General features: G+C 45.7%; 4 protein-coding genes across 7 annotated transcripts in view; 2 read left to right on the forward strand and 2 right to left on the reverse strand.

The window, feature by feature from the left end:
* Traf6 (TNF receptor associated factor 6) overlaps window positions 1-1,213 on the forward strand; it is a 19,302-nt gene extending 18,089 nt beyond the window's left edge. For both annotated transcript variants that reach the window (XM_032903784.1, XM_032903785.1), the window contains exon 7: window positions 1-1,213. This exon is cut by the window's left edge and continues 712 nt beyond it. In XM_032903784.1, the coding sequence (XP_032759675.1) occupies window positions 1-125 (125 nt within the window). In that variant the 3' untranslated portion in view covers window positions 126-1,213.
* Window positions 1,214-19,942: 18,729 nt separating this feature from the next.
* On the reverse strand, window positions 19,943-189,083 carry Prr5l (proline rich 5 like). Of its 3 annotated transcripts, none has more exons than XM_032903788.1 (9): window positions 188,952-189,083; window positions 78,902-79,186; window positions 77,645-77,725; window positions 63,935-63,983; window positions 51,467-51,524; window positions 46,542-46,633; window positions 38,189-38,329; window positions 32,615-32,741; window positions 19,943-21,714 (listed from the first exon to the last, which is right to left on the reverse strand). In XM_032903788.1, exons 2-9 carry the CDS (start codon window positions 79,063-79,065, stop codon window positions 21,314-21,316), a joined length of 1,113 nt encoding a protein of 370 aa, XP_032759679.1. In that variant the 5' UTR covers window positions 79,066-79,186; window positions 188,952-189,083; the 3' UTR covers window positions 19,943-21,313. The 3 variants fall into 3 exon arrangements, with proteins under 3 accessions (XP_032759679.1, XP_032759677.1, XP_032759678.1); XM_032903786.1 differs by lacking the exon at window positions 188,952-189,083 and adding an exon at window positions 100,091-100,310; XM_032903787.1 differs by lacking the exon at window positions 188,952-189,083 and adding an exon at window positions 99,901-100,261.
* A 2,450-nt stretch (window positions 189,084-191,533) lies between these two features.
* Window positions 191,534-206,185, forward strand: Commd9 (COMM domain containing 9). Its single transcript, XM_032903789.1, has 6 exons — window positions 191,534-191,623; window positions 199,780-199,905; window positions 201,690-201,829; window positions 203,424-203,458; window positions 204,397-204,500; window positions 205,474-206,185. Exons 1-6 carry the CDS (start codon window positions 191,573-191,575, stop codon window positions 205,612-205,614), a joined length of 597 nt encoding a protein of 198 aa, XP_032759680.1. The 5' UTR covers window positions 191,534-191,572; the 3' UTR covers window positions 205,615-206,185.
* Window positions 206,186-254,822: 48,637 nt separating this feature from the next.
* On the reverse strand, window positions 254,823-264,078 carry LOC116900930 (low-density lipoprotein receptor class A domain-containing protein 3-like). Its single transcript, XM_032902577.1, has 3 exons — window positions 263,904-264,078; window positions 259,563-259,908; window positions 254,823-257,814 (listed from the first exon to the last, which is right to left on the reverse strand). Exons 1-3 carry the CDS (start codon window positions 264,076-264,078, stop codon window positions 257,577-257,579), a joined length of 759 nt encoding a protein of 252 aa, XP_032758468.1. The 3' UTR covers window positions 254,823-257,576.
* Window positions 264,079-288,358: the final 24,280 nt, after the last annotated feature.

The raw sequence follows: 288,358 nt of genomic DNA on the forward strand, positions 1-288,358 counted from the left end.
TAAGACAGGGAACCTTCATCAAGGATGATACGTTATTAGTGCGCTGTGAAGTCTCTACCCGCTTTGACATGGGGGGCCTTCGGAAGGAGGGGTTCCAGCCACGCAGTACTGATGCGGGCGTGTAGCCTCCATTTACCTATGTTCAAAAGCTAGGAGCCATATGGAAAAGCCGTGCCTTCCGAGCCTGGTCCAGTAAACAGACAGTGGGAGAGGTGTAAGGCCAGCAGCAGATGTCATCAGCGTGGTCACATTCCACTTCTTACCGTTAACCAATATCTGGGGCAATTCCCATGGGGACCTCCGTGTCCCCTGTGTCTTCAGAACCTTAACATTTGAAGGGCCAGACGCTCATCAGTTTGTCAGGGAACCTCTTCACTGTGCTTCCATGGACCTTTTTGTCCATGTACTTTACTGAAAAAAAAAAAAAAAAAGGCCAGAATTAGTGTGCTGGAGCTCAGTCGTTTAATACTGGTGCCTTAAACACTTGAAGTGCTTTTAGGGCATGTATTAAACGTGAGGATCACCATTGCCTGTGCTGCTGCCAGTGGAAAGGTTACCGCTCTGGTGTTGAGTTCTCATTTAGTTGACCGCTGTGAATTTCAGAGGTTTTGAACCATGATCCCTGGAATGCTGAAGTTCTCATATACTCCCTCCTCCATTGGTCACTAAGGACCAGGGACTGGTTTAACCCTTACTTATAAATAGTGTGAATGTATTGTCCATTGAACACCAAGGGTTTCTCCCCTGCCTTCATTGTTGAAATACGCTCTAGGCAGCATCTTCCCGGTTTATAAGACTGTAGTCATGTGGTTGCCAACTGTTGAGTATGACTGCCATGTAACCTTTCTTGTCTGTTCAGTATAGCTTGGTTTCCACAGCCTGTCGCACATCTTCTGTTGCTTGCAAACACAAAATCGCCAGCCTAAACAAGTGATCAGCTCACCAGCCATTAAGTGGCATCTCATGGATGATGACAGCAATTCTTATAGCCAGGAAACTTCAGCCCTCTTAACTACCTTCTGATTTAGCTTAGTTGATTGAAATAAAACTGATTTCCTCAAGGGGGCTGGAGAGTTGGCTCAGTGGTTAAGAGCATTGGCTGTTCTTCTAGAGGAACCCCCAGTTCCAGGGGATCTGATACCCTCATACAGGTAAAACAATGCACATAAAATTAAATAAATGGATGAATACATAAATAAATAATGATTTCCTCAAAACAGAACTTATTGGAACTTGGGAAATTGCAGGCACCTAAGAGGCACCGAGGTTGGTGGTCACAGTTGTGTAGAACTCAGCTTGAATGGTGGTTTTAGTCCAGCTCAGTAGAGGTTCTGAGCGTGTTCTCTGGAATGTACTAGCATGGCCGGTGTGCTTAACAGGGAAGGTGACTGTTGTGCTGCTGTGTATTTGTTAATGTATAGTACTTTGGAGTCTAGTTCTCAGGGAGTCCTACGACTAGTTAGAGCCTTTGTAAGGAAGCAGAGGGGATCCTCTTCTGCTGTTTACACAAGACTGGCTAAGTGTTCTGGTAATAACAAAGGCGTTTGGATCTCCAGCTGAATCAGAGCCCCGAGCAGTGCTCAAACCTGCCCTGCTTCCTTAGGACACTCAGCCCTTGACCCGGGAGCCTGGTTTTCAGTTTGAAACCTTTTTCCCTTCATTTTTCCCCCTGCTTCCACTTCACCCATAAAGATGAGGGGAAGACCTTGTCCCTTATCATTAGCACGAGCTCATCACAGGTCTCTGGTTGGATCCTGGAAACGTCTCTTAGCTGTGCCTCCAGCAGCCCCGAGCCGCTTGTAGTACCTTCTACTAAGGAATACTGCATGGCCTCTATTCCTGTAGTTGTGTCCCCGTGGATAAACAAATGTGTGTGTGTTTGTGTGTTTGTTTGTTTGTTTGTGTGTTTGTGTGTTTAAGCAAGCAATAGTTATTTCTGTATTTATTTAGAAATTGCCTAAAGAAGATGTACCCAACTATTTGAGGACTTACTTTCTGTATGTCTTTTTAATTTTTTTATGGTAAATGTCATCACAGAATATCAGCCCCCCCTCCCCTTCTCCATTTTTTGAAAAAGGAAATGACACTTAAGAACTTCCTGATCAGATTTCTTTTTTTTTACAATGTCTGTAGTAGGAAGAATAGTCATTTCCTGCCTTGATTTTGACCTTTTTTTTTCCTTTAACTCATCTTTTACTCTTTTTTTTTTTTTTTTTGCATAAGTTAACCTGCTCCCAGCTTTAAATTATTCCTACCTATAGGGCAAGTTGAACTAGCTGTTTCTAGTGTCCGTGTTGAGAAGCTCAGCGCTAAGCCACAGAACACGTACAATACTCACTAAATGGCTTTACCAGTGGAAAATTGGTGTGACTGTCCTACGACTAGCAAATGTTTCACTTCAGTTTAATGTCCATCAGCTAAAATGCGTCCTAGGTAGTTTTCTAACTTGCAGCATTTGATCTTGTTTGTAATAAGCCAACCGGTTATTTTATGACACTCAACTGGCATGGATGCAGAGTAAAATTAATCAAGCTGACATCCAGAGCTAACGCTTAGTAAGGTCAACTGAGGGTCACGTCTTAACCTAGAAAGCTGATTTCTTCACCACCTCCCCAACTCCTGAAGTCTCTTTGTACCCCTTGGCCCATAAGACTCTCTGCTTACCAGTCTAGAGCATTGCTATTTTTAAAATTGTTTCTTCTTAGAAAAATGCCCAATCTTACTATCAAAGATTTTTCTCAGAGTCATACATTTCCTATTAGAAATCAGGCCAGATGGAGGTTCTAGTTTGGTAATTGGGTGCTGTCCTTTGGCTATTACCGTTTCTAGCCATTCTGCTTTCCTTCTGAGAATGAAGAGGAGCAAAAGTGCATTGCAGTGCAAGAAGTGTTCTCTCGCCCAAATAAAGTCAACTGACAGGTGTTGGATGATCTCCAACAATTAAATTTTGTGACTGGTATAAAGTGGAATTTGCACCAATATCAAACAAAGTCAGACTAATGTAAATTATGTGTGCAATTAGAATATCTTCTCCTTAGGGAGAATTGCTTGTTTCTGCTTTATCTAGAGTTTTCCTTAATACTCTTGTGACTAGAAAATGTTTTAATTATTAGCTAGGTTATTCTTACTTAAGACTTTGAAGTGCCTTTTTTCTTTTCTTTCTTTTTGTTTTCTGTTGTTAACACACTTCTTTTCTGACTCGACTCAATTTTCTCCATTGTCTTAACATAAAATGTCGTTACATTTTTTATGGAGTGTTTGGTGATTAGTTTGCTAGCTGCCTTAAGGGAGTGGACAGGGCACAGTCAAGAGTCATTTGCTTGCTGTCTGTTGGAAGACTCTTTAAATGTCAGCATTCCCTGGGTAACTGTCATTTGTTTCAAAGTTGAGGTGATTGTGTGTGGAACGGATGGATGCTCACCAATTCCCAGAATCCAGAAGAACGAAACCAGATGTGATCAACCTGAAGTTGGGACACTCGGTCACTAGCCTTGAAGTCACTCAAAAAGGACTAAGCTAGTTATTTCTCTTGTGTGTCCTCTGTGTCCTTGATGTTTTAAACTGCTCAACTCCACCCCCACCCAAAAAAAAAATCCAGGTTAATAAAATAATAATACAAGAAAACAATTTTAGTTGAAACCATTGTGGAACGTGGAGAGGAACTCCTTTTCCTGTCCTGTGTCTCCTCAGCAGAACCCAGCCCTGCGTGACAGAGAAGAAAAGGGTGGCCTATTGGTCACCTGCCACTCAGAGCGTAGCCCAGTCTGTCTCCTGAAACCCCAGTTCCCTTCAGTGCAGGCTCTGAGGGCAGAGACCCCATCATGGGCAGTGCTGAACCCCTGTTCTTAGCAAACTGTACATGGGCCCGGCCAGTGGTAACAAGACTTAATGGAAGCCATGTGGAAGCTGGCTGGCGTCTGGGTGGCCTACTTGGCATGTAAGTCACTTGGTAAAGTGAGAATGTTCTTTATTCTGCTCCCCCACCCCCACCCCCGGAACTTTACTATATCAGTTCTCAAACGTGGAAGTCTGTTTAAAGCCTAGTGAACACCATCCACCTTGGATCTACAGTGACATTAGGTCTGTTCTGTGGCTTCATGTCACTTTAATGTAAATTCCAGTTTCTCTTCAAGACTGTTCAATCCCGGAATAATTAAACAACTTGGAGTTGGATAAAATTCTCCTTGGAAACGTGTGACATTTTATTGTAATTCAAATTGTAGCTTCTGCTTTATGCCAACCTAAAATTTGTGGGAATGCTATAAGGAACTATGAGAAATAATCTTATTTCTTTGTCTACAGGAGTATTTTCCATAAAGGGTTTATTTGGAAGTTTCTGGTTGTGCAGAATGTCACTTTCTTACTTGAGTTAATTCCATGGGTAAGGGATAATTTGGGGCACACTTTGCTAATATATATGACTTCAGGACTATGTTCCCTAGGTACTAAGACAAGTGCTTTGGCAATAGCTACGAAGTCTGGAGTGAGGATAGAGATTGTCGTGAGGGTCTCCGTAACCTCTGTGGCAGAGTGGAAATCCTTAGGAGGCAAGAATGTAGTTCAGTTCAGTGCAACTAAATAAGTTGTTATTGCTTCAAATTTCAGTAGTCTGACCCTGAGTGGTTTATTTACTATTATATTGGCATATCTAAGCCCAACTCACCTTGGTGAAAAGTTTTCTCATGATAATTAACTCAATCCTGTGTATACAATAAAGCATACCTAACTCTCTTTGAGGAGCAAAGTAAGCTCAGAAAAGATTAGATATGAACACATCAAAACTTTATAACATGTGTGTTGCACCTTCCATAATGGGTTCTATAGACTGACTTAAAAAAAAAAAGAAAAAAGCTTTGATAAAAAGGGGGAGGGTCAGGCGTGATCTCCTACCACACAGATTGCACAAAGGTCCCCAAGCTAGAATGGTTTTCCTTTCCCAATCTTCCAGGTGGATAACAGGTTATGCATTCCTTCTCTTGAAAGAACATCCCTGTACCCTGTATCCTAACATTCCAGGTTCCCCTGGTGCTAGTCTGTGAGTGCAAGGACCTCCATGCTTCCTACAGGCTTTACTGCCGACTGACCACTTATGTTCAATTTTATTTCTGATAGTTTAGCTGCCTGGAAAATGGGAACTAGGGTTTGAAATCTAAATATTATGGAGTACTTAACATTATTAATGCTTAGGTCTATTTTTGGAGGTATTTATAGACTTAGGGAGACTGCTTATAAGTTTATAACTATGAAAAACCATATAATAAAATCTGACTTTTAAAAAAATTCAAAGTGCAGTGGTCAGATGGTCACCAGCGTACTATGCTCAGACTTCTCCTGCCATGGAATTGGGGAGGGGTCTTTCCAATGCTTCTGGACTTGGAGAAAATGCACTGTATTATGGGAGATTGTAAAGATGAGGTGCGAACGGTAATACTTTTAGGTTTCAATTGACTAGGTTTGTTTAGAGACAAATTGAAACAATTGTCAGATTCAGTGCCCCACACTCAGCCACACGTGTCACGTGATGCCATGCAAAGCAGGCCCTGCCTGGCCCCCACCAGCTCCCTGGAGCCAGTGCAGCTGATGGCAGAACTGACACAGAGGGAAGGTCTGAGGTTCCTATGCTAAGCAGGCTCTCTGCACTCCATCTATTAGATATGTATGACATCTTTCCAAACCCAGGTCACAAATGCGCCCTCACATTCATCTCACAAAGGCACCTGGAGTTCTGACTTTCAATTGTATCTTAGCTGTAAAAATACCACCAAGACAACAGGCCTTGAGTTTTTTGAATATAGATACAGACTGGCACTCCTCCCCTCCTCTCCTTTACTTTCTTGTCAGCTTGTATAATGCACAGTATCTTTACAAATGAATACTTAATTGGAATGATGTATATGTGCAAATATCACAATGGTTTTAATAAAGTAACGAGATTAATGTGTTTTAGTGTTACTCTGGGGTGCTGGGCTTTGCTGTGACAAGGAAAAAACGAATTCCAGATGCTAGTTTCGATTTTAAAAAAATAATAATAATAATAATAATAATCGATAATAACAATAATAAAGTCATGAATACCTTGGCCCTTAGGAAACAGTAGTTCCTGATTTTGGCAATGAGTTTTAGCCTGAAGCTTCAAGTCTGAAACACAAGCCCAGAGAAAGTTTTCTATAGCCACTGAGCCTGGTGACCCCATGAACTTATTTCTAACAAAAACTGGCAGAGGTCTTTCTCCCCATTTCCAAGCCCATGGGCTCGCTCTGCCCTCCCTTTAGCAAACTCCCTTGCTCTGTTTCTGTGTATGGGTGTTCACTGTTTCTTTGTCTGCATATCTTGTGGGTGCCAGGGACTAGAGCTACAGATGGTTGTGAGCTCTTGTATTGGTGCTGGGAATCAAATGTGTGTCTTCTAGAAAAGCAGCTGGTGCTCTTAACTGGGCCATTTCTCAGTTACGAGGTTGTTTGTTTTTAAAATAAAGCTGCTTCTATTATAGAGCTATTAAAAGGCTTTCGTTATAAGCCTTTCTGTCTAAAACAAACAGCATCCCTGAGTACAATATGAAAGCTGGCTAAGACACTAAAGTGCTTTAAAAGAAGCTACCTTAATTTTAAATTCCAAACATGAAACACTGCTAATCATAGAATAACCCTTTAAAAGTTCTTTAGGTAAGGTGTGTATTCTACGAATGACTGTCTCCATATTTTTGTTTGTATGTATCTGTTCATGTGTATGCATGCACATAATGTGCATGTTGAGGATATACATGCATAGATGACCACGTTGGGGTTACATCTGCAACATACGTGCAAGTGGAGGCTAAAAGTCGATGTCCAGTGCCTTCCTCAGTGGCTTTTCCCTGTATTTTTTGTTTGTGAGCAGAAGCTGAAGCTCACAGATTTGGCTAGACTGGCCAGTGAGTTCTGGGGATCCACTCTTCTTGGTCTCATCCCCGACAATACTGGAGTTACAGCCCCATGCATGGCTCTCTCACACGGGCCCTGGGAATTGAACTCAGGTCCTCCTGCTTGCTAGAGGCCCTTCACCAGCTGAGCCATCTTCCCAGTGTATTTCCATATTTTATTATGTTGTATACAGTTGTAACACAGTCTTACAAAAATAATCTGAATGTGTTCTCTTTCTCCACGATGCCTGATGCAGCCAGAGGGGGAAAGATTTACTGTGGCTCATGGTGTAGGACGATTCAGTCCATGACTGACCTTGTTGCTTTGGGCCTCTGGTTGCACAAAGGGTCTGGGTGGAGCTCCATACACGCTAGAAATGAGCAAAGCAGGCCGGGCCTCAGAGTCCCCTCTGTGAGCATATCCCTACACAGATGAGCAGGGCTCCATTCAGCAGGGCTTCCTCCAACAGTCCACATCTTTTGTTTGTTGTTCTGTTGCTGTTTTTTCAAGGACAGGGTTTCTCTGTGCAGCCCCGGCTGTGCTGGAACTCTCTCTGTAGACCAGGCTGGCCCCGAACTTACAGGGATCCACCTGGCTCTGCTTCCTGTGTACTAGGGTTAAAGATGTGCCACATTACTGCCCAGCAAGGCTCTACCTCTTCAGAGTTCCACTGTCTCCAAATGCTGTCTCACACTGAAGCCTATGGCCTTTAAGGGGCATTTTCAGATCCAAACTATAGCAGTCAAGGTGGAGAATTTTACATTTAATATAAAACTAGGTCTGGTCACAGACATCATACTCCAAAAGCTAAATAATAAAACCACACTAAAAGCCCGATTTCCAAATCCTGAAAAATAATGATATGCTCATATTAATATCAGATGAGCATGTATTAATTTTATAAAACCTGGCTGTTTCTTGGCTTTTAGCTAAGATCACATGCAGTAAAACATTTTACGAAACCTTAATGAGGGAACCGAGGGATGCTACAACTCGTTCAAGGGAGAAGGCAAAGGACAGGCACAGGGGAGTTCTGGAATAGCTCTGTAAACAAACCAAAGCTAGCCTCCTCTGGAGTGGAAAGACAGATGAGCAGGGCTCCGTTCCCCCTCGGAACCGGACAATCCCTTTGCACCTATCCACAAGGCAGTCTTGTGCAGTAAGTCTCCTCAGAACTGCAGAAACCTGAAGCTATTATGTACTAGACTGAACGATGATGAGTTCACTGAAGCAATTCTCCCCACACCCTGTGCTAAAAGCCCAAGGAAATGTGTGGGTCATCAGTAAATAAATCTGGGCCTGGTGCTGTGGGCCAGCCGTTCCAGCTTCTCGGGGTAGGCAGGGGTTCAAAGCCTGCCAGTGAGATGGTAAGCCTGACATCCCAAGATATGGTGAAGGAGAGGACTGGCTCCTGAAGTTGTCCTCTGATCTCCACACATGCCTGCACCCATATACAATAAACATATTTCACGTTATATTTTAAATGAGGGCTAGGGCACTTTTCTAACAGGTTTCAGGCCCAAGATTCAATTCCCAGAACTGGAAAAAGGACAGTTTGAGGTTCCCTTTCAGCCTATTAGCACCTCTGTCAATTAGCACCTACGAAATTCCAGACTAGAAGATTGCCTGACAAGACAACAGAGCAAACAAGTGTACGAACAACGAAGAAGGTGCTGAGGGCCGGCTGCTGTCCCAGAGGACCCACCTTCGATTCCTAGCACCCACATGAGCACTAACAAACATCTGTAACTCCAGTTCCAAGGGATCTGATGCCCTCTTCCAGTCTCGGTGGGCAATGCCCACATGTGAGGCACAGATATAAATGCAAGCAACGTACCCATGAAAATAAAATAAACAAATTGCTCTTCTTAAAAAAGAACAATAACAGTGTAGCAGTAGGTGGCAGCAGAACGCTACTGAAGAAGAGAGCCTTCCAAAAAAGAAAAAAAGGTGTAAAATAGGATTAATGGGGGCCCTGTATCTTTAAAGACTCCATACATTCTCCTGAGATTGTACCTAAGAACTCATACTGGACTCATTTTTCTGGGAAGCAAGTCCTTAATTTTTGCCTTAAACCCAGTGAAAGCTATGAGGCATTTTCTCCAGGCACTGGAGAGCCTTAGTCCAATTATAGCCACCAAGTGGTTGCCAAATAGCTTCAAGATAGAAATGCTTGGGGAGTTGTCAGATCAGACCACACACTGGCATTTCTGAAAGTCAATCAAGAGTTAAATGTTGGCCGTTTCATGTAAGTCAGCCTGTACATATAGATTCGTGTTACCCCCAATCTCTATTTTATCACAGCTGATGGTGGGTTCTCACTTAAGATGGACCGCCTCGTACATACAAGTTATTTAGAAAAACGGGCTATTGGGCTTTAGTCCATCCCATGGTCCCAGTGTTAAGCTGCAGTTGTCTCTGTCCCCTCTGAACAACGAGAACCATGTGGCATTAGCCTCCTTGCCCATCCAGTTCACAGTGTGCGTGAGCAAAGGGCCTTCCCGCAGGTGCTCATTAAAGTGCCTGTTAATTGCTAGCCTGGCATGCACAGGGTTCTGGATTCCGTCACCAGCACTTAAGCAAAAAGAGAATGAAGAGGAGGGTGGAGGAGGTGAGAGGGTAGAGGATAAGAAAGAGGAGTGTGAAGAAGCTGCCTCGACTACTGAGACCACCCATGGCCAAAGCTGTAGCAAATGTAGACTCCAAGGGGCGGGTAAAGGGATCGACATTCTAAGGATGCGAGCAGGCATCTGCAGGCGGAGTCGGTAATCACTCGAAACGGGAGGAGGGGTGAGTGCTTGCACATCAGCATCAAATGGGTCTGTTAAAAAGCGGGACTCTCACACCAGTGTAGAAACTGGAGCGTGTCAAAGGCTGTGCTCCGGTCATTAATGTGTGAGTGAACCATAAGGCAAAGCTGATTCAAGGAGCGCTTGGGTGGAGAGGCTTATAGAACCCAGCAGGAGAAGCATGCTCAAAACAAATGAGAATCCCAAAGTGAGAATGAAAATGGCAATGTCCTTGGTGGGGTGGGCATGGGGAGGAATACTAGGGAATTTGACCCAAACTAACACACAACTTCAGTGTCCAGGCTCTGAAACAGAAACTAGGGGATCCAACACATGAAAGGTCTGTTAAATATTGGAAGGGGAGGCCATTTGAATTTGGTTTGTTGGTTTGTTGGTGTTTAGTCTAGTTTAGTTTTGTTGGAGACAGGATTTCTCTGAGTAGCCCTTGTTGCTCTGGGATTCACTACGTTGATCAGTCTGGCCTCAAACTCAGAGATCTACCTGTCCTTGCCTCCTAAGTGTTAGGATTAAAGATTTATGACATCCCTGCCTGGTCGTGTGTGTTTGTGTGTGTGTGTGTGTGTGTGTGTGTGTGTGTGTGTGTGTGTGTGTGTGTGTGTGTATGTATGTAGAAAGACAGCAAACTATGAAAGAGACTCCACACTTCTGTGTTGCAGTAGTATTTGAAATGGGCACGACTGGTCCCGCAAGTTACCACTCCACACTGGGCCTCTGGTACTCTCGGAGTGACAGGCGGCCACTCCCTGGCATTAGTCCTGGCACCGCAGGGTCATGGTAGAACTAACCTCAATTTATCTTAGGGGTGGCTGGCTTCAGTGAGGCACCAGGCCATGTCAGTCTAGCTATCTTCTGGTCCCATCAGTCTCTCTGCACCTATTGCTGGTCACCCTGGCCAGCCCTGGCCAGCCCTGGCCAGCCGGGAACTCTGGTCCCAGCTACCCAGTAATATCAAGACTCAACAAACTGTAACCCAACAACCAGATTTATATGTTAAATAGTATATAATATATCCACATATTAACTTACAACCAATTGATAAGGATATAAACCAAAAGAGAGAGAGAGAGAGAGAGAGAGAGAGAGAGAGAGAGAGAGAGAGAGAGAGAGAGAGAAATGGTTCACTGGTTAAGAGCACTGACTGCTCTTCCAGAGGTCCTGAGTTCAAATCCCAGCAACCACATGGTGGCTCACAACCATCTGTAATAGGATCTGATGCCCTCTTCTGGTGTGTCTGAAGACAGCTGCAGTGTACTTGTATATAAATAAATGAATCTTAAAAAAAAAAAAAAAAAAGGATATAAACCGCCTACCTAGATAAGATAATCTTGCCTATAGAAATCCATCCCTTAAGAAATATTCATAACAACCTATATCTATGGTGAGGATTGTTTATGTCTGCCTCCTTGTTGCTTCTCCCTTTCTCCTCCTCCTTCTAAAACCTCTGTTCCCGCCTCCCTTTCTTCTCATCCAACGACAGGCCTCATTTTATCTTGTGTCTGCCTTCACCTGCATTAGGACATCAACCTACACTTCTGGGTTAGAATTCAGGTTGGAGCAGTTATATTCAAAAACAAGAACTAATGACTTGAGACAGGGGAGGCACTGAGGGAGATTCAGTTTATGTCTGACCTCCTTGGATTTATGGGAACACTGCAGTAACTTCTTCCTACTATTTAACTAAGCGACTTCTCATCTTTTCCTTCAAAACTAGTCATTCTTAACAGCGTCTCTTAGAAGTTTATCATAAAAGCTCCGTAAGCTTTCACATCCCATTCTTTGCTCTTAATTGAAGATTTAAAATACTTTGTTTAAAAATCAAAAACAGCCTCTACTTTCTGTGGCACAAAATCCACCCAGACAGTTAAACTGTGGCCATCAAGAAATATGAACGAGAAAAGCTAGATCTCTGGACTCCGTACTCTCCCTCTGTGTATCAGGGGGTGGGGGCGACCGATGTATGTGCAGGTGCATGTGTAGGGAAGCCAGAAGACATCCTCAGGGATCATCCCTCAGGCACCATCCACCTTGGTTTGGGACAGGATCTCTTATAAGCCTGAAAGTGTGTGTCACCAAGCATACAGACGAGGCATCCCTGGCCCCTCTCATGCTGCTTTGTAACATTTGACTCTGGCGTGGGGAATTTAGAAATGAAATATCTGCGTGGAATAACGGCGGAAATTTAGCAGCTTCCGTATTTCAGTTCATTCTTATTTCAAATAAGATCAACATGTAGTTTGATATCTTTTGTAATGTGGGATTTCCGACATGCTCTTTGTTTCTTCTTCTTCAGCTGTTTTCTTCTCTTTAAAAACAAGGCTCTGACCATTGGAAGGGGAAGCCCTGGGTCCTGCCAAGACTGAACCCCCAGTGAACGTGATTGTTGGGGGGAGGGCGGTAATGGGGGGAGGATAGGGAGGGGAACACCCATATAGAAGGGGAGGGGAGAGGTTAGGGGGATGTTGGCTCGGAAACTGGGAAAGGGAATTACAATAGAAATGTAAATAAGAAATTCTCAAGTTAATAAAAAAAAAAAAGAAAAAAGAAAAAAACAAGGCTCTGTCTCCGTCTTATTGTTAAATTATCAAAAACGATTTTATTTTTGGCGTGAAGTTGAACTCTGCCTCGTTCGTGCCAAGTTTGTGCCCTACCACTGACTGACCTATGCTCTGAAATTAACTGTGAAGCGAGTTAATAAACTCATTCCACACGACAAATTTATCATTCACTCATTCATTCATTCATTTTTATAATAGTACTCATTTAGTGACTCTTTAAAATTAGAAAACAAATCATTGGACTTAAAATAATTTTATTGAAGTGTGTTTTATATTCATATATTTCTCCGGCGTCCTAGTGTCTCTAAGCCAACAATCAAAACAATGTCATTCACAAATTCAAAAGGGGTTTTTAAAAAAAAGTCCAAACACCCACACTGGCTGCATTTAACATTATGCATGCAGTGGAATATTCTTCAGCCTTAAAGATGAAGAAATTAAAGAGAAAAAAAACCTACAGTGTGGAGGGATCTTAAAGACGTGCTAAGTAAAATGAGCCAGTCACAAAAGAATGAGCGCTCCAGGATCCTACTTACAGGAATTACGTAGAATCACTCCCAAAAGTAGCAGATCCCTACCGGATAAGAAGAGGGGCAGCCGGACTCGGAGCGGCATGGGTAGGGAGATTCAGATGGGGAAACAGCAAAGCTCTGGCGTGTTCTGGAGGTGGCATCTGGAGATTTGTGACAATGTAGTTTGCCTAATGCCACAGAACTATAGGGTTAAAACTGGCTAAAATGGAGTCAGACATGATGGCTGTCATCCCAGCACCCAGAGGATGGGAAAGAAAAATCGTGTGTGAGCCAAGCCTGATCCACACAGTGAGCCCCAGGTCAGTTCCAATTGTTTCATGGCACTGAACACACATGTGAGGAATTGTGCATGCGTGCGTGCGTGCGTGTGCTATTTCATTTCTCTTAAGTAGAAACCTAGATATAAAATTGCTGAGTCGTGTAACAGCGCTTAAGTTTAAACTTCTGAGCCACTGCCAAATGTAACAAAGTAACTGTACCGGTTTCCGCTTTGGCCAGAGGTGGACAATGGCTCCCATTTGCTCACAACCTTGCCGACACTTGCTACTGTCTGTCTTACTTGCCTAGGCAGATGTTCTAGTAAGCATGAAGTGGCATCTTGGGGTTTAAAATTCACATTTCGCTCATGCCCAGGAAAGTTGGTCTTCATTTCATGTATGCTTGCGGGCCATTCACATGTCTTCTTGGTTGAACTTTTTTTTTTTAACAGTTGCTTTTGACTCATTGGATTCATTGTCTGATCTCTAAGAATTCTTTCTGAGACTTGCAGCAAGTCCTTGACAGATCCATATTTTGCAAGTATTTCCCTCCACTCTGTTGCCTTGGTGGTGATTTTTGAACTGTGGAGGGTTTTTTTTTTAATTATTTTAATGAAGTCTGACGTTGTTGGTGGGAGTGGGAGTGGGGGCGGGGGTTTGGGTTTTGCTGTTGTTTGGTTTGGATTTTTTTGTTGTTGTTCTTTGTTTTTGTTTGTTTGTTTGCTTGCTTGCTTGCTTGGTTTGGTTTGTTGCTTTTTGAAGACAGGGTTTCTCTGTGTAGCCCTGAGTGTTCTGGAATTCTTGTAGACCAGGCTTACCTCTACCTGTCTTTGCCTCTCAAGTGCTAGGATTAAAGGCCTGCACTACCACCCCAAGGTTACCTTGTACATTTGTAAAATCAATATAACAAGGAGAAAGAATTCACTATAAATACAAAAGTTCCTCATCTCTTGGTTCTGTTCCGTTGGCCTACATGTCCTTACGGGAATAGCATATCGTCTTGATACTATGACTATAAACCCAGAAACTCAAACAAAACCTGGTTTGAAATGTGTCTCGCATGTGCCTTTATCTAGCTATGTAATGTTAGGAATTGGGGCTTTAACCGCTTCATCTAGTAAGACTGAGACACTAAAATTTACTTCATAAAATTACTCAGAGGACCTATACAAAACAACTAATGCATAATTCTTACAATGGTCCTTGACCTATAGCCGATGACTAATAAATGCCAATTTCCCAATTATGATTCATATCTTTCTTTTGAATTATCACTATGACATTTGCATTCTTCTAATTGGCAACAAGTTTCTCATGATAAGTGTTATTTTTCCATGCTGTCTATTCTTCCGTCAATTTGCTACCAGTCCGTTTATGAGTATTTAAAGTGTGTCTCTTGCTGGACATGGTGGCATACACTTTCAATCTTAGCACTCGAGAAGAAAAGGCAGGTTGTAAGCTTGAGGTCAACCTGGACTATGTAAGTTTGAGGACAGCTCCAGGAGAGCCAACGCTGCATAGTAAAACTCTGTCCCAAAATAAGTAAATAACTAATAAATTGTGTATCTGAACAAATAACATGATATTATTTAACTCTCCTCTGACTTGTTTAGTCCATTTATATTTAGTGTAATATTAATGTAGTTGTGCTTAACTCCAGAATCTTGTTTTGACCATGATCCTTATCTTAAAGTGAGACTCAATCCAGTGCTGATAATGTGTGCAAAGCCCCCAACCTTGGAGGGGCCGGAACCTCCTCAGTAGTTTGTAGGAGCTGGAGTGAGTTCGTCTGCTAATCATGGTAGCTGCTGTTTCCCCTTCAGCTAGACCTGGCAGTTTAGAGTATGCTGTTATCTTCCCAGTGCTATGACAAAATACCCAAGACAAAGGACCAAGTTTGTCTTGGCTAATAGCTTAGATACTTCAGGACATGCGCGGTACTTATCTTACCGTTTAGGACCCTGTGGTGAGGACTACACCAAGGTGTAGGTACATGATGAGAACAAAGTTTCTCACTTAATGGTGGTGTGGAAACAAAAAGAAAGACCAAAGAAGCTGGAGTCCACTTTCCCATTGAAGAGCATAACACACAGTGATCCAACTTCCTTCTGCTTGATCTCACCTGCTAGTGGTTCCCTAGCTCTGAATAGATCTTCGGGCAAGTCAACATTCATTCTCTGGGAGGGAGACACTTGGCACATTAACCACAACATGCCCTAGGAACCAGCCAACAATTCAAGGGAGACCTTGTCCGTGGGTTTTAGTCATCCGTCTCTATCATTTTCACTGCAGTTTTCCCAAGACCAGAACCTGCTGCTTCCTGCTGTCACCTATGAGTTTGTTGTGGGGAAAAGGGGAAGCAGGCTGAGTTCGTCTCACCTTTGCTTTCACAAAGTGACCAGACCCTCTCAGATCCCACCTGGATCGACTTCTTCTTCTTTTTTTTTTCCCGGAGCTGGGGACCAAACCCAGGGCCTTGTGCTTCCTAGGCAAGCGCTCTACCACTGAGCTAAATCCCCAACCCGATCAACTTCTTCTTATGTGTATAGTTTTTCATCACTTGTTTCCTTTTTTTCATTATTTGGCAAAGAAATTAATGAGCTAATGAGAGGGTAGAAGCCTTCCCCCATGCAAAGACCCAAAAGCCTTATGCTGTTCCATTTATTGAGCCCATCTCAAGATTTCTCAAGTAGGTAGGAAGCTTTTTCTTGGCAAACAAGTAGACTTGATCCTACATCAGTCTCTAGAAAAGGAAATAACGTTATGGACAAAAACAAACTATCTGAGATATTTAAGCGTTATGTGACCAAATTTTAAGCATTTGCTAAGAGTGACATGGTCTTGAGAACATGAAAGAATTTAGGAATTTGGGGTCAACCGAAGAAGGTATTTACATTGCTTTAGAATTCTTTTAAAGGTCAGCAAACTGAGCCCAGAGAAGCCAAACAAATCACAAACCTTCCTAATGAGTGACTTGTGAGAAAGGCAATCGGAAGAGTGGCACTCCACAGGAACAAGGCCTACAAGGAGTTTCTAAGCTATGAAGTCAACAACTAAGGAGCCATAAATAGAACTGTAGTTTCTTAGGAGCAGATAGAAGTCACCTGTGCTTCAAGAATGCCACCTGAAATGCAAGAATGTTGAAGAACAGTCACCAAGATTACTTCAGATTATAGCAGGGTCCTTAAGTAGGGTGTCTTAACTCTGTCCACACCCCAGTGAGTAACCCTGGTTACCCAGAACCATTGTAGGATTCCCTAGGGAGTGTATTTTCAATGCTGGTTCTCCAGTCAGGAGCTAATGCATCTGTTATTTTACTGATCTGTTTCTCTCTTCCTCCTCCCCCTCTTCTTCCTCATCCTCCTCCTCCTCCTTCCTTCTCTCTCTCTCTCTCTCTCTCTCTCTCTCTCTCTCTCTCTCTCTCTCTCTCCCCCCATGTGGGTGGGTGCTCACAAATCTCCCTAAAGCTTGAGTTACAGTTGGCTGAAGGTCTTTAACATGGGTTCTGGGTCCCCCTGAAAGAGAAGGGAAAACTCTTAACTGCTGTGTCATCTCTCTGACCTATATTCGTTGACTTAGCCCAGAGTTTAATGTCAGACATTGTCTTGTTTTGAGAAAATAAAACAGCAGAGAGAATGTGATGGGCTCACACAAGTGGCAACTGCAGGCACCAACCACCACCCCTCACAATGAGGCAAACAAGAGAATTGCTGATACCCCACAGGTTAAACAGGACAGCCAGGGCTACACAGAGAAACCCTGTCCTGAAAAACCAAAGAAAAGAAAAAGAGAAGAGAGAACTGTAGCATGGATTAGTATTTTGGGTTAGGAAGGGACTTGTACGTAGTGGAAATTTTGATGCAAGTGACATTTAAGAAAATAAAGCCCATTAGTGACAGTTTTGTAAATCCACTTTTAACTTTGTAATTGAGAATTGACTTAGACTTGGGATGTTTTATGGTGCTATCCACGTTTACATAGAGTAGAATAAACTCATTTAATGGAACTTCCACATTTCCTCACAAGCTCAATTTATCAGCTTCCATGGCATAGGATGCTTTTGCTTACTGCCAGAAAAACGTAATTAAAAGAGGTGGATTAAAACTGTGCATTCACTTAAAACGTGTGTGAGGTGCTGGGCTGAGCTCATAAATGGGACTAAGAATTATTCAAAAGCTGCTTAGAAGTTACTGCTAAAATCTGCTAGGTTTATAAATAGAATAATAAAAATCTGTCATCCAAATGTAAAAGCCTCAAAAAAGGTCTTTGAATTTGCTTATTCACTCTAATGGCAAATAATATTATTTGTTACATTCATAATTACTACATTTACTAAATATTAAGTTTTAAAGCCACACTTAAATAATAAGGAAGGGAAAGAAAAAAAACACCCAAGTTATTCTGTGTCTGAAATCTCCTTGTCCAACTCTTGTCTGTGTCCTCCTCTGGAACCAGCCAGTTCTCAGCTTGTATCGGGAGCTGGTAAACTACAACAGTAGATTTAAGGCTTGGGTTTCAACCACTCCAGTCTCCAAGAAGCAGGTACTCTGGTTCTTTCTCCATCACTATATTTCTAGCACCAAGTAAACTACAGAGAAAGCGTCCTCAAAGCATGATGGGTCACTCAGCAGGCAAATGGATGTGCACAGTGGCATACTATCATGTCATGGTATGCCAATGACTAAAAACGAATATGCCCATGTTAATCTTATAGTTCTCTAAGATAGAAGACTGACATGGTTCTCACGGGCTAGAACCAAGCTGTCAGGGTTCTGTTACTGTCCAGGAACTCCCAGGGATAATGTTTCCTTACCTATGCAGCTTCCAGAGGCTGTCCACATTCCTCTGCTTATGGCCATCTTACCTCACCACTGAGGTAGAATGCCAATGACCGTGTACCAGCAAAACTACAGTGCAATTAATCAGCGGAGACGGCACCTCTGCAAACACTTCCATTACGCCCTCCAAGGCCTCAAACTAACACCACCCTGCTAGAAAAGTATTTATGCAAAGAGTAAGACATTATAAATGTCTCTTTCAAACAGAATCAGAAAGAAATCTGTGAGGAACCAATGATAAATATAATACAGTAAGCACTGGCTCAAACACTCCGTGAGGAGAAACTTTGGTTTTCTTTGTCTTATTCTTGTTTCCTTCCTTCCTTCCTTCGTTCCTTCCTTCCTTCCTTCCTTCCTTCTTTCCTTCCTTCCTTCTTTCCTTCCTTCCTTTCTTTCACTTCCTTCCTTCCTTCCTTCCTTCCTCTTTCTTTCTTTCTCTCTCTCTCTCTCTCTCTCTCTTTCTTTCTTTCTTTCTTTCTTTCTTTTCTTTTTTCTTCCTTTCAAGCTTTCTGTTTGTTTTTAGGTTTCTGAGATAGGGTTTCTGTGTAACCTTGACTGTCCTGCAACTTGCTCTATAGACTAGGCTGGCTTCCAACTCACAAGGATCTGCCTGCCTCTGCCTCCCAAGTGCTTGAGTCAAAGGCGTGTGCCACCACCACCCCGCTTGAGATAGTTTAAGACTGTGTTTTAAAAGAAGCCTTGAAGGGCTATTTTACTGTTCTCTATGGAAGAACTAGCCTCACCAGTTCAGGATGGCTAATGAAACCAAGGGACTGACTCTGGAGGAGGCCATGAGACAGCAGAGCAGGGCACAAGCACACAAGCAGTGTGAGGAGTTCTGAGGGCAGAGGCACCGCGGCCAGCTTTTCCGAGCTTGTGAATTCAGCTAAAACACACTCGAAGCACTCTGCAGCATCCATGGCATAACAACGTTTATTCTATCTATTTTGAAAACAGACAACCAGAAAGGATTTGTGAGTTCCAGCAGAGCCCAGAGCTGAGATTATTTCCTGTCACTAAACTTCAGCTTAGTGAAACCCTTGGCATTAAATAGTAAGATGAGTCTCCATGGTACCAGGGGAGTGGGGTTTGGTTAAAACTCCTACAGGTGAGACTCTTGCACCTATAAAATGTTTACGTGCATGATCTGGGATATTTCTGTAATAATACCTGGTGTATCCACGAGAATCCTGTAAACTGTGTGAAGTCGGCAGCAATGAAGGTCTACAGCCTGTACACTTTCAACACAACAGCTCATGTCTTAAGCTGACAACTTCCATCCCCAACAGAGACATCGAAGATAAGGGAAAAAGGCATTTAAAAAGCACGCATTGTCAATCTTATCAACGAAAAAAGCAAACCCAAACATGACTAATTGCTTTGCCTTGATCAATAAATAATCTCAAGTGTGTGCTTGGCGTAGTAACAAGAACCTAGCCTTCAGTTAAACAAACTGCAATGTTCTGCCTACTAACATATGTTAACAGCATGGTTGTGTGTGTGTGTGTGTGTGTGTGTGTGTGTGTGTGTGTGTGTGTGTGTACCTTCAGACGCCCTCAGACGACAGAAGAGAGCATCAGAACCTCTAGGACTAGAGTTATAGGCATGTGGTTGTGAGCCACCCGATGTTCTAGGAACTAAATCTCGTCTTGGGCCTCCTGCAAGAGGAGCAAGTGCTCTTGAGCACCAGGCCACTTCTCCGGCCCCAACCTGTAGACTTCAGACAGCACATACAGAGCGATTACTTGATTGAAGCTCTCAAAGTAATCTGAACATTTCTTTCTGCATATGTGGAGTGTGTATGTGCACATGTATGGGTACAAGTGTGTGTATGCAAGTGCAGGACCAGGGTGTGTGCACACATGAAGACATTTCTCTTTCGTCATTATCTCTTGGAAGGACAAAATTAAAACACTTTTTAAAATGCAACTTCTAAAGCAGAATCCATTAATAGCCTGGCTATGGTCATATTTCAGATCTTTGCCCAGAAGGGAGACACCATCCAGGCTTAGAAGAGCTTAAAGTGCCAGCACATACCACAAGCAGGGTTAGGAGAAAACGTCTATATTTTTCTGAGCTTCTATTAGCAAGATCAACAGATAATTATCTGAGCATGTCTCAATGTAGATAAAATGTTCCCTTTCCCCAGCCTGAAGGGGGCAGTAGTGAGGACCTAGCATAGAAATAAAGTCTGCTGCCTCAAATAGCAACATGAAGCAGATGTGACAGGGATTCCAGAGACTTCTGGGTACTTCTGTTATCTCAGGGAGCAAGTAAAACGTATCCATGTCCCTATCTCTCCCTGTCTGATGTACAGCAGATACAGTCCAGCCACAACACTCCCCTGCTGAAGAGGCAGTCTCCTGACCCCAGCACAGCCTTCCCTAGAAGCCAAGACACTCACAACACAGGCCATTCCAGACACAGTTCTGGCTCCTCTAGAGCTCTGAGGTATGAGAGTCCTACCTACTACTGATCCTTTTGTTCTGAGCGATTCCACCGCCTTTTGAAGGGGTCCACCTGTGTTTAGTGTGCAAACACGCTCCACTGGAAATGAACAGTGCAAGACCCTGTGTGCAAATATTTGCAAACATTTTTTGAGCAATACACGTTTTAAAAATTCAAGTGAAATCCAGGTACAGTCTACGTCAGGTTCCGTCAGCAGCCTCTCGTATACACAACAGAAAAGTGGTCAGTTCTTGAAACGGGAGAAAGAGTAAGGCACCAGTGACTGAGGAGGCTCATTCCCAGAGTCTGAGAGGAAGCCTGAGACAGACAGGCTGAGAGGCTTAATGCAAGAGAGGGCCATGCCAGTCTAATAGGGTCTCCTAGGCCAAAGTCCATGATGTAGACAGAACATGATATCTGGACATTCCTAAGAATGAACCCTCGCCCACGAGTGGGAAAATGCTTTCCCAGTAACTCTGCAATTAAAGTGATGAGGCCACATTCCCAGTACCGTGTACGACACGGGCTGCAGCTGACTTCCATGCTACACAGAATCTTTACTGTTTTTTCCACCCATTGGCTTCTGCCTCATAAGATCATAACAGAAACTACAGAGATTGGCACACTTTAGATGCTCGTGTGTAGTAGCCCAACCTTCTGCTATAAAAATAATGCCAGAGCATTATATCCTAGGAGTACCAGTCAGTCCAATAGGATGCAGAAGGCCCAGAGATGAGGATCCAGGTGAATGAGGCAAGGCTGGGAGTCAGAACAACGGTGGCATGAGGAGCTGGTCACAGACACCAGAGTGGGGAGGTCAGCAGGTGTTTCCCAAGGGCATGGAGACTTGACTTGTGCCCTCAAGGAAGTAAGGCAATATTGCCCAATGCAAGAGCCCCTGGCTGATCCGTGGAGGAGGAAGGGTGTCCTCATCCTAGCCTTAAAGCAGGAATGGGTCCCTGGAGGTGGTGGCTCAGCTGAGGGAAGCACAGTTCAGCTCTGAGTCCTCTTGGCTGCCACTTGCTACATCTTCCAGTTCCAGTTCATCAGGACTATCAAGGATGCTGGGCTCACTGGAGCATTGGCGGTGTGGTGGTGGGAAGGTGGGTGGCAGGAGCAGGTGTTTGTCCTCGCTGCCAGACTCCTCCCCCAACCCTGAGTGCATCATGGTGGCCATAGCCAGCAGCTGGATGTCCGAGTGGGCATTGGCCACTGTGTGCCGCCGGACGCTGCCACACTTCTCCAGGTACGCCTCTCCTTCCTGTTCTGTTAGAGGGGTCAAGACCATCTCATTCAGTGGCCGGCCAACCGTGGTCATCAGAGAGGCATAGTTCAGGACGGTCACCTTGGGCCGGACCCTGGAATGCCTCCTGGCTGCAAGAGAAAAAGGAGTAAAAGCTGTGATTAGAGGAATGGGAACACACAGTGACCAGAAGCTTCTCCTGGAAGAGGGAGGGAGTAGCTCAGTCTCTGTGAACAGCTTTAGAAGGAGCCCTACTGAATGCAATGGGAAACAGGGCCATGCAGCTCTACCTGTTTATACTACATCCTGTATCAAGTCTACCGGAAGCCTAGAGTAAATGCTCACCTAAAACGTTCCTGGGTGGAGTGAACGTGCAGTGCTTCCCCACCCCACTTCCTGATGCTGTCCTGGCTTCACTGAATTGCCCTTTCATTCATTTTAACCATCTTCTTATAAGATATACACATTAGCCAAGGCTTCAGAATGCTACTCAGGAGGTGCTGTCTACAATGTCAGGAGGGCTGGGAAGGGTGTCTCAGTCAGTAAAGTGGTTGGATTGCAAGCCCAGGGACCTAAGTCAATCCCAGGACTAAGCAACAAGGCCAGATGCAGTGGCATGAGCTTGTAAATCTAGAGCTGGAGAGCCAGAGACAGGCAGAACCTTGGCACAGGCTGGCCAGCCAGCCTACCCTACTTGGCAAGTTCCAGACCAGTGAGGGCCTTAAAAACCAAAACAAAGGAACTCAAACCAGAAACCAACCAAACAAACAAACATAAAACCCAGGGACTGGAGAGACTGGTTAGTGGGTAAAGCACTCGATGTAGGGACTGGTGTAGGGACCAGTGATCAGATCCTCAGAACTCATGTAAATGCCAGGTGAGGTTGGTGGCTACCCTGTAATTCCAGCACTCAGAAGGCAGAAAGAGGAGATCCCTGGAGCAAGTTACTTAGCTAGACTACTCTGGATCGGTGAGCTCTGGGTTCAACTGAGATACCATGAATAAAGTAGAGACCACTCAAGAAAACTCCAGTGTCAACCTTGGTCTACAACTGCTGCTTTCTTAGCACTGTGTTCCAGAAACTGCTGAAGCTTCATATGTATGAGGCTTTGTGGTACAAGGCTGTTATCCCAACTACTCAGGAGGCTGAGGCAGGAGGATCTCAAGTTAAAGGCCTGTCTAGGCTACCGAGCAAGTTCAAGACCAGTCTGAGCAAGTAAGACTCTGTCTCAAAATAAAAAGTAGAGACAAGGCCAGTGGTTTAGCTCAATGGTAGAGCATTGATCTAGCATATATGATGACCTAGGTTCAAATCTCATGACCACAAAAAATTAAAAATGCTTAGCATGCATTCTGGACTCTTGCTAAGAGCTGAACCTAAATCATAGCATATTGATATTGTTAGTGTCTACTTTAAAGAGGAGAGAAGTAAGCAACAGAGAAGCAGGAATTTACCCAAGGTCACACAGCTCAAATACTGTCAGGCTTGGACTCAGATGAGCTCTCTATGGCTCCAGACTTTGCTTTTCCTAGTTGCCCATTCAACGCTTACCAAAAATCTCTCTAAACAACCTCGAGGAAAGGACAAGCCAGTGGGGTTCATGGGAACAAAAAAGTATCTGTGACAATCAGTTAACTGGCTAAGGATGTACAATGGAGATGAGCCTTCAGGACGGCAGAAGGCCTTGAAGAGGATGGAGAAGGACAACATTCTGAATGTTGAGGACAGCCTGAGCAAGCCGCTGGGTGAGCCCTGGGGCCACAGCCTTGCAGGAACTCGACCTATAGGAACAACGAAGTCGCGCCCATCCAGGTGGGTAAGTGTGTGCTCAGAGGGCCCTGTGGTGCCAGGCAGAAGCATCTGTGACTCATGGCAGAGGCTGTGGAGAGGACGGGATAGAGTGTGCTTCAGTAAAGAGCCCTAGCAGGAGGTGAAGCATGGGCTACTGCCAGAGAAATAAGCCAGGGAGCATGCAGAGACACAGGAAAAAAGGAAAGACCAGCATCAGAGTAGAGGAAAGGGATGACAGGCAGGAGCAAGAATGGCAGTGATGAACATGAAGAGGATGATGGGCTGGGGACACAAGTTATTAAAGGTACAGAGCTCATGGGATGGGTTGTGGAGAAACAGGACTCATGATGACTTGAGAGAATAAAAGGACCACTCCATCCTTTGGGCGCCCAACAGGAAGCTGGCTGGTGTGCTGGAGAGGGAATGAGATACGGAGTGGCAACGGACAGTAAGAAGAAAGGATTTATGCACAATACGTGTCCCCTCAGAGACACACATTTCTATAATGTCCTCACATCATAAAAATGGATTCTTCTAAAACGGAAATACCGGAAGACCTCACAACAGCAAGGACCTAGCTAAGGGACCATCCTCCAAACAATGCCCCTAGGAACAACTTATTTTTCATGAGTTATACAGCGAAGCACTGTGGTTAGAGGGAAACCCTCAATCAGCCTAGCAGAAGCTGGGCCCCGCTTGCTGAGAGGACACATACTAGAAACACATACGTTCTCTCTGATTCTGAGGGAAAGCAGCCATCTGCAAGGAGGGATGTGTGCCTAGACAGAGCTGGAGAGAAGAGAGGAGTTTTCCCATTTCGGCTGTGAACATTCACTTCCAAGAGTTAGGAATATCCTCTAGTTGGGGAACAGGTACACAGAATGCACCAACAACACTGGTCAGAGACTGAGAATGTATATATGACTAAAACCAGGGCAGACAGAGTAGCCAGGGCGGGCAGTCCGAGAAGAGAACAGGATTGGAGCAGGGGCTGGGCCTGCAGGGGACACAGGAGAAGGATATGGACTCAATTTGGGTAGCTGAGACACACTGTCTTTCTGGCTGAGGGATTTTCATGGGCCTCAACTTGCTGGAAGGAGCCCAGGAGAGGTGTCTCTGAGGGTTTCCTGGCACCATCCATCATTCACTGCGGTCAAGTGCTTGAAGGGTTCTACAGGCAGTGAATTAACAAAAGGCCACTTTGCTTGTGGCTGAAAAGAGCTGAGAATTGAAGCCAGAGTAAGACTGGACCAGTGTTGTGTGGGTGTGCGCAGTTGTATAGAACCATGCCTGCCATAGCCTTCAGTAAACTACACTATGCAGAATGCACTTGACTGTTGAAAAGAAACACGACTTGATAGGGGTGGGGAGAAGCCTGGGTCTACACACATAGGGTGTGCACAGAGGGTGGAGGGGAGCCGAGCTGAAGCTCTGTGCTGGGTGCCCAGCTGGGTACTGTACCCCAAAGGAGTTGCTTCACCAACGCAGTCTCTCGTGCTGTTCTGCAGAAGATGAACATGAAGTCTACAGTCACAATTATTTAGAAAGCCAAGACTCACGTCTGGGACCCATAGCAGACTTCCTGCATTTTAGAGTCGCACATTCAAGAAAAACTTCCGGCCTGCTGGGAGACCCAACATTTCAGTTGGGCAGAATCTATGACCTGGCCACTGGACTACGCCCAGGAAACCAGAGTCACCTCTAAGCCATGCTAAAGACGTAGGCAGAATTATTCATCCTTTAGTGAGATATTGTATTTCCCTACCCAGAAGCCCCTCACCTGACACAATGCCAACCGTTCTGAGAAAGCTGACATTTTCCTGGTTTGTTTGATTGTTTTTGTTTTGGGTCTTTTAGTCACTTTCTTTTAGATGCTGACTAAAACACAAGGATGTTTTTTCTGACACACAGGTTTCCTTACTCTTTCTCCATCGCTCTTGTCCCGCCATGTGGCTGCTTGCTATCACATGATGTACCCCATCCAGTAACTCAAACCACACGTCCCGTCCCCTCCCATTTTTTTCTCCTCCAGGCAGCTGTTGAGATCTATACCTTGCTTGCCCTGGTGTTTTTTCTTTTCTTTTTAATATTTTTTATCTTCTTTGAAAGTCCATACACCGTGTTTTGTTCATGCCAGACTCATCCCCTCACCCTCCTACAGCACCCCAGCCACCAACTTTGAATCTTTTGTTTTGGTGGGGTTTTTGTTTCGTTTTTTTTCAGAGACAGGGTTTCTCTGTGTAGCCCTGGCTGTCCTGGAACTCACTCTGTAGACGGGGCTAGCCTTGACCTCAGAGCTCCACCTGTGCTGCCTCCAGAAGGCTGGCATTAAAAGGGCGTGCCATCACCGATGCTAAGTCCTTTTTTCCCCCAATAGAGGTTTTTCATTTCAACTCCAATAAAATTGTCCTTCAACATCCTCTTAAAATTATTTTATCAATGAGACTAAGAACCCCAAGACACAATCTTGGTTTCCCTGATATCAATGTGAAAAATGTCAGAGCGGAAGTACCAAGGGTATCCTGGAAATCCAGAGACACTTGAACGTGTGTGTGTGTGTGTGTGTGTGTGTGTGTGTGAGAGAGAGAGAGAGAGAGAGAGAGAGAGACAGAGAGAGAGAGAGAGAGAGAGAGAGAGACAGAGACAGAGACACAGAGAGACAGAGACAGAGAGACAGAGAGACAGACAGATGTACATGCATCCATGTGTGGGCATGCAAACAAAGGCCAAGAGTTTGCCATCTACATTTCTCTCGACCACTTCTCTATTCTTTTGGGACTGGTTCTCACCCTGCCGGGGCCTCACCAATTCAGCTAAACTAACTGGCCAGCAGGCTCCAGGGATCTCGCTCCTGGGGCTAAAGGTATGCCACCATGCCCAACCAACGTGGATTCTGGGGTTAGGTTTTGGTTCTTACCCTTGGCAAGCACTTTACTGCCTGAAGCATTTTCGTAGCCCCTAGAGGAAGGTCTTGAAAAAGGAGCACTTCAGATAGCTGTGCTACTAGGGACTGGTTTATAGACTCAAGACACAGACCTCTCTAGGGTCTGGGTACAAAGAAAAATGTCTCCCATGGCTTACGCAGTTTAAGGAGGACAGACAAATCACACAGCATGACAAAGGTTTGGGTCCAGGGAAAGATTAGTAGGTAATCTTCACACCTGGAAGAAAGTGGGAGGAGGGAGACAAGCTACTCCCAATGGCCCCATAATACATGGCACAGCCTGCTTGGCCCCACCCTCAGCCCTCTTTCTTCCTCCTGCTCTCTCCCAGAAGGCCAGAGCTGGTATTCAAGCCCCAAGCAGCTCTAAGAAGATAAGTAACTAACAGGGGACCAAACAGCTGAGCCCTGACTCTTGTAGTCACCGAGGCCCCACTCTCTCACCCTGCAGGGGCTTGCAAGAGAGGCCTAAAGTTAGCACTGCCTTCAACTCTCTAGAAGATGTTTTGCTCCTCAACTTGCTGCTGGCAAAGCCAAGATCACACGAACCCCATGGTTTGCCAAGTTTCCTGGCAGACAGTGCTTCCTTGGTGAGCTGCCAATCACCAGAGCTAATCCTCAGACAAGTCAGCTGAATGGTGACTCCCTCAGTCCACCACTGGGCTCTTTGGGAAGCCTGAAAGCCAAAGGCTGAGACCTGAGCTAACAGGCAGCTTCCCACTCACGGTCTCATTTTTCTTCTTCTTTTCTTCTTTGTACCACAGATAGCAGGACCATGTCCCCAGGGGAAATGGAGTCTCCCACTGAGGAACTCACTGAGATTGTCTTCCTAGGAACTCCTGAGACCTAAAGTCTGGGTTTTCCTGGTAATGAGGCACTTTTGCAGAGCGAGGCTGGTCTGCCACCTTACCTTCCTTGACTTTCTTTTGAAAGCCTTTATTCCTTCCCCAACCAAGTCAGGCATTAATTTCTGTGAAAGCCAACAATGGCGATTTCTTTCAGATGCCTAGAGAGGCCAAGCCAGGGCGGAGCAGTCCTTTGTTGGGGACTGGCTCCCCATATGCCTTTGATCTTCTAGACCCCTAGAATGCACCTGCCATTGTGGGCCATTGCTCTAGTCCAGAACCTGCAAAGACCCAGACGGCCTTTGTCATGCAGAGAAGGTAGTGTCCTGCTGCGTGGGCTCTGCAGAGCGCCCCAGGGATACAAAGGACATGAAGGGTAGGGAGGCCTTTTGTAGGGGAGGAATCCAGCTTTGGACTGTTTGCTGTAGAGGAGGGGCCATGAGAGCCTCAGGAAACCCCAAGTAGCTCAGGAATTTGACTAACTTGAAAGGTAGCACTGGGCCTGTCCTCCATAAGACCTGTGTGTGTGTGTGTGTGTGTGTGTGTGTGTGTGTGTGTGTGTGTGTGTGTGTGTGTTGCTTTTCTTTTTAGTTTCAGCTACCTCCTTACCTGATACTTCCATTGTCCTCTTGTAATAAGAAAAGGTGAGGCTTGGAGGGATGGCTTGCACACATGTGTGAAACACACACACACACACACACACACACACACACACACACCAACACACTCCATTTGGGGGCCTTGAACTGCATCACTTATCTACTGTTCTAAAGCAAGACTCCTGGGCCTAGTCCCAGTCCAGATTGGGCAAGACACTGCCACAGTATCTCTGGAGTCCAGGAGGACACATAGCAGGGAAGCAGGGCAAGTATTGACTTACAGACAATTCCGCTAGGCTCCGCCCAACAGCTGCCCAATAGCTTTCATCATCACAGGAAGCCATCACTACCTGTGTCTCAGCCAGGTGCAAGACAGGTGCTGCAGCCTATAAGAACTGCTCACTACCCCAGACCCCTCCCTCCCTCCCTCCCTCCCCCTCCCTCCCTCCCTCCCCTCCCTCCCTCCCTCTTTTCTCTCTTCCCATGTGTTTCAGGTGGCCTCTCTTTCCGTCCTTCTCTACCCACACCAGCACCCTCCCCGATCTCTATACCCTTTCCACATACCTGCTCCCCTCCCTTCCCACAATAAACTTTCTTTGTCCTATATCTGGTGTGACTTCCCAGGGCGACACCTCAGCAGGGGCCTGCCCAGTACTCCCTTACTCCCACTGCCTTATATTACAATTTATATTTCATAACAGCAAGTCTCTACCTTTCTTGCCTGCAAAGCTGGGGCATTTCTCAGACACCCCAAGATTCAGGGTAGCACCACCCTCCTTGAGTCATGTACATCTGCCAAAAGCTTGGACAGGAGTGTGCAGCACGGCCACTGGCAGGGTGGCTTTTCAGATGACGGCCTGGCTCAGGGGAGACACAGCACAGCCCTGCCTAAACTAAAATCTCTCATGACCCTATTGCAGCTCTTAAAATTTTTCTCATTGTCCGTTCATGAAAGTTATGTGTATGTCTGTGTCTATTGTGGGTATGTGTGCACCTATGAGCACCTTATTCACACGTGGGGTTAGAGGTATTGTAATCTCCCTGGAGTTGGAGTTACAGGGGCTTGTACTGGGTTCTAGAAGCTGGACTCGGATCTTCCATAAGAGCAATATGTTTGTAACCTTTGAGTCATTTATTATCTTAATACCCCTCTGCCCCAGACTGAGTAATATATGAGTGATTTATGTGACTACTTTCACATATATGCTTATTCTATGCATATGAGCGATCTGTCTTCACACACACCAAAACAGGCCATTGGATCCCATTTCAGATGGTTGTGAGCCACCATGTGGCTGCTGGGAATTGAACTCAGGACTTCTGAAAGAGCACCCAGTGCTCTCAACCACTGAGCCATCTCTCCAGTCTATGACTGCTATAGAAGTCTCTATCTCCAAAGGGAAAGGAAGGTCACCTCAGTGTTTAACATGAAGGTCTGGGGTGAAATGTCTGGCCTGGACACCTTTTGGACTAAGGAACAGAGGAGCAGGATCACCTGTGCCACTATCCCTTAATGAACTGACATCCTCAATGCTGACAGTTCAGGCCTGAGGGATGGTGGACTGACTGTCCAGGGCAGCTGCAGAAGCTCTTAGCTTTGGACTCTAATCCAAAGGGCCCAGTGACTTTGTGCACCCAGCACAGTGTCTAGAATTCGGCCCCGGGCCAGCGCTGTTTCTTGCCACTGATAACTCTGCCCCTCTGAAACTCCTTTAGTTCCTTGAGCGGTCCATCTTCTAGCTCTCCACAACCCTACAAGTCCTCCCAATGGTTCCTTTTGACTGGGTAGCCCACCACCTGCCCATCCTACACTTCCCCAGACAGACCTCACTTCCTCCAGGGAGCCTTCCCCAGTGTCCGGTGTGGGTGGGCTTCCCCCTCAGAGCATCTATGTAATTTCACCCTCACTGGACTGTGGGCAGGAGTGCACCTGATTTTGCTCCTAGTCCATCTGCAGCAGCACACCAGGTGCCTGGTGGAGAGACTGAAAACATCTGCTGAGATTTCTGTGAAATGAAATGATAATGATCTAAAAACGGCTTAAAACAGAATAATGGCCACCCCTCTGTCCCTTTCAAGACAACCTTTCAAAAACAAGGACTGGGCTGGCAGAACAGCTCAGCAGATAAACGTGCCCATCACCAACCCTGTCAACCTGAGTTCAAACCCCAGAACACACATGATGGACGGAGAAAATGGCCTCCCATACCCTGTTCTCTGACCTCCATACTTGGGTTGTGGCATGGATGGATGCACATTTGTGCGCAGATGTGCACACACACACACACACACACACACACACACACACACACACACACAAACACACCACATAAATAGATAAATAAATAAATAAATTTAATTTAAAAATGACACTGCCCTCAATACAAAGTCTCAGGCCTCGCCTTATCTGACAAAACTTGTATTTTTCTTTTATTTGGGTTGGAGACAGAGATAGCTCCTCTTAAAATTCTCAAATCTACTCTGACAGGGTTTCTCTGTGTAGTCATGGTTGTCCTGGAACTCAGTCTACAGATCAGTCTGGCCTTGAACTCACCTCCCTCTGCCTCCAGAGTGCTGGGATTAAGGACATGGAGTGGGCGCTGAAGAGATGGGTTAGCAGTTAAGAGCACCGTCTTCCCTTCCAGAGAACCCAGATTCAATTCACAGCAGCCATGATGGCTCAGAGCCACCTGAAACTCTCGTCCCAAGGGAATCAAAGCCCTTTTCTGGCCTCTACGGGCACTAGACACACAAGCGCACACATACAAGAAAAACACCCATACACATAAAACAATAAAATGATTTTTAAAGCATGAAGGATTAGAGAACTAAAGGCAATGAAGAGGCAGGTTCAAGCTGGAGAATCAGAGGTTCAAGGTCATCCTTGGCAACATAGTAAGGCTGAGGCCAGCCTGGGCTACATGAGACCCTGTCTCAAAATTATCGCTCTTTGTTAAAGACATTACATAAACAGGAATTCAAAGCCAACTCTTTGAAAACCACTTGTTCCCTGGATATCTCTCCTGTATGTGAGACCACATATTTCAACACACTTGTTTGGTTTTCAATTAATCTGTTACAGGGATCTGTTCCAACTAAGAGCTTATGAGGGTTGAAGTAAAGTTTTTTTAATTCCCCCATGTTGGAATCAGGCCCTGACTATGTTGGAGTTCTTGGCATAACACCGCTAACCTGCTGGCATCCTGATATTTCCCTGTGTCCCTGTCTCTGAAACAACCTGAGCCCAGACACTAATAAGGAAGGTAGGCTCCACAGACACAGAGACAAAACAACATCTGGTTTAGGGAAGAGGCAGAGATCGGAAGACTGTCTTCCCTCAATATCTTTCAGATTTATGTGAAGGGAGTGGGGAAGAGATCAGAGATTGAACCTGTGGGCAGACCTCGGAGTCAGCTGAATGGAGCAGCCTCCTCCAATCTGTGGCTGCTGTGGTAAAGCAAGTATCTCCAGAGAAACAGGACCAGGGCCAAGAAAACAGTCAGTAGAAGGCTCAGCCTTCCACACAAAGAGGCCCAGGAAGGGCAGCGTGCTCTCTGGAAACTGCTCCTCGTCCTTTGAAGCTCAACTACTAATCCATCACTTCAGGAGGAGGCCCAAGAGAGTATAATCCAGGTGATGTTTCTCATTCTGCACCTTTCTCGAGTGCAAGCCGCCCTGGCTTTGGAGTACAGCAAGAGTCTGCCCTGTAAGTCTTACATCTTAGGCAGTAACTGAAGAATCTTTATCCAAAGTCTTCACAAGGCTATTTCTACCAAGGTCATGTTTTTGTTGGGGACTATCCTACAGTATACTGTATTAGGACATCAGATGTTTCTACTGAGACTGTGTAGACTGTGATCTCACCGGAAGAAGGAGCAGATCTGATTCACCTCTAGATTCTATACAGAGCCTAAGACACTGCCTGGTACTATAGTAGCGTTTTAGCCACCAAAGCAGGAGGCCCCAGGAGAATTTATTCCCAAATCCAGGAACTCCATCCCTTGCAATGAAAGACCTGGTAGTACTTACAGAAATAGAGTAGGGACAGTAGATGAAAGATCTGACTGTAAAAGTGACAGGGTGGCTTCACAGGGTGGTGAGCTACTGTCAAGGGAAGAAATATCCTGGGTGGGTTTTCACTCTCATGAGTGACAGGTGTTGGACTGGCTAGCTTTATGTCAACTTGACACAAGTCACCTGAAAGGAGGAAACCTCAACTGAAAAAATGCTTCCATAAGATCTGGCTGTAGGCAAGCCTGTATGGCATCTTCTTAATAAATTATTGATGAGGGGAGGGTCCAGATCATTGTGTGTGGTTTCATCCCTGGACTGGTGGGCTTGGATTCTATTAAGAAAGCAGGTTGAGCAAGCCGTGGAGAACAAGTCAGTAACCACTCTATGGCCTCAGCATCAGGAACCTGTCTTCAGGTTCCTGCCCTGTTTTAGTCCCTGCCCTTTAGTGTTTTTGATAATGAACTATTATATAGAAGTGTGAGTGAAATAACCCCTTTCCTCCCCAAGTTGCTTTTGGTCGTGGTGTTTCATTATAGCAATAGTAAGACCAACTAAGCCAGGTATAATAAGAAAATATAGTTTCCGGTATCAGATACAAAAAAGCTAATGAGAAAGATCAAAGCCAAAGGAGTGGATGAGACAGGCATTATGACAGAGGTTGGGGCCAGTCTCTGAGGAAGACTGGTAGAGGGGCAGGGTTGCTACCACATGGCCTCAGAATATCTGTAACTAACAAACCAAGATTTACGCTGGCCTTCACTAGAACAAATTGATGCTTCGTTTCTCATAACACGTATCATTACCCACAAGCCTCTGGACTTCAGAGCTAAGTCTTCTTACCCAGTGAGTGTGTGGGGCGTGAGCAGCCTCGGTCCCCGCTGAGGCCGAGGAAGGGAGACACCACTTGCTTCACCAGCTCCTCCAGCTGCAAATAGCCCTCACTTGGGCCTGTGGGCTCGTGAACACTCTGCAAATGAACACCCAAGACAGATAAAGGTCAGTGAAGTGTCAAAGCAATGGACCTTTGTCAACACCTGTCAATGACCCTGCTCTGTGTACAAGGCAGTGTGGCCACAGTCAGCCTCCCTGTGGTTAGAATGAAGGAAACAGGTCAGAAAAACTGGGCACTTGTCCCGGGTCAGTAGATGAAAATGAGAGAGGGCAGGGGATGGAGATGAGGCAGGAGATGGGAGAAAGGATAAATGCAAGATTTGGAGCTGGATGGCTCTCCCAGGGACATGGGGACATGGGACATGAGGACATGGTTTACACAGAACCTTTCGGAGGGAGCAGCCCTCATTCCTCAGCACCTCTGACAGGCTGCCTAGTGAAACACAAATGACAAGTTTTCCTGGCCCTGTACAAAATGAAAATGCAGGGCCCTGAATGGAAAATCAGTAAGTATGTTAAAAGGGAGATGAGCGTCTATTAAAACAGACACTGAGAGTCAAGTGGATCTCTGAGTTCAAGCCTAGCCTAGTCTATAGAACAAGTTCCAGGACAGCCAGGGCTACTTAAAGAAACCCTGTCTTGAAAAACCATGCAAGCATAAGTACATACATACATACATACATACATACATACATACATACATACATACAAGTAAACTCAGTTTAAGAAGTAAATCCAGAAACCGGACCTTTCAAGAACAAAATCTTGGTTCACCCAGAACAGTATAGGTGGCATAGTTCCAATTCTCACTCTAAAGATGAGGGGTGGTGAAGCACAATGATTATCCCAAGAGATGACTCAGTGGTTAAGAGCACTGTCTGCTCTTCCAGGGGTGTTGAGTTCAATTCCCAGCAACCACATGGTGGCTCACAACCATCTGTAAAAATGGGGTCTAATGACCTCTTCTGGTGTGTCTGAAGACAGCTACAGTGTACCCACATACATAAAACAAATAAATAAATCTTTTTTTTAACAAAAAAGAAACTTGCCTAGTATAACACAGCCAATAGATGACAAAAAAGTTAAAAAATAAACAAACAAATTCCCAAGCTATCTGGCTATGAGCACATTTGTCCTCCATCTGTTACTATGTTAGAAAACAGAGAGAAAGCACAGAAAAGCCCAGAACAGGAGAAAGGAAGACCTAGAAAGGGGTTCTAGGTGTGTTTCTAGGTGTGTTTCTGCAGTCCAGCATAGAAGGCATCATCAAACTTGCATCTGAGGTAAAAGCCAGGTGGCAAAGACCCAAAGACCAGAAAGGAACAAGGGACTGAACGGGAAAGAAGGGAGACTCCGGGGATCTCTGTGCTTAGCCAGAAAGATTATCTCCTCAAATTCTCAAAATTGGTCCTGAATGGTTTCCCTTTAAAAGCTAAAGCTCACTACAGCCCCAGAGTTGTCTGCGGAGTGAAGCGAGTGGGGCCGACTCCTGCAGATTAGGGATCTGTGGTTGAGATGTGGTGCCCAAGTAAATGGGCTTTCCATTGCTCCTTTTCAGCTACACCAAATGAGACACAGATCCCTGGGTGCTGGGTGGTTTAAGGAACCAAGAAGCCTGAAGAGGCTAGAGAATATCAGCAGAGTTTTGCAGTCTGGGACTAAAAAGGGAAGAGGCAGATGTGGAGAAAGTGACTATCTATTGGGATGAGCTTGACTGTGGCGCTGGAAACAGGCGTGGCGACTCTCCACACCCTCTGTTCCAGCTCCACTCTCCCTGAGCTCAAGCAGCAGAATGCTTAGTGTTGGAAAGGAGCTTGGAAAGCAAGCAAGCTGCTAGACTCAGGAAGACACGTGAAGGCTGGCCCAAACCGGAGACAACTGGCCCAAACCAGAGACAACTGGTCCAAACCAGAGCGGGGCACTCAAGGCAGTAGGAAGGCAAAGGAGCCAGAACCAGACCTCAGGGCAGAGTGAACCAAGCCATAAAACTACCTTTATTAGGTTTCAAGGCCTAGAAACATTTTTCTTCTTTTATTTCTTCCCTTGATAATTCTCATCAGCTTCTTCTCTAGCTTTTCCTCCGAAAGAGATATAACAGGAAAAAGAGGTGGCAAAGGGACGAGGCAAGAGGGATGATAACACAGCTTGCAACTGAGTGGCTCTCCAAAAGACATGGCCCTTGAGGACATCCTCGGCCATCTGTCTCACTGCTAAACCACTCAGGACATCACAGCCTATGAATAACAACTTTTCATGGCTCAGTACAGAACAAAGGAGCTGATCCCTACAATCAAAGATGATTAAGAATGTTCAATGGGAGATGGGAGGCTACTGAACTGAGCACCGGTCCCTCCAAGGACAATGTCACACACCTTGCGTCTTGCGCAGGGCCCCTACTCACTTAAGGCCTCCCTTCTCCTCTGGGTGGGACCCCTCGAGAAGAGGAAGTCTAGTATAGCACAAGCTGCCATTGTATTTTCCAAGAAGGGGGAATTGGCTCAAGAAAGTTTGGAAGACTGATGGAAAAGAGAGCTGAAGTCTGAGAAAGGCTCCTCTTCCCTTATTATCAGAGTCAGGTCATGTTGGGAACATCACGTCCAGATCTCACGTCCGTGGGGAGAGTCAGACAATTTACAGTACATTCCCTGTGGCAGGAGTAGTCCCAGAGTCGATTCCCTGAACACCCTATTCAAACTCCAAAGCTTCTGCTCCTTGGGCCCTAGAAAACAGATTTGGATGGACCTACATTGATTGCTGCCTTCTTCCCTGCCTCAGCTCTGCATCTCCCAAGGGAGAAAGAGTCCGGGAGATCTATTTCCAGGAAGCTAAGAGGGGAACGATGCCAAGTGCCCTGCCCTGGCGTGTGACCATCTTAGAAGTTCTAAGGGTATTTCCAATACCTAGAGGGAGGCAGGAAGGAAGACTGAGACGTGAAGAGAGCAGGAAAATGAGGAATAGCTGACTGGCCCAGCTCACACAGTTCAGTTTATACCCCCGAGTGAGTTAGTTAACCTCTCCGACCCTCCAATACCTTGATGTGAGAAAAACAAGGTCCACAGTGGGAACTGTTTCTTTGCCCGGTTTCCCAGAACCTCCACACAGCCACGGGGCTTCTCGACCTGGATTTCATGCTTCCACAGGAAGAAGCTATCCCGGGACTCAGGCCAAAGACCTTGGGTTCGTTATAACTGGCTCTATCACTTTCTGAGCCATGCTCAATGAACACCTGCTTTTATGACCAAGGATGCCGAGGGCACAAGAACCAGGAAGAAGCTTAAGATTTGCTCTGACTGCTCCAGACACCAGTGTTTAGAGCAGAGAAAAAAGGAGCACCAAGACCCCAGCCCTGCAGGGACCAGGAAGGCCACAGCACCAGGTCAGCATCAGTCAGGTTCTGTGTCTGATGGAAGGATGGAGGGGCTGTAGGCCTAGGGACACACTTGAGCAGATTCCCTAAGATCCGCTGAAAAGAATCACGTGTGCACAGCTTGGTGGGTAAATGGGACAGGTCAAAGTAGATGGAGGTTCTGGTATATCTTTAGAGACCTTAAGGGGGTGATGCCGTGTATTGTTGGGTTGTTTCACACAAAACCAAGAACCTCAAAAGGCCTCTGTTACAGAAACAAGTCCTCCTGCCCCAGTTCCAGATGGGGAAGATCCTCACAAGGCAGCCATGACCACAAATAGAAAGATGCATGGTAGTTAGCCCTGATGGGAACAGCCCCCGGGCAGCATCTCTGTGAGGGCTTTTCTAGGTTAGGTAGACCCATCCACCTCATGGACAGAGCCATTGTCTGGGCTGGGGTCTCGGGCTGCATAGAAAGAGGAAGGCAGCTGAATACCAGCATTCACCCCTGTCTACTTGCTGATAGGAGACACAGTGTGGCCAACTACCTCACCTTCCCGCTACCGTGCCTTCTCTGAGGGATGACTGTAAACTTAAATGAACAGTTCCCCTTTTACGTTGTTTTTCTCAGGTGTTTTGACACAGCTAAAGGGGAAGTAAGTAATACTGGATGGGTGTTAGAAGTGAAAACAGAAACAGAACATGGAGCCCAGCTTCCTAACCTCACTCCTAGAACCCTCAGGGGCTCCTTTTCCACACTCCATATTTAGGAGCTAAGCTCTGAGTTCACTATGTCAGATGTAAGCTTCGGATGCTTTGCCACACCCACCCTTCTCTTCCCTTCTATAAAAAGGCTGATTCTAGAACGATACCCACCCTTATCTCTAAAATGACCCTTCCCCCTTTCTCATTACAGGAAAGGGGAACACGCAGAGAGATAGCCCCAAGATAGTCAAAAGCACAGTAGTTAGGGGAGATGGGGTTGGTGAAATCCCATCAGTTATCAAGAGTGTGATGGAAGGACCTGAGACCTACACACCATGGGAAAGGGCTCCCCTGGGCACTTTGGTCTCACCCAATCACATTCAAGGTCAAGGCTGATTGGACAAAGGGGATCCCCAAGTCCAGCGTATACCAACCAGACAGATCCCTTACCTGCAGGAGGAAGCAGGATGCTCACAGTTCTGCATCTTTAATCTTACTACCTCTTACCAACTGAGAGATTTCACTCAACTGCATAAATGTCCTGTTTTTGTTTCCTCGTCTGGAGCATGGGAAAAACAACAACGCTGACCTCACAAAGTGCTTATTTGGACTGTTTAAGAAAAACAGAACATTTATAGTCCTGGTGCCTGCCCCTGGCAAACAACCAGAGCCCGAGAAGTGTTAGCTCATCTTCCTGTTGCTGATTAAGATTGGGATGAGAAGACAGGACGGAGCCGTCTGGGTAGTGTCTCTCTGGAAACAAACACCATGGCATGTCCCATCTAATGTGGTCCAAATAATTCCACAAACAGAGAAAGACAGAGTCCAAAAGCATCTGGGCAGGGTCACAAGAGACAGCATCAATGAATACTAAGAACAACCAAGAAGTGACCAGAGCTCTGAGGCCTGACACGGTCTTGCTCTTTCATGAAGCCCATCTAGGAGTTCTAGGTCTATCTTGACTCAACTGTGGCAGATACGTTATCGTTATCGTTGTTTGCAGTCCTTGGCTCCTTGACATAGGTAAAGAGTGCAGAAGGATGGCTACTCCTCACTAGCTGGTACCACAGTGAATAGCTACTTTTGTACTCAAGACTCTGGGCTGCATGCTGAGGGCACAAGCAGGAGAAGAAAGTTTAGTATCTGTCTTGACTGTCCCAGACAACAGTATTCAGGGCAGAGGGAATGTGGGCACCCAAATCCTACCCGAGGGATGGAGAAAGCCACAGCTACCAGGAAATCAGGCTCTAGATGGTCTTCCCTTACTCTAATACTAGCCCTGAGTACAGCAATAGGGCCCTGACGGATGCACAACATAGGTACATGGGCCGGTGAACCAAGAAACATGGACAGACAAGCAGAATGCACGGCTCAGCTACACTGCTCTGCTCTGTGACCTCCTCCCCACCTCCATCCTGGCAGGATCCTTTGTCTGATTGCTGGTATAAGAGACAGGGCCCCTCGGAGCTCACCTGTAGAATGAGAAGCATCTGTATAACAGAAGAAGGCAACTTGGACTGTGACAACAGCAGCAAGTCACCCAGCTTCACCTTCAGCAAGACCAGGTCCCGGAAGCCCAGCAGGGAGATCTGGCGGATGGTCAGCTCCTGTCCCTAGGGAAGAAGACAGGCGGAGGGGTGAGAGGTGAGTGCCTGTTGAATCCCCACCAGCCTCAAGGAGTCCAGGGCAAGTATTCACAGTGCACTTGGGATGGGCTAGGACAGGCATGGGTAAGATCTGTGGGCTATCCCAGAAGAAGACCAGGCTCTGGTTTCCTCTGGCATTAAGACAACCTGCCTAAACAATCCAAAGTCAATAACAGGGGCCATACTGTCAGGAGAATCCAGTGGGTGGGAAGCAGTAAGAGAGAGGAGGGCAGGAAAAGAGAAAGATCACTGCTCTCTCCTTACCAAGTCTGCTCCCTCAATCTCATCTGTTATATATTTAAGTGCTCATCTGATAGATTCTTACACAATCACAAGTAACCAATACAGAAAATAGTAAAGCGTGTGTGGAAGGAGTGTGACCACTTCTTGTGGTAGCAGGCCAAGTTGGGGGGTGTGGGAGGTGGGGATCAAAGTGCCAATAGTTTGCCTTTGCTAGGCTCTGTGTGCTAGGCAGGACCCTAAGCATTTAGATGTAAACAGTGAGGCTAATCACCATGAATTGGGCTGTGGTTTGTGTGTGTTCTTCTTAAACTCATCTACTGGAACCCTGGGATTTGGAGAGGCATTTTACAGTTTTTGAAGATTATGCATATGTGTGTGAAGCGGGGATAAAGCTGACCAGCCATGCACTGCTCTGATTAAATATGACTCATCCTTGTTCCTGGGATGGGGTTCAAGGTAAGATCAGCCTTGGAAAGAGCAGCAAGAAACAGAGACAGTCGCTCTCTCCAATATGGGTGATCATCTTCCAATCAGCCAACACCTCTTCAGAGCTTCCACGATGCTGTCTATCTGTAGAGATGGAGACTGGACTCTCCTTGGAGGCCTGGCCAGGCTGTGCTTCATCCATGATGTTAATAATCTTCTTCCCCCTACAATCCTCGATGCCCTCCTCAAAGCACACACTTGAGACCTTGCAATTTATACCTCAAGGTTTTACATTTTTCTTTCTATACCTTTAAAATGATTACAAATAAAAGGTATTGTTACTTGATCTTTGTTAGGTCTCAGAGAGTACCTATATGCAGAAATAACCATCATGCCTTAGCTCAGGCTGAACTAGAGAGAAGGATCTCTGACTGTCAGATAAAAGCCAGAATTCCTTAGGAACTTATGAGATGGGTTCCCACCAATCAAAAGGGACAAATGGCTGTCCACTGACAGGTACCTGTGGCTGCATATTAAAGCCCATACTGGCCTTCAGGCTCCCTCAGTCCCTACTCACAAGTACTTGTTATACATCTCAAAGCTCCCACAACAGCCTCCTGGCCCTCTGCTAGCCACCAGCCTGTTCCAGATCCCTTATAATAGCACCGCCCCCATTCTCTCCTACTCTCTTTCTTGCTGTTTTACCAGCTTCCCTAGCCCTGGACTATGTCCAGTTTGCTTTTGTTCTTCTTGGCTCTGGACTCTTCCAGATGCCTCTGTGTTCTCTCTCTCTCTCTCTCTCTCTCTCTCTCTCTCTCTCTCTCTCTCTCTCCTCTCTCCCTCTCTCTCTCTCTCTCTCTCTGTCTCTGTCTCTGTCTCTCTCTCTCTCTCTCTCTTCTCTCTCTCCTCTCTCTCTCTCTCTCTCTCTCTCTCTCTCTCTCTCTTTCTCTCTCTCCCCTCTCCCCAAATAAAAAACCTTCCACTAACTGGGGAGCAGCCATCGCAGTGGTTTCTTTACTGCACCCCTCATGTATAATCTTTTCTCTTTCATCACCTAAAGAGTGGGGAAGCTGGTATTACCCATGCTTGACAGCTAGATGACAAGGAAGGCAAGACCCAGTGACCCAAAACTGCCCCTCATCACTCTGTTTAGGCCAGGCTACTTAATAATAAAGGCTGCTGGGGGCTGACAGAAACTATCCAAGTTACGTGATATCAGTAATGGAAGGGTTTGACTTCAATCATAGGAGGCAGAAACAGAGGAGGCAGACTTTTTGAAACTGGCCTGAATGTCAATCTGGAGGGAAGAGGAGAAAGCAAGGAATAGGGAGGCAATTGCAGAAACCCCCTACCAGCTACTGCAGAACCACTTTGCATAATTGGTCTCTCCGGGAAGCCCCAGAGGCTCCCCAGGCACTGGAGGCCTCTCCACTTGCCAGCCACAGGGATGGTGGCTCTTGACTGTTTTGTTTTGGATTTCATTTTTAAATCACTAAGTAATTACTATTTCTAGGCTACTATCCAAACAGTTAGGACACGGTTAGGACAAGCAGAAGCCACCTTCTGTAGCATGCTTGCTATCCATACAAGAAACCACTCTTCCAAGGCTTATGTTTATCTTCTGGACTTTTCTCGACTGTCTCTACCTCCAGAAAATCGCACATAGAACCTTTAAACACACAGAGGCCATGCCTTTATTTAGCTTAGTGTAACTTGGACACCTTTGCATATCAGTGCACCACGCTGCTCTCCTGCCCCATACTACTTTAAGGACATTTAGTATTCCAACACGTGAATATACTCTAACTGCCATTGCGTCAACTAAAATGCGCCCCCAACACAACAATTCTGCAATAAACCTGCTCATCCACGATACTCTGAACACTTCTGTGAGTGTGCCCAGACCACTACCACTCAACTTTCACTGTCAACATCTGCCTTTAAAACAGGATGGAAAGATGGCTCGTTAAAGTGGGTGGTGAGCAGACATGAAGGCCTGAGTCTGAGCCCCAGAATACACATTTTAAAAACCACACGAAGTCTGTAATCTCTGCACTGGATAGGCAGAGCTAGGGCTTCAGGGTCAGTTAACCTAGCCAAGTCAGGGAGATAATAGGTTCAGTAAGACCGTGCTTCAAAAAATATGCAGTCAAGAAGGGCACCTGACATTGGCCTCTAGCCTTTACCTGTATGCACACACACACACACACACACACACACACACACACACACACACACACACACACACACACAATGATCTTGCCACATTGCCCTCTCAAAAGAACACACTGACTTATCTGTATCTGAGAGCACATTTTCTCACACATTGGAGAATACGGAGAAAAAACATGGTAGACATTCAAGAGCAACCACACCTGCTTGGCCAAGCCAGGGGGAAAGAAGAGATCCAAAAATTTAGGGCAACTTCTCAAATCAATCTGCTTTTCTATTGCTACTCCACCCCTTCCCACTCCATCTCCTTTCCAGAATGTTCCCAGCAGTACCTCTTCACACAAGTGGCCTGCAGTCACTTGGGAGTGGGCTAGACAGCGCTCTCCTAGAAAAGATGAGAGACTTGGCCTTCAAGCCTTCCGAGCTAAGGTTAAACAATACATGCTCAGGAAAGGGAGAGTCTGCTTAGTAAATGAAGAGGGCTGGCTCTACAGCGTCAGCACCAGGTACTTCCTATGTGGAAAAGTGAGCTCAAGCAATCCTAAGACCGGAGTGTGAGATGCAACTTACGTCAAGACTGTCCTCAGTACCCCATACCTGTGTGTGCAGACAGTGCACATAAGGTGGAGATTACATAGATGGTCTCAGCAGACACAAAGGCCTTTTTCATGTACAAACGCTGGCCTCCCAGGCTGTCAGGAAAAGCACTCAACAAGAGAGAGGAGGCACCCGGTTTATACTAACAGAAACAATCACTGCTTCCTGCGACTACCAGTCATGGCCACTAACTAGGACCCTGGGCTGTCCTCAGACTCTGTCATGACTTCACTTCATAGTAGATAAGAGAGAGGACACCTACTCACCCAAAAGTAAAAGCAAGTGCTTGTAACCTCTGTGCTTGAAACAGAAAAATCACTTCCACATTACCCAACGTACAGGCTGCCCACATAGCGTGCCTTCTGCCTTGGTGCCCATTTGTCACGGATCTCCTCAGCTCCTTTGGATATTCTGCCTAATATTTTGAATCCGGGTCTCTCCCTCTCCATTTCTGTTAGCAAATAAAATGAGTCAGCATAGGCTTCAAGGTCCACAGGGAAGAGCGTGGCCAGGTGGGTGGGCCACTGGCCAGGAGTGAGAAGAGTGAAATGAGAAGAGTGAAATGAGAAATACCATGTACCACCAGATCTTCCCACCTCTTAAGAGAATCAAGAGAACCATCCTTAGGTCTGCATGGCTGTGTTCCTGCCTGTCTCTGAGTCCCTCGGTGCCCATCCTGACCCACATGCCACAGTCTACAGCCACTGTCATGTCGGGGCACCTGCTGCACAAATGACCCTGAACTGTACATCATCTTCCTTTGGGTTAAACAGATCGAACACAAGATGTTGTGTTTTATAAAAAAGAAAGAAAGAACAGAATATGTTGGATGGTGAGGTGTGTGTGTGTGGGGGGGGGTGAGTGGGGGGTGCTCCTGTGGGCTCCTGCTGAGGAATCCCTTCCCCCTGAGGTACCAGCCATAGGACAGATGCGGTATGGAATAGAATTTATTTAGGACATGGGGAGGGGAGTTGGGAGGGAGTAGAGATAAAGGCAGAGAAAGAGGGAGAGGGAGAGGGAGAGGGGAGACTGGCCAGAAACACATGGAGAGGGGAGAGGGGGAAAGGGAGAATGGGCAGAGAGAAAGAGAGTGAGGAGGGGGCCAAACACCCCTTTTATAGTGAGCCAGACATTACCTGGCCGTTGCCAGGTAACTGGGATATGGAGCCTAGAGGGAATGCTATCACACATGCTGACTAATTCTTTTTTCATCTGTACGCATATCAGAATGCATTATTTGTCATTTATATAAAAGTCAACGTTAAGGTAACACCTAGCATTTTCATTTGCTACCCTCAGGTGTGTCTTTCTGAGGACCTGCTGCTTGCTAAGGGGTGACACCTGCAGGTGAGGGGGTATCTGTGGGTGCAGTCACTGAGGGTCTCTCAGCACTGGTTCAGAGAGCATGATGAGAGGAGCAGACTGCAACCAGGCTGCTATATGCATTGCGTGCAGGGGATGTGAAGGCAAGTCTGCAACGGGAAACGACATCCCTGAGCAAAATTTTAAATACTGGGTATGGAGTGCAAGCCATCCCGTGCTCCTTCGAAACACTGCAAGTGACGTGCAAACAACCTCCTGGGGCCTTCGCTGTGGAATAAGGAAATTCCAACCATTGCTGGTGGCTCTGTTTCCAGTCTGCCTAGTACACTCACACTTCGACAAAGCAGAGCAGGAAAAGCCTTAACCCCAGGGGGAGGAGAGGAATGTGAGCAGGCTGCAGGTATGTGCAAGCAATTTGGGGGAGAACTAGCTCACCAGTTAAGCTAGACTGGCTGGCCAACAAGACTCAGAGATCTGTCTGCCTGTCTCCCCCAACCGCTGGTGTGCAGCAAAACCGACTTCTAAACAGGAGATGAGGCTCTCAATTCAGAGCCTCACGCTTCCATAGCAAGCATGAGGCAAGAGTCTCTGCCCTAAATCTCACACTCTAAAAAAACACTATTGTTATTACGTTCGATTATAAGCACATCTTTGTTTCTTTGTGTAAGTTTGTGCAAATGAGAGCTGAGAGATGGCTCAGTGGTTAAGAGCACTGATTGCTCTTCCAGAGGTCCTGAGTTCAATCCGCAGCAACCACATGGTGGCTCACAACCATCTGTAATGAGATCTGATGCCCTTTTCTGGTGTGTCTTAAGACAGCTAAAAAAAAAAAAAAGTTTGTGCACATGAGTGTGGGGGCCATTGTGTCTGGAAGAGCACATTGGATGCCCTGAACTGGAGGTACAGGTGGGAACTACCCAACTGGGTGTTGGGAACTCCAGCCTCTGTAAGAACAGGGCAAACTCTTTTTTTTTTTTTTTTTTATTTTTTTCTTTAAACATCCCCCTCCCACCTCCCCTTCCTTATGGGTGTTCCTTCCCCACCCTCCCCTATTGCGCCCTCCCCAACTGTCTAGTTCACTGGGGGTTCAGTCTTAGCAGGACCCAGGGCTTCCCCTTCCACTGGTGCTCTTACTAGGATATTCATTGCTACCTATGAGGTCAGAGTCCAGGGTCAGTCCATGTATAGTCTTTAGGTAGTGGCTTAGTCCCTGGAAGCTCTGGTTGCTTGGCATTGTTGTACATATGGGGTCTCGAGCCCCTTCAAGCTCTTCCAGTTCTTTCTCTGATTCCTTCAACGGGGGTCCTATTCTCAGTTCAGTGGTTTGCTGCTGACCTTCGCCTCTGTATTTGCTGTATTCTGGCTGTGTCTCTCAGGAGCGATCTACACTTCTGCACTTCTTTGCTTCATCCATCTTATCTAATTGGGTGGCTGTATATATATGGGCCACATGTGGGGCAGGCTCTGAATGGGTGTCCCTTCAGTCTCTGTTTTAATCTTTGCCTCTCTCTTCCCTGCCAAGGGTATTCTTGTTCCCCTTTTAAAGAAGGAGTGAAGCATTCACATTTTGATCATCCGTCTTGAGTTTCATTTGTTCTAGGCATCTAGGGTAATTCAGGCATTTGGGCTAATAGCCACTTATCAATGAGTGCATACCATGTATGTCTTTCTGTGATTGGGTTAGCTCACTCAGGATGATATTTTCCAGTTCCAACCATTTGCCTACGAATTTCATAAAAGTCGTTGTTTTTTATAGCTGAGTAATATTCCATTGTGTAGATGTACCATATTTTCTGTATCCATTCCTCTGTTGAAGGGCATCGGGTTCTTTCCCGCTTCTGGCTATTATAAATAAGGCTGCTATGAACATAATAGAGCACGTGTCTTTTTTTATATGTTGGGGCATCTTTTAGGTATATGCCCAAGAGAGGTATAGCTGGGTCCTCAGGCAGTTCAATGTCCAATTTTCTGAGGAACCTCCAGACTGATTTCCAGAATGGTTGTACCCAGTCTGCAATCCCACCAACAATGGAGGAGTGTTCCTCTTTCTCCACATCCTCGCCAGCATTTGCTGTCACCTGAGTTTTGGATCTTGGTGTAAGGTGAAATCTTGATTTGCATTTCCCTGATGACTAAAGATGTTGAACATTTCTTTAGGTGTTTCTCAGCCATTCGGCATTCCTCAGCTGTGAATTCTTTGTTTAGCTCTGAACCCCATTTTTTTAATAGGGTTATTTGTCTCCCTCGGTCTAACTTTTGAGTTCTTTGTATATTTTGGATATAAGGCCTCTATCTGTTGTAGGATTGGTAAAGATCTTTTTCCCAATCTGTTGGTTGCCGTTTTGAACCACAGTGTCCTTTTGCCTTACAGAAGCTTTGCAGTTTTATGAGATCCCATTTTTCGATTCTTGATCTTAGAGCATAAGCCATTGGTGTTTTGTTCAGGAAATTTTTTCCAGTGCCCATGTGTTCCAGATGCTTCCCTAGTTTTTCTTCTATTAGTTTGAGTGTGTCTGGTTTGATGTGGAGGTCCTTGATCCACTTGGACTTAAGCTTTGTACAGGGTGAGAAGCATGGATTGATCTGCATTCTTCTACATGTTGACCTCCAGTTGAACCAACGGGGCAAACTCTTAACTGCTATGCTATCTCATGAGCCCTAAATCCCAATCCTACGTTTTGCAGAGACGGATGTGCATAAAGTTAAATACCCTCGACACACCCACACTCTAGAGCTCCAGCCCGCACATCCTCCTACCCAGCATGCATTGTAGCTCTCTGAGAGTCTATCAGAGAGCAAGGGACATTATCCTTTTCCACGACTTCAGGACAACAGCAATTTGCTTAAAACTGTGTTTCAGGGGGACCAGCAGGAGTGGGGGGGGGAGTAGGGAGGAGAAGCAGAGGGTCGGGGGTGAGTGAATATGGTGAAAGTGCACTAGACACACATGTGCACTAGACACACATGTGCACTAGACACACACGTGAAGCCATCCTGATGAACCAACACTTCCTGATCAATGTGCACTAACAAGGAACTTTAAAACTGCACTTCAAAGAGAAAGCCAGTGGAAAAGACTGGTGGGTTAAGGAGGAAAGAGAAGGAAAAAGAAAACCCACCTTGTTCAGAGAGAGAGTGTGTGTGTGTGTGTGTGTGTGTTTGTGTGTGTGTGTGTGTGTGTGTGTGTGTAATTTCAAAATCATGAGGTTAACAAGGACCTACAAATTGCTGGTTATATTTAAGACCCTCCTCTTCACTTGAAGCTAGAGGGTAAATATAGGCACAAAGAGTACTCAGAAGGCCTCTGGAGCCCTTTCTAACCGAAGTGCCCCACCTCCAGACTGTCCTCCCCTTAGCAAGAGGCCTGATCACCTAGGTCAGTGGAGGAGACAGGCTGTTGCATCCCAGTGACACTGACCTGAACCGGATAAAATATTGCCTGCAGGGTAGGGAGTGTCTCGGTGAAGAAGTGGTCCCAGACTTCTGCCAGAACCTCAATGCGATTGTCACCTACACACAGGAGAGAAGACAGGAGAAAGGAGAGAACCTGTCATTACTCACAGAACAGGCCACAGGACGGCTCCTTCTCAGAAGTAAAATCACATATACTAGGGAACTGGTACCTGGGAGCTACTAACACCTGGGGAGCATAGCCACAGTGCTACAGGGTCTTTCTACCCTCAAACTTCTGCAGAAAAGGGAGAACATTTAAGATCACATGACAAACATTATCCATCAGTAGGCCCTGATACTGATGGGGATCTTACAGGTTCAGAGACACCAAGTAACTAGACCAACAATGCACAGCTAAAAGGCAAAGCCGGGGTCCCTGACCTCACATTCTTTACCTGTTCTGATGATTGCTAGCAGTTAGACACTGATCTGTTGCACAGTTATACCCAGCTGTGTCTGTCTATGTAGTTATATACTGTTTGGTTTGCACAGATAAACAACAGTCTGTGTGCACAATTACACACTGCTGTTTGCACAGTTATATACCCTTCCGTTTGCACCATTACACACTGCTCTGTTTGCAGTTATATACCGCTCCATTTGCACTGTTGTTACACACTGTTTGCAGGTATATACTCCAGCCTGAATCTGGCCTTGAACTGTCAGGTGAGATGTAGACAGGAGATCTAGAGTATCACTTTCACCCACTGTCGCACTGAAGCTGAGAGGCACCTCCTGACCGTGGCTGCTTACCCGGGCACCGGGAAGCCAAAGGCCACCCACAGGGTACAGTACACAGGCCACTTCATGCCACTGAAGGGATGTGAGAGGAAGAAAGCCTGGTTGAGGTGGCAGCTGCTTAATGACCTAGATGTCAGAGCTGATGGGCTACTACTTTCTGCTCATTTTGAAACTGGGTCAGCCAAGACAAGATACCAAGAGTTGTGTTTGGCAAAACACCATTAGTTCCACGGAACGAATCTTGATAGAGTCGTTTAGTGTCTTCCGTCTATTAATTTAATGGCCAGTAAGAGCAATGGCTGGGGAGAAAGCACAGAACAAGGGCAGAGCTAGTTGCTAGCAGCTGCTGGAAGGTCAGGGTGGATACAGACCGTGTCAGCCTCTGCTTTCCCTGGCAAAGCACTAATCAAACATTGCTGGAACCATCCAGCTAGAACTTGAGAGTCCAGGACATGTTTGTCCTTTGTACACTTTATGTGCAGAGCATCAAGCCAGACATATCAACAAACCACTATGGAAAAGCCTTTGTGGCCAAAAATGGCGAGGGCCAAATGTGTAGTTTTTGCAGATGCCGGGTCACTCAGGGGCAGGAGGCACAAATCTGACCCAAAGAGGTGACATTACAGGGCAAGCCTATCTAGTTAGTAGGAGCAGTTTCCATTTTCTCTTAGAGAAAGGACACTTCTACAATATGGGACACGCAGCCAAGAGGATCTGTGTCCTTCTCCTGTGTCTTCATCCTCAGCTAGATTTCCCTCTGTCTTTGGAGTGTAGCTATTCAGGTTTGAGCTCGGCTCCTCATATCAGCACAGAGCCTCTGCACGTGATAATAATTCTTCTGCCCCAACTTTTCTTTCCCACCTCCTCGGCTAACTTGCCCATTAACCCTCCTAGTTTCAGAAAAGACTTTATCCTTACAGGCTACACACCCTAAACACTAACACACTCACACACGACTGACATATTTTAATATATGATGATTTGATTCGTCTCTGTTCCCATTTCCAGTTTAGCTTCCCCGGAACCTACCAAGGAGCTGGCATCCAATTACTGACTGATCAGCCACACAGAATCATCTTTCAATCTAAGCAATACTTATTCCCTCTCGGAATGAGGTAGGGACATTTCCTTCCCTAAGTCGAAAATGAACCCCAAAGAGGGGTGAAGGCTGTTCTGGCTGCTTTGTTGGTAGCCCTTATCTGAAGCTTTCTATGGTGAAGGGAAGGAGGGAGAACCCTGTGGGGCAACGCTGTGCCTGCCTCCATGCTAAGACAGAGACCTCATGAGTCCTTCCACCCTGGAGCTGGGAGGTACCTTCTGGAAGGTTTGATCTTACTGATGGTGGCAAAGATCAGGGAGGGAAAAAACGCTCCAGAAAGTGTTCTGTGAAAGCATCAGACACAGACCAACAAAGGAAGAAAGAGATATAGGAAACAGGTAGCTTCATTTCCAGAAACAGCCTATGTAAGTCAGAGTCAGCTCCCTACGAAGGTGAAGGAGCTTGAATGGAAGGTTCTAGATGGCTGTCATCAAGTCTTCTCTTTGGTGCACCACAGAAGTCAGACTGTCAGCGGCATACAGGATGCTATAAAAATATCCTGAGAGGGAAGGTCAGTGCAACTGTAGAAAACACTGAAAACAAGATGGTGCCCTGCCCTGCAGCTGCTGTCACGCACAGCTGAAGACGGTAACAAACCCAAGTGGAGGGCTGGAGAGATGGCTCAGTGGTTAAGAGCACTGATTGCTCTTCCAGAGGTCCTGAGTTCAAATCCCAGCAACCACATGGTGGCTCACAACCATCTGTAATGGGGGCACTCCTGGTTGTGTTGACAGTGTACTCATTACATACAATAAATAAAATAAAATAAAAAATTTTGGTTGTTCCCACACTTGAGTTTTTGTGATACGAGAACCCCTCCACAAAACCTTTCTTGACGTTCTAATGCAAAGAGTAGGATTACTCTGAAGACAAGGACACTTCTCAAATGCCCTCCTAAGCCTGTTCAGCGTGCAGAAAGGGCTCCAACATCACAAACCAGACACCAGGAAGCCTCAGGGACATCACCAGGTTCCCGGCCATGCTTCGGGTTTATAGGCACAAAATCCTGAATGATCTTCGGTCATCCCATTGAATGTCCATCTGTGGGTTTCCACTCGAGTCCACCTCCGCTTGAAGGTCACTCACACCCACCTTCCTGATTCAAGGACATCTTAATCTTACTCAGTGCCTATTTCATAGAAAGCTTCACCTGGAGATGGTTTTACACATCTCCAGGAGCTTCAGTAACTCCTCAGAACTGACATACAGGATATACACGACAGACACAAAAGGGGTCTAGCCAGGGACAAATGCTTCTTGGCCCTCCCTTGACTGGAGGGTTACCTTCCAGTACCTGTGTACTAACCTGATTCCCAGATACAAAGAACCACTAAGTTCCTAGTCAAAACGAATCCGCACTGATGGGTGGATGGATGAAGAAAGTATTATCTAGCTATATACTGGAGTAAATGGCCTCAAAAAACCCATGCGTCTTCTGACATGTGTCAAAAGACATGGCCTGAGAGGTCGTTGTGTCCAGTGAAAGAAGACACTTAACAAAAATGTGATTGATTGCTGTATGATCCCTATGAAGCAAAGCCCTGGAAGCCAGGTGTGAACGGTGGTCATGAGAACATGAGCGCAAGATGGTTTGGAGTTTTCTGGTTCAGGGTGAGGAACTGGAGGCCACAACAGAAAGGAGAAAAGTCAGGGCTGACAGGCAGGCACCTCACATCACATGCTTTATCACAACTTCAAATGAGATCTTTATATTTATATATTCATTTGTGTGTGTGTGTGTGTGTGTGTGTGTGTGTGTGTGTGTGTGTGTGTGTGTATTTCTACCATAGCTTATTTCCAAAGGTTTGGGGGAGCCTTTTGCTTTGAGCCAAGCACCAGAACTTTCTAGCATCTATTACTTATTTTTCTTCCAACTTTGTCTTGCCAAGTGCCACATTACTGGGCATGGTGTCTTTCTTAGGAAATAGGAGAAAATGTCTTTCACTGGACATAATGCTCTCGACCATGTATTTTTGAAGTCATGCACTCTAGTATATGGCTAGTTACAGCCCTATGAAGTCAGTGTGTCTGCACAGCCTTCTGGCCTATACTAAGGATATGTGGCTAGAGCACAAAAGGTAGACCAGCTGTGTGCAAAGTGTGCTGACATATGTACCTTTTACTCGCTGCAAGCCCTGACCCCATTTCATCCTTTTAAAATGAGACTCTGAGCTGGGGATGTAGCTCAGTTGATAACGTACTTGTGTGGTATGCACAAAGCCCTGGGTTTAATCTCTAACAGCATAAACCAAGCATGGTGGTGCATGCTGTAATCCCAGAACCTGGGAGGTGGAGGCCGGAAAATCAACCGGAAGTTCTACGTCATCTTCCCCTATGTAGTAAGTTTGAGGCCAGCCTGCTGGGATATAGACGGGGAGGGGGGGGAGAGAAACACAGAGACAGAGAGAGAGAGAGAGACAAAGAGATTGAGAGGGAGAAAGGTGCCAAGATTCACTAGCAAACTAGAGAACAAGCTAAGCCAAGTCCCTAGAAACCCTCAGTGGAATGAAAGGGGCTGCCCGCTCTTTCCTTTGAGAGCACTGTCTGACCTTTCTGCAGTCAGTTTCTTTCTATCCAGTCACTGGGATTCTAAAACCACTGACAGACCAAGAAATCTTCTTCATCTGTCAGATCACATCGCATTGAGGGAGAGCCGGTTTATCCTATTGCTCCCCAAATTGGGAGCACCTCTGTCTAGTATGATTCCAAGAAATACTGCAATGGTGGATGGAGAACAGCCTAGGACAGACCAGATGGACCAGAAGCATCTGCTTTAGAGCATTTGCCCTTATCCCTTCAAAGGGCACCACCAGGATGCATCTGTGGAAACCCCTTACCTGGGTCTCCACTAAATCAACCCATTGTAGTCCATTTTTGCAAAGGCAGTCTGTGTTGCACTGACAGGGGCAGCTGGTTCAAACCACAGAAGGCAGAGAGAGGCAGGGGTGACTCACTCACTGGGAGTCTGCTGCTTTTGGACAGATGTGGCTCAACCCTGCAAACACCAGAGACTGAGTCAGAGCCCCCGTGCGCCAGTGCCTTGTACTTGCCTTCACACTGCTTGATCTTCTCCTCCACAAAGGACAGTCCTTTTGCAAGAAGCTGGTTCTGCCAAGAGAGAACAAAGAGCACAAGAGCTGAGTGACTGTTCCAGAAGACTGGATCGTAGGCAAGCTATACTACGGGGCATTTTTCCAACCCCTCCAATTCCCACTCCCAGCGCAGAGTTTTCGGGCCCCTTGTGTTACAGTTTATGAAGCTCTTTGTCCTGGAAGAGCAGGAAGCTCAGAGGAAGACTGTCAGACACCACATAGCCAAGGGTAGTAAGCCAAAAAAGCCAAATGCAGTCACCACCCCACTCATCTCTCCAACTAACAGATACCGAAGGGAACCAATCCAATTCAGTGTTGAGCCCAAAGCCCTTGAGGCTTTTGATGACTTAACCCCATATGGAGAGCCTAGACAAATGGGAAACTGAACAGAGCTAGTTTTGTTTTGCTTTGTTTTGTTTTAAGAATAAACTTGGAGTTAGACGAGGTGGTACAAGCCCAGAACTCTCAAGGCAGACCCAAGTGGATCTATGTAAGTTCAAGGCTAGCCTGCTCTATATAGTGAGTTTCAGAATAGCCCATCAAAGAAAGACCCCTGTCCCAAAACAAAGAAACAAATTCAGGCAGCTGGGAAGTGGCTCAGTGACTCTGGCTTTCCAGCACTCCCATCGGGTGACTCATCGTCTCCTATGTCTCTAGAACCAGCAGGGTCCAACTCTTCCTGCTCTTATTGAGCAGATACACCACCACCACACATACACATGCACACACGCACGCACGCACGCACGCACGCACGCAGGCACACACGCTCCTAATTAAAAAATAAAAATAAAAATTTTAAAAAGAATAAATCTCATGTTTGATACAACACAAAGAGATCAAATGCAAACTTTTAGGCAACCTCGAATATTGATCCATTCAACAGGTATGTGCATGGGAGAGTTGTAGAGAGTCGCGCTAAATTTTCTCCAGTTGCAATCAGCAATGAATGAATGTCCTACCTCTATCAGAGAATCTGAATCCTCCATCACTTACCAATGGCTGCCTGCTCATGGGAGGTTCTTCCTGGTTTCAGAGGCTAAGCTCTTTCCACTCTACTCTGAATCATGTCACGGAGACCTCCACCCTCTGTGTGTGTGTGTGTGTGTGTGTGTGTGTGTGTGTGTGTGTGTGTCCCTCACACACAAAACCACTCCTGTGTGAGCTACAGAAACTCTGAGATCACTGATGGCCTCTCTCATTAGGTTACCAAAGACCTGCCCTCCTTCATGGGGGAGGTAGAGAGCAAAGACAGGATACAAACTAAAAAGCCAATGTTCTCCTCACACAGCCCTTTTATAAAACTCAAAGCTCCCAGTACAGCTGTCTCAGTTAGGGTTTCCACTGCTGTGATGAACACCGTGACCAAAGCAGCTTGGGAGGGAAAAGGTTTATTTGGCTAACAGATCCTGAGCTACAGTGCATTGTGGGAAATCAACACAGGGATTCAAACAGGGCAGGAGCGTGGAGGCAGGAGATAATGCAGAGAAGCCATGGAAGGATGCTGTATATTATTAGCTCGCTCCTCGTGGCTTGCTCACTGGGCTTTCTTATGAGCACCCAGGACCACCAGCCGAGGGACAGCACCACTCACAATGGGCTGGGCCCTTGCCTATTAATCACTGATTAAAAACAGAGCCTGGCTCGCGTACAGCCCAATCTTCTGGGGGCTTTTCTCAATTGAAGTTCTCAGCTCTCGACGACTCTAGCCTGTGTCAAGCTGACACAAAAAGTAGTCAGCACAACAGCAGAGTGTACGGTTGGGTGGGAGGAAACCACAGCAGATCAGGTCCTGCTCACCTACTTTACAGACTGTCTCTCACTATGTAGCCCAGGCTGGTCTCAAACTTGTAACCTTCCTTCCTCTACCTCCTAAGTACTGGAAGTGTACCTCCAGCCCCCTCCTTGCTTTCACTAGCTTCCTTTGTTTTTCGCTAGCTGTACTGCTTTATTATGTGTTCAAATGATTTTAATTTAAGAACATTTGTGTTACCGCTTGCAGTCTATGCCTGAATGGGAATATGAACAGAACAGTGCGGGTCTCACAAAGGCCAGAGGCATCTGGTCCCCTGGAGCTGTTGGCACAAGCAGCTGTGTGTCAACCCGTGCAGGAGGTAGGAACTGAAGTCGGGTCTTCTGCAGAAACAGTATGTGCCATCTCCCCGGCCCCACATTTAAAAATGTTAGCAGACATATAACAGTTGTGCATTTGTGACATTTCAAGGCATGTGTGCAGTGTGTAGCAACGAGGTCAGAGTAATGGGTAGATCTCAGATATTTAACATTTCTTTGTGCTGGAAACATTTAAATTCTTATTGTCATGATACCCCTGGCATATCATTAAGTTCTTAAAAACATAATGATTATAGACACATACCACCATACATCCTTAGTGACCAGTGACGGTGGTGACAAAAGCTTAACATCTTCCCAGGAGTGAGAGGTAAAGTCACTGTGACAACAGGACTTTAACAGTTGTTCTGAGGGTTTCTCAGGGTGTGTGTGTTTGTGTGCATGTGTCTGCATGTGGTGTCCTTGCCTCTGTGAGTAGCCTCTTTTCCACATATTTGTTGGAGACAGGGTCTCTCACTGAACCTGAAGATCACTATTTCAACAAGATTATCTAGCCAACAAGCCCCCCAGCATCCTACTGCCTCTGCCTTCCCAGCACTGGGGGGTATTGGTACCTGCAACCAGGCCTGGCCATTTCATGGGTGTTGGGAATCCAATCTCAGGGCCACATGCATGCCCAACAAACACATTACCTACTGAGCCATCTCTCCTGCCTCTGTGCCAAGAGAGTTTTCAAAGCACTAGCACATTTCTGTGACAGGCATGCATGACCCACTGGGATTCAGATATGACCCGATTTTAACATGTAATTAGCCACTGTTTAATGTCAAGATGGCAGATGGAACTCGAATTAGAGTTAGAATAACACTACATTGAAGCGTGCCAATTTTCCTGGAGGGGAAAAAATTACTATGGACTGCACAGGGAATGACAACGAAGCGCCAACCTATTCTCCAGCTCTGGCCCTGCAACTGCATCTGCCTCTGGGTCAGAAAGTAAGAACACAGTCCAATGTCGGCTGATCTAGACCTCCGGGCAGCCAAAATAGATGAGAAAGAGTACTCAAATGAGGGCAAAGGACAGCCATCACACCACCTGAGCACAAATGCCACTGTGACCTTAGAACGGTGACTCCCAACCTTCCTAATACAGTTCCTCATGTCGTGGCGACCTTCGACCACACAATCATTTCATTGCTACTTCATAATTGTAATTTTGCTACTGTTATGAGTCATCATGTAAATATCTGATATTCAGGATAGCTGCTATGGGACCCTCGAAGAGGTTGAGAACCACGGCTTTAGAGTATCTGTCCCAGCACTTCCTCTGAGCCAGACCAGGTTCTCAGAAAGGTCCCTTCTGCACTGAAGGACTCCTGAGCATCTGTTGTCAACACTGGTACCTGGGCCTTCTTCCAAAACAAATCTGCAAGCTCTCTTTGATCACATTGGCAAGGCACATATTCCAGGAGGGGTTTGTATCATCTTGTCCCATTACCCTAATTATATTCCCTGAGGAAGGCAGTGGCAAACTAGGGTGCCAAAAGAAATTAACAAACCCAAAAGCCAGTCCAGGTTATAATATGAATTAATAAATACATCCAGGGCTAGGGATATATGTCAGTAGGTATGTACTCACCAGGCAAGCATGAGGACCTGAGTTCAAATCTCCAGCATCCAAGTAGCAGGAGTGTGGTAGTAAGTACTTATGACCCAGCACTATAAGAGGGTTGGGGCAGGAAGCTCTCCCTGAGGTTTGCAAACTACCAGCCCAGCTCCGGGTTTAGTATGAACTTCAGCCATAAAGGACTCAAGTGGGGAATGAGAGACAGGGCATCTGACATCCTGCCCTGGCCTCATGCACAGAGACACAGGGACACACATACCCATGAATACTAGGATCACACACACACACACACACACACACACACACACACACACACACACAAAAAATACTGAGTATGTCCATTAGGCTTTTAGATCCTAGAGGACAAGGGCCACTTCTTACTTTAGGACCCCACTCCAGCACGACTCTGGGTACAGCTGGTGCTTTGCAAATCTTTGTTGAACTTAAAATCGACTGCCTATTTTGGTGACAAGAATTATTTTGTACTTTTAAGAAATCAAGATTAGAATCAGAGTGTTTTTAAGGGGATGGAAGAGGTGACACAGGTTTCCTAAATCTGTTCCCACTTTCTTCACTTGATAAAAATTTCTTTGTCCGAATCAGAAAAAATAGATTCCAACAGATGGTCCAGAGCCTCCTTCCTGGCCCTGGGTCTTCTCCCTTCAAGGAGATATTAGAAGGAAAACAGGAAAACTATGTGTTTCCAAGGAAAAGGAGCTATTTCTGATGGGGGAGGGAATGACACAGCAAACATTCTTTCTAAGGCTCTCATGATACACAGCACAGAAATTCTGTAGCTTAGATCAAAACAAAAACATGGGTTCTGAAGGAGCCGTTTCGGTCATATAGTCCTTCTCCCCACTTGGAGCCTGTGGTCACCAGAGTCTGCTCTCACACAGATTTGCTGATATTTAAGGGGCTTCATTTTCCAAGAAGCTAAAACTCCTTGAAAAGCATGCCACAAATGCTTTGATCTTCCAGTAACTGAGGTTAGGGTAGAGTTTCCTACCCCAGATTCCAACCCACAGGAATGCAGCTCACATTCCACTAGGAATCCTTCCTTCAGCCCTGCCTGCAGAACCCTCCGGGATTCTCAGGGGCACACCAGCACCTAGCTTCCCTTCTCTGAGAACAGCTACCTTGACCTGCCTAAACGCCCACCACCACACACACACACACACACACACACACACACACACACACACACACACACACACACACACACCACACAACCAACTGTACAACTTTTTTGCTCAGCTGCCAGGACTGCTTCTGATCCCACCCCTCGCCTAGAACACCACAGGTCAAGGAGGAGTCTTCCCTTGGGAGAATCTGCAGCCATGCAGGCACCCACCCATCTGCATCTCTTAGGGTCTAGCATTCAAAGCATCCTGCAGTTAGCATTTAATGCTCTGCAGTTGCCCCTGCCGTGTGTGTGTGTGTGTGTGTGTGTGTGTGTGTGTGTGTGTGTGTGTGTGTGTGTTTGAGAGAGAGGGTGGTGAGTGTGTGTGTGTGTGTATGTGTGTGTGTGTGTGTGTGGTGTGTGTGTGTGTGTGTGTGTGTGTGTGTGTGTGTGTGTGTGTGTGTGTGTGTGTGTGTGTGTGTGTGTGTATGAGTGTGTGTATGTGTGTGTGTGTATGAGTGTGTGTGTGTGTGTGTGTGAGTGTGTGTGTGTGTGTGTGTGTGCATATGTGTGTATGAGTGTGTGTGTGCATGTGTGTGTGAGTGTCTATGTGTGTGTGTGTATGTGTGTGTTGTGTATCTGTGTGTGTGTATATGTATGAGTGTGTGTGTAGTGTTTGTGTGTGTGCGCGTGTGTGAATGTGCATGTATGTGTGCGTGCGTGTGTGTTGTTTTTGTGTGAGTGTGTATGACTGTGTATATTGTGTTTGTGTGTAAGTATGTGTGTGACTGTGTATGAGTGTGTGTGGTGTGTGTGTGCATGTGTGTGTATGTGTGTGTGTGCATGTGTATGTGTATGAGTGTGTGTGTGTATGAGTGTGTGTGTGTGTGTGTGTGTGTGTGTGTGTGTATGAGTGTGTGTTGTAAGGAGGGTATAGTCAACTACTGTAACATAAAACACAGGAGTCTGGAGCTACTGCCTCCCAGGAGGAATGCGCTTCATGCCCAGGTACTGGGCCACACCCATACTCTGACCTACCAATACCACCCTACCCTGAGAGAGTCAGGGCCGAACACAAGCCTACTAATTCTTGAACAGAAACATGGTGGCAGCCATCCCCCACTGGGAGTCTGGTGCTGTGACACATTTGCTAATAACTAGGTGGGTCTTGTCCTTCTCCTACCCTGTGGTCTCCGTGTCGCAGTGTAGAGACTGCAAAGACCTCTTAGGGGTTACGTGACCTGTATATGTAGCAGAGGCAGACCCGTGGGAAAGAGATGGACGTCCACACCCCCATACAGCCACATTTTCACTTAGCACGGGGCCTGCAGACTGTGAAGATCACACCACAGCCATCCACTTCACCTAGGAAGATACCAATTTGCCATCTACAAGACCTAGGCTTGCTCAAAGGTTCTGAGACACCGAAACCAAGGAGGGGAGAGAAAAGAAGAAGGAAGCAAGGGAGGGAAGGAAGAAAGCAAAGGGGGTCAGGAATGAGAGAGAGGTAAGCTTTAGTTCAGGTGTTCCCTACTATTTTTCTAAGCTTCCTGAATCTCACCTCAAAGAATTCTCATCCTTGCCAAGTGCCTGGATCGAAAAGGTTCTGACAGACATTTGCTGCTGAATGACAGTGGCAACAGAGTTGGAAACTCTGCTTTCTCATGACCCTTCTTAGCCCAATGGCTCTCCCAACCACCTCCCCGGCCAGCCTCAAATCACAAACCACCAGTTTATTAAATAGTAGCTCCTTAGGAAATGACTAGGGACTTGGCAACGGGCTGGTTGTTACTTAACACATCCTTCTGGCACACCATCAGTGAACTTGGCTATGGACAAAACAGGACATTAATGAAGTGGCAGAATGATCCGGAAGTGGAAAGAGCTGACATTTTTCCCCCTAAGACACAGAGAAATGGGCTCCAAACCGAAAAATGAAGCTTGGAAAAACCTCCGACAAGGATGTTTGGAGGAAAGCCTCCCAAGCCACTGGCCATTGATTAGGGGAAAAGATCAGCTTACCCAGGGCAGCATGGGGCAGGATCGATGTGCTGAGGTGAGGAGAGAAGAGGGTAGGGGTGTGTGTGTGTGTGTGTGTGTGTGTGTGTGTGTGTGTGTGTGTGTGTGTGTGTGTGTTGGGGGGGTGTTTACAGCTTGCCAAACATTATGTCACCTATCAAGCAGAACACCTCCCAACCCAGTCAGAAGGACCCAGGAAAAAGTAATCAAGAAAGCTGGGGGGGGAGACTAATGCCAGCCCCAGCTTCCCAGGAGGAAGAACTCCATGTCAAATAGACTACAGGCATGCACCACCATTCCTGGCTTCTAGAGTGTTAGGGATTGAGCACACTTCCCCATGGATGCTCACCCAGCACTCTGACAACTGAGCTACAAACTCAGCCTTCGTCTTAACTCTCAGACGGGGCAGAGAGGGCTTGCCATACTAAACAAAAATTCACAGCAACCTCTGCTTCCTATGGCCACCGATGGCCACAGCCACTCACTACACCACCTCACGTGCAGCACCCACTGTAGTTCACTTCAGCTTCGCCTTCTCACCAACCCTGGCTCAAGCCAGTCCCTATCTGGTGTGCTCTAAATCCGATTTCACACATAGCAGGCTCCTAAGATAACATTCTCACACAGAGCGACAGGCCTACATGACCAAGAAATCCTGCTCCCATGGATCTAAGAAGGGTGACAAAGACCCCTCAGACAAAAAATACGTTTAGCGTTCTGTACCTAAGCATTCTTCCCCCTCACACATCCAAAGCTAATGATCCATTACCACAGCATACCTATTGGTTTTCATCCTTATCTAAAACCTATTAAGGCTTGAAGTTATCAATTCCAAGATTCTTTTTTCCACTTGCTTCATAAAGTATGAGAAAGCGTTATAAAAAATACTCTGATAATCACACAAAACTCATGTAACCACTTGGGAGACTCGGGGCAAGAAAGCTTCAGAAACTCCTGGCTGGATGAATACTTTCCGTATCCCTACTTAGTTAGCCCCACCCCAGAAGAGGTGGGAGTGGCCACCAGGAACAGCTAAGCCACTCCTTGTATACAGGCTTCACCATGCCTTTGTCCTGAATACCATTCAAGCCTCAACCCTAGTGACCTTCTCACCTAAAAAAACAAATCCTCCTGGTCAGGCTCCTTTGTGCACTGCCCCCCCCCTTTGAACCTACAGAGCATGCATGGAATTTCCCTTCTTCCCAGCTGGCCACCTCATGATCTCCATTTCCTTCTGGGGAATATTGCTTACTACAGAAGGCTTCTGAGGTGGAAATCGTACCTTGTCTCCCCCATCTGGTTTGGATTTGAAAACCCCAAGATATATTCTCCTCACCCTGTCCCATCTTCATAATTATTTATCTTACTCATTTCTATTTATTTATTCTGGGCCTGATCTGAAGATCTTGCCTTCCACCCCCATGGTCAGTCAGTGCTACTGCATGTGGTACTGGTGTAGATTCCCTTAAATTCCTGCATTGGTTTACAGCTTTAAACTCCATTCTGTCTGGGACCCCTCACCATGGGTCTCCTCTCAGCTACTGCCAAACGCACACTTCCCTAGTACTGTGATGACCAGTCTCTCCTGGGGCCCTTGCAGTAATCAGATACCTATATGTTCACATACATGGATCCCCCAGCACTCACATGTGCGTGTATGTATGTGCATGCGCAGACACACACACACACACACACACACACACACACACACACACACACACACACACACACGTCAAACACAGCCAGGCATCCATGACCTATTGGTAAATGCTCTGTCCATGTCCCCCTCTTCCCTAACATTCCCTCACTCAGAGCCTTTGACTTAGTTTCTGTATGAAGCAATCTCTAGTTCCACCAAAAGAAATGGAACCTTCCGAGCTTGGGGCAAGACTTTTAGCAAACAGTGCAACCCACAGAGGCAGAACTGGGAAAAGGAGGTATTCGACACCCTGCCCCGCCCCATGTGTTGAACCACAGAGATACCTCACTAAGGAATCCAAAATGCAGATCACTTTATAATACCCACTTTCAAGCACGACAGAAACAATTATCCCTCCAGGCAGTCGCTGGGAGAGAGTTCTACTCCGAAACCTCAATTTTCTTCTCAGTCACAATTCAAAACAGACAGGAGGGGAGAGGGGGGAGGGAGTCGATACTGGAAATGTCACAGATTTTTCTGGCCAGTGTCTCTTGGAAATTTATTCAAGTTCCTGCAGCCCAAACAGGCTGTCTTCTCTGTGTGGAGACCAGAGATAAGCCACGTTTTTTTTACCTGCTGCCTCTGCCCTCACCCCAGGTCATTTTCATTACTCTTCACTGTGGCTGTTCTTTCTTTAAAATTGTAAAATAAAAATGCTCACTTGTGCTAAAGCTGAGACCCAGACAGGAAGAGCTTGGTCTGTGACTCTGCAAGTGGCAAGCTCTCACTGGGAGACGAGGGTTCCAAGAAAGAGCAAACGTAACTTTCAAATGCATGTGTGGAGGTTGGGGTGGGGGTGGGGCTGTAGACCTCACTCTGAGGAGCCCCGGACCGGGAAACTTGCTTACACTCTTCTGAAACAACCGGGGTTGAGGGACTTTCCTGATTGTCCTAGAGCTCGGCTTCTCAAGGCTCCTTACTCTTTCCTCCAGATCCTTAGTTTGAGCCTCTCAGGCTTTGCGGTGGACTGCCTGGACTGCCGAGAAGCTTCCCTTGTCTCCGTGACTCCTTGCTGTGTGGAGATTTCTTGTGCAGATTTGGGAACCATAGCATTGCCCCGCCCTAACCTTCCCACTTGAATGTCTCCAGAACAACCTTCACCCCGGGGACCACAGCCAGGGACACCTGCATTGTTATCCTTTATGAGCAATTTCTTTTTCTTTAAACTGCTTGTCGAAATTGTCACTCTGAGTGCTAAAAGGAACCGGGAGCAGCACCACTTACCACAAGTGGAAAAATCGCTTAGAAATTAACTAGCAACAAACAAAATACTGGCTCGGAACCTTAGCCATCAACTATCCCTAGCTAAAGATGCCAAGTTCAAGGTTAGCTCCCTCTTCCTTAAATAAGGAGCCTACCAAGTCCTGGAAAAGACTACATAGACTTTCTCTAGCTTGACTATAAGGGATAAAGCAAACATTTTCTAAGCCCAACTCTGATGTTATTCATTGCCATGTTTAGGTCTCTAAAAGTCATTTCTGGTACAGTAGACAATCCTTCCCCCTCTCCCTAAAATGTTGACAGAGGTAAACAGGAGAGTAAATGCTTAAGAACTCTGGGGAGGTGTGGAGCTGTAAACAAACACCCACAACTTTAAAAAAGTAAAATCTGCATTAGAAATGTGTCTAGAAGAGTCTTTTTCCAGTTTCTCACCCTAAATAAGGAAAACTCCACATTTAAAGTTCTGAAAAATCTCTCCCCACACCACACCCCAAGAAAAAGACTTGGTATTCACCAAGCAGCTCCTCTGGTTGGGTCCCTGGTAGGAAATGATGTGGTTATTAGTTTTGAAGTATCTGGCATCTTTGTAAGCAGTATTAGTCACCTCCCAAAACCTCAGGGCTTCCCACGTGCACAAGTCCTCACTAGGCACACCCTACCGGCCTTGGGGTAGCCCCCAACACCAAAAGACAGCTGGCATTTGAACTTGACTGAAACCACACAGACCCCATCTCCTTCAAATGTCAAACCAGAAGACAGCAGCCCAGCAGGTTCCTCTTCAGGACTTACGAAGAAAAAAAAAATCTCTTCTCAGTTGCCTGCCTTCAAACCAATCAATAGAGACCACAGGGGAGCGGAGTGAGGTAAAGGCTGACCTTTGAGTGAAGGGCAAATTCGATGATTCACAGTCAGGACTCACAATCACGTTCTAAGTCTTCAGTCTCCCCTCACCCCACCCCCAGCCCACAACAGATGCTACTGTCCACACAGCAGAGGGTGACCTGACTGAACTCCAGGCTTCCATTGGATCTTGATCTGACCAGATTTAGGGGTTACTGTTTCCTCGTGTGTGTGTGTGTGTGTGTGTGTGTGTGTGTGTGTGTTTCTGTGTCTGTGTGTGTCTGTGTGTGTCTGTGTGTGTGTGTGTGTGTGTCTTGCACACGCGCACATACACAAGTGTATATGAGCTTGTGTTTAGTTGACTGGTGTCTGTCATTCTTTAAGAGTGGGCATTCATAAGTCTGGTATTTCCTGATACTTTAGTCAAAAACAAAACAAAACAGAACAAATATGATGTCCCACTTTCTAACTGCAAAAATCTCTCCAAACAGTTTTAAAATGGTGCTCAAAATAACACAAAACAAACTACCACCAAGACCCCATGTATTTTGACATTTCTGTCCCATTAGAATGGATGGGACTGTGCCTCAGCACAATAAATAAGAACCAGGATAAACTTAACCAACACTTAGGCTCTTATTGTGTGCTAGCCAGCAAGGGTTTTGTAAATAAAAACATATTTAGTCCCTATAGCAACCCTATACAGGTAGGTCCTAAAGGTTAGGTCCTGGTTTTGTAGAAGAAACTGAAAGAGAGAGAAATGGCAACTTCTGAAAGAGAGAGAATGTTATTTCACGCAAACTGCACAATGGGGTGAACTATATTTTTGTGCTCATCTTACAAACAAGGAAACTGAGACAGACGGAAATAAAGCAGCTTGCCCAGACCCACCTAGAGAATGATCGAGAAGCAGGGCTGACCTCACCATCAATATCCAGCTCCCAAACACCTCTGCTCAGAAGCAAGGCAGCAGCTGTCTATGACTTAGAAACTGTCCTGTGCAGAGAAAGAAACACACACACACACACACACACACACACACACACACACACCTGAGACTTTGACTTTCTTAACCCCAGAACAATACGTAGGCAGGCAGGAAGTCTGCCTGTCCTACCAATCCTGCTGTCAACAGAACAGACCAGGAGGCCTAGTGACCAGAAATAATCTGTCCAAAGGGCACATAACCTAACTAAACACCACACATAGGACAGGAGGGATTTAGGGCAGTGGTGGAAGTCATGGTCCTCTGGTGGAAAGCTATGTCTTCAGTAATCTTAAGTGGATTCTGCCTTTTCCTGCCTGTGTTCCAGAGCTGGACAGTGCAGCTGCCCAGGAACTGCGTGACAGTGCAGCTGCCCAGGAACTGCGTGACTATATAGTGGGAGGCCAGAAGAGAAAAGACTAGCTTCTAGAAGGCAGGCCATGCAGACATCTGTATATGCACAACAGCACCACTCTTCTGTCTTATTCTGGAAACTACTTTTTCCTCTCATGGAAGCATTATATGTTCTTCTGTATGTTGATTAAAGATGTATTTGGAAGCTTCTGAGGCACAGTTTCTCACATGATAAGGACAGACAGATGGAGCCCAAGCAACAATCTCTTAACAATATAAATGAGTCCTAAGGCTCAAAAGTCTGACTGCAAGTGATCTGACTGATTCCCACTAACATCAGGGGCCAAGCCAGCGCAGCAGCTCCCTACGGTCACCGCAGCACGTGTAGCTGTAGGCATTGGAGGAACATTCAAATGTACAGGATTGACACCCCTCCCTGGTGGTGTGTGAACTGCGTGTATAATGGGCTCTGGGACCTTCCAAGCTTACCTGGAAGTAGTCAGTAATGAACGATCCAAGTTCACTCTTCAGCAGCCGCCTGGGGAGAGAGAAACGCAGAATCAGAGTCAGGCAGCTACTGATGCAGTCATAGCTGCTAAAGATGGATTCCAAAGAATGATGACAAGTGTGTTTACCAGTAGCACAGGGGTGGAACCCAGGCGGGAGAGGAAATGTTCTTTCCTAGGTCCTGGTAGAGCCCTCTGCCCCCATGCTTCTACAGTGATAACATTTATAAGCAGTTTTAAGTCTAAAACACACTTTTTTTTTAATACGTTCCTCATCCAAAGATTTCAAGTGTGTGCAGTATGGTATCATGGTTACAATTTGCATAGATAGAGACATCATGCCTACCCCCATTTACCAATTAGCCAAGAGCCAAAGTTTAAACCTAGACCTTCTCTGCAAACTCAATGCCTTTCCTATAACTCCATGTCTCCTCTCCTCTAAGCCCATCAGAGACGCCTAGACTTAAAATGCACGTTGAGGATATGTTGGGATGGTCTTGTCTCATCCTGAATGTACTAGGGCAGTCTACAAAAAAGACAACAGTGAGGAAATTGTGTTTCTGGTTACCTAGGCAACACATTTACTGAGCTGCCCAGTACGGTCCCACAGATTATTCTAGTGCCAGCACGGTCCAGGGTGAGAAGGACAGACAAGGTCTTTGCTCGCATAGCTCCCACTCTTGGGTGCAGGATGTGGATATTAATAAATACATTCAGAAGGCAATATCAAAGCATCCTAAGTGCTGGAAATATGAACAAATAGAGATTTGGACACAGATTTCTTCCCCCTGTGAAAAATAATGGGCCCATCCCCACTGATCCGTCTTGGATTTGATTCAGATAAGGTGAGAAAAAGCTCAAAACAAGAAAAACAGGCTCCTGGAATCCAATAAGTTCTCCAGGGAACAAAATCTCCCTGACTTCAGTGTTCTCATCGCCTCTCCCACCTGCTACGGTTATTAAGGAGCAAATGCTCAAATGTCTGACAATCTTGCTGGGTACTAACTTCCCCCAAAACATGCTCACACATGTCACTGATGAATAAACAGGCGGTCACAGCAATATGCCATTATGTGCACGAAACAGGAACAAGAATTTGGGGACAGAATAAGAGAGAAACACTCAGGTTTGAAATTTCCACAAAAGTGTGGAAAACGGAAAACACATGAAAAGCACCACCCTTTTCCCACAGCAGAAATACAGCAAACAGATGAAGCATTTCGAGATTCACCTTAACAGCTGCCAATCTAAGAACCACTCTATCAATTCAACCCAAGGGTTGTCTGAGTGGTGGAAATGTAGCAAAGGCTATTGGGCTGGGACTGAAGAAATGGTTCAGCCATTAAGAGCGCTTGCTGCTCTTGTAGAGGACCCAGGTTCTATTTCTAGGACCCACATGGAGGCTCACAATTCCCTTATCCTCTACCCAGTCTTACAGATGCTGTCACTGAGGCTCACAGGAGGGGGCCCTTTGTCTAAGGCCTGCCCAGGTTACCTGGTACAGGAGAAAGTTTCTCACCTTAGACTATAAATGTATCACTATCTGTGACCCCAGTTCCAGAGGATCCTATGCCGTCTTCTGATCTCTGTGGTACTAGGGTCTTGGGGGGAGAAAACGGAACTGAGCTGCTAGTACTACATGCATGGAAGTTTCAAGGCCAAATAAAGCATGGAGTCTGCCTCTGATCAAGAAGTAAAATGCCTCCTGACAGTCTTTGTGTCCACTGGAAAGTCTCAGGACCGTTGGTGAAGAAGCCAAGCTTGTGAGGAAGAGCCAAGTCCTATCAGATAGACCAGGCCACACAACACTGAGGGACTAAAATAATACTGAGACCAAACAACATGTCGTAGAATTGGTGTCCGTGATTGTTAACCTTCATCATAAGCTTTCAATTCATCATTAAAAAAAAAACACCTCTAAGTATTTCCAGAAAGTCTTAATGGAGCAGAGAAAACCCAGGTGACTAGTGGCCACACCCCAAAGAAAAGATGACTGTCCCCTGTTATTAGCTGTCATAGGTCCTCTGACGTGGGAAGGGTGAGGAGTAGGTCTTGTGTGCCTTTCCCCCATCTATGTTGGAATTTTGACTAGCTTGAACGTGTGTAAGCCTTGTGCTGGCGATCTCGGCTTCTGCAAATTCTTGAGGCACCCTGAGATTTAGACACATGCAACACTTTCAAAATAACACAGAAAAACACAAGGCTCTGTGTTCTCCTCTCCTTCCCCGGGGAAGAGACTAGAGGATCCTGAAACTGACTATAAATTAAGGAGGGCCAGGCAACAGTTTAGCAAACTGGATTCCCTGAAGTTGGAGGGACTCAGGGTCACAAAACATACCGTGACCTTATTAGCCTAGTCTAATCTAGACTATGGTCCTTGGGAAGGGAGTCCCAGGGCACCAGATGCATTTCTATGCATATTCCTACACATGCAGACAGATATTCTAGAAGACTGCTCAATGAGATACTGTTATAATAGCAGCTGCTTTTGAAGAGGAACAAATGGGAACTAGGCTTTTGGGGTACAGTAAAGATTCTCCACCTTATACCTTTTTATAACATGCACATACACACGCACACACACGCACACACATGTACACACATGTGTATGTATGCAAGTGTATGTTCATGTGTATTCATGTGCATGCAGAAACCAGAGATCAACCAACCTCAGGTGGGACACCTTGGGAGCCATCCATCTTATTTTTTGAGACCAGGTCTCTCTCACTGGGGCCTGTGGCTCACTGACCATCGAACCTCAGGGATCCTCCTGGTTCTGTCTTCCCAGTACTTTGATTACAAATACACACTACCATGTGCTGCTATTCACATAGGCACTAGTCCTGGCCACCAAACTCAGGTCCATGCACTTATGTGACAATACCTTACCACCAGGTCATCTCCCCAGCCGCAGCTATAACATTTTTGACTGCATGAATATAATCACGTTCAAAACACTATTTAAAATGATCCTAAAACTAACAATAGCCACCACCACGGTTACTGAGTGTGGGTCTGCGTTTCCGCCTTTCCCCTGGGGAGCTGGAACACAGCCAATACCCAGCTCAGGAAGGCACTAGGCTGCGTTTCTTCCCTGCTGCTGGGGTGCCAGGCTTGTGGGATTCTAACACATCCCTCGGGGGAGGTGAATGCAGTCTAAGATAGGAGCCCCAGGCTGTGTTCCTTCAGGTGAGAAACTGGGGCGTGGGGGTGGGGTGCTGGGACAGGAGGCTGTGGCTCTCAGATTCTATAGACCCAGAATCTGCCAGGGAGTTGGGAACTGGCTGTGGGCCTGTGTGGAGCCTGGGGCAGGGTGGGGCTGGGAGGCTTCTACCAGAGACAGAGGCATGACTCTGTATGACAAAGGCCTTCCCCATGATGGTCCTTAATAAAGAAGACCGTCCTTGCTTGTCCTAACTGGTTTATTCATGGCAGATGAGGATGCATACGACTTACTCGGGGTGGGCCAGAGATTAAATACCTTCTGAGGAAGCTCATTGGCTAATTACTCAGGTCTTGTCTAGATACCACATTAGCATGAAGAACTCTAAGCTCTATGCTGCCATGGTCCTCTTAGTGGGGTGTTGTGGTCACGCACTCCAGGACAGGAACCTAGCTATTTCAAACTCCTGCCATCCTCAGTTATGAGTTTTATCGGCGTTCTGAACTTTGCTACTACCTCACTAGTTCTTCTGTCTGGTGGCACGGTTCACTGCCCCAGCCTGAAACCCAAGAAAGGACTGTGGGAATAAGTTCCAAGCAAGAGTGTAATATCAGGAAGCAGGCAGACAGAGGGGTGACAGTCTAAACGTTCTGAGAACCAGCACTTCCATCGCTCCCTGGGTTGGTAACCTGAGAACCACTGATCCAAGGGGACTTAGAGGAGGAAGAGGAGGTGAGGAAAGGTAGCCGGGGCCAAGGGATGAGAGCAGTGCTGGGGCCAACTTGCGGGTAAACCACAGCCGAGTCAGGTTACACAGCTGCCACTGCACTGTCTATTCTGCTTGCCCTTGTCTAGCAAGGAAAGGGCAGTTCAGAAAAAACCCTCTATTCACATGTCAACCAAACTGAGAGTTACGAGGTCTCCCGCATTTCCACCTCAGTCTATGGCTATCCTGACAGTAAAGACACTTGAAAGAGACACGTGGACACGTGTTCCCTCCCGTAACCCATCAGACTACCAAGACAATAGTTCTTAAGAAACTGGAATTTCCCCAGGAATCCCATGTTCAAATAAGGAAAATGCAGAACCCAGGTGCCAGTCAAAGGAGACATTTGTCTTCCAGAAAGAGATTTCACGTAGTTTGCCAACTTGTCAGAGCGTCTCATAGTTCAGTCTAAATCTGAGACAATGATGGGCGGTGATGATCAGAACCACACCCTGACCAAGACCACTTAATTATGCACTTTTTGCCTTTATTTAAGCCTAAATTCTTATGCCAGGACCCCAAAGAGGGACTACTAGGCCCTTTTGCCCCCTCTTTCAATATCACTACATTTAATTAATCCTTTTCCTGCATTTCACCATGGTCTGTTTTTAAATTACCTATCGAGGCTATGTGACCCAGTCTAGCTTCTCAGGTCAGATGGAGTCCAGATTCCGACCCTGACTCAGATAACAGTGCCCTCTCCAGTGGACTGCAGTGGATGTTGCCCCTCTTATCTGCACCCCTTCCCCACTGAAACAGAAAAGAAAAACTGGCAAGGGGAACAGCAAGCCCACTGATTAATTGTTTGATTTATAATAATTTACTAGAAAGCTGTTCTGTGTTCGATATGATGCCAGGTGCAAGAAGAAGAGGAGTCAGGACCCAGGAAAAGGTCTCCTCCCTGACCACTCTCTCATTCAAAAGCCGAGATTTCTTAAGAATCACACTGGGGGCCTGAGTTGGAGACTAGAACTAGACTTAAAAATCCAGCCCAGTGGCGTGCACTTGTAACCTTGGAGCTGGAGAATGGGGAACGGGAGGAATCCTGGGGCCTGCTGTCCAGATCTGGTGATGCCAAGTCACTGAGACTCAGAAACAGGATGGATGACTCCTAAGGAATGATACCCAAGGCTGTCCACTGGTCCACATGCATGCATGTGCCTGCACACATAAAAACGCAAACACATACACACAGAGAGGGATACATATATACACAGACAGATATACAGTGACACATGCATATACAAAAACACACAGACACAGACATATACACATACATTCACACATAGGATATACACACAAGCACACTATACATACTCACACACAGGGACACACACAAATACACACACCATACATACGCACAGGACACACCCAAACTCACCACTCACACATAGGGAAACATATACACAAAGACACCTTACAGACACATATACACAAAAACACACATATGTACAGACACATATACACATACAGAGACATACACACCACAGACAAACACAAGTCATACACATACACCACACACACACACACACACACACACACACACAAGCAAGGCATCAGAGATACTGGTCTAAATCAAAGCAAAGGTAATTCCCCTCTCACCCCCGCTATCTGGCTCACCAAGTTTATCTAGTTCGTGGGTAAAGCACAGAGAGAGGAGAAAAGCAGGTTGAAGGACAGCCGGATTCGTGAGATGGTAGCCTGCAATCTCCAAGTTGCAAAAGGGAGAAATCTCTGGATTGCTAGTGCCTAGACACAGGTTCGTGTGAGACTCAGAAGCCTAGAATTCTGGCAACCTACCTTCTATTTTCCCAGTTTTGTATTTTCCCAGATTTCTTCCAACAACAGAAACACAATTATCTGCTGGAACACATTAAAAATACTAAGGAATAAGCACGAATTGTACCTAAGATGGTATCTCGTTTTCTCAGTCGATTTACTACTCACGTGTGTCAGGCCCTTGATATGCACAGCATTTGTGTTTCTGTGGTTTAGCTTAAGCAGTATCTGCAGAGGAGCAGAAACAGCCCTGCTTCTAACCAAGATGACCTCCAAGACCACAGCTCATTAAGTCTGGAAGCAGCTGCCTGGGTCTGAATACTGATGGCCAATTCCCTGACACTAACAGTGGGCAGCAAGCAGGCAAATGCACCCGACCTTCCTTATCCCAGTCCTCAGAGAATCTGGGGTTAGTGAGACACCTACAGAACAGGACGCCTGCAAGAGGCGGTCGAGTTCATCTTCTTTTGTAGACGAGCTTCTGACTTGTGGTAAGGCTTGGCAAGGGTTGGTCATGAAGATTCTATCAGGTCTGGCTGACTCTGAAGCCTACAGCCCTAGGACCCCATCTTTCTCCTCTTTCACTCCTGCCCAGGACAGCAGACAGGCCTTGCCCAACCTCAGATTTAGGCCCTGGGAAATGTGAATAGAAGAGCAATGTTAGGCCCAGAGCACAGCTCTCAAAGGGTTAAAAGGTAGACACCACAAGGGAAAGGGGTTGCAAGGCTGATGTGGCTGATGTGAAAAGACGTGTAGTCCAGGACATACCCACACGATCAGTTTCACATTCCCAGGCCCGGGACTTCATTTGACAACAGACTTCTGCTCAAGCCACTCCACCACAAGCAGCTGAGTTAGAAGGAAGTTAGGGAGCCAAAAGCTATGGGAAGGAAATGTTTACGTGGGACATGTGAGCCCAGTGAAAGCAGAAATAGCATGAAGTTCAGTGAGAAGGCAGAAGGAGCTACAACAGGAAAAAAGAGGGAACAAGGTACTGGGCTATACTGTGTCACACCCTGACACCTGCCCACATTGACCAGCTGAGCTGCCACCCCAGTTCACAGGACTTCCTGTGATTACATAATCCAGGGTTTCTCAACTCCCTGGGTCGTGACCCCTTTAGGAATTGCATTATCAGATAATCCTGCATAGCAGATATTTACATTCCAATTCCTAACACTAGCAAAATTACAGTTATGAAGTAGCAACAAAAAGCATTTTATGGTTAAGGGTCGCAGCATTAGAAAGGTTGAGAACGACTGACCTAGACCCTGGATCTCCTCCTCATACCATGTTGTCAACGTGGTCTCCGTTCTTGTTGTCCTGAAAGTAAAGTAGACAGCTCCAAAGTTGGGATCCAGCCAGCACAGGGCAGAAGGGACTGTCAGAAGCTACCTGCCCCACCAACTACCATCACCCCTGCATTAGGGTAGAGGGCTGAGGGGTGGAGGAGCAGGATAGCCAAATCCTTCTGTTTGTCAGCTTGCTTTAATTGCCTTCCCAAGTTAACATTAGAGATGAGTAGGCCACCATTCAGCTAGGATGGGTCAAGAGAGCAGTACTAGTTGTTAAATAGTTGGCTACCCCACATTCTCCCTAGGCCGCTTTGTGGGACCTGCCTCAACTGCTTCAAAATCCAGGAACAGCAAGGCCCTCCAGGCAGGCTCCAAGCCAGATGTCAATGCAGTGCTCAGCCAACCTGATTGTTCCTCCTCTGAAGATCCCACCTAGCAACTCCAACAAGGCTTGTTTGGAGGCAACAGCCTTTTAAGTGGTAGCATACAAAAGCTGGCCTTTCAAAGCCCTTTGGCCTATTCCACTGGGATACACTGGAGTCAGTGTTCCTGGATGGGTCACATCACTACCAGTTCCCTATATCTGTCTGCACCCCAATGGGTATCAGTGGGAACACTGAAGAAAGACACCCAATAACTGGGCACAAGCTAAGTTCCTGATTATGAGGTGCATGCTGCATGGGACAGCTTGCACACCCTCGAATACTCCAACAGCCTCCCAGGTGGGAATCCTTCACGTTGCCTTCTGCCCATAGGAGACTAATGCACAGAGAACTCAAATGGAGAAAGTACACTGTGTCTACAAAGGAAGAAGACAAGATGGGGAGGGAGGGAATATGACTGTTAGGAGCAAGGGGCAGAAGAAAATTCCTCTAAAACCAGCAGGCAAATCTCAGGGTGCTTGACTGGCCTAAGCCTGGGTTAGGGATCTTACATTGCCAGACTGGAACTTTCCAGACAGTATAGAAACAGTGAGTTTTAGGGAAGAAGAATAGATTTCTAACAACATTGAGACCAACACATGGGCCAGTCGCATTGGTCTCCAGTTGCTACTTCTTGTTAAGGACCTTCCTGTCCCCCAAAGACAAGTTTCTCAACTGCAGCACAAGGTATGAGATCAGGAAGAGCCAAATGAGCTCAAAAGACAGCCCTCAGGGGCCTCGCCTGGTGGTTTACTAATCAAGTCATAAAGGACTTGAGGGGTGGAACCAAAAGGGTCTCTGATAGTCTAAGACCAGCCTGGTCTACAATGTGAGTTCCAGGTTAGCTGGGACTAAATAATGAGGCATGTCTCAAAAAGAGAGAGGAGAAAAGAAAGAAAAGAAAAGAAAAGAAAAATAAAATCTTATCTTAGTCCCACCCAAACTAAGGTTTTACTTTTAAGACATCATCCCGTCAACCACACTTACTTCAAGATCCTTTAGTGAGGCCATACCCAAGTGCATCAGGCCAGAATGTGGCCTGTGTCAGCTCTGCAGGATTCTACTGTCTTCTGACAACATGGCAGGCTGGGTTTAATGTCCCAACATAAACCAATGGAAGGAGGGGCCCTTGGTCCTGCCAAGGCTGGACCCCCCAGTGTAGGGGAATGTCAGGGCAGGGAGGCTGGAAAGGGTGGGTGGATGGGGTGGGGGTTTATGAATGGGAAACCAGGAAAGGGGATAACATCTGAAATGTAAATAAATAAAAAAATCCACTACGATAAATAAATAAAGTCCCAACACTTCTTGCAGAGATGGCCCCAGTGAGCTAGTCTACCTTTGTGAACCTGTACTTTCATCCATACAACAGGGAGACAGTATCCAATTTCCAGGCATGACGCTTGTACACGAGTGAGTCCGCACACAGCCTCAGAAGGGCCTGGTGCATTCTGCTAAACAGGTACTTGTACAGTCATGGCCTCAAGGAATCATGCTTCACACTGGCCTTGGTGCCATTAACCACCCTCCCGGGGGGACTTAGGCGCCCCCTTTTCTCAGCCCCTGCTTTTCCCAGCTTCCACTAGTCAGCAATCTCAGAAGGATGCGAACCTCTAAGGTGGATTGCCCTCTGGGATTTGAGCCTTGGAGTCCTCAGACGGAAGTCTCAGCTCAGACTGGCCAGAGATCAATGGTTACCGGAGCCTCTTCTCCTTAATCATCTCTGGGGTTCCCTTTACGCCATTACCTTGCTCCCCAAGAACAGAAGTGGTGTGACTGGAGAGAGGAGGGATGTACATTTCCCTCAGGCCAGCCGCAGATAGATAATGCATCTACAGCTTCCGAAAGCCTTACCTCTGAATGCTTACTTTTGCAGAGAAAAAGTCCTCCCTGGAAGCTGAGGTTATAGGGTGAGAAACAGACAGACAGTTATGTCCTCACTGCCCTGTGTACCTGACTGCCAACTGCTTATCCCTCAGATTTCAGTTTAGGAATCAATCCCATCCCCAGGCCAACCCCTGCCCAGCTCTCCTCTAATACAAGTTCAGATCTACCCAATGGCCACTCAGGAACGTGTCTAGGACCAAGCAGAGCCCATCACAAATTCTTGATAGATGGGTAACAACACCAACAGCCCCTCTGTCAGTGCACCCCAACCCAGGTTCTCATGAGAAACAGTAAACGGTAATCTTTGTTTTCTCACTGTTCCAGCCCTTGCTGGCCATGTAAAAGTACTGTTTCCTAAGGAAGAACATGATCCACACCAGGACTCGGCCACTCCTGTCAAGGGTGAAGCTGGAGCATTAAAACACCACATCCAAGCTCCAGAGAACTCAGACAGAAAGGTGTGCAGGTTGAGCCAGCACTGTGGACAGTGAGGGCTGGCAGTCTGGCCAGAATAATTCTATTCAGAAAGGTCATCTCCTTGCCTGTGGGAATATCGAGTCATGTTCTGCTTCCCAAGGCAGTTGCAAGTAGAAAGTATTCTGATTTATGGTTTTCATATTGACAAAACAGGTGTCTTGACTCTCATTTCGGGAAAACTGGCCACTCTGTTTTGGATGGACTTACTCCTAAGGTCTGGAAATACTTGTGTCTAAATTCAATATTATGTTTTAGAACTTGGCCAAACTTGGAGCAAAGTCCTTCCCTGTATGACTTCAAAGGTTATTTGCAAAGACAATGTTTTCAATGACACGTCTTAAAAGAGAGGGCCAACACTTGCAATGGCTGAATTATAAGATCCAGTTACACAAGCGCGCCTGCTTTCTGGCCATCCTGCGCACTGGTTCCTACTTTCAAGCATCCATTTCTCCCAGGTGCATCCTGACTACATTTCTAGAAAGAGAGCCATGCGAGCTGTCAGCAAAGTGCCGTTGCACAAACATGAGGACCTGAGTTCAGATCCCCAGACCCACAAAAGAGCTGAGCATGGGTCTGTGAGGTCAGCACTGGGATGGTGGCGCTTTCCTAGATCTCACTGGTACCCAGCTTAGTCAAATAGATATATCCTGGGTTCAATGTTCCCCGCTAATAAAACAAGGTGTGTGTGTGTGTGTGTGTGTGTGTGTGTGTGTGTGTGTGTGTGTGTGTGTGTGTTTATCTATAATAGAGGTGCCCAAGGAGGCCAGGAATAAATAAAATTGATGAGATGCAAAACAGCCAAGGAAGGCACTTGATTTTAACCTCTGCCCACACCTCAAGTGTACACACAGACAAAAAGACACAGACACAGACAGACAGACATATATACAAGAGGGGGCAGGAAAGACAGGAAGGTAGAGGGGGAAAAAAGAAGGGGGCCAAGCCTGGCTGGGATCAGAGACCCAGGGGAGTGGATTAGTGATGATCAAAAAGATTTTTACTGCTTGGCTGAACAGAATGGAGAACCAAGAGAGTCATTTCCTCTTAGACTTGGTCTCCACAGAAAGAAGAAATAGCTGGCTGTCCTTGTAAGAACTCAGCCTCACCCAAACTTTAGTTCCAAGCACACGCTCTGAGCAGCTCTCAAGTTCAAAGAGAGGTTACCTCATATCCAAAACACTATCGAGATTATCGTGCTGGTTCTGTCCCCAGGACAATTCGTCACTCGGCACTGTGGGCTCGTTCACAACATAACCCCCATTATTCCTAAACACTCATCACAACACAGAGAAAGCCTAACGTTCGCTGAACACTTCTTTTGCATCAGACTCTGTGCTAAGGACGCTTAAGCAAGTTACAACCCTCCAAACTGCCATGAGGTTGGTGCCATTATCACCCACATTTTATGAAAGGAGAAACAGACAGAAAAATTAAGCAACTTCCCCAACCTCATAGGACTTAACTAGCCTGGATTCCCCAGGCTCTGAATCCAGTGCTGCCTGGCTTCTCTTACACTGGAGAATACTAAGAGCCTAGAACTGATCAAAGTCAAAGCCCACGTCTGTGAGAATGTGGGCAGAGCGGCACGTCCACTTCAGGACTGTGGTCACTGGGCAGCCATGTGTGTCTACATACACTCGCCGATGTGGAAGCAAGTTGGCTGGCTTGCTTTATGCAATTTGAGATAACGTGAGATGTCCAGGTGTGGTCTTTTGAATGAAAATGAACTCCATAGGTTGGTTTGTATGTCTAAATGCTCGGTCCCCAGTTAGTTGGAATGATTTGGAAGTATTAAGAGGTGTGGCCCTGTTGGAGGTGTCTAACTAGGGGCTGGGCTTTGAAGTTTCAAAAGCTGGCTCCAGGCCCAGTGTCTCTCCACTGTTACTTGTGAATTGCGATGCAAAGCTCTCAGCTACTGCTCCAGTGCCATGCCTGTCTGCTTCCCGCCATGATGCTCATGGACTAACCCTCTGAATCTTTGGACTAACCCTCTGAATCGTTTTTTTGTTTTTTCATTTTTTTTTTTTTTTCATTGGCTATTTTCTCTATCACATTTTAAATGTTATCCACCTTCCCAGTTTCCCCTCCAGAAATCCTCTATCTCCATGAGGCAGAGGCAGGAAGATCTCTGTGGGATAGATGCCAGTTTGGTCTACACAGTGAGTTCCAGGAAAGGTGGGGCTACGCAGCGAGAGTCTGAAAATAATTTTTAAAAAGAAACAAAAATATGAAGAAGTTTTAAATAAAAATCTTCACTGTGGGAACACTACTACATTCTCTAGGCAGCCTCCCCATTCAGAAGACCCCCTTGGCATGCAGTGGCTTCTCTGGGCTGCGGGGCAGGTGACCATTGGGGTTGGCACCCACCTTTCTAGCTGCCTGCAAAGATCTTTGAAGTACAATGTCAGGATCTGTCTCCTGAGGTGAGAAACAATTAGCACATTCCTGATCCACTGACTTATTTATTTATACTTCCACTGGGGGGCTGAGGAACCTCAGGAAAAGGCCAGGAACTTAGTGCTTGGAATAAGCTGGGCTCTTTCTTGCTACTCTGTGGCTGGTGACCTGGCTTTGCCCCCGTCACATACCTTCTCAGGACCTCACTTTTCTTCCCTGTAAAATGAGGCTCTGGGCTAGATGGTCTCTTTTGTCTCTTTCCACATTCATGTAATTGTGACATGAAATTCAAGTGCATAGGAGAAATGTAAGACAGCTGTCTGCTTCTTTGTGCTGTACAGGTTTTAATGAAAACAGAGCTCTTAAACACCCAGCTGACCTTAACACAGACCTTAATTCAACATAAACAAGGCCTGAACAATGGCCTTGTTTGTTGTTCTGCCCACCACAGGGCTGGACTTTAGCCTAGATATTCTGTATTTAACATACCCAGAGAGGAATTAAAAGGCTAGCTAGTTCAACCTCCTAACCCTGGCTGATCCTGGGGCTGTCACTTCACCAGGACACAAATCCCAGTGTACCACCACCACCCTGCCTCCTGCACCCTCTGCATTAGGTTTCTCTCGGTTCCTGGCTTCCTGCAAACATAGGTCGACCTTGCACTTGCTGAATCTCCCACCTGCAGTCCCCTTCCCCCAACAAATCCCGGTTGGCCCTCAGATCACAGCAAAAGCATCACCTCTATAGTCCCTTGACTTCTTGGTGAGACCAAGTCAATCACCACACTTTATCATATCAACTATGTCATGATTGGTTGACTAATGAGCGTCTTCCCATCTGACTATACATTCCAAGAGAGCGAGCCAGGGACGTGGCTCAGTTGACAGAATGTTTTTCCCACTACCCAAGAGGCCCTGGGCTTCATCTCCAGCATCTTACAAACCAAGGATGGTAGCCTACACTTGTAATGCCAGCAATCCGGAGGTGGAGACAGGAGGATCAGGCACTCAAGGCCATCCTCAGTGACACAGTAAGCTCAAGGTCACCGTGGGCTTGTCTCAAAATAAACATACAAACAGACAATAACAACAACCCAGAAATGCAAGGTTCACCTATGTCTGCTCCAGCACTTGGTTATCAAGGAGGTACTCTAATATTTGTTACTATGTCTTTTAATAATAGCAACAAGTCTCAAGTAATCTGGCCTCAAACACTAAGTTATATTAACTATGATGGTTAGACAGAGCTCAATAAACGTTTACAGAATTTATACCAGCCCCCAATCTATCAATCTGTACCCCCTGCACAAGCACATTATGTACATGGGCATAGGCGACATATCAGAATGAGAAGTCTAGGTGGCAATGGTCTCAGGACACATCAACTACAAGAGCAATTCAACAGCGAACGGAGGAGCAACAAGGACTAAGCAGAGCTGTGGTTTTGGGAGGTGGGGAGGACCCTACGTACCCTAACAGGAAAACAACACTGGTTTTGGCCAGCCAAGTACCTGATGCTTTCGTTCAGTGCATACAGCTCATTGCTCTGCAAGCCGCCCCCTTTGAAAACGTTGATCACAGCCGTCTGCACACTGCAGAGAGACAGAAACACATCCCAGTTAGGCGATCCGCCTCCAGGGGCCATATTCTCAAACAGCCCACAGGTAAGGTCATAGAAGAGCTGTGAAGCCTGAGGCATACACAGAGCTGTCTTCTCTCCCTTTCCTTAATGTCCCAGGAGTACGAAGTATGGAGGAGGGTGAGGCAAAAGAATTCGAAGGTAGTTCTAGGCCTCTGGGAGGTCACCCAGGGCTTCTTCCCTTGCTCACATGGAGAAAAGCAATGGAGCAGCTCTCTGAGAACTGCCATCACTGGGCTCTGCAAGCATCCAGAGAGCGTTCACTGCCAGCAGGAGCTGGCCCTGCCTGTTCTTACAACCGTGAAGCCACCATCTTAGATAGAAATGATGGCAGCCTTTCTAATAGAATTCTCCATGGTCCTGCCTTATCCCCTTGGTGTTCGTCTCTTAAAGGGCCACAGTCAGGGCTCAACTCCGCATTCTGAAGGACCAAGGCCGGAAGCATCAGCAGGAGAGTCTATTATAATATTGTCTGTGCTGAGGAATTTTACAAAGGACAATGATCCTCAGAACGCCGGAACATTCCAGGCAGCCCTCCTGAGCTGCAGCAGCTGAGTGTGCCCGGTGGCCAGGCACACAGAAAGTTCAGAAATGCTTTCATTTATCCAGAGCCCAACACAGATTTGAAAACCAACAGCCTACTGACTTATAAGGCAATACTGATTTGCTGATTTACATGGGGCTTGGTTCACAAACTTGGCTGGACGGCCTCCAAAGTTACCTCTCCTCCCCCACGTGCCAGTGGCTCGGGTGAAAGAGACTGTGGCACATACCACTCACTGAGTTTTGCACAGAAACACACCTAGGTTTCCTAAGGGAGAAGTGGGTGATGTGAGGTCACTGGGAAGACCCTACACCCTTAGATACTCACCCAGTATAGGGTGTTAGGGGGCATGAACAGTAACTGTCAATTCTAGGCCAGTGATCCTAGGCTGGTAAAACTGACCCTGACAGGCCAGAACTCACAACGAGCTACTTTCTCAGTATGAAAACAGGGATGCTTGCCCCATTCATCATTGGTACCATGATCAGACATCATGAGCAAGGCTCTCAGAGGCAGCAGATGCTCAGGGCTCCCCCAGATCATCCCAAACCCCTCCCTGGTGGTGCTGGTCCCACAAGCCCTTACCTGTTCCAGGCTGAGTTGGAACTTAGCTGCAGAGCCTGCCGGGCAGCCTGAAATCGGGGCAGCTCGCTGAGCACAGGGGAGCTCATAAATCGTGGTCTAGGCCGGCGGAAGGAGCCCATCTTGTGGAACTCAATGGGCAGGAGGGGAGCAAGGCCGCGGGTCATAAGTCCAGGTGAGGATTGAGCTGTGTCTTGAGGACCAGAAGCTTCTGGCCACCCACAGGAAAGAAAGGCTTCTCTCAACGCTGCTGCTGGGGTGTCTTAAAACCCTACTGTCAGCCAGCACCTGAAATGAGAGACCGCCTTTATTGAGAACCTGGCTGAAAACACGTAACCAAAGGATGCTGGCTAGACTCTCTAGCCAAATGATCCTAAAAATCAATGAAAAGAGACACAGCAAGAGCCTCCATTGTGGCTGAGGCTCCCATCCGTGTGCATGTGTGTGTGTGTGTGTGTGTGTGTGTGTGTGTGTGTGTGTGTGTGTGTGTGTGTGTGCGTGCGTGCGTGCATGCGTGTTGGGCATGGAACCCAAGGCTTAGTGTATGGTAGGCCAGCACTCTATGCCTGCGCTACACAGCCTTTGAAAGAAAGCTAGCTTTCGTGAAGAAGGTAAAAGCTCCTTTTCCTTGGCAATAGAGACCTCCCACCCTTTGTCCCAACAGCCATGTCAAGGGGTTCCCTCTCCCAGAAGCCTTTCACCGTCCTTTTCCTACCTGCTATGTGTTCATTCAGTCCACCAGGACATATCTACTGTTCAACATGGTTGAACCATTGTAACGTGTCAAGCACTCAAAATCTCTACGGCCCAGACCCTCCCAGCCGTCCAGAGACTCATACTCTATGGTAAAGATGACTGATTATTCCAGAACCTGTCTCTTCAATAAACACTTATGAGCCTATATGCTCCGGGCACTGAGGTATTGGGAGATGGTAACATGACAGCCATAGGACTGTCACATGTGTCCCATTTATGTGTCCCATGACCCTGCCTCAGGCTTCATGTCTTGCTTGTTCTCTTTCCCAGGTTTCTGAGCTAAGTTTTGTTCTCTTTTACAAAATTATCTTCCTTTTGCCCTAAGCATTTCTAAGTCCAGCTGACTCTGCAAGTTGGGTCCAGTAATTTTGCTCCTGAGAAGGACTAGGTGCAGGCCGATAATCTCAGCTACTTAGGAGGCCAAAGAAGGAGAAATCTGAAATCAAAAGCACTCCTAGGATACATATCACTGTGAGTTCAAGGTCAACCTGGAAACTTAGACCCCCCCAACTCAAAAGAAAAAGTAAAAAATTATAAAAAGTGTCCACAAGCAGGTAAAGGTGCCTGCCACCAAGCATGACAACTCAGAGTTCAATCCATATGATTCGTATCAAAGGAAAACCAACTTCCAAAGTGCTCTTCTGACTTCCACAGTGTGCGAGCGCGCACGCACACACACACACACACAAACACACACACACACACACACACACACACACTCATTCCTTGTGGCAAATCGCAAGGTGCTTTACAGCATCTGGTGGGCACCGGTGGCTTAACAGTGAACTTTGGTTCTGGGTTTCAAGAATTAACTTAGCTCCTTCCAAGTTGTGTGACTTCAGACACACACAGTTTACTGTTCTCAGGTGCTAACGTCTCAGGACCGGGGAAGGATTAGATGAGATCAGCAGACATGCTCAGAAGCACTCCTGGGCGTCAGGGACAGCTAGCGCCTCCCATGCCCTTCTTAATGCACACTTGGGCCAACCACTGCAATCCTCTCAGCAGACAGAAGCAGAAAACAGCCAAAGGCGCTTTCCCTCGAAATGATTTGGTGGATTTGTCTGAGAGCGTGGTTGTTTGTGTTTTTCTGATATTTCTGGCCAAGTTAACTCAGATAAATCAGACAAGAGACCAATGAGGAGAGAAAAGGAAAATTCCAGCCTCGAGAGTCCGCCTGCAGGCTGGCAAGAAGAGTCCTGCAGCATTTGATGGACGGGGGAGAGACACTGCAGCCAGTGCCATGGCAGTGACAATGCACCCTGACAGGGAGGCGTGGAGGAGGCACTGGCAGCCAAGGTCCTATTTACACTGGACTCATGAGCCCGAGCTTCAGAAGAAGAATGGCGAGTTCCCTTCTGGAGCAGGAGTCGAAGCAGACTCATGTCATTTTCTTGAATAGTCTGCCTGGGAACCCTGTGCACCAAGCAAATTAACAGTTATCACAATTGACCAATAAATGTTGCAGAAGCCTGTCATATTCCGGAGAGAATTACAGCAGGCACCCAACGCCTCAGAATCTGGAAAGGTCTGTGCATGCCGGTGATGAGGGAAAGACAAAACCAGGCAACCCTCAGAACCCCTGGCTGGAAGAGGTTCCACTTGTCAGGAAAGGCCTCTCTATTTAGACAGGATGCGTCCTTGGGCCCAGCTTTGAAAGGCCTGTGAAGTGCAACTCACTGTGTAATTACCGGATATTAACTCACTTTGTGAGGACTTTAAATGGAGGCAATGAAGCTCCCACCCACTCAGAGGCACTAGCTCAGGGAAGCAGAAAACTTGAGCAGCCACATTGTCAGGGGTTGCATGCATGCCTAACTTCTCCTAGGAGCTGAGACTCCAGAGGATAAAAGGACGCTCCTGCTCTTCTGTGTTCATCTACAACTCCCAGGTCTCCCATCTGAAGCTGTCTGATCATCTCACACATGCTCAAGGCAGCCCTGGTCACATGGAACGGCTCCAGGAGCATGGCCTGCTCTCTTATAAATAAAGGTAATTTTTGGCCCAAAGGACAATCAATGATCACAGTGCCCACACCCAAAGGCAAGGGTCTCCACACAGTAAGGAGCTCCTTCTGACTTGTTTTGCAGCCCCCAAACCCTTCCATCTCAAATGATGACAGGATGAATAGAGTATGTGGTCCACACCATCCCTGCTTGTCCCAGAGCCAAGTCTCTCACATGGAGACCGTGGGAGGAAGTTATGGGACGTGCTGACAAGGGCCAGAAGAAAGTTGGCTGGCACACCCTGCATACACCTGCTAAGGCGCTGGCCCTTCAGGCATAGGCTTGTCCTGACCCAGAAATGACAAGTCAGAAATGACAAGACAGATGGGGCCTGAGAGTACAGCCACTTAGAACTAACAAATGTGGAGCAAATGATCAAAATGACTTAGCCAAAGTCTCTGACACAGGATCAAGCACAGACTAGAAACATTCACGCCCCAGTGTCAGACCTGAGACATTCTGCAGCTCCAAGGAGGCCACGAGAGTCACTCACCACTGGATAGTCAAGCCTTAGCTTAAAACAAAGGTAGAGTTAACCATGAATGTAACACAGGCTGGGCACCATCACCAAGCTGACTTATTTAGCCCTCCCCAAATGCCATCTAAGTTAGAGAAATCCAAAGGGCACACAGATAGCTAGGAGCACGTCACTGACAGGTGTCTAGGTCAGCCTGCCTTCCCAGCCCCTCGCCAATTGCCCGGTTCCACTTTACTACTGACCTGGGTGAGACAGGGCCCTCGAATCAAAGCTACTGACTTTGAAATTTGAGTCGCCAGCCTTCATATGAAAATCTAAATCTCACACCCCTGAGATTAGTAAACTACCAAAATCAACTCCATGGCCACACCCGATTGGGACAGGAGGAACAGAAAAAGAGAAAGGACACCATAAGGAAATGCAGACTCTGACAGTTGGGCAGCCACCCTTACCCACTGTGTGAACTTGGACAAGGCATTTGACCTCTGAAGCTCGATTTTTCTCCCCAGGAGAGGGAACACCAACAGTGAATCCTTTAATGAGTAAATTATTGTAAAGCACTCACGAAAAGGGTGGCCCGGAACACACCAAGACCAAGTTCTTAGCACAAAGAAGATCTATTTGCAGTCGAGGGACAAAGGACTGCCTCTGGATAGAGGAGACAGATGTCTACGGGCCACATGTGTGGACAAACAGCACTTTGCAAAGTGTGTGTGGAGGGAGTGTTAGGACAGGTTGGTTTGTTTTGATTGGGCATGTTAATTAGGGCAGCCAAAACGGGGCTTTTGATTTCTGGACTTCACTACTTTGGTAGTTGGGCCTCGGTGGTCAGCCTCAGGAGGAGGAAGTGTTCGGATAAGGGAATGGACTCGGTGGTTAGCTTTGGGGATATAATCTAACGGTATAGCAAGGTAAAGGGAATGGGAACAGAGGTAAAAGGCAAAACCTGCTGAAGCCACGTTTGCTGGGCTCGGGCCTGCCAGAGCCCCTACTCACAACGGTTCTGACAAGTGGTGAGTGAGTCACGGCACTGACCGAATCCACCAAAGAACATTGCTTGGCATCCTTTCTAGATAGTTCACCCCACACAGCAGTGGGAGGACGGCAATGCTTCCCTTGGTTGCTAGAGGCGTCCCTCAGCACCACCAATGCATTGCTCCCAGCCAGGACCTGACACTGTCACAGAAATGGATTCTGTGTCTTCAAGCCTTTGGTAACTCACAGCTTTAGATACTGAGGCGTTACCAAATCCATACATCTCCTGCTTCTAAATCTCACCCAGCCCTAGGATGGGGATGCAGCTCAGTCAGAAGAGTACCCTCTTAGTTCACACCAGCAATGTATAAGCCAGTGCAATCATGCCTGTCTGTAATCCCAGCAGCCCAGAGGTGGGGACAGGAGGATCAGCAGTGCACAGGGAGTTCAAGGACAGCCTGGGCTACAAGCAACTCTTTTCTATAAACAAGTAAATATGTATACGTACAAATAAGCACATTGCACCCAACTATAGGAAGCAGACAGAGCAGGGCGGGGGTTGGGAGGTGGGTTGTAAAGAAATGGAGGCAGAGTGACTCGCCCTTAACAAGAATTAAGCTAGGACTGGAGGGCTTTAAGTAATCCAGAGCTGGTCAGCAAGGCCCTACTTTTAAACCTGGCTCCATAATGTATCAGCCCAGGTGACTCGTTTTGTCTTGTTTTCTTAAATATTTCAAAATATTCCCACTATAATTTGCACTTGAAAAGCATGTATGTGCGCGGCGCACACGCAAACACACACACTTCAACATGACAGGGAACTGCCAGGAGCTGGAGGAATACAGCATTGCCTCGTAAAGCCACACTCGCACCTTCTGGATAATGGTGTGTTTGCTTCCATGGGTCCATAAAGAAAATATTCAGTGTTTTCAACAGAAGGGGCGAGGGAGGACTGCAGTATTGAGGCAAGCTCCCCGGCAGCTGAGATGATAAGATACACAGATTGATGCTGTCCGTGATGCCGTCCACAGCCACATGGCCATTCAACACTTAATTTGTGCTCTGTGCAACTGAGGAGCGAATTTCAGTTTATTTAACTTCGTGTCTGTATGTACATGGTCATGTGTGTACAGCTGCAGGCATGTGTGTCAGTTGTTTATTCTCTGCACACTGACCAGTTGTGGGTTTCTGCATTAATCCATCCACTGTGCAAAAAAAAAAAAAAAAAAAAAAAAAAAAAAAAAAGCTTCTTTGATGAGGACTAGGATTCACTAATTTACAGTTAAAGATAGAAGTCTCTAGAAGGCAGACACTAGAGAAATACAGCATTGCCTCAGAAAGCCACACTCACACCTTCTAGATAATGGCGTTTGCTTTCATGGATACTATGTCCGTTCAGCAAAAATTGGTAGAAGTTTACCCTGAAGGCCTAACAATTCCCCAACCATGGACTTTTGGCCTGACTTACAGTATTAGGATTGTGTTTGATCCTATGGAGCATGTCAGAATGTTGTTTGTTACTCCTAAAACATTCATGCCATGGTGTGGTAACCCCATGGTCATATCTTGCCAAGACAGCCATTATTGTACCTCACAGGGGTCATAGCTGCTGATAGCTTACCACCTCATTTTTCCCTTGCAAGAGGCCAGCCTTTCATTAGCCAGACTTGGTTCATTCAGCTAGACTGGTTGGCCAGTAGGCCCCAGGGTCTGTCTGTCTTTGCCTTCTCAGCACTGGAATTACAAGCTCACACCAGCAGACTTGGCTTTTCTGCATAGGTCCTTAGGAGCAAACTCAAGTCTTTACACTTGTGTGGCAATCTATTTACTGTCAGACAATTCCCTAGCCCTCCTCACTTCACTTTTAACAGCCGTACTTTTTAAAACAAGGGTGACTAATTCTTTCTCCCTCCTAGTACACCACAGTGGTCTCATATCATCTTGTGTTGGTCTGTTTTGCTATTAGAATGGCGGCTGAACCAACCACTTACGAAATCTCTCATTTTATTTAGCCACTCTCCTATGGAAGGACATTTAGAAAGACTCCAGGATTCTGGGACTGCAAAGGATGAATTCATTTGTAGGTCTTGGGGCCTTGATGTGTTTCCGATGGCTGCTCTGATGGTTATTAGCCAGCTTCACTCTGTGGCTCTAAGATCCACCCACACACCAGTTCAGAAATAGCACACAGGAAAGGGATGAGGGGAGATGTGCCTGGCTCCAAAGGATAAACCACCACAAGACTATGTCACTCCAGGCTATGGATCACAGGAGCTGTCGTCATGGTTCCTCCTGTCACTCAGAGGTAGGCACAAAGAATGACTGAGGACGCCTTCTAGACAAAATCTCACACAGCCCAGGTTGGCTTTGCATACACTATACAGCTGAGGATGTCCTTGAACTTATGAGCCTCCTCCCAAGTGCTAGGGTTAGAGGCATGTGCCACCATGACAGATTTATTTTTAGGTCCGAATCCCCAGAAGTCATAAGTATTCCTCATACAACAGAAACTATGATGAAGTTAAGCTCTTAAGAACAAGTGTTATCCAGGATTGGTGGGTTCTACATGCAGTCCATGCAGCCTCAATGGTGGGGTGAAGAAGACAAAGAAAGAGCAGAGAAGACAGACAGCACAGCAGAAGATGGGAAGACAGGGGCAAAGACTGCAGCGATGCCGCCACAAGCCAAGGGATGCCGGGAGCCTTCCAGAATCAGGAAGAGGAAAGAAACCAGCAGTCTCCCAGAGCTTCCAAAAGAAATATACCCCCAAATACAACTTGATTCTGGACCTTGGGTCTCCAGAACTATAGGTGAATAAATTTCTGTTGTTTTAAGCCACAAGGGTTGTGGTAACTTGACACAGCAAATGCTAGAACCTAATACTTACTGCATGCGTAGCCTTGGACCATCTGAACTACAGTGTCGACCTCAAGAATCAGGAATATCAAGGAGAGCTTCCTTGGGAGATGTTGTGGAATTTAGTGAGATTGGCTATGAGGTGCATAGTGTGGTTCCTATAACTGTCCAGGGAATGGTCCAGGCAGGGAGGAGCTCAGGCTAAGAAACAGGATGATATTATCATTCCTAGTGCAACCCTAGGCAAAATGACTCAGGGCAGGCATGAGGATTAGGTGAGGTGACAAGAAAGATAGACAGGAAGTGTCTGCTAAGTGTGATGCCCATTGTTTGTACCACCACCAACCTATTAACCTCTCAATTTGATATAACAAAACACCACAGCCCAGTGGGCTACACGTCACACCAATGGACTTTCTTATAGCTCTGGAGGTTAGACCTCCAAGACCCAGGAGTCAGTGGGTTGGTCTATCCTGAGGCCTCTTGCTCTGGCTTACAGATGAATGCCTCCTCTCTCTGGGTCTTCCCTCCAAGTTCTTACAGCCTGAGTCTCCAGGTGCCTAAATGACTTATTTTGTGGGATACTAATAAATTTGGCTAGGGTCCACTCAAACAGCCTTGTTTTAACTTAGTCACTCTCTTTACACACATTTGAAGGTACATAAGCTATAGCTTCAACATGGAGACTCAGAAAGGAACATACCAGTCTATACCACCACTACCACCACCACCACCACCAACAACAACAACACAGACAGCTCAGGTCTAGTCTCTCTACATTTCTCTTCTGAAGGACCAAGTTACCCAAATTGTCACTTAACAGTGCTTTAAATGGGTAAGTTTAAGGGCTAAATTGTTCACTTCAGTTCTCTGGACATCTGAGGTGCTGGGTCCACAATCACTGTGAGGGTCACAGAGCTCCTGGGAGGCATCACTGGCCTGACTCTCTCGGTGCCCCACACGGTTTCTTTGGCAAGCTCTTCACCCAAGGCCCATAGGATTCTTGGAAGACAAATTGTTATCCCTCTTCATTCCCATAGCTGGCAGGGCTGGGGTTAGGGGATAAGAAAAGGTTGTGGGTGGCACACAGAGGCAGGGACTAGGCGTGGGGATGGGGAGGGACACAGAGACAAGGGTGAGGATGAGAATAGGGCTGGGGCCCCAGCCCCAGGGATGGGGTTGAAGAATGAGGGCATGGGTAGGGATGGGAATGGAGAGAGGATAGAGATGAGGATAGGACCTAGGAATGGGGATGGAGATGGAGCCTGAAGCCAAGGCTGACGACAGGGCCCGGGGACAGGGTCAGGTCGTGGGTAGTGATATAGGGACCATGCCCAGCACTACAAGGGCAAAAGAAGATAAACGTGCAAATGAAGTCCACTAAGGCTCCAGCCTGGCCTCTGAAAAAGGAAGTAGAATCGTGACACAGCAGCTTAAAATAAAGAAGTGTGTGGCTGGTGATGACTGGAGGCTTCCAGGAAAAAGCCACTTTGAGTGTAAATAACAAAGTCAAAGACAGAGCCACCCAGTCTGATGTAAGCTCCCAGAACAAGAGGAGAACCCAGTTCCCAGGGAGACAGAAACGGCCCACTTCACATGCTCCCTGTCCTCAGCAGCTCCTGCCTCGCATCCTGAACACAGGAGCCAGTGTCTCCCTGCAATGCCGGGCCTCACCAGGGCTCAGCCCCCATTCACAGGCACGGTTACTCAGCTGACCCATCCTCTTACTGCAGCAGGGCTGCCTTTGTGAGGATGGTGGGAATGGCTGAGCCAGTGCCTGGGGCCCACCAGACATGGGCACTTGCCGTGCGTTCATCCTCCTCTCAAAGACAGACCAAGGAGCACCTGCAGATGGTACCTGTTGTGCTGGTCAGGTTTTTGTCAATTTGATACAAGCTATCGTCCTCTGTGAAGAGGGAATGCTAACTGAAGTATCACTCCCATGCGACTGGCTTGTAGGCAAGTCTGAAGGACATTTCCTTGACTGATGATGGATCAGGAGGGCCCATCCCACCATGGGTGGCACCATCCCCTCCCCAGGCAGATTGTACTAGGGTATTTAAAGCAGACGGGCTGGAGAGATGGCTCAGTAGTTAAGAGCACTGACTGCTCTTCCAGAGGTCCTGAGTTCAAATCCCAGCAACCACATGGTGGCTCAAAACCATCTGTAATGGAATCTGATGTCCTCTTCTGGTGTGTCTGAAGACAGCTACAGTGTACTCATATACATAAAATAAATAAATCTGTTTTTAAAAAGGCAAACAGGCAGCAATACAGAAGTGAGCACTAAGTGGGCAGCAGTCCTCTGTGGTCTCCTTCAGTTCCTGCCTTCAGGTTTCTGCCCTGACTTCCCTTCATGATGGACTATAAGCTCTAAGATAAAATAAACCCTTTCTTTCCTTCCTTCCTATGTTGCTTTTGGTCATGGCCTTTTTCATAGCAACGGGTCACCAACTAGGACACCTCTACTCACATGTGCTCAAATCGAAACATGTCACACATTTCACACTCTGCAGCAACCCAAAGCCTGGGGAAGACCTTGCCCTGGCTCCCCCAGTGACCACCAATCAGGTTCAGTTACCATGCCCATCACACAGAGAAAGCTGTGGGGGTACAGTGACAACTCTATCTGAGGTCGCACACTTACAAGTGCAATGAGACAAGAATCCAACAAAGAGCCCACAGCACGCACACCAGTCATGTCATCTCAAAGACTCCCCAGAGTTCTGAGACTGAACTCTAGGCCAGCCTCTAACACTCTTGCCTCCAACCACTGCATGACAACTCATGGGCCTGTGTTATCTCCTCCACCATCACCATCTACTCCCCGCTCAGGGCATTCCCACATGCTGGGCCCTCTGTATAAAACATCTCCCACCCTGTTCTCCAGGCTCAAGCCTGCAGTCCATCCTCTTCTTCCCTTCACCTCTTGATGAATTCTCACCACCACCGAAGAGCCTCCTCCCCACAGGTCTTATCACCATCAGCCTTGTGAACACACACCACCCACTGTGTATGCTATGCAGCGATGGATGCTGTCCAGGGAGAGTTGGAAAGAAAGGATGACCGCGGAGCTGAGCGTATATCATTCTGCCATTGCCATAAACCAGCTGGGAGGTTTGTTTTATACTTTGCTGTAGAGCATAAATGAACTCTAGAACCCTGGGCCAGACACCGAGCAAACGTTCCCGCTGGAGCCATGGCTGAGTGGCAGGTGCACCAGTGAAGTCTGTTTTGTGCATGCCTTTCTGTGCTTTCTGAGTTTGAAATAGGAATCTGAGTTATTTATTCACATAAACAAAGACATCAACGGTGGCTCCTACAACCCAGAAAAAAAAGACAAGCCAGGAAGGAAGGGTATCTTTCTTCCGATTTGTTCAAAGGCAGTGCTCAGAGGGTGGTTAGGAACAAACCTTGGCTCTGATCCGGAAGGTACAGGGCTAACAATTACAGTCCACCTGTTCACGTGCTCGCCCACTCCGTTTTATTCACAGGTATAGGAATTCTACAGCAAGGCTGCTGTGGGTAGGAACCTGGGGGCCAGAAGTAGATGCTGATGGAAGGGGAAATGAAAGATGAAGTCATCACACACACACACACATACACACACACACACACACACACACACACACACAGAGTTGTCACACTGTTTTTGTTTTGTCTTTATAACATGCAACACAAAGTGACTCAAGAGGACTCAACAGAGCTCAACAGGCGCTGGCCAGGACAGTGAGTGAGAAAATGGTGACCAACTTATCTTACTAAACAGTACCTACCCGGGTCAAAGAAGGTTGTCACTGCACAACCCAGTCAACTTGACATTAGGATATTATTAGGCCAGTCTTACCTGTTCTTTCCCAAGAGAAGGCCCAGGATGTGTGTGTGTGTGTGAGTGTGTGTGTGTGTGTCTGTGTGTGTGTGAGTGTGTGTGTGTGTGTGTGTGTGTGTCTGTGTGTGTGAGTGTGTGTGTGTGTGTGTGTGTGTGTGTGTGTGTGTGTGTGTGTGTGTGTGTGTGTGTGTGTGTGTGTGGGAGTGTGTGTGTGTCCCTGTGTGTGTGTTGTTGTGTGTGATGTGTGTGTGTGTGAGTGTGTGTGAGTGTGTGTGTGTGAGTGTGTGTGTGTGTGTGTGTGTGTGTGTTATACTCGCATGGCTATGTGGTTGTACATGCATGCACATGCAAGCAGAGGACAGAGGAAGAAATCAACTGCTGGTGTCTGCTCTTATTCCTCTTCACCTTGTTCCTCTAAGACAGTAAGACAGAATCTCTCACTGAGCTGGAAGCTTGACTTCTGGCTAGCATGGCTGACTATCAAGAGCCTGAGAGCTGCCTGTCTCTTTCCTATAATGCCAGAGTTAAAGACTTCAGCAGCCATGTCGGCTTTTTAATGTAATGGCTGAAGATGTGAGCCTGGGCCCTCATGTTTGCTCTGATCCATCTCCCCAGACCTCAGATTTTCTTAAATGTGATTTAAAAAAAAATTCTAACTGATGACTACTAATTCAAAAATATCCAGCTGACTGGGCCCTTTAAACACCAAACATAAAAATTTCTGTTTTATCCCTTAACAGACTATGGCACCAAGCATTTTCAGACCAGGACAAGCCACTTCTCTTCCCATGGTCTGTTGACTTTATCAGTTCCCTAAGGATTTGAAAAAATCTCCTCCCGCTAACCAGCATTTTCTTCTGTTTGGCCAGCTGCGTGGTCACCTGCTTGTTGACCCTACTCAGAGGTATCAAGAGTAGGCACTCTGAGAGACCCCCACAAGAGCCCCCAACACTGCACAAACCTCAACCAACCTCAGCCTACGATGGGCTACAACCCACAACTGCATCAAAGTTCATATCTTAATTCCATTTCTCCCTGTCTGAGCTCACCATCATCCCAGAGTCCACTCTTCCACTGAAACTCACCACCCTCTGTGTTCTACACAAAGATGCAAGGAGTCAGGGTGAGCCTACAGCGTTCCAGCTATCTTAGAGATATACAGCAATGCAAAACCCCTCAAACCAATGCAAGAAACCAAATCCATGCTCCAGGAATGCTCCCCAGTCCATCAGACGAAAGCCAGGACAGGAGGAAGCTACTATTACTATTAAGAGTGGGATTACCGCCCAGTGGCAGTGGTACATGCCTTTCATCCCAGCACTGGGGAGGCAAAGGCAGGTGGATCTCTGAGTTTGAGGCCAGCCTGGTCTACAGAGTGAGTTCTAGGACAGCCAGGACTACACAGAGAAATCCTGTCTCAAAGAAAGAGAGAAAGAAAGAAAGAAAGAAAGAAAGAAAGAAAGAAAGAAAGAAAGGAAGAAAGAAGGAAGGAAGGAAGGAAGGAAGGAAGGAGGAAAGGAAGAAAGAACGAAAGAAAGAGAGAGACAACTAAAAAAGAATGGAATTTTTTCATCAAATAAAATGCCTAACATGGCACATATATTGTCATTATTACTATTGCTTAGATTAACATTAACCATCACTAAAGTCTGGTTGTGATGGACTAGGCCTCAGTTTACATTTATTATTGTCAATAGTTTCCACCAAAATCCAAAGAGGCTAGCTACTTTTATTAGCTTATTGACCGTTTTATAATTCCTAGGTAGTAGATGGAGAGACTGGAGCACTGGGAGTCACTTGCCCCCAAAGCAGAAAACTAGCAATAGTGCCCCAAAGACAGATCCTACAGGACCCCAAAGTCTGGGCTCCTAAACTTTACACATGCATGTGCATGCATGTGCTGGCTGCAAAGGCTGCCAAGAGGCTGAACGCCACCCTTCACTTCCACCTGTGAGCAGCACATGGCTTCTACCTCACCTGGGCAACCCTCACAGGAGACCTGCTTCTCCAGAGCACTTAGCTCGGCAAGCTGCAGTCTTGTACTTAGCACTTAGCGCTCGTTCGTTCTGAGTCTGACCAATCCTTTAAGGCAAAGGCTCCACCCGGGTCTTACACTGTAATCTGATACCAAGCAACAGCATTGGGTACCCTGAAAGTACCTAACGTTCAAATGAGGGGTTAAAGGGCTGTTTTCCAAATCCCCTGAAGAGCAGCCTTCTTACTTCAGAGAGGCCAGAAAATTGTCTTCCTCACTGCTGACCAGCATGGATCTGTCTAAGCATTAGCATTTCCAGGGACATGTAGATCAGGACCGCATGGGCAAGACAGACACTGGCTCCTACAAACAACATGGAAAAGGCCCAAGGAGAGAGATGAGCATCTTTCTCAGCACTCCCCGGGAGCCAGAGAGTCTACGAGTCCAAATTCAGTCAGTCTTCTACATCAGAGCAAACAGAATGCAAGCTCAAGGATTGACCTCGACTCAGGAGGCCACTAACTGCGTACAGGACTCAGGACCCTGGTAACTTAGTTCCACCTGCAAGTGAAGCTAACCTATATGACTACTTGGACCAGAAACCCACTGTATAATTACCCCCTTCTTTCCTGCAAGTTAAGTGGAACTGTGGGAAATACCACGCTTCCATATGCTCACCTTGACACCCCCACTTAAACATCAAGTTTCCTGGAATGCACATGGTTTGGGTGTGGCCTGTGAATGTCATTCACAGTGATTTTGCAGTGTCTATCCCATGGTAAGCCAGAAAGTCTAGACACAGGCAGTAGCAGAGACACACCGTTATGGAGCAAATTACATTTCTGACACATAATATATATAAAACACTGACGGGTGAAGGCGCAGTCAAATTCTACTGCCTGGCAGCCAAAGGCACTTTGAAGTGCTGGGAAATATGCTCCACATTAAATGTGCTGGTTTTTGAAAAGTCTGTCCTCTCTCAGAGATAAAATGCTTTTCCATAAAGAATGAAGAGAATGTAAATTTCTGCCCAGGTCAGGGAGAGCCTCAGCAAAGGAGCAGAGCGGACTCAATGCAGCCATTTCATGGAAGCCAAAGTCTATGTAACTCAACAGCACTCCAGTGTATAGCAAGACCTAAGTGGAGGAAGCCACTGGGGGAGGAAGGGTGCGGAGTGGGGAGAGACTAAAGAAACTACCTGCAGTGAGCCCAGAGTCTGTTAGGAAACATCTAAAAATAGTACCATCCTTGTAGCAGGCCACCAAGGTCACAGCTGAAGATGGTCAGGTCACAAGCAAAGGCAAATGTTAGATTGCATCTGAAATGACCCATCGAAGGTCAACTGAAAACTACAGGCGCCCATTCGTGCCCATGACCCTGGAGGGTGGGAACTAAGAGTGGGTAAGACTTTGAAAAGGGAAAACAAACTTTTGTAGGTAAGAGCTTCCTTTGTTGCTTTTGATTTATTGTTGTCTTGTTTTGTTTTGTTTGAGACAGGGTTTCTTTGTAAAGCCCCAGCTGTCCAGGAACTCACTATGTATGTAGGTCAGGCTGGCTTTGAACTCAGAGATCTACCTGCCTCTCCCTATCAATGGCTGGGATTAAAAAGCATTTGCCACCACTGCTCAAAAAGGAGACAGTGCCTTCTCTGTAAGACAAAGACAGAATGACATTATCGCATCCAACACCTACTCTGCTGGCTATAAAGACAACTCATATAGGGAGCGTAGTGAAGAGAAAATAAAAAGAAGAATTGGTCATGATTGATGAAAGGGATAGAAGAACACACACACACACACACACACACACACACACACACAAAGGGCAAACTCAGTAATGGCCAATGGTATATCAGAGTCACTGTTACAGTGTTGCAAGGCTTGTGTACAAGTAACTCTGATTTTACTTAATAATGAACACTAACCACAAATCTTTAATGCAGTATATTGCTCTGTTTTTTATCAATCCGTTCACTTATAAATAAACTATTATAGGTGTAAGTTAATGTCTTGAGCTTGACAGAACCTAGAATCACCTGGGAGATGTGTATGCCTGTGAGGGATTTCCTTGATTGTATTAATTGAAGTGGAGAGATCTGCCCACTGTGGGTGGCACCATTCCTTTGCTGGGATCCTAAGCTATATAGACAGAGGAAGGGAGGTGACAGTGGGTTCATCACTCTCTGCTCCTGCGCTGTCACGTATCTCTGTGGATGTAATGTGGTCAACTTCATCAAGCTCCTGCTGCCTTGACATCCCCGTCCTGATGTGATATACACTTCCTTAGAGTAAACACCTTCTTCAGTAAGTTGCTTTATCACAGCCACAGGAAAAGAAGTTAAGACAATGGGTATGTGTGCTTAGAAAAAAAATATGGAATATATAAAGTTCATCCCTCTTTGTAGTTTGAGGCATCCAATGGGGTACTGGAATGCCTCCCTTAGATGCACACAAGGTGCATGCTGGACAACACCTGGTGGAACAGCAAGACTTCAACATACTTCTCAGAATAGGAGGGTGCAATTTTAAACATGAATTGTTTATTTTTGGAATTCCCCACCTTACGTTTTCATACTAGGGTTGCTTATAGTTAACTGAAACCATGAATGGCACCATGAATAAAGGGTGAAAGAGCAGATAGATTCCTGGACCATCTCCTGGGGAATCTGATACATTAGCACTAATAACAAGGTAACAACTTTGCATTGAGACTGACCTTGGGCAGGGTGTGTGTGTGTGTGTGTGTGTGTGTGTGTGTGTGTGTGTGTGTGTAAAAGGTCACACCATGAGGGTTTTTCGGGTAGGAGAAGTTATTTTTAATCACCTCAAACCCCAGGATTACCAAGTCCACCCACTAATTTTGCCTGCAGATTTCACAAAGGAAATAGCCGCAGGGTTCCATGAGGGGGAGTGGGGAGACAGAGGCCTGGTGCTAAATGTTCTCTAAATGACTGCAGAAGTCTAGTTGGTCTCCCGGAGACATCCGGGAAAGGGTGATGAGTCAGTTCCAAAGGATTTATGTAGCACTCAACAGCAAATATGAAAGGGTTTACCCTGAGGAATTACGCTGCTGAGGTCAGGAGCAGGTTTTGACAGGGTCTGAGGCAGCTTAGAGCCAGCTTATACAGACATAGTTCAGAACCAGAGGTAGGATCGCATCCCGGTTCTGAGCAAGGAGACAGAAATAAACCTTTAGCTATTGTTCCAGGCTCTGCTGAAACCAACAAATACCCCAGTGCTCTGAACAAAGGCATCCAACACAGTCCTTTCCTTAATCCTTGAATTTGTAAGCAACCCAACTCCTTCCACAAAACCGAAAAACTCAGCCAGTGTCAAAAAGTACCAGCAAGGTTGGAAAAAGTTCTGTAAAGTAAGAAGAGAAGGGAGAAACAGGAGGTGTCGCGGAACCTGAGCCTGGTATGTGTGTGAGATTCTGCTACTGACACCTCAGAACCGAGGAAGGAGGATGAGGGCACAGACAAAAGCATGGGTTATCATATAGTTCCACGTAACACGTAATTACACACAGAGCATTTGCACGCATAATTATGCCGGCCAGCATCTGGGGCTAGCGTTTACCAACTTCTCCCATAGACCACAGACAAGAGGAGTCATCATCAGAGCGGCTCAGCACTGTCCAACACCCTTTAGGTATCTCAGTGAGCTGGGCTCTGCAGAAGCTTCGAAATGTAGCTGAACTTGGCCGTGAACTTCTAGTTCTCTAAATGAAGCCAGTTTATTATGATGTCATGAATTATCTACTAGGGAAATGTAAGACCTGGGTGGAGTGAGGTACCTATAAAGAGAATATTCTCTATACACTTATATGCTATATAAAAGTGTCTGAAATTCTAAAATATGTTACAGCTGAAAATACTGAGGTTTTTTTTGAGGCCTGCTTCAATTTAATAGAGTGTTTAAACTCTACGTTAATGGTAATTAGAGACCAAGCAGTATTTCTTTAAACTCCACTAGACAGACATTAATCCAATTTGGTAATCGCTCACCTCTGGGCTTTTTCCCTCTCTTTCTCCCAAACGAAATCCAGGCATTGATCTACAAAGGCTATAAACTGGCAAAGCATAAGAAAAGAATATTTAAAGAGAGGCTGAGTGACTGTTACCTCAAAGGGCCAAGTCCAATTAGAGTGGAAACGGGTCTCCAGGGCTCCCTAACTTATAAGCTGGCACAGAATACCTAAAGGCTCTCCCAGGACGGGGAGGGCTTACCTCCCCACCGCCCTCCCACCTGAGACCCACATCAGCTTGTTCACTGTATTAGTCAGGGTTCTCTAGAGTCGCAGAACTTACAGGATGTCTCTCTATATTGAGGGAATTAATTGTGATGACTTAACTGTCTGTAGTCCATCTAACCCAACAAGGGGCAGCTGTGAGTGGGAAATCTAAGAATTCAGTAGTTGCTCAGTCTCCCAAAGCTGGTCGTTTTAGCTGGTCTTCTGTAGAAGTAGGTTCCAACAGAGGTACTGGCAAGGTAAGTCCGGGCAGTCAAAGAGTGAATCTTCCTTCTTCCAATGCCCTTCGGTAGGTCTCGAGCAGAAGGTGTGGCCCAGATTAAAGGTGTGTGCCACTGTGCCTAGATTTGAAACTTGTTTTATCCCAGGCTGACCTTGAACTCAGAGATCTCCTTGCCTCAGTCTCCTGGGATAAAAGGCATGTATTTACTCTGCCTGGGCCTAAACTTTTCATGGCCACTCTACCTCAAGATCTCCATGCCAAGATCTAGGTCAGAAACTTGTGTCTTCCAGCCTCAAGATCTGAACCACCCTCCAGTTCTGGATTGTACTTCATTCCAGATATAGTCAAGTTGACAACCAGGAATAGTCATTACAGTCACCAAGTCAGCTGTGTGACTGAGGGCCACGTCTCCCCATATTAATATAGAGTCCTTCTCAATCCACATTCCTTTCCTTCCATGGATATCCTTTTGGGCCTTTGAGTCCTGTGACCTTCCTTTTCCCCACTGTAGCGCCCCCATGCTGCTGGATCACTTGACTCCTGACTCAAGAACAGCCATGCAAACTAGAACTATGTTGAGAACATGGGAGTCAGCCAAAATGTGAACTATCGCAAGTTGATCTTTGATGACTTGTCATTGTCTTGTGTCATCTATGTCCCTGGCCCCCTTCTTGACTCCAATGTGGACACTTCCCTTATAAAAGTAATGCCTTCTGCTTACCAGGTAATCACTGTTCCCAGATGCTGCACCCTGCATTCTAGACCGGATACACAAAAATATCTTCCCTCCAAATTCCAGCCACAGAAATATTGATTAACTCTGCTGTATTAGTAATGAACATTATCTACACGCACTGCCTCTAACATGTTTACAGTCTGCATAGAGGCAGGTTACCTCTACAGACCAAGTCCTTCATGACAGCCACTGTAAGCGTGCATTCACAGAGACTCACATGCTAGTTCAATCCTATGCTGTTCTGGTTTCTGGGAAAAAAAAAAAAGACTAAAGAGAGTTCGTCTGCAATTTAGAAAAGATTTTGCATTTGTTTTACCTGGTACAAGACTGGATCAAAGCAAGGCCACAGGAACACATATTCATATCATAGGACAGAGAAATGCAAACAGAGTTGAAGGATGACAAGGGTGGTACTGAATTGCACCTTCTCTAGATAAGTGGATTAAATGTTGAACATACATAAGTTGATGAGGAAGCTGAATTGGAGCATTCAGGTGAGGCCCATCAGTGTGAGGTTTTCAGGTAGACATTGGGATGGTATTCTACGACAAGACGAAGGGCTTTTTCAGTAATTGTGCTGCTCTATGACATTTAGAAAACAACAACACAACATGCGGGCTGTGGAGATGGCTCATTGGTAAAGTGTTTGCCACACAAGCATAAGGACCTAAGTTTGAATTCCCAGGTCTCATGTAAAAAGCCAGATGTGAAGACTTGCTAGGATCCCGGCACTGGTGCAGCTGTGCACAGGGAGGTCCCAGGGCTTGCTGACCAGCCAGTTAGCAGAATCAGTGAATGGCCCTGACTCCAAAACTAAAAATCTACTGAGCAAGACAGTGACATTGACCTCTGGACGCAAAACGTCTCTCTCTCTCTCTCTCTCTCTCTCTCTCTCTCTCTCTCTCTCTCTCTCTTTCTCTCTCTCTCTTTCTTGTACCCATGCGAGACACACACACACACACACACACACACACACACACACACACACACAAATGTACTCAACTATATGATTATCTGGTGAACGTCTGAGAAATCCAACAGAAAGGGAGGCTATTCCCAACCTCCAAACCTAAAGTGGCAATCTACTGCAATCTATCCTGAGCTCCATCCCCTCTCCATGCAGCCTAAAACGGACTACTTACACTGTCTGAGCTTCGGTGCACTCACTTATCCAGTGGGCACACAGTAGTGCTCCACTAGCATGTTGGTGAGGGTCATGAAATATTACCCATCTCAATGCAAAGTGTCATCATAAAGTGTGAAGAGATGTTTACAATCAGAACCAGATTTTTCTGAACGTTTCTATATTAAAGATACCGCTAAGAGCGCACCCACTGAAATAAATGCATACCACGCCCCTCCAGATCTGAAAGAAATGAGCTTCAACGCTTCAGAAACCAGCTAGACTCAGGTTAGACCTACTGTAAGCAGGCTTGTTTCTACTTCCCGCTTCCTTTTACACAGTAATAGGTCCAGCTCTTAGAAGTGTGGTTAAAACGCTAGAACAATGGGTGGAAGTGGAGGAGCTAGAAGACAACTTTGTACCGTGGTTAATCTTTGCTTCTCATCTCCGGAAGGCAACATGCTACAGACACCACTCTCCACAGTACCATGGTCCTTTCTGGAGCTCGGTATTGGAATGAGGCCTCCTCTGCTCCGGATCCATCTGGAAGACCATCATACCCTCCTTAGGTGTATAAGGAATCTCATGAGGGACTAAGTCTAAAATGTGGCTAAAATCATTTCTCTCCTGACTCACGTGGCAGCTTCGTGTTTTCAGTAACAGCACCTTCTACCACCAAAGCAACTTAGCAGAACTAGCAACGACATTTTGAAGTCTGTGGGGGAAATATTACTTCTAATGAATGGTCCAAAGAGCAGTACTGAAAGCTATCGATGCCATGCTGGAAGCTGGGAGAGACGTGGGGGTTGAGGGAAACTGATGGGATGAAGTGCGATTGTCTCTGACTGCTGTGGTCCTTATCTGAATTTGCATGGGCAAGAATTCCAAAACTCCACCCAAGTAGGGATGCCTGGAGACTGTTTTCCAAGCGGGTCTCCGCAGCAGACGTGTAGCTGAGCCGCTGCGCGTAAGCATCTCGTCTTGTGGGGCGCGACGCAGCGCAGTAATTGAAACCTTGCACACCGCAGGATTGCAGTGGCGTCTATAAATACTCTCCACTTTACTGCTGACAAGCAAAACGCGGGCTTCTGGCACCGGGGAGGAAGAGGCGGCGGTGGCATGTGATCCCCAGCAGGGCGCGGGTAGGAATCGGGGAAACCCCTACTGCCAACGAGGGGAGCACCCCAAAATCTATTCCTGCAGGACCCTTCGTAAGCACACCTGGTCCTTGTCTCAGTCCAGGGCATGAGCCCTGGGAACCGTGAGTCTGGTCGCGAGGCGCGGGCCCAATAGCGCCCCCTGCGCGCAAAAACGCGCAGTGCGCACACGAGGCGCGCAGAGGAAATCCCGGCCTAACGCCCCTCGGGCGCGAAAGTCGAAGCGGAAAGGGGACACCGTGAACGCCTGCAGCACAGTCGCAATGAGCTGTCCCGAGCTTCTCGCCACCAGGGGCTAGGTCCCCCGCGAGCTATCCCCTGGCTACAGTGGCCTGCCCAGCGCACCCGGGCAACTATTCTCTGTCTATTGCCTCGGCTCCCACGCCTCCCTTCAAGAAAGAAAGGGATGGCTGAGAGAGTCGTTTCTCAGCTGAGTACCCCCCTGATCACCCATGACTCTACCCCTCCGGCCGTGGGAGAATGGGACAAACACATTCTTTTCCTGCCTCCTAGCTTACTATGGATCCCACGCTCCGCAGGATTCACCCCCCCCCCAAAAAAAAAAAAACTTTCACAGCGCTTCCTCGCCCACCGTGACCCATTAGGTTCAGGGCGGCCTGCCCTTTCCCTTACCCACCTCTTGGTAGTCTACCTCCCCGCCTACAGCATCCGATGCGGAGGTTCCTTAACCACGCGGAGTCTCCCCTCAGTCTCGCTGTCTCCGGTGCTCCCACTCCCACCCCCAGATCACGCCAGGAGAGTTATTTTCCGAGTCTGAGGAGTTGCAGAAGGATGACTCCAGGCCCTCCAGGGACTTCCCCACTCACCCCCTTGGGGTCCCGGGCGTGAGTCACAGGAGCCGAGCCGCGTACACCCGCCGCTCGCCTCTGTCCCAGACTCTGCGCGCGCAGGAAAAAGTTTCCGTCGTCCCAAGGAAAGTTTTCTCGCTGGAGAGAAACCAGCAATTTTGGATTGTTCTCGCCTCGCTCGCCCTCCGGAGGCCCACCTCTGCCCTCCGCTGGGTCGTGTCCTGCTCAGGTTTCTCTTCAGCGTAGCTCTCAGAATCAGGCTGGTGACTGTTTCCCTCCTCTCTCAACTTACGGCCGCCTCCTCTCCTCCTCCCCCTCCTCCTCCCACTTTTCCTGTCCGGTGCACATCGCGGTGGTTTCTCTCCAACGCCCCCGCTTCGCTTCACCCCATCCTACGCCTCCTCTCCAACAACAAGAGGAGGCGGAAGACCCTGCGCTTAAATCCACTTCAACAATTTCAGGAAATCCAAGCTCGTGGTCCTAAAAAGCAGGGGAGGATGCTGCAAATCAAGGGAAGTCTGCACTACCTTTCATGAAGCCAAGAGGAGATTGGTCTCCCACCGCTAAACCCTCCTCCTGGAGTCCAGAGGTGTACGTGCGACCAGATAAAAAAAGGACTGGAGCTCTGCAGCACATTTCTGAGGCTGGGAGAGTTTTTTGTTGCTGCTTGGGGGCGCGCACGCGCGAATGCGTTTTAAGGACAGGTCCTCAAACCGATTCCACACTTGTTTGCGTCTTCATTAGCGTTGCGAAATGAATTTAAGGATCCGGGGTTCAATTTCCTAGCGAAGTTTTCACGAACACAACAGATCTTCAGAACTGAAACCACAGAAAACCAACCAATTCGAAATGTCACAAAAACTGTAAAATTGTTTTGGAAATTTGTAGGTGCTAAGAATTTGAGCTGGTTGGTGGAGCAATCGCGGTCCTAGCACAGCGGTTTTTAACCTGTGGGTCGAGACCCTGTGGGGGTCCCATATTAGATATCTTGTTTATTAGATTGATAAACAATACATAACAGTATCAGAATTACAGTTAAGAAGTAGTGACAAAATAATTTTATGGTTGGGAGTCATCACAACAATGAGGATCTGTATTAAAGGGTCGCGGCCTTAGGAAGATTTAGAATCACTGTAGCACTTTGGAGGTAGAAGCAGGAAGACCAAGAGTTTAGGGCGTCATGCTCTACATAATGAGTTCAATTTCATCCTAGGTTCTATGAGACCCAGTCTCAAAACAAACAAACAAACAAACAAGCAAACAAAACAAAGCTCAACAACAACAACAAAACAACCTTTCGTTTTATGCAGCTGTTTGCAGGACTCCCTGCTTGCCTAATTTTACCCCATGGCTGAGCAGGAACTACTTTTAAAGCACTGTCCGACCTCATGTCAACATGTAAACTTTGAAACCACATTGACATTTGATGAAGGAAAAGGTATATTACCCTTTTCTGGTTATAACTAAGTTTGGTTTTGTCAGTGTAACTCTATGACACTTTGGTGTTAAAGTGTGAGTGTGGGGTGTAGGTGAGCTTCTGAGCCCCTCAGCTGTCCAGGGATAATAGAGAAATCTAAAGGATTCTCAAAAGGATACCCAGGATTGCAGAAAGTCCTGAAACCTCACCCTAAGAATCCCTTCTATAGCTGGGGAGGGGGCACAGTACAGCTTGGGGGCACAGAAAGCCTGGGGGAGCCAGCAGTGATCAAGAAGTGAAAGCTGGCCTAGCCAACGTGGTGGCACAGGTCTTTGAGTCCAGCACTGAGGGAAGTGGACTGCTGCAAGTTCAAGGTCAGCCTGCTCTCTACATTCAAATTTCAGGACTGCTGAGGCTACATAGAGAGATCTCAGGAGGAAGAGAAAGAAGAGGAGGAGAAAGAGAAAGAAGCCCAAAAGCCCTACAAGGCAGGGTATATACAGCGCCCCCTTCCTAACCTCAGGGTATCCAATTCCTGAAGATTTGCTAAGCCTCAGTTTACCCACTTGTAGTGAGTAAATACAATAGTTATCTGGGGTCATTAATAAAGACTTAAGGCATTCATATTGAGGAAGCACACAGAACCTCACAGGAACTCACAAAGACAGAATACTGTCATTGCTGATATCCCTGCAGTAGGGGAAGGATAGCCTTAAGCCCAGGCATCTCCCTTGCTAGGGCTCCTCCCCTACAGTTCTTTGTTCAAGGAGACCTACTTTATTCTGTCTGCCTGAATGCAGTACCAGAGAATCCGAAGTTCCAGGTCAGCCTAGGCTGTGCAAGGAAATTCTGTCTGAACATAAAATAAAATTGCAGTTCATTCCTTCCTCCTGACACCCTTCACTACACCCCCTTTTCCCTTTAGCCCCCCATTACCTTGTGATATTATTACATGTTACATAAATTAATTTTTCTAGATTTACTCTCTCCCCTCGCATCTACCTGCACATAGAGCCATCTAAAAGGCAATCCTTTTGTGCAAGCACTGATTTTGTCCAAGTTACTATGGTTCTGCCAGGCACATAGTACGTCAATGGTATAGACTTTAAGAATATATTCAATAACTAAATTCATTCTATACTGTCTGCCTATGATGAGCAGGGCACTGTGCAATAAGAGAGAAATTAACTACTCAACTTGTCCAAGGATGAGAGGAGTGGTTCTTCCCTGTGGAAGAAGTACTTCTCTAGGAAGTATCTCGGAGAAGGAGAAAGGGAGGGGCCAAGGGGAAGTATCCAAACATTGGGAGCAAACTTTAAAGAGGCTTTAACTTCAAATTTTGCTGATTTAATTTTGTTTGTTTGTTTGCTTGCTTGCCTGTTGAGATACGGCTCTAAAAGTCCAGGCTGGAATCCAATAGCCCAGGATGACATTGGACTCCAGATTCCCTTTCCTCTACCTCCTGAGTTCTGGAATTATAGGTTATCACCACCACACCCAATTTAGTGTTGTAAACAGAATCTTCTTCAAACCAGAAGCAGTATCTTGGTGTAAGTCAGGACTTCTCAAACGCTAGTCTCACAGGCTTGTCACTTTGCAAATTAAAAAGCAAACAAAACTGTCCAGTGAGCACTGTCTCTTCTTCCCAAGAATCGATCCTGTTCAGAAGCATTCAACACGGATCATGCCATTTAAACATTCACTCCCGGGGCGGAGAATGCTTCCTAGTTCTTTGCATGCTCCTGTAGACCTCGCAGTGTCCAGTCTCTGAAATGGAACTTGGCCCAAACCAGGCTTCAGAAAAACGGGTAACTCTTGGGCAGCCCTTTTATGACTGAGAGTGGGAAACCTGACTTACCAAGTCAAGCCATAGATTTGTCCTTTGGCACGCTCTGTCCCAAAATGTATTGAGTAAATCACGTTCCATTTTCAGGACTAGGAGTAGAGAGAGAAATAGACAGAGAGGAAGCAGAAGGCGGAAGGGGGATGAGGAGGAGAAAGTAAAAGCACATGTCTGCAGCTGGACTAGTTAGATGCATATTCTTTGACCTTCATGCTGTTCCATGTTCTTGAATCAGAAAACTTCAGGTTAAAGGAGACTCCCAGCCTGCCATGGAGGACCTTGGAGCAGTGGTATGAGCCTTACTGTAGGCCCGAAGGACCACATGCCCAGCTCTGCAATGCCGTGCAATGCTTCTCTCCGTGTTTGGAGAGGACACACAGTTTTCAGTTTGCCACAGTCCCAGCCACTCCCTGCTTCTCTGGTTCCTGGCCTGTTTTACCAATACTCCTTCCCCCACTCCCACTCCCACCCCCACCTCTCACTGCAGCTTGAAAGGGATGCCTGCCTGTGCTAGGAGGGGCCAGAGCTCTGAGCACACAGGTATTATGCAACAGAGTATCATGGGCTTCAAATATTTCTCCCCAGCAAGAGAGCTCACTGTTTTCAGACAACATTTTACTTGGTGTGACATCATCTGAGCATTACTAAGGTAAAGGCTGCTACAGAGGAGACTGACAAGTGGGCGGGGAGGGCAGAGAGAAGCAAAGGTCTTTACAGGGCGGCCCCTATGTACCCAAACTACCTTCAGTTCCAGAGGCGTGATGTTCTGCTCCTCCCTTACTCTCGTGGCAACCCCTGCCACCCAACCCAATCTGTCATTCCCACCCTAGACGAGCCCCAATCGGACTAGTCAGCTGAGTGGTCCAACACCATCCACAAGAGAGAAAGAACAGAGCAGGGCCTCTATGAAGTTAATGCAGGCCCTCCCTCTTCTTTTATTAATTGCTTTCATTTCTGAACCATAGCAAGAACCACTCCAGCTGACGGAACTAAACTACCCAATGCCTTGTGAACTTGGAATCCAACAGGAGTGACATGGGGTCTCCAATTTAGGTGATATAGGTCTGCTCTTCAACTTGCACCACCTTCCATACAGCAGCGGCCTTGATATCTCGTACCCGTCAGGCAGATATTCCAGTGACAAAGGCATAGCGCTCTTCCCCAAATCATGTCTTGTCTCCTTTGTGTATGTGTTTGTGTGTATGCATGTGAGGGAAGGAGCCTCGCACATGTATGCACATGGGTGGCCAGAGGCCAATGTTGGGCACCTTATTTAATGGCTCCCCACCCTATTTTTTGAGATGAGGTCTCTCAATGTCTCAGCTAGAGTTTTATTGCTATGAAGGGACCCCATGACCATGGCAATTCTTATAAAGGAAAACATTGACCCTCTTGCTCCCTTGTGCTCCTCTCTTGCTCTCTTGCTCTTACCCTCTTCCCTCTTTGTCCCCTTTCTCCCCATTCCCTTCCCTGCTTCTCTCCACATGCTCATGGCCAGCTTCTTCTTCTTATTCTCTACTATCTCTCTGTCTCCTCTCTCTCTCTCTGCCTCTACTACCCTCTTAACTCCCCTCCCCATTCCCTGAATAATAAACTCTATTCTCAACTATTCTCAACTAAAAATAAAAAAGAGGAAAAACATTGAACTGGGGCTGGTTTCCAGTTCAAAGATTCAATCCGTATGGTCATGGTGGGAAGACACGGTGCTACAGAGGTAGCTGAGAGTTGACCTATGGGTCAACTCTAAGTGACATTCCCTATAGGCCTATGGAGCCCACTTTCAGTCAAACCCCCTTCACTGAACCCTTCAGCTCAGCCCTTCAACTGGGGTGACTGGCAGTGAGCATTAGAGAGGGATCTTCCTGTCCCTTGTATCACAGTACTGACATTTCAGGCACAGACCGCCCGAATCCAGCTTTTTACGTGCACTCTGATCCCTCAGACAAGTGCTTTATAGAGCACGCTCCCCAGCCTCCCTCCATCTTCTTTTTATATAGAGGAAGGAGACTCTAAAATTCCTGGCTCCTTTGGCACAGAGGTTATGAGAACACAGGTAGGTCTCTGAGCCGCGTGCACGCTGGAACATCATTTTCAAGCTGCAACGCTCCAGTCATAAAGTAAGTTAATGTGGTTATTCATGATAAGTACCAACCTGGCTATGGAGCTAGTGTAAGCATGTAGACATCGTCAGCACTCACAGGCCATAAAAGCAGGGCCATTTGAGAAATGTGCGTCTGACTTGATTGCAAGGTATAAAAGCATCGACCTTTGGTACAGAGGGAAGCACATAGACTCTACTTCATCCTGCCAACAGCCAACAGAAAATTCAGTATCTTGACGTGTGTTTGGGGGAGAAGCAGGGAGAGCTTAGATGATACAAACAACAAAAATCCCCTTCTAATCCTTTTCTTAATAGCAACAGAGAATTTCTTCATTGGTTTTTAACTTCTTTTTTTCCCTTTTGGTATTGAGGAGAGCTCATGTTCCCATCTAAGGCACCTGGTAATTAAATCTGGGGATACTTTGAAAAAGTAGATATTACAGATGGAGAGCAGGTTGGAGATCCAACACGATCAGTCCCTTGGTCAAAGATTTCAGTTATCCCTTTGCACAGTCTCAACACTGTTGGTTGGCCAACACATTGTCTGGTTATTAATTTGCATTAAGTACTAGAGGTGCACATATGAACAAAAAGGCATAGTCCTTACCCTCCAGGAGCAGGAGACAAACAAACATACAATAAGGGCATCACTTTTCTATTAGTTAAGTTTTCTCCTAGCTGTGGTAGACAGCACAACAACTGAGGGAGAAAGAATTTATTTTGGCTTGCTGTTTCAGGGATATCAGTCCCTCATGGGGAGAGGTGAGGTGTGCTGGCTGGAGCAGCAGAGGCTTCTCACACATTGGTTGATCAGGAGGCAGAGAGCTGCTCTAGAGGCAAGGCTGAGCTGAATCCTTAAAGTCTTTCCTGGAGGAAGCCACTTTGACTAGCCATGTTTTTCTCCTCAACAGTTCTGCAACTTCCCAAGGTAGGACCACCAGTTGGGAGATCAAATGTACAAATACATTAAACTGTGGGAGATATTACATATTCAGACTGTGACAAGTTTAGCTGCTGGTGCGCCTTGTGAAAAGGAGAGAACAGGGCACTAGTAACAAGGCAAGAGAAAGTGCTTCATTTGCTGGGATGACCGCTCAGATACCTGGAGTGAGACAAATGTGAAGAGATGCAGAGCATAGATGCCCTGAGTCAGGAGAAACTTGGGAAGTGGAGAGACATCCAAGAACACACACATGTTTGAAACATAACAAATACGTGGAGAAGAGAAAGAGTAGCTGCTGGAACAAAATCAAAGTCACATCACACAGGACCTAGTGGTCACCAGTCAACACTGGAAATCACACAATGGTTTTATGACAAGTAGTGCTGTAATTTGGGCCCTGAGTGTCTTGCAAAGGATTAGTTGGTAAAATCTTGAATCTCAGTGTGGTGCTATCAAGAGAATGGGTGAGGTAGAGGGTGATGGGCCACAGAGAATGTGCCCTTGGAGAGAACACTAGTAACTTTTATCTCTCTTCACACAACCAGACTGACCAACAAAACCAGGAGCCAAAGCAGCCCTAACATCATAAACTGATTGTCCTGGGTGTATACCATGGTGTTTCAAAGCCGACTGACACAGGTAGAGCTACAGGCCAGGCAATGTCTGTCCATGTGTTAATCTGACAAGGCTTTTCCTGAGATAACACAACATACATGTTCTCTCATCCTGCATTAGAAAGATCTCACTGGGGCTGGAGAGACGGCTCAGCACGTAAAAGCACTGACTGCTCTTCCAGAAGTACTGAGTTCAATTCCCAGCAACCACATGGTGGCTCACAACCATCTGTAATGGGATCCTATGTCCTCTTCTGGTGTGTCTGAAAACAGCTACAGTGTACTCATATAAATAAAATAAATAAATCTTAAAAAAAAAAAAAGATCTCACTATCTCACTGGGGCTGGAGACACAGCTAGTGATAGTTTGAATAAAAATGGCTTCCAGAGGTTCATAGGGGGTGGCACTATTAAAAGGTGTGGTTTTGCTGGAGTAAGTCTGCTTCAGTCTTTTTCTGCTACATGTGTATCAGGGTGTAGAACTCTTAGCTCCTTCTCCAGCACCATGTCTGGCTATCAACCGCCATGTTTGTGATTATGATGATAGTGGACATCTGAAACTATAAACCAGCTCCGATCAAATGCTTTCTTTTATAAGTTCACGGTGTCTCTCCCAACAACAGAAACCTTACCTAAGACATGGCTTGACTGTGAAGAACACTGGCTGCTCTTATAGACGACCTGGATTCAGTTCCCAGCACCCTTTTGACACACAAGCATCTGTACTTCCAGTTCCAGGAAATCTGATGCCCTCTTTTGACCTTTCTGGGCATCAGTTACTAACAAGCATGTGTGTGTGTGTGTGTGTGTGTGTGTGTGTGTGTGTGTGTGTGTATGTGTGTGTGTGTAGGCAAACATTCATATACATAAAATCAAAATTATAAATCTTATTTATTAAAGACAAGGTCAATATAGCCCTAGCCATCCTGGAACTTGATATATAGACCGGGCTGACCTCAAACTCACTGAAATCCCCCAGCCTTAGCCTCCTGAATGCTGGATTAAAGGCATATGCCACCATGCCAAGCAGTACTTTTTTCTTTATTTTTTTTAAAAAAGGAAATTCTCAACTGGGTAGAGATAAGATCCAGCAGGTAAGGGTGCTTAATGCTCTTCTGCAGGATTGAGTTCAGTTCCCAGAAAGATCTCACCAAGTGACAAGATAAACTAGAAGAAGAGCAGAGGTCATCAATAGTGTCTCTCAGGATGTGGCTAAGGTAAACCTAGGAAGAAATCAATGGGGATGCTTAGAATCAAACACTGCTGACCTGGAGTCTATTATAGCATTAATGATGCAGGACTGTCTGGTGTGTTGAGTATATGAGGAAAGGCAAGTGCTCATAGAGAGTGGAAATGCTGGGGTACAGTACAAGTCAGCACACAACTATCCATTAAGAATGGGCCAATGGGGAACATTCCAAATAAATACTAAAGTTCATCTGGAAAGAATCTTCCTCAACTATCACAGAAGGTATTTAGAGGCGCCTTTGCCAAAAACAACCATGCTTCTGACTCCAGTATAAAGGTGGATAGCCCCATAACTTGTTTCAGGGGGTTGGAAATGGCATTTAGACACTAACACAAGAAAAGATGAGAATGCAAGTTAGCCTTTCTGGAGAAATGGCTCGGCACTTGGTTTTGCTAGAGACCCAGGTTCAATTTTCACCATTCCCACGATGGCACACAACTATCAGGAACTCGAAGTACCATGTGATCAACACCTCCTTCTGACCTCTGCAGATACCAGGTATTGTGCACAAACATGTGCAGGCAAAATAATCAAACACACAAAATAAAATTAGCACATCTTTAATAATAAAATGACAATAATAATAAATTAATGGAAGCTAGAGAATGGGAAGAAGGCTCAGTGTAGTAAAATGTTTGCCCTAGTCTGAATCCCCAACACTACATAAAAGCTGGAGGCCAAGCACGAGCATCTGTGATCACAGTATTCTTGAGCACAGATAAAAGATAAAGAATCCCCAGCTCTCAGACCAGCTACCCTGATTGAACTCAGCAGTGAAAAAGAGGACGGAGCCTTGGTCTCAAACAATGTGGAAAGTGAGGCTGACATCCAAGGCTGTCTTCTGACCTCCATGTGTGTGCCATAGCATGTTTATGCCTTCATTAACACACAAATAATGTATATACACAAATAACATCCACCCACACACACATATACATATTTTAAAAATTTTTAGTCTTAAAGAATTAAGACTCAAATTCTGTTTGTGGAGCTGGTGAGATGACTCAGTGGTTTAGGGCCCTTCTTTGCCTGATGACCCGAGTTGGATCCCTGGGACCCACATAGTATAAGCAAAGATCAATACTCGAGAATTACTCTCTGACCTTCACATGCACACACAGAGACAGAGAGACAGAGACAGAGAGATACAGAGAGACACAGAGAAAGTGAGTCAAAAAGACAGAGACAGACAGACATACAGAGAGAGAGAGAGAGTCAGAGAGAGAGAAGACATATAGACACAGAGTTGGGAAGACAAAGACAGACATACACATACACATACACATACACATACACATACACATACACATACACATACACACACACACTCACACTCACAGAGAGAGAGGGAGGGGGAGAGGGAGAGAGAAAGAGAATAAATAAATACAATTTAAAAAATCAAGGTGTCAGGTGTGGTGGTACATGTTCTTAACCCCAGGGAAGTTGAGACAGCAATAGCAGGATATTAAGTTTCAGGCCAGCCTGTACTATAGTCTTGTCACGAACCAACCAACCAACCAACCAACCAACCAACCAACCAACCAACCAACCACATCAAAAACAGAAACTTGAGACTACACATGGTTTAAAATAATTGACCTCTCTTGGTTGATCCCATCAGCCCCCAGCAAAATCTATCTACCATGTCATGTGTCCCTTGTTCCATGGCCACCCTTGCAACTCTTGACCACTTATGGCCTTTCTCCCTTACTGCACAAGCAATAAAGCCAAGTCAGGGTTTCCTGATCCCTTGAACGATACCACCAACTTATTGGTTCTTTCCCCTTTTCTGACCCATTTCCCAGCCCGCCATGTTCTCAAAAGCCTTCTACCCTGTTCTCTGGGTCCAATGGTTCATCACCAGCAAAATTCTATAAACTCCAGTTTCTTATCAGCCTTTATGCCTAAACTTAGGACCATCTAATATTTTGATCTCAGGACACTTTTAATCATTTTAAGAAGTGGGCTGGAGAGATGGCTCAGGGATTAAGAGCACTGAATGCTCTTAGAGAGGTCCTGAGTTCAATTCCCAGTAACCACATGGTGGCTCACAACCATCTGTAATGGGGTTTGATGCCCTCTTTTGGTGTGTCTGAAGACAGCTAGAGTGCACTCAATAAGTAAAGTAAATAAATCATTTTTAAAAAAGTGATTCAGGATCCTAAAGAGCTTTATTTGCCTATTTATCTATCCATACTTTCTGTGTCCAAAATTACAAGTTAAAAAGAAAAGTTTAATATAATTCGATCACCATGTATTTTATGAAAGATAAGATTGTTCAGAATGATAACATACTGGGAGGGAGAAACTTGCATCTCTAAGAGACTCTTTTCTATCCAGTTTAATAGAGGACAGTAGGATTCTGCTATTTCTGCATTCAGCCTAGCCTTAGCTGCCCTGGACCTCACCCTGTAGACCAGGCTAGTCTGGAGCTCAGAGATCCACCTGCCTCTGCCTCCTGAGTGCTGGGATTACAGACTGCCTCACCACCACCCAGCTTTGTATTCAGCCTTTTGTATTGACACTTACACATTGCCTCCAGAATATTGCACATTTGTGAAAATTATTGCAGTAAAGAAGGTAAACAATACCGTAGAATTTCTGTGAAAGTAGTGTTATCTCCTGGAGCTCTGGCAGGGTCCTGGGGAAAACCTTGGGTCTTGGAATGACCTGGAGAATGACAGTCCTGATTGGAATGCTGGCTGTTCCTTGTTTCCCCACAAACTCTCCAAATAGTATTGGTTGCTCTCCAGTGTTCCTCGAACTGCTGGGCTGGAAGTCAGAATGTTTGTTTTCCTTATTAGTCACGTCCCTGTCAGAACACAATCTTTCCCTCAGGATGGACACAACATCGTCAGGCCATTCTGTTCATGGTCTCTTCTTTCTGTGGTCACTGCTGACTCCAGGGTCAGCCCCATCTTTCCTCTAAGCTTTCACTCCTAGCTCATGGTCACTCTCCTAGCAATGGCTCATGTCACACGTGTTGATAATTTTTATATCCATAGAAAGAATCTTTGTGAAGCCCTGATCAGATCCTTGTTTTCCAATGACCTTCCCCTCTACTCTACAGACACTGTTACTCTCACGGTCAGCCCTGACCTTGTCACTTCCTGTGGACTCTCTCACTCTAACCACCACATCCCATCTTCCCAGGAAGAATTATAACATTCTAACTCCGCTGGGGCCTGAGTTGTAGCTGATAGCTTTCAGCTTTAGTGATGCCCCAGTGAAGCTTATCAGACATGTGTGGAATGTTTGCAATGGTGCCTAACACACAACATTATATTTTTAAGAGCAAATCTTAGATATGACATTCTAAGTAAGAAAAGAACTTTGAGACGAGTCTCCAACTCATTATGAAGCTAAGGATGACTCAGACTCCTCATCTTCCAGCCTTTACCTCCTCAGCATTACAGATATTTTCCGTTTTAGGCGTGCCGGAGATCATCAGAGCCAGGGCTTCATACCTGCTAGTCAAGCAATCTGCCATCGGAGCTACATCCCTGGCCCCAAATAAGAAAACTTTTTGAGTTTATTGTCCGTGTTGGTTTCCCTTGGTAAATCATCCCAGTTCCTTCATGGTACAGTCTAACACATGCTTATTCTGGCTTTCCTTCACAATTGCTGCAAAATGTTGTGCTTCTGAATAATAATGAAGTTTAAGGAGACTCTAAGAAGTCAGCCAAGAATATATATATATATATATATATATGTGTGTGTGTGTGTGTGTGTGTGTGTGTGTGTGTGTGTGTGTGTGTGTGTGTGTGTATACACATATATATGGTGTGGTGGTGTATGCCTTTCATCTAAGTACTTGGGAGGCAGAGGCGGGTAGATCTTTATGGCTTTGAGGCTATCCTGGTCTACATAGTGACTAGGCTAGCCAGGGGTACATAATACATCTTTGTCTCATAAAACAGTCATCATCAAAGTAAATCAAGGCATTCGTATCTTCCCCACTTCCAAAGCTCATGTAACCATAGCATGAATAATGAGGTAAGATAATGATCTGAGCATTATTACAGACAAAGCAGTTGGACCAAACAAGAGCGTGTTCAGGTTCGCCCATCCCTGTTTTGATGGGACAAGGAGCACAAAGGAGGAAGAAAGCAAAAAGAAAAGAGAGAAAAGGGTTCTGTGGCTCCCGACGTAGAACTCTGGCCAGAAGGTTTCATCTAAGTGAGTCAGAAGCCTGATCAAAACTCCCTTAAGGAGACTGGGGAGATGGCTCAGTAGATAAGGCATTTGCTGTGGATCCCCTAAACCCACATAAAAGCCAGGCATGTGTGCTGGCCCCTCTGCCATCCTAGCATTGAGAGGCAAAAACAGTGATCCCCACTTCTACACCAGCAGAAATCAGGTGCTGTAGGTTCATCAAGAGATCTTGCCTCATGAGATGGATCCCATGAGGTGAGTCCTCTTTAACAACCAGAAGCATACACGGGCTGGTCTGAGGCCCTGGTATAGATGTAGCCAAGGTCTACCTGGTCTGGCCTCAGTGGGAGAAGATGCACTTAACCCTTGAGAGACTTGAGGCTCCAGGGACGGAGAAGGCCTGGTGGGGGGAGAGCAAGGGAGAGGAGGAATGGGATGGGGAACTGTGGAAGGGACTGAGGGCGGTCAACAACTGGAATGTAAATAAATAAAATAATTTAAATTTTAAAAAAAGGTCTAGGATTAAAAAAGAGAGAGACTTTACTTCAAAATAGAGACTAAAGAAGATACCCAATGTGAACTTCAAGCCTTTACACACACACACACACACACACACACACACACACACACACACACACACACACTCCTTTAAAGGTGGTCTGATCCACTTTCTTCAGTATTAAAACTTTTTAGGCCTCTTTCTTTAATATCAAAGCCCATACAATGCCCTATAGCACCATTTAGTATGCTAGCCTCATCTGATACAAAGTACAACTATGGGATTAAGTTCTCCACAGACTCGAACTGAAACTAGATCATTAATGAACACAGAACCTGTAGTGCAGATTCTTCTAGGACTTTGCCCAGAACTCCATTGATAAGTTATGTCTTTTATTTTTCTTGAGACAGGGCTTCTCTTGAAGCCCTGGCTATGCTGGAATTCACTCTGTAGACCACCTGCCTCTGCCTCCTAAGGGCTGAGATTAAAGACATTTGCTACCATGTCTGGCTCATAAGTTCTCTCTTCAGGTAAAAGATGTTGTTTATAGGAAATGCATGGATTTTTCTTTGGTCTAATGTTTCTTTAAGAAGACAATTCCTTGTATACTCTGTGTGTAATATATTCTCTAAATGTCTCTGCCCCTCCTTTTCTCCCTTCCCTCTTCTGTCCCTCCACTCTTCTCCCCTTTATTCCACATACACACAACTATGAAACTGTATGTAACGAGTATAGTTGGTACTAGTTAGACACATGCAACATGCCCACCCTGTTGAGAGACTTTGCTAACGGAGCCTTGCCCCATGGCCAAGCTGTGAAACAGCTGCTGTGTTATTCCCATTAAACAGAAAATCACCTTAAGTTCTTAAAGAAATGGTTGAGACCTTTCCCAAGCTCTCACAGACTAATGGAAACAGAAATAGTAAAAAAAATTACATTATTCTATTTACTATTGCCCAGTCTTTCCCAACTTCCATCTCCTTTGCTTTGCAAGTTCAGGAGAGGCAGTTGTAGAACTTCTTGGGAAAAAGAAGTGTTCTCACCCGATGCATCCATTCGGACAGATGTGGGGAATTGTGAAGAACAGAAAATGAAAGCTATCAAAGCAAACATGTTGTTGTCCCCAAGAACCAACTGGGTCTGCCTGTGCTATCGTGTCCAGCTCAGTCAAAGGGAGCCGTGCCAGGCATGGTACACAGCCACTGCACAAAGAGTTCTCTGTTTATTCTCAACATGAGCGAGTAGTCTTCTGTCCCAGCAGGAACCCAGACCAGCTCCTCACTCAACATTTCCTCCTGGGGATTGCACTTGGGCCACCCGAAACAGTATTTCACACCCTTTCACCAAGGAAGTCTAGAGAGCTCTCTTAGATATCTGTTTCTGAGAAAGGGTCATACTGCAAGATTTTGCCACTGTTACTGGAATAAGATACGTAAATGATTCTCAGAAATAGTGAATCCAGCTGCTGATGTAACACAGTTGGTGCAGTGCTTGTCTAGCATATGTGAAGCCTGGGTTCAATCCCTAGCACTGAACAAACCCAGTGTGGTGGTGCGCCTCTGTAATCCTAGAACCAGGAAGGTGGGCATAGAATTTCATCCTTATGTACATGGCAAGTTGCAGCTCAGCCTAGATTATAAGAGAGCTGGGAGAGAGGGAGGAAGGGAGGAAGAAATATTGAGGAGGGAGGGGGGGGGAGAGAGAGGGAGAGAGAGAGAGAGAGAGAGAGAGAGAGAGAGGGAGGGAGGGAGGAGGAGGGAGGAGGGAGGGAGGGAGGAGGGAGGAGAGAGAGAGAGAGAGAGAGAGAGAGAGAGAGAGAGAGAGAGAGATCCTGCATACAGTATGCATTAGTATATTAAGACCTCAGAGGTAGTCTTCTAAAAAGGAACATTCAACAATTTAATTTCTGTGCATGGAACACTTTTAACAGCTTCACTCTGCAGAGCACAGCCAGGAAGTGTTGTCCAAGACAAAAGAATCCTGTCAGTCAAATGTGCTCTGTGAAGGGCTGAGGATGGTTCAAGATCAAGGAGAGATCTTAATTGAGTCTACTTGGTAGCCCCTGCTTTCTGAGTTTTAATTTCTTGGATGACTAGTCTGCTGATAGTATCAGAAATTTACAGAGGAAAAAAAATAGTCCTGCTTCACTTTCCACTGCAGAAGCAGAATGAGTAACCTTGAACAATCTTGCCCCTTGTCCTGCTCAGGCGCTTCCTCCTAAGAACCCACCAGAGTCTTTCTGGGAAAGCCTAAGTCCTACTGTGATGTGAAAGGACATCCGAATGCATACTAGATGCCTGCCCTGGTGCCACCCTACTCTGAGCCTCCACAGTCAGTAACTGTTGAATCCTCAAGGCCTATGCTACACACACAACATGAGACTGCCCAGTGGAGGGTAGCCAGAGGTAGGTGCTCAGCGAGATCATTTTTCAAAAGTTAGGAAGAGAGGAAAAGAGAGAGAAGAAGGAAGTTAACTATGCACACATCAGCTTGCTCCACATCACACCTCTAGCAAGAAGCGCCAGGCCTCCAGCACAGACCAGCTACGCTCTTTGGCCCCTCGACAAGCTGCCAGGACTCCTGGGGATGAGCAAAAGTCCTTTGCTGGTTTCACCTGCTCAGTAATGCACTCTGGTCAGATTTTAGGTTGCACCAAGTGTGGTGGTACACGCCTGTAATCCCAGCACTCTAGAGGTGGAAGCAGAACCAGGAGTTCAAGCTCATTCTGGGTTTCACATTGAGCCAGAGGCCAGCTTGGACTACAGGAATCCCCCTTTCAAAATACCCAGACTGTAGCTTGCATATTAAAATTGTGTGTGTGTGTGTGTGTGTGTGTGTGTGTGTGTATGATACCCCCTTTCTCTGTGCTTATAATGACGATAGCTAAAATTTATTGAGCACTTAACACTCGTCACACTTCTAGAACTTCACAGAGCTCATTTCTCACAGCTATCCCCAGAAACAAAAACAATTACATCTTTACAGGCCTTCTGTGTGTCACGGAAAATAGTTGCTTTAGTCTCTAATTCAGTGGAGGAGCCAGATTTGAAATGACACAATTTAACCTCAAACTTCAGAGACGTCAAGAGAAGCAAAGGACAGAGGCAACGAGGTGGAGAGATGGTTCAGTGGGTAAAATGTTTGCCATGCAAGCATGAGGCCTTGAGTTCAGATCCCTAGCCCTCACATAAAAGCTACCGTGTCCAACTGTTATGCCAGCATCAGGGAAGCAGAGACAGACAGACCCATGGGGCTCACTGTCAGCCAGTCTAGTCACGTTGGTGAGCTCTACTATGAAAGAGGAGTCTGTGTCCTAAAAGAACATGGAGGAGAAACAACTGAGAAGACAACTAACATTACTCTTTGGCTCCTACACACACACACATGCATGCAGACATGCAGGCAGGCACGCACACACATGTGTATACACCATATGAACACACACATATATATAACCACAAACACAAATACATTAAAAGAAATAAAGCAGAGCAATTAATAAAGACATGCAGCACTGAACTCTGACATCATGTGCACGTGCACATATGTGCATGCATGCACACACACTCGTAAAAAAAATCGAGCAGGTAGCACCTATACTTGGAAGGTTAAACATATGTAGCATACTAATTTCAGCTCTATTAACTGGTTATTATGTATGCTATGCAGAGTTCCAAGCTCATTACCAATATTCAGTCACTTGATTCTTCTGGCATCAGGAAGCAACATGGAGGCCACTGTTGTTTCTACAACTAATCTCACTTCATAATGAATAAACTGGGGCTCACAGAGACTTAAGTCTCTTTGAGACTGAAAATGCAAGAATTCTGTCTCTCTAATCTGTGGAACTACCCACTACCGACAAGAACATGACTGGGCTAGAGAGATGGCTCAGCAATTAAGAGCTCTGGCTTTTCTTCGAGAGGTCCTGAGTTCAATTCTCAGCAACCACATGATGGCTCACAACTGTCTGCAATGGAATTTGATTCCCTCTTCTGGTGTGCATGAAAACAGAACAGTGGTATACAGAAAATAAAGAAATCATTAAAAAACAAAATAAGGGGTTGGGGATTTAGCTCAGCGGTAGAGCGCTTGCCTAGCGAGCTCAAGGCCCTGGGTTCGGTCCCCAGCTCCGAAAAAACAAAAAAACAAAAAAACAACAACAACAAAAAAATAAGATTAAATAACCTTCAGAGAGCAGTGGCTGACCAAGGTCTCAAAAGGAAAGCGGGGACCTCTGTATTCCTGGAAGTTCACAAGCCTAATAGCTAGGTGAACCAAACACTGTTCAATGTAGCTCCTGGCCGGATGAGACCCTATTGCCCTTCTGCAAGTTTATAGCCAATTGGGTGGTTTTGATTTTGGTTTGCATGAGGTTGGTTTCCTCCAGTCTACCTGGTGCAAGAAGATTTTGTTGTCAGTGAGGGTCAGGAAAGTGGGGAAAGGCTGGCTGTAAGGGGACCGACGCCCTCTGTCCAGTGTACTTGACAGAGGTGGGTTCGCTGCTGATCTAGGAGCTGAGACTCTCTCTCCTTTGCACGAGACATCTCTCACTCTTTCAAAACTCCAACAGAAAGTCTAGGCAAAGAGAAGCAGAAAAGCCTGGAGTAGGTCACTGGTTGCCAGTAGGGGCCAAAGTTCACAGGAAGCAGTGGGAAAGTTCCACCCCAGCAAGAGCAGAAAGCAGCAGTGAGCTGAATATCTGGAAATCCAGCGAGACTGGGGCCTGAATGGAGTCCCAGCATGTGACGTGTAAGCCCTGTATATAAGCTACATGATTCAGAACAGAAATACAATTAACAGCACCTGGAGGAAACCTATCTTGGTCCACAAACGTTTTAATTCTTTTCTGTTTGCTGGCATGTCAAAGAAATGTCCAGACACACCATAATTTCATTCCACGCACTCTTTCTCCTCACCCTGCTTATCTTTGTCATGTGATCTGTCCGGTGGTTGGGAAAGGCAGCCCTGTATAGGTGGGTGTTGGCAGCTACAACACCAAACCACGCACTAGACCCAAGTACATTATGTAATAATCTCTTGGGCCTGGAACACTTTATTCTCTATCCATGCCCTTTCTTAAAAGCACTCCTTTATTTGTGCTAGAGAGATAGCGCAGTTGTCAAAGTTCTTGCAACATGAGCACAAGGTACTGAGTTTAATCCTCAGAAGTCATGTGAAAAGTTTAGGTTTGTATCTTGAGTCCTGAGGAGGTGGCGACAGGAGGATCCCTGGGGCTTGCTGGCCAGCCAGCTTAGCCTAACAATAGAGTCCAAGGACAAGGGGAGATCCTGTCCCCAAATATATGACAGGCAGTGCCTACAGAACAACATCCAAGGTTGACCTCTGAGTTTCCAGGGAGCACATGGCATGGGACACACACACACACACACACACACACACACACACACACACACTCACACACACACACACACCTACACACACACTAAAACACACAACCCCACACACACTCTCACACACACACACACACACACACACACACTCTTACTCACAGAGCTATAAATGTGTTGTCCCTTCTCCCTCCATCCCAGGCAACCCTGCACTACACACACCCTCTTCCTTCAGTGTCTCCCCAGGCCTGTCGCAATCATCCGGTTACCACTTTGTCTCTACTCCTCTCACCTCACCACATCATAATTCATCTCCGGCTCACACTTCAAAAGCAGAGCCTGGGACAAGACAGGGAGCACATCTGGCAGAAACGCAGAAGGGAAGCTGGGTGGAGAGGAGGAGGGAGACGGAGAGGACTGATTTTAAACCATAGGGATGGCTTGAGACATGCTAGAAAAACAGATTTTCCCGACTACATCCATTCTTTTTGTCCAGCATCTAAAAGGATTGTTCCTCCGAATCACAGCTCTGCCCACCCCCCAATACCTCCTTCTTTCTTTTCCCAGAGTGACATGTGAGACCGTGAACAGCCAGGCACCTTACCGTTCCTTTACAAGGTGAAGTTTTAAAAGGCATGTGGGAGGAAGTCGTATTAGAACTGTGGAGCTGAAAGTGGAGGAAAGGGGCCCCCAAAGGGAAGGGAGGATCAGTTTCAGTGAGTCAGAGTAAAGGAGTGAGAATCAGCTATTCCCATTCCCACCCTGCCCTCCTCTGTGCCTTTCTTGAACAAGCCCTGTCTGCAAGCTGGAGCTGGTGGCTTCTAATGCCTGGGGTCAGAAATTTAGTAACTCCTCCATGGGCTTCCAGGGTGACAGAATGCCAGTGACATCTCCTTGCCTCTGCACCCCCACTTTATGTACCTGTTTCCCGTGACTTCAGCCCAGTGACTTTGAATTTGGTAAGGGGCAACTCTATTATCCCAGACACAAAAAGGACCTCGGCAGTCACTTCATCCTGCTCTGCCTTCGTGTGACATCCCCTGTTCATTCCCCTTGGGAAATGGACAGCTGACTTTTGTGACAACCCGTGATGGCCACTCCAGCAGCACTGCCATCTTGGAAAACTCCAAGTGCCATACAGATTCTAGAACTTGCTGTTCTCAAATGTCTACAGAGGAGAAAATGAAGCAGACGTGTGTGTGTGTGTGTGTGTGTGTGTGTGTGTGTGTGTGTGTGTGTGTGTGTGTTAATTCTCACCAACAGACAGCCTGCTGAGTTCAAGGTTATGGTAGAGAGAGCTTCTGTTGTTGTATCTACAAAAATGAACAAATATCATCACGCTATTTCCTCTTGATCATTCTCATGACGGATTATTTCCTCTAGCAAAAATAACTCCTTAAAAATCATGATGATTTCTGAAGGCTTTAGTTTTTCCAGATTGTGTTTGTTGCTACTTAGCATATTAGAAACTGACATGAACAGCAAACTTATTTGTTTATCCGGTGCTAAGGATCCAACCCAGGGCCAAATACATGATCTATCAGCTACACCAGGCAGGACTGATACAGAAAGATCATTTGGTGGTAATTTATTAACTTACTTAAAATAATGGAAGAACTCATTCCATAGTGACACAAATAATATTTTTATGAGAATATAATTACACTTTTCAAAACCAAAATATATTTCTGCACATCTTTTTAATGTCCAACTTGGGGAAAAGACATATTTCACATTTCCAAAGACAAAGACAAGAAAGAAGGCAAAGACAGAAAGAGATAGACACAGAGACAGACAGACAGATGGAGACAGACAGATGGATGGACAGACGGACACACACACACACACACACAGAATAGGGAACATACCGTACCACTGTGAACCAGTGTTTAGAGTGGCACCATGCACACCAGAGGACAGAGCATAGTTTGGACTTGCTTCATGAGTCAGCACTTGCTGGGCAAGGATGAAGACCTGAGCTTGGATCTCAGCACCCATGTGAACATCGATGCTGTCTGAGTGCCTACCACTCCAGTGCTGTGGGAGGGCTGCTGGAGTTTTCCAACTGCCAGACTAGCTCGAGGTTCCTTGAGAGACGCTGCCTCAAGAAATAAGACAGTGAGCAACCTCCTCTGGCCATAGCATACATATGCCATATATATGTATATACACACACCCACACACCCCACACATATATATATATACATAAGCATAACCTATATTGTTTTTCTCTGAGTGTCCAATAATAAGACCTTTTACCTTCTTCAGTCTCTTAGTCCCCAGTAACCACACCCCCCCACACCCCTCAAGCTATGTTCCAAATGACTACACCCAAGATAATCAGATACTTGTCACGGACTCTTGCTCTGTGTTTTGATTGTGGGCACAGGCTTTGATCAACACAACAGATATCTAAGCTCCCCATTTTCCTGTTTGGTGCCTTCCTTCCCATAGCAGGCACTCCGCCAGGTATGGCCAATCTGTAGCAGTGGCTGTTTATAGCCACACAGAGCCAAGGATATCTACAAATGGGGCCCAACACACACACACATAAAACAGAATCATAAACTTACTTAAAACAGGCTCAGAGCTTCCTTTTTACAGTTTTGCTTTTGTATCCTGATTGCTCCATTTGAGAGAGAGAGAGAGAGAGAGAGAGAGAGAGAGAGAGAGAGAGAGAGAGAAAGAGCTTTGTAAATGAAAATCTCAAAAAAAACCCCCAAAAACAAAAACAACAACAACCAAAAAACCCCCAAAACTCATCCTGTAAGTCTAGGATGAGTTGAATTTGATAGCTTTGGTAGTCAGGGAAAATTCTCCCTTAAATATTGCTGACAGTGGACGGCTAATGACACAGATCATTACCGCGGTCTCCCTCCTGAGAACTGGCATGGAGGGAGAGCAGAAACCCCACTCATAACGGCAGACATGTGTGAGCAAAGAAGGGCCATATGCGCTGCTCTGCAGTAAGAAGCTCGTGGTAGGTCATGATTTCTGAGCCTGAGATGTGGATGTGGTTGATAAAGTGGCTGGAGAGGTCTTGGTGGTTAAGAGCACTCGTTCTTGCAGAGGACGTGGGTTTAGTTCTTAGTATCCACATGGAGGCTCACAACTGTCACTCCAGTTCTGGGGGATCTGATGTCCCCTGGGAGCACCAGGAAGGCACACGGTGCACATACAGACACGCTGGCAAACACTCAGACACATAAAATTAAAAGAGATTAAAGGACATAAAGTTAGAAACAAGCTTTTTTATTAGATTTATTTTTAGAGAAAGGAGGTACACACAGCCCAGCATCCTTCTGGTGGTGAGAGGATACTTTGCAGAGATCTGTTCTCTTCTTCTACCGTGAGGAACTCAAGGATCTAGCTTAGGTTATCAGGTGCCCAAAAGTGCCTTTCCTTGCCGAGCCATCTCACCAGCTCCAAGGATATAATTTACACATACATACATACATATATATATATAATATTACTATGTGTTGTACATTATATGTATATTATATATATATTTATATCTATATTATATAAGATAGATAGATATATAATTGAGAACAACAACCTTAGACTTCAGACAGCAAATCAACAAAATTTAATAAACATACACACTAATAAATACAGTACGGATTGCTAATTTTTGGTCAAACCACCTCTCTCCCCAGCATCAGGGGACGTCACTGTGGCCTCTCACACTAAGCCAAAAACCCCACACTAAGGAGCAGTAAACTCTCTTCTACCCACATTTGAAGTTGGGACTGCGGCGACTGACAAGGGTGTCAAATCTGCCCATTCTATGTGGAAATACGCTCAGAGACATGAAGTGACTTATCCATCCAAGATCGCATGTGTGTAAGACAGCAGCAGTAAGATCAAACCTAGCAGATGAATCATGGACCAGCCAGGAGAATGTATACTCCGGAGTATCTTGGGTCCAGACCAGTGAAGATTCAGTCACTGGCCCCAGAATATTTGATTCTTGACTTATTGGAAATCATATCGAACAAACTTAAAATGTCTCCTTCAAACCACAGATAAGCCCCTCTGTGAATGTGAACACTGTCCTACCCCAGGTACCTGAGTTACCTTTCCTCCCTTTCAGCACTGACAGAAGTCCCCTTCCCTACTCCCAACATATGTCCATCGCCACAAGAAAGGGAAGAAACAAACCTCGTGTCTGGTTTCTCGCTGTTGTAATTCTATTTGTTTCTCATTGGCTATTGCCAATTTCCCAGCAGTGATCTATACACTGCCTTCCTACTCATGCTCCCATCCATTGACTCCTGTAAACCCTGCAGCGTGTCTGCCATCCCAGCACTCTGCAGAAACCGCCCACTCAAGGGTCAATGGTGCACTTGTCAAATGGCTCTCCCTTCGTTGAAATTCTTGCTGTCCATGCCCAGGCTTCTGTAATCATGAGAGAGCCATTGTAATAACACAGACGCTCTTTTACTTAAAAATAGGTCAGGTATTTGAAGCTGTTAATAACTCCGCAGCTGAAAAACAGGGTCTCTGGGGCCAGCCTGCCTACTTCAAACCTTGTTGCCCCAGTGCACTAGCTCATTCCCAGAAGCAAGCCAAACCCCAGATCCTGTATCTATAAAACAGAAGCATAACAACGCCTACCACGTTAGCCTCGATGAAGCCCCTCACATTGCCTGCCCCTTTGCGCTGCCTGGTAAGAGTCATAATGGTAGCCATGTCCTGGCTGCTGCCGTGTGCCAGCTCATTTCTAACTACTTGCCAGAGCAGCAGTGCTGCCACCGCCACCTCATAGGCACATGCAGCATTCTGCATATCTCACTTTCACTATGAGAGGGCATCACTTATAACTAGCACGTTCCTCTCACTGCCTCTGTGTGTAGGAAATAACAGACACAGGAGTGTTTATGACACCTTGAAGCTAACTGCAGCAACAACCAGTAGGCGGTGACTAAGGCACGGCCAGATGACCCAAAGTGAGGATAGTACCCTAATGACTTGCCATAATCCTTGGGTGTGCTCTTGCTGAAAGTGGGATTTTGCTCCCAGGTATGTGATAGTATGAAGTGGGAGGTGACTGGAGGATGTTCTGTAGGTCTGTGGAGTGTTGTGCAGGCCCCTGGAGTTGCAAAAGTTTTCCCAGCATCACAGTCCCTGGTCTCTAGAAAAACTGTGGGTAACTACTGTTATGGTCTCCATTATATAGACAAGGTAAGGGCAAAATGGAATCCAGCCAGGCCACAGGAATCAGGCTTCTAGCACAAGTGCCACCTGCTACAAAGCCCTCATCCCATTTGATCTGATTCAAATACTTTTCAGAGCAAACACGCATGTCTGCCTACCTTCTTTGACATTTTCTGCTCATTTTAACAACACTTTTATGGTTCTATGTGATATTAAAGTGTATGCGTATTAGAAGATATTCAGAAAAGTCAACAATCGGGAATTAAGACTACCCCTAATCTTATCACCCAGGCACTGTTATCATTAAATGAAAGAAAATGCCCTCCTAGACTACACAGCCAAACCCTGTGAACATTCTGACATGGAAATGCACTCATTTCCACAGGAGATAATTACCAAGTGCCTACTGTGCACCTGAATACAAAAGCACAAATAAAGTGAAACAGACAAAACAGAACAGAATTAACAAAATCCCATCTGGGGCTGGAGCCGTAGCTCAGCCGCTGAGAAAACTGGCTGCTCTTCCAGAGAACACTGGTTTGATTCCCAGCACCTGTATGGTGGCTCACAAACTCCAATTTTAGGGCATCTGATGCCCTCTTCTGGCCTCCAAAGTTACCGGACATGCACATGGTGCACATACATACATGCAGACAAATCATCCTTACACATAATTATTATTTAAAACAATCTCGGTCTGTGTTCAAGTGGGAAGACAGGCTAGAAACTAAACTGAGGCGGGTGTTGGCAGGCATTTGGTATTGTGAGAAAGAGAATCGTACTCTGGGGAAGGGGACCTGGAGTGTGAGGAGAAGGAATTTGTCATTTTTAGCATGTAATCCCAGCATGCCTCATTGAAAAGCATTGCCTGAAGACATGGGGGCAGGGGATTGAAAATCCAGGGGACGGATATTCTGGATGGGGAAATAAGCAAGTGCCAGGCCCTTGGGATGGAAGGTCCCCGGCTGGGCCACAGAAGTTCAGAAAGGCAGAGAGGGGCTGAATAGACATGAGGACTTAGAAGATGAGACTAGAAAAAGAAAGGAACCCAGCTCTAGGAAGGATAGAGGACCATGAGGCCTCACAAGGGCTCTTGGCTGGTAAGGTAAGGCTAGGCAGAGAGACAGGGAGAGTCCCAGAGAAGCTACTGTCATAGCCCAACAAGGATGCTGGTGGCATAGAGCAGGTCAGTAGGGGCATGAAGGACAGCCAGTCCCCAGGCCCTTCTCAAAGGAAGAGTATGCCTTCCCTATGCCTCTGGTTTGGATAGGAGAGGAAAAGAAGGTGCCCAGGCATTCGCTGAAAACAGCCAGACATAAGAAGCCATCATCACTGAGGTAGACCAGATGACAGGAGGTAGAGAGAGCTAAGAGATGATTGGAAGCGGTGTTCCGTCTGATTGCCTGTACGTTCTGCTGTGTTAACGCCGATAGGAAGTTGACACACGTGTCTGAAGTTAAAGTGTGATCATTAGTGACCTTTCTCCCTTTACAAAAGTAAGCCAATTAAATTAGGGGCTTCCACTTCCTGCTTTAGTGTAAGTATGCATTAATGTTGACAGTTTCCCTCCCTAAAGGCCTATTTATCTGTGTGCTTCCCACCTGCTGTCCCATTTATAAGTTCTTTGGAAGCTGTGGTTCGTCTTTGTGTAGGAAAAAGGCAAAGAACATTACTTTAAAAGTTAGCTGGTCACAGCCATTCCTGCACTATGTGCCCATGGTGGTGGGGGTTCGGGGGCAGCGGTAGGAGGCCTGGGGAGACAGGGTGATCTTTTGTTTGGAAAACAAGTTGAGAAAGCTTTGGGTACAAAGGGTCTTTTTTAGGGTTCAAATGGCAAAGAGGGCCAGCAATAAAAGAAGGTAAACACAAGGCGAAGGAGAAGGCCAGCACAATATAAGGACAAAAACGTTTTATCTTTTCGATTTCGGCCTGAGTCACAGTCATACTGAAAGGATCCCCAAGTCACAAAAGAGATAGAAGTTGTTTTTCAAGGTCAGGGCCACCATGCGCCCAGCAGCACAAGTCTGAGGTAGAGACGCTAAAGGAGCTTTTTTGCTGCCTCACCCACACCTACTGGGCACCAGTTCTGGTTCTGATGCCTTACAAGTACCTAGTGACTTCGTCTCCACAGTAGCACAACCAACAGGCATCACCCATCACTTTCTGCTTATGGATGAGAATTCTGTGGCTCAGAGAGGCTGCGTGACCATGCTTAGCATCTCAGAGCTCAGAGCAGAAGGCTGTGGTGCGCTCTTACCCCACGCGTCATTGTGTTGACGCCATGATGGCGACTGTTAGTCTACAACACTCTGGGAAATAGAACTGAGAGATATTTGGATTCACACTTTTACTCAGGAGCTAGAGTGCTGGAGAGAGCTGGGTGTGGCCTGCAGCATCCACACACATAGGACAGACAAAAGCCAGGAGCAGAGATGGTGCTGTGCTGCCCCTCTGCCTCTTTGAATCCTTTGTGGGACTTTTCCTGGTTACTAGAGTGTGTGCTCAGAAACCTGGAAGCTATTGGGACGCTCTGGTCAAATGTGTGCTCTTGGTGCAGATTACATGTGTTTGTTTGTTTGTTAGTTTGTTTGTTTGTTTGTTTGTTTGTTTGTTTAAGGGAGCCTTTTAAAATGTTAGGAACTGAAGCCCAAGAAATAGTTCAGCAGTTAGGAGCACTTGCTGCTCTTACAGAGGACCAAAGTTCAGTTCCCAGAACCCACATTGGGTGCCTCTCAACAGACCATAACTATAGCTGCACTGAGCTCAACATGTTCTAGCGTCCACATACATGTGGCATGTACACACACACACACACACACACACACAGGATGGGGCACAAACACACAATAAATCTTTTTTAAGTTAGGAAGCAGTGGGCTGTAGCTGCTTAGCCATGCCACTGAGCAGACACAGAGGAAATCACTCAGACTTGTACCACTACCCCCAACGCCTCACCTCACCCCCCACACCCACAGAAGGCAGACACGCCACTCATTATCCTGTTTCGGAAAGAGCTGGTACCTCAGGGTTCCGGAGAAAGAACACTCAGCTTGCCTTCGCTCCCATGAACAATTGAGCAGAAGGAAGCAGGACATTCAAGCCTGGACTTCCCCACAGGAAACTCCTGCCTCCTGCTTCCCTTCTCCATGGCCCTGGTGGAGTTCCAGGTGAGCTACAGCCTGCTAGATAAGCAGACTCCAAGGAGGGCCAGCGAACTCAGATGGATTTAAAAACACTTTTCTTTTTAACCTGTTGCATTTTACAAATACTCTTTAAAATGACTTTTTATTATTTTATGTGTGTGGTTGATTTATCTATGCGTGTGTCTATGCACCTTGGGTGTGCCTGGTGCCTTAGGAGGCCATTGGATCCCCAATGGTTGTGAGGCACTGTGTGGGTTCTGGGACTCAAACTTAGGTCCTCTGGAAAAAGCAGCTAGCGCTCTTAACCACTGGGCCGTCTCTCCAGCCTCAACTTGGTACAGTTAGAAATGTTTTAAATGTCCCATTCGTCGCCAAACGGTCATATTACACCAGACATACTTGGTGTGGAGCTGAGGGGATTTGAAAGCATTGGTTCTTAAATACTGGGCGCACTTGAGTCATTTTAGCTCTTTCCTGCACCCCACCCTGTTATGAATCACATAACAGGTTTTTGAACAGGGTATTAGAATGTAGCCCAGGCTGGCCTTAAACTCTCAATTCTCCTGCCTAAGCTTTCCACATACTGGAATTCAAAGTGTGTATCACTTCTTGATTTAAATGTCACTTCTGTGTGAAGATACCTAGCACTATAGTGACAACCTGATCTTGAATTTAGCACTCACTATTAGATTTTAATTGGTTATGTGCACAAAAATGTACAGGACCAAAATGCTAATTCACTAAGACATTACATGGGCTGGAGCCATGATGAACCCATATACAATCATTTAGGGTGCAAACTGCTTTGTGCCTGTCAATGGACAAGGTAGATAGAAGTGTCTGGAAGTTTGAAGAGAAGACATGCAGGTTGACAGAAGAGGTGGGGTCTGAGCTGGCTGGAGGAGGAGAAAGGTTTCCAGTGCAGACAGGTGAGGCAGAGAACGGCAGGCTTTGTATTTTACGTCACCCACAATCATAGTCTGCTCTTTACTCTTCAGTCAATAGAGAGCACGGTGTATCTCCCGCACTGTCGGAAGCAGGAGACTAGTGAAGAGCTGAGCCCAGAGAAAGTCAAGTCATTGGGTTGGTTATATCCAAGCCCACAAGGCAAAGTGTTGTGAAAATAAAGAGAGAGACCTGGCCCACCCTGTTAAGAGGAAAGGGAAAACAAGAAATGTAATGGTTATAACCCCAGAAAGAGGCCGTGCCAGCAACGGTCAGCATTAACAAAGCACTTATTTATTGTGGCAGGTTACCATGAGAAGAATCATATGATTCTCATGACAACTAAAGAAAGAGATGCTCATTCTTATTTGTAGGTCCTTGTGCTTAGGATCCAACCCAGCTCCTCCAGGACACTAAGTAGAGCCTCTACCACTGGGCAACATCTCCATCCAATGTCGTCATCTTCATCTTCATCATCACCATCACCATCACCATCACCACCATCACCATCATCATCACTATCACCATCACCACCACCACCATCATCACCACCATCATCACTATTCTTTTCCTCTTCCTCCTCCTTCTCCTCACCATAATATTATGGGAGGAGAATGGAAGGGATGGAGAGAGTCACAAACTTTCTTCAATCTCTCAAATTTAGGTCCATGTACCACAGAGCAAAGACTCTCAGCCATGGTGGGACTTTTCCCTCCTCAATTCTTTGGTCCTGCAGAAAACAGCTCATTCTACAATATTTTAGGAAAGGGATGGTCTCATCCTCCCCACCATGGCTTGGCTCCTTAATGAGACTGATGGACGACAGGACTTGAGCTGTATCCTGAGACTGAGATGTGCCTGCTTTCTGTTCTACAGCATGGTATGTAGGGCAGCAGCTGTCCTCACCTCTCCGGGCTAAGCAAAGATCACTCCTCCAGTCAAGACTCCCCATCACCTTCAGAGTCTCTGTCTTAGGAAATCATCTAGCTTGTTCTTGTCCGCATCACACTCCAGGAACCTCAAACAAAAGAGACCAAGATGTGGCTTGATAGGGGGCAATAAGTCAGTGGGGATGTCCCTGCCCAGTAATCCGAAAGTTGCTCATGCTTGTCTTACTGTACTGTTGTGTGATAAAGTGATACGACCCAAAGCAACTTACAGAAGAGTCTGTTTTGACTTACAGTTCTAGGGGAACCGGAATCACCATGGGGAGAGAGGAATGTGGGAGGAAGGTACCACGCCACAGACAAGGTGTTTGCAGTGTCCCACCACAAGAACAAAGTAGACAGCAACCTGGGATCCGGGCAAGGCTATAAACTGACAAAGACAGTTCCCAGTAACATATTTCCTCCAACTGAAACCTTCTGAAACAGTGCCACCATCAGAGGACCACGTTTTCAAATACTAAAGCCTACGGGAGATATTTCTCATTCAAACCACCACAATAATCATCCTCTGAAACTGGGACAGGATTTTAGCGGTGGCTAGGTTCTCTGGAGTTTGTGGTGAACAAAACCTCCTTAAAGCCATTCAACACTTTCCCGTTCCACTGACAAAGGAACTTCTCTAAAGCTGGAAGCCCCAAATGCCCAGTCAAATTGTTTTAGGAATTCAAAGACGAGTTTACAAAAGCAATGTATATGTTCCATTTCCCATCACAGAGAACAGGGATTCAAAAAGAGACAATAACCATCTGTCTCTCTCCCCCTTTCCCCATGAAGTAATTGGTAAGAACAACCTGAAGCCTTTCCTAAACACATAGACAATACATACATGCCTTTTGAAGCCTTTTCTAAATGCATAGACAATACACACGGGTCTTTCAAAGCCGTGCCAAGTGCAAGCAAACTGTAGCCTATGGGCTTAATCCAACCAGCTGACTACTTTTATCAATCAGCAAAGCTTTATTGGACCACAGCCACAACTATTCTCCTGTATACTGGCAAGAGCTGCCTTTCTACTGGAGATACAGAGACGAATCATTGTGACAGAGGCCATGTGTCACACAAAACCTAAAATAGTTATGAGCCAGCCATTTGCAGAAAGTGCTTGTCTCTCCCTGACTTGAGCCTTACTCGCTCTCCCACTCAAGTTTTCATCTAAGAAAATACCACAGACACCCTTTTAGGTCACTAAGTATAGGCCTAACTTCCTTTTTTCTTTTGTTTCTACCCTTTCCCTTCATCATTTTCTTCTTGCTTTCTCTTTCTCTCTTTATTTTTTTGTTCAAGAGATAATTTTGCTGTACATGTAAGCCAGGTGGTTGTCAAACCTGCTATCCTCCTGCCTCAGCCATGAGTGTGGTAATTACAGGAACGTACCACTTTACTCAGCTTAGCTCTCATCTTTTAAAAGCTAACCATTTTCCCCCAATGGGAAACAGTAATTGTGGCCAAGTCAGATGACCCCCAGGGGCCCACATAGTGGCTTGAGAGAACCAACTCCTGTAAGATGTCCTCTAACTTTTACACAGACACCCCACACAGAGACACATAAACAAATAAATGTAATACTAGTAAAATGATGTTTAAGCCATCCACTGATCATTTCACAGCATAAGAGAATATTCCTAATTCTGTGAATTCAGCACCAGTGACCACCAGAGTGTTTTCTGGCTTTGGCCTCTGTGGACAACGCAGTGATAAGCTTCTACCTAGAAAAACTGGATGTGTAAGGGAATCTGAGGGGCTCTCAAGACAGACACAACCTCACCTCACACATGCAACTCACACCGTAAACTTCTTGAAGCAGCAGTTTGAGCCAATATTGGTTGGAGGGCTATGAGGAATTAGACTTTGAGGAAACAAACTATGCCTCCAAGTAAAACCTGTGTTCTCATAGTCACCTGCTGCTTCCTGGTTGCCTCCTGTGGGTTGAGCTTTTGCTGGGCGTGCTTCTGTTAGGTGACCCATTCATGTCTTCTTAGAAATCATCCAAACGCTCCCAAGTGCCAACCATATCCAGACACACTACGGTTAGCAGGGTTAGAGATCTCTTGGAGCAGAGCAGAAAGCAATTTTCACAGATACTTATTCCTGTGGGTCAGAGTCCAAAGCCATAGCCCATCCCCCTGGAGGAAATACATTTGCTTTTCCCTAGGAATGCTGGTTAAACTCGGTGTGCACAGAAGGCTACCAGTACTGTACCATCTCTGGGTTAGCAATCAGGCTTGAGGCCCACACTGCCCCTCCTTACCAACCTTCTTGTCGGAAGACAAAGCACATTCCCTGTGATTCATTAACGCTTCCCTCCTCCTGACCCTGACCTTGTGTCTGTCATTCCAAAGGTCTTCCGTGGGCTGGCAGTCATGTGCTCCCTTCTTCCTCCTGTCATCCTGTTTGGGAAGATAAGCTCATTTCTGAGCCGTCAGCCCATCTCTTACTGGGCAAAGGACAACAGCATGGGCCCCACCAGCCCTTCTTCCCGTTGCTGCTCCCCCTATAACCTGCTCTCCTAGCCTCCTGTGCAGGCTCACAAGGGAAAGACCCTTTTATCTCCAGCACTTTGCCATCTGAACAGTCTTCCAACATTCCTGAAAGCCACAAATCTTTACAAACTGAGTTTTCCTTTCTGGCTTCTGCCAGACGACCATGTTATTGCTAAATTTTAACAAAGCAAACTTGATATTAAAAAAGAAAGAAAGAAAAAGGAAAGAAAGGAAGGAAGGGAGGGAGGGAGGGAGAGAGAGAGAGAGAGAGAGAGAGAGAGAGAGAGAGAGAGAGAGAGAAGAAAAGAAAAAAGAAATGCTACAAAAAAGAGGCTTTAGCAGGAAAGGATATCTTTTGGTATTTGTGCTGCCCCCTACTGGATAGAAGTAATAAGTAAATCTGCTGGCCTATCTGTTCTTGGTCAAATGTTCATTGTTTTAATTTAGGTTGACTGTAAATACCAGTCTTGGAAAGTAACATTCATTTTTGTTATTTATAAAGGCAAAGAATACTACAGTCTATTTTGGGCCTCCCAATGTCCATTAAACTGCTCTTGACCTTTGATCCAGTAATTTCCTTTCCAGAAATCTGCCCTGATGAAATAAGAAAAGCAAACAAGAGAGTACTCTCAGACTTGACTGTATGGTTATTATTCACAGTAGCCACAAATCAGAATGAAGTTAAATATCCAATGGTCAGTGGTTCAGGATAGCCATAGTCAGGCTAGCAGGCCCTTAATCGCAATGCTACTAATGATGAAGGTACTCATGTCACGGTAGGTCAGCAAGACCTACACACGCCTGCACAATCTCCTCTAAATATGCATGCAAATAAGTTTGGAAGGGATATGATAAAGCCTCCTATGGCTTCTTTGAGTAAGCTATTTTATACACTCATATATGTTCAAATTTTCCTGCAAACAGGAAACTAGTTTTGGCATGACCGAAGAACAAGGCTTTAGATCCAAACACCTACGGTCTCCATCCTCATTCTGTGTACTGGGACAACTAACTCCAGCTATACAGACAGACCTGTATTATGCATTGAATGACTTAATAGGACCTATGTCTCTGTGAGACATACCCATCACCCACGAGACTGCCCTTGGACTCTTTTTGATAAGCAGTGGCTGTCACTCTAAAATTGGACAGAGTAGGCAAGCCGTTTCCTCACGACCTAAAACCAAGTCTCCATCCACTCTTCCGTGAAATGCAGATTAGCAGAAATTATGTGGTTTCTACAAGTTGTCTTGCACGCTTAGGGAAGTCCTCGCTCTCTGCTCTTTTAGCTGCTAAAACCAGCCAGTTTGCATGCTTTGGTCTCCAGCATATTGAAACCACATTTCAGAGGCAGGTTTGTGGGCACTACTTACAGTAGCGAAGAATTTATCCAATTAACCACCAAAGGGGCCAAGAGTTCTTACACATATTTCACATTGGGTGGAGTCAACAACAGCAGGACGTGTTGGCTAGTTTCTGATCTTGACAACCATTTATGGAGGGTGGTTGAGGCCACTCTAGGATTCATCAACACGCTATGGGTCTCACCAGTGAAAGCTCATTAGCAAAGCAGTCAATGTCTCCCAAAGGAGAAGGTATCCGAAGCATTCGGAATGACCTATTTGCAATGAGATTTTCCTGATAGAACGTTGGCTGAAGGCTGCTTAGCTTGGGAGCTCTCCGTGGGGTCCGACTTCAAATAGTAATACCTACATAAATACCTTACAGCATGTGCCTACGTGCTGCAGGGAGACCACAGACCTGTGAAGCAAGAAAGACAGCCCCAGCAAACTACGTGGTATGAGGTCTGATGCAAATGTCTAAATATTTGAATTTTACACTTCTGGAATGTACTCCCTTCTCCTGAGCTGTCGTTTTCTACCTCCTTTTCATTGCTTCCTTCTCCCTCTCTTCTTTTCTCCTGTCCTCTCCCTCCCTCTATTTCTTCTTCCCTCCCTTTCTTTTTTCTTTTCTCTTCTTTCCTGTTGAAACAACTGGGAACGGTGTTCTGACACGATTTGATTAATTCTGAGCCAAACTATCCAGCTGACCACTGATCGCCTGGGCAGGGGCTCCTGTGGCGTCTTTGTCTCTCCATACAGAGCCCTTTGCTTTAACATGTGAGTCTCCATTGCGAGCTTTAAAAGTCGTTTTAGTGCCTACGATGGCTCAGTGGAGCAAGGTGCATGCCTCGAAGCCTGACAACCAGAGTTGGAGCCCTAGGACCCATGTGGTAGAAGAGGAGAAGCAACTCCTACTGGCTGGTCATTGACCTCCATACATGATGAGTGCACCATCCGTCCCCACAATAAAAACATAAATGTAAAAAAGGGGGGAGGGGTTGGACTCCTCGTTCACAAAACAATGCCCTCTATTGAAACAACATCGTTCTTGTTTTCAACTCAGTCGCGTACTTCCTGGAATCCATCCATCTGTTCTGAAGGAGTTTCCATCAGTGTGCAGCTACAGTGCCTGGTTGGTATTTAAAGGCACCTGTCAGCTTTTACACGGAGATACGGGGTGGGGGTGGGGGTGAAGTTGCAGAGTTACCTGGTCCTGGAGGACGAGTTTTATGAACTGTGTTTTCTATTCCATATTGAAGCGTGGCCTTGTTTAATAGGTGAGCCAGAGTGGGTCTCCAAACAGAACCCTCTTCGGAAAGAGTGGGTGCTGCCCCCAGAGACTCACAGGCTGGAGCAAGCACTCACCCCCACCATCCCCTCCAGGTCTGCTCCTTGGGAATTCCACCCAGAGGCCCACTTTGGTATTCTGAGAGTTCTCCACTTAGGGAGGCTTTATCAGGGAAATCAAGGCGGAAAGTATTTGACTCAGATAACAGGATTAACTGCCATTCCTCTCATTCTGCAGAGAAACCTAGATCGAGGCAGGGGGTGGGGACTGGCAGTGGGAGGTAGCACTGTACAGTCTAACAGTGCCCCAGGCTCGATTGATTTAGCTATAAGTATCATTGATATTATTTTAGTTGTTGTTTTTTTAGAATTATTTATTTACTTTATTTATAAGGACTACACTGTCACTGCCTTCAGACACACCAGAAGAGGGCATTGGATCCCATTACAGATGGTCGTGAGCCACCAAGTGGTTGCTGGGAATTGAACTCAGGACCTCTGGAAGAGCAGTCAGTGCTCTTAACCACTGAGCCATCTCTCCAGCCCCTGTTTGTTTGGTTGTTTGGTTGGTTGGTCGGTTGGTTTTTTAGACAATTTTTTTTCTGTGTAGTCCTGGCTATCTTGGAGCTCACGCTGTAGACCAGGCTGGCCTCAAACTCAGAGGTCCCCTGCCTCTCCCGAGCGCTGGGATTAAAGGCGTGCGCCACCATACCTGGCTGCATTGGAGATTTAAAAAAGCCATTTCTTCATTTTGGGACCTGGGTTTCTCCAGCAGCAGTGTGCTATCATGGCATCCCTCCCTCTTCCCACGGAGCAGGACGTCCCCTTTCATTGTCCTCACTCCTTCTCCGTTCTGTCCTGTCTGTGTTTTCAGTTGGAGGTGACTTGCCCAGGAGAATGGCAATGGTGGGAAGAATGGGATCCGTGCTTGTGGAGAGGGGCGCCTGTGGGTTCACAGGGAGCCTTGCTCAGAGTCATTCAGCCAGATTCTGACCCTGGAGCTTGGGGAGGTCTCAATGGCCATTCATTCTCACCACATGACCCAACTGGGTCCAGAACTCCTAGCTTCGGCCCATTTAAGTCCACTCTCAAGCCCTGTGGTAAAGTCTCAAAACCACCTTAGCCACCCACTGTCACATGCACAGCTCTAGGAACCGGAAAGTAGAAATGCTCAATGAGCATCTTCAATGTATGGCTTGCGGGTACCATGCACACACCCGCAGCCGCCATAACTCTTTCTGCCTCTGAACCCTGGAGGTTTGTTTCCCTGTACAACTGACTCTCCCCTAAGCACCAGAGTATAAAAATGGCTCAGTTTCCAGAGGTTATTGAGCAAAATAACCCGAACAAAGTAATTTCTCTTGGGAGGACAGGTTCCATTTGTCACACTATGAACTGGGTAGCCCAGCGGGGCTTAGGCAGCCTGGTGACCACTGTGGATGTACCATGAGGATGTTGAGTGTCTTGGTTCCCGTTAGTGACCCAGCTCACTGCCTCACAGGATTTGAGTCCTCAGTCCAAGTGGTTGCCCATGTTTGCAGGCTAATGTTTTAAGTAAAAGTTAGATGCAGTCCAAACGGAATTAAATTCTCTCTTTTCCAAGAGAGATAAGCTTGTTTGTTTACCAGAGCCAGTCCTGAGGTCCCCAAAGACACAGCCAAGCCTTACTTGGTCCTTTAGCTCCCCTGCTCTCAGCTCAAGTTCAACTTTGCTCAGAGCAAGAAGAAAAACATTTTTTGTTCCTGCTGTCCTGCTATTTGCCATGGAAAAGGAGCTGTGTCTGTTGGAGTTTTCAATGTGTGGGCCTTAGATGGTAGAAGGCATCAGGGCAGGTCTCCTGTCTGTTCTTTGTCTTTTCAAAGCAGGGGCTCACACGTGAAGGCCTGCAAAGAGAGGTGTTTGTATAGGGCTTTAAAGCGGACTCAGAAGTCAGAATGCTAGGTATTGAGACCCAGCACTAACTATTAATGTGGACCTCAATTTCCTGGGGGGAGAACAACAGTGCCTCTTCCACTGTGACACATAGCTTTAAATACAAGTACACTCTGTGCCATTATTGTCATTTGAGGCAAGCTAGTAAGGGAAACTAACGTGTCTGCTGGCGTTCCGGTAATGGGAAAGAAGAAACTGCTGACCCACAGGGAACACGCTGCAATTGACTTTGGCAACTGCAGCCCATGGACAGGCAGACTCACGATTCCCAAAACCCCTCATGTGTTTCCAGAGCAGCCCCACATTCAGACTCTGCAACAGGTTTCAGTCTGTAAATACTGACAATAAACTGAAACACATTATCAAACCATGCACTGGACTAAACACAGCATGTGAATTGGGGATCCGGCCAGAAGCTGGGTCTTCAGCCTTGACTCAGTTTCTCCATCCTGCCACCATGGAGTGTTTGATATGAATGTGCCCCGCAACCCCAGATAAACAAAGCTGCCTAATGAATTTTGTTTTTTCCTTCCTTCCTTCCTTTGTTCCTTCCTTCCTTCCTTCCTTCCTTCCTTCCTTCCTTTCTTCCTTCCTTCCTTTGTTCCTTCCTTCCTTCCTTCCTTCCTTCTTTTATTTCAAGTTTCTCGAGGCAGGATTTCCCTCTGTAGCCCTGGGTGTCCAAGAAGTTGCTTTCAACTAAGCTGGCTTCAAACTCGGAGATCCTGCTTCTGCCTCCCCACTGGTGGAGTTCATTTCAGTTATGGCGAAGGTAGGATTTTTTTTTAAAGATTTATTTTATTTATATGAGTACACTGTAGCTGTCTTCAGATGCACCAGAAAGGACATCAGATCCCATGACAGATGGTTGTGAGCCACCACGTGGTTGCTGGGAATTGAACTCAGGACCTCTGGAAGAGCAGTCAGTGCTCTTAACCACTGAGCCATCTCTCCAGCCCCTCAAGATAGGATTTTATTATTAAAAAGGGAACTAGCGATAGAAACTGATGATTAAGCTGCTAATGAGGCTAACAGTGGCTAGCAGTGACCAGAGTCAGAGACGTCCCATCCCAAGAAAGTTTTGGGTTGGGGTGGGGCAGCAGGCACAGTCCCCATGACTGATGTCAGCAGATCTTTGAATTATGAGACCACCCTTGTTTTCTAGTCACTCTTTTAACATGGTAAGAGCCTGAGCACAGGAGCAAGTCCTGGCTCCCTCCCTCCCTGGCTGTGTGACTTTGGGTAAGCAACTTGTTCTCTCTCTACCTCATTTGTAGCTTGTATGAGTGCTCTGGGTGCAAGGGCTCTGAAGTCACATCACCACACGAGTGGGATTGAACATGAGGAATGAGGGCAAGCTCCACAATTTCAGGAGCAATAGTGGAGAGAGCTTAAAGGGACAGGTTTCAGAGCTGCAGGTAGGTGACGGCATTTTAGAAAGTGGTGTGGCTGCTTAATTGAGAGAGGCTCTCAAAGATTAGAAAACTACTGGACAGTTCTGCCTTCTTTATCTTTAACAAAACATGTAATATAGGGGGCCAGCAAGACAGCTCAGTGGGTAATGGCACCTGCCACAACCTGACAGATCAAGTTCAATACTTGGGACCCATATGATTGAAGGAGAGAACCAACTACCACAAGTTGTCCTGGGGCACAAAATAAATAAATGAATGAATTTTAAAAGGTCTACTATATTGGCTACTATAGTTCCCTGTTGGTTGAATATGGTCATCTGAGAGGTTGAACTTAAGGGGATGTCATTTGTACAAACTCTGACAATGGCTGGAACTCTGGCAGGCATCTCAGATTTGAGGTAAGACTCTTCTTTCTCTTAAGTCTGACCGGAGCTATTTATAGGAGCATAGGAAAGGTGTTATTTGTACGTGTATGGGTAAGTTACTGGTGGCTATACCACTGAAGATGATGTCCTTCCCTCCCTCAGCAGTCATTAACTTCAGGGAGGCTCAGGGTCCTTGGACGCTACTCCCTAGTCCAGGACAGAATGGTAACAGGGCCAATCTTGTGATCACAGCTGAAGTTCAGGAGTGCATCAGCCGTGTCTGGCCAGGAAGATGTCATTCCACAGCACCCCACCCCTCCCTCAGGCTCATTCTTTCTGCACGTTCTTCCAAGTTGTTCTCTGGGAACTGGAGGGGCTGAGGTAGATGTCCAGTATATGGCTGAGCATCCCGCAGGCACTTTTTCTCAGCACTCTGTCCAGTTCTATGTCTCTGCAGTAGCCCCTACCCACTGCAAACAAAGCTTCTGTCACCCCCGCTAACAGCATCAGTAGTCTCTAAGCATAGCCATTTAGAAGTCAATTTGATGAGCACATTATACCCTTGTATCAAAATACAGGGCTAACAAGATGGCTTAGTAGGAAAAAAGTGTTGGCTATGCAAGTCTGGTGTCCTGAGTTTGATCCCAGGAACCTAAGGATAAGTAGGACCAATTCCACAAAGTTCTATTCTGACCTCCACCTGTGTGCCCTGACATGACCTCCCACATATCACACACACTCAGACACACACACTCAGACACATACCCACACACACACAACACACACACACACACATACACATACCACACACACATTCAGATACACTATACACACATATACACACCCAGACACACCATACACACTCAACACACACACACACACACACACACACACACACACACTCACAAACACACACAGGTACTTATTTTTTAAAGAAGTATCTTCCCCACTAGGGCCCTCATCTTCTCTAGCCACCCTTTTAACCATTTTTCATTACTAAGCGTGAATTCCCTCCTGCAACATAGACCTCAAATACAATCAGGAAGTGATTTGTTACCCTTGTGGTAGTCATACTACTATTGCACAAGATTTGTGCCTGTCAAGTTGGTGGCATAGCTCACAGGGTCCAGAGTCCAGTAAGACTTGAGGATAATCCCCCCAGCAAGCCTCCTAGCACCTTCCAGCACCATGAGAAGTGACCAGCAGAACAGAGGCTTCCAGCTCCGTCCTCACTTGATGTCTTTATGCCTTGCAACCGAAGCCTGCATGCTCTTCCACAATAGGGTCTTACCATCCGGTTCCAGTCAGCCGACAACAGTAGTGGCAATAGCTGAGGCTAGATTTTAAGGGTCACAGAAGAGGAAGGACTTTACTAGAGGGATGTTGTCTAGTCTTGGCCTTATTAAGGAGAGAAAGGGAAGTTCTTTGCCATAAACAATTATTTTGATCTAGTCCTAACACAAGATTGAACTCAACCCTAACCTAGTCTTAATGAAAGAATCCATTGGCTGTATTTTAACTTCTGAGTAAGATGCAGCCGTCACTGGTCTATGAACAGGCAAGCAGCAAATTGAAAGTGTGATGCAGAAAGGTGTGTAGACAGAACAGTATGGTGGCGACTTCCCAGTAATGAGGCGGGAGGGAGAATTTGGCTGAGCACTGGAAGGGGAGGCAGAGTGCAGTGCAGAACAGGAGGCAAGAAAGGGAAATGAGCAGGTGCTGAAAACTATGTGGGAACCAGCAGGGAATTGGGTGGGTTTGTTTTGGGTTTTAGTTTGTTTTTTTAATATGTTAAAAATGTACAAATATTGTCTCAATCCATTTACAGAGTATCTTAGACTGAGTCATTTGTAAATGGTAGACATTGATTGTTCATACTGGAGCCTGGAAGGTCAAGGTCAAGGAGCCAACAGATGCATTCTTTACTGCACCCTAGCTTACAACACATTTCAATAATACTGAGAAAAGTTATACCTTTTTTTTTTCTTCAAAAATCTGTCTTAAACTGACCGGTGAGGTAGTTGTGGCTGGAGCAGAGAATACTTACTACACAACACAGTGAACTATTTTAAAATGAGGCTCCTGAGTTAGATTACGTGTGTCATGTCTGGACATTATCAGTTACACGTTCCATCCACGACCTTGGCCAAGTTACTTGCATGCTCGGTGCCGTGGTTTCTTCCTTACTGATGTAATAATTTCCATGTTCAGGTTGCTGCTAAAGGTTTAAATAAGATAAGCTACTCATTTTTACAGGTGTTCATACTCTGTGACCCAGGGATACAGCGGTGGGTCAAAGCGCTGGGGAGCACAGGTGTGTGTCTACTGAGCAAGAAGAATTATAAGAAAGTAATGGTGTTTGCTGGGTAGCATGGTGAAGCATGGGTTGTGGGAATACCTCGGTCATGGGCAAGAGGACTCTACCCAGGGGTTAGCTCATAAATATTTACTCTTGTAACAGCTGTATATTTATAACAACTTAGAAAAATACACTTCCCCCATGGGTGATAATAAAATCTATCTATTAAAAAATCATTCCTTTAGTCCTTCCTAGGTCTTATCTTATGCGTCTCAGAGGGCAGAACAGAAAAATTTCTGACCCACGTAGTTTGTCCTGTAAATACACTTGTTTAAAATAGAATCTGTCTTATTAAGTAAACCATGTGGGTGGCTAGGGCAAAGTGCATGAAACAAACCATGAATGGACTGGATTGTCACCACCCACTTCCCGAGGGGAGGGGCTACAACTCCCTCCATGAACTGAGATTCCTTTTTTCCTTCCTTCCTCCCTTCCTTCTTCCCTTCTTTCCTTCCTGCTCAGGTGAACTGACCTCTTCTATTCACGTTTCCAGCCTTGTATTTATTTCTTCAACAAAATAAAAACATTTCCTTTTTAAACTCATGAGACCCCTCTGACCATAGAATTCACCAAGGTAAAGTTTCATAAATCAAGGACACTTTGTATAAAAGAAAAAAAGCACAAAGAAATGCTTTTATATTTGCTCATGGCACAGTTGACTGAGTGGGTATTGCCTGGTGGAGAACCTGGGTTTTTTAATCTGTTAATATCCTGTAATTATCCCATCAAAGCTCTGTTATAAGTGACCTGCACTGTATCTGCATTCAAAATCCGTAGTGTACATTGGAGAATGGCCAGCAGATCAATGCTGCCTGTCCTGTCCATTAAAGGAACAATGTAAACATGTCACAGCATGTAGCTGCTGTCCCCTGGGCCGCCTGCTGCACACACACACACACATACACACACACACACACACACACACACACACAGGCATCCTGTTCCAACTCAAAGTAATTCCAGTCCTCCTCAAAGGGACACAGTGGATGATGAACTTCTCAGTAACTTCTATGCCCGTGGTCTTTATTCACTTCCAACCTCAGCACTGAAGCAGTATTTACAGGAAGATTTCAGCTACTCACATAGGTGGTACCTTAAACGAAGATCTAGGATGGAGGACAAATGATTAAGTGAACTATGAAGCTGCTGGGCATGTCTCTCAGTGAGTGCTTGCCTGGTGTGCACCATTGTGTGAACAATATTCCATTTTTTACATAAGCAAAAAAAAGGATCCATTTAGAACATACTGACCGGGACTGAAGAAATGGCCTCAGCCATTGAGAGCACTTGTTCCTTCAGGGGATCCAAGTTCAGCTCCCAGCACCCACATCAAGAGACTTACTCCTACCTGCAACTTTACCTCCAGGGGTTCTGATGATTCCTTCCGGTCTCCAAGGCACGATGTAGGGATGTAGGTATGTGGTGCACATCCATACATGCATACATTTACGTGTATACATAAACATACCTTTAAAGTGTATTAATTGATATGCTCTGACTTTTAGACATAAAACCTTCTAAAGACCATGCCAACCAAGGTGAGAGTGTTTTTGTTACCCACTGCTCTCATCACCATCAAACGCTATGCCTCTGGAATTCCCCTCTCCCACTCTCCACACCAACTCACCCTGTTAGGCATCTCTCACTATTCGCTGCTTTTCACTTCCTAGAACTTTAAATCGAGTCATATTGTATGTACTTTTGTGTGCCTGGAGTCCTTCGCCAGGTATATTTATTTTGAGATCCATTTATGTGGCTGTATCAAGTTTATTCCTTTTTATGGCCAAGTTGAACGTATGAATTCACCACCAGTTCGCCAGTTGATAGACATTTGATGTGGAGCCTGGTTTGCTGGTTAGGGCTACTGTGAGCCGAACTGCTACAAATATGTGCAGAGACTTTTGTATCCTGAGTAAATACCTGGGAGATAAGAGTGTGGAGCACGGGTGAGCATTAGGTACTTATTTGACTCTCAGGGTGAGTTCGCATACCAGTTGGTCCACAGCTACTGGAATGAGAGCTGTGACTGTCAGTCCTTTGAATTTTAGATATTATAATGGGTTTCCATTTTTATACAAGGAGGAGAATAATCTTGTATATTGTGCTTAGTTTGGATTTTCTACTGCTCTCAGACAAAGCCGACTGAGTATCTGAATAACCACAGCAAGACAGGAAGTAGGAGAAGAACTGCTAGAGACATTTATGGTTCCAGCAAAAGGTGGCAGTGATTGTAGTAGAGAGGCAGGGAGTGGATAGAAGGGCATGGAACTTGGGTAGGACGGCTTTAGGACTCACTGGTGGTTTAGTTATGGTGGGTTAAGAAAGATCACCCAGGCTGTAACAGTAGAGGAGCTGGGCTCAGACTCAAGTCTTTCTAATGCCTTTTAGCCACTGCCCTTTGTAAGTCTCACTTAGGACTGACAGGCACATAGGCTCCACGGCTTCTATATTTGTTACAGGAGGGCAAACATAGAGAAGGTATGAATCTTGAGGGGTTCTTTGCAACATTGTCACAGTTTTTGTCATTGCCAAATGATGATATCTATTTCCATCTGTTAGTTCTCTTAACTTCAAGTCAATGGGAGAGAAAAAACAAAAGCAAAAATGAGCCCACGTATATTAGTCTTTTGTATTATTTCTGTCACAAAATAGCCCACAATAGCAATGTAAGGAATGAAGGAAGAAAGGATTTATTTGGTTCTAATTTCGAGGATACAATACATCACAGTTCTGGAGATTATGATAGGCAGTGGGTGGTGCCCAGACACATTGTATCTGGTCAGAAAATAGAGAAATGGATTCTGGGGCTCACGAGGCCCCTCCATCTCCCTTTTTATTCCGTCTGAGACTCCAGCCCACGAGATGGAGCTCTCTGCAGTCACAGGGGATCGTCCCCCCCCCTTACTTAAATCTGTCTGGGAAAACCTTTAGACACACCCAGAGATGACTAAGTGATGCTGTATCCAATCAGGTTGACAAAGAAGATTAACGGTCACAGCAACCTCTTGTCAACGTCACACCTAAATATACTACTTTTATATCCATATCTTTCTACCCCTGACCTTCAAAGGCCCATGGCATTCTCATTATGCAAAACACGTTTAATTCATCTGTTAAGAGTTCGCAAAATCTTAACAGTCCCAACACTGATCAAAAGTGTAAGAAACTCAGGGCACTCTCCTAACTTTGAGCCACTCTACCAAAAATAATAAAGTTACATATTTCCAATGTACAATTGCACAGAATAAACAGTCCCATTCCAAAAGGCACAGGCCGGGGCAGAGCAAGGGAAGCTCAGACCAAAGTAAAACCAAAACCCAAAAAGGGAAACATCAAATCCTTCAGCTAGAACCCCAGCATCTGGAGTTTGCAATGTCACTGTAATGTCTGGTGGAAACAGTGTTGGGTGTTTTCCCCAACTTTGACCCAGTCCTATCACCTGCAGTGTCAGGAGCCATTTTGCCTGCTTCTGTGAAAGTCTGCCTGTCAGCAGAGTCAAGGCAGGGCAGGGTCTGCTGGTGATTCCCTGACCTCCTGACACATCGAATGATAAGGGGAGCTCCACTTGGAGCTCAAGGGAAGGGACTGAATGTTCTATTAATCTTGGTGGAACAGGGAGGCCTCCAGATGGGAACAGATATCCTACATATGTCAGCCATTGTCTCTGCTAACTTGTGTCCTTGTTTCCCACAATACTGTAGAGTATATAAAGGCTATGAGAAATACATCAGGGCTGGCATGGTGTAGACCTGCAGCCCTCCCAATTTCTTACTTTTGTCTCTGAGTCTTCCTTTCTGTCTTCCTTATAATCATCCTCACTTTCCCACTCAGAGGACTGTTCAACTTCTCACCGGCAGGACTAGGGGGCTACAGCACATGTAGTATCTCTCCTGAGCTGCTCCTGCAGGTTTCCTACACAGACACCCATGTTCCTGATATCTCCAACATTCTGGGTCTTTCATAACAACCCCAGCTGCATCTTCACTGTCAGCTTCATGCACTCTCTGTCAGATCTGTCTTGCATGGAATCCAGCCCTGCTACACATTGTCTGCTTCCAGAACCTTGGTATAATCCTCTATAACCCTGTGGCTCCTGTATTTTGCATCCTGCAAAACCATGAGGACAACATTGCCATGTTCTGCCAGCCTTAGATGTCCTCTGGCCCTCTTCAACCACAGTTATAGTGGTTTCTATGTTCCTGCCTTGTTTGCTAAACTGTAGAACTACTTCTGTAGACAGCTGTTTTCAAGCTGGAATCCCTTGACTGACATTCCCAGTTGAGCCTTTCTCTGTTCAAGTAAATCTACAGTTTTATAACTGGAGTCCTTGATGGACAGAGTCTTGGTTGTAAGGCATCTCTCCTACTGTCCCTGTGAAAAGTACCTTTCCTTACAGCAATAGAACAGTAGCTAAGAGAGGTAGCTTAAAATTTTGTTTTAATCATTTCTCAGCCTTTTGGTTGAGATCAAGTATAAGTATTTTGTGCATGTTAAATTATCCTCCATAAATGAGCCATATTTATTTTTATAAAGAAAATCTTTTAAAAGTTTACTTATCAAGACTGGAGAGATGGCACAGTGCTTAAGAGTACATATTGCTCTTCCAAAGGATTTAAGCCCAGATACCTGCACCTGCATCAGGTACTTCACAACTGCCTGTAACTCCAGCTTCAAGGAATTTGAGACCCTCTCTCCTGGCCTCCATGGGTACTCCATATACACACACACACACACACACACACACACACACACACACACACACACACACACACACACAACACACACAAAATAAGTTAAAAATCATTTGTCATTCCTAAAACTCAACCACCCAGGAAAGCCAGTCTACCTGCAGTTACCTACTGCATAAATCCCAGAAGTCTCTGGGCTGAGATTCTTCCTCCTGTGTCCACTGTTGAAAACTATTAGCTTTTTTTGAAGGTGATAGAAAACTCTCAGTGTACTTCCATTTGCAAAAACACAGCCCTGTAGGAAGACAAAGCTGCAATCGTATAGAGCAGACCTTAGGATTGAAGCCAAGGAATCCATTTATCTCTGTGACAGCATGTCAATTCCTTAATCTTGTCAAACTGCAGTTCCCAATCTGTTAAGTGGGAAAATTTTACTTGGTTGTGATACAAGGAAGAATAGGGCAAGATGTGAGGGTAAAGGAACTTGGAACATGTGATTTTGAAGAATAATTCTCTTAGCGTGTCTTACCAGACTACAAGCAAAGCCTCCCAGGAGAGCCCAGCAGTTGTAAATCCTCTGCACAGAGGGTTGCAGTCAAGCTGTAGCTACTCCTGCTATTTAAGATGGCAGCAAGTTAAGGTATCATCTAAAAGTAACTATCTTGTCTTCTCCCTGGGGTTTGAGTACCAGCATGCCAAAGATTAAAAAGAAAGAGGCCGAATGATGGGATGCAAGATTATCTCAAAAAAAATCAATAGTGCTCCTATATACAAATAACGACAGAGTGAGAAAGAATCAGGGGAAAATACCTTTTATAATGTCCTCAAATACTACAAAATATCTTTGCGTAACTCTAACTAAGCAAGTGAAAGGCTTGTATGACAAGAACTTCACGTCTCTGAAGGAAAAAAATTAGGAAGGTATCCGAAGATATCTCTTGCTCACGGATCAGTAGGCTTACCACAGTAAAAATGGCCATCTTACCAAAAGCAGTCTACGGATTCGATGCAACTACCATCAAAATCCAACACAACTTTATAGAGCTTGAAAAGACATTTTTCAGATTAGCGTAGAAACACAACACACACACACACACACACACACACACACACACACACACACACACAGGATAGCTAAAATAATCCTGAATAATAAAATAACTGCCGGAGGATTCACCATCCTTGATTTCAGTTTCTGCTATCAAGCTATTGCAGTTAAAAACTGAACAATATTGGCATAAAAACAGACCCATTTTCAGTGAAATCTAACTGAAAACCAGACATAAATTTAAACATGCATGGCCATCCAATTTTTAATAAAGAAGACAGAAGTACACACTGGAAAAAATAGAGCATCTTCAACAAATGGTGCTGATCTAACTGGATGTCAGCATATAAAATAATTCAAACAGATCTATATTCATCACTTTGCTCAGGTAGATCAAAGACCTCAATATAATACCAGATAACCTAAAACCGATAGAAGAGAGAGTGGGAGATGTCCCTGAACGCATTGGCACAAGACTTTTTAAACAGAACACCAATAACGCAGGCACTAAGATCAACAAGTGATAAATGGGACCTCATGAACCGAAAAGCTTCTGTAAGGCAAAGGACATCACCAATTTGACAAAGCAGGAGCCTACAGAATGGGAAAACATTTTTATTAATGCCACATCTGATAGAGGAGTAATATCCAAAATATATAAAGAACTTAAGATAATAGACATTTTTTTAAAACCCCAAATAATCTAATTTAAAAAAACGGTTTATAGATCTAAACAAAGAATTCTCAATAGAGGAATCTTAAATGCCAAGAAACACTTAAAGAAATGTTAAGCACCCTGAGCCATTAGGGAAATGCAAATCAAAACCACTTTGAGATTCCATCTAACACTTGTAAGAATGAGCTAGGATCAAAAACACAAGTGACAGCTCATGATGTGTGGAGCAAGGGGAACGCGTCTCCACTGCTGGTGGGAGTGCAAACTTGTACAACCACCGTAAAAATCAATATGGAAGTTCCTCAGAATATTGGGAATAGATCTACCTCATCCAGAGTGGGGTAACACAAACCCAGAAAGACGAATATGGTATGTATTCACTTATAAGTGGTCATTAGCCATTAAGTAAATGATAACCAAGTTACAATCTGTAGACCCATAAAGGTTAGGTAAACAGGGTGGGTTGGGGGAGAGTAGAATAGATATTACAGGTGGAATTGGGATGGGAGAGATCAAGTGGTGGTTGGGTGGAAAGCATTCAGGGAGAGATGGCTGGAACTGGGGGCCATTTGGGGAGTAGTATGGAAATAGAGTGCAGTGCAAACTTCCTGGAATTTATGAAGGTGACCATAATGAGGATTCCTAGTAATGGGGGATACAGAGTCTCTACTGGCCATCTCTTGTAGCCAATCAAGGCTTCCAGTGAAGAGGACTGGGTTGCATTTAATCAAGCAGTTTGCCAAGGGGGGCGGGCGTGTCCCATGGAAATCCCCAAACAAGACGGGCTGATGCTATGACAAAAGATTCCTCATTTCCACAAAGTGACAGCAGGGCCCCATTGCTGAGGACAACATGCACATGACTCATTGAACGTGGAGAAGTTGAGCTGGTGCCTACATGAAGTCTTCACTCCTGCATTCTAATTTATTTTGGTGGGGGAAAATCCTCTGCAGGTTACTGAAAGAAAATGTGGACACCAACTCAGTCACAAAACCTCTGGCCAACAATCTGTCTTGCCTGCAAGATATGGTAGGAAATGGTGGTACAGAACCTGTGGGAATAGCCGCCAATGTCTGATGGAACTTAAGGTCCACTCTTTGAGAAGGAAACCATACCCAACGCTGCTTGGGTAACTAAGAACCAGAGACACAGGGCAAAATGCAAACAGGACTGGTCTTTTTTTAATCGATGATTCATACTTGTATTCTGCTATACCGACAGATTAATGCTCTATCCACTCATAATCAGACAGGTTTCCTCCAGCAGCAAGCGTCAGTAGAATAAGATGCAGAGACTCACAGTCACAGATTATGCAGAGTGTGAGTATATATTAGAGGTCTTCATCAAACCCCATCCTCCTCCCTCACCCCAAGCTCAGGAAATCCTGTAGAAAAGGAGGCTGAAAGAGTGTAAGCCTCAGGGGGGATGGAGGACACCAGCAGAACAAGGCCTTCTAAATCAACTAAGCGCAGCACATATGAGCTCACAGAGACTGAAGCAGCTAGGCCATGGCCTACATGGCCCTCTGGATGTAGATCTATTAGCTTAGTGATTTTATAGAACTCCCGACTGTGAGAATGAGTGGGGTCTCTGACTCTTTTGCCTGCTCTTGGGACTCTTTCCCTCCTGTTGGATTACCATACACAACTTTAATATTTCCATATAAAGGCTTTTGATTAATCTTATGTTTTATTTTGTCATGTTTGGTTGTTATCTCTTAGAAGCCTGTTCTATTCTAATGATGGACAGAGAAGGCATGGATCCAGAGGGGGAGGGGAGGTGGGGAAGAGCTGGGAGTAGTGGAGGGAAGGGAAATATAATCAGGATATTTTGTATGAGAAAGGAATCTATATACAATTGAAAGAAGGAAGGAAAGAAGAAAGGAAGGAGGGAAGGAAGGAAGGAAGGAAGGAAAGAGGGAGGGAGGGAGGGAGGGAGGGAAGGAAGGAGGGAAGGAAGGAAGGAAGGAAGGAAGGAAGGACAGATTTGTAGAAAAGAATAGAAACAAAATTATGTTTCAGAATGAGCCCAAATTCTTATTAAGAGAGAACCCCATGAACTACCATGAACACACACACACACACGTGTGTGTGTGTGTGTGTGTGTGTGTGTGTGTGTGTGTGTGTTTGTGTACCTTGAAGTTTGAGAGTATTATGAAGGACAGAGAGCATCATTCCATAGGTAGCATGATAAGGCTTTGAGAGGAGAGAGAGCCTTCCCTTCAAATCTATAGAACAAAGGATTCCAACTCTTACAGGCTTTCAGGCAGTGGGGCAAGATTCACAGCTCAGTGATACAGCCTGACCTGTTGTACATGCCAGAAGTCAGTATGCAGTGAGGGGCCATGACTCAAAGTTGCCTTGGTCCTGGGCAGCAGGCAGGAGGCTGGCCCAGAGTGCTCTAGTGGTCTCAGCTGGTGCCTAATCAGCTCTTTGTCTCAAGGGACCAAGAGCAAGGGGCATGACTTGATATCTGAGAGAGGGAAAGGAGCCACTAGAGAGTCTGGAATCTAACAGAAGTGCCCAAAAACTATCATCTTGCTCTTCTATTCTCCTGGGGGAAGGTGTACTTCTCTTCTTCAGCCCATTGGTTTCCCAACCAAAGCCCTTATCTCTATTTCCCTCCTACCGAGATGGTATAGGAAAGTCAGATGATCATTGCTTTTATTTATTAATTCAATTGGCTCACAGGGTACAGGTTTGTGTTTTGTTTTTAATAAGCAGCATTGGTGGGCAAGCCTGGGAGGTGTTTTCAGATGGCATTAACACTTCCCTAGTGTAAGAATGAAAAGAAAAACTTCAGTTTCTGCCCAGGCCTTTCACAGATGCTGACCAGCTCCCTCCCAGGACCTTGTGGGCTGGCTACCTTGCCAGGGTCACTCCCCTGGGAAGTGAACCCACAACAGAAAGATGGCACGTTATGTTCCCGACCTGTGGGAGCAGATGAAGTCCTGAGTAATGTGGATTGTTGACATGAGCACCTGCATGTCCCCTGTGCCTCAAACCCATGGGAAGAGCACAGCCTTCCCTGGGTTGGTCTGAGAGGAATATATGAGCTGGTTTCAGTACAGATCTTACGACCTTAGTATGTGCAGGAAGAACCAACTGCAGCTTCCTCCTAGATGACTGAAACCAGAGACTGCTCCACCACAGAGGCCTCCTACAGAGATCAGCTAACCTGTCTCCTCCTTCATGGTGTTCTCGAGCTGAGGCACCGACCTTCCATGGGGCTGCCTTCACACCAGCTCTCCTCCCGCTGTTTTGAATGTGTGATGTATCCTCTGAAATTCGCATTGAAAAGTAGCCCTCAAATCCTTAAGGGGTACAACATTTGGGGAGTATTTTGGTCACAAGGTCATCAGCCTCGTGAATGAGACTAGAGACTTTCTATGAGGGCTGGAGGAAATTACTCTTCCAGTGTGAGGATGAAGCATTCAACATGCCATCCTGAAGCCCTTATCAGAGGCCAAGCCTGCTGACACATTGATCTTAGACTTCCCAGTCTCCAGAACCATAAGGAATTACATTTCTGTTATTAATAAACCACCAAATCTCAAATGGCTGTGTAGGAGAGACTGGAGGCCAGACAACTAGGAGTTAGTGACAAGCAGGACCATAACTTCATGAGGATGTTTAGGTATCCATGCCTCTTGCCTTCTCTCTACACCTAAGCCTCACGTCAGGACCCCAAAGATGAACCTGGGGCGGTGTCCCTTAATCTCTTTGTTTCTCTTCTAAGTGTAGACATATTGAATAGATCCTTCTCTGCTTCCACGGTTGTCTGTTTAATTGGCCCGCAGAGCATGGGCAGCCAAAGCTGGCTTGTTAGGGTCATCAGAGCCCAGGCTCTGATCCTAACAACTACACCAACAGAGCCTCCACTTGTTTTCCCAGCTCTATGAAAGCTAAGCAAGGAGAACACCAAGAGTTTGAGGCTAACCTTTGCTATAGAGTGAGTTCAAGGCCACCCTAAGGTATGGTGTGATGCCCTATCTAAATAAACCAAACAAAAATTCTTAAAATAAAAACATCACTTACCCTCATGTGTCTTCTCCTAACAACAGCAATGGACCAAGATCCCTGGTTCTCCCGTCTGAAGATGCTAAATTAAACAACTGGTTTCTCTATGACAGCAGAGTATAGAACTACGTAGCTTCAATATTTATAAAGCAACTCCCTCAAGCAAACCATTCATCTGTATTTTAGTTTCTGTCCCTGCTTCCATGTTAATGTTTCAGTGGCTGTTTTCTCAGAGGGCCCCGGATAACCCAGGCCCCAAACACAGGGGGCCATGGTGCCGTCACATTTTGCTAATGTACACACATGTATAAAATTCTGCTTTTACTAGCTCCAGGGTAATTAAAGCTACCCAAAGAAACCCTACCTAAAAAAAAGCTATAAAAGGGGGGTGTTTACTAGAATTTGTAGAGTTCCACATTTATCCGATCACCTTGTCAAAACGCACTTGGCATCTGATATTCCATACCACATAAGAAGCCTCATCATCAGGAAGAAACACTTGATGCTGTCTGTGCCACATATGGCTTGTTACATGCCATTAGCTGGTAGATTTCAAAGATCATCTAAGGGTCCCAGGAGGCTCCCAGTGTCCTTGATGCCCTGGTACTGGGTCTGGTGTGATGCTACTAGTTGTAATTTTATTTAGCACCTTTACATTTCATATGTCAGGACTGGCTCAGCTGCTTTCCAGAGGATCTGAGTTCAATTCCTAGCTCCCACAACTCTCTGCATAACTCCAGTTCCAGGGCATCTGACACCCTTCTCTGGCTTCTGAGGACACCAGGAGCATGTGTGGTGAATGGAGAAACATGCAGGAAAAACACCCAAAACCAGAAAAGAAGGTAATTTAAACTAAATAAATGCACTGCATGTGTCTCATAGAGAAACAAGTTCCCTCAGGTCATGACTGCCTATCAGATCTCTCACCATGTTATCTTCTGCTTCATGTCAACCACAGTACATACATAGATGCTCTCCTGAACGCTCTTCCAAACAGCCTTGGGATAAAGTGATCCACCTCGTTAATCCTCCAAGAACGTCAGACATGTGCACAGGTGCATTTGGATCATATCCACCCTGAGCTTTGAAACCCATGGAAGGGACCATGACACTCAGGACAGGTTTCTGGTGTCTTTGCCTAAATAACTTTAAGACTGAGTCAGCATACTGAGAGAGAATTTTCCAGAACAAATGGAGTCATAAAACTGCTAACCCAAGAATTAATTCTGCAGCCTAAACAAAGCGATGAAGAACAGTCACAGCTTTTATGTGTTTGGAACATTGTTTCTCTTTTAATGTTATACTTTGTGGATATAATGAGTATTCTTCCCCCTTTTCCCTTAAATTTTGTAACTTGTACTTTTGTAAACAACACAAACAAAACAAAATCCATGTCTATATCCCTATGCCATCCTCAGCGACTATTACTGAGCCATCCTCTTTCCACAGCAATTTGTACAAGTTCTGTAAGAATTCTGGAAAGAGGGCATATCTGAAAAAAATACTCAAAATATTGCAAAGCTCTATGTGATTTGTCACACTTGAGAATGATGCGTTTAGAGTCACATTTATGCAGCTATGTTTCGTCTTTATGGAGCTAGTGCTTAGAAAGCCCTCTTGAAAAACAGCCTAGTTCCAGGATTACAGGGCTCTCTGTCTTCTAGATGGGTGACAATCAGCATTTTGATGACAGTTGCTGGCTTCTGAGGGAAGGAGAATCCGTTTTAACGGCATGGTCCTTGGTGGCCCACACCCCAGAGTATACGGGCAGCACAAACTGAACAAACTAAAGAAAAAAGAGACACCAAGTCTGGAAAGGGGACAGATCTGGGAATAGTAATGAGGAGAAGCAGGGATGGCTCTCATCAAACTATGCTTTACATATCTTTTTTTAATGATTTATTTATTATAAATGAGTACACAGTCGCTGCCTTCAGACACACCAGATGAGGGCATCAGATCTCATTACAGATGACTGTGAGCCACCATGTGGTTGCTGGGATTTGAACTCAGGACCTCTGGAAGAAGAGTCAGTGCTCTTAACCACTGAGCCATTTCTCCAGCACCTGCTTTACATATCTTAAATGGTCGGTCTCTGACAGTCTTAAATGCTTAGATATGGATATTTAAATAAAGGTGTGACTTATAAAATATATGTGCAGGGGTTGGGGATTTAGCTCAGTGGTAGAGCGCTTGCCTAGGAAGCGCAAGGCCCTGGGTTCGGTCCCCAGCTCCGAAAAAAAGAACCAAAAAAAATATATATATATATATGTGCAAATTATATATACATTATCCTATCGTATACTTAATATATTCTATATTCATCTCATATATATGTATACACATATGTTTGTGTATATAACACACCTTATATAGTTTATACTTTTGTCTTGGTGTTTGTTTCTGTGTTTTAGATAGGTGTTGCTGGGTAGAACACACTTGCCTCTGACTCAGAATCTTCTTCTTCAGCCTCCTGAGTTCTGTCATTATACGCGTGTTCTATCTAACATGGCTCTCAGTTTAAGATATTCTCAGGACCTCGACTGTGGTGGTTAATCTTGATCCTCAGCTTGAGGAGATTTGGAAACAGGCTTCTAGGCCGTCTGTAAAGGAACTTATAGACTGGGTTAATTGAGGCAGAAAGACCCAGGCTCAAAGTTGATGGCATCATACTATGGGTTGAAGTGCTGGACTGATTTTTTTTTTAAAAGGCTAGCTGAACACTAGCACATGCTCTCTGCTGATGAGCCACGGACACAATGTGACCTTCTACTCTGATATCCCTGCTGCCATTGATGAATCCTCAAACTGTGAGCCAAGCTAGACTCTTCTTACCTTCCTAAAGCTGTTTTTGTTAACTCCGTTGTTATAGCAACAATAAAAGTATCTAAAACCCCAATAATAGACAAGTTCACCTAAATCTCTAGGTTCAAGTTAATTCTTAATGGCAAGCTTGGCTCTTGGCTTCCTAATCTCAGAAGGATTTTAAAGTCTGATCCGAGACTCCTTTAAAAAGTTCCAGTTAAGGCAAACTTTAAAAGGCTTATGTGATCAATTACCATTTTCACTACACTTATCCAAATGTTCCGGCTGAATTTAATGAGTCTGTAGAATTTCTTTGTAAGCAAGAGGAATCTCACTTTAATTGTCTTTGATCAGAATGGGAGCAATTATGGACTAAAATGTTGTGTTTTGTGGAAAACTCCAACCCACCCTCGTGGGTTCTTAGATTCTAAGCCATATTCAGGATCTTTAAGCTTTGTCTACCTCTTTATAAACTGGATACTTCCATCCAATAGTCTGTTGGTAATTAACATTTCCAATATTTCTCCCATCAGTGAAACCTAAAACTGCCCTTTCTCAGAGTTCCGGCAGCTAATGGTGGACAATTTGAGATAACTTTAAATGAACTATCACACAAAAAAAGTTTGCGGCGTGCAGAAAGTTCCCCATCACAAACCTAGTATCTTGTGTTCCATCCATATCGGAGACACTATTTCCATCCTCGCTCCACCGGGTAAAGATACTTCAAGCCCAATATCTGGAAATCTCTTTGGTTGCCTACATTCTGGATTTAAATGTCCTTCCTGAAATACACAACTCCATATGAACCTCATAGAAATACAAACCCATTACTCCCCACCTGCAGTGTTGCCTTCAGACCAGGGGCACAGCGATGCATCTTTCCCAGACAGAGACTGGTTTTCTGGGCTCTGGAGCAATCAGGTAACTTGGTCCCTTACTGGGGAGATTCTGATGAAGCAAGTGCGGAGATCCAGAAAAACACCACCATAAGGAGTCTTTCCCCCACTGGAAAACCCTTTAACTGTGTGAGAGCAGACCTTCTCAACGGAACTCAACAATCGTGAACCCTCTACAAGACTTTGCTACGGCCGTAGACTAAGTCCTGTCACTGGACATGAAAATTGGCTCGGTGGAAGAAGTCAGCTAAACAGATATGGTCTCACGCTGTAGTGGTTTGGAAGAAAATGGCCCCATGGGCTCATAGGGAGTGGCACTGTTAGGAGGTGAGCCCTATTAGGAGGTGTGGCCTTGTTGGAGGAAGTGTGTTTCATTCATTTCCTGCTGCCTTTCTTTTCATAGCAGTAGAGCCCTCACTAAGGCACAAACCATCATGCCATCTCATTTCTAGCATGCTGGCCCATTCATCTTTCCGTAGGTCATTCTGCTGCCGTGTTACAGAAGACCCCACTTCCAACCACTTCCTTGGGTCACATTTTTCCATGAAATCCCACATAAATGATGAAATCCTGCTGGTCAAATATCTCTCTCTCTCTCTCTCTCTCTCTCTCTCTCTCTCTCTCTCTCTCTCTCTCTCAATGCATGTGTGTGTGTGTACATGTGTGCTCGTGTACTTGTATTCACAAGTGGAGATTGGAGAGCAGCCTCAGCTGTTGTTACTCAGTTATCGTCCATCTTGCTTATTGTAACAAGGCTTCTCATTGTCCGGGGTTTACCGAATTGCTAAATTGGAAATTGGCTGGTGGGAGAGCCCCGTACTGCTTTAGGATTACAAGTGTATGCCACAGCACTCTGCCTTTTCATGTGGGTTTTGAGAATGTAGATCTTCATGCTTGTAGGGTAGGGGAGCACCCTCATAGAAGAAGAGGGAGGGGGAGGGGATAGGGGGTTTATGGACAGGAAACCAGGAAAGGGGATAACATTTGAAATGTAAATAAACAAAAAAAAAATCCAATAAAAAAAAGGAAAAGGAAAAGAAAAAAAAGATCTTTTTGTCCAGTGGACTCAGCCAAGAGCCACAGAATTAGAAGGGACTAAGTAAACATGGAAGGAATTATTGTTCCCATCCACTTTGGCTTGCCTGGGAGAATTCATATCACCTTTCTACTTCCTCTCCCCGGCCTCTGCAGGAGTCTGCCAGATGCCATGAGCTGGCTTTAGTTTCCTTACCCCCAGCTAGGCCAAGTTTGAACAAACACTTACCTGACATTTAATTGGGTCCTTAAGAATGGTTTAGATCTAAAATAGCTGTGACCTTTCCAGAGGCCATTGAACACTTGGTTCGAGAGTTTAGCAATTTTGCAAAGGAGCTTCTGCCAAGATACTTTCCTGGTGGGCATGTTGGAAGTGTGAGAGGAATATGTTGAAGAGACGATAGGGTTGCAGCCACCCAAGTGAAGAATCATTTGTCTTCTGAGAGACAAGTGATTGACCAAAGGCCTTCAAACGAGTGTGTTGGGAAATAAGAGTGTAAGGAGAGAGGGGGATTAGAGGGGTGGGGCCTCAGGAGGAGATGCCTCTAATTCAATGCTGATTTCTTTTTTCCTGTATACATGTATGTGTGTGTTATCCTTGTCTATTAAAGATACTATTTAAGGGTCAAAAATAATGTTGGCATCTCCAATTTGCTTTAAACAGACCAGAAAAGAAAACATTCTGTATGCTGGTGGAGGGGAGAACATGGAGAGAAAAAAATGTTGAGACTTGTTAAAATGGGCGATGGCTTCAAGGAGGTTCATGGCACTGCTCTAATATGGTCTGTTCCAGATTGTAAGAAATAAAAGCCCGGGGTTGGGGACTTAGCTCAGTGGTAGAGCGCTTGCCTAGCAAGCGCAAGGTCCTGGGTTCGGTCCCCAGCTTCGAAAAAAAAAAAAAAAAAGAAGAAGAAATAAAAACCCATACAGTGCTGATGGCAGTGTCCACCAATGAAAAACTGGGCAAAGAATTTGAAATCTTACATCAAGAGTGATAAAAGATGTGTTTACCTTGAAGGGAGGGAGGGAGGGGGGAGGGGGGAGGGGGGGAGGGAGAGGAGGGGGGAGGGAGGGAGAAGGGGAGGGGGAAGAGAGGGGGGGGGAGGGGGGGAGGGAGGGGGAGGGGGAGAGGGAGGGAGGGGGAGGGAGGGGGGGGGAGGAGAGAGGGAGAGAGAGAGGGAGAGAGAGAGGGGGAGGGGGGGGGGGGGAGGGAGGGAGGAGGGGAGGGAGGGAGGGAGGGAGGGAGGGAGGAAGGAGGGAGGAGGGACAGAAAAAGAGAAGGGTGAGAGGAGAGAGGAAGTGTAGGTTGGCACTTTTGCAAATCTCCTGTGACTCGCAGAAATCTTTCTTCCTAAGAAATGACTTTGGAAACCCAGAAAGAGCAATAAATGCATGTTTGTTTTCCTCAGAGGGATTTCTAATGCTAACATATGAGAAACAATCTTAACATCCATCAAAAATGAATTTACCTTAGAGCGAAAAGATATTTTAGTATATTATACCAACATGGAAGATGGTGTTGAAGAATGTTTACTGTCCAAGAAGCACAGAATAATTAATTTACTCCATTAGAGTTGTATTAAAATTAAGAGAATGAAAATATATTCCAAAAGTCAAGAATGATTTTTCTCTCTAAATAAGGAGATAAATATGAACAGGTTAAGAGTCTTAATGTTTAATATCATTGTACAAGTTTAGAAAGGACTGGGTTTTCTCCCAGAAATTTTTTGTTAATTTTTGTTTGTTCCCTAGAGTTTTCTATTTCCATGGTAACACACTAAAGGTAAAGGGTGCGGCTGTGATTGTGATGGTTCACATAGTCAGCTTGACAGGCTGTAGATCACCTAGTGGACCTGCCTCAGGCACACTTGTGAGAGGTTATCTAGTTTAGGTTAATTGAGGTAGGCAGACCCACCACAACTGCAGGCAGCAGCATTCCATGGACTAGCATTGCAGATGGAACAAAACGGAGAAAGGAAGCTGAGAATTAGAATTCATGTCTCTCTGCTTCCTGACTATGGGTGTAGTTACACAGGCTCCTGCCTCTGCCACTTCCCTGACAGAATGGACTGTGGAGTTCTCAACTGACAAGAGGAACACTTTCCCCTTGATTTGCTTTAGCCATATGCTTTGCTGCAGCAAGACAGAGCATGGCTTTTTATGTGCACATCTGACCAGACTGAGATGCAGAGTACTGTATACATCAGAGTTCCCCACGCACCTCTTCCTTGGTCAGCTCGTACTGACCAGCTTACAAGTAACCATAATTTTGGCACACACAAATATTCAAACATTTATGCTTCTTTTTAGCATCATATAAATGAAATTATTCAATACATATATTTTTGTATGTGGTTTTATAATCAAATACAGTATCAAATTCATTTATATGCCTGTATGTGTTTATTTTTCTACAAATAAATTCCACTACAAAAAATATACAATAGTGTAATTTATCTATTATCTTGTTGCTTGGGTATTTGGACTATTTCAAGTTACTGACTATTAGGAATAATCGTATAAACATTTTTTAATATTTTTGGAGACATATCTACTTAGCCTTCCTTGGTTTATACTTAGTAGTTAAATAACTGGCTAACTTTATAATAACAACCACATGCTATTTTTATTCCCATTAGCAATGTGCAGACTCTCGGCTGCACTCCACCAAGTCAGTACATAAAACTACCCCCCTTTTATATTTTACTCTTAGTAATTTAAAGAAGACAGTCTCCAAATATTCAGCTAACTGGCAGCTAATAACACTGGATAAGCCAGGATCACTTTCATTTCAAATGACATAATCTAAGGTCAAATGGTGTCGGCAAAAACAGGGAGTGCTGGTTCATAACACCTGGAGGATAAAGTTGTTGTTTTTTCCCTTTCTATTCATGTCATAGCACGCATAGCAAATGATCACAGAGCCCACAGAAGAATCTTAAATTGAGTTGATTACTGTTGCACTTGGAGGCAGACGGCTAACCCCAGCCAGAATGACTACCAGGCAGGAGGAACCGACGTTTCAGGATAATGATAACCCTACTGTCCTTAGTGGCTGGGCTAGAAAGCTCTGAGGCAGGTATAAGGGATTGTTAAGGGAAGCAGAATAATAGGTAGGACTTGGAATCCATGATGTCAGAACCCACTTCCTACCAGCCCAACCCTCATCTTGCCTCATCTCCTTGTTTTGGACCTGTTTTCTCTATAGGCTGGGGATAATAGCCACACTTAATCTATGAGAAGGAGAGTTCTATTAGGTCCTAGTGGAAGTAGGAAACTTCCATAGTCTGGGTAGCTTTTAAAAATAGAAATTTAGCCTCTTACAATTCTACAGAGTAGCAGGCTCAAGTGACAGCATCAACAGCAATACATTCCCTCTAGGGCTGTAGAGGAAAAAGCTCTCCATTTCTCTTAGCTTTTGTTTTGTGCAATCGTTGTGGCTGGGGGTTTGTAGCATCATGAAAGCCAGCCTCCATCCTCAAGTGGCATTGTCCTCATGTGTTTCTTCTCCCCATTCTCTAAGGACATATTAGAATATGTCAGGATATCTCTAGTCATATCAGAATAGGGTCCACAGTTGTGTGTAACAATATCCTCTGAGAGAAAACTTTCCACCTTAAGACACAGGATGTTCTAAAGCAGTGGTTCTCAGCCTATGGATCTCGACCCTTTTGGGGTCTCATATCCGATATCTTACATAACAGATATTTAGATTATGATCATAACAGTAGCAAAATTACAGTTATGAGGTAGCAATAAAGTAACTTTATGGTGGTGTGGGTCTCTACAGCATGAAGTGTGTTAAAGGGTGGCAGCATTAGGAGGATGGAACATTCCATCCTGCAGGGAAACTATCCTAGCCAGGGTTACTGATGTTGCAATAAAACACCATGACCAAAGCAGCTTGGGGAGGAAAGGGTTTATTTCAGCTTACGTTTCCAGGCAACCGTCCATCACTGAGGGAAGCCAGGGGGGAAGCTCAAACAGGGCAAGAACCTGTAGGCAGAAGCTGATGCAGGAGTCATGGGGGAGTGCTGCTTACTATCTTGTCAAGCATGCTTTCTTGCCCTTTCCCCTTCCTTCCTTCCTTTCTTCCTTTCTTTCTTTCTTTCTTTCTTTCTTTCTTTCTTTCTTTCTTTCTTTCTTTCTTCCTTCTTTCCTTCCTTCCTCCCTCCCTCCACCTACCTTTCTTTTTTTCTTTCTTTCTCTCTTTCTCTCTCTTTCTTTCTTTCTTTCTTTCTTTCTTTCTTTCTTTCTTTCTTTCTTTCTTTCTTTCTGAAGGGTTTTACTGTGTAGCTCTGGCTGTCCTGGAATTCACTCTGCAGACCAGGCTGGCCTGGAACTCATAGAGACTGATCTGTCTCTGCCTCCCATGTGCTGGGATTAAAGGTTTGTGCCACCACTGACCACCTCAGCCTGCTTACTTTTGGAACCTAGGACCACCATATCAGGGAGGTACCCACAATGAACGGAATCCTCCTCCATCAGTCACAAATTAAAAAAAAATACCATGAGGCTGGATCTTAATGGAGGTATTTTCTTAAGGTTTCCTCCTTTTAGATAGTTCTAGCTATGACATATGTTGACATAAAACAAGCCAGCACAGTGCTTATTAAGCTCAGGAAATAAACAACTGAAAGGCTTCAGGAAATTTCTGAAGCTGACCAGACTCAGTAGGTTCTGTGTCAGAAGCCTTCTAGTAAGTGAGTTTTCTGGAGATGACCCACCATTTTGTATGACTGTGATGGATGTGCTCTGAGATGCTGGTCCTCAGAGACTTCATCCCAGGAATTGTCTCACTGCTTATCTGCCTTTCCTGCCACTATTGCAGAGCCTAATGATTCCTGGGCATCAGCCCACACTATTGGGCAGATTTCCTACAGAATCAATACGAGGATATACTTTCACATAGTAATGCTGTATAGATAAACTGATGATTCCATAATTCCTGATAATGATTTTTATAGAATTCCTAAATTGGTACAAGAAATCTGAAGTGCCTATGGGATTAAAGCTGCAAATAGAGCCCTGTAAACCTTCATGTCACATGGGCTATTAGCACTAGAAAAAGAAAGCAGGTCCACAATGACCTAAAGATATGTCTTGTACAATCTGGAGAATGATCTGTAGCGCATGCGATTTTTGTTTTGTATGATTGAGTTTATTAAGTATGTAGCAAGCAAAAGTAAAATGATAATGAGTAGTTGAAAGAAACCAGAGACAGGTAGCAAAAGTTATCAAATGAGGTGCTCACAGTATCTAGCAGAGACTCCTGGGGTCCACCTGAGAGCAAACAAAAGGCAGCATCATCAAATCAGGAGCTTACCAATACCCAGAAGAATTCAACTTCAGGAGGCCCACTGCAGCAGCCAGCTAGAGGTATTGAGAGTCATGGACCTTCAGAGTGAGGCTTGCAAAGAAGATATAACAAATAGCAACACATAGGTAACATCAAGCCAACACTAGCTGTTATTGAATAGAAACCTACAGGGGAACAGAGGCAGTCAGCTGGAGTTCCATCCAGAGTTTCTTTATGGATACGTTTCCGGATTTCCCTCTCCTCTGTAGGCATTTTGATATTATATGGTAAACAATGGTAAATAGTTCACCATTTAGCTGTTGTCAAGACTACAAATTCTTTTTCTTTTGTTTCTTTTGTTGTTGTTGTTGTTTGTTTGTTTGTTTGTTTCAAGTGTTGTTGTTGTTTTCAAGACAGGGTTTCTCTGTAAAGCTTTGGCTGCCCTGGAACTCACTACGTAGACCAGGCTAGCTTTGAACTCACAGAGATCCCACATCCTCTGCCTCCCAAGTACTGGGATTAAAGGTGTGAGTCAGCACTGACTGGTTACAACTGTTTCTTGAATTTATTCTTATATATGTGTGAATGTCTGTGCCTTAGTGCATGCATTGCACCATTATGCATATGTAACCTTGGAGGCCAGAAAGTGGCAATGGATCTCCCGGAATTGGAGTTAGAGGCAGCGCTAAGCCATCTGAAATGGATGCTGGGAACTGAGCCTCAGTCCTCTGGAAGAGCAGCAAGTGCCCTACCTGTTGAGCCTTCTGAATAGAATGTACATTAAAAACCTCTGCTAGCCCCCTCTTCCTAGGATTCCATCACTTTCCAACAGCATTTCCCTTGACACTAAGTCTTCACTCATGCAGAGGCCTTTGGTAACATTATTGGTATACACTCCATAGTACTGACCATGTGTGGCCTCACCCTAATTTCAGTCTGGTTTACAACCCAAGAAGACTATTTCTAAAGAAGACTCCATTCACAGTTACCAAGGGTTAGAACTTCAATCCATCTATTGGTAGAGAGGCACAATTTAACGTATAACAGGAGGCCGTCTACCTCCATAACTTTTAATGTCAGGGCAATGTCTAGTCTAAGCTGCTTGCTTCATTTTTAGAAATATTTGGGGTGGAACTGAAGAGGTGTCTCAGTGGATAAAAGCACTTCCTACTCTTCATAAGGACCTGAGTTCAATTTTCAACAGTCACACCCTGCACCTCATATCTCTCTCTCTCTCTCTCTCTCTCTCTCTCTCTCTCTCTCTCTCTCTCTCTCTCTCACACACACACACACACACACACACACACACACACACACTCACACAAACGGGGAATGACTATGAACTGAAGACATATACCAAAACATTTTTAAAAAGTCATTCTGAGGACTTGGCTTGCAGGTAAGGGTCATATGTCCCTTCAAAGTATTTTTTAAGGTTTATTTTTATTATTTTAATGATGTACAGAGGTGTGCTTGTGGGATTGTGCACATGAGGGCAGGTACCTTTGGAGGCTAGAGGCATCAGATCTGTTGGAGCTGGAGTTACAGTACCATTCCTAGTATCTCGGAATGAACCCGGAGTTGGAGAAAGGCCTTAACATAAAATGAGGTCATATGGGTGGGTCCGAGCCCAACGTGACAGGTGTAAATGTAAGGAGAGATTGTGACAGACACAGACCAAGTGAAGACAGCCATCTATAAACCAAGAAGGGAGGTCTTGGAAGAAACTGGCCCTGCCAATCCTTGAGCTCAACTGTGTAGATTCTGGCAGCATAAGAAAAACCTTTTTCTTTGCTTAAATGCTCCCACCCTGACTTCCCACTTCCCAAGTCCGTGGTGCTTTGCAGTTAATTTAGAAGATTAACATGGGGAAGGCAGGCAAAGGCCATGCTCTTTGGTCACCACGAAGTCACAGACTTTCCCTGGAACATGCCTCTGGCATCCAGGAGCAGCCAGCCTTCCAGGCTGGTGTAGCTTGGCTTGGGCATGTCAGCGACAACTTTTGTGCATGTGAGTTTTCAAGACTTGGCTCCAACCACTCATGTCAAACCGGGCTTGGAAAAACATTTGTTTGAGGCTTCAGGAAATAAGCGTTCTTACTTTTTTAGATAATCCCACTGTTTTTAATATAGGATGTGGGAGAAGAAAAAAGACCCTGGATGGGCTGACAGCCATCTTGTGTCTGTACGTCAAGGTCAAGATGACTTCCTGTGAAATGAGCTCATGAAAGGCAGAGCATAGATAGAATAAGGGAACAATCTTCATAGACATTGGCGAGTTCCACACTAAACTTAAATATCTGCGCAATTACATTAGTCAATCAAGGTCCTTTCTTAAGTAAGCCTGTTACTATACCAGAAAATATCCAACCGTAATGGTTAAGAACTTTTAAAAAATTAAATAGGCATTTGTTACTTTTGTAAAAAAAAAAAAAAAAAAAAAAAACTCTGCAATTTTAACAAACTGTAGCGTGTACAGGGAACCACATGGCAAGCCCTATACTGAACATGTTACCTGCAGTATCTCACTAATCCACATGGGAATCCCCTAGGGAGGAATTTAGAATATTCCCATTTTACAGATTGGCAAAACTGAGAGGTTTTGAGGGTTTAAACACCGTTCAATCGTGCACAGTAAGAACAAAGCTAAACAAAGATGGAGCCTTACTATCCAAGAGTCCAAAGCCAGCCTCTGCACCAGTCTAGACACAAAGCTGAGATTCTAATGCCTATCCCACCTTGCAAGGGAGGAGGACTGATCAAGGACGAGGAAGAGGTCACTCACAGAACACACAGACCCCAGCAAACAAGATCACACAGCTAGTGATTATGCAAAGAGGTGAACTGCAGGGCACTGGGTGTTACGTCTCAGAGATTAACTGGCAAGATGATGGATATCTGGAAGGGAATGCCAAAGCTTGGCGCTCAAGAGGCCTGAATTACTAGGTTCTCATTTTCTTTTTGTTCCTGAAGAATGAAAACCCAGAGAAGCTTTGGAGCGACTCCAAGTCAAAGCAGCAAGCGATTGGCAGCAGCGTAAAGAGGACACAGGTTTTCTGCACACTCGTGCTTTTTTTTTTTTTTTTTTCCAAGTGCACAGCCCTGTGGTTGGTGAGCCTTGGGTAGAGCATGGATGCTGAAAGTTCATGGCTTGGGAATTTGCCCTGTCCTCATGGAGTCCAGCATTGAGAGTCTGTGCGCCTCATTTTCTTCAGAAGAAGAAAACTCTCCTCTCCTGCTGGGGGCTGTGGAGGAACAGGTTTCCTTTACCAGACACATGACAATGTGCTACATCAATTTAACTCTCTTCCCAGAGAATCTGAGTCGTGGCTATTTTGGTACTGAATTTGCCATTTTCTTTACAGAGATCAGCGTTAACCTCCATTGTTCACAACATAAGACCCTTAATCTACAGGAAGCTCAAGCCAAATACACTGAGATGTGCTTGGTTAGACTTTGACTCCTAAACTTCTCGTGATACATGCACTTTCCCTGACGGCCCGATTTTTCTTGTGAGCGTTTTTTTGTTCGTTTGTTTGTTTTCGTTTTGTTTGTTGTTGTTGTTTTGTTTTGTTTTGAGACAAGGTCTCTCTACATAGCCCTCTCTGTCCTGTGTAGACAATTGTCCTCATTGTATAGGTCTACACAATGTGTCCTCCCTGGGTGTCTGGAACACAGAGAAATCCACTTGCCTTTGCTTCCTAGTGCTGGGACTGAAGGAGAGGGAAACCACACCCGGCTCTTCTTCTTGGACGTGAGGACCGTTGTCTAGAACTTCCTCTGCACCAGATTCCTCTACTGGAGGACTCATCACTTCTCCTCCATTCTTGCTAGTGTGGTTGGAGAGGACTGACTACACCAATCTCCATGCTGGATCCTGGCCAGGTGCAACATTAGCCTACTTCATACTATTTACTGTGAGATAGTTGCATCCAGACCTGGCTTGAGCCACTGAGAAGCTGCTATTGTACAGTTATTTTACTCTCTGGTAAGAATATGCCTTGTTGGACTTTGCCGTGAAGCCATGGCACCAACAGTGGACCATACAGTAGTAGCCAGCTCTGGTGTTATGCTAATGAAAATACACTAACATTCCCGAGAAGACAGAAGAAAGAAGGGAAACCCTCACTTGAGATCTCTGCTTTGTTCCTCTATTCCTCCCTTCCAGTGCAAGTGACTTGGGGAGATGCTACTAATATACCGGCAGTGAAAGGTTAATTAAAAGTAGGACTCGGGGATGCAGCTTCTATGAGGTCATCGTCCTAGGTGAAGTGGAACTTTGTGGTGATGCCGGTGTCTTGCAATCACCTGCACTTTTGTAATAATGCCTCACTTGTGGTCTGAAAGGAAGCCCGATGAGCTCATTGGTCTCACCTGGTTAGACTTCGGTGAAACCCTACTTTGGCTTGTTACTGGTGCCCCTTTAAGCTGAGTAGGTGTTTTAAAGCACACATTTACGTATGTGGCTGAAGCTCTCGCTCTCTCCTAGAAGGATAATAATTAAACTCTAAGGTAGTCACTAAGAGTATAGCTAAATGCCACAGAGCCAGGCTACTGGAGCCTGACCTCTACAGATTTGCCTGGCACCTAGTCCAGCCACTCTGTGCTGTAGCAGAGAAGCCTCGAACACGTGGCAGCTCAGAAAACTAGGTATACTTAAAGTTCTGGAAGTTGGGCTCCCTTCCAGAGGAGGCTAACCCGATGGGACAAGGCCCTCATGCTAATTAGTCATTCTTCCCTTCAACTCCCAAGAATGAGTTCCCAGGTTCACCATACAGTGTAGGAAGGCATAACAGACCCAAGTGAGCCTCCAAAAGTCAGCTTACCTAGCACGTGAAGTTCTGGCAAAAACTACCTGAGAAGATAAAAAGTCAGGAATGTTTTATATGGGCTTATCATTTTGGAGCTTTAACCCAGCCTGTCCATATGTTAGTTCTTGGGTCCCTTCCTTCTGGGCCTCCAGTTAAAGCAGAGCACCATGGTGAAAGATGCAGTGGAAATTCCCACACACCTCAAGCAGATGGAAGACGAGAGCAAGAGCCAGAGAGAGGGGGGCTTAGGAGAAGACAGAGGCTGGCTGGTCCCACCTTCCAAACTCCCTAGAGTCCCACAGAAAGTATCTCCAGCTGGTTCCTCAGCACACACAGCCCCCCTCAGTGGGTCCTTCCCACCCAAACTGACAAATGTTCCGGTGAATTGAGACCAACAATACTCATTAAAGCTAAAGAGATTCAAATAATGAGTAGAGACAGGCAGTATTTCAAGCTCACTTATTCTCCTACTCGGTCTTACCAGAAGTTCAAATCACATTCCCCACAATTGTATTATAACATAAAACACTAAGTATCAGTTTGCTTCCTTAAACTGTGTTTTGGCCTGGATTCCTCAAGACATTAAGTCTCTATTTTCTGGGCTACTTACGTTAGAAATGTCAATTTTGCTGATTTTATTCGTGCTTTAAGTCATATTTAGCTGTGCTTTAAAAGGCTTCAGTGAAACTATTACAAATAAAATAAACTGAAATCCAGCCACAGTGTTATGGATCTAGCTCGCCTTGCTACGGAGAGCTTTGTTCCGCTAATTAGGGAGTTACAGCACTCCCATCAGTCCATAAATGATTTCAAAGGGTGGCCTTCATCCATGCTTTCCTCAAGAACGAGAACCAAGTCATCTCACAGGGGCGTATTTGCTTCAAAGTGAAGCATGCACCTTTAGGAGAGCCCTATTCTAACACATCTTCAACGTGTCGTTTGTTTTATGGCTGTTTAAGCTTTTAGAGAAAGCTGATCCTTCCCAGAGGCCTTTCGTTCAGCGTTTTCAAAACACATGCTGACCATAGCCAGAAGTGTTCCTGTCCACCATCTTAACTTTCAAAATACGACCATGAACCAAGAATGCTACAAAACACATCTGTCATCTTTCCATCTGGAACTATGACCTTAAACAAAGTATGATCAGAAGTGTGCCTCCCCTTATATGTATAGGGTCTCCATGCTCCCCTCATCTGGAGAGAAGAGCGCCTTTGGAACCACTCCAGGGTGCCCTGCATGTGCTGCAGACAGGAAGCTTTCTCCAGTCTTCCATTTCCTGGTCGTGCTCACCCGGCTCTGCTCTCAGAGAGACCCGGCTCTGCTCATTACCGTGACACCATTTGAGCTGCCAGAAAACGCTCCATCTGAGGGCAGCACGCATTCTGGGCATCTCCATTATGGAGGCTGAAACCTTCCTGTGATTATCGAAGCGTTCACATTGCAGTTTCACTTTCTTACGAGCAGGAGCTCCGCCTGATATAGAATGGAGCCTCCCAGTGTGACCTCAACAGAACGCTCCAAGATGTGGGTCCTTTTAGGTTGGACCAGTTCCACCATCTTGATGTAAGGCACATCCTTTCACAGTGCTTGCTGCCGCTCCTCAGATGCTCTCGTTCTCTTCATTTCTTTACTGGATGGGTTTCTGTGTCAACTTGATACAAGCTAGAGTCACCACAGAGAAAAGGAGCCTCTGCTGAGGAAATGCCTCCATGAGATCCAGCTCTAAGGCGTCCTCTCAGTTAGTGATCAATGCAGGGAGGGCCCAGCCCATTGTGGGTGGTGCCATCCCTGGGTTGGTGGTCCTGGGTTCTATAAGAGAGCAGGCTGAACAAGACATGGGGAGCGACCCAGGAAGCAGCATCCTCCATGGCCCACATCTACTCCTGCCTCCAGGTTCCAGCCCTGCTTGAGGTCCTGTCTTGACTTCCTTCAATGATTGAGATTGCAAGTGTGAGCTAAATAAACCCTTTCCCCCCTACCTTGCTTTGTTCTTGGTGTTCCCACAGCAATAAGACATTGACTAAGACAATTTCATAGAGTACCTTAGAGTGAATGGTCCATTTTCCTCCTCTTCGGGAGGGGGAAATGGTGGAAAATAAGTGTCTCTATTATCAAACCAGGTTGTTAGGTTACATAGACCATGAGGACCTTCCCATGCAATACCTGGGAGCAAAGATGTCAAGATACCCATTGCGTCTTAGGTAAAGGCCCCACCTACAACTGTCTTTGCTTTATTTGAGCTTCTGATATGTGTTGCTACAGCTTAAGTCTTCTTTCTGCTTTCCTGTCTTTTGAAGCTCTCCTGTGACTCACTTCCTCCCAATTTCTCTTCGTTTTCCTGGATGTTCTGGAGTCTTCACTGACCGCATCCCACAAGCTACTCAAATCCCTATCTCATACCACTTAACCTCCTTTCTGAAACCCTGTCCTCTTGCAGGCTTGTGCCCTCATAAACTTCCCCCATCTTCTCTTTTGTGCAGCCACCCTCAGACAAATAGAATCGCACTCAAGCATACATGATCATATGACAGCAGCTACGTGCATCCATCCTCATTGTGCCAAAAATGAACTCGACTGAAGCTGCTAGAGTTTCGTGGGTTCAACAAACCTCGGTAGCAAAAGGAATTTATTAGCCCAGTGATTCTCGGATGTCTATGAGTGCCAAGTCGTAGCAAGCATTAGGATCTGAGTGCTATCTCATTATTTATGTGAGTCACTGACTTTAAAAATGAAAGCAAAAATAGATATGTAGAATTATTTTTAAACCAAGGGCATTTCTTTACCAATAAATATACGTGACAGCAAAAGTTCTCAGATCCAGATTATATAATGAATTACACCAAGTCAGTATGAAAAGCTGGCACTTGAACGGATGCTATATGAATGAGAGCATTTGAACGTTGGTTAAGTATGTGAAAAACCACACAAACTCATAACTCATAACTGAGAAGATGCTAATTAAAACCACCGGCAAGCAGAAAGGCAAGCAATTGGAATTCACAAAACACTGCTCAAGGAAACACAAACAACTATATCCATTTTTCTAAAACCACTTAATGTTTACTAAGCTTTTGGTTATCTCCTAGACAGGCAAAGCCCAGAGTTGAACGTGCGCATGCGTACATCCTATGCCACAAATCCAATCATAGGTACGTGGTGAAATCAGTTCACTTTGAGCATTGACCCTGTTTTTAAGGAGATGTAAATCTTTACCAAACGTGATAAATTGCCTCAAATTTTTGTACTTCCTTTTAATCGGAAAAAAAAGGCATATAAGTACACGCCTACCATTTATGTTAAACCGTTTACCTCCCAAAGTTCACCTCACCCTCCTGACTCTGGGTCGGTCCAATCATTCCAGTCACATAGATGGGTTAGTGAGACAGGCTAACTTGTCAAAGAACGCACACTTAAATCAAGAGAAGAGATTCAAACGTGACCCCGGTCGGTTCCCATCTCTTTCCATCCGTCAGAGTTCTTCAGCTGCTTACCTTCTGCGTTGCTTCTTTCTTTCAATGGCTATTACAAAACCCCTGATAAAAGAAACTTAAATCAGGAAAAACCCCACGGTATGGGAGATGTAGTCCATCATGGTGGAGAAGCCATGAAGACAGAAAATGTAGGATGGCAGGGGTGTGCAACGGGACACACCACCTCCTCATATCTCGGAGGAACAGAAAATGGAGAATAGAGCGGGAGTAGGGCTGTGCTGTAAAACTTCTAGGTCTGCTTCTAGTAACTAACTCACTTCCTTCAGCCAAACTCTCCTACAGCTTCAACGATTTTCCGAAACAGCGCCACCATCTGGTTCAAACGCATAAACACTTCACATCCAAACCACTGAACTCACACGGCCGCTGCACACAAAAACTCCCAGCAGCACTGTTACCCACGCAAGACCTGTGCAACATCAACACAATTAAGCATTCCACTATGGAATCCTTTGCCAGCAATCTCCTACAAGGACCAGGAATAGACATATTTCGTCACGCCCTGGTTCTGAACCACAAGCCCCTGGCTGCCGTTAGCCCCCTTTCCGAAGGGAGACATCTGGATACTCCAAGTTCTGGTACCTTCGAAGGGCTCCAAGTCGCTTTCTGATTCTCATATGCCCAACCCTTTCCTTTGAGGGGTAATCCTAGATGCGCTTGTTTGATGCAAGGCAACTGTAGTCTTCTCCGTGGACCGCATATGTGTCTAATCACCACCAGGCATAATATTGATTTTGCATAGCCTTTATAACATCACATTAAGTTTGTTGCAAGCTTTATTTGATCTTGGCATTAAACTCTGCTCATGCATTTGCAGTCCATCTTCGTAACTAGTTGCTTGTGGAATATGGCCAATTGCTAACAATTTACACAGAATCAAAGGGAACACTGGCCAGAAGTGCTGGGCTATTAGCTCATACCCCAAATTAATTCTGAATGCATAGCTGATGAAAGGAAACCACTACAAAGCTAAAAGGCCCCAAAGAAGTTGCAATTTCCTAAGCCAAATATCAAGAGGGAACCATTAGTACATTTATGGATCGTGCAGTAATTCTCAACCTCTAAAGCTAAAGCTATTAGCCTAAATTAAATGATTTCTGTCTTGACCAAAGCTTCCAAGAAAAAAAAGTAATATTAGAATTGCCTACGTACATCTGAACCTTGCAAACTCTATTTTATACTGGGAAGGATAGCAAATATACTCTCAGATCCTAATAGCTCAATTCAAGGTGGGAACTTTTAGCAATGGCTGAGGTTTCTAAGAACTCATCACTGGACAACTGTGTTTTTACATGTATTGTCTCTTTTAATTTTCTCGCAATCCATAAGTAAATGTAACTCTTCCCACTTTGTGATGGGGGAAGTTAATATGGAGAATGATTAAGTAAGCTGCAAATTTTTCCACCATCATTTGTGACGTAACTCTTCACTCTGGGTGCTCCATAGGATTCTACACACACACACACACACACACACACACACACACACACACACACACACACACACACAAGCTTGCGTGCATAAAAATGTGTTGGTAACCACACTTTATATTAAGAGAAACCCCACTGAGACTGGCTGCTCTTCCAGAGGACCAGGGTTCAATTCCCAGCACCTACATGGCAGCTCAAAATTGTCTAACTTCTGTTCCAGGGGATCTGACACCCTCATATAAACATATGCAGTCAAAATACTATTATAAATAAATAGATGATAGATAGATAGATAGATAGATAGATAGATAGATAGATAGATAGATAGATAGATAAAATAGAGAGACACGCCACTTAAATGAGGCATGGGGATATCCAGGCACTCATAAAGCATGCACTGCAGTCCTCCTACATACTAGGTACTCTTCTGTTTCTCAGGCATGATTTCACAGTCTTCCCCACCATTCTAATAGAACTGTCATTACCTCTGTGTCTCAGACAGCTTACCTGAGACTGAGATGACTGAGAAAATCACATGCCCCAGGCCATGGAGTTAACAAGCAATAGAGTGAGTGTTTTCATCGTTGGTTTTGGGACCCCTCAGGAAAGGGCCATACTAATGCATCAGTGGACTGAGTTGTACATGTTGGGCTGGGAAGTGTTTGATGTAGTGAGACTGTGGGAGGAAGCTGGATCAGGGCCCAGTGGCCCTGCTTGCTGAAATGAGTAAGGAATTTGAATTTCCCAAGAGATAGAGCAAGAACAAGACTAGCTGCTGGTATAAGGAAAAGGGCATGGAGGGAAATCCTCAGAGCATAGCCAAGTGGAACTTCGGAGAGAACAAACCCCGAGAGAGGTCAAGGCAGTTTGCTGTGGGATGTGCGTGCATGCGTGCATGTGTACATGCTATAAACACACAACCTCCATCTTTCCCATAGTTCAAAAGAGCATTGTAGGCAGAGTCTATCCAGCCTGCGGATACGTGAGGAGGTCTTTTTCTTTCTTTCTTTCTTTCTTTCTTTTTTTTTTTTTACAGCAAGTCACTGCACATCCCTGGATCTGGATTGTAACCAGGAAAACCGAGAGGCTACCTCACCGGCACAGGAGTTTCCAGCCCTTTCATCTTGGACCTCTCATCCCGAGTTTTATAAGTGATTCACAAGGCATTATTTCAATGACTTCATACTAATCACATGATCCCACTGAGCTGTGCGTTCTTTAGTACCAGGCACTTTAAAAGCACCAGAAAAAGAGTTATTACTAGTTATTTGAGACCGAATTTTCTATAGTGCCTGCTGTGAAGGTTATCGCTCCTTATTAACACATTCAATCCCTGGTCCAACCTGGCAAAGCCAGTGTAGTGTCCCCAGCACTTTCAGCGGAAGACAGGCTGAAGCAGAGAGAAGGCACATGACGGGTCAAACCACACAGGTGCTGGGAAGAAGCTCGGCTGGCTTTAAACCCAGGTCATATGGCTCCAGAGCCCCAAATCCAGATTTTACACTAAGCTGCACCATGCAGAGATCTGCTATGGCAGGAACTACAAAGCCCTTTATCCCCCCCACCTCTCCAGTTCTAACTTGACAGTAACTACACTGTTTAATTCTTCCCTGAAGCAGATGCCACTGGCATGACAGATAAGGTCAACGGGGCTGTTCAGGCAGCAGCTTGGCTTTTGCTGGACTGTGATTTTGAGATTTTTTTATTCATACAGGAAAAGACCTTGGTGATAAATTCGGACTGTCTGGTTCCTAGGTCTCTCACTACTTTCCATACCTGTCCACATGGATGAGTAGGCTCAACTGCTATTGACTTACCTGGTGGTTCAGGACAAACCACTTGGTGGGACAATAAAGAAATATATGTCTGTCCAGAACATAGGCCAAGACAAAAAATATTTGAGACTTCCTTCACTGTGTTTTCCACTTTGGTCTTGAACTCCTAGCTCAAGTGAGCCTTCTATTTCAGCCTCTTGAATAGCTGGGACTCTCCTCCTCCTCCTCCTCCTCCTCCTCCTCTTCCTCCCCCTCCTCCTCCTCCTCCTCCTCCTCCTCCTCCTCCTCTTCTTTCTCCTTTTTTAGTCTTATTGTTCTGGCTTGGTTTGGAGTATTGAATCCAGGCTCTTGTACATTCTATACTATCTACACGTTAGGAGTGGAGAATCCTTAAAAACTTGAATGATATCTCCTTTGTTTTCACTCGCTCCAAACAGGATTTACTTATCACAAATGAAACTCCAAGAAGCCCCTTGATTAGGGTACAGTAAGGTTTACTGCTTCTTTCTACAATTTACAATCCAATGTGGCTAGAGGCAGGCAAAGGGCTTCTCTATTAGAAGAACCATTAACTTTCAGTGCCATTTTGCAATCACAGTAAGCCATTTACTTAGGACTAAACACTGGGGCGAGGGGAATGGTCTGAGAACATAGCTGCACGGCCACATCTGGAATAGCCTCTGGAACCCTAGGAGATCCATCTGCCAGGAGAGCAGTGCCTCAGAGATGCCCAGGCAGGGCTGTTATGGAAGCACAGCTACCACGTTGAACACTGAAGACAGAAATACTTGTGTTGTCCTGCTCCAGCTGAGAAGCATAGAACTGTACTTCTTTAAGTTCAGGAAGCCAGGGTCTACGCTCCTGACTGCAAGCATTACTGCTAGAGCGGTGAACACAAGCACTAAAGGTGCCTGGGCATCTATAGTAGACCAGACCCTGACTCTCCTACTGGGACACGCTTCATGAGAGTGAGGTGGGAACTGATGCTATTCCTGTTTCATAGGTGTGTGGATGAAGGTGCCCAGGCATGAGGCTCACCTACGTACAGAAGGTCAAAGACAGGACTTGAAAGTAAGTCTCAACCACGATCTTAACCATCCTCTGCCTTGCCTCCCAGTGGAATGGCCAAGAAGAGCAGGGCCAGAGGACTACAGCACTCGGCTGGATCACACCTCAGCAGTCAGATTTCCAGTCACCCACTCAGAGGAAAACACATCTGCTGCAGGAGATGCAGGGAACACACCAAGGATGTGCTTACCAGATGGGGTGACCCTCTACTGCCAGGCTGAGTGCTCTGCTTCTCTCACTGTACCTTCCTGTCTTCTCTTCTCCTTCCCAAAAGTCAAGATGAAAGTCATCCCACTGAGTTACGGTGTGCACAGAGGCAATTATTGTAAGTTATTCTTTCTACAACTTCCCTTCTTTGGGTTATCTGTGTGTATGTGTGTATGTACGTACATATGTATGTATGTATACATGTGTGCAATATATATTAAAGTTTCTAGAAAATGGTATTCAATGAAAACTTTCTCTGTAGACTTGGAGAAGAAGAATATGATAAAAAATACGTTGCATAAAATTCTCAAAGCATAGATACTTAAAATTATTTTTTAAAGGTAAATTTCTCCCTGTCAGGTTCCTGTCCACCTTAATCCTTAATCCTGATCAGTACATGTCCTTTCTTTCTTTCTTTCTTCCTTTCTTTCTTTCTTCCTTTCTTTCTTTCTTCCTTCCTTCCTTCCTTTCTTTCTTTCTTTCTTTCTTTCTTTCTTTCTTTCTCTCTCTTCATAACATCATTGAAACAATAGGAGACTAATGCTTGGGAGCATTGCTCAAGTGTGAGAGCTTGGAGTGCAAGCTGTGAGAACATGTCCCATTAAAACAGCTCTTAGGACAGCTGCCTTGAGTAGAGTGCATCATGGGGACGAACTTGCTGAGTTTCCTGAAACAACCCAAACCCTAAACGTTTTACAAACTCTTCTGTGACTCCTTGTGACCCAACAAACTTCATGGCCAAGACATTGCTAAACCATGTATTTCATCATCACCTCTCACACACAGGCAAATTTAGAGGAAAGAGTGATGGGCGTGGCATGGGGCTGGACCACAGCTGCACACTGCAGTCTGGCTCTTGTCTAGTCGGTGCCTTTGAACCTCACTGTCCTTATCTGCAAGTTCGAGGTTGATATAAGGATAAAATGATCATGTCCGTCACTGGTCTATAAATTGTGCTTTCAAACAGTTTGGGATGTTCTTTTCAAACAAAGTTAACACGGAAAACTGGTTATTAAATACAATATAAGCAATCACCATTTAGTACCAAGTCTTTCACTGTTGGCTGAACCTGTCAAGTTCCTATTCAGCACCCTTAGGGTTCTCTGCAGCCTGCTTTGGAAAAAAACAATTGATACAGTAAAAATACATTGGCAAATGTAGGTGGTGGCAGTAATGAAGAAAAGGTTCCTCCTTCTCTGACCCTTAGATCTCTGTTACTTATTGTAATTGGAAAGTCATGGTTATAGTCTCTCTCTCTCTCTCTCTCTCTCTCTCTCTCTCTCTCTCTCTCTCTCTCTCCCCTTCCCTCCCCCTCTCTCTCTCCCATTAGGCTCGGATGAGGAGAATCAACTACACCCAACAATTCAGCTATCCGTATACTGTTATTTCTACAGTCCTGTAAGCATCAGTGTATCTGTTCAATCATCCACTGTTATCCTTGAGTTGTGTGGTGGCTCTTTGCCTCCATGTCAGCATTTGAGCAGAGCTAGATATCTGTACCCAGATCTGAAAGTAATCTCAGAAGAAAATCTTTGTATGGTTTAACATAAGCTGTGCATTTGGCATCCTCTATCTGACGAATGGTCAGTGCACAAGTCTTTGACAGCATACAATAAGGGCAATCACTTGTTAATGACAATACTTTGTCCTTTGACGGTAAGTTGGCAGCACATCTTCACACAGCTTCCATGTGTCTGATCCACACAAGGCACCAGCAATCTATTTGTAAGTTAAGGGAGATGTTATTACTAAACCAGCAAACTGAGAAAGCAAGGAAGCCTGGCCAGTAGAAGTGGTATTATCAGGGGCATTATCCCTGCAATGGTGACTGTAGTTTAACTTCTAAAACCATGAGAGCCACTGTGGGACATGCACTTCAGAGTTGCCCCACTCAAGAAGAAGTCAAATGTGCTTCTTTCTACACCAGCTTCTTCACTTGATGGTTGAGAATACATCTGCGGACATGACTCCCTCCACGTGCCTGAGTTAGTGACCTTGGTGAATGGAGATTGCTCTTTAGAGGCAGATGCAACTATACTCTCCACAACCTATACCTGCATGTATCATCTGTGTCATCATCTCCTCTTCTGTACTACTATTCTTTACCATAGTTGGAGTTGGCATGGGCTTTTTAATCAATGAGATATCACAAGCTGACATCCTGAAGGGATTTGACTTTCTAGTTAACCGTGACTTGGTCAAGATGTAAGTGTATGACAGTTACCCATGCACAGTTAGTCCTGGGCTCAGATACATCAGAATGTGCTCAAGCACTTCCCTGATTCAGGATCTATGGCATAGAAGAACCCATCCATTCTAGCCTGTGTTCTGTCACAGGGCTGGTTACCTGTGCTCTGGTACTGTATATCCATTTCATCACATCTTCCCTGCGTGTCCCCCACCCGGCTCTATCCCAGAATCCTTTCTGCCTCCCAGACGTCCGACCTCTATTTCTTGCCTACCATTGTCTTTTTAGCTGACAGGCGGTGCATCCGCACAGTACACAAGACAATCTCTCTGTAAGCACCAAGAGGCAGAAGAAACCAAGGATTGATAACACACCACGGGCATTACCAGGACAGGCATTGTCCTACTGGAGAACTTTGGAAAACAGTTGAAAATGTATTTCTTGGATTATCTCAACCAAGTATGGGTTGTCCAGTCATTGGCTGAGGTGATGCAGACGGTAGAATTGATTATTGAACATGCAGAGGAGAGAGTTGAGAACAGTAACTAAATTTGGGCAAGGCAAAAACGTTAGAAGTCAGGGGCATTTCCTAATTCATTGTTTCACGTTAGACTCATGTAAAGTTGTGGCCGATTAGCGTAGCTCTCTCTAGTAAGAGTCCTAGGGAAGTCGTGGACAAATCTAGCACTGGTGTGTCGTTCCCGATCTTAGAGGAATACCTCTGCTGGCATGGAGCAGGGGTCGGGCTCAGATGTTTTAACTTGTAGTTTTGCCTTTACTCACCCAGCCTAAGAAGGGAAGGCTCCTTGCTTGCTCCTTAGCACAGTTGCTAAGCTGTGCTAGGTTAAATTTTGAATTACCTTAATGAATTTACTGAAAGTACAATGAAAAGTTGAAGTCTGTTACTTTTAAAACGGTTGTAACATATAACACACCCAGAAAAATGACTTAGTTTAGCCTATTTCTATTTTCTGGTCTGAGGAGACATGAGCTCTCCTCATGTAGGGTAGGGTGAGTGGACATAACTGTTTCCCATGATTTATTAAGCTTTGGTTTTTTTACAGTGAGACCTGAGAGAGAGAGAGAGAGAGAGAGAGAGAGAGAGAGTGTTTTCCTTTATTACAGTGTTTAATGGAAGGTAGTATTGGAATTCTGGGATGCTATCTCCTTTCTTCTCTCTGCATTAAAGCCAATTAAGGCACAGACATAAAATTAAAATATCAGCTTAAGTGTAACAAAAGATTAGAAATAATCCATGTTCATTGATAAGGGGCTGATTAAATAAACTTTCATATAGCCACAAAATAGGATGCTATCAGGCATTAGAGAAGGAGTCTGTTCTCCCAGATTATTGATCTTGAAAAGATGCTATGAGAGTGGGCAGGAGGAAGGGAGGACATCCGCTTCAACAGGTTACACATACAATAGAATCTAAAAGGAAATGCATGACAGCGCTGTTGTGGTCTGAGTAAGAACTGCCCACTTATATATTCATATATTTGAATGCTTAATCACCAGGGAGTGGAACTCTTTGAAAGGATTAGAAGAAATAGGAGGTGTGGCTTTGTTGGAGAAGTATGTCACTGGGGCTTAAGGGATTAATCCCAGAAGGGTTCAAAAGTCCAAGCAGGCCCAGTCCTCTCCCTCTCCCTCCCTCTTCCCCTCCCTCCCCCTCCCCCTTTCCTCTCTGCCTACTCAGGATGTAGCTCTCAGTTACTGCTTCTGTACCATGCCTGTCTGATTTCCGCCATGATGATAATGGACTAAGCCTCTGAAACTGTAAGCCCTAGTCATATGCTTTCATAAAAGTTTTCTTGGTCATGGTGTTTCTTCATAGCAATGGAAGGAAAGAAGGAAGGAAGGAAGGAAGGAAGGAAGGAAGGAAGGAAGGAAGACCAACCTTTGTGGTCTTAAAAGAAAACAAGCATTGGACTGGAGAGATGGCTTAATGGATGAAATTTTTGCTGTGCACAAGCATAAGGACCAGAATCTGGATCTCCAGAACCCATGTGAAGATGACAGTATGAGTCTAAGATCCAGTTTCTCTATGGCAAGATAGAACGTGACACAGGAGAAGCCTTAGAACCTCCCAGAGGGTGTGGCATACCATGTACGTGCCTCATGTGTGGAAGGTCAAAGGCTGTCCTCTGACTTCCACAACTATGGCATGGAAAAAAATTACTCACAAAAGCAGTATAAGATTTCCCCCATCTCTCTCTCTCTCTCTCTCTCTCTCTCTCTCTCTCTCTCTCTCTCTCTCTCTCTCTCTCTCTCTCTGACACACACACACACACACACACACACACACACACACACACGAAAAAAGTACTACTCCTTGCTTGAAGGTCTGTAGATGGGCTAGGACAATCCTTCTACCTGTTGAACTCCATTCTGCTTCCTATAACTGATTCTGGAATCTAGGGAGAAAGAGCTGCAGCCGTGGCAGAATATTCTTTCCTTGTCAGGTATTGGAACACATGGCCAAGCAAACTGTAGAAGCAATACTTAGCCTCTGTCATATGCTATCACATCCCCCCACTGGCAAAACAAGTCTAAGGACCTGTCCAAGCTTCAGACTGTCCCACGGTGCAGAACATGAATGGAGATTTTCTGGCTGACACGTCTGTCTCTCATGCCTGGTAAGCATGTGCTTCCCCGGGAGAAGATGAGGTATGCCTTTCCTGAGTCCTTCAACCCTAATCACCAGTTAATTTTCCCAATCAGCCTGCAAGCTGCCACAGACCCAGCACCCTGATGAGACTTCTGGGAAACTTGAGAGAGTGAAGTAACCGCATCCCAGTCTGGAGATCCCCAAGGAGGAATTGATTATTCAGCTGATACAGGGATAGTTAAAAAGCACTTTGCTCCTATGATTTACTCAAACCAAGTCTTCAACACCCTGTTTCATAAAGATTGCAGGCTCTGCATCCTGGTTGTTAGCTTTCTCAGCGTCATGACCTAAGAAGAACTGAAGGGAGGAAGGGCTCACATTCATCTCAGCCCATAGGCACTTGCACCCGTGCACTTGGGCACTTCATGATAGGCAGAAAACAGCTCATGGGGGATATGAACTACACTGAGGGACAGGCCCTATGCCTAACAGTAGATGGCTAACACAAAGCTAATTCAATCTTAAACTGCTTTTGTGAGTATTTTTTTCTTATTGTCCTTTTGTTTGTATATTACATTGATTTTGTTTTTATGGTATGTGTGTGTTTCTTGTGTTTGTTTTATTCTGTTTGGTTTGTTTGTTTGTTTGGTTGGTTGGTTGGTTGGTTGATGTTTTTAAACAGAGAACGGGTGAGGAGTTGGGTGGGTGAAGAGGTACAGAGGAAGTGGGAGGAGTTAGGGGAGAGGAAACTGATCAGAATACAGTGCGTTTAAATTAAAAACAGATTTTTAAAAAGGATTAGTACAGATTAGTACAGCCTTTTTTTTCTTTTAAAGAAAGAAACGCCCTTTTCGTCGTGCTTTACTTGTAGTTAAAGGCACCCGCAGCCACTTACTAGTAGCATGGTTCCGGTTAGTCACCTGATGCCCCTCACTCTTTTGCATTAGCACTGTGTCACAGAACTGCTGTGAGGGGCAGATGGCATCGCGGAGGAAGTCTTTTCGACCTGACAGGGTCTGGCATCTGTGCAGAGTGCAGTGCCCCATGGGTAAGATTTGTATTACAGGAAATTTGGGAACTTTCAAGTAAGGAAATACAGACCAGAGACAGCGGCTGCCTTTCCCCCATCTTTAGTTTGTCACCCCCTAGCGGCTGCTTCTAGAACTCATTCTACAACTGACTCTTCAAGTTGGGAATCAGTTTGCACCAATGAGGGCTCCTACACACTAACAGCTACCAAACCTGCCATCTATGGGGACCCCAGGAGGAAGATGGGGGGGCTTTTATTTTAAAGCACTACACAAATTTGTGCGCGTTCCATTTTTATATGAAAAAAAGTACAAGAAAGGGGAAAGAAAGCCTACAGGTTCCCCTGCCCTAAGGAACCACCGTGATGTGATCTTCCAACAGTTTAGTACTGGCTGCTTCTGAGAAGAAGAAGGAAACTGACAAATAGTTAGCCAGGTTCCCATCAGTAGCCTCCTATACCACTCTTGGAGAAGAAACTGGTGAAGTTTTTACAGGGAAGGGCACTGTAACTTTGTACAACTTTTGGAAAGAATAATACACCCATCCTTTGGATAGGCAATCCTGCTTGGAGGGAGGGACAAAAATAAGGGCAAAGTATAATGTCAAATATTTATGAAAAGTCTACAGTGCGACCCATTACTTGTATGATAATTTAATAAAATTAATCTTAAAATGTGCTTACTGAACCCTGGGCCCGGGAGAGTTGTATACACCGCTTACAGACTGCTAGGACACTTTCTGTATATGTTATGTCTGTCCTTCGGGGAAAGCAACCATTTTTTAAAAAATAATAGTTTTGTGGAGGTATAATTCGCTTGATGCCCTGGTCTGCCGGGGTTCTAAAACTGTCACCATCAACTGAAAGCAAAGGTGACTCCCCTGGAGCTGGAGTTACAGGAAGTCATAAGTTGCCTCAGACTTGCGCTTGGACTCAAATGCTGGTCCTCTGGCAGAACAGAACGCAAAACCACTGAGCCATCTCTCCACCTTTGCTCATGAAACCTTAGAACAACACTTGTCTGGAGGGTTTATCAAAGGATGGGGAAGGTCCTGTGGAACGAGCTTCAAGGAGACACATTGCTAGTGAAAAGGCAGTCACAGAACCACACGTGCTCCTTGAATGTGTTCACTTTAGTGGGTGTATCAGTTGGAAGACTGTATACCAGACTGTCACAATGTACCTCCATGGGCACAGGCACACATGTTGGGAACATGCACACACAGAGAGACACACGGACACACAGACACACGGGGGGTGTCACTTGCACACATGAGTAAAAATAAAATCTTAAAATTAAATTAAAATTTTGCCGTCTTGTGTTGGCTGTATCACAAATTCTTCACCCAGTGTGTGGTTTAGAATAGTACCTAACCAAATATTTGTTGTTTAATAAACGGTCTCTTCTGAGAAAGGCATGGGGGAGGGGACTGTACAGAGGAGTTGGTTTTTGACTCTGCAGACTGCGTCCTTTATGCACAAACCCACATAGTGCTTGCTCGCCTCCTCTCTCTCTCTCTCTCTCTCTCTCTCTCTCTCTCTCTCTCTCTGATACAGAGAAATAATCAGGAGTTATTTTGGCCTTAAAAAAAGAAAAGAATTGTAAAAGGAGACCCTCAGAGACAGTCGATGTGAAACAGAAGAGTGGCCTCACTGGCATTCAAGGGTGCTACTAATTCTTCCGGACTATGGGGATCTACAGGTCAAATGGGTGCATTTCACTCCTAGTACAGCTCTATATCTAGAGGCTGCTCATTTGCTGGGGAAGAACTCTACCAACTGGAACGCCCACTGGATCAATAAACCATTCTCTGAAGAAACAGGAATCCAATGTCAAGAAACTAGCACTGAATCTTGTTTTCATGCCCAAGAAGATCCTACAGATCAATAAGCATTAGAAGACATGGCCACGTTCTTTTCTTTCTATCGTTTTTTCAATATTTGCTTAATTTCTCATCCCCGTTAAGCATTCTGAAGAGGCCCACGGATCAAGGGCTTCTAGTGAGCACACACAGACGTGTGATTGTGTCATCGAAGGCTAAGGCTTGCTATGTTGAGAGCCTATTAAGAGAAGGGACCAGGAACCGTGGTTTGACTGTGTTGCCAATCAACGGAGGGTGCAGGGATGACCTACATACTACAGCAGCTGCAGATTACAGGGCTCAAAGAGCACAAATGACAAGTTGCACTGAAAATGACGGCACACAGAGGCCAGGAATGTGAGTTGGCTGCACGACAACCCACCCCACAGTGGAAGCAGACACTCAGGGTCTGTTAGTGCTTTCCTAAGTTTTCGGTGTAGAACATTTCCACGCTCCCTTATGCTGTTTCACTTCTCAGGCTCGTGCAAGGCAAGCTCAGGTTTTCAGTAGGGAGCAAATTGACCTCTTTTTTGACTTCCCCTCAAATAACAGCTCAGTCACAAATAACTGTCGAGATTGATCCCCTCCCCTTTGTCTTCATCTCCACTGTTACTACCCTAGTTCAAGGCTCCACTGGACCTACATAGCTGTTCCACAAGAATGCTTCTTGCCTGAACTTGTTGACCAAGTGCTCATGTGGAAAGCTAAGTGGACTTGAGTAGCCCTGTGGTGTGGTGGTCAGGGGAGCATAGGCCTTGAAGGCCGGCTGCCTCAGTTTGAATCCTGTGTCCTTTAGATCCATGGTGACCTTGGCATGTTAATTGATCCTTTTGAGCTTGGTTTGCTCAGAAGAAAAAGCTAATGTGTACATGGTACGGGTGAAGCCAAGACTAAATGACATAGTACAGATTAAGTGTTTGGAACAGGAGCTATTGTTAAGCTGGCCTCTTTGAGAAACATACCGCTCCTCTTTACAATGTGTTGAGAAGAAAGTCCAGATGACTCCTTCCAACACACACTCACGTGCATGCACACACACTCACGTGCATGCACACACACACACACACACACACACACACACACACACACACACACCTACGAACCCTGTGGGACATCATCTTCCTGCCTGTTACCTTTCAGTGACTAAGCGCTTGCTTCTCATTCCACATTGACATGAATGTATACTTGTTACTATAGGAAGATGGGCCACTGAGTCTGCAGACATTACTCCTCTCATGGGGAACTTTCTCTTAGTTTTCTGCATTTCTGACCCACTGCTACCTGTCCCTTGAGTCTTGGGAGGTATTTTCTTTGAGATGTTTATGTCACTTGTGTCAGTGCTCCTGCAGAAATGTCCTTTTCCATCCCATCAAGAAGTGTGCTTGACATTTTACACTTTAAGTTTTCAGTGTGAAACTTAAACGAGCATGCTCTCCTAGCAATTGCAACTGTTTTACATTTCATCTCCATCTCTTTCCGTTAGTGTTATCCCCATGTAAAGTACAAAAAATCATGGATTTCCCTCATCAGTCGTCAAACTTATACCCCCACAAAGGACTTAAGTGAAGGGTTATTCTCCCAGCTAAAAGGCAATATTATCACCATACTTTAAAATAACTGACTCTGTGGCATCGTTTAATACTTGGTCCTCATTCACATTCCTCCGATTGTTCACCAACTTTCCCTTAACTCCCCATGCTACTCTTCCTGTGTGCTGGGTCAGCTCTGAGAGGCATGAATACATTGTAGTTTTCATGGCGAGCTCTCAGCTCTGTGTACATTTGCTGAAAGAGTAATTATGGTGCTTCAGTTTGTCCCACTGGAAAGGATCCTCTCTTTATTCCATTCACACACGCAAGCACACATGCACTCACTCGTGTATACATTAATGCACACACACATTCGTGCACATTCACACACACACACACACACACACACACACACACACACACACACACACACAGGAACACTTGGCCTAGTGACTGTGCTTTCCATTGTTCAAATAGAAAACTCTGGGCTTTCTTTCTATTTGTTCCCCCCTCGGCTGATCTCATTGGCAGCCACGCTCTGTCCTAACTCCTTTGGTTTTGTTTCTGCCTCTCACACCCTTTGCTCATCCTCCATGGCCTTGACCTCTCATTTTTTGGTATGTTCCTTCTTTGCCTCAGGTTGACCTTTCCAAAAAGAAATCCATTCAGTTTGGAGGTTTTGTTTTTTCTGTTTGAAGCCGTCTGTGTTCACACCTAGTCCAACCTCCGGTATTAACCTGGTGACTTCCATGTTCTCCTGCTTCCTCTCATAAACCCTGCTGTCCGCTGAGGCACACCATGTATCTCTGTGCCCCCGTTCCTATCGCCTGAGATGCCCTCCTTTCTGCACCAACATTTCTTCACCTGAAAACCCAGAGGCTAGCTCATATGCCATTAGCCTACCTGCCCTTTCCTGGTGAGGGTTCACAAAAGCCTCTGACATACTAAGAGCTAAACAGCTACTGGATAGACAGACAGAAAATGCATCCTCTCCCCCTTCCCCATCCCTGCCAGCCTGTCTAGGTCCTGTCACTTGGATCTCAGCTTCACCCCAGCCCAACCCAGCCCCATATTGCCATTAGATGATCCCCAGGGCATAAAGTTTCCAAATGGCTGCCATAGTCATTCATGGTTTCCATTTCCTAAAGAGACAGGGGCAGGAAGATTCTTAGTAATTTTCTTTTTACTTCCCAAATGCTGCCCCCCTTCCCAGTCCCCCCTTGAAGAGCCCCCCCAGTCCCTGAGAGGGTGTACCTACTGTTATCCTCCCTACCCTGGGGCATCAAGTCTCTACAGGATTAGGTACATCTTCAGTCACTGAGGCCAGACAAGGCAGCCCTCTGTGCCTGTATACATGTGGCGGGGGCCTCTGACCAGCCAGTGCATGATATTTGGTTGGTGGCTCAGTCTTTGAGAGCTCCCAAGGGTCCAAGTTGGTTGACACTGTTGGTCATCCTGCAGGCTTGCCATCCCCTTCCATCAATGCAGGTGACCTTAGCAGAAATGCCCAACAGTGGGGACACGGAACCTGAAGAGACCACCTCTAGTGGCCAGAAACGATGCTCAGGGAGGAATAGGGACCTGAATCCACCAAAAAGACTCTTGACCCAAAATTACTCCTGTCTAAAAGAAATACAGGGACAAAAATGGAGCTGAGGCTGCAGCACTAGATGACCAGTGAAAGGCCCAATGTAGGATCCATCTCATGGGCAAGCACCAACTCCTGATTCTATTAGTGAGGTACCACCCAGCAGCTGACTGAGACAGATACAGATACCCACAGCCAAACCACACCAGTCAGATGGAGGTCAGGGATCCCTGTGGAAGAGTCTTTTTATTTTTTAAAAAGATAGGATTTTTGTTCAGTGGGATTTTTGTTTTTTAAAGTATCATTTTTAAGCGAAGAGTTTTATACCTTGAGGGCCTCTAGGCAATGACCTTCTAAGAAACTGTGTGATGGCATGGCCTCTCTGCCTCCTTTAGGATCCTGAGTAAATGTCACTGCTTTCATGTGCTTCAAAGAGACACTCCACTCCTGCTCATTATCCCACCTTTTAACTTACACCGTGAGGAGAAGAGGGTTTTCAAAAACCAAAGACATCTCCTTGGAACAAGAAACTCACCTCGCATTGTACCAGAGGACGCTCCTGATGCACCTGTCACGATTGTCACCAGCCCTACATCACGGGCAGTAATGCCTTTATCTTTAGAATGTACAGCAAAGGAGGACATTTAGGCAGTGCACCCGGAACTGTGACAGGCACAAAAAGAAGGGAAAAAAAGCGTAAAGAATCCCAGATGCTGACAGGTCAGAGGAGGGTAGATGGATGGGAGCTAAATCTGGACTCTTCCCGTCCCTCCTCCACTTAGCAGAACACCCCGTCTTGGGTGAATTCTTTAACCTTTCCTAGCTCCAGGTGCGTCTCCCATCTGTGGATAATAATATCCCAGGGTTCTTTGTGAAAGCAAAATGAGGTGTTGTTTGGGTAGCAGGATGTAAAAGCTATTTCGGTCTCAGTTGAACTGAATAGCCAGCACATTCCAAAGCGAGCTGTGACGCTGGGGTGCAGGGGAAAGGACAGCAGAGGCACCAATCTTGTTTCCTCTTCCTACTGTGACCTCCAGCACACGGGGGACGCTGGACAAGGGAAACTGCCAGAGTGAACAGGACGAGTTGGGAGAAAGCAAGGAATATGTTTCCAGGTCCAACCATCCACGCTTGGCTCCCAGAGAATGGCTCCAGAGAAGCACAGTGGCCGGGAGGCAAGACGTTACTGAGGGGCGAGGTCCGATCATGCTTTAGAAACCCAAAGTAAGGAAAGACCAGAGAGAAGGTGACCCTCTGGGATGATGGGGAGTAGTAGGATTTCGGCTTGCTAGGGTAGTTGAAATTATTTTCCAAAAGTCCGAGGTATGCCACAGGTAACCTGTGGACCTGTGGTAGTTTCTTGTTTATTTGACTTTGTTTGCTTGAGACAGGATCACACCATTGCCTAGGCTGGCCTTCGATCCACAGCAATCACCCTGCCTCACCCTCTCAAGTGCTTTGAGGACAGTAGAAACTCCTCTACACAAGGAAGCTGTTAATGCCTGCTAGATGATGAACGTGTGTCTTCCTGCTTTACAGGTTGCAGCCTCTGTCCCCAGTGCCTCAGGGTACGGCTGTATATCGAAACAGGACTTCTAAAACGCTGGTTGTGGGCCAAAAGGATAGTTCAGTGGGCAATCATATTCCTGCCAGTCCAGATGACCTGACTCTGATCCTAGTAACTCACCCGATAAAAAAAGAAAACTAACTCCCACAAGTTGTCTGCTGGTCTCCACATATGCACCGTGGCACACATGGAACACACACGCACGCTACATTAACATTTAAAATCTTAATTATGTTAAATTACAAGGTCCTTAGTAGTAGATCAATGGTTCTAAACCTTCCTAATGCTGCAACCCTTTAATACAGTTCCTCATGTTGTGGTGATCCCCGAACCATAACTTTTTGGTTGCTACTATATGAATTGTACTGTAAATATCTGTGTTTTCCAGTGATCATAGGTGACACCCGTAAAAAGGTCACTTGACACCCCCACCCCCACCCCAGGAGTGTTGTGACCCACAGGTTGAGAACTGCTGATGTAAACACTAAACCAGTGTGCATCAGGGATGTGATGTGCACACACAAAAGAAGGACAATAGGCGAATCCAGCAGGAAGGCAGGCATCTAAGGCAGGGAGAAGGGCCTTGTCTTGAACTTCTAGTCTCTCAAGCCCCGTGAGGCACCCACCGTGTGGAGTAAGAAACTACCTGGTGAGAGACAGCTGTTGTGGGACTACTTGGACTGAGGCACCGGTCTCAAGCGTCTGCTCCATTTCCCCAAATTCTGGAAGTTAGACAAACGCCAGCACTCCTCAGGAATTGGTGAAGCTGGTTCCCCTCTACCAAAAGGAGTCATTTCCCTAAGTGGCAGAAGGGATAAATGGCTACCTGTGGTACCTATTACCATATCAAAGCTCTTGCTGGCCTCCAGGCTCCCTCAGTAGCAAAAGTACCTGTAACACATTGCAGAGTCCACACTAGCCAGCACCCTAGCGCTTCCCACCTCCTCCCCTGGCCTCGCCTTCTCCAGCTCAGGGGCGTTCATCTTCACCCTGCCATCCTGCTAAGCTCTCTCTTTTGTCTGCAGCTCTTTATGCCTTCCTTGCTCACCCTCCCCTCTCGAGGCGAAGCTCTCCCACACTGTCTCTTCCCCCTTCCCCTTTCCGCTCTGCTCCGGATTTCTTGGGGCCAGGTCTAGACTGATAACCAGGTTGAGTCTACTATTTTCTCACTCTGCTTTGGACACTTCCGGATGCCTCTGGCTCTCTCTCTCTCTCTCTCTCTCTCTCTCTCTCTCTCTCTCTCTCTCTTCTCTCCTCTCCATCTACAGTAACAATCTTCTCCTTAACCATATGATGGAGTGGTTATATTAAAGTATATACATCAAGGAACTGGTAACTACCAGGTTCTCAGTGACTCAAGTGTGATTTGGCTGTTGTTATTTTCAAGCTGACTTAACAAATTCTGATATATATTCTGTACACACACACACACACACACACACTCATACACACACACACACACACACACACACACACACACACACACACACACACACCCCACAGAGCACAGAGACACATGCACTAACACACATATGTCCTTGGTTATTTTCCTCCAGGGAACCCCAACTAAACATCTCCTCTCTTTGCTCCCCAGCTGCTGGGAAGTGAACAAATTTCTCCTGGCCTGTGATTCTGCCATGAGGCCCCCCATGAAAGCATGAGCCAAAATGAAACTTTGATCCTTAAAAGTTGATTTCTTCAGGTATTTTGCAAAAGTGATAGGAAGTTAACTAAGACACGATAGTGTGAGCCAAGTAGAAACTTTAGTGGCTCTTTTGCTTCCCCTCTGCCCTCCCAAGAGTCAGATAAAAGCATACCATTGATTCCATGGGCGGCTATGGGGAGGTTTCCACCCCAGATGGTGTTGGAAGTCTGGCATCCCCAGGGACTGGGTGTATCAGTTTTTCAATTGACACAATGTTAAAAGTATACGTAACTGGGAAACATTTGGTTCCTGAAAGTTATCCAGGAGAAGTACAGAGTTGCTTTAACTTTTATTCTAGGACAAGAGTGAGGACCTACAAAAAATAGAGTACTAAACACAAATAGTTGTCTTACTGAATATACTTCACAAGTCCTGTTTGTTTAATATATAAGAGAAGTTATCGTCTGACGTATACATATGGCTCCTTGGTCCATTTACAACCAAGCAAGAGGCATTATTCAGTGAGTAGTCATTACCATTCAAAATTCCCTCCCTGTCACCATGGGGGAATCCCATCCTCCTCAGGCAAGACAATGTTGATGGCAGCAGACCAGTCATTAACAGTTGTTCACTCCTCCAGCTGACATTTCAGGTATAGAAACTCTATAAAGCCAAGGAGTGAACGCCACCCTCTAAATACACCAGTTCATAAAGCAAACACTACCTACCATCCAGTAGGCAAACTGGGCAAGCCACAAATTCACATAATGCTCCAATGAGAACTGAGTCCAAATCTGGCTTCCTGGTTTAACGGTCATGTGACCCTAAATGATTTCATGTCTCTGTGCCTCTGACTTCCTTATCTATTAAATTGGGGTAATAAAGTATCCACTTGACTAGGTTATCCTCTAGAATAGACCAAGAAATAGATGCAAAACTACTTAAGACAATATCCAGCCAGGGCAAATGATTCAGTAGACAGACTTAGCATTATATCACATGATTTCTTAGAGGGAATCCGGTGATGAGCTCAGTTTATTGGTAGCATGAGGAACTCCTGATGGAGAACAGATTCTAAACCCAGACTTCCTGTTATGCAAGAATGGGAAACATGACTGAATACACGTTTGCTATTATTGCTGTTAACACTGTGAAGCACTACAGTAATGTCTATATGTATACAGTGCACACAGTCAGAGCTTAATAGTAACAGTTGCCATCTAGAAAAGGTTGCTTCAATAAACCTAAGGTTCTGGCCACTCGGAGGTCTCAGAGGCATCTGTGGTTACTCCTGTTGGTGAATTGTTGGTAAAAGATCACCGGAATCTTCTCAGGTTCCGTTGTTCCTAGATACTGTAACCTGTTGTTTATCACTTGAGGCTTGAGTGTCCCCTCTCCCCTTTGGGGACGAACGTTTCAGTTTGGAGACAATGTTACCATCAGCCATAAAACAGGTCAAAACACCCTCACACACAATATGAAAGGAACAAACCCTTAAAACGTGTTTTAAAAGGCATAGCTGTCCCTTACCATTAACAGAGGATTGAATTTAGGGTCCCCGAGGACATGGGAATCTGAAAATGCACAGAACCTTAATTTTTAAAGTGATACAGCCATTTTCAATAAACTATGCACACCTTCCCACATGCTTTAAGTCATCATTAGATTACCACCACTGTCGGGTACAACATAGAGATTCTGTAACTACTTATTAGCCTGTGCTGTTTAGAAAAAAAAAAGGATAAGGAAAAATGTCTGGGTATGCTCAGGTTAAATGAAATTTAAATAATATTTTTTTATCCCATGCTGGTAACATTCTCAGATATGAAACCCATGGATATAGCAGGCTGTCTCTGCTTCTCGTTTGTCAGGCTGCCAAACTTGACCACAGTTGCCCTTCCCTGTGTGAGCAAGAGGTGTTTCTCAAGTAAAGAGGGTGTCTTGAACCCAGAATCCCATCTTCCTTGGGCTACACCCTCAGCCATTGCCTGTAGTGTCTCTACCCTAGGCTCTCAGTCTCTCTCTCCAGGTTACCTGTCTTGTTCCTTCCTCCAGTGTGGCTCCTACCTTTCCCAGGAGAGGTGAGGTGTCCTGTCCTTCCAGCCTTCTGAGGTGGTGACACTTTGACAGTAGGCCCCACTCACCACTCACTGACTCTGAAAACTAATGGGAACGAAAACAGAATCTGAAAGGCCGCCCCTACCAGCAGGAAATCATTGTTTCGCCAATCCCAGAGCTGATAAACAAGTGTAACATTGGAGACAGGAGGATACAGTGCTATTCAAGGCCAATGTCACAGCCGCTGCTCTGTGTGCATGAAAGAAACAAAGGGGGCCTGTGTACAAACACAGGGACAATGCTGTTGCATTACCAGCTGCTTCTGTTACTCTTGGGGACAGCGGATGAGAAATGAGGCCATGGTGTCTTTCTTGGTTTGATGTGCTCTGAACTTAACCAATCTTAGCAACCAGGCCATTTAGGGTGTGGACAAGACCCAAGCACATTTAGTTCACGGTTTCTATAGGGGGAAGCATGGGTCATCACCCCAAAATGATCGACTGCTTACAAGTCATTTCCAATACATGCTAAATCTCCAGTGCCCCTCTCCCCTTCCCTTATCACCTTTAGAGGCCCAAGATATTAGAGTCAGAGAGAACCGTAGTAATCTTTCCACAACCTTCAATGCTTGGTTTTCACAGACACCAAGCTCCTATCCGATTTTCTGACTTACAGTATTCTGTGGCTAGCTTCCACACTTCCTATGAGTCCCCACCCCAATCTTTTGAAACTGATCAGTGGGGGTGTTTCAAACCTAAGTAATTGTGATGGTTGGTTTTCAGATGTCAAGGTGCTGCAATCTAAAACCATGTGAGATGGGAGTCTCAACGGAAGGATTACAGGCCGGGCCTGTGTGTGTATCTCTAGGAGATTGTCTTGGATGTCGATTGAGATGGAAAGACCCACTCTGAATGTGGGCAGCATTGTTTCCTGGGCCGGGCACTGCTATGTGTAAGAGTGAAGAAGTCTAGCTAAGCGTAGGCACCAAGCTAGCAGCAATGGATGTATTTGGTTTTCTCCCTGCTCCTGACTGGGCCTGTGGTGTGACCACAGTCTCAAGCTTCTGCCTCGAGGACGGACTGGTATTTGGAATCCTTTCCTCCTGTATCGTTTTCTGTTGGGGTAACAATCACAGCAACAGAGATGAAACCAGAAGGAAATGTGCTCTGCTGTACTTACATTGCGATTGCTTGTCTTAAGAAATAATTGAAGCCCATGAGAGTTTAATAATGTAAGTGTATCTATGAATAAAAAACTGTCAAGATCCACTTTTCACTGGAAATGAGTAAATGAAACAAATGAATCTACTCAAAGTAAACTTTAAGTTTGGTGTGTTGGTAAGTCTGTAACAAGCATGCCTCTCCTTGTTCCTACACAGCTGCTCAGTTTCCAAGTTTAGAACATTTGGAAGCATTTTCATTGACCTTTATCAGGTTGATATCTCGCGCAGTCCACATATCTCCAGCCAAGCTCTGAGCACTTACAGTTCTCTGACTAATGGTTGTAAGTTTAGTTAGCAGCATCTGGAGCACTGGTGGTGGACAAATCTGAGGTAATATTTGCAGCAGCTGCTGAAGCTGCTCTCACGGAACAACAGCATGCATCAGGCTGGCCTATAGCCTTAGCACATCCACCTTTCGCTGGTAACCCTCCACCAGGTTGTGTTTATTCAAGGAAGAATCATGTCTTTAAAGTCAGGTAGCTTGGAAAGCCCGGCTCCTTCCTCCACAGGTTTCTGTTTCTATCTTAGTTCTGGAATCCTATTCTGGAAGTTGGAGTCACTGCCCATCTTGCAGTTGCAAGGTTTCAGTTAAGCCTTTGACCCAGTCACTGCCACTTTCAGACTCTCTGAAGGTCTGCCTCTGAGGAAGGAGGTGTTGGCAGGCTTCACTTCCTTACTATGTGACCCTCGACACTGAGTTCCCAGAGCAAGAGACTCAAGAGAAAAAGTGCGGACCAAGGCGCACAGCGCTGAGATAGGTAAAATCTTCACATGCCCTCCTCCTTTCTAACCCCTTTCCTAATCAGCTGCTCTTCAAACCGGATCTCTCTGGGACCACGGGGAAGTTACTAAGAACCCTAAGTGACGTAGCTTGACTGTCTGAATAAGGCTAGTTATAATGGCAAGCCCCTACCTCTCCACAAACAGAAAAGAAACTATAAGCCTTGAAGCATTGTGGTTTTTAGGGTGTACTGCAGGCATGTGAGCATACATGTGTGTGTGTGAATTCCAAGAATTCAAATAGGCACAGCTTCATTTAAATCCAGATGGTGAGTAGGCCTATCACTTCTGGGCATCTAAGTTGCCAAGGTGCCTGCCAAGCCTGCAGGTGCATTTCCTAGATCAACTAGTCCACCCAGAAGGGCAAAGGCAAAACCAGTTTCCCTGACCTAGGCAGTCCAGCCAGTTGTTCTCTGGAAATCATCCAATATCTGAGTTCTCCCAGCATCTTGGCACTCTGGTCTTTGAGTTTAGCCATGCAGGAGTGAGACTTCCCGGTTCTCTGCATACCCTAATACTCCGTCGCCATTCCCGCCAGCCACAGTGAAGAACTACAACTCCCAGAATGTCCTGCTAGGGGTCACGCGGCACGCTCCGCTTGCTCCTGCTATCACATGACTCCCGAAAGATGGCGGCCTTGACATCAGAGCATTTCGTGGCGCTCCAGAGCCTGCTGAAGGTATCTTGAAGGGGTGTGGATGCGTGCAGCGACAGCTTTAGTGTCTGGGACTTGGTGCAAAACAAGAATTGGGCGCAAACAGGCCCTGGCATGGAACACTGTTCCACTCCCACCCTATCTCCCGCGCGCCAGTGCTTGTCTGTGTGACCCTGAGAAAATCGCACAGCCTTTCTGAGCTTTTAAGCAGGAGCAACAAAATTAATCACGCCCTGATATTAAGGTGGACGTAAAAATCAGATAGTCGATGTAAATGCACCCAAGAATTAGTGACCAGGAGTGGTTTTTCGGTTTGGAGCATTTGGGTGACAGCCACCAGTTCCCTATTTAATTCCAGCTTACGCACGCTTTATCAGGAAATTCTCTCCCTCTTGTCACTCTAGTACTTATAGGGACGTCATAAAGTTTGAGTTACCCCGTAAAAGGGTGGCTTTGCTTTCCCTCTTAGAACTTATTACTAACTAACACCATGGATCTCTTTGTATTCTCTTCTGAGGAACCTGACTTCTGTTCCTTTGTGTTTTCCTTTCTTTTTTCCTCTCCAGTTGACGATCAGAAATTATCCTCGTGACACTATCATTATCAGCTATAATGCCCTCTCCAGTCTACATCTCCCTAGTATGCGTTTGCTCAGTCCACTCCTGAACGCTTTGACTTCGTTGTTCACACGAGTGTGCCAACAAGAACACCTGGCACCCAGTATGTGCTGAGGAAATAGCTATGAAGTGTCTTAGTGTAACAGAACTGTGACTAGAAACCAAGAGTTTTCATTATCAGTTTCCCCCTTCATTGTGGTTGATTTGAGTTGTTCCTTCTCCATGCCTGCTTGTCTTGGGACATTTTGTTTTCTTTGATAAGCCCTTCAAAAACATAATATATAACATAAATACTGAGAAAGCAGAAATCATGAGTGCATCTCTGGGTGACTGCACACTTATGTAGCCAACACCAGATCACAAACTGAGACACCAGTACCCCCAGCAGCTCCATGGTTACTTCTCCACAGGCCTTTCCAACACTGTATTGCTTTGGACACGGTATAATACTCAATCCCTGAACTCCACAAAAATGGAACACTTCTTCATATCCTTGTTCACGCCTGGCTTCCAGTCATGCATGTAGCTGTACCTCACTTTCATTGCGCTATTGTTTAAATAAGCTTTATTGAAAGCTAACTAGAATGTCTCCTGTAGTTGTGAGAAATAGCGCAGAGAGATGCCGTTTACCTTTTGCCCCGTGTCGCCCAATGGTAACTTCCTGAAAGTCTACTGAACAGTATCACAGTTGGGGTATTTACATTGATCCAGTCAAGCTCCAGGACATGTCTATCAGGGTAAGACCCCCTGGGTTGACGTCTTGCAGCCGAGCTCATTTGCAGTCGGCCTCCAGACCTCCTTGACACTTCAGCATTCTTCTGTCATGAGTTTTCATTTCCAGAGCTTTGTAAGTCTTGCTGTAGGTGATGTTTGTGGGTTGGTTTTCCTCACTAAGCCTCATTCTCTAGAGCAGTGGTTCTCAGGCTGTGGGTCGCAACCCCTTCGTGGGTTCATGTCAGTTATCCTGCAATATCAGACATTTATATCACAATTTATAACAGTAGCAAATTTACTATGAAGTAGCAATAAAATAATGATATGGTTGGGGTCTCCACAACATGAGGAACTGTATTAAAGGGTCTCAGCATTAGGAAGGCTGAGAAACCACTTCTCTAGAGAATCATACGGATCGTGCGTATCCACAATTGCTTCCTTTTCATTGCTCCGAAGTATTCTGAAGTATGTTCTATTTGTTTGCTCATTGGTCTGTTGAAAAATATGTAGAGTATTTCTAGTACTGGCTTTTACAGAAGAAGTCGCCAGGCCATCTGGAAGTCACATGACTTAAAGACATTTCCAAATTTTTCCAGAGTACCTGACTACTTTACACGTATGTTTATATCAGCATCAACATTTTGGGTTGTCAGTATATCCTACCCGAATCATTCTGATAAGTGTTACTTGGCTCTGTGTGTGTCTACATATGTGTTTGTGGGTGTATACATGTGGTCAGAGCATAACCTTGGGTGTCAGTTCTGCCTTCAGTCTTGCTGGAGATTTTCTCATCCTTTACTGCTCAGAACTCTCCTTCTGCCTGTTATTTTCAGACAGGAGCCCTAGGATTTCAGGCATGAGCCCTGCTTCCGCTTTTGTGTGTTTTCATCAGGCTTGTGCAGCAAGCGCTTTACCCCTGAGCTGTGCCCCCAGCCCCGTATCTGTCTTGTATATTTGAGCCTGTGATCCACACTGAGCCAGTTTTGTATAAAATACATGATACATAGGTTGAGTGTGCTTATTATAATGTCACATTGTTTCAGGATTGTTTGTGAAAAAGATTTTTCTTCTACCGAATTGCTTCTGCAATTCAAGAATCCCTTGGACACATCTGTGTTGGTTTGTTTTGGGGTCTCTGTTGCCCTGTTCTGTGTGCTTATCCCTCTGTGTGCACACAGGCTTGATTGTCCTAACTATATAATAAATAAATCTTGACATCAGATCAATTCTTCCTACTTTATTGTTTTTTTTTTTTTCTCAAAATTGCTTTGGCTTGGGCTGTAGCTCAATCTGTAAATCATGTGTTATGCAAGCATGGGGATGTGGGTGTGATTCCTGGACCGCAAGTGAAAAAGCCATCGTGATTGTGTGCACTTGTAATCCCAGTGCTGGGGAGACAAAGACAGCGGGATCCCAGGGGCAGGCTAGGCAGCCTTGGCTGTTTGGCTGGTCTAGACCAGTGATAGAACTTGTTTCAAGGAGCAAGGTGAATGGGGCCCTGAGGAACCACAGAGAGATTGTCTTCTCCTTCTATATGTGTGTACACACATGTGCACATGCATCTCCCAACACATTCACAGGCACATGCATGCGTGCAAACTTCGCTAGCTGCTCTAAGTCCGTTGCCTTTCACTATACATTTTTAAATGTTGTTGGCTATATCTAAGACAAACTTGCTTAGATTTTTGATAGGAATTGCTTTGAACATATGTACCAATTAGAGGGGAAATTGCCCTCTTTAGGATATTGAATCTCCCAGAACATAAACTTGGTCAAGTATCTCCATATTTATCCCATCTTCTCTGAGATCTTTGATCTGCAATGTAGAGTCATAGCACAGAAGTACTAGGGGTCATTCTTTGACCAATTGCAGATGACACTTTTTAAATTATATGTCCATTACTTGGACACATAGAGCCCAAATTGAGATGGTTGAACTTTTTTTTTTTTTTAAGATTTTTATTTATTATATATGAGTACATTTTAGCTGTTTTCAGACACACCAGAAGAGGTCATCAGATCCCATTACAGATGGTTGTGAGCCACCATGTGGTTGCTGGGATTTGAACTCAGGACCTCTAGAAGAGCAGTTGGTGCTCTTAACCACTGAGCCATTTCTCCAGCCCGAGATGGTTGAACTTTTGATGGTTTCACCTTACAACAGTATCTAAGTAAAAGCAGTGGATCGGAATGACGCAGTGGATCTGGGTCATCTGGCTTGCAGCACCTAGGGAAGGTGCTGGGAGTGCCATGCAGCAGTGCCTCAGTGCCCTGTGAGCCAGGCAGCAGTCAGTGTCAAAACCCAGTGCTCTCCAGGTACTGACACAAACCATGGCATTCTGTAGGTTGGCTGTATTACATGTGTTTCCTAGTTAGGGTAGCTTTTAAAGTAATTATTTTTATTGTATGTCCACTGGTGTTCTGCTTGCATACATGTCTGTGTGAGGGTGTTAGATCTTGGAATTACAGACAGTTGTGATCATGTGGGTGCTGGGAATTGAACCTGGGTCCTCTGGAATAGCAGTCAGTGCCACTGAAGGCCATCTCTCTAGCCCCCCTAATTAGGGTATTTAAAAAAATTTCTTGGTGTGTGTGTGTGTGTGTGTGTGTGTGTGTGTGTGTGTGTGTGCGTGCACTATGGTGCATGTGTGAAGACCAGAACGCTACTTGCAGGAGCTGGTTCTGTCCTTCCACCCTGTAAGTTCTAGGAATCAAACTTATGTCCTCAGGTTTTCCAGCATTCACCTTTCCTTGCTTGCCAAACCATCTCCCTAGTTGAGAGGGTTGTTTGTTTGTTTGTTTGTTTAAGGTTTAAAAAATCCTCATGTTTAAGTTTATCAAACATTTTTTTCTTGCTTTAAGGTGTGTGCTCACTTCCCTTGATCTGTTAAAATTGTTAGTTATATAGATTTTCATATATTTAGCCAGATTTAGATTCCCAGAATAAATCCTGTTTGCTCATAGTATATAATCCCTTTTATATATTCTTTGTATGTTGCTCATTTCTATATGCTAATATTTTGCTAAGCACTTCTGTGTCACTTTTTATGAGAGGATGCTGATCTGTAATATCCAAACTGTCTGGTTTGAATATTAAGGTAATTTTACCCATAAAATACATCGGAAACTGTTACCCTCTCCTCTGTTCTCTAAAAGAGATTTATAGAGTTGATATTTTTAATCTTGAGATGTTTGTTAGAATTCTTGAGTGAAAAATGTCTTGGTCTAGAGATTTCTTTTTCTGAGTTAAGGTTGTGGATTCAATTTCCTGAATGTGACAGCTGTCACATATCTGTTTCATATGAGGGCACCGTGATGCTGTGTGTGAGTAATTGGTCCATTTGTGGAAGCCGTCGGGTTTGTGTGTAGGCTCCCCTTAGCCTTTCACTGTCTGGCTTGTCATTCTTGCCAGCTCTTTGTTTCACTCACTTCCCCCGTCCTCTTACCGGGGAAGTGTTGCACGCATGTCAATTAGAGTGATGGATGGGGCTGCTGAGTTCTTCCGTATCCTGTTTCATATCTGGCTGGTTCTGTCAGTTGCTGAAGGAAGGGTGTTGCTGTGCCCATAGCGTTTGGGAAGTCACCTGCTTCTCCTTACATTTCTGTCGCAGTTTGCAGTTGGTCCCCTTCCTGGGTACATACTCATTCTGGATGCCTTCTTGGGGCACAGAATCTTGAAGCATTTTATAATATACTCCGGGTAGTTTCCTTTTTGCAGAGCTGCTTTATCTGGGCTTCCGTGTGGCCATCCTTGCTTTCCCTTGGTTAATTCTTCATCCATCCATCTACCTGTAGCCTGCCCATATACTTGAAAGGAGAGCCTTGTATTTAGCATTTAATGTTTTTCATCCACTCTGCCAGTTTTTTATTTTAATTAGAATATTGAAGTCAATTAGACTTAATATAAATGCTACCATGTTAGGACGTAAATCTGTTCTTTTTTTTCCTGCTCATTCTTTATTGTCTTTTTCTTTTTTACATTTCTCTGTTTTCCCATGGGTTATTTGAACATTTTAAAAAGAATTCTACTTTGAAGGCTAGGAAGATGGCTAAATGGGTAAGAGTGCTTTTGAATCTCCAGCCCTCACTTAAAAAGCTATGCATGGCCACAGAACTACTGAGACCACTGTAATGAGACCACTGTAGGTCAGGGCCAGGAGGTCTCGAGGCTCCTGGCCGCCAGCCTAGCTCCAGCGTCAGTGAGAGACCTTGTCTCAAGGGAACAAGGAGGAGAGTAATGAAGCAGGACATGAACATCCTTGTGTACATATACTCACACACACTCCTGTACACACTGGCACACACATATACACATGTGCACACATACATGCGCAGACATACACACATTCACACACGCAGACACACAAACACATATACACACATACACATTCACATGCACGCACACACATACACCACACACACACACACACACACACACACACAGAATTCTGTATTATCTGGGGGTCTGATGCACTTTTTAACCAAGCCTTTCCAGTCACACTTCGTGTTTATCGCAGTCTGTTGATGTCATCATTGTATCTGAGGATGAAGTCTTCTTATAACACATTCATATTAAATATTTTTCTCCATTATACTTAAAGCTCTACCAAACAGTATTATAATTTTTACTTTATCCTTCAAATGTAATATAGAAAATGTAGTTTGTTTTACATCTTTGCTTGTTCTTTTCTGTTTTGTGGTGTAGGAAACTCTGTAAAAGCACTGACTGCCGTGGTCAGAGGTTGATGCTGATGGTCCCAGGATCAGCTCGTGAAGCTCACATGCACTGTGACCGTTCTCTGTGCCCCTGGGATGCTGGGAAAGTGAGGGGGAGGCCAGGCTTGCTCAGGGGCAGCGTGCAGTGATGACCCATGGTGGTTTCAGGTCACTGCAGCTCCCCACACTTCTCCATTCCTTTCCCGTCAAAAACTTGCCATAGTCCTCCTTCACCACAGATCTTCTGGCAACTGTCTTGGTTTTCTCTGATTCCTGAAGGACACTTTACGAGCTGGGAGCTCTAGGTTGACAGCTGAGGCTGCACCTGAGAAATATACTCTCTTGCCTCTCAAGTTCCCACATGAAAACCACTGTTGTTCTGTTTCTTGTAATGCTTACAATTTTTTTGTCTTTTTTTTTCTTTTAAGTTTCTGGTGTGTCTTGGTATGGAGTTTTTAAACTATACTCTTTAGGGTTCCCTTAGGTTCTTGAAATATTTACCTTTAAGTCTGTGGTTAAACTTAGAAAGTTTAATAATGTGTTCTTGTATTTTCTTAAATGTTATCTATCATCTGTCTGCCTGTCTGACTGCTACTTCCTCTTTTATCTCCTTCCACGACTTCAGTGTACATTTGTTAGATCTCTGGTGGAGCCCCGCAGGTCCCCCATGCCGTGTGGATTAGTTTTTCCTCTGCTCAGACTGGGTAATTTCATACAATGGTGTCTTCCATCCACTGATTCCTCCCTGCATTTGTCTTCTGAGAGTTTGGGTTGTGTCTCTGGTGGCTTCCATTTTATTATCATCGCCTTCTATTTTTGGCAGTCTTTTTATTTGTTTCGGGCATGTTTTTTTATTATTGGAATATTGCAATCATAGCTGTATGAAGACACTGGTCAGATATTTTAGCGTTGTCGTCCGGGACGTCACATAGCTCAAGATGACCTGCGGCTTGTGATCATCTTTCCTCAGCCTCCTGTGGCGTCTGTCCACTCCCCCTTCACGATTCTTAAGACCTTCCTGCCTCCTGGTCACACAGTGATTTCCATTAGAACCTGGGCATGTTCCGGATGCATTCTGAGACTATGTATAATGCTTAAATCTTGTTTTAGCTGGCTTTTCCCAACACTGCTAAGATAGAGAGTAGGGGTGTCTTGTCACCTTGACACAAGCACAAACTAAATAGAGTCATCTCGAAAGACTGAACCCCAATTGAGAAAATGCCTCTATCATTGGCCTGTAGGCAAGACTGTAGGACATTCTCTTGATTGATGACTGCTGTGGGAGGGCCCAGCCCACTGAGAGTGGTACCACTCCTGGGCACTTGGTTGTGAAGTTATGTAAGAAACCAGAAAGCGGGCTGAGCAAGCCAGTAAGCCTTGCTCCTCCGTGGCCTTGCTTCAGTTTCTTCTTCCAGGTTCCTGCCTTGGCTTCCCACTGACTGTGGACTATAACCTGTAAGCCAAATTAACCTTTCCCTCCCCATGTTGGTTTTGGTCAGTACTTTATCACAGTAAGAGAAACCAGAATGCTACCTCATTAATTCCACTGGAAGTGGAAGTCCAGAGTCCTAGAGTAGTGTGACTTGTTACAGGCCAGTAGGATTGCAGATCCCAGCTCCCCGTCCGTCCTTCCTGGGTACCGCCCTCACAGAGTTGTTTGGGATGCTGTGCTATTGCATCACCAGGCTTGCTGCTGAGAGACGCTTCCTCTCAGCCGCTGCTGGTCCTCGTGATGTGTGTCCATAGTTTCTTATGTGATCGTTGGTTTGGGCTGAAGTACAGTAGTTATTGTCTAAAAGTTTTCTGTCTGAGGAGGCTGCCCCTCTAGGGCAAGGTCTGGGATCAGTGAGGCACCCTAGAGCCTCAGTACCCATCTTCTTCCCTGGTCCTTATGCTAGCAAGTCAGGGTTGTCTCCCCCCATGCACAGTCAGGTTTGTTTTCCAGAAGTGCCCAGGGATATTGGCTGATGTCAACAGGAAGGATATGGAAAGGCACATCCGTCTTCCCAGAAACAGAAGTGCCCTTCCTGTGGGCTGTCAGCATTAAGAAACTCTCAAAAGTGTCATAAAGTAACCAACACAAATGTTTGCAGACTATAACTGTGTGCTTACCGCCTGTAAATTAACTCCCAGGCCTCCTCAAAAGATGTCGTCAGACAGCTGTGCCAAGAAAGCTTCTCCACTTCAGCCCTTCACTCAGAAACACTCCTGGATAACACATGTTCCAGCTTGTCTGTGACCCGGGAGGAAGCAGAGCAAGTAAGCGTGGCGAGAAGAGCCCTGCGCCGCAGCCCTGACCACTCGCTAACCCCTTTCTTCACTCCCCATCGGGCGAACGTCCAAAGACCTTTTCTCCTTACACATCTGTTGACACTGTGGCAAACTGCAGACAGATTTTTGAAAATATTAATGAACTCTGAGGCCTTTGACTTTGAGCCTTTCCTTATGACACATAAGCCTCCTTATGAGAAATATAACCAGAGTTCTAAGTGTCATTCATTTCAGACTTATTGCCTAGACAGTGTGTAAAAACCCGGCCTTCTGTGACTTTTCTGCACAGCACGTGACGTGGGGGTACTGATGAGTGTCAGCTGACGGCCGAGGACAGACTTGGCGGGATATCATTATTGCTGAGGCACTGAGGCCCGAGTGGCTAGAAAGTACCCACTGCTGGGCTCAGTCAGCCTCCCTCGGGGATGCCGTGTTCCCCATACCCCCTCTCTTCCCTCAGCCCCTGCACATCTTCTGCTCAGCTCATATGATTTTCATCAGGAAGCTAAGAGAAGGCCAGAGTGCCTCAAGCTAAGTTTTCTGGTTTGTCCATCCAGGCACATATGCTTGGCTGGGTATCTTTATCCAAATGGTGCCATTACTATCATTAGTTTTCTTTAATGTCGAGCTTTCTTCATGGAAATCAACTATAGGAAAGTAAAAGGCAGAAGTAAGATCGTAGACATAGTTTGGATATCCTTAAAATAAAGCCAGGACTTTGAGTACAGGTGCGTGATTCTAGAAAACAGAGGAAGGGGGGGTGACTGTGGAGAATGGAGACAAGGCCATTACCGTGCATGCTGATGAGATGGTCACTGCTGAGCGTCACCTCCCACCCCGACCACTGCAGGCTTCACTTCTCTTTGCTTCTGGGTTGTGTCCATTCATAGTCAGACGGCCTCCGTGCTATCAGATAAAGCTGCAAAGTGGAAAAAAGTCACTCCACAGAGCTTTCTTGGGTTCAGCTAAGCATCGTTAAATTCATCAGTGAACTCTAAGCTCCATTCTGCTGCAGATCTACAAGGACATGGGAAGGTTTGCTGGGAGTGTAGCTCACTGATATAGAGTGCCGGCGGAAGCCCTGGGCTTGCTGTGCGGTGCCTATGAGGGTATGAGGTGGGAGCACGTATGGAGGCAGGGTCAAGACTCATCTTCACAGAGGGGGTCACACCACTGGGCAGGAACTGTTTCTCTTTGATCTTCTGGGTGACAGCTTAAGGATAAGGACATGAGATGCCTTCTACCCTAGATGGAAGCCCACACTCCAGGGGACCGGTATCTCCTCTCACAACCCAATCAGCACAGGTCCAAGGAGGGTGCAGCCTCACTCAGGGAAGTGCACCCCAGTGTTTACACAGTCCTCTTGGGCCAGAGGCTTTGGGCCAATGCAGGGTTGCCTAGTAACCTAGCTGGCTTTCCACTTCTCTCAGGTTACCAGGGAAACAGCATCACAGAGTTAAGTGGAGGTCAGGTTCTGCTGCAGAAGACAAAAAGATACATTATCCCTTTGCCCACAACTAACAAGTTTCTGACGAGCTGATGGCTTCCTATGTCAGGGCGCTATCTCTGTCTTCTAAAAGGACCAGTGAACTAGCAGAGTCAAATTGGGTGTCAGTATGTGCTACAGCGGCCCCCACACTGCAGCGAACCCATTCACGGGACTGTGGTCGTGTCCCCCACCCCCACCCCCCCCCCCGGGATGAGTGTGCAGCGCTCCACCCCCCCCCCCCGCTCCTGCCCTTCAGCTGCGGGGCCGCCCCTTCTGTCCACAGCTGCTCCAGGCTCTGCACCGCTTCACTAGGCTGGTGGCCTTCCGTGACCTGTCCTCTGCTGAGGCGATTCTGGCTCTCTTTCCGGAAAATTTCCACCAGAACCTCAAAAACCTGCTGACAAAAATCATCCTGGAGCACATGTAAGTGGGTGCTTTTGAGAGTCCCTTCAGACTTTCACAGTTCTCGTTATCACTGTTGTAGAAATAATGTGAGTGTGTGGTGAGAGTGCACACTGATATGATGACTGAGAGCGCATACGGCCCTGTGTCCCCACACCCAGAGGTTCGTGGCATCCACGCTTTAATGGAAGGCTCTTCACCTCTTTGCTTATTTCTGTTATTGAGGAAGGGTCTCATGTAGCTGAGGCTGGCCTTGAACCCCTTTCTGGCCAAGGATAACACTGAACTCGGGCTCCTTTCCCTCCACTTCCCACGTGCTGGGCTTACAGGCATGAGCTCCCACTCCTGGTGGAAACTTGGCTGTTTCTCCTGCGTATATGCGGAGAAGCTGATCCTTAGGTTTTGTTTTTAACGGACAGACAGACCTTGCCATTTTAGAGCTTACTTATTTTCAGCAAACAGTATTAAAATTTAATAGTTAAATGTAAAGTGTATTCTAGTCCATGGAGGAATTCTGTGTCATTTTTAAATTCCTTAAGGTGAGCCATTTAAGATATTGGCAGTTTCTCCCAAAAACAATTTGTGGTAGGTAGAACCTTCTTTTTTGTTACATATTCAGTTATTCACTTACTGGCTTAAAGGTCATGTGCATACTGGTTCCTACTGGGTTTTGCCTTACATTGTCAAGTTGCCTCCAAAAATGGTTTGTTGTTGTTGTTGTTGTTTATTTTTTGGTTTTGTCTGTGTGAGACTAGGTCTCCCAGTGTAGCCCAGGCTAGCCTGGCATGTGGAGCCCTTGTGGCTGCTGCTGTGATTACGGGCATGCACCACCAAACCTGGCCTCGAAGCACTGAGGTTTCTTCCCTTTCCCCAGTTCTATGAACGGAGACGGTTTCTCATTTAGCTTTTAAGTTTTAAAAATGGTATTAGAAATGTTGAATGTCTTTTTCCTGTGCTTACTGGCCATTTTTTGTTTCTCTTGTGAATTGTCTATATCTTCTGAGCTGGGAAAATGCTTTTCAACATGAATCTTAAGTAGAAGTGATTGTTGTCTAGCTGACAGCTTGAAGGGGTCCAGCAGCAGAAACTGGTGCTAATTATTGACCAAGGACTTTACCACATTTTACTCTGACTCCGTGGTACCTCACTCCGATGCTACTTGTGGGTGTGTTTACATAAGATGCAGTCCTCACAGTAGGTGCTCAGGGAAGGGAGAGTGAAGTGACTTTTTTGTTTTGTCTTTGAGACTAGAAGCACAAGAAGCTTGCAACACATTAAGCGTTCTATTTTTCTCTAGCGTTGTTTTATTACATTTCTTTATTTGGAGGGCTGCAGGGCATGCTGTAGTGGCTCGGAGGTCAGAGAGCAGCTTGCAGCTCTTAGCTCTGTTTGTTGACCAGCTGGGTCCCACAGACTGAGCTGGGTCCTGTCTTAGGGCCACTGCTGTTTTATGTCTTTTATGTTTTAGGTTTTCTTTCCCTAAGCTGTCCATCACCTAGCTTTTCAAAACAATGAAAAACTGCCTCTGAAGGGAGGGTTTTCTGGTAAAAGGCCACAAGCTGGGGACCCTCATTGCTCCCCCATTGTTTCTTTCCCATCTTTCCTTTTTAAACAGATCGACTTGGAGAACTGAAGCCCAAGCAAACCAGAGTGAGTACTGCCTCTCCCCGCCCTGCTCCCCAGTGTCAGCTGAGTCCTCCAGCCAAGAACTTAACTGCAGATCAAAGAGAATTATCTTAGTCCCAAACCCCATTCCGTGCTGTACCTTTTAAATTTCACATTATTTCACCACTATTACCACTACTACTACTACAACTACTACTACTACTACTACTACTACTACTATTACTACTACTATTAATGTTATGATAGGAGCAGGTTGCTAAAGAATACAGAAACACCCAAGAAGAAAGTGAAGTATATGTCAGTGTTAGTATATGTCGGTTAAGAGGGAGCAGAGCAGAGCAGGCCAATGGGAAGGGGAGGAGGAGAAAGAAGTGGGTATCAGGTGGTGTGTGCTCAGTAGACATGTGTACAACAGTAACATTAGTAACACACTACCATGTGCAATGAATAGTAATGAGAACTACATGTATGAGTTGGACTTGCAAAGAGGAAAGATGGTCGCTGAAGGTCCTCCAGAAGGTTGTGTAGACTTCCCTTGCACTCACTTTGCGTCACCGCAGACTCACCCAGCCTTTCCACCAACCCTGCAGTCCAGGCTTCCAGATGAGGAAGCAGGCTCTGGGTTAGACAAGTGCGGGGCTTGCTTCTAGAAAACAAAGTCTCTGGCACCATTGCTGAAGTCGCCCTTCCTCTACGACCTTGTGGTCACCTGTTATTCTGTGCCAACTCCTGGAGTGGGAGCGCCTGAAGATGCGCCCACTGGGAATCAGTGCTAAGGACAGGCGGCACCAAGCCGTGTGTAAGGCACACAACTTGTAGGTCTTAGGTCCTCCCTGTCTCTGAGACTTGCCTGTAGTCGAGCATGTTGTGTGTATACATTCCTTCCAGCCGCCTGTCATTGGACGAAAGCTTGGGAGAGACAGGTAGTATATAAGCTCTGACCACAGCTGTCCCCTCCACAGTCTCCCTGCCACGCCTAGTGGACCTGGACTGGAGAGTGGATATCAAAACCTCGTCTGACAGCATCAGCCGCATGGCCGTCCCCACCTGCCTGCTCCAGATGAAGGTATACACACCCCGTGTCAACTCCTCAGGAGGCAAGGGGGAGTGACAGTGAGTTGGCCTTCTCCCACCCCAGTCATCTAAAACACCAGCAGAGTAATAACAACAACAATAATAATAATAATGTCCCCTCCCAAATGTGGTGCTCATTCACATGTCACATCTGTAGGACCGTCTTGACTTAGCATGGTCATAATAAAGTAGTTCCTAAAAGCAGAAGTTTCGTGAGGATGGACGCAGATACGTTTTTAGATGACGTGCCGATGTCTGAGGTGTCCTTCTTTAAGCAGGCTTACACATGCAGATGTCACACAGCCCCTGATTCCTCAGGTAGACAGACTCTCACTAGGTTCCTGTCCAGTCGACTTGGGCCATCCCTGCTGCAGCACAGCCCAAGCCACAGATGGCAGCTGAGTGGCCAGCACCTCCTCCGCAGTCACATGCCCTGCCCCCCCTCTTCACCTTTTCCGAACTTCATAAGGGCCTAGGCCCATTTTGTAGGATTTCGGTAGTTAAAATTAGAAGGGTGTGATGCTGTAGCCACTTCCCCCAGGCACCCAGCCACTCAACATCTGTCGAAGACGAAGACCTTTCAAAATATAGTAACATTTCATTTCCTCTTTTAAGACCACATAGGTATATGTGGAAATTTTCTTTTCTGTGTCCGATTGTTTTATGCATGCCATAGAGCCCTCTTGTCAAAGTGTGGTATGAACAGGTAGTGCTTTCTCACTTGGGTACTGAGACCTGTATCGGAGAGGTCAGTGAGCCTCCGCTCACCCAGAGCATGTAAAAGGGAAGTGACCAGGCCGTTGGAGCATCTCCTTCACTACCTGCTGCTAAAGAAGGAAAGGCCAGGATTCTCTGCTGCACTCAGTAGCACCCTCTCTTTAAGAGCCCATAGAACGGGGTAGGGTTCACTTCCAGGGAGAACCAGACAGGCAGCTTTGACTTTCTGGGCCGTGTTCTTCTTGCAGATCCAGGAGGACGCTAGTCTGTGTGGAGAGAAACCCTCTATCTCGGCTGTGACCATGGAGCTGAGCAAAGAAACGCTGGACACCATGTTAGATGGGCTGGGTCGCATTCGGGACCAGCTCTCTGCTGTAGCTAATAAGTAAGGCCGGCAGCTATTGGCCTGGGAGGGTGTGGCTGTCGGCACAGAGGCTGACAGTGGCAGACAGTGGGGTGGAGGGGCTGCTGCTACACAGAAGGCACGGTGGAGGAAAGGAAGCGGCCATGCCCATGCCTACGGCTCCTCTCTTCTCTTCCTCCTTTTGTTTTTCCTGAAGATGAACAAAGCCTCCGTCTCTGAGAAGGCCCTGTGTGGAGGTAAACGCCGTCGGCCATGCGAAGGAGCAGGTTCTTCATCAGCCACCTGTGCACTGCTGTAGAGAACTCAGGCCGGTGCTGGGCACTCACCAATGAGTTTACCTCCAGCTCACATGAGCTCGTTTCCAGCCCAGAATACATGAGGGAATTGGGGATGATGCCAGCAGTGCCTGCTTCCCCATCACAGACGTGAGCAGACACATAACAAAGAGAAGCGTTGCAGCACGGTCCCCTAAGACCCCTCTCTGAGCTTGCAGCCCTGCTGGGCCACAGCTCCAATGCAGAAAGCTGGAACACACCACTGGCCACTATTCCTGGGCTAGGAAGTAGGAAGAGTTGGAAATAAACAACAGTGATGATCTGGTTGTGGTTCTTTTCACTTCAGCCCTCTCTACCTCTCATTTGGGTAAATGATCTCAACATCTTAATTGCAAGTGAAGCTCACGGCTGCATGGTGTGAGGTGATACAAGGTACGTGGGCCTCAACTCTTTGCTGTTGTCTATCGTGTGAAACAAAAAAACAGAGCTAACAGTCAGTGGAGGCACTCCTCAGAGATTAGCCACACAAGATCATTTCTCTTATGTGCTTCTCATGTCATAGGACCCCATGTCTGGAAACTTTTCCTCCTTCAGTATCTCCACAGTAGCACAGTGCAGCCTGAGAGAGAGAGAGAGAGAGAGAGAGAGAGAGAGAGAGAGAGAGAGAGAGAGAGAGAGAGTGTGTGTGTGTGTGTGTGTGTGTGTGTGTGTGTGTGTGTGTGTAGAGAAGAATAGAGGTTTGCAGCCAGGTGTGTGTGTGTGTGTGTGTGTGTGTGTGTGTGTGTGTGTGTGTGTGTGTGTGTGTGTGTGTGTGTGTGTGTGTGTAGAGGGAAGAATAGAGGTTTGGCAGCCAGGCAGCCAGGCTGGGAAGATAGCCCTGCTTCTTGACGGGGATGTGCTTGACCTCTAAGGATCAATTTCTGCCCAACCCTCCTTCCCTTCCTTTTTTAATTAAGTAGACACATAATTGTATCTTCCTTATAAGACTGTGAAGATTAAATAGTATAACACACCTGAAAGCACTTAGCACTGGGACAGCTAATAGGCTCAATAACATTAGCTTTGACTATTAATAGGAACAGCAGTAGGACGCTCTGGGCACCCGTTGCACTGCCTACCCAATGGGCTTGGTATGAGGACGGATGCTGTGTCCCTCCTGTTATGGATGAGACAGCTAGCTCACAGAGGTTCAGTCACCTGCTGGTATATGGCCTCATTAGGATGTGGGGCCAGGTTTCTTCAGCTCGCTCTCTGAGATACAGGACTGCAAGAGATGAAAACCTTTTAACTGGCTTGGTTTGGAAAATCTGAATCTGCAGGAAAGATAGGAAATCTAGCCTCTGGCTACCCAGTGAGATACTGGGAAGTCAGGACAAAACCTCTGAGCTTTTCATGGTGAGCAACCCGATCTAAAAAACAGTCTTTTATTAATTCTTTGAGAATTTCATACAATGCATCTCGATCATATTTATACCCCTTTCCCACCCCCCACCTCACCATCCTCTCCCAACTTTGTGTCCTCCTCTTTTGATTTTTGTTTTAAACGATAACCCATTAAGTCAAATGTGTGCTGTCTATACACTTAGGGATGTAGGGCCATTTCTTGGTAAATGGTTGACTTAACGGGGCCACGCCCCTAACATGGACTCGTCCTTTCCCAGAAGCTGTTAATTGTCAAAATCTCTAGGAGTGGGAGATTATGACCCCCACACCCCTCTAGTCTGGATTGGTGACTGGGCTGATCTTGTCCAGGCAACCATAGCTGTTATGAGTTCATCGATTACAGAGTCCTGTCATGTCCAGAAGAGACTCTGAGTCTGGTCCCCTCTGACCTTTGGCTCTTAAAGTCTTCTGTCCACTCTGCAGTGGTCCCTGAGCCTTGACAGTGGGGATGTAATACAGATGTCCTACTTAAGGCTGAGAACTCCACAAGCACTGCACTTTGGCCACTTGTGAATTCTGCACTAACCACTGTCTACTGCACAGAGGAACTTCTCTAACGAGGCGGAAGAGCTGCGCTAAGCTGTGGGTATAGGGGTACAAAATAAGGAGCAGTAGGGCTGTTCGTAAAATTGTAGGCATGGACTCTTTGGGGTCACACTTGGAGAGAGACTATTGATCCCGTCTGTAGGAACAGACTGTTTCATGGCTTTCATCCCACAGCAGGTCATGGACCTCTGTCCCCAGCCCACTACTTCATGTTGACAGGCCCTTGCTGTTCTCAAGTAGGATTCAGCCTTGACAGGAATTCATTCCTCTTCTCCTTCCTGCTCCCTTAACCTGCAGAGACCTCACATTCCTGTTTCTCAGGTTCCAATCCCCCTCAACCCCCGTTTTCAGTCTTAAAGAACTTAATACAAGGAGCCCTGTATGGGCGTCTGGGAGATTGGCGATTCTATTTGAATGCAATGACACTGCCGTGAGGTCACACTGAGCTTACCTGGAAAAGTTGGCAAATGTTGGTGCCCTTGCATAACCTGCTTGTGTAAGGGACTTGATTGTGTTGCTGTTGCTTTGTTCGCAGGGGTAGACTGTTTTCTGGTACTATATTTATGGCTGGGTCAACACAGTCTCTTCTTTTAGAAGAACCTCTCGCTTCCCCATTGATATCTAAGGAGGCTCTTGACTTGATGACTGTATGGTTTCCTGGTACCACTCTGAATGATGAGCAGCTCTGTGTGAGCCCCTTCCCCAGGGTGCAGGAAGGTCTGGGGTGTAGACTCTGTCCATCAAAGGGTAACAATCAATCTCTGGGGTGACAGTGCTCCTGGCTGGTCACCACATTTCACTTGCACAGCACAGAGGCGAGCAGCTTAGTCCTGATCAATGTGTCTGTCACTGAGACTTTACTGTAGATGTGCCTCGCTCCAGAAGGCCACCTGCCTTTCCCTGCCAGGATCAACAGAGCCCCTGGGCTCTGACAGTGAGTCAGCAGAGCTGAGACCTGCTTGCCTGGCACTCAGAGCTCGCCACTTCAGACCACCCAGACCCCAGAGGTTGAGCCCCATTCCTCTTACTGTGTCTATCCATGCCGCTGGATGAGGGTGTGGTGTGGTGTGTGTGTGTGTGTGTTTTAAAATGATCTACTTAGTTTTATTTACATTGGTGCTTTGACTTCATGTGTGAGGGTGTCAGATTCTGGTATTACAGACAGTTGTGAGCTGCCATGTGGGTGCTGGGAATTGGACACATGTCCTCTGGAAGAGCAGCCTGTGCTCTTAACCACTGAGCAACCTCTCCAATTCCTTATGTTCTAATCTAGAAGCTATTGGCCATCTAGCACTTTGAAGATTTTCAAGCCATTAAACTGTTCTGAGCCTGTATCCACTGACTTTAAAATCCTGACAGTCCCTGAACATTCTTAACTGCATACTATAGACCTTATACAACTTCCTATCTTGTTTGGTGCTCACATTTCTATGGTTTAATTGCCACCCCCCCCCCAACAGTGTTGAGGAAGAAAAAAAAACTGCTAACAGTAGTAAAAGGAAGGTGCCATAGGACCCTAATCTCCAAGGAGAGAGTTTGCTGGCCCTGAATGCCTGGGAAAGGCCCCAATGGGCTTTCTCCTAGGCCTGATCTTCCACATTGTTTCTGGTCTGTGTGCTTTCCTCCCTCCCCAGACCCCTCATCCTACAACCTGAGTACTCAGATGATTGGCAGCTCCTGAGGGTACTGAGGTGCAAGCTAAAGTGATAGCCTGTCTCTGGGATTAATTTCAGGAAAGATGTCACTGGTCAAGAGGTCATACCCTCTTCAGAGGTGACTCAAAAGCCTCTATAGAGGCCTAAAATCCAAACAGGAAATCGCTGTCTGCTTCTCAGCTAGGTGCAGCTGGAACTTCTCGATAAGTCCAGCAGATGGTGCACTTGTTCTCTGGATCTCCAGTGGCCTAGTGAGGAAAACAAAGACCAGCACTGGGAAAGGTGAGGTGGCAACAGACCTCTCCTCAACACCCCCACCCCCACCCCCGACCCTGGCTAGGGAGAGGCTCCCTGTAAAAGAAGCCCTCAGATCCAGGCCTGCTACCTCCAGTTATCTCCTCAGAGCAAGGCTAGAAGGAGGAGAAGGGACAGACTGGACAGACTCCCAGGGACTCCCAGGACTTTTCCCCCAGTAACCCCTGATGCATCTGCCACTGGCTAGCTAATCCAGGAATCTGTACGTTAGGATCCATCAGACACAGCTTCTCCAAACAAGGCTTGTGCCAATCACAGTCCAGGATTCAACAGAGGGCTTTTTGTACCTGTGGTGGATAATGGAGGCAGGATGCAAGACTAGGGCTGCTTGAACTAAATCTTGATTTCTTCACCTGTATAAGAAAGAGATTAAGCTTAACTCTTCCTGACAACACTGCTTGGAGGAGATTCATTATGTATGAAGGTATCTGAGTCGTGGAAGATGCCCATCAGTGGTGGTTAAACCTGCTCTGTGTGAGCTGCCTCTTCTAGGTAAGGCCCTGTGTAGAAGGCTCCCCCCACCCCATGGGGGGCAAGGAATCCCAGGTAACTCTCTGGATTTCCTTGCCTTCGGGCTCAACAGCTTTAGCCTATTTCTACCTCCTCCTCTTCCTCCTCCTCCTCCTCCTCCTGTCCCTCCTCCTCCTCTCCCTCTTCCTCCTCCTCCCCTCCTCTTCCTCTTCCTCCTCCTCTCCTCTTCCTCTTCTCCTCTCCTCTTCCTCTTCTCTTCCTCCCCTCTCCTCCTCCTCCTCCTCTTCCTCCTCCTCCTCTCTCTCCTCCTCTTCTCTTCCTCCTCCTCCTCTCCTTCCTCCCTCCTCTCCTCCTCCTCCTCCTCCTCTTCCTCCTCCTCCTCCTCCTCCTCCTCCTCCTCCTCCTCCTCCTCCTCCTCCTCCCTACTGTAGGCACTGTCTAAATAGAGTCTAATGGCATTCCCGTGCCCCAAATTCTTAATGGCTCCTTAATGCCCCAGAATGAAGGCTGAACTCAGAATTGATACTCAATGTCCTTCATAACCAGATTTCTACCTACATTTTAAGCTTTTGGAACAAAATTGAAGAAATTAGCTTAAATCTGAATTAACGGGGTAAAGTCCAGGAAGGACTGGAATGAAGGGAATGGACGGAGAGAATGGAAGCTGTTGGTAACAGGCATGGGCAGGTCTGGGTACCAGGTCTGGAGACACAACCACCCCCACTCCGTGCTTCTCATATTGCGTATCTTTTTTTCTCTTGCTCTCTTACTGTGTCAAGGAGCGTCTTGCTATATAGCTCAGGGTAGCTTCAAATTCATGATTCTCCTGCCTCAGCTTTCTCTGAGGATATGGTGGTTTGTCCTCTCGGTGTGCCTTTCCTTAAGCACAGAGGGGAGGTTTTGCTCGTTATTTCATCCCTAGCACCAAAGACCGTGTCTGCAGTGATAGATGCTCAGTCAGTACTCACTGCATGCAATCATGAGTGACTGAGAATGAATGAATGAATGAATGAATGAATGAGTGTCCTCAACATGCCAAAGGTTGACTAAAACGGTTTCCAGTGTTCAGTAGCCCCTGGCCTTTGCTAACCTGAGAAGCTGGAAGGGGGGGTCAGAACAGGACAGCCAAAGAAACAAACGCACCAGAGCATCCTTGGGAAGTCATGATGAGGACGGCGGCTGTTGTGCCCACAGCCTCTCTGAACTCTCCATCCTCAACCTCCCAGGAAGGTCAGCCTGACTGCAGGGCTCTGGTCAGCCAGAGGGCGTGCCTGTCCAGCTATCTGTTTCCCAGGATACCGTTTCCCTGGCACAGATGGCACCCGGACCTTCCTCACCGTGTCAGTGAGCTGCAGAGGACCCAGCAGTGCTGAGGCTCGGCCTGGTCTCTTTCGACCCCATTTTCTCACTCACCTCCCCTCCACCCTCCATATGGCTGCTTCATTTCAGTGTCCTCCCAAAAGAACGCCTCCTTCTAGCTGGCTGCTCAGTACCTCGCAGATGGAAATCTAGAACATTTGAGGAGGTGAAAAAGCATTTTCAAACTCTGTCTTTTTTCTTTTTTTCGTGCTGGGGATTGAACCCAGGCCTTGCATGTTTGACAGGTCCTACCGCTGAACTCCAACACTGGTCCCCAGTGCCCTTGTCATCTCAAGAGAGCCATCTGCTTCCTTGTTACCATCCCGGGGGTCCTCATTTCTTCCCTGGAATCCCAGTCAAGCCTCTAATCCAACTGCCTGCTTGTTCTCCCCTATTTCGCCCTTTCCTCTATGGGGAGTCAGCCTGAAGCAGGGCACATTTGTGGGGAGAAGAGGAAGGGAAAGGAGGCCTTCAGCCAGGAGTCCTGTCAGAGTCTCACAGCAGACGGCAGTTAAGAACACCAGGATAATTAAAGATTGCCTATGTAGAGCCTCTATTCCTTTTATATGAAGGCATTTCAAATAAGAATGTTAAAATATCAATAAATCATACAACCTAAGCCAACCTTGGATGGCCCTATTCCTTTCCTATATGAGAACCTGCAGTTTGTTTTAGGAATCTCACAAGAATCACCATTTACCATAAGGCATTTCAGGTCCCCCTGTGCAGCCCTAGTGACCCATCGTTTCTAAACAGACCACAGTTCTCTCCAAGGGACCTCTGGAAAGAAGGAAAGAAGTGGGGAGTTCTTCCAAAGTGGTGGTGTTTGTTTCTTTGTTCGAGACAGGCTTTCTCTGTGTAGCTATGGCTGTCCTGGAACTCACTCTGTAGACCAGGCTAGCCTCGAACACAGAGATCCACCTACCTCTGCCTCCTGAGTGCAGGGATTAAAGGCGTGGGCTAACACTGCCCAGTAAATGGGGGAGGGGCATTCTTGGAAGCCCTTTGAGCTGCAAATGAGAGCCATCAAAATGGTGTGTGTGGCTACTGATAAGATTTGTGTGTGACTCTCCCTTGAGAAGCTCACACTTACACTTGTTTGTCCACCCCACCACCACTCCCGCACGCCTCTCTTTATTAACCCTCTACATAAACCCTTGTGAAACATCTTCCTAATAAAATCCAGCTCCACTTCATGTCGGCTCACCCTGAGAGTCTTTTCTGTGCCTAAGTCAAGAATCCTAGCTTCGCCTGAGTCATGGGACTGTGTGTTTCTGGCCCATGCCCACACTGCCATCCACAAACCTGTTTTGTTTTACTCACCGAACCTGCCCTTACTGCCCCAGCTGGCAGTGTAGAACGCCTCCCTGTCACCTCACTTTCCCTGACATGGCCTCACCCTCAACTCTGTTTAATGCATGAGCACACCCCGATGGGCCTCTATCTCCTAATATACTCTGCTGGGCCCATTCTTCTTTATCTGTGTGCCCATGTTGTCACAGCACACAGACATCCGTCAGCCTCTGCCTCCCAGTATCATGTTGCTTTTCACCGCTTCACTCCCCTGCCTCTGTCAGTTCCAACGCACCTCTGTATTCCAGTCGCAGAGCCTTGGTACGCCCAATGCTCACCCCTACACTGAACCTGGACACTCTGTCCCTGCTCTTCAGGGGGGCTACTTGTCATTTTCCCAGGCTCACCTGGAAGACTGCTTCCTTAGAGAAACTCTAAAGCAACTCCCTCCAAAGACAGTTCCTCTCTGGGTTTCCAGCCCCCGTTTTTTCCCCATCCTAAAATAAAACTGTATTAATTCAATGAGTTCATATGTATTGTAAGTCACTCCTCATGTTCGTTGTATGTCTTGTTGAATGTTCCATGTGGTTGAGAGAAATGATTTGTTCACAGTATGTCTACAAAGCCAAGCAATAGCTCTGGCCCAGAAACTATCACAGTGAACAGTTGTTACATGCAGGTAATATGTAACAGGAGGTCCATTGTGTCAGTGTCATCTGTCACTACTCTGCAGGTGCTCTCCTTATCCAGATTCCACAGGACCCCTTAGCTGCCTCACCTTATCTGCAGGATCTCACCCGAGTTCACTTTCTGGGTCTCCTTACTAGGTGTGTGGCAAATCAGTCAAGAGGGAAAGCTTACAGGATATGGGTGCCATGGTGCAATGGAGGGCTGTAGCCAAGGGGTGAGCCAAAGAGATGTGGGACCGGTTTGTTTGTTTTTAATGATCCCAGGCAATGCCTGCATTCTATGGTATTTGAGTTTCTATAAAACTATAAGAGAAACTGAAATCTGGACCAAGGAGGCAAGAGAGAAACTCCAGAGCAGAAGCAGCTGCTCTTAGAGTCTTGGTATCTCAGAGGCTGACTTAGTCTGTACTAATTCCCAGCAGAAACAAGTGCTCTGAGAACGGGTGAGTAACATAGTGGTTGCGAGGGTTCAGCTTGATTGTCAACTTGAAGAAATGTAGAATCCTGGCAGAAACATCCTGGGTGTGTCAGTGAGGAATGTTCTGGATTGGGTTGATTGATTTAGGAAGACCCACCCTAAATAAATATGAGTGGCATTGTCCCATGGGCTGGAATCTTGGGATGAATTAAAAGAAAGGCAAGCTTGAGCAGCAGCATTCATTTCCTCTCAGCTTCCTGACCGCCGATGCGATGTGCCCAGACACCTTGCATTTCTGCCGCGTGGCTTCCCCACCATCGCAGACTGTGTCTTTTTGAACTGTGAGTCAGAACAAAGCCTCCCTCCCATAAGCCGCTTCTTTTCAGGCCCATGGTCACAGCAACATAACTGAAACACACTCTCTGCTCATGCCCCTCAGCATATGACTGGCCCTGCATAAAAGTCAAGCAATAGCTTTTGTCACAGGACCTAGGAGCAGTGCCACTCACATCCATGCTGAGATACAGCAGGACCTCAGCAAAGATCCTAAGGTGGTGGTCTCCTCTGGATAGTGGTCTCTCTGGTGACAGTGGAGAACATCACTGTTCCATCTCCTCACAAGCGCTCAGCTGCTGGAGGGATTCCTGCTGGGCCACCCTCTGTTCTGCTCTCCCACTGCTAAATGCATGGTGGTCCCATCTCTCTGGCTCCTTGCCTGCTGAAGTCTCTTAATCTGCCTTCCCAGCTTAGCCCCGTGTGACTACTGAAGAAGCTGTTAGAGTTTCTTGATAAGCCACCTCAGAAGGCCTTTCCCAGGAGCATAAATACATGGCTCTGGGCTCTATCCTCCCTCTACATGGCTATCTGACCTCTGGGCAGTGAGAACACAGAGGACAGGTGGGGATTTCACACTGATCACAGTCTTCCTGAGAGCAGCATTCTCAGGACCTCTATGGACTTTTGATGACCCGCTGAGATCAGCCTGTTGACAAAAGAGTGTATCTTCATTTCAGCACCTGTACCAGAAGCCACCATGCAAAGCATGTGTCAATTATATACGCTAGGTCCTTGAACATTCACAACATCCCTCATTGATGATTTTATTGTTGTTGCCAGTTTGATTTTTGATGCACAGATGCTCAGACCCAGAAGCATAACTAAGCCTTATCAGTCATACAGCTAGCCCTGAGTCCAAGTCTGGTGGAAGACAGAGCATGAGAAAAGATCACCCTCAGAGGACGAATATGTCAGAATTATTAGGAGGATGCCCCAGAGGAGTGTGGTAATCAGAGGCTATGGTCACCAGCCCACATTCCTTATAAGACCAGCTCAATCAAAAGCCAAAGGGAACTAGAGAAGGCTTTGAGGTCTCAGGTGAGACTAGGGAAAAAAAGAAGAAACTTCACTAATATCAAAGGTCATCTCATGGAGTCGTGATATTGCAGGCAGAGGCAAGGCTGAGGTAGGGACTAACAGGAAATGCTAATTGTTTGGGGGTTGTTCTTTGACTCACATTGGTGCACAGGGGCGTCTCTAACTGGATTTTATATAACATTTCCTGGGGAGATAATGAACTGATATCACTTCATATAGGACACAAACAACAAACCAAAGAAATGATTTCACCCAACTTCAGCGGGTAAAGCACTGGATTTCTTAGGGTTACTTCTAAGACCATTGGTGAAAGCCTGCCTCGGCAAGGGTGACAGCCTGTGTGTCGTAGTTAGGCTTTCGTTGATGTGAAGAGCCATCATGACCAAGGCAACTCTTATAAAGGACATTTAATTTGGGCTGGCTTACAGTTTGAGAGGTTCAGTCCATTATCATCATGGTTTGAAGCATGGCAGCGTCCAGGCAGACATGGCGCTCTAGAAGGAGCCTACATTTTGATCCAAAAGCAGCCAGAAGAAGACTGTCCCCTGCATACAGCTAGGAGGGTCTCTTTCAACACTGGGTGGAGTTTGAGCATAAAAGACCTCAAACACTCCCCCAACACACACACACACACACACACACACACACACACACACACAATGACACACTTCCTCTAACAAGGCCATACTTCCTAATAGTGTCACTTCTCATGAGCCAAGCACATTCAAACCACCAACCATGAAAGTTCCAGCTCTGTGGGGGATTCTCCTTTTCCGGTGATTGTTACGGGGCATATAACCTTGGCAATGGTATTGTGAATTTTTATGTTTTAGGAGTTTTCTGGGTTTTGTAATTTGCATTTATTTTGGGGGGAGTTGTAACTTTAATTTTTTTTCAAAGCCTACTTTTAAGTATTAAAGTATTAAGTATTAAGTTCTTAAATGCTTAACCTCCCTTCTAGCCCACCACCCATCAGAGGTAGTGGAAAAGAAAGGACATGGAGGAAGTGGACCTGCTTAGAAATTGTTCTTTGGAGCCAATCCATCTGTGTTGTCAGGAAATCAGCAGTTCCGTTCACAGGTCAGCAGAGGCGGCTCGATCCACTTGCACACGCTCCATGGATACAGCAGCAGTCCATTTCGGTAGAGGCAGGATAGCAAACGTGAGTCAGCAGCAGTGGCACTAACCAGCAGAGACAGCCAGGACTCAGCTGAATCGATACAAGTCAGCAGGAGGGACCAGAAAAAACAGGAACTCTGGGGGAAGTTCTCCACTGCGCCTCTCAGAGCAAAGTGAAGATTAGGGAAGACTGGAGACCAAGAAGCTTTGCACAACTAGCTCTACCAGCAAGCCTCAAGTCCCTCTCACAAGCCCCTCCCTCCAAACATCACATGTCCTCCATGGGCCTCAGCACTTGTGTCTGTCTCAGCTGACATCACTCTGCCAATCAGCCTGAGCCCACAAAAGCAGCAAGAAGCCACAGCACACCACCAGAAATATTTTGATGCATTTCTCTTTATGGAGTCTGACAAAAGGAGCTCAACTACTCAGTGTATGGCGGACCAATACATGCTTTTGTTAGCCAAGAATCTTTTCTCATGTGTCCTTTCATCTGTTTGCTTTAGCAGAACCTCCTTTCACCTGTGTCTGCTTCAGGAAAACATGCTTCACGTGTTTCTCCAGCAAAACACCATGCAGCGCATCTGACTTCCAAAGAACCCTTAAGTTTCCACTTTAAGGGGGTATTGCCCGTTTCCTTTACTGCATGATCTTATGATACTCTTGCATTCCTCCAAGAAAAAAATGTTTCAAATGGGGCTATAGCCCCAGAGCACTAGGGAATCCATTGTGGGTTCCACGTTCTTCCTTCAAGTTTGCTCTGCCACGTTTTCCTGTGAGACTTGCTGACAGTTCATGGCCCCACGCAGACCAAGAGCCGAAGTCACTTGAGTGGCCTTCCTTAAGGCAGAGGCTTCCACGGTTCAGGTCATGCCATGACTGAGAATTGAGGTCCCAGAACATGTATATCCTGGCCTTGTTTCCTTTTCCTACCAGTGCTTCTTACTTTCCAAACTCTCTGTTAATAGCTTGTATGGGAGTACACTTGTCAGCCAGGCCAGTCATCAGCTGCTCCCACCTCCCACTGGCGAGACCTATGATGAGGGAGAATGACCTGGGTCAGGAATGGTGTTTGGTGTTTGTTGGACAGTACATGCCTGGGTGTGATCTGTCTTCTCCCTCACAGTCCCATTATATATAGAGCCACGTCAGCCAAGGGTTCTTTGTAATTGTTATTGAAAAGTCATAAGGAAGGGTTCTGTCCTATGCCATCACAAAGTGACTCCAAGAATCCCAGTTCCTTTTGGTCTACTGTCCACCTTGGACCAACTTCCTCTCTTAATTGGACTCTTATGCAATGGTTCTCAACCTGTGGGTCATGACCCCCATTGGGGTCATATACCATATATCCTGTATATCAGATATTTACATTATAATTGATAGCAGTAGCAAAATTATAAACCAGCAACAAAGTAATTTTATGTTTGGGGGGTCACCACAACATGAGGAATTGTATTAATGAGTCATAGCATTAGGAAGGTTGAGAACCACTAGACTTCCCCCACTTACAAATAGCCCACTGAGATCTATCCCATATTTAGTAGTCAAGTGATCATCTTAAACCATCTCATGTTCTCACTCCTACACTTCATCCCTGCCACAAGGCTTACCATACACCTACGTTCCTCACCCCATCCTCTGAGCCCAGAGTGGACCCCTCACTTTACCAGAGCCACGCATTGTTTCCTGCTGTTCTCAACCACACAAAACCCTTCTCGTATACTCTGCCCCCAGTTCCACTGGCTGGTGATCAGGCTCCACAGCATATGGAGCATTAACGTCTTTATGATCACAGATATGCACATGGGGAAGCTGGAATGTCAAGCATACAAGGTTGTTCCCTCAAGGGGAGGAAGGCAAACCTGACGTCGATGGAGAAGGCTGAAGGAGATGTGCTTTCTAGCCTCTGACCTTTGTACTCTCTATATGGACAGAGATTTTCCAACACTAGATCCTTCCTCAGACTCTTATGAATTTGGTTTTCTCACTCAACCTATAAAACCTATCTATCTTTATTGTCTTCACAAGAGGTTTGATATAGTCATGTATGATCTGTGTTCCTCACGGAGATCCATACATGCTTTGCTGTGTATGCAAGATTGAGTTAGTTATCACCAGAACAGTTTTCTCCAAATTGTGCTGTGATTAAATAAACCCTCAAACAAACCTCTTGGGGCCAGAGTCCTGAAGTTTGGAACAATCCTTATACTGAGTTGGTTGGGCCAAACTGCCTTCTTATATCTCCTGGTGGCTCATGACTATGTTGGCTGTGAAGGTTTCAGAGACCTCTGCACCATGGAAGCAGTGTCTATGTGATACTCCTGTCCGAATCTGTTCAACTAGAACCTTCCCTGGATAAAACATGCAGCAGCCCCTTGCTTCTGTTTTCTGTAACTTACCTATTCACAAATTAAAGTGCAGAGAACCCTCCAACTGATTGATGCTTTATATTTGATGTCAATGCCCTTTGATTTCCTCTGTCTGCTGCCCTAAGTTCACTCCATCTGCTCCCATCCACAAGGACAGAACCCTGGACCTCAACACTTCTTTGTCACTTCCCATCAAATGAAGGCAATCTATCCAGGCAGGCCAAACTTCATTTAAACAAAGGGAATTAGGAAATGGAGTCAAAAATTAAGAACTTGGAGAAAGCCAGAAAGCAGCCTAAGGACCAGTCACAGAAGTCAGATAAATAACGTGTGACAGGTGATGCTGGAGGTGCTGGTCCAGCGGCTCATGCAACACGAAATGAACTTGCTTAATATTAAAAGCCTTGTGTCCATCACTCTCAACCAACCTCAGGTGCCTGAGGAAAGCACTAGAAAGTTGTCTTAACACCAGCTTCACCTTGCAGTTGTCAAAGGGTCAGAACTACAGGTCAGAGCAACTCTTTATATCCTTGTCCCTTGTATTGTCCTTGATCCCCATCTCTGAGTAGTTATATTAGCTAATATTTATGAGCATTTGTTGCAAGCCAGACAGTGTTCTGAGCCTTTCATACAGTTAGAGTATATAATTCATACAATAGCTCCATGGAAGGAGAATTGTTATTCATATTTATAACAAAGGAGAAAACAGGTCCAGGAAGTAACTTGTCCAAGGTCACACAACTAATAAAGAAAGCTGAGAGTCACTCCCAGGAAATCTTGTTTCAGAGCTTGTGGTCTTAACCCCTCCATCTTGCATTGCTCAAGCAATTTACCTTGGGAAATGCATACTCCTAGCAGTTCTCTTGTCTCTGTTAGCATTCTTCCTCCCCAGGGACATAGAGTACTAGGATGAATCCCTCCAGTACCCAGCTTTGTAGAACAAAGGGTACATATGTGCCTTTGGTGAGTTCTTGAAGAAGAATAAAGTGGTGGAGGTGCTGGGGTTCTGGATGAGAGGTTACTGATCACTCTGTTCCTAATACATATAGCTAGTGTTTACCAAGTTCTAATATGTCAGGTACAACTTGAAGTATTCAGATATTAGCAGAAGAGTCTATGCTATCCAGCCTCACAGATGTGCCACCACCCCACCCCCATGATCCTCCCCCCTGTAATTCTTACCCTTGTCTTGTTGCCTCCCGTGCTGAGTCAGAGCTGACCTGTATCACCAAGAGATCCTGAGTAATGGTGTGTGAATCTGTCACCACCTTCTCCTTGGTTTTTTTGAATGGTTCTTTTAAAAAAAAGCCACATAGTGACGGCATTCATATGGTCGTCTGGGGAAGGATATGGCCAACAGCCATGTGAGTAAGGCCACCTGGAAGTAGGTCTTTCATCTAAATTTTTAAGTCTTCATATAACACAGCACCAGCCTTCATGAGCCAGCTTGAGCCAGAAAAGTCAGAAGGTTATCCCTGAATTCTTGACCCATTAAAAACTTCAAGATATATAAAATGATTTTTGTTATTTTATGCCATTAAGTTGGGGGCAATTTATTACCACCCAATAAATATTATATTAACTTAATCATTCCAGTAGATGTATGAAATATTTTTTTCAGTGCTAAAGGTGAGGCAATTTTTTAATTACTAAAGTGACATAGCTAAGAGAGGGACAGAATTCTTGCCAAGGAAATTCCACCCAGAGCCTATCCTCTTGGAGGTCATGTGACAATGTCTATGCTGTGTGTGGTTTTCAGGTGGAGGTAGAAGTTTTCCGTATGTAGGAAGCCCTGTGATGGGCTTAGTTAATCCTTAGACATTCTTTATTAAAGGTTAATCATCTCTAGTACCTTTCCTGAGTAATTTTGCCTTGCTGGGTTTAGAACAAGGCCTTCAGGTGATTCTCCACATGTGTTTCAACACCTACTGATCATTTTGGAACACCTCATTCACAACCATGATGACCTCATTACCTGAGCAGAGGAAATTAGATAATACTACAGTAACCAAGATCTCATGGTGTGACCCCTTGAGATTCATTTCCCCTTCTCATCTCGACCCACAGAGCTGTCTTCCTGCATCTGAAAAGCATCATCTGGAAGACACAGCTGTTATAATCACTGCTGCAAGAGAAGAGAAAAAGGGAAAACACTTGCTCATAAAGGCCACACATATAGAAAGCATCTTTCCTGCCCACCTGCATTCACTTGCCAGGTTCAGTCTCAAGATATAGCTGCAAGGGAAGCTACAAAATCTGGCTCATGATATAGCTGTAAGGGAAGCTACAAAATATAGAGAGCAAATACATACCAGGGAACCACTGAAATGTCTGCCACATATGTTATTTGATTACTTATTTATTCATCCACTTACTTATTGTTGTGCTGATGACTGAACCCAGAGCTGTGAGCATATGAGGCAGACTCTGTTATCACTGAAGTACATCTTGGTCCCTTTGCTCATCTTGATTCTTTAGGTAGATGAAAATTATTTAACGTCAAGGATATCCTTTAATTTGTTCCTTGTGGGCCTGACAATTAGTCTTTGCTAAATAAATTCCTCTAGTGCTGCCATCACTCTAAGGAAGTGGACTGAGGTATGGTGACAGTTTGATGAAGTTGGGTACACCTTGGTTCTAATAGTTATTTTGTGTGCAGAGCAGGAACGGCAGTGGCTACCTTTGAAGGAACAGAGAAACATAGATCACCACAATCGCAGAACAGAAACTCAAAAAATGAGAGCTATTTTTACCTAGTCTAATATCTTTTGACGTTGTGAATTCTGAAAAGAGAAGACAAGTGCTACAAATGTGAACACTATTAGACTCTATTTAATCAAGGGTGTGAGAAGGATGAACTTCCAGGACCCCATGAGACCCTTGAAAGGATATGGAAATATTTTGTGTAGGCATGAATGCATGGGAACTTCCTACTCATCTTTTCTAATTTTTTTTATAAAGGCACATGCATGAAGACCTCATTGTGAGATGCTTAGCCATTAAGGATTACAAGAGCTAACATGAACTGAAGACTTCCTGTATTCCTGGTAGGAGGATTCCATAGCTCATTTCACTCTCGTGGGAACCCCATGGAGTGCTGTTATTTTCATCTGTTTTATAGCTAAGGATCCTGACTGAGAGAGGTTAAGTTGCCAAAAGTCCCACCGCCCATAAGAAGCTGAACTGTTCTTTACTCCAACCCAGGCTGCAGTTGGAGTGACTGCAGAACCCAAACCCACGGACACCAGAGCCACAGTCACGTGGGGTTCTGTTAGAAATGCATACTCTTGCGTATATGTGTGTGTGTTCATGTGTGTGCAAGTGCAAGCACAAGTATGTCTGCTTAAGTGTAGAGGGCAGACGTCAACACTGGGTGCCGTTCTTCAGGTACCATTCACGTTTTTGTCCCCCTTGAGATGGGGTCTTTCATTGGCCTGAGATTCCCTTAGCTAGCTAGGCTGATTGGCCAGTGACGCTTAGGATCCACCCACTCGTGCCTCCCCAGTGCTAGAACTGCAAGCATGCCCAGCTTAAATCAAAACAAAACATGTGTTCTGGGGATTGAACCTTGTACAAGCTCTTTCACAGAGGGGGCTTTCTCTCCTGCCCAGAATTCTGTTTTTTAATGAGCTCTCCAGGTGTTTCCCAGCACTGTTAAAAATTGTAGAAGCCTGCATTCTACCATGAGCAGCTCCTCCATCCCACCAGCCAATCCCCCTGGGTTTTACTGTGGGCCTGTATCTCACTAAGTGAGCAAATGAACACCGATGCCATCTTTTGTTCAAAGCCTCTTCTGCCTCTCGGCATCAGAAAGCATCTCCAAAATTATTTAGAACATGTTTTCTTTGCCCTCTTGGAGTTCCCTACGTCTTCAGCTACCTTCAAACTGGACGGCTCAGTCATCAGAACAGAAGACTGGTCAAAACTGAGCCATAGCCCTGACTCTCTGCATGTGAAGGAAAAAGCAGGGGGCGGCTCCCTGTAACGTAGGGGCGCCATTTTGTTGCCGAGCCTATGCATCTCAAACTCCTGTGCTGCCAACAAGTTGGGACCTGGACTCTCTAGGCCCTCTGCGTCAGCCGTTTCTGCCTTGCCCTAACCCCTTATGAATGTTCCCTCCGATATCCAGATGGCAGCAGACACAGCAGTAAAGGTGGCCCCAGGCAGCAGCTCTCAAGCCAGCTGCATATTTGATTAACAAGAAAGCTGGGCAGATGCAGCCTATCACAGAGACAGTGGTAGGATGCCAGCCTATTTCATCTCTTCTCAGCCAGGAGAAAAAAGTGCGTGTTATCCTGATGCCTGGTAAAAGAGGCTATAATGACAGCCATGGTGACTGAGCACTGGCTATGGGTCAGGGATCCTGTGTTGTAAAACCTGTTGGTAGAGGTAGTGTATGGTCCCTAATTTACACAGAGGCACTCTGAGGCCCAGAGTGGCAGAATAATGTATCCAAGGGGACAGGGATAAGGAGTGGAGAAGACAGATGAGAAGGGTCTATAGGCCCTCTATGCATTCAGCTAATCATTGTCCTACTTAGTGCAAATCAGGATGGTAAAGTTGAACTTGGGCCCAGGCTGGCCAGCAAAGGCTCTTCATGTAGCTGGATTTACCTTCTGAGCCTGCACAAAAGCCAGAGTCTGCTACTGGTTCACAACCATTCATTGAGCAGACAATACCTTGTGGTATTTTTTCTGTCATGAATTTCTTTTTACTAATTTAGAGTTTTAAGCACATTGCACTAAAAATCCTGGAGGAGATGGCTTGGTTAGTATACGGATGGCACACAAGCAAGTAAACACTTAAAAGCCAGGTACCGTTTTGTGTCCATAACCTCAAGTCTGGCGAAGGGGACAGGGATAGGCAAACCCCAGGAGCTCATTGGCCAGCTTACCCTAACCAATGAGTCCTAGGTATAGTGAGACACTCTGTCTCCAAAGATAAGGTGGAGACCAATTGAGGAGGATACCAACTTTAACCTTAATTTTCTATATACACACACATGCATACACACTTGCATGTACGCGCACATTCATGAGAACACATATTTATACCATGTGCACATACATATATGTATATGTTATCTAATTAGAATAATAATTATTCTGGTCACTGAATTTTCTGGTGTTCCCCATAATCTGTGTTCAAGACAAGTGTCTCACTTGTCCTGCTGAACCATACAAAGCAGACACACAGCAGTAAACGATTGGACATATACGGATGAGGACACTGACACTTGAAAGGCGTATCAGGAAATAGAGCCGAGCTCACACTGAAGGTATCTGGGACTGGATTCAATCCCAAGCCTCGCAGACACCACAGCAACTTTTCTTTTCTCCTTACAAAGCTTCCTTTTGGCCTTTCTCCATCTAGAGTCACTGGGTCCTATACCCTAAAGGAGGACTGTGGCCCAAGGTCGACAGGTTTGCTCTCTAGACTGCCCAAGATATCCCCTGGCACTTTCCTGAACTTAACCTACATGGCGGAACCTGTGGTTCACAGAGCGCAGTGGCTGTGCTCTGGCCTGCAGCAGCCAGGAGATGGGAAGGAGAGGCTGTCTCAACAAATAGGACTCTGCGGCCCTCAGGGAGATGCTGTTCTGCCCTTTCTGAGGTTGGACTGAGGGTGCCCAGGTAATCCCAACCTTCTCCCTCTCCCCCTCCCTCCCTCTCCCTTCTCTGGCCCCCAACATCAGCAGTTTGTGGGAGAACACAAACCCCAGTTCTTTGTCTCTCCTGTCATGGATTTCCCAGCTACTCTCTGCAAAGCCACACAAGTTGTTGGAGGGAAACAGTGTAGATACTCTTTCAGGGAGCTGATTGGCTTTTCTTCTGTTAGGGGCCTCAGCTGGGTGTTTAATGTTTCCTAGGAAACCATGAATCTTGGGGAGACTAGAAAGAGGTCTAGCTTCTGCCCCATCCCTTACTGGCATACCATGTCTTAGCTCTAGCTGAGGGTCAGAGGGGTCCTGAGCTCTCTGCGGGGTCTACTTTTATTCAATGCCAGGAGCTTGGGATGTATTAAAAAGACAACACATGGCTGCTAGCCCACTGGCAGCTTGGGATTGTTTCAGAGACTCAAACATAGGACCTCGTAGCCAACTTTGTCCAAAATATAAGCCATTCTCCAAGAGTGATAGAGGATGATTAATCTCCAACGCATGTCATCTTTTCATCTGATAGCCCTGGGGTCACTTTCAGGAATTTTGGTCACTCTCTCCCAAGGTAATGGCACCTCAGCTCCAAATATTGGCGTTACATGTTTTTAGAGGTCCAGTCACCACCTTGAAAACAGGTTCAAGCCAGAAAGTCTTTAGCAGAGATGTAGTCAAGCTTCCTATTGATTCTGGACCTTGAAACCCAAAGTCTGAAGGATGTGTTGGCTCTGTCACTGTGAATCGTTGGCCCCGGAGGGCTGGCCTGGATGTTTAAGAAAGCAGAAGAAGCATTGTGGCAATATGTCATTTGGCCATGAATAGTCATCTATGGACACATAACAAGTTGCCTCAGAACTTAATGACTCAAAAGAGACATATTTATTATCTCATGATGATTGTCAATCAGGAATCCAGACACAGCTCAATCAAGACTTCTGTCTCAGGTCTCTCAAAGGCTGAAATCAAGATGGCAGCCACATCTAAGGACTTTTCTGGAAAATTTCCAGTCATGTGACACTTAGATTCCATTTCCAACTGCTGTTTATAAGTTACCCACAGCTCCTTGCCAGACAGTCCTTCAGATAAATATAATGAGAGAGAGAGAGAGAGAGAGAGAGAGAGAGAGAGAGAGAGAGAGAGAGTGTCATGGTCCTTAACCTAATTATGAAGGGATACCCCATGACTTTTGCCATATTCTACTGACTAGGAGTGAGTCATTAGTCTATCCTACATCCAAGGAGAAGGATATGCACAATGCCATGAATATTAGGATCTGAGAAGCACTGGGGTCATGTCAGAATTTACATACTGTAGCCTGTTTGGACTAAGTAGACCACATCTAAAACTGCCTCCATATGTTTGGAGATGGTCAAATACTTGTTGGGAATTCTTTATCCTTGTGCAGCCCTGCTAGACAGTTCATGACATTGGTCTTAATGGGTTGGACCATGGTGGAATGATTGAAAGGAAAAGAAAGCAGGTGGAACACTCAGAGAAAGCCATGGGTTATTCACTTATTTTAAAAATGTTCAAGGCATTGGGTATATGAAAGTCCACACAGCAGGCACATTCCCTGTCTTTATGAGGTATGATAGGAAGAAGTGTTGCTGTGCACAGAGCAAAGGCAATAGGCAATGGCTAGGAAGGCCATGAGCTAGGAAGGTCAGCAGTCACCATAGGGAAACCTTTGTTATAAGGAAGTGAGAAGTGGGAGAAGGTGGCTCCTCTTGCAATGCGTGGGAGAGTAGAAGAAGCAGGAGCATTGCTGTGGAAGCCTGGGCGTAAATGAGCACTTGCTTTATTCAGCACCCAGCTTAGCGATCCTACAAAGATACGCTACTGTAGGAATAAGAAGAGCTCAGAGTGACCTGATTTGAGTCTCATGACCACTATTGAGGCAAAGGCATGCACCAGCCAACTTGTGCTCCTTACTAGACTAGAGGAGGAAGGTCAGGGAGCCAGGATCAGCTTTATTTAAATCAGTAAAAATCACCAGTGATAGTGGTTCTTTCTACCCACAGGATATTGTATCACAGGACATTTATTCTTGATAGTGGAACCGTCCAACCATAGGATATTCGTCCTCCTACCTGGCCTTTCTGCTTGTTTTACGTGGTAGGCAATATTACCTTATCTTTTGCCTACCCCACCCCCCTTTTGGCAGTGGTAGGAACTGAACCTGGGCAAGCCTTCTACCACAGAGCTATAGCCCTAGGTAATCCTCGGCACAAACAGAGCACCTTCCACTCCCCGGGCCAGTGGCTTGACTGTAAACACGATACTTATCTTCATTTCTTACTTAATCCAGCACAAAGCTACATTTCAGGAAGTTTTCAAATTGACAATTTTTCCTTACAATGTTTTTTTAAAAAAATTTCTCCATTTCAGGTCAGAGCACAATAGAAGGAGAAGATTGAGTGGCCCTTGACTTCAGCCGAGGCGTTATGGCAGAACACTGCTCAGAAGGTTTCTGGAGTCCCTACTGATTCATTTGGTAAGTCCAAATCTCCATCCAAGTTCCCGGAGCAGTGGTCAAATCAACCTTTCAAAGTCTCTCTGTCCAGTAATACATTCAGCAGCATCGTGTGCTTACCTGGAAATTGGCCCTGGTGGGAGTATTTATACCACAGAACTTGGCAAATACCATGGCTCATAGCCTCCCCACACCCGGAGCTCCTGGTTAAACATTTACCTGCCTCCAAGGAGAAGCCTTCGGAAACTGCCTTATTAAATGTTATTTTCTTGTCCTTTAAATTTTGTGGCATCTCTGGGTGATTTAGTTTCTCTGCCTGCTTCTCCCACACCATTACGTTTAACATTTCCCATCCTCAACAAGACTAACAACTCTGTGAAGCGGTTGATATGAATCCCAAAACCCAGGACGATCCACGTAAGAAAATCTCAGAATTCTACAGCGATTTTCTGTCTTCCTGAAGTTTACAAAAAACCTTTTATTATAGCTCAGTTTAGTTCTGGTTAAGATTCATCTTCTTCAGATATGCCTCCTCTCTGGTGTTTCCCAGCATGATACATTTTACAATGTGATCATTCTTTTCTTGTGACAAATTCACTTACAAGGTCACGAGAAAAAGTAGAAGGGACACAGGAAGGCAAATGGACGGTGACTACAGAGCGCAGCACACAGGGGACAGATACCTGGAAGTTAGAGCAAGAGGGGTTGAGTCTCTCTCGCAGTTAGTATTTTGTGTCTAGTCCCCGACATTCATCAAAGAAGCTTAACATCGAACACATTTTCTCAGCAATTTTCTGTAACTATTTTTTTAAAGTGGTAATTTCTTACTTTACTGTGTGTCAAGATCTTCACTGAGGATCAGTTGTTTCGAGGGCTGTGCATTCTTCTGAAATCCTTTATGTTGAAATCCTGACCCCAGGGACCCCACGAGGGTGACTCTGTTTAGACACAGGTTCCTTATAAAGTTAACAGAAGTCATTATCATTAGCCTCTTCCCACATGGCCCACTGCCTTGTAAGAGCAAATGGACACTCACAGATCCTGTAGGGGGAGTGTGTGAAGACAGGGGCCGGACGGTGGGGGTGGGGAAGGTAGGCCACCTGTGTGTTGAGGGGAAGGCCTCAGAGAAACCAATCTGGCTGACACCCTGATCTCAGACTCCCTAGAAACACAGGGAAATCAATTCCTGTTGCTTAGATCACCCAGCCTGTGACTCTTTTCTATGGCAGTCTTAGTAAACGGGGACAGTTTTGTTTGGCAGCTTTTACTGCAAATTGTTATTTATACATTGGATATAAATCTATGTAGGAAGGAGAACTTGGCTGGGGCTACGGTTTGCAGTTCGAAACTTGGTGGCTGGCCTGATGTGCCATTGGGAACACTTAAGAGGCTGATCCTGGGTCTGGCAGGATGGCTCAGTGGCTATAGACACTTGCTACTGAGGCTGACAGCCTGAGTTAGATTCTGGAGATGTACACAGTGGAAGGGAAGAACAGACATCCCCCCCACCAAACTCGTCCTGTAACTTGCACACATGTTCCATAGCACATGTACTCTCTCTCCACACTAAATTTAACATAAAGAGGAGGGGCCTATCCAAGGTTAGGTGGCAGGGGATGTATGCTTTAAAGGGGCAATCGGACCCAGCCACTCCCCTTCCTCTTCACTTCCTGACTGCAATGAAGTAAGCATGTAATCTGCCCCGTATTCCCTCCATCTTGTACTGCACAGCTCAGACCCAAAAGAACAGGGCCGGCCTACCACGGACTGAAACCTACGAGTCTGGGAGTCAAAAATAAGCATCGTCTCCTTGCGAGCAGATTGTCTCAGGGGTTTTGCCACAGAGACGTGCATCTTACTAAGGGAGCCAGGAAGAGGCTGAGCCTTGAGATACCCAATCAATGACAAGGTGACCTCAAGAGCTGGTCAGACGTGTGGATGTTTCTGTGGGGTATTTGAGAACCCGTAGCCAAGCAGAGACATACAAGGGGCCATAGGTTCAATGACTCAGCAAATGCCATCCCTGCAGTGATTGAATAAACGACACCTCTTGTTATTAGTAAGACGGGAAATATCCTTAGATAAATTTGAAGGGGTCCCAGGGCACAAGCCTGTCAGTCTCTTCTGCCGGAAGTGGTTGCTAGTCACTCGTGGGCCTCAGGCCAGCTTGGATTATACTGAAGTCTGTGCTTCCAGTCTCCCTGTGGAATATGCTCTGTTAATTCAACCAACACCAGACAATTGAGATCAAAACAAAATGCACACAATGAGACTTTGTACTAATAGGTTAGCCAAAACAAAGCTAAGTGTGCAGAAGGGAGAAACAAAAAAGCAAATCAATGGTAAAAATATCCACTAGGCGATTGTCTAGGAAAAAGTTCTAATTATACAAGCACAAACACCGCATCTTTGTGAACAAAGAGAGGCCAGTTATGAGTCCTACGAGAGCAAAATGAATCCAAAAGCATTTTAATGAGATACATCAGTGACATCCCGGGGGATTGGGACAAAGGCCCTGGCAGGGGCATCCTTTGATTGGAAGTCTCAAGGCATGTTGGCAGCTGGGGATCTTCAGGACAATAAAGAAGAAGCCAGGCTGGTCAGGCAGATTGCTCTGAGCAAAGTAAATCACTAATCTTTTATAGAATCACTGGGAAAATGTGTTGGATTAGGGTGGGTTTTAGAGGCAGGAGTGGGTCGATGTCAGCCTCAGGAGTAACTTCATAGATGTGAGTCCCCCAGGAATTGGTTGATTTCCATCCACGAGGCTGTCTCTGATGGGCTGACTTTCAGAAATGTGTTCATTGAAGCAAGCTGCCATTCAGCCATTCATCACATTTAAAACAGCTCTTGGTGTGTTTGATTCAAGATTAGAAGCGTCATTGATGAACTAGACAGGTTTAAACCCAGTTCTGGTGGAAGCTTATCAGCATGATTATAGAAAAAACTCGGTTTTCCTAGGGGTGTGGGACATCATGGAGCTTTTCTCTATGTTTTCCCTATTTACCTGTTTATTACCTGTCTCTCCCCTCCACAGACTTCTGGCCTCTAGGACATTGCCTGGTGTACAGTTATTATATAGAGTCTGGTCTCAAGACCTTAACCATAGAAGTTATAGGGAAATTTTTGCTTTTTTTTATTTAAAAAAAAAAAACCCTCCACCCCCACCTCATCTTGGGCCTGGGCTGGATGTAATCATGATAAATGTGCTTGAACTGAGGGTGATTAATGAACTGTGGGACGAGGCTAAGTGCTGGCTGTGCCTGTCGTCTCCCTGGACTGCATCCCACTCCATGGATGCTGCATATACAACACAATGTGGATATCAATACTTGAAGCATTGGATAGACAGGACACTCCCTGAAAGTGAATTCCAGAAGTTTCTTTAGCACAATGACCAAAACCTCAGGCTCTCAATAGTGCTGACATTTGGGTTTTTCCAGTTCCAGACTCTTCCCCTCTCTCTATAATAACAGCGGAATACATTCTGTATGTTTTTTTTTTTTTTTTTAAAAAAACATGTTTTATTTGACTATTCTCTGAGAGTTTCATACAATGTATTTTGATCATGTCCATGGCTCCTCTGCTCAACTTCTCCCCTACCCTCTCTACAACCCCTCCCAACTCCATATATCCTCTTCCTTATATTTTTATAATCCACAAATAGTCCAGCTAGAGCCCCTCTTTGAGTATGGATATAGGGCCATCCAGTAGTACATGGGCAAGCTGGGAGAGGGCACACTCCTAAGAAAACTGACTCTTTCCCCTCAGCCATCAACTGCCAATGCTCTTAGCTAAGGAGGGACCTCATCAGCCCCCATCCATATGATTACTTTTTAATCAGGATTAAAGACATTTTCATCCATGCTGTGGGTCCTTGGTGAGCTCTTTAAGTCCTACCTGATGCTGTACAGCAGTTTTACTCCTCTGGGCACAATCCAACTGTCACATTATAACCATGATGACCATGGCCATCATGGAGCAGAGAGGACCTTGGCCCCTACAGTCCTAACAGTGAAATAAACAAAGCAGCATAGTGATAGTGAGGTCTGTGAATGGTAATGGAATTGTTAATAGTCCACAGTAGAAGGAAGGGGCCACAGGGAATCTGACCTGGGATTGTAGCTGTTAATTCCTTTGCTTCCGGGCTGTATGCGGTCTGGAGAACTATTAGAATATTTAGGAGGTGAAAGATTAATGGGAAGAGGGACTGTATGGTGGGGCTTCCATGAGGTCATTAGCCACTGTTGGGAGTTTGGTGATGCAGTTGTTTCAGGGTCACCTACACTCCTCTAAGTCATCCCTCATGCATGCTCCAGAGAGGAACTGCAGCAAGCTCATTAGTTCAAGTCAGGCTTGGGTGGAATCACTAGGTTAGTGGGTTCCTGGTACCATAACTGGGGTGAACAGAAGAATTTTTCTAGGAAAATGTATGCAACATGACTGTAAATTTACTGGGTCCCTGGATCCATGTTTGTTTGTTGTGTATCTTGTCCATAGACTGTTTTGTTTCCAGTGTAAGGGTTTTACCCACACTGGGCAACCGTTCAGCTACATTTCAGCCCCCTTCCCCCTTTTCATTTTGATATAAGGTCTCCTTAAGTTGCCTGGCCTTGAACTCACCTTTTATCTAGAGAAAGTCTTAAACTTGACCATCCTGCCTCAGCTTCCCAAGTAGCTAGGATTTTAGGCCTGTGTCTCCAGGCTCTTGGGGACAGACGGTTGACTAAAGAGATGACTTTGCCATAGGAAAAAGAGAAGTTGAGGTAGAAGAGACCATTGAGCACGATCCACCGAACAACCACATTACAGATGCACTTTCCAGAGCTAGAAACAAGTGAGTGGAAGAAAGGCGGCACTGTGTGTGGGCAACTCAGTGTCTAACCTCCATTCCCTCACCCAATGTCGAAACAGAGGTTGCCATGCCAGTCTGACATTAAAGCTGAAGCAAAGCCAACAGTCAAATATAGAGAAAACAAAAGTACAAAGGAACTTTATAGAAGCCATATTTTCAGTAGCTTACAGCCCAAGGCATTCTTTTTTTTTTTTTTTTTTTTTTTTTTTTCGGAGCTGGGGACTGAACAGGGACTTGCACTTGCTAGGCAAGCGCTCTACTACTGAGCTAAATCCCCAACCCCAGTCCAAGGCATTCTTAAGTGATCCAAATGCAACCTACCCAGGATTGGATGATCTTCTCCTACAATTGTGCTGGGTTCCAGTCTCCAGAGGGCAGTCAGCATCCACACAGGACCTACAGAAAACCCAGAGAAGGCCTGAAGGAGTCTAGCTGTGGTCACTTCTGCATATGGAGAGTCTTTGGAGTTGTAGATCCACAGCCAGGAGGAAAATAAAGTGAGTGCTGTAAAAGCTAATGGCCTCCCTAAAGATGTCTACTTCCTAAACCTAGAATTGGTGACTCTGTGATTTCGCAGGTGTGATTAAGTCAAAATTCCTTAGACTCATGGTTGAGGGTTGCTTTGTGGCTGTGTATAATAGATGGAGGTGGGAGAATGAGAGAAGGAGCCCTGAGGATAGAAGTGAGAGCTGGGATGGCGTGGCGGCGAATCAACCAAGTGGCCACCCATGGAAACCGGAAAAAGCAAGTAAACGTGTCTCCACTGGAGCCCAGAGGAACAGCACACTTGTGCCAACGTCTTGATTTTGATCCCAGTTTACTTCTGACCTCCAGAGCTCTGAGATGATAATGAAGCATTGCTTTAAGCTACTACCTTAATGGCAGAATTTCTCAAAAGAGTGACTACTGCCTAGACTAAGAACCTTCTATTTTCTGGTGAACTTGATTCTTTTCAGAAATCATGGCTCCAGTCTCCTCTTGATTCTGCAGAAACAAAAGGCTTCTATGTTTTATTAGTTATAGTCAGGACAAAATACAGCTCTCTGGCAGAGCGCTGCAAACTCTGTCTCATGGGTGCTTCTGGGTCCGTGCGGCTCTGTGCCCATCTGTTAGCATTCAGACTCTGCCCTCCCCTACCCCTGCCTGCTCCTTCCCAGAAAACTACTTTTTAAAGAATCTTTCGCAACTGGCTTCCCTATTACTTGGGCCAGTGGGCATTGTTAACAGAAGGTGAGAAAAGCGAGAAAGAATACTCCCATTTCTTTTTCTCTGCCTCTAGTAGATTCTCCAGCGGTGGCTGTACTTTTTTCCCCCTTTGTCTCCCTTCCCTGTTGGGCAGCATTTCTTTCTGTAGGCTCCACTGGGTACCAGCCAGCCTGGTTTGGGCTCCTTCATTGGTCATTCATTCCTGAGAATGCAACAGCTTCTTGCAGTTGTTAACTTCTGGGTGGTTTAGCTTCTCAGTTTCTCTATTACCTGGCGAGACAATTACTGTACCACCTGCCCTTTGTTAGAAATACCTAGAGTGGAGCTGGGGAGATGGCTCAGTGGTTAAAAGCACCGACTGCTCTTCCTTCCAGACATCCTGAGTTCAATTCCCAGCAATCACATGGTGGCTCACAACCATCTGTAATGGGATCTGATGTCCTCTTCTCGTGTGTCTGAAGACAGTGACAGTGTACTCACATATATAAAATAATAAATAAGTCTTAAACAAAGAAAGAAATACCTAGAGTGGTTGCTTCCTTGCCTAGGCTTTCTTCATGAAAACAATTCATCCAGTTTTATGGTCCCACATTCTCTTCATGCTCTAGAAATGTTGGCTCTGTGTTCTGGGACTTTGATAGCAATGACAGCTGAGCTCAGCTGGCTTTATTATTTTTTTTCGGTATTCTTTTATTTACTAAGTTTGTTTCTTTTTGAAACCGGATCTCATGTAGCCCACACTGTCCTTGAGCTTGCTATGTCTTGGAAGATGACTCGAGATCTCCCTGCTTCCACCTCTTGAGAACTAGGATTACAGACTTGGCCACCATGCCCAACTTCGCTTGATTTAAAAGAAGGGGCGAGCAAGCCCTGCCTCAATGGCTCACCGTTCTTACTCCTCTGGCTAAGTAGATGTGGTGTTGAATATCTTCATCCATGTGCACCATAGCAACTCACAAGGACGGCACACAGAGGTGGGCAGGAAGTCAATCCATGTAAGCATCCTGATGCCTTCTGATTGTTATGTGATGAACAAAGGGCATCTTGCTTGTGTGTGTGCTATTTTTTTCTTGGTTAAGCAGTTGACATTAATGCACAGTGATGCTAAGAGGTACTGAGACTGGCATGCATGCATTCCTATATGTGCTTCTGAGCTCCCGATCATGTGGCTAGTAGATAAGTGTGCTTTACTGGTCTTTTCAGTTCCTTTAGTGGTGATCCCTTGAGATCAGGACCTTTCTTTTGCATAACAAATTCCTACCTCCTGGCCTCTACTACATTTTTTTTGCAGAATAAATGATTGAATTGGAAAGTTATGATGTGTGCAGTTTGTTGCCAATGTGGGCCTGGGGAACTGGGAGGACTTGGGGCCTATTGACCTGATGCTTTGGGCATTAATCACATTAGAACCATAGGACTGTAATGCTTTAAAATTACTCATTTAAAGTTCTTACTTTCCCCAGTGAAAAGCTAAAGCGAAACCAGAAAAGCCACCCAGGAGGCTGGTGAAAACCCAGGATCAAAATTCAGGTCCACTGGCTATGCTTATTCTCCTGCTCTGAGCCCATCACCTATCCCCGGACTTTACAGCCACGGCTCCAGTCATGCCAGCTCTGGGCTCTATGAGCTTTTTGGGTCTCTCTATTCTTCCTCTCTGAAGGCCTGGATTTGGAGTGCCTAGCCGAGTGTGCTAAGAACTCACCAGGAAACAGCCTTCACTTGGGTTCCATGGGCACAGTTTCTAGAAAAGTCTGCTGTTGTACCAGCAGCCAGGCAGCAAAGACAGTTAGCTATAATACCAGCAGAATTAGGTTCGAAGTCTCTTACTTCCTTTCCCAACTCCTGGTCCATTCATAATACATTGATGCAAAAAGCTGAAGAAAGTGGGGTTCAAAAACAAGTTTGGGACCTGAAAGAAAGCCTGACAAGCCGAGTTTGGTCCCCAGAAACTACACAGTGGAAGGAGATACTCCAGTGAGAGGTCTTCTGACTTCCACATGTCTAACACACACACACACACACACACACACACACACACACACCTTTAAAGTTAGCCTTGACAGTATGTAGGGCAGGCCTGTGGCTTGAATGAATCTCTCTTCTGCTTCTGTGTGCAAACGCGTCATGCTCACCATCTTGTCTGAGGTGAAGGAGCTGGAACGGAACGGCATCAGCACCTGGCTGGGTTGACTAGTGGTGCCTTCCTTCCAAAGTCAAGCAAGCAGGACGTGCTTCATGTCTGCCCACTACTCACGTAGTTGGGAATGGCTGACTCTAACTGTATCCCTCAGAAAAGGCAGTCCTCTGAGGAAGGGGCAGTGAGGACGAGGGGTGAAAGCTGATGGATGGGGTAGGAAGAACTGGGCTCCAGTGGAGAAGCTGGTGAATAGTAAGAGGAGACTGGGTGAAGGGAACGTGATCTTGGGCCCAGACCTCTGGACTCAGAGCTGTTTTTATTTTCATGAGGTGTCTGGGCACAGTCATGAGATGATGCCTTCAGAGAGTTAGCCCAACCCTTGGCACACAGCAAGTGCTCAATAAACATTTATTTCCCTCTATACTGAGATGATGAGAAGATGGCCAAGCAGACTCTACCTAGGAAGCTGCAAAAGGCTGCAGTGTGAGGCTATCTTCTACATGCAGAGAGTTGGCTAGAGAATACAGCCTTTGTCTGTGGGGCTTTCTCTGTGGGGAGAGAACATGCCCAGTAGAGCCCACCAGCCACCTGCCGAGCGCCTGCTCCCTCCCTCCCCACGCAGACAGATCACCCTTGTCAGATGCAGCAGCAGCCTGCTTCGTCACTGTAATTGCCGTGTGGTTTGCGTTCATCAAGTAAACAGCAGGGACTCCAAATTAAATTCCAACATGCAATTTATTCAAGATATAAGGCCGATTGAGGGACTCTCTGCCGAGCCCCCTGCCTCCTCTTTCAGATGTAGAATTCTGCTGTTGGCCTGCCTGCCCCACACGAGATCTCCTGAGACTAAGGCTAAATGGGTCTCTCCAGGCTGCTGGCCAGCTGCCCTTCCATTTCCAAGATGGACTAGCTGAGGGAAAGGGGAGGGCCTTAGACATGAGAAGAGGCCTGTGGTCTGGCTAGTGTCTATCTTTGAGTATTATGTGTGACAGTGTGCGTCTAATATAGCCTGGGATGACAAATGAACCAGAATGAGCGCTGGTAAGGGCTGTGGGAGTCTCATTTTGACCATCAGTGTTATCTCATCAGGATTCATTAGCTTGATGGAAGCTTCTGAGCAGAACTAGGGGACCAGTCCATTCACTGATGCTTTGCGTGAGTGATCTGGCCCTTCTCAGTAGACCCACGTGCCATGGGGTCTCAGCTTGCTTCTATCCCCTGCTTTCTACAACAGCAAAGCACTTCATGACACCCAGTGAAGATAACAGTTCATCAAAAGTCACTGGCATGCAGAAGCGATTTGATGCTAAGGGTGGTAAAGTTGGGATGGTCCCTTGGCTCAGTCCCTTCTCAGTCCTACTCCAACAGTCAGTGTGTAGGGAGTCTACCATGACAGCCTCTCTCCAATGGACTATATGCTGAAGCACTACCCATGACCTATGGTTGTTTACTGCCAGAGACGAGTCCATCCCAAATAAGCCCTCTCCTAGAGACGGATGACTCAGAAGGAAGAGTTTCTGAGAAGCTAGCCCAGGATCCAGCTCTTGTGATGTTTAGAAGGAAAACATCAGGGCCTTGGGAATAGATTGATTCTGAGGGCAAGAAATCAGCTAATAACTCAGGGGGATGAAGCATCCAATTCTGATGGGGAGCTAGAGACCACGTCCAGCTAGGCCTGGTGCTATCATTAGGAAATGAGGCAGGGTCCAGTTTGTAAGGTTTTGTGCAAAGCCTTTACAAATAAGACAGAACCCAGGAAGAATTCTTTCCATGTGGATCCTTACTTGTAATTTTCTTTTTATTTAAACTTTAAAAAAAAAGGAGTCTGTGTATCTGTGTGAGTGCACACCTGGTATCCAGAAGAGGGTATTGGATACCTGAGAGCTAGAGTTATGGGCAGTTTGAGCTTCCCAACAGGGAGCTGGGAACTGAACCCAGATCCTCTGCAAGAGCACCGTGTGGTATTAACCACTGAGCCATCATTCCCAGCTTCTAACTTTTATTTGCTTGTTTTGCTATAGATGTGAGGATGTGTGGAGGCCAGGAAGCTAGAAGGGGGTCTATGGGAGGAGAGAGAGGAAGAGGCAGAGAGTGATAGAACTCGTGTGATTTGGGAGTGGAGCTGGAGAGATGGCTCCGCAGTTAAGAGCATGCACTACCCTCACAGAGAGCCCAGCTCAGTTCCCAGCCCTGTGTCAAGTGGTTAGCAGCTGCCTGCCGCTCCAGCTCCACTGGATCAGGCTCCTGTGGCCTCTGAGGGCACTGCATTCCCATGCGCACCCAGAGACACAAACCCACACACAAATCGAAGAAAGTGGATGCTGGGAGTAAAAGGGTTAAGTAAGAATGAGGAAGGTAGAGGAGAGGAGGAGGGCAGGAAATGATCATCCTAAACTAGAATGAGCAAACTTTGCTACTTTGTAAACTATAAGAATAAGCATATGAGGGACTGGAGAGATGGCTCAGTGGTTAAGAGCACTGACTACTCTTCCAGAGGTCCTGAGTTCAATTCCCAGTAACCACATGGTGGCTCACAATCACCTCTGATGCCCTCTTCTGGTGTGTCTGAAGACAGCGACAATACATACATACATACATACATACATACATACATACTCTTAAAAAATAAAAAGTGTATGGACAAGCTATCTTGGCAAAGAGGGGAGCAGGAAAATCTGCTTGTTCCTGCTGTGGCCTCCAGACTCAGAAGCCCCTGCCACCTTCAATACCCATTATACCTGTCATGTTATACCGCTCTCTTTCCTTTCCAAAAACAACTGTAAGAATCGATTTATAAATGTGTGTGTGCCCGTGAGTGTATGTCACAGAATGCTTGTGGAGATTGAGGACAACCTGGAGCTGACTTCCTTCCACCATGAATGCCAGGGACTCAATTCAGGTCATCAGACTTGGCAGCAAAGTGCCCTTACTCACGTAGCCCTCACACCAGTCACAAGCTCACCGGTTGCTCTCTTTTGATTCAAGTCTTCAAGTGCAGGGCCTGATAGCAGGGCCTTAGCCACCGTTTGGACCCCAGGTCCCAAAGAGCCTGAGAAAGAGATGTTGTCCCCTGCTTAAGGAGGCAAGACTTCAAAACAGAACTCTCTAAAGATGGAAAGAACATTCAAAACTGGCTGGCTCGACTCCATTCTCGGATATAAACCCTAAATAAATAAAAGCAGGGAAAGGAGCTGTTATTTTTACATGCACGTTCATAGCAACATTAGTCATAATAGCGAGAAGCAGAGAAACAACCCAAATGGCCACCAATGGGTGAATGGGTGGAGCATGTGGTATTTCTATACAGTAGAAGGCCATTCTGATGCTCACCACATGGATGAAACTTGCAAACAGTAAAATAAAGCAGACACAAGAAAAAAAAGTCTTACCTGATTCCACTAGAGCAGAGATAAATTAAGACTTCAGATTTAATAGTAGGTGTTAAATGCTTACTAATTTCCAAAGTATATGTTTCCCTAGTAACAGCTCCTAACCATTCCCCCAATATACACTGCACAAGACAAACAAAAAAATAGCTATTAATTCAAACCAGACTGAGGGTCTCTCAGAATAGCTTCTCCGTTCTTAGCCTATCGAATAGACTTCTAGTAGACAAAGTTGGACCACATGCTGAACTCTGCGGACACTTAGCTACTTTGCTTGCTCCAAAGAGCACAAACCTTCTTGTCTTAGAAACTCATCAAGCAAGGAGTGGGTGTGTGGGGAGGGTGGAGGCAGAGATACAGGAACGGGAGGAAATGACAACAGAGAAAGAGGATCTTCGATGCAGTTGAGGGTGGAGGCCAGGGGAATCATCTTTTCAAGGCTAATTCTCCCAGGAACCAAGACATTCTTGAGCTCCGTATGAGCAGGCTGATGTCGTCTGTTTAGAGTTTTCACTCGATTGGCACTTACCTAGTTAATTTAAGTCTCAAGATGCCAGTAAGCAGAAAGGGCCACTAACTGCTTCCTTTCACTTTCCAGTGTGGTTTCTCACTCTATCCCTTGGTCACACGTGTGAGGGGAGGAGACAAGCGCCCACTCCCATCTCCATGAATTGCCAGTCACTCATTCTCACAACTTCCCTTTTATGAACATCTCTCTGGGCAGTGGGACTTTTTGTTCAAGGTCAGATGTAATAGTAGTAAATGTGTCTCCAAAGATGCGTCTTCCTATTTTTCGAAATGAATTGTACCAGCATACACTGTCCACTGAGCTCTTTTGCTTTCCAAAGTCATGTGAGTTTCTTTTACTGGCACACTTGTCCCTGCAACCATAGGAAGGTGTGGGCCACAAGAAGAGTGGTGCAAGGACGCCAAAAACAGTTAAAGTCTTCTCAGACCTACCTTGATCTCCGTCATACAGTGACTTTCAGAACAGGTACTTGGACCCCAGTTGTCAGTGCTATTAGTCTGTCCCCACCCCATGTGTGGTTAGATGCATACAGGTGGCCTTGCTGTCCCCACTCGAGTCCCCTTGCAGCAGCACTACTTTGGGAGACTTCATGAAGTGGCTTCCAGCCTTCTTTGCCTGCTGGCCTTTCTTTCTGTGTCGCAGACTCCAAGCAGTCATTCTTAGGAACTACGGCTAGGTCTTCTAGCTGGAATTTCCCAGTCATCAATTCACCAGCTCCTCCCATATCACTCTAAGCCCTAATTTCCATATTAAATCCCTTATTCCTGTAAAGACTGTCATGGCTCTAACTGATCCCAGAGAACACAGCAGGCAAGTACAAACACCATTTTCCTGAAAGAGCCACTTATTAATCTAAGCCAAGCTAGCAAGTGGGGTCAAGACATTTACATCCAGACATTTCCTGGTGATTGATTCCGGCTAGAGCGATGAGTTGTGAAAGCAGTTTATGTTGTACGCACAAGGAGGCCAGCATGAATCTCCTCTCTATAATTTCTGTAACTTTTTTTTCCTGTTTGAGCAAGGGGTCAAGAACTGGAGCAATCACTCACTAGGTCCAAGAAAAACCTGTGGTCCTATACCCCTTAAGTCGTGAGGCACATTCGCATGCTCTTAGTAACTCACGGAGCAGTATATCCCACTGTTATAAGACAGTAACCGCCTCAAGTTCCCTTGCAAAAGAGTCGTCATACTAAGTAAAGGATATAGCAATGCTATTTCTTTTCTTTTCTTCTTCTTTTTTTTTTTTTGCAATGCTATTTCTAATTCCAAGCTATTTCTTAAGTTGACGTACCTGAACACAGATCACATAAGAATAAAACTCTTAGCACACCTCCTCAAGTTCCTGTGTACTACTTGGACCTAGGAGTCACTGCCAATCATATTAAATAGTAGTGATATTTTGTCAAGAGTGGTCTCTGGGTACTTAACTCTTCAGAAGTCTCAAAGTAGCCATAGCTGAAGTCCCAAGGACACCAATATCAAGATTCCAAGTGCGTGTGGCTCCAACTGGAGAAGGATATTCTAGATATCCAACGAAGGGTGCGCTACTGGAAGGTGTGGCAAAAACCAAGGCCATAGACTCAGAATATGCCTTGGGGTATTGAGAGTTGGCAAGGTGACCCAGAAAGTTGGAGCACTGTGAGGGGAGAATAGAAGACAAGGGTAGAAGGATCATGGGGGAGCCAGATGGGGTCCTGTAGAACACCGTTTTGATTTCTATCCTGAGTGAAGGGAGCATCATTCAGTGATTTTGAGAATAACCTAAGGGAGGCAATGCAAATTAGATGACAAGGACTGTGTGTGGATGAGAAATGTTCTTTCCAGAGAAGCAACATCTGGACCTCTCATAAAATTCTCGCTTGAGAATGGCAGGGGCTCCTCTAGGGATAGAGCGTGAATGTAATCTACATACTAAAAGAAGAATTCAAATATATTTGGTGACTATCACCCCAATCCTCTTCTGGTCCTTCTTGTTCACATAGCTGATCTACAGGGCAGGTAGGTGAGGCTATGGTGTGTTACACTGATAATTCAATGAGGGTTTTTACCCTATTCTGTCTGGTCTAGCTCATGAACAAAAGACACAGAGACCTGATGTCTTAGTTAGGGTTTTAATTGCTGTGAAGAGACACCGTGACCAAGGTAACTTGTATAAGGTACGACGCTGAATTGGGACTGGCTTACAGGTTCAGATGTCCAGTCCAGGCAGTTGTGGAGCTGGAGAAGAGCTGAGAGTTCAGCGTCTTGATTAGAAGGCAGCCTGTCTTCCAGGCAACTAGGAGGAGGGTCTCAAAGTCCAACTCCACAGTGACAAACTTCCTCCAAGGTCACATCTATTCCAATGAGGTCATACCTCCTAATAGGGCCATTCCCTGGGCCAACTTTATTCAGACCACTACATTCCATTCCCTGGCCCCCTTAGGCTTGTTCAAACACATAAGTATATGAGAGGAATACCTAGCTATCACATAATGCAGAATACATTTAGTCCAACTTCAACTGTCCCCATAGTCTATAACAGTCTCAACAATGTTAAACGTCCAAAGTTTAAAGTCTCTTCTGAGATTCATCCAATCACTTCACTGTAATCTCCTATAAAATCAAAATAAAAAACAAATCACATACGTCCAACATCACAGGATATACATTACCATCCCCAAACCACATAGTGAGGAAATACTGGACCAAAGCAAAACCAAAAACCAGCTGGCCAAACTCCAAACTCTACATCTCCATGTCTGATTGTCAAAACACTCTTTAGATCTCCAACTCTTTTCATCTTTGTTGACAGCAACAAAGTCCTTTCTCTTGAGCTGGTTCCACTTCCTGTTAGCAGCTTTCCTCAGCAGGTATCCATGGCTCTGCATCTTCGTGTATCCGTGTCTCTAGCATCTTCGGGTCTCCAAAGCATCTTCTACACATGGTCTTCTGGGTTCCTCCAAAGGGCTTAGGGCACTTCTCTAGCTCTTGATGCCCTCTATAATATTCTAGGATATGGTTGACTTCACTTCACTGCTGCTGCTGTTCTTGGTGATCATTTCACAGTACTCAATTCACTGGAGGATTCACCAATAGCCTTTCATAGGCTCTCTACATAGGGCCAAGACTCGACTCTTTTGCATGACCCCTTCTGTCCTGGACAATTGATTGCAACTGAGGCTACACCTTCACCAATGGACTTTCCTGGCCTCTCACAGTACCAAGTCTCTCAGTTGCTCCTCAGGACCCTTTCATGCCTTCAAAACCAGTACCACTTGGGTAATTCTTATACATTGCCAAGTCAAGCTTCAGCACGAAGTACAATTTTGGCTGTATCTGGAACATAGCTTCTTTGTGATCTCAAAAAACACTTCCCAGAAGATTTTGCCTCAGTGAGTCTCCTCTCTTCTTAATCACAGCTAATTTCTGAGTTCAAGCTAACCAGCATCAATTGTCCCAGTAGTCCCTTCTATTCTTTACTGAAAAGTCAGAGCCAATGGCTGAAGTTGCCAAATTCTGCTGCTTGCCAGAGCTAGAACATGACCTCCTTGTTTTATTACATTATCACAAGCTTTCTGTTTTCTAACTCTTTCATTGCCTGTCCTGGAACTTGCTCTGTAGATTAACTTTGAACTCAGTGATCTGCATGGCTCTGTCTCCTGAATGTTGGGATTAAAGGTTTATATACACCTGAATTTAAGCTTTACTTTACCTGAAACTTGCTCTGTACCAGGCTGGCCTTGAACTCCTTGCCTCTGTCTCCTGGGATTAGAGGTATGCAGCATCACTATGCCTGGCCTAAGCTTTTCATGGTCACTATTCCTCAGGATCCAGATCAAAAGTCTGTCTTCCAGTCTCAAAATCTGGATCGTGGATGTTCTCTTCATTTCTGAATTATAGTTCATTTCACATTAAAAGTCCAAATGAAAACAATAACCAGGTAATAATAACACCTATATATAACTATCTCTTGTTCAACTGCAGAAACATAAACAATAAGCTTATAAGGTTGGGATCTTGCCTGGAGGTCACCACTCCCTTTTTTTTCCTATTTAATATCCTTAAACACAAAGTTTAGCTTTATTGGACTTCCTGGCACACCTTAAATACTTGAACCATACATTTTGTATTTTTTTTAAAGCTTGTTATACTTGGTCAAAATGCTCTTCATGAGAGTAAACCAGAGGACAAAATCTGTGCTGGGTGTTTCTGATTTCATTTGTCATGGCAAGTAATTTTAGTCTCTTCACCTTAGCCTCAGGCAGACTTTTCAAACAAGGGTAAAAAGCAGCAATATTCTTCACCAAAATATCATACAAATAGTCTTCAGAGTTTAAATCACCCTGAGTGCCAAGTGTCTTCAATACTTCTACTAGGATGGTACATTGAGCCCCATGTGACGCATTCCTTGGCTTTCCAAATGCAAAGTTTCTAAATCCACATTCCTCCAAACAAAAACATGGCCAGGCTCATCACACAGCTATACCCCACTTCTGGTACCAATATCTGTCTTAGTTAGGGTTTCAACTGCTGTGAAGAGAAACCATGACCAAGGCAACTCTTATAAGGTACAGCACTTAATTGGGGCTGACTTACAGTTTCAGAGGTTTGGTCCATTATCATCATGGAAGGAAGCATAGTCCTGTACAGGCAGACATGGTGCTGAAGACAAAGGTGAGAGTTTTGTATCTTGATCTGAAGGCAGCCAGAGACTTTCTTCCTGGCAGCTAGGAGAAGAGTCTTAAAGCCTACTCCCACATCTAATATTTTATTTATAAGCTGTAAGCCTAGACTGGGCAGTTTCTGAACTATACTAACCTTTCCACCTACTAAAACACACATAAATTCCAATCATTTGACAATCTGATGTCTCCTGGGCTGCTTCTACTCCATCAGCCTCTCCTCAGGGCACACTTTTCCTGGCCATGTGCTCTTGGTCCATTCATCTGATGGCAGCCTCCTGTTCTTTCAGTCTTCTCCCTTCTTCCTTCTCTCTCATAGTCTCTCTTGAGATCTGTCACTCGATTCTCAGGCCTGCTTTTTGATTCTTTCTGCCCAGTTATTAGCCTTAGCTACTTATTGAACAATCAGGACTCAATAGGGAACAATCTTTACTGTACATTGGTTAATATGGTACCCTAATGCCAGGTTATAGTCTGGATGGGAATACAGAATTCAGTTCCTGAATACACAGCACACATAAATAACCCCAGCGATGGTGTTAGAGGGGGTGCTAGGTAATGGGCTGCAAATGGGATGCGAAAGTTGTATGTGCTGCTTCCATGTTCTTCTATGTACACTGCCTGGTGTGTTCCTTCTTGTACTAGTTCATTGTGCTGTCCCCTCTGCTAGTCCATTGGACTGCCCTGACAGAGTGAAAGCAAGAGGCATAAGAAGTCCAGAAGTTGTATTGGAAGTCAACTGTTCAGTCCAAAGGCCAGACCAGTGGAGGCATCAATCATATCAGAAGGAACATGCTCCCTCTGACAACACACCTTTGTCCTGCATGGCCATGTCTTCAAGCACCCCTCAGCTCTGGTGGCAACAACTGTCCAGAATTTCCAAGAGGTTTCCTAGACGTTGATGCAAACTTGCTCTGTCATAGATAAAACGATTAGCCACAGGAAGCCTAGGTAACACCATGCACAATGTGAGTCTTGAGGTTGTAACTGGAAAACAGGATCATACTTCCGACCCAACAGTTTTAAAGCACTGCAGGGCAGGACAGGACAGAGCACGGCAGGGAAAGGGAGACTCACGGTGGGATAATTACCTCATTTCAATACTTCCCGTGGTTGAGGATGGTTCTGAAGTTCAGGTTTTACTTTGTTCTATTTATAGAGTACATGTCTGTGTTGCCAACCCCAGATGACCATCTCATTGAAAGCACACAGGACACCACCTTCAAATGCATTGTCTTAAAGTTCCCTGCCTCTGGGTTTGCAGAAAGGCTTGTTGACTCTCCTGTGATGCTCTGGGACATTGCCTCTGTACTTTGTGAAAGATTTAATGCCTGTAGCTCTAGCAGTGGCTCTCAACCTGTGGTTGCAATACCTGAGAGGTGAATGACCCTTTCACAGAGGCCGCATATAAGATAGCCTGCATGTCAGACATTATGACTCATAACAGTAGCAACATTACAGTTATGAAGTAGCAATGAAAATCATGTTATGGTTGGGGATATCACAATACAGTGAACTGTATTAGGAAGGTTGAGAACTACTGCTCTATTGCCTAAGTCCCAAGCTATTTTCTTATGTGTATTAAAACCTGGGTTAGTTAGCTGTGCCCCTTTTGTCAGTGAAGCTTCACAATAGATATGTTGAGGTTTGACTTCTGTTATATAGGTATTGCCTCTTTTTTACTCCATATAATTTTGGTGATGCTATCAAAGGATTACGCTCCACCCACTGTAATAACTACATGACCAAAGATGTTCAATCATGTGCTAAAGAGTGTTAATAAATTCCAGCAGTGAGTCTCTCTTGATTCCCATTAAGCCAATACTGAGCAAAACAGGGCTGAAAAATTGGGGAAGGAATTTAAATGTAGGCATATATTTGTATGTGTGTGAATTAGGTATTCATATCATGGTACACATGTGGAGATCAGAAGACAACCTTGGGTTTTGGTTCTTGCTTTTCATCTTCTTGAAAGAGGCCTTCTCCCTGCCCACCCCCCAAGTATGCTAGGCTAGCTGGTCTCTTGCTTCCTATCTCCCTGCAGGAGTGCTGGGATTATAGGTGGTTAAACTATATAAGAACTTTTATATGGGTTCTAGGGATTTGAACTCAGGTCCTTGGGTTTGCAAGCAATTAAAAAGCAAGCAAGCAAATTCTTTTTAATTGACAACTTCATGCACAAATAGCATGTACTGGGATTTTGCAATCATGCACCTCTTGTCACCCTCTCTTACCCATTCCCATTCTCACAGACTCCCTTCTTCCTTAGTTGTTGCCAGACATCTGTTTGGTACAAGTCTTGTTTGTGCTGATATCCATACTTGTTGTGTGTTTGTGATGGCAAAAGCCATGCCATACGTAGAAACATCATTTTATGGCATTCTTTCTTACGCTCCAGCTCTTGTAATCTTTTCAACTCTCTTGCAGTGATGTCCCCAAAGTCTTGGAGGGGGTGAAAATAGGTGTCATATTTAGGGCTCAGCACACAGTCGTCATTGATTCTCATTACTCAGAGACCAACTGTGAGTCTCTGTACTATGCACTCTACTGAAAGATGTTTCTCTGACCCAGGCTGAGAGCAACATTAGTCTCGCAGTATAAACTTAAGTGTTTAGAGTTCCCTGTACCCAAATCTCGTGGGGGAAGAGTGGACCTCCCAGGAGTGCAGACATCCCGAGGTTGCAGGACAGACTGCCACCTCTGCACACCTTGGCCCACATCCCTGGTCCAAGGGGAAACTGCATAGTGCCTCTGGACAGAGGGATATAGGAACAGACAGCCTCTGGCACCCGCAGTTCTGGTCTGTGCCCAGGACTGAACTGATCCAGCAAAACAGCTCCCTGCACCCAAATTCCATGGAGGAGAGAACTGGAACCTCAGAAGTGTGGACACTCCTGAGAAGTCAGAGGAGAACTATGCTCTGCCCACAGAACAGACCCAAGAGGGAATCACATAGTGCCAACTGTGCCCGCTGGGTGCAAGGACCTACATGAGCAGTCAGGGGCAGGACCCTTTGATTCATGCCCACGCCTAGAGCTGGAAGACAGTCTCCAGGAGTGCTGCCATAGCTGAGAGCAGAGCACCTGTTCTCAGGAAAGGCTGAAAGCAAACAGGAAAACAGTTCTATAGGAGTGTTGACACAGAGGCCTACAGCAGGGCCAAGTCACTCCCAGAAACAGCAAGACAAGCAAACACCAGAGACAACCCAATGGCTAGAGGCAAGCGCAGGAACCTAAGCAACAGAAACCAAGACTACTTATCATAAGAGCCCAGTTCTCCCACCAAAGTAAATACTGGATATCCAAACACACCAGAAAAGCAAGATTTAGATTTGAAATAGCATTTTTTGATAATGATGGAGGACTTTAAGAAAGACATAAAGAACTCCCTTAGAGAAATTCAGGAAAGCACAAGTAAACAAGTAGAAGCCCTTAGAGAGGAAACACAAAAATCACTGAAAGAATTACAGGAAAACACAACCAAACAGGTGGAGGAATTGAAAATGGAAATAGAAGCAATAAAGAAGGCACAAAGGGAGACAACCCTGGATATAGAAAACCAAAAGAAGAGACAAGGAGCCATAGACACAAGCATCACCAACAGAATACAAGAGATAGAAGAGAGAATCTCAGGGGCAGAAGATACCATAAAAAACATGACACAACTGTCAAAGATAATGTAAAACGCAAAAAGCTCCTAGCTCAAAACATACAGGAAATCCAGGACACAATGAGAAGATCAAACCTAAGGATAATAGGTATAGAAGAAAGTGAAGACTCCCAACTTAAGGGGCCAGTAAATATATTCAACAAAATTATAGAAGAAAACTTCCCTAACCTAAAGAAAGAGATGCCCATAAACATACAAGAAGCCTACAGGACTCCATCCAAATAGATTGGACCAGAAGAGAAATTCCTCCCATCACAAATAGTGAAAACACCAAATGCATGAAACAAAGAAAGAATATTAAAAGCAGTAAGGGGAAAAAGTCAATTGACATATAAAGGCAGACCAATAAGAATTACACCAGACTTCTCACTAGAGACTATGAAAGCCAGAAGATCCTGGACAGATGTCATACAGACCCTAAGAGAACACAAATGCCAGCCCAAGTTACTGTATCCAGCAAAACTCTCAATTAACATAGATGGAGAAACCAAGATATTCCATGACAAAACCAAATTTATGCAATATCTTTCTAAAAATCCAGCCCTACAAAGGATAATAGGTGCAAAACTCCAACACAAGGAGAGAAACTACACTGTGCAGAAAGCAAGAATATAATTTCCTTGCAATGAAACCAAAAGAGAGACAAACAAACATAATTCCACCTCTACAACGAAAATAACAGGAAGTGACAATCACTATTCCTTAATACCTCTCAACATCAACAGACCCAATTCCCCAATAAAAAGACATAGACTAACAGACTGGATACGTAAAGAGGACCCAGCATTTTGCTGCATGCAGGAAACACACTTCAGAGACAAAGACAGACACTACCTCAGAGTAAATGGCTAGAAAACAATTTTCCAAGCAAATGGCCCAAAGAAACAAGCTGGAGTTGCCATTCTAATATCAAATACAATTGACTTTCAAACAAGAGTCATTAAAATAAGGAAGGGCACTTCATATTCATCAAAGGGAAAATCCACCAAGATGAACTCTCAATCCTAAATAAATATCTATGCTCCAAATGCAAGGGCACCTACATTCATAGAAGAAACCTTACTAAAGCTCAAAGCACACATTGCACCTCACACAATAATAGTAGGAGATTTCAATACCCCACTCTCATCACTGGACAGATCATGGAAACAGAAATTAAACAGAGACACAGAGAAACTAACAGAAGTTATGAACCAATTGGATTTAACAGATATTTAGAGAACATTCCATCCCAAAACAAAAGGATATACCTTCTTCTCAGCACCTCATGGAAACTTATCTAAAATTGACCATATAATCGGTCACAAAACAGGCCTCAACAGATACAGGAAGATAGAAATAATCCCATGCATCCTATCAGATCACTACACACTAAGACTGGTCTTCAATATCAACAATAATGACAGAAAGCCCACATACACATAGAAGTTGAACAATGCTCTACTCAATGAGAACTTGGTCAAGGAAGAAATAAAGAAAGAAATTACAGACTTCTTAGAATTTAGTGAAAATGAAGAAACAACATTCCCAAACTTATGGGACACAATGAAAGCTGTGCTAAGAGGAAAACTCATAGCGCTGAGTGCCTGCAAAAAGAAACAGGAGAGAGCATATGTCAGCAACTTGACAGCACACCTTAAAGCTCTAGAACAAAAATAAATAAATAAACCCAAGAGGAGTAGAAGGCAGAAAATAATCAAACTCATAGCTGAAATCAACCAAGTAGAAACGAAAAGGACTATACAAAGAATCAACAAAAACAGGAGCTAGTTCTTTGAGAAAATCCACAAGATAGATAAACCCTTAGCTAGACTAACCAGAGGTCACAGAGAGTGTATCCAAATTAAGAAAAACAGAAATGAAAAGGGAGACATAACAACAAAGTCTGAAGAAATTAAAAAAATCATCAGATCCTACTACAAAAACCTATATTCAACAAAACTGGAAAATCTGGAGGAAATGGACAATTTTCTAGACAGATACCAGGTACCAAAGTTAAATCGGGAACAAATAAACCATCTAAACAACCCCATAACTCCTAAAGAAATAGAAACAGTTATTAAAAGTCTCCCAGCCAAAAAGAGCCCAGGTCTAGATGGGTTCAGTGCAGAATTCAATCAGACTGTCATAGAAGACCTCATACCAAAACTGTCCAAACTATTCCACAAAATAGAAACAGATGGAGCACAGCCAAATTCCTTCTATGAAGCCACAATTACTCTTATACCAAAACCACACAAAGACTCAACAAAGAAAGAGAACTTCAGACCAATTTCCCTTATGAATATTGATGCAAAAATACTCAATAAAATTCTTGCAAACCTAATCCAAGAACACATCAAAACGATCATCCATCATGATCAAGTAGGCTTCATCCCAGGGATGCTGGGATGGTTTAATATATGAAAATCCATCAATGTAATCCACTATATAAACAAACTCAAAGGTAAGAAACACATGGTCATTTCATTAGATGCTGAGAAAGCATTTGACAAAATTCAAAAGCCCTTCATGATAAAAGTCCTGGAAAGATCAGGAATTCAAGGCCCATATCTAAACATAGTAAAAGTAATATACAGCAAACCAGTAGCTAACATCAAACTAAATGGAGAGAAACTTGAAGCAATCCTACTAAAATCAGGGACTAGACAAGGCTGCCCACTCTCTCCCTACTTACTCAATATAGTACTCGAAGTCCTAGCCAGAGCAATCAGACAGGGAAAGGAGGTCAAAGGGATACAAATTTGAAGGGAAGAAATCAAAATATCACTATTTACAGTTGATATGATAGTGTACTTAAGCGACCCCAAAAATTCCACCAGAGAACTACTTAACCTGATAAACAACTTCAGCAAAGTGTCGGGGTATAAAATTAACTCAAACAAATCAGTAGCCTTCCTCTACTCAAAGGATAAACAGGCTGAGAAAGAAATAAAGGAAATGACACCTTTCACAATAGTCCCAAATAACATAAAATATCTTGGTGTGACTTTAACCAAGCAAGTGAAAGATCTGTATGACAAGAACTTCAAATCTCTGAAGAAAGAAATTGAGGAAGATCGCAAAAGATGGAAAGATCTTCCATGCTTATGGATTGGCAGGATTAATATAGTAAAGATGACCATTTTGCCAAAAGCAATCTACAGATTCAACGCAATCCCCATCAAAATTCCTACTCAATTCTTTATAGAGATAGAAAAAGCAATCTGCAAATTCATTTGGAATAACAAAAAACTCAGAATAGCAAAAACTATTCTCAACAATAAAAGAACTTCTGGGGGAATCACCATCCCTAACTTCAAGCAGTATTACAGAGCAATAGTGACAAAAACTGAATGGTATTGGTACAGAGACAGGCAGGAAGATCAGTGGAACAGAATTGAAGACCCAGAAATGAACCCACACACATAGCCACTTGATCTTTGACAAAGGAGCTAAAACCAATCAATAGAAGAAAGATAGCATTTTCAACAAATGGTACTGATTCAACAGGAGGTCAGCATGTAGAAGAATGCAAATCAATTCATTCTTATCACTATGTATAAAGCTTAATTCCAAGTGGATCAAGGACCTCGACATCAAACCAGATACACTCAAATTAATAGAAGAAAAAGTGAGGAAGAGTCTGGAACACATGGGCACTGGGGGAAATTTCCTGAACAAAACACCAATGGCTTATGCTCTAAGGTCAAGAATCGACAAATGGGACCTCATAAAACTGCAAAGCTTTTGTAAAGCAAAAGACACTGTCATTAGGACAAAACGGCAACCAACAGATTGAGAAAAGATCATTACCAATCCTACATCTGATAGAGGGCTAATATCCAAAATATACAAAGAACTCAAGAAGTTAAACTCCAGAGAGCCAAATCACCCTATTAAAAATGGAGTACGGAGCTAAACAAAACATTCTCAGCTGAGGATTATTGAATGGCCAAAAAACACCTAAAGAAATGTTCAACATCCTTAGCCATCAGGGAATTGCAAATCAAAACAACCCTGAGATTCCACCTCACACCAGTCAGAATGGTTAAGATAAAAAACTCAGGTGACAGCAGATGCTGGCGAGGATGTGGAGAAAGAGGAACAGTTCTCCATTGTTGGTGGGATTGCAAACTGGTACAACCTCTCTGGAAATCAGTCTGGAGGTTCCTCAGAGAATTGGACATTACACTATCTGAGGACCCAGCTATACCCCTCTTGGGCATATACCCAAAAGATGCTCCAACATATAACAAAGACACATGCTCCATTATGTTCATAGCAGCCTTATTTATAATAGCCAGAAGCTGGAAAGAACCCAGATGCCCTTTAACAGAGGAATGGATTAAAAATGTGGTACATCTACACAGCTATCAAAAACAATGACTTCATGAAATTCATAGGCAAATGGAATGAACTAGAAAATATCCTGAGTGAGGTTACTCAATCACAGGAAAACACACTTGGTATGCACTCATTGATAAGTGGATATTAGCTAAAAAGCTCAAATTATCCAAGATGCAATATACAGACCATAGGAAGCTCAAGAAGAAGAATAATTGATATGCAGATGCTCCCACTCCTTCTTAAAAGGTGGAAAAATATTCATAGGAGGCGATATGGAAGCAAAGTTTAGAACAGTGACTCAAGGAATGGCCATTCAGAGCCTGACACACATGAGGCCCATATATATATATACAGCCACCAAGACTAGATAAGATTGATGAAGGTAAAAAATGCATGTGGAAAGGGACTGGATATAGATCTCTCTTGAGAGACACATCCAGAGCACGTCCAATACAGCAAACCACCGAACTGAGAATAGGAACCCCTTAGGGGGAATTAAAGGAAGTATTGAAAGAGTTGAAGGAGCTTGCAACCCCATAAAAACAACAATGCTAACCACCCAGAGCTTCCAGGGACTAAACCACTACCAAAAGATTATACATGGACTGACCCAGGGCTCCAACTGCATATGTAGTAGAGAATAATAGCCTTGTTGGGGCACCAGTGGAAGGGAAAGCCCTTGGTCTTGCCAAGGTTGGGCCCCCAGTGTAGGGGAATATAGAGGAGGGCAATAAGGGGGATCTATAGGGGGAATACTCCTATGGGGGAGGGGGAGGGGATGGAATGGGGGCTTATGGACAGACAACTGGGAAGGGGAATCATCTTTGAAATGTAAGCAAAGACATATATAATAAAAAATTTAAGAAAATACTTAAGTGTTTAGGAGGTGGTGGCCTACAATGTCCACTTGGCAGAACATCAGTAGGATGCTCTCCTTTAGGCCCTGTGACATTCACAGCCATGCCCTTTTGATAAGGCTTACAGGGCGAGGCAATATTTTTCCCCTTGCGCTGTAGGTCTGAAGTCTAGTTGGAAAGTGATTAGTTAGACCCTAACCAGTCTCCGTCGGCAAGTCGTTATTATAGTACCAAGTCCATAGCTGGAAACAACTGTTGATAACTTTTCTCCTCACCTTCTCGTACGATGAATGCCAGCAAGCAGAGAGGAAAGGGTCACCTCATTTCTACGTTGACTTCTCTGTGTCTTACATCCAACGTGTACAGTGTCTTCAGTGAAAGGGTCATACTACTCAGTTCTGGTGAAGCATAGCCTGTAGTGCCCTGAGGGTTCCCCAGAAATAAACTATTGATGACAGCTGCTTAGCCACTGCATTCATCCAGACTCATTTGTGACAGTCAATACTCATTTTAAATGAGTTGGGTTTTCCTTATGACTGGCAGTTACTTTATGTCTTATGAACTTGCTGGGTTTCAGAACATTAAAGGAACCAGATGATTTCCTCATCAACCTTTCTCTTGATGTCTTGCCAGCTTTTTTTTTTTTTTTTTTTGGAGCTGAGGACCGAACCCAGGGCCTTGCGCTTGCTAGGCAAGTGCTCTACCGCTGAGCTAAATCCCCAACCCCTCTCTTGATGTCTTGATGCACAGTTTTTCCCCCATCTTTTAAATGTGAATGTTAGTTATGCCTCCTTTGTACCAATCCGGTGTTTTTGGTCTTTGTTTTTTTTTTTTTTTTTTTTTTTTTTTTGTGTGTCAAGCTGAGTATACTTACACTGTCTGTGGATTATAGCCTAAATGGAAGTGAACAATGTTGGTATTTTTCAGGTCACATACCAACAGAGACATTGTCTAAGTTTATGATCTTGAGGGACTTCTAGTTTTTTTAAACTAGGGTCTCTCCATTCAATCCAACTACTTTGGGATCTTATTAGGAAAGACTGTATTGCATTTTCTTATTCATTGGTCAAAGAACTGGTAAGTCTAATTCCAATTATATCAGGGTCTTTGACACTCTTCCTTGCAAGTTCTTCATGGGTTCTAATACTCCAAACCATTATACCACTGTCTGTTCTACAGAGCCTAAGCTTAAGATGTATAAACCCAATGTGGAAATGGTCCCCTAAATTAGGAGTCAAGTCTAAATTAGCCAGCTTCCTATTTTTATATAGTTTTATTGGAACACAGCTGTACCCAATCACTTATGTATTATCTGTGAGTTCTTTGTGACTGTTACAGAGCCAAACATATTATCTTTCTAACCTTTACAGAAAGGATGTCAATGTCATCATAATTATTTCCTTATCATGGGATCAACAATATTGGGATCCATAAGGCACCCTGAGAGATGAAGGGACGAGTATATGAACGAACATTTGAGGCTCTGTGCTTTAGAAAACTCTAGGAAGAACATGGCACAGTGCTCTTGGATATCCTTGCTTGATAGCTTTATCTTTTAGAGGCAGGGGGCTAATACATGACTCAAATCTTGGTCTGAAGGGTTGCATTTAAATTTTCATTGTATTTCCATTTGACCAAGGATGGAATCACTTGGCCGTGGCTGCAGGTGGCGGGGTCCTATTGGGCATCTAGATGTCCTGCACACTGTCTCTGATGCATCAGTCACCATGTGACCCTAATATCAACTTAAAGACGCTCTCTTGGTGGGATTTATGCCAGCTCTTGGTAGTTTGAAACAAATTACAACCATGGCAGCTTAAGGTTCAATCTTGGAATCTGTGGCAGGAATCTGCAAGTTACCAGAACCACTTGTCTTTCTTTGGAATAATGAATGCTGTAAGGAAGAACTCACTCCCCTTCCAGGGCCATCACAGTAACTGGTGTGCAGTTTCTCCCTACTAGTCCAATCATACCCGTAGAGCCCCAAATACCCACCACTTCTTGAAGTTTCACTAAAACATTCTTCCTTCTCCTCATTGTATTATGATTATGGTACACAATTACTGGGGCAGCTAAACCAGAAATGATCACGTCCTCTTTTTATATTGTCAGGGGGCAGAAGGGTGAGTCAAGAACCATTCACACAGCAGAAAGAATGAAACTGCTAGTTTATTTGAGAGTATAAAAATTTAAAAAAAAGCCTAATAAAAAAAACCCAAAAAGCGACCACATACAACCTTCCAGTTTATATAACTTTGAATATCACACACTATTTATTAATATCTTAGTTACATTTCAAAAAAAACCCATCAATTACAAGGTAGAGGGAGTCAAGTGAGGCAGTGAGTTTCCAACCACAGTGAATCTAGTGTAGTGTCAAAATGAAGTGATGATCTCACTGGAGGAGAAATGAGCATAGAGAAGGAGCATTTTTCTGGCTGGTGTAGAGTTAGGCAATATAGAATTTAAAAAAATCCTGACTGGAATGAATTTAAAAAAATATTGCTAGCAACTCACTTGATATCTTGAGAAAATCAGAGGGAAAAAACCCCAATTCCCAGAGCTTGGCTCTCTTATTTATTATATTATTATTTTTTAAAAAAAATCCATTAAAAACCAAATCTACAGTAAAAAATGTTCCTGTGTTTGTTTGGAAACAAAACAAAACAAAAAACCCAACATTAATAGGCTCTCCTTATCTACTAAAACCATTTGTTTTTCCTAAAATGCCTCGAAGCAGAAAAGCTCAGGAGATTAGCTCACTGCACAATTAATTAAAATTAGAATCCTTTCCGCCAGACAACTTTCAGAGCACCAAAAAGAAGCAGGGACCCATCAAAGGAAGGGAAGAGCCACGCTGACTCACTGGAATAAGATGTGCAGCCAGAAAAGCTCCGTCTGCCACCCAGGGTCTTTCTTCATTGGGACAAACACACACACACACACACACACACACACACACACACACACACACACGCACCACTACCAACAACAACTCAATTTCTATTTTAAAAAACGAAAGAAACAAACACCTAGGCTTATTTACACAAAACCAAAACCAAACCAAACCCCAGTGGCTAGCTGTCTCTCCTGCAGTCTAGTTTGTTTTGGTTTAAAAGGAAGTCAGTACAGCATCATTGAAGGCCACTTCATCCCCGCTCCCTGCAGGCTCCCTTTTAATTAGCATCGAACGAGTTGTTGAAACTTTCGTCAGCTGTGGAAAAATGCTTTGAATGGGTGGCAGCTGCCTGAGGTGGCACCATCTGGTCCCAGTTTTGTCCCTAGTGAGTATGGTTTACCCATTATTGCCTGGTTGGCAGGGGTGCGTGGTGGTGGCATGCACTAGGGCTGGCTGGGCATGGAGAAGGAGGAAAGGTAATCCAAACATACAGAAAATGGATGGAGGACTTGTCTCTGCATGTTTCAGTAACTCAATAAATAACGACTCCGAGATGCTCCAGTGTAGATAGATGCTTGGCATGTATGTGAGTCTGAGGTGACATTATGGGATGGGGCTGGGGAAAGGCAGCGTTTCTTTTTGCATCTTTCTTTGGACCTCACTAAAAGAGAAAGAAGAAAACCAGAGAAATAGCTTTCCTATACACATATAAATAGTCCCTTAACTAGAAGGGAAAAAACAAACACACTGTTTCAAATGCATTTCTAAGAGACTTTAAAAAAAAAATCCAATGGGAAATCTTGACTCCAAGTTATCTATTGCCCACTTCTCTCAAGAGAAACTGCCAGGGTGTCTGGTCAGGCCTGACCCTCACTCTAACCCTAACCCTGACTTGGTGCACCGTTCCTGGGGGTTGTGTAGTACAGGGACCTGAGAGTTCTCATGGGTGGTACTGAATGTGGTTCTCATGTAAGTTAGAAAAAAACTCATGTCCCGTGTCCAAATGCACATGGAAAACAGGCTCTTAGGTGTTCACGGAACTTAGGAGCCTAGTGAGGAAGTTGCGTAGATGAACAGGCTGGGCCCATTTTCCTGGGGCAAAGGGTTAGATCCGAATTTTGACCAACTTCATGTGGGTCCTTACCCTTAGCTATGGCAGGTCAGCTTGGAAGGGGACATTCCAGAAGTCAGGGCAAGGATTATGGGGCTGAGGCAGGACCAGACTCTGGTAACCTACCCATTAGGAGCTAAGAACTCATGGCAGAGGTTCCTACTCATTCAAGGATGCTGCTGGGATCTGCGCATCTAGAAAGCTTTCAAAATGAGGAATCTTAGGCGAGTTTGTAAGGCCAGGTTGGAGGTTTCTGAGTCTCTCAGAAAACCAAACTAGAGTTTTGAGAGTTGAAAGCTGTCGCTCATGTCAGAATCTTTCTTTGGCCTCTGCTGAAGTTCGGTCGATGCACAGGGGAGTACAAGGTGGGATCTGATGTTCTCCTGGACACGTTTTGGAGTGGCCACTGGACAATGGCCTTTTATAACAATCCTCCAAGCTAAGTCTCCAAATGTATCTATAAGGTGGCAGGCAGCCCCGTGGACTCTGGTCTGACCTCCTCTGACCTCCTGACTGTGCAACCTGGCCCTAGAACCCGGCCAAAGACTATTTACACATGGCTTCACCCTGCTGCCTGCCCAGGCACGAGACTGCTGGGATGGACCAACAGTCGCATAGTCATCTGAAGCATGAGTCTGTAAATCACAGGCCCCCAAGGAACAGCGACTGCGCAGAGAAGACGGCAGTGCATCCTGTTAACTAGGTGGGCGGAAAAGTGCCGGGTCATTCCGAAGAACATCCCTGATATCTGGAGGAGAGGATGCCGTCAGCACCCCAAAACTTCAACTAGAGACATCCTCAAAAGGAGCTCGAAGAGTGTCCCATGAGCACAGTTCGTTAGAATTCGAAGAGCTGGAGAGGATCTACCATATGGACTTTGGAACCGCTGGATTTTATACTTCTTCAGTGCCCTGACTGGGCACGGAGTCTCTGGGCTCAGAGGTACCCTCTGCAGGGCCAGGCTGCTCTGGGCTGTGGCTGCTGCCTTCCACACTCAGGAGGCTGCTGGCTGCCTGGGAGCTAGCACTGTAGGCACTTCCTGACCGCGAGCGGTAAGGAGGCAGGTCAGCTTGGTTCAGAGACTCGGTGTCCGATGAATAAGGTGGTGGAGGAAGGTCATACCACGCAGGTCTGCAATGGAGAAGGCGGGAGGGCAGCAGAGGGGAGAACGTGTTAGAGTCAAGTCGAGGCAGGTAATGTAGACCCAGCTCTAACTGCAGCCCGTTTCTGAGCAGATGACCAGGTCGACAGCCAGGAACAACGGCAGTTCTAAGACCCGCAAAACCAGTGGTCTGAAACATGACGGAACAGCAAGGCCAGTGTTCTCTGGCTGCTCCTGTCCATCGGCAGGTCCAATGCTGTGTCATATCATAAATAGCACCCTCATATCACCTTGCATGTCCTGGGCTAAATGACTTATGGCCAAGAGTCAAGGTTGGAACTGTGACTGAGTCTTTGATAAGGAGGACATTCTGGTTTCTTACTAAATCTCACTCTTCCTGAGGCCTTGGATGAAGTCACTCTCTCAATGCCCTATCCCATTCTCTATACCTTGCTTGCAACATTGTGTAACAGAAAAGGCCTTCTGTTTTCTACTCTCTTCTCCCACCGCTGCGAGTCAGTGTGCCTCTGTGTCCCTCTCCTCTGTCACCTTTATTGCTCACAATGACCCTTATGTAGACATTACTATTGTGTCCATTGTCCTGGTGAGGAATCAGAGGCCCACGATCACAGACTAGTAAGCAGCCCCGTGGGGGAACTGGAACCCAGCCATTCTGTCTCCAGATTCATCAGTTTTATCCTTACTCTACTCTGGTTGGCCCACATGGAAAGGATGCTCATTGGGTGAGTGCGGTCCTGCATTCTCACCTGCAGGGATTCCCAAGGCAGCACTGCCCCCCTCCCAGTCCTTGAGGTATTGCTTGCTTTTGGTGAGTGAGGGAAAATGAAGATGAAATTATATAGGAGCTGCCACTGGGAAGGGTCCAGGGAGAAGCCTGGTCACCCTGGAGACTCATCTGCAAAATGCTTGATGTGACACACAGTGAGTCCCGGGCTTTGGGGAAGAGGGAGATCTGAGCAGGGGAGCTGAAGGCAGGATATGGAATGTTAAAGTCTAAGGAGACTCTAATGGCTGGCTGACGGCACAGACTTCCAAGAGGGTTATGTGGTGTAAATAGTGATAAAACATGGGCTTAACATATATATATAATCCACTCTCTCTGTCTCTGTCTGTCTTCCCCCCTTCTCTCCCTCTCTCCCTCTCTCCCTCCCTCCCTCTCTCTCTCTCTCTCTCTCTCTGCGCACACACACACACACACACACACACACACACACACACACACACACACACACACACACACACACCCCGGAATAGGCATCGTTTAAGCACTCCACTCCAACTACAGAACGCTGCTCTGGGCCTTCTACATTGGGGGTTCACAAATAATGAGCATTCCGATGCTTACTAAAAGCCTGGGGCTCTCTATGCCATCCCCCTTACCTTATACATGAAGTCAAGCAAGGTAAGAGACTTACTTATTCTCAGTCATCAAATTAACCAAAGCTCTCACAATACTTTTATGTAGGAGCAGACAAGGCCCAGAGATGGTCAATAGCTGTAACATTGTGGCCTAACCAAGGAGGAGCAGGGATCCCTTTTCTAGGTCCTTAGATAAGTGACTAAAACTGTAGCTCCTTAGTTACTTCCTTCATAGCTGTATCCAGAGGACTGGATGATATGGGATATTCAATAAGGAATTGGTAAATGTCAATCACTGTTACTGCCTACAGCTACAGAGCCCAAATTCCTGGTGAGACTTAGTTAGCCCAGTGTGTGCACACTCCCATGTTAGACGCCCTCCTCCACAGTCTCTCACCTTTGGTCCAGCAGGGCCTCTGAATAGGAAGGTGGAGAGCCTACTTCTGAGGCGTTTTGTTCGGCCTGGGTAGCCACATACTGAACACCATTATTGACATTGTAGGTGACGTTGCAGTGGTGGGGGTGGTCCAGGACCACCAGACGAGAGAGCAGTACAGGATGCTGCAGCCGGTGCACAGGGAGAGTCATGAGATTGTTCCGTTTGCGCTGATGATGCAGGACCAGTGCCAGCAGGGCTACCACCAGCACGAAGATGACAGAGCTGCCGATGATGGCGTATGTGATGCTGGGGTAGTACACAAGCTGGTTCTCCGAGGTCACGAACACCTGCCCACTGCCTGGTTCTGAGGAAATCAGGAGAGAGAGGAAGAGACAATGTCACAGGGGGGCTTTCCTACGCTTTTGAAAGCCAACCTCAGAACTGCCTTGTCAGTTAGCATAGCAGGCCTATTCACAGGCGTCAGAAAAGGTGACCTCCAAATGTCCATCACCTACTGAATGGATAGTCAGTATGTGCACACACTGAATTCTTTTCCAGCCCCAAATGTGAATACGGACACGTACCGTGAGTGTGAGTTTCAGAAACAGAGAAATAAGCCTGTAGTGATGACTTTGAAAATTTGGTTTCTTTAAAAAACTTTATTTAAATTACGGGGTTGGGGATTTAGCTCAGTGGTAGAGCACTTGCCTAGAAAGCGCAAGGCCCTGGGTTCGGTCCCCAGCTCCAAAAAAAAAGAAAAAAAAGAAAAAACTTTATTTAAATTATAAGAATGTGCTTTGGTTTTAATCATAGATGTGGGGATCTGAGTCTGCTTCAGACTGGCTGTAGCTGCTGACTATGACTTGACTCGAGCTCTAGCAGAGGTATGGCTTTGCCAGCTGCAGATAGTTTCTGAAATGTGTGATGTTTGGAATTCCAGGAACTTTTCAGAGGGTACATAAATGCTAGGCCCTCGAGAGGCGGGTGGTTGGTTTCTCAGGGGCGTTGGTTGTGGTTTATTAGTACGTGCTCAAAGAAGAAAGAAATTAGATTCAGGGATCTCTCTCTCTCTCTCTCTCTCTCTCTCTCACACACACACACACACACACACACACACACACACACACACACACACACACACAGACACACCTTTCTCTCCTATCTAGTGTTAGGAGGATAAAGAGGGTCAGAGATAAAGGGTGGGAAAAGGAAAAACCTACAAAGTAACCCAGGCCGGCAGTTCTGCCCACTGTCTACGTGACGTATGAAGGTCCAGTTCACACAGAGAGCAAGGGCAGCAGCACTTGGACTCACTGCAAGTGGGCGTGAGGGGTCTCTGGGTCATTTAACAATGCTCTTAAACTAGGCTATAACGATGATGGCACATGTTGGGAAGTTAACTAAAAATCACTGATTCGTACAGCTAATGTGAGTGAATCTTATGTTCTATAAGTGAGACCTCAAGAAAGTTAGTTAAAAACTCAGATGTGGGAAGTATAATATCCAGGGATCAAGAATGAGAGAGTCTTGGGGTCCCAGGAACCAGTTCACCATTGAAGATAATAAACCCTAATAAAGCACACACGAGGGAGGCAGTACACACATACAGGAATCCGAATGTCTGCACAGCATCTATTTTGTGCCAGGCCCCGGGCTGATCTCTACAGATGCAGCACCCGACTCTGGAGCCAGACAGGGTCCACCTGTTCCTCAGTCTACTTTCTGTGCATCTGCCCTTTGGAACCTGCTAGGCTATAAAATGGGCTAGGCTTTCTTTGGGCTTCTGACGTGTGGCCTAGACAGCAACTGTCCCGGATCTAGAACATAACCTGTGCTACTTTGCTATTTTCACATGTGTGTTCGATACACACAGTATATAACATTGAATGTTTAGTTTTGTTTTTCTTAATTTTTTTTTAACTTGGGGTCTCACATATTTCAAGCTGGTCTGAAAGTCACTATGGCCTAGGATGGCCTTGATTTTTAATTCTCCTGCTTCTCCTCCCTAAGTTAGATTACAGGCATGTGTCACCACTCCCCGCTTATGCAGTATGGAGATGGGATCCCAGACTTCCTGCATCTAGGCAAGCATTCTATCAAGCGGGTCAAGGCATGATTTTTAAGATGAGCACAGTGCATCCTGGAGAGGTTAGGTCCCCTGACCAAGATCGCTGAGGTTGGAGGAAGGAGCCTGCTTGACTTAAGCTAGGTCCTGGCACTGTTCTGAGCCTTGAAATCCACTAGATAATGTAGGCATTTCCTCAGATCTCAGGGTGAGGATTGGGATCACACAGCAACTCTGCTGGCTACCAATACCTTCCTCTCATGGGTGCTAATGAGCCACACGTCAGTACCTCCGGTGACCTGCTTCCCAGTCAGCAGGGACACACAGCTGACAACTGCAGGAAGTCCAGGCATGCACGGGAAACCAGAAGAGCCCCTTCCTTGGGGACTCCGTGTTGGTCCAAAGAACTACGATAACACACTGCTGTGCCCAGGTGGAGAACTATTCTAGTTTCAGTCCCAAGAGGTAAGTTTGGGACCACAGGCCTGTGTTTCTCCAATCTTCAATTCCTAACTCAGGAAGAGGTTTCTGTGGATCCCAGACAGGCCAACAGTTGTTAACCTGAGGTGGCAGCAGAGAGGGAACTAAACTGTTCACTCCCTTCAACAGGAGTGGCTTGTCTGCTTGGTTATCACTGCAGTCCCGGGGTTGAGGGGGAGACCTGGCAGACAGTAGGTACTTAATAAACGCATAGAACGCAACAACGGAGTCTGTGTATTCACACTCTGCTAAACAGTAGGTGCTATTATTACTTCTGTTTAGCTCAGAGAGGTTGATTAACCTGCCTATGGTCACAGGAGGAGACTGGTCGCCAGGCATCCTCCTTCTAAAGCCTGCACGATGTAGAACATGTGATGATCTCTGCGTTCCTGATTTTAGAAAAGAAAAATCATCCCAATCTGAGGTAAATGAAAACCTTCCCCTTAGGGTCCCTTCTGTCTAGCCATACCCAAACTTAGACTAAAAGCTTAGGGGATTCTCCAAGCTCCTGGCAGTCATCACTCTAATCTACCCCGCACATCTGAACTGAGCAGAAGGAAGCAAATACGAGCCCTTTGAAAGGTGGACATGTGCAGTTATGGGACTTTCCTGGAGACAAATGACTGTCACTCAGCCCTTAGGAGGGGGGAGGGTCAGAATTCAGGATTAAAATACTTTTTCTGGTTTATTTCCTACATAGACCCGAGGGGTTACGGAGCTCTGGGGTGGGTCCTGGAGCCGTCACTTCCAGGTGCTGGAGTCCAGGCAAGTGATTTAACTTTCATAAGCCGTAAGAGAGAGCACGGCTGAGCAAGGTAAGCGCAGCCATCCCCATGTGTCAGGGAAGATGCAATACGCACACGAGTGTCGAGCAGAGTGCCCGACAAGGGTTTGCACTCAGCAATGCTTGTTCTTTAAAAAGAAATATTGCGTTAAAATGGCCACGATGAAATGTGCAGACCACAAACAGCCTTTAAATATACAGTTCAGCAGCACCAAGTGAACTCAGGTTGTTGGGCAAACATCGCTGCTGTCCGTCTCCAGGACCCTTCAGCTCCTGCATTGTGTGCATTCTGGATTTCCTCAACAGCACCTCTGACAAGAGGTGGGGAACCCCTGTTGGGGGAGGTGCTGGAGAGGGGTAGATTTCCACATGGAAAGTAAACGTGTGCAGAGATTCCGAAACTCTGACATCTGTGTGACCACTGCAGCATTACAAATACGAGAGGGAGCTCTTTAATGAGGGGAGAGCGAGGGCTTTCATATCTGAAGAATCTCTCAGTTGTCTCTGAAAGCTGGCTCTCCCCCAGCACTACCACTTTGACAGTCAAGAAGCAGCGATCACATCCACTCAGGGAGTTATGATGCCACATAGCTCAGAGCTGCCTGCGCTCGTTTTTGCTCTGTGTGTAAAATGTCATCTTGCATTAATTCATTTACTAGGCCCACTTTTCTTAAGAGCTTAATGAGCCTGCTGGCCAAATTACTAACATCAGAGTCGCCTGCGACCTGCGTTCCAAGTGTGTGATCCACGGATAATGAAGTTTCCATTTATCCTGGCTGTCCCTCAAGTGAATGCCCTCCCCGCTCTACCGTCAAACATCTTAAATTCCACCCCCTATCTGCTTTTGCTCCATATTCATTCATCTGCTGCTACTGGCCATCTCTGGACTCAAAGCAGTCAGGGCCCCCACAGTAGCTGCTACAGGGGCAAGCGGAGCTCTGCACCATTCCTGGGTGCTCAGCCCCCAAGACGGAAATCTGAACACTTAACAACGACAGTTTCCTAGCTACTGTCCTGGGAGAGGAAACACCTTGGGCTGAGTCAGACATGCCACCCAGGCTGCTCAGGGACCGCACCAGCCGGGAGCTCTGACTTGGTGTTCCTTCCCATCCATCCGTCTCATTGCTCCAGATGAAAACTGGATTCCTGCAGGATGCTGGCATTTTGTCCATTGGCTTAGCCAAAGGCTGCGTTTGGGCTTCCATTCTGCCGGGTGGGTCTCGGGAAAACATGTAAATTCATGCCTGAGGTTTATTCAGGTGTGGGGTGTGGGGGAATAAATGGGTACAAACATGGGGTAGCAAGAGAGATTAATGACATACAACAGCCCTCTGTATATACAGGTGGATTCCACATCTGAAAACCCCTGATTTCAGAAATGGTGGGTTTGATATATTCATCCTCACGATGTGTAGACATTTTTGAGTCACCAGTCCCTAAACAAAACAGTGTAAGAACCAGTTACAGAGCACCCACACTGTACTAGGTATAAATAACCTAAAGGTGACTTAAAGTACACAGGAGAATGTATGTGAGTTCTATGCAAATATTATAGCATTTTATGCGAGAAACTTGAACAGCTGTGGAATTTGGTATCCTGGAACCAATCCATCACGGATACTGAGAGATGAATGTATATTAAAAATATAATTATTTTTGACACAGTATCACAGCAAAAATGAGCAATATTTTTCCTTGACATGGCTGAGGCTCAAGCCCAGAGCACTGTGCATGCTAGACAAGCACTTTACCATTGTGCTATGGCCCCAGCCCAGAAATTACATTTTAGTACCAGCGTTCATGAAAGCATTGTCTGTAAGATGTAAATGTCCATCATCACAGCTTGATTTAATACACTGTGCTGTTTCTGTACATGCTACTCATATTTTAAAATTTAAGTAATACACACTGCCATGGACGTATTTGGACGATGTATTGATTACTAAATGAAAAACCAAAGTTCACAAGAGAACGGCTGTGGTTTGCGTATTGCTTTACGGTGCAGCACTCCAAGTTCCAAGGGAGTTGGAATTTCACTCCCATTTTGCAGCATTAAGAGGGTACAGTTACAATGTGTCCAGAAGTGGGGCCTTTAGGAGGCGACTGGGATTTGATAAGGTCATCCATCAGGGTGGGAAACCCATGGTAGAATTACGGGGCTTTCTCAGGAGAGGGAGGCCGATAGGGAGCCCTACTCACTCGGATAAGCTGCTTGCCCCAAATGCATGAGGACTGAGCTCAATCCCTAGAACCCGCATTAAATAAAAGTTGGAAATCGTGACACACACATTTGTAATCCCAGCCCTGGGGAAGCAAAGACAGCGGACTCTTGGGCCTCACTTCCCAGTTAGCCAGGCTAACTTGGCTGACCCCAGGCCCAAGAGGCCCTGCCTCAAAGGGGAGGGGGTGGACAGCACCCGACAACCGAGCTTGCACATGCACACCCATGCCCACACACTCCTGACTCTGGGATGCAATCTCTCTCTCCTTCCTTCCCTCCCTCCCACAGTGTGTGGTAACTTGTACCTCCTTAGTAAGTCCTCAATAATCACAGGCCCTTAACTCTCTAGAACTTTGAACAGAACAACCTTTTTTTTTCTTTAGAAAGCAACCACATTTCAGATTTTATTACAATAGAATAGAAAATGGGCTAAATCAAAGAATCTTCCCACAGCTCTGCATGACGAGGAGACAGATGCAGGGAGTTTCTATGTGGGAGTGTGGGGTCTTTCATATCCTCACAGAAATGAAGGGCCCCTCAGGGCTCATAGCTCATTGCCCACCTTCTAGGGACACCTCAAACCAAGGGCACATTGTTTAAAGATGGCTCCTAAGCCCCGAGGCCTGACTTCCTGAGTGGTGAATTCCTGTTTTTAGAGTATTCAGTATATCTCAAACTGACTCATCATTCCTACTGTGTGTGTGTGTGTGTGTGTGTGTGTGTGTGTGTGTGTGTGTGTGTAGTGTGTGTGTGTGTATTTATGTGTGGTGTGCACACGCACATGTGGCAGGGAATCAACTCTCACATTCCTTTTATTTCTTTGGACTGAATACTTTAACAAATCAAGTTTACTGTGGTGTAATTTATGCACAGTAAAATTTCCTCTTTAAAATGTAAGGCAGATAGATAAGTTTGGCAAAGTGAACACAACTATCCCCACAATCAAGATCTGGAGTCTTTCTCCCATGTCTTCCTATGCTGTTCTTTTGTGAGATGGCTCAGCGGGTAAAGGGGCTTGCCACCAAGCCTCGAAACCAGAGTTCCAGTCCTGGGATCCTGGGAACAATGCTATCTCGGCTCCCATAAACCTCCTCTGACCGCCATGAACATGCAAACAACATACGTGTACAAGAAGTAAAGCGAAATCAAATGTGGTAAAACTGGATGGCTTGGCTTATTACTATGGAATCAGAGTATTTCAGACGTTCTGGGACACAGATGTTTATCCCATTGTGTCTTGCAAATTCTCTTCCAAGCTGTGGCTTCCTTTTCCATTTTCTTTACAGTGTCTTTTTCGAGAGAAATGTGTCTTCCTTCTTTCTTTCTGAATTTAATGAAGCCCTCTGCAGCAATTCCTTCTTAATGGCTTGTGCTTGCTCTATACTATCCAAGGAATTTACCCAGAAGGAAAGCTATAGCTTTAGTGCCTCCATTTACATCAGTGATGTACTGCTAGTTAATTCCTGTTTATGGAACAAGATAAAGGTCAAGGTGCTTTTTATCAATCCACGCTGACAGCCAGCTTCCCCGGCACCATTGCGGGAGGCCTGACCTTTCCTATCAAGTTACCTTGGCCCCTGTGTTGCACACTAACTTACCGCACAGGCCTGGCCACCCGATTGCGTGTGATGGAGGCAGGTATATTTACCGTAGTGCCTACAGCTTCTAGATTGCACCCGATTCTCACTGTAAAGAGCCACGTTAATTATTAAGGCTAGGCAAAAGAACGATCTTAGCTGCAGACAAAAATGCTTCCTCCCTCTTGCCAACCCACCAGAGCTCCACTAGTGAAAGTGTATTTTACAGTGGTGTAGACCAGGTTGGCAAACTTTGGCAAGGATGAGAGAGTAAATAAATAGTGTATACCCAGTGTTAGTCAGCTACTCAACTCTACCTCTGAGTATAACATTAGGAATGATGCCCGATAAAGTAAGCACTCGAAACACCTGCTCTTACTAACAGCTATAATTTCAGGACTTTCAGAGCCGTTACTAGGTGATATCATATTCCTTGTGATGATGCCACAAGGCTGAGGAGATTTCATGAGCCCCACGACTATGTGGATATGGACTGACGTACGCCATCTTTCAAGTGACTGCTTTCCCATCATTCTAGAGGCTTTTAGTCAACCAGGTGGGGACATCCTTGGCCTTTGAACATTGGCTGGAGGAAGTTTTGTGGCACCAGCTGCCAGCTAGAAGGACGTAAGCTGGTATGGATGGTCTCAGCCCTATCCTATTCCTGCAGTGGCAGCACGTCCCAGCTCCCTGGCTCCTGCAGTGTAGTGTCTCTGTTACGGAGAGGAACCCGCCAAGTATGGGGAACCCGCAGCTGTGCACCTGATCTTTGGAGGAATGAGTGATGCCACCTAACGCCTCCCACACTTGACAAGACCGAGCAGCAGGAGCTGATCCTGCCTGAATTCTAGGGAGCCCAAGCCTGCTGCTCTTGTGCGTTCACCACATCTGAGAGCTGCTCGCCGCTCCCTCCGTAATCAGTTCATCAGAGCCACTTCTGCCTGCAAAACCTTATTACCCAGGGACATGCTGAGTGCGCACACTGCAGCTCTGAGCGCAGAAACTATCTGAATAATTCAGGCCACAGGCTAGTGACGGAAGCCTTCCGCCCAGGGCTCCCAGGGGGCAGTTTTATTAGCCACGAGCAAATTCACTGCTTCCTGATATGAGCATGTTGACCCAGGGACCCAGCGCCCTGGAGGACAGGGCTGTTTATTTTGTTCTTGTCCCAGGGACAGCAAGTGCTTGACAGGGAACCCAAGGCCAATCAGGATCCTACGTCATGGGTCCAGCTATCTCAGTGCTGGAGCCATTGTCTCAGTCTCCTTCCGCTGCTATTGTCACCCGCACCTTGCCCCAATTCCCACTCTCTAGTCTCCTTTTCAAATGGTTACAAGGTGTTCTTTTAAGACACAAATTCACTTGCTCTGGTCAGTCCTCAGCTCAAAACTCTCAGTGGCTTCCCACATGCTCAGCACAAAGCAGGAGTCCTCAGGCTGGCTTCCCGGCTGGACAGTTATTGTCCCTGTGGTCACTGTGACCTTCAGTGTTGCCTCTTTCTGCTTCCTGCTGCTATAGACCCACCAGGTTCCTGTGGTCTCAAGATACTAAGTGTCTGAGCAGCATCCACTCTCAGTCTCACAGTTGCTCCCGAGGATGGGATAGGTGGGTGAACTCCCAGGCGCCATTGTCTCTACTCATTGTTACCCACTGTGTCAATTACCTCTTTTTCTCTACTGTAATGTAACCCTACCAGGGCACAGTGTATTCTGCTTACTCATCCCTGAACTACATCTAAGCCTCAGTAAGAACTTCCGGGGGGAAGGTGGCAGAGGGCCCTAACGGTGGCCGTACCCAGGCTCCTCAGTGACTCTTTACTTAGATTCACAGGCAAGAAGCTCGTCCCGGGTAACATGGCCCAGGAGTGATGGAGCTGAAAGTGGAGCTCAGGTCCATGTGACCCACATCTGGGACAAACAACAGCATAAAGATAGGTCTCACTGACCAAGCCAGCCAAGAGTGTTGTTTCAGAGCGCGCAAAACCAGGGCTAGGGCAGGTCAGATGTGGAGACCTCATCTGGCACGTGAGGCCCTAGGGTCAATCTTCCGTATCAGGGGGAAAAATCAGACAATGAAAAACTGTTTCATGGTTGAATCAGCTCAGGGTCACAGAGAAGATAGCAGGTGTGCTGTCTGAATATCAGAACAGAGTCTCAATCCTCTGGCACAGTCCTCTTACATGTTTGGTGGGGACAATGACATCTACCTGGGACCACTTAGATAAAGGCCGGGGTGTGAAGCAATGTGGTTTCCTTCCTATGTGACTGAGATGCTGACCTGACACAAGGACCTGTAGCCTGGGCCTGGCTCTGCGACCTCTCCAACCTTTCCAGAGCTTTCTACCTCTCAAGGGTAGACTCCCCAGCTTGTTACTGTGGTACCCAGGTCCCAAGTGTTTGCCTGGTGCTTTTGAACACGGCTACTGAAACACAGTAGTCAAGGTCCTTCAGACATTTATGAGTTGTCTAGTGCTGGACCCTGCAAACCCTGGGTCCCACAACCTCCTGGGTTAGAAAAGTAGTTTCATAGATAAACTGCAGGAAACGGGTACTGCCTAAGCTTGAAGGGCTGGCCATACAGTTTCTAGAATGTCCCAGGATCGGAGAGACCTGACGGTGCCTGGCTGGATGCTTAGCGGGTTAAGAAGTATCACCGAGTGCCACATTCTGACCTTTCGGTGTTTCTGCCGTCCAACCCTCTCCTGATGCTTCCTCTGGACTAAATCAGTGGGAAGCTGGCTGTGGCAGCCTGGGGATCTGTACCACACAGGGAGGAGATACAGAAGGGCTGTGAGTAGAGGGGCTCACCTAGGATCCAGCACAGGGCCCCCTCTCCTTAGTGGGACCCCCATACTGCTTCTCTAATGGACCTGGCCCATCCCACCATCCTCCTGGTGTCTGTTTGAGAAAATCTCCACTGTCTCCTCTGTTGGGATGAAGGGGGTCCTTCCCATGCCTTCTTTCCGTGTCATCCTCCTGCTGTTTTTATACCAGCATTTATCAACATGCAGGAGGCCAGGGCTTTAGGCGTGTGTATGGCGGGGAGGGTGTGAGCAATGCTCTACACAGGAAGCACCTTCCTTCAGAGCAGTGAGTTCACCCAGAGTGAAAGAAATAAAGACTGCCCACACGAGAATAGCAAGGGAGTTGTTAGCCACTGTCCATGTGGTCTGGCAGAGACTGAGGCAAGCTGAGGGAGAGAGTGCCTACAGGGGCAAGGCACAGCTTCTCGGTGTGGGTGGGTGTGTGCGTGCATGCGTGCATGCATTTGTGTGTCTATGTACTGAGTGGTGGTTGCTGGTGCAGAGACTAAGGCTCTTACTGCCACGAGGAGTCTTGTGCAATCAGTCAAGGGAGCAAGTCTGCCTTCTGCTTCTTGCTTCTTAATTAGAAGCAGACACACAAGTGAGGAGGCAGTTAGTCACTAATCATGCCCTCGCTGATTGGAGACATTGTTACTGGGATTACCATTGGCTCCCTGGATTGTTTCAGAGACAGCAGTCTGCCTGCTTGGCGGTCCTAGAGCAAACCAGAACAAGCTGGTGTCCTGGGTTGGCTGCAGCAGGATTGGAGCTGTTTTCCCACAAGGCCTGCTTATTCATTCTCTCTCTCTCTGCCCCCCACACCCCATCCTCTTCCAACTCATGACGCCACATCTCACTTCTTCTGAATCCCCAGCAGCACCTGCCCCAGTCAAATACTCAGTTACCCTGCATCTAATCTCAGGGACTGTGAGGGTCAGGGTGCAGACCGAAAGGACGGGTGGATCTACTTAAGAGAGCGGGGTGCCCAGCAGTTAGTCCAGGTCTGGGAGTTTTAGAGGCAGGGTTGGCATTCCGTCCTCTTTGCCAGGCACTAATTCCACCATTCTAAGAACTCATCTGTAAACCTGGGTTTCAAAGCCTGCGGCCACCAGAGTTAATAAATTATTATTATTTTTTAAATGAACTGAGTGAACTTGTAAGAGCCCACATCCAGGGGTGTTTGAAGCTTGGAGGTGGCCATCTCCAGCACTCCTACTATGGCCTCTGCACCCATGTTCTCTCCTCAAGATACTATCTTGGTGTCAGTAAAGCAAAGGCCTCCCCAAATTCACACTGACTTTGTCGTTTAAAACAAACATCCTAAGGGTTCATCACCTCTGAGGATCCCTGTTCCAAACACATCTCCTGTCCCAATTTAGACACGGATTGAAAAAGCTTAATCTAAAGGGCAGGCCAGTAAGTGACTGAATCAAAGGGTGCCATGAAAACCCCACGGAACCATTACCATGGCAACTCAAGTTGCTAAAATTAACTGAAAGGGAGGGGTGATGGGAATACTAGGCCTGCAGAGAGAGCATCCTACCACAACCAGTACCAGCTAGGTCCCCACCAAAGGGGAAGTTGGGGATGGGGTAGGGGTGACTGGCTGCCAAGATGGCTCCAAAGACTGCTGAAGGGGTCTGGAGAGCTAGGAGAGTGGGCCTTAAGTTTATACTCACAGTGTGAGTGAGGGGCAGGAGGAGGGGGAAGAGAATGAAGAGGAGGAAAGAGAGGGACAGAGAGGTGATGGCAAAGTTCCAGGATGGAGGTCAGACATTGGTAGATATATCCCTGGAATTCCAGTCATTCTCATAGTAAAGAGTTTCCAGTGTTACCTGTCCACCACCCCATAACCTGTGCCTACCACTGGGAGAATGGGGGCACGTTTCCCTCAAACCAGGAACTCCACAGAAATTAGCAATGGGTATCCTTCCCCAACTTCTATTTCATGGTGCGTGTATATATGTATAAGTGTGCAAATGTGTGTGTGTGTGTGTGTGTGTGTGTGTGTGTGTGTGTGTGTGTGTGTCTGCTCACTTTACATTTCTGAGACAGGGTTTTTCACCAGTTGGCCTGGACCTTGGTAGGCTAAGCTGCCTGGTGAACAAGCCTCAGGGATCTGCCTTTCAGCTCTGGGACTTCGAGCCTGCACTACTAGCTCTAGTTTTTTAAAACAAAAACCAAAAACAAACCAAAAAAAAAAAAAAAAACCAAAAAAAAAACTTTTATTGGTTCTTTGTGAATTTCACATCATGTACCCCAATCTCACTCATTTCCCCTTCCCCTTGCACCCAACTCCATCCTTGCAATCTCCCCCTCAAGAGAGAAAAAAACAAATCTAATGGAAGTAGTAGCATGTCACAGTGTGTCCCCCAGTATACCCCTTTTCCCATACTTCTTTGTTTGCAAATTCTTAGGGCAATGGCTTGTTGGTCTGGTTCAAGGCCTCTGGTCTCTGCTACTCTATGATACTGGATCATCACTGGGACTCCTCTCAGATACACTGTTGTTGCCCTGTGTCATGGAGGTCCTGTAGTTTTGGATCTGCAGGACCTTTCATGTACTCTAGCAGTTCACTGTTGGAGACGCTTGGCTGGTCCAATTCAAAGCCCCGGATCTGGGCCTGAGAGATATCTGAGCTGGTCAGCCTGCTGGTTCATCTGCTTTCTGCTCCTGGAGCAGGATCACCAGCAAACCTTGATACAAGGGCCAGCTCTAGCCTGCTGCCTGGGTGAGGTACAAGATCTGCACTCCTGAGTGTTGCAGAGGGTGAGGGGCATGGCCAGTGACATGAGTAAGGAAGGTCTCCCTCCTCTTGTCCCTTGCCACCAGTGGCCAGCAGGAAAGCTGGCCCTAAGGTCATCAGAGTGGAAGAACTGGTCCAGCCCCCTCACCTGCAGCAGCATTTGGGAGAGTAGTCCCTGCACCCCACCTGAGCAGTACAGTAGAGCTGGCCTTGGATATGGGGGTTTAGGGCAAGCTGGCCCGGGGCTGTGAATGCACAAGAACTAGCCCTGGGCTCACAAAATTGATAGAACTGGCCACCTCTAGCTTCTCTTAGATATGCGTTCTGGAGACCAAATTCACTTTACCAACTCAGCCATCACCTCAGACAGAGCTCTTTTCCCCATCAATTTCTAACCTGCTCACCCCAAGGACAGCTCCTGAGGAGAGTGAAAGCTCGAGGTATCTGGCTAAGACTCTGAGACCTTGGATCTAGTCATCTGTGCAGAGGAATAACCTAGAGACAACCTAGGGAAGTAACTGGCTAATGGCCTCTCAGTCAAGAACCCAGCCCAGGGCAGTTTCAGAACTGGCTGGAGGGGAAGGCATTTAATTGGCTATTTAAAGTGGAATCGGACTTTTCTTTTTTTAATGGGAATTCAGATTGCTTCCAAGACTTCATGAAGAGGGTAATTGGGAGCCAGGGCCTGGGTGGCCTTTTCAGAACTCTGCTCAATTATGTTATCACTTAAAAAAACATCAAGGGAAGAGTGCTGTGGGCACCAAGAGCCAAGTCCCTTCCCACTGCTCCCACTGCAGACTGTAGAATGGCGTTCAACAAGGCAAGAGTAAATGCCAGGAAAGACAGCACAGATGTGTAGACTTGAAATGAATTGACCCCCTAGAGTCAAAGGGGAGGAGTCCCCTCTTCTGCACAAGGTAGAGCTTCAGCAATCCTGGGATTCCTCTCAGAGCAATCTCAGCTGCTCCTACAAGCAACTTAAATGAATATCCATGCCTCCCAGAATTCGCTGAGTAAGGACTGTGCAGAATTACTATTTCTATTGCTTACTGTATCTATTTACCTGGAGTGTTTGGTGGAGGCTGTAAAATTAAATGCTTAGCAGACATTCTTTAAACTCAATGGTCAGTTGGTTTCTGGTCCAGTAATAAGGCTTGCTGAGTTACAATGCAATGGTTTATTGAGCCTTCTGTGACAGCAGCCAGGGCAGAATATGCTAACTCCAGCAGGATTTGAGAGCAGGGCACTTTGATCAGTTGGGGAGTATGGCATAATCACCCACAGATAATACTGCAGGGAAAAGGCTCACCCAATAAACTGGTGAGCGAAAAATCTGTCTAGTTAAGTCAATGCAAATAAAATCTCATTAGTAGGTGCCGAGAGAACAAGTCCCCTCCGGTCCCAACACTGATCCTCCAAGGGCACCTCCAGCCAGTTCCTGCAGACAGAGGCTGTGCTATTACACGGGGTGAGGGCCCAGGGCCACATCTTCCTCATTCTGCTTCCAGGTGACCACCGTTGGCTGCCTGGCACCACATAAAACCTTAGCTGTTCCCTCAGTGTCCTGTCTTGTCCTTCTCTACACTGTCTCCACATTTCTCTCTCTTAACTGTACAGTTCTTTTCCAGAAGACACTAAACTCTTGGCACATTCACGGCCCAGGAGAACCAACCCACGTTCCAAATACTGATCAAAAGAGGTCTCTAAAATCTTACCCTTTAGTCTTCTATAGCCCGAATGCCTTCCAGCACTTATGCTCTAGCCAGGTGGTTAAAGGCGCGCCTAATGCTTGTTTTTAATTTTGTTTTGTTTTTATAAATAAAGTTTTATTGATACACCAACATACTTATCCACTGAGAGTTGCCTCTGATTGCTTTTCTGTTCCACTGCCGAAGTAGCATAGTCGTGATGATGACTTTTAGGCTCACAAAACTCAGAATATGATTGTCCCACATATGAGCTAATTCTGAAAAATTAGTCTAGCCATGCAGAACATTAGCCATTATGACCAGAAGATATAACTACTAGTGTAAAAAAAAAATAGAGACATCAAGAAATCAAGGAGAGATCACATGTAACTCTTCTCCACGGGTTTTTGCTCCCTTACCCTGTTTTGAGACAGAGTCCATCTATGTAGCCCAGGCTGGCTTTATACTCCTAATCCTCTTGTCTTTGCCTCCTGGGCACTGGGATTACAGATATGCACCGTGATGCCTGGCTGACTCTTGCTTCTTTTGTTGTCTCAGAAGCAAGCTACTAAAATGTTCCTACAGGAAATAGAAAACTTGGTCTCAATATCAGCTATGAAGCCCTTGAATGATTAATACATCTGTCTGCTCTCTGCCACCATGATCTCCCCAGGAGGCTGAGCAGTATTGTCTGCCCGAGCAATCCTGTCTTCTCCTTGGATGTCTCATGTTTATGCGTCTTGACAAAAAGGCTTGGCGGAGCGGTGGGCATTTTAATGTTCTCTAAGACAAGGCACTTCAGGCTTCATTCCAACACCAGGGGCCTCCTGGGTAGCAGGTTACAGGACCTGACTGTTCCATAATAGATGAGTAACTACAGGGTCTGGGGCTGTGAGGGATTCAGTATTATCTGCTTGATTCTTACAGGGGGAAATAAGAACGAAGTTTCCCTGGGGCCGCTTTAGAACCCATGTATCCCAGTTGAAAGCCCTCCAGCCGCCCAAGACAGGCTGGAGTTCGGGCACACATTTTAAACATTAACGGGCTGCATAAAACAAGCAAGTGAGAAATCAAAGCTTTTCTGTTGCTGACTGAGGGTCCAAGCTGGTCTTTGCAGGAGAGGGGCACAGACTCACAAGGATCAAAGAGATAGGGGAATGAACTGTGTGGGGAGCCAACCACCACAGAGCCCCTTGCTTCACTCGTTAAACATTTACTAAGCACAGTCAGGGAGTCCAACGATGCCCAGTCACTGGCACCAGGGAGTAATCATTTCAGGACAGTCAAGGGGCACTGTGAACCTCAGAACTACCCTGGCTGGTTATTTTATTTAAGATTTTATTTTCTGTATAGGGTATAGGTGCACTTTTCAAAGCTGAAAAGGCAAAAAAAAAAAAAAAAAAAAAAAAAGTAAGCAGTTTCTCTGATCCTTCCAGCCCCACCTCCCCCACAGGTAACCATCAGCTCCTGTATCTGTTTTGTTCAATTTTTTTCATATAGCTTACCACAAATGGTACAGACATGAGCAGGTGTCTGTAATTTTAAACACACTATACCTTTATAAAGCACAACAATACTGATTTTGCCTTGTCTCTGTAATGCAGACTAGCCTGGAACTCATTTCCCCTCAGTAGTTCCTAATTATCTTGAGGGAAAGCCTTTAATATGCAAATATCCTGATTTTTGATTCAGCTTTCCCCCACTAATTTTAGCATTCATCAAGGATCTTACCTGCAGTTATTACTGTGTTTGTTCCCATAGTGATATTGTTTTCAATTTCCTTCATTCATTTCCTTCTGTTTTTCATTCACTGGAAATTTTTCTGCCAGGAGTATGTATTTGCCGCTTCTGGCATTCATTCATTCATTCATTCATTCATTCATTCATTCATCCATCCATCCATCCATCCATCCATCCATTCATTCATTCATCCACTCATTTCCTTACTTCCTGCTTGCTATCTACATTCGATGCACTCGTGCATTTATTCTAGTCTATGAGCAACAATCCAGCAATATTTGTGAGGCAAGGGCTCTACCAGCGGAGCCGCATCCCCAACATGACGCTTTGATTTTGTCCCCAGCAAATTTAGGTGGGATTTGTCACCAATGTGACAGTATTTAAAGGTAGGACCATTAAGAAGAGACTAGGCCATAAGTACTCTTCTGTGGTGTGGATAAGGCTCTTGAAGAAGTTGTCTTATGGACTGTGGTAAGCACGCCCTACTGCCACTCTTAGACGCAGCATTCTTCAGCTCTAGAGGAAGAAATGAGTTGTTGTCTCGGAGCATGGAGCAGTCCTCATTAGACATCAACCTATAGCCCCTTGATCTCAGACTTCCAGCCTCCGGAGAATAAATTTCTGCTCTTTACCATTATCTATCCCTGGGCATTTTGTTACAGTGAATGAGATAGACAAAGATACTATTCATTCTATTGCCCAAGTTGTTCCAACTTTGTCCATGGGGAGTACATTCAGATCGACTCATGAAATCTTTTGCTACCATATCCACTAATTCTATGTTTTTGTTTGTTTGTTTTCTTGCTTCCAGAAGATACTTCATATTCAGTTTGGATTTCCCAGCCCCAGGCCTAGAATCAATATAGTAATTCTATAGCGAGTGTGTCTTTTGTGAAGATATTTATTGAAACAGGACCTCTAGTCAACAGCCAGTCCAGGAGGAGCTGATTCGACTCACAAGGACTCACTGAATTCTGTCAGTGGCTATGAGAGTGGACTGGAGTTAGGTTATCTTCTGGGCCTTTAAACGACTGGAGCCCAGTCGGTGGTGGGACCCCAAACGTTTAGACCCTGAGCCAGAATCATGCTTGAGAAAAGCCGGAGTGAGGCTGGTCTTACGAGGATAGGACTCTCCAGGTATGTCTCTGTCTAAGTCTCCAAAGAGAGGGTTGTGGCTCTCTTAGCCTAGCATAGCCTTCCCAGCACAGCCTCCTTACCCACACGCTAGTCAACCCCAGAACGTAACTGGTCAGCGAGCTATGTTTTCTCTGACATCTAGAATAAGCATCTTGTGCCCCCGCCTCCACTTCCATGCTCTGCTACCACACTGCAAGGCACAGCTTGCTCTCCCTGTGCAGCTACTGACGCTGATGTTTCCTGTCAACAAGACTTGACTTCTCAAGGCCCGGAGTCTCAATCAGTCACAGTTAGAGTTTGCATATATATATGCAAGTAACCCTAAAATATCTGCAAAGTCAATCCCTAATAACAAGCTGTAAATTATGGGTTTATGATCTACCAGCAGCCCTGACTCTCACCACACAGCATCAGCTATTATAAGCCCTATTAACACCACTCAAGAATTCGTGAATGAATGTTCCCCTCTCTAATAAGGATTTAATTTTCTGGACTCCCGACGAGCTTTCTCTCCCATTTAAGAATCTCCGAGTCAGTGCAAAAGCAAATGAGGAATTACTCCTGACCAAAAGTCAAGGGTCTCTAGCTTAATTCTGTTGTTTTCACACGCCAAGTATTCCTTCTGGCGATATTTTTACCCAGCACACACCAGGAAGACTCTGCCATTCATACCCACACAAGTTCTACACTGAGGGTTAGGGTGAGGGACTCACAGGGAGGAGCATGAACAGGTTCATGCCAATTGACATGCACTTGTGTGTCTGGAGTTTGTAAGCCCCTCTTCATCTCAGCAAGGCCCCTCCTGCAATAGTATCTGTGTCCTTCCAACTGCACTAATTGAACACACACACACACACACACACACACACACACACACACACACACACACACACACACACACGCATGCGGGAGGTAAATAATCACATTTTCCATGGGCTTCCGAGGAGGAGCACACATCATCAGTAGTGATTGCTGACTTCCCGTGTGATCTCAACAGGACGAACCTAAACCCCGCTGTTCTGAAACATCGTGTGTGAGGGCAGGTAAACAAGCTGCTCACTCTCCTTAAGCTATAGGGTTCCGGCAGAGTAGGAGGAGACGAGAAGTTCAGAAGAACTTCTTATTCTGGGTCCTTTCTTAAAAATACTTTATTTATTATTATATTTAACAATTTTTATGTACACTGGTGTTTTGCCTGCATGTATGTCTCTGTGAGGGTGTCGGATTCCCTGGAAATGGAGATTCAGACATTTGAGAACTCCCATTTGGATGCTGGGAATTGAACTCAGGACCTCTGGAAGAGCAGCCAGTGCTCTTAACCTCTGAGCCATCTCTCCAGCCCCCATTCTGAGTCTTAATAGAAATACTAAGTCGTTTGTGTCACTCCTAGCAGGGTCACTTCTTCTTGGGCATGAGAGATGTAGCATGAGGTACAAGGGGACAGCTCAGTTGGTAAAGTGCTTGCCACTCAAGCACGAGGACCATGAGTTTGATTTCTACCAGTCAGTAAAACCTGGGCCCAGTGATACACACAATTAGTGTCAGAGCTAAGGAAGCAGAGATTCCCAGTAGCTCACTGGCCAGCTAGCCTAACCTAATGGGGGAGCTCCAGGTCTCAGACTCAAAAACACAGGGTGGAGGTTATAATGGTGGCTCAGTAGTAAAAGTGCCTTTTGCCAAGTCTGAGGACTGGGTTAGATCCTTGGGACCCAATGGTACAGGGAGAGAAGCAAGTACTCCAAACTGTACTCTGACCTCCACTCCCACAAGAAAAGATTTTAAAAATTGTAAAAAAAAACAAAAACAAAAACAAAAAAAAAAACCAAAAAACACTAAAAAACAGAAAACCAAGGTGGATGGCGCTCAAGACCGGCCTGTGGTCTCCCTGACACCCATGGGTGCAGGTGCACCCAGACACATAAACCTGCACACACACACACACACACGCACACACACACACGCGCACACACACACACACACACACACACACCACCCTGCGACATTGTATGAATAGCCCTTCAACACATTCAACACTGCAGGCTGGAATAACTGCAGCCTAACCTCCCCTCCTCAATAATTACTTTTCATCAACAAAGACGGGAAGGAAGGAGCCGATGAAGAATGCTGGGGTTTCCTAGGAAAAGACTGGCCACAGTTGGCCTGAGGGGTTCCTGCTGGGGCCTGTGGATGATGGCACTGCTTGCTGAAGGTGAGAATTCCCTCTGCTTGGAGAAGCTATAGAAAAGATCAAGGCTTTGTTGCCTTAACTTACCCTAAATCCATGGGGTTTGTTAGAATCAAGAATCAAGTAAATGCCAAACGAACAGAATATTGATCCTGAGCCTCCGCGGAGCTTGGAAAACATATATTTTAGATTTAGAAAATCCTGGTCACTTATGAGTGAAGGGGAGACAGAGCTGGGGAGCTCACGGGGAAGGCACTGCTTGCTATGCAAGAGGGCTGGGATGCACAAGGACAAGAGTCAACCTGGAGCCTTGTCCCTTGGGAACTTCTGCAGTGCTGATAGGATAAACCAAGAGTAGAAACGTCCAAAATATTGAGCCAGTTTCCAGGGAAACTTCCCTAAAGGTCAGAACCAGAGCAGGGGAAAGCACACGAAACAAACACCCCCCAAGGATGAAAACCTTCCACAAGGCAAGGTCAGGAGAGGGCAGGGAGTGGACTGCACTTGCGCTTGTATCTGGAGGGAGAAAACTGCTTGCTTCTCTGCCCCCAGCACCTCGGTTTTGCTGCCTCCAACCCAGCAATACAGAGATGATGAAGACCTGACCCACTTTCGACATTGGGTTTATGATGTGGAGTCTCACGGGGCGCACTGTACAGACCCTCTGATTTCCCTGACAGGCTAGCTCCCTGCAAACCACTTCTGTCTCACTTCAGTAAGTTTGCTCATCAATACATTCAGCTACCAAATTGCTTTAATTACAGAACAAGGAAATTGCTTCACTTGGCGAAAGGTTCTTCCTCGTTCTGCTAATGGCTCTCTGGTAGCGTGCCTATGATGAGATTTTTTTTTTTTTCTTTCGAGACTGAAAACCATTGAGCTTACTGAGAAGGAGAGAAGGGCTGTGCAGACAGCACAGTACAGTGGTGAACTGCAATTGCCTTCAGATCTTACACACTGTTCTAAAAGATGGCCAGTGACCGCAAAGAAAGGGGGTCCAGGTAGAGCAGCCTCCTGTGGGAAAATCCTCAGAAATGGGAACCTTAAGACACAATCCACATTGCTCTCAGTCTTTCCTATGAGGATTCTAGAAAGTTCTTTGTACCTATCCAGATACCACCTCCTATATAACCAGGGTGCATTTATTGAGATTTCTAACTCAAATTCTGGTTCGTAGAGCATGGAGCAAGACTGAAGACAGCCTCTGATGGGACGTTTTCCTACCTGGGGCATGTAGCCTATATTCCTGAAGAGGGGGTGCAGATATGCCCTGACACCCAGCCTGGAGTGTGCTTGGCTTCGCCATTCACTAGTTTTGCCACCCTGGAGAGTTACTTCAAACCCCTGGAGTATTTGTTAAGAACAGCACGTGACTGGCAAACAGTGTAAGGGCTCAATAGATACCGTGGTTCAGTAGCTATAGGTGCCAGCACGTGCTCACCACCCCCTCTCCTGTTCGTCTTCACGATTCCTCCTCAGGGCCTGAGTTGCTGGCTGGGTACTTCTGACATGCCCGTCTGCAGTAGAAACGCAGCTCTTGGAAAGAAGGGAGTTATAAACGCCATGTTTCATCTACAGTGGGGACTGAAATGGGTCCCTTCTTTTTCTTTGCTTGGGAAAAAAAAAGAGAGTGAATGGCCGAGTGCTCTTAGTGCTAAAACGACCTGAGCCCATGTCTCCACCTGCCACTGAGTGGGTGAGTAACTGAGCAGGCTTACATGGAGGATGGTACAATAGCACCTCAGTGGTGAGGATGCGCTTTACCACAGGAGGCGCTGTGATTACACTATGGCTTCATGTCCTTCTCCATATACTGCATCACACCTACAAATGCCCTTAACGAATGTCCACCAAAGGAGAGGACTTTAATGGCAGTGTGAACTGAAATCAAGTGGTATCCACAGAAAGGCTGAGCTGATCGTCTTACCATAAAAATCCTCCATATTATTGTTCAGGCAACACTCTGGACAGTCATGAATGCCATTAAAATGGCTCGAAGAGACAGAAACCCATATAATGAATACGAAAAGAAGGATGGCAATGCATCTTTGTATTTTGGGGGGATATTTGTTTGGGCAGACTTTGCTAACAGTTTGAAGAGACTACAACACAACACTGCCAGCTAAAAGTTTAATTACACACAATTGCTTGCTGTGAGTTCCTTTCCCAAATGGTCTCATGCATATTCATCACTGTAATTACAGTAGTGAAAAAAACCCACAACTAATTATTCCATGTTCCCCATCTTTCACATGCCTAGAATTTTTGCATAATTACTGTTGAAATTAATTGCAAGTTAGTTGATTTTATACTTTGTCCTTTCAAAGCTTAATTGAAAATTAATTTAAAAGACACAAAAAAATAACGGAGAGGAATCGCCAACCACCTACCTTCAGCCATGTCAGATCTGGCCTTACACATAAGGATGGGATTTAATGATGGAGGGCTGAATAGAGGGTTCCTCACATCAAGCTGTAACAAAAAACCAGTCATCTCAGGCCCACATCTATGGGACAGCAGTGAAGACATGACGGTGGGGAGGCCTGCTGGTGGACAAGCCGTTTTCTGGTTGGGTGCTTATCATGAGATGACTAGGTAGGTAAGTCTATTTCTTGCCTTGAAAGAAACCATCTAATTTCAGCACCCCAGTCTACTTTTACCTTCAAATGTCTTTGCTTTCCATTTTCAAGACCTACCTGGCATTCAAGAAACACACACTCTCTCTCTCTCTCTCTCTCTCTCTCTCTCTCTATATATATATATATATATATATATATATATATATATATATATATATATATATATATATATATTTCCCCTTCCACCCTGGTATTAGAGTTACAAATAGTTCAAACAGTTCTTTATCGCAGTTTTGTTATAGAACTTTGTTCCCACAATTTCTTGATCTGAGTTACTTCCATCCATCCATAAGGGACCAGGAGGGACCCATATAGTGAGAGTATTTTCTTTAAAAATTTTTTAAAATTTAATTAAAACAACTTTTTAAAAAGAGCTATATTTTATGAGCACAGGTGTGTCTGTGTGTCTGTGTGTGTGTGAAAGTGCATATGCATATCGGATTCTTCAGGAAGCCAGAAGCGGACACTGGATCTCTGGTGCTGGAGTTAGAGCTGAGAGCTGCCACATGGTTGCTGGGAACTAAATCTGGGTCTTTCGCAAGAACAGCCAGTGCTCTCAGCTGCTGAGCCATCTCTCCAGCCCCCCAGTGTCTCCTCTTCTAAGAACACTAATCCTGCCATGAGGGTCTTACTCGGAACACTTCATCTAATCTCCATGATGCCAAAGGGCCCATGTCAAACAGCACCACCTAGGGAGGAGGAGGACACCATGTGATGTTCTGGAGAGGCTACAAATCTGAAGTCCCTAGTGAAGTTCAAACAGGCCTCTTCTTCAAAACAGGACAAAGTCCCCAATGCCACTGTTCTCAATTCTTTGAGTGTTTCAGGTGTCTATCTTCCTGGACCTGGGCCTTTTGGCACGGCATGTATCGGTATCCAGGGCGCAGTACCATCCCTTACCCTTTTAAGCATAGGCATGAATTTAATTTAATTTGATTTCCCTAACTAACACGGTGTCTGTCCTGTGATACCCAAGAGATGGACCCACAGCTCTTTCTTCACTGATTGAGAGGGAGACACCAGTGGGAAACCTTTGGAGTGAGCGTCATTGCCCCACTTTGACAGAGAAAAACAGGCAAGTTGGGAGAGAGCAAGAAAATCTTCCACAGCCACAGTTAGTGGCTAAGTTGGCATGTGGTGCCACCAAACGTTCTCTTCCCATGACACCGTGATCCCTCTGCATCATCCTGCCGCACGTCCATCTGGACAGTTCATATGTCACCTCCTGCCAGCCACAGTCTCTTGGTGGCATGCTCTTCTTAATCCTCAGTCCCAGGCTGCCTGGTATGGCCTTAGTGTCTGAGTCATCTCATCCCCGGATTCATGTGCCGAGGCTCTAACACTAGTGTAACAGGGTTACTGGAAGGTGGTGCAGTTTAGATGGAGTTAGGAGGGGGACTCTCAAGGTGGGGTTAGCATTCTTATAAGAGACACAAAAGAGCTCCTTCTCTCTACCTAATGAGGACGCAGAGAGAGGATGGCGGTCTACAAACCAACCAGATCTTCACCACAGACCAAATTGGCAGACTCCTTGATCTCAGACTTCACCTTTTAGATCTCTGAGAAGTGAACTTCTGATGTTCAAGCCACTCGGCCTGTGCTACTTGGTAAAGCCTTGGGTACAGACCAAGGTGGCCCTTCTGCAATTTAGGTGAATAACCTTGATTACTATCTCACGCATCTTGGACGGACTCAGGGTCAATCTGTCAGAGTGAAAACCAAGAGGAAAACAAGTCAAAATGGAGAAGACACCCCACAGCATACAGGCAGCCGGGGAGCGACAGGAAATGGCTAGAGTGAGCCAGCGTGTGGCCATAGAGTAGGAACCAAAGCACCCACCAGCCCTAAAAGGATGCTAATGGGGCCCTCACTGAGAGCACAGAGGCGCTGTCAATCAGAGCACAGAGCGTAAGAATGAATCTGCCAGTTACTGAGTCACTGAGAGCAAACTGCAAAGCAATTCACACAGCACAATCATTGATTTTTTTTTTCTTTCCTGTTTTGAGTCCATAAAAATATCTCCTTTAAAGGTGACTTTAGTGATCCCAGCCTTCAGCAATATGAGGACAGACAAGTCATCTTCCAAGAAGCCCTTGAAATGTAGGGGTCTTTATGATCTCTGGAGCAGAGCCTTTAACAGCTCCTTCTGTGTTTAGGTAACCGAAACATGAGAGGTATTTTAAGAAGTGAGGTGAAGTGTCCGTGCGTTCAATTTCCCTTGTATTATAAACACAGGCTTCCATTCCGATAAGCACCATAAATGTGTATCACAAACCCAAATTAGGGGTTCAGACACAGTCACAGAGCTTCTGAGGACGACTGTGCAAGACGAGAGCACACTGCTGGGAGCCTGGAGGCTAGAAAGCAGCCCTGCAGCCCTGCAGGCCTGTCATGAGCCACATGGGAAGCTGCCCAGTGGGAGCCCAGAGGCCGTCTTTGTGGGCAGACCCACCTTGACTCATCAAGGGCAGGAGTGAAGGGCAGACCAGCACCTGAGACCCAGGAGCTAGGAGGCTTATGTTGCTCTCAGCTCTTAAGTCCGTCTTGACTTTTGATATAGGAAAATGCCAGCAGTGTACCGGCTGGTGAAAGGACTCACACGGTTGTTTTTTTTAAGACATGGTTTCTCTGTGCAGCCCTAGCTGTCCTGGAACTAGATCTGTACACCAGGCTGGCCTCAAACTCACAGACATCTGCCTGCCTCTGCCTCCCGAGTACTGGGATTAAAGGTGTGTGCCACCACCACTGAGCTTGGAATATATATTTTGTGAGAGTAGAATGCCATTTTTTGGTGAGTGTATGAATGGACATTTCTTTTGCATACACACACACACACACACACACACACACACACACACACTCACACACACAGTTGAAAGGTCTCACACTAAAATGATAATGTTAGTGGTCACAGGATGGTTAAACCAGAGGCACTTCCTGTAATCGTTATTTTATAATGAACTGATGCCTCTCCTTCCAGTGATCCCCAGTCTATCAAGTGCTCCACAGGAAGCTTTGCTAACATTCCTGATGAGGAAATTTCCCTTTATTTGTCTTCACTGAGAGCTGGTTCTCTTTCCTCAGAGAGCATCTCACTCCAGTCTTCTATCTAGCGTCTCCCTCCCACAGGACAGGAGCCATGGTGGGTATGATTTCATTCTGGGCAACAACTTTATTTTGTAGAAATAATGACAATGACAGCAATGGCCTCAACCATGGCAGCAGTAGCACAGACAGCAGTATGGGTAGCTAGCGTATCTGAAAAGCCCCAGATGCTAAGGAGTCCAGGTGCAGTAAGAAGGCCGTGATCTCCATGTCTCTGACAGGGAAATTCTCTCACACAAAGGCTGTACCTTCAGAACAATACCCACGCATTCTAGGCACACAAAGTCAAGACTGTCGTCCAGGCAGAAGGGCTCCTGAGTTCATTCTCACCAGTAGAGTGATGCCTATTTATCCAGCAGCACCCAGGGATGCCCGAGAAATACTTGAAGAGAAGATTGTTCCTGTGTTCTTTTTTATAATCCTGAAAAGGTTATCTCCATTTTTGGACTGTGGGAAATGAAACAAAAAAAAATCACTCCCTGAGGAATAAAATAAATTTTTTTGGAAAAAAATGTTCTAATACAGACAGCAGTGCTTCCCCTAAAGGGAAGAAAAAAAAAGCCCTATTCATTCAAGTCCCCATTTTTTAATTTTCCTGAGAGTAGAAGGCTGCAAAGACCAGCAGAGTTCAAGGCCATTCTCTCTGGGGCTCAAATTTCTATAGCTGGATGTAGACAGGGTTTCTGGTTCCACATAAGTAGCTAATCAAAGAGAAAGACAATTCTTCATGTGAAAACCCTTCTGATCTTACATCAAGAGAGCCAGGCCCCAGAGACCAGAGCGGAATGACTGTGAAGGTTAAGATGTGCCAGGCGCTTTGTATGCTGCACGAGGGATTTAGGTAAATCATGTAGGAATGGGACATTATCAATTCTGCCTTTAAAAAAACAAAACCAAACAAGGCAGAAGTGGCTCTATTTGCATGGATTTAGCAGAATGTGACTGTCTGTGGAGCTAAAGGGCCCCACGTGCATTGTTATCGGGAAATATTTAACGGATTAGGACCCTATGCACTGGCAGACAGACCTGATTCAAGTTTTTCACATGATATGAATCCTCCTGGGTCAAACTGAACATGCTGGCGCCGTGCCAGGTTAGAGCAGGAGATGGAACTGGCCTAATTCAGGCCTCTCCATTCATTTCCATCCAAGAAAGCATGCGGCCTCTCCTTACAGCTCATTGTTTCGGGATTAGCAGATGTATTGTCAGCGCAGACAGAATACCGATGAGACAGGGCCTCACGTCATCAGGCGTTTGATGTGGTTAAACTGCCACCCTATTTCAAAGCCTGCAGAAGCCACTGTACATCCCCAGCTTGGCCTGCAAATGGAATACAAAAGAGTACTTCGCTGGTTGGTGATGAACTGATGCCCACCTGCTCCTTCTACGAATTTTAAAACCAGGGAGGGACGAGGTAGTGCTCTCCCAATTCTCTTGTGCCTTAGAGTAAGGAAAGAACACATTTCCCACCACTTCCCCGGTTCTTGGCTCACACCAACGATATTAACTACCTCAGCGAAGCCAGAAGCATCTGTCCCTGTCAGAGCCTGCAAGCAGATCCAGCTACCAGGCAGTTGTGAAACACTTCAGCATCTGTCAGGATTTAATTAGGCCAGCTTTTTGGATGGGGTGTGATCCCAGCCCCAGCTTGGGAGGAACATTTTCACAAAGGTGCTGAAATGGTTGGGATGGGCTGAGGATGGCACAGAGTAGCCTGGATTCTCTGTCATCTGACTGGGGGGCAGTAGCAGGAAGTGGTTGGCTTTTCTTTATGGGACTGATCCTAAAGACAGGGCTCAGATGTGAGACCCCACAGATGGGGAATTAAGGGTTGGGGATTTAGCAGTGGTAGACCAAGCGCAAGGCCCTGGGTTGGTCCCCCAGCTCCAAAAAAAAAAAAAAAAAAAAAAAAAAAAAAAAAAAAAAAAAAAAGAAAAAAAGATGGGGAATTAACAGAACTGTGCCCTTTGGCTTCCACGTGCAATTCTTCATCTCACTGTCTGGACGACTGAGGTGGGGGGAAGGCACAGAGGGACTCGGAATATATTTCTCCCTATAAACAGTAGCCAGGAGCTTGGGAGCTGGTTAGTTTCTAACATACTTGCCAGGGAGGTAAAAAGACCTATGTTCAATCTCCAGAACATACATGGAAAAGCCAGGCGTGGTGGTGTGTGCATGCAGTTCTACGGCTGGGGAGGCAGGGACAGGCAGACCCTTGGGCTCACTGGCTAGCTAGCCCAGCCTACTTGCTGAGTTCCAGACCAGTGAGAGACCCTGTATTAAAAATAATGTGGACTGCTCACGAGGAATGTCATCCAAGGTGGGCCTTTAGCATTTGTGTGTGTGTGAATACGTGTGTACTCACATGCACATGTGTACCCTCCCCTATGAACCCCAGTCACCCAGGACTTGACCCCTCACACATGCAGGCGTTGGTCTGGTGCATCACACCTGCAAGCTGTTCTCTTGTCCCTCCTCTGTCTGGCTCTCAGACTCATTAGTCATCTTCTCTCTGCTTGACAATGTTCCCTTTCTACTCAGTTATTCTTCCCAGGCTCTGAGCCTTCTTAATGAAAAGCTCCTTGAATGTTCGAAAGGGATTAGATGCTGCGACTTCGGGGCACAGCATCAGAGGATCAGTGGGAACAACACAAATGGCCAATAACAAGGGATTAGTCAGACCCTGCACAGTGACAAACGGTGGCCAGGTGTGACTGGAATTGCCAGTCTTCACGGGGTGCCTGAGTCCGCGGAAGTCGGGTTTCCAGGACTAATGTGAGACACAAATAACCGATTTTAATAGGGCTCTTGGAGGAAAGTATGAAACTGCCCCCATTAGCTTGTTCTAAACCTCACTGCCACTGAGAGCTTGGTAATGGTGGTGATGTTGCAACTGTAGCTGACATGGGCTCCCTGTATGTCAGTGCCATTCTTCATGCTTATATGGGTCATGCGTCTTTCTTACTGTAGTAATCCCATTACAGAAATATCAATGTTCCTACTTCTCAGAGGGTAAGAGAGGTGTGTGTGTGTGTGTGTGTGTGTGTGTGTGTGTGTGTGTGTGTGTGTGTGTGTGTGTGTGTGTGTGTAACTTGCCCAGGATTGCCAGGAAGTGATACGAGTCCAGCTGAGTTTACTCCAAACTCTATTCCTTCAGATTTCTGACTTCTCTATCAAGTGTGGGCACGGAGGGTCCATGTCTACCTTGGCTTCCACTTGTAAGCAAAATAATGCTCACTACACAGAGATTGATAAGTAAATTATCTGCTTGTGAGCAAATTCATGGGTCCCTACATCAATGATCATACTGCTTTAGAGAGCTGAGGATACTCAAGCTGAGAAGGACGAAGTGTCCTTCTTTCTTTATTCTTCAGGCTTAAGGGTGTGGCTGAGTCTTGAGACCAGATCGAGGTGATATGCTACAGCGAGGGACCCCTGGACAACAGATTGTCTATAATCACCAAGACTCCAAGCATGTGAGGGAGAACAAGACACCTGGTGGTGACACCAGGTGGGAAAGAGGCACCTGCAGGCACAAAGCTTTTGGAGGATATGGTCACGTGAGGGCAGCTGACAAAGGTTCCTGAATCTGTCTCTTTACAGATACCCTATAGAGTTGGACTTTCCTGTCCACTACAGGGTAG

This window comes from Rattus rattus, chromosome 5 (genome assembly GCF_011064425.1).
Source record: "Rattus rattus isolate New Zealand chromosome 5, Rrattus_CSIRO_v1, whole genome shotgun sequence".
Lineage (NCBI taxonomy): Eukaryota > Metazoa > Chordata > Mammalia > Rodentia > Muridae > Rattus > Rattus rattus.

Excerpts from the sequence above, each read along its gene's own strand:
- Prr5l (XM_032903788.1), bottom strand. The coding sequence starts at position 79,065 with ATGACCCGCGGCCTTGCTCCCCTCCTGCCCATTGAGTTCCACAAGATG. Across the intron at positions 77,726-78,901 it reads TCCAACTCAGCCTGGAACAG|TGTGCAGACGGCTGTGATCA; the intron begins GTAAGGGCTTGT and ends GTCTCTCTGCAG. Across the intron at positions 46,634-51,466 it reads GAAGATCAAGCAGTGTGAAG|GTGACAATCGCATTGAGGTT; the intron begins GCAAGTACAAGG and ends TCCTGTGTGTAG.
- LOC116900930 (XM_032902577.1), bottom strand. The coding sequence starts at position 264,078 with ATGGAAGCCCAAACGCAGCCTTTGGCTAAGCCAATGGACAAAATGCCA. Across the intron at positions 259,909-263,903 it reads CATGTCTGACTCAGCCCAAG|AACCAGGCAGTGGGCAGGTG; the intron begins GTGTTTCCTCTC and ends TGATTTCCTCAG. Across the intron at positions 257,815-259,562 it reads GAGGCCCTGCTGGACCAAAG|ACCTGCGTGGTATGACCTTC; the intron begins GTGAGAGACTGT and ends TCTCCATTGCAG.
- Commd9 (XM_032903789.1), top strand. The coding sequence starts at position 191,573 with ATGGCGGCCTTGACATCAGAGCATTTCGTGGCGCTCCAGAGCCTGCTG. Across the intron at positions 191,624-199,779 it reads CGCTCCAGAGCCTGCTGAAG|GCCTCCTCAAAAGATGTCGT; the intron begins GTATCTTGAAGG and ends ATTAACTCCCAG. Across the intron at positions 199,906-201,689 it reads CCCGGGAGGAAGCAGAGCAA|CTGCTCCAGGCTCTGCACCG; the intron begins GTAAGCGTGGCG and ends TTCTGTCCACAG.